Below are 228,231 nucleotides of genomic sequence, written 5' to 3'. Positions count from 1 at the left end.
CATGTACATCTGCTGCTTCGTCTCAATAAACTCCTGACAGGCGGTCAGCGATGGAGACGTCCTCAGCTCTTCCACCGTGTCACAAAACATCCAAATGCCTCAAAATGAAGAGGTTCAATTCTTCAAAAGTGATAAAAGCAGGACAGGTCATTAAAAAGATCAATAACTGTTGATATGGACCGGTTATGAAACTAGACTTTTCAGCCTTATGTCGCTGGCCTGTGCTCTAATGCGTTCCTCTGCTCAAGTGCTGAAATTAGCCTCTCCTCATGTTGCTGCACTCTCGTGTCACACAGCATCGCCAGCCAAGTGTGTGCGACGATGAGTTAATGTGGCGGCAGCCTCACCAGCGTATTTCTATGCTAATCAACAAGTAACGTGAATCGCAGTCATCAACATGTTTCCCTGCGGTTTATCCCCCCCCACAAAGCTCCCAGCACATAATTCCTCTGTCTACGCTGATTCCCATATATTACCATATAACCTTTGCTGCATAATTTTCTGCTTTATGTCGTAATCCGTGTGTTAATAAAGAGCACAGCGCCTGATTACTGGGTGCATCTGAAGCTGGTTAAATATATCAACATCACATTAGGTTTTTAAACCTTCGTGTGATCATGGATGAACCATGGAAGGAACTCTGCACTGCAGAGCTCAGTGTTAACATCACTCACTGTTCCTGTGGCTTTCCACTAATCTATGTTCAAGGAAGCTTAGCCAGCTTGGCCACCCCGAATGTCCCTGAGTGTGTCAAGGCATCAAAGACCCACCACAGCAGCTCCTGGCAGCATCCTGTTCCACATCACGTTTTCATTCTCCCTCGTTCGACTCTCCTTCACTCTGCAATTCTACTTTCTCTACTCCCTAGTCACAGTTTGATCTTCTTATCTCTTCTTTCGTTTGAATCTCCTGCCTCTCCCTTTCTTGTTCTCATTCCTCCCTTGTTGTCCTGTGTGTTGTGTGCTGTGATGAGCCGGAGGCTGCCATGCATGTGCGTCGTCCTCCAGAGGCCTGGCTCCTGGTGCGGAGGATGAACAAATGTGGCACTCCCCTATCATCCTCTCCCTCTTCTCACCAGTCTCCCTTTTCGCTGTCACATCTCCCACTCTTCGTCTTCACTCCTCTATTTCCCATTTCACTTAGCATGTATCTCTCCCTCACCCTCTCTGCTTGTCGCCTCTGAGAATGATGTGTAATGCTCGGGGAATGGGGGTAGTGAAGGAACAGAGATATAGCTCCTGGACAGATTCAGCTTTACTATTTGTTCTCCTGATATGGGTGTGTGTGTGTGTGTGTGTTTGTTTTATTGAATGGTGGATGGGTAAATGGGTGGTTGTTCGTCTTCACGCTTGGTGAGGAATATGCGGGTTGTTTATGTTTGCTGCATCTCAGTGTTCCCATTTGAGGAAACGAGAATTTATGTACGTGCGCGGGCTGAGTGGTGAGGTGTGGGTCAGCGGTGTGTGTGAGGACGGTGCTTTGCATACGTGAATTCTACAGCGAAGCAAAACACAACCGCATTGGACAAAACGTGGAAACCGAAAACACATCAGCAAGTCAGACAGCACGAGATTTTAGAAAACAAAGGATTTCGGGAAACGCAACGAGGTTTTCACAAAATGGCAACGGAGCAAAAGCACAAGATTTAAGAAAACACAAGACAGAAAAGCTTAACAGAAATCCAGAATTCAACATTTCAGAACGCAGATTATCAGTTAGACAACACAGCGAGATCTCAGAAAGCAGAACTTAAAAGACTTAACAGATTTTGGAAGACACAGCAGGACTAAAGAAAACTCAAGATTTGAGAACAACAACAAAAAAGACTTTACAAAACACAACAGAACTGAAAAGCACTTAAAAAATGATTTTGATTTCGTTGTTGTGCTTTCTTAAGTAGTTTGTTTTCATGGCTGTTGTTCTGGTTTTTAAGTCATTGCTAACTTGTCATTTTGGTTTGGAAATCTTTCTTAGTTGTTGTATTTTCAGCAGTTTTCGTTTGCTGTAGTTTCCCTAACGGTGCTTTTCTGCGCTTGTGTCTTGGTTTCTCACACGTTCATCGTGTTTTGCCTGCCGGTTACAGTTTTGCACCTGAAGGCCACTTAGCCCTGCGCTGCATGTGCATGTATATGCATGCCTGTGTGTCTGACTGGTGTGCACTCACACAACTTAGCGGGCGTGCGCTTGTGTAAAATTAAATCCACGTCAGCAGGCAGCCATTCAGATAAGATTAACAGGATCTGACATTTCCTTCGTTGGAGACAGATGCTTGCTCCACTTCCCTCAGAACATTTCCCCCTCTCCTCTGTCCTCCATCCAAATCACATTTCATCTCATTTTGAAGATATTTTTCCCCCCACTTACCCTGCCGGGGCCACAACAAGACCCGTCCTCACCATTAATATGATTTCTGATATTGTTATTACAGGGCAGAGTGATGAGGAGAGCACCAGTCACATTAGAGAGCTTGTTTAATGCCATATTGAGGCCAATTAGCTCGGAGTACGCACTTTCACCTCAGCAGACAGATGACCATAAATGCTGATGTTGCATGTGCATGCGTGCCTGCTATCTCACTGGTATAACAAATGGTCTTGGTGCAAGCCGAAGGAAAATGCAAATTTTTGTCACCCGTAAGTGCAATCTTTAAAAAATAAAAGTGTTTTTTTTTTTTTTGTTTTAAATTTCCGTGAAGGTGGAAGAAATTAAAGATTAATCGTGCTCATGTATGATGGATGTCGCAGGGAATCACAAGGATGCTTTTGTGTCCAAAAATCACAAGATCAGCCTCGTTTGGAGTCACAGCCATGACTCCATGTGAAAAATGTTTTTTCTATTATTTCACCATAACGCACATCGAATAAAAAACAAAACAAAAACAACAACAACACATGAGTCATAAATGCGTGTTGGTTTGAATGGGCAGTATAACAAACATGTGTAATGTGCAGTACAGTGACACAGAGAGATTTATGTAGCAGCGCAGAACACGGGGCCATAATGTGGGCGAGTGAGTAACACTTTAAGAAATGTGGACATCATTTATATATAAGCACAGTGGATGTCACAGGGATGTCGCCGAGGGCCAGGGTGAGGAAATGTGATTATCATTTATGCATAAGTACCATTATTGTGTGGGAACATCGCACTGAGATAAAGTAATAACATCGGTGTTTTAAAGCAGCGGATGAGGATCTCTGATCTCTCCACTAAGCCAAGGACGTGTGAGGAGGTCCAGGTGTGGCTGAGCTCAGTGGCCACGAGGGAACATCTACAAGAGCGCACACAGTTTAAGTGCACATTTGATGAACTTGTACTTATTTCTATTTTATGCTTTTTTAATCTTTTTCTCTTGTACGTATCAGACAGAAATATGTTCCTTTTTTACTGTACGGTGTACATTTATAGTCATCAGAACTTATGCAGATTAAGGATTTATATTAAGGGAACAGTTCGCCCAGGAATGAAAAATCAGTCTACTCGAGACTCAATCATTAACAAAAGTTAGGCGGAGTTTTGTTGGTCTGCTAAACATTTCTGGAGCTTCACAGCAAAACAGTGTTGCGGCATTCTGCTAAACAACTGAAGTGGACAGCGACTTGTTTTTGAAAAGCATGAAAGCTAATGAGAAAAAAAACAAACAGTTAAGATGGCTCCATACAGCTCGTTCAGCGTAATTCCAGTTTTTGAAAGCCACAAGATCCTGAATGATTTGTACTGATGTTATTTACACCAATAGGTGCACAGTCGAGCTAACGCTTTTAGCTCAGCTGCTACTGTGAAGATTTCAGTTCAAAGAGTGTACAGAACGTCTTCTTAAATCAATTTGGGATCTTGGGGCTCTCAGAGACTTGGACTACGCTGAGCCAGATGCATGGAGCTGTTTTTAGGTTTTTGTAGCGGCACGTAAATGGACTCTAATGTTGAAGCAAAACTATAAAATTTGGAGTTTCCACTGCCAAAACAGCTGTTGGCGAGTAAACTTACATAAAGCACCTTTAATGCAATGCACAGATTCACCTGAGCGATTTACAACTCATGCGAACAGTCTGTGAGTTTTCTGGGCTGCTGGTGCCATAAACGCTAGAAAAGCTGTGCTGGTAAAAATAGAAACATCATAAAGCAAACAACGCAGTTTCAACATTCGGGGGCGGCTGCTGCTCAGGGGTGGAGCCAGTGTCTTGTTATCTTAAGGTCGCTGGTTTGACTCCCCTGGTCTGTGCTGGTCGGCTCCTTGCATGGCAACCACTGCCATCATATGGCCGTGTTCGGCCAAAGGCAGCTGCTGAATAGCCTAAATGTAAAATGTCAACAAACACAGGATGAGTTTCCGTTATTTTACACGAAGGTGGTCATCAACCCCACGAGTCAGTCCAGGTTTTGAGAGCGTGAGTTCACATAAAAATGGGAGGTATGTACAGCAATCACATGTCATGCCATCACCAGAGAGTTTGAGTGTTACAGAAACAGATTTGTGTAACAGAACATCAACCGTGGAGAATGAAATTGTGTAGAGTAGTTAAACTAGCATCGGCTCGACTGGATACAAACAGGGAGATTCTACTTACATATTGTTGCATCAGTGTAACGTCATGAAGAATAACCATTCTTCTGTGGAACGAGGGCTTTTCGCTGAATGCAGGACTCTTGATCGTAATGGACTGTTTACAAATTGTTGAAGATGCAAACTTTTTCTCCTTCTTCTGACGCACAAGTTGACGTCGGCTGGTGTGGTACAGTGCGGCTGTTTGTGAGACGCCGTATTATTCTCATCTCTGTGACACGCCTGAACGATGCTCTCTCATCACGAGGCCATGCAGGCGGTGGGGGAGCCTTTCTCGCATCGCGCCCTTCCTTTCATGCGGGTTGCAGCCATTACCATGTGTGCTGCGTGAAATAGAGTGGAGGTGACTGAGAAGCAGCTGAGCGGTGTGTGTACGTGATGCTGTCACTCGGCTGTGTTATGAGCCATTAGTGGAGCTGTGAAACCGGAGCTCACGGGGAGAAGCCATTGATCTTTCTGTGTATGCGAGAGGCACATACAGTGGTTTGAACTTCTGTAGATGTCAGGTTATATGTTTGTAGATGCTGGTGTGTGTGTGTGTGTGTGTGTGTGTGCAAACTGTGCCATATATCAGCCCTCGTTGGCATTCGGTAGACACGCTCACACCTTTAGTGCTAATCCTTGAGCACAGTAATTGTGAGGGTAGGGGACAGAGGGTCATTCCATTGGTATCCATTGGTCCTAATATCAGCAGTGAATTGCCCTTCATTAGAGAGAAGTTAATCCCGTCTTATAGTGGTGGAGGCAGACACGAAGATAGTGCTGCAGAAGTCAACACATTCATTACTGCGTGGCCTCCGCTGGAGGAGGGCATCTCTGCGAGGTGATGAGGACGAGTCGGTTGTTTTCTGGCTGGAGTTTGACAACAAGGCGTAACTCGGCTGTGTGTGTGTGTGTGTGTGTGTGTGTGTGTGTGTGTTTTACTTGTTTCCTTTATCCATCCCGGCATCACCCTCGAGCGACAACCTGAGGTCATGCAAAACCACGGACACACATGGTGCAAAACTTTGGATGAAGAGTTTTGATCAGGTTTAGGTTATTTTTAACCGTAAGCAGTGTTGGGTTGATATTTTTGAGAGTGACTTGTTATGTTAGAAGAATCCTGCGATTAAAAAGTAACTTACTGACAGAGAAGAGTAACCCCTTTAAATGTACATAGATTGATAGATAACTTCTATCAATCCCTGAAGGGAAATTAGAGAGTAGTTTAGATACAATCAAAATACAAGGGCAAATATAGAAAATGTACTATATACAGTTAAAAAACCCCAAAACAATAAAACACTATGTACAATAAAATGCTCAAGTGGCTATAAATTAAATAAAATACTGAGGCAGAAGATAAAAGGTAAGTGGAACATAACATGTGAGAGGATAAGGAGTATTTACAGTAATAATAATTGAAAGTGCATAATTCGTGTGTTGGATGGATTCTGCGTTATAGACTCTGACTCCAGTTTGACTCTACCGACACTGAATAGCGTATTTTACAGCCCAGGAACAGGAACCACAGACACAATATTCACAGCTCTTTATTCATCTTTCAGCTTGAGTTCGAGTCTGTACAGGGTCGAACAAGCAGTGCCGGGCTCAGGATGTTTGAGGGGCAGGGGTGAAGTTAATTAGAAGGGGAACCGTCCGTATGAGCACCAGAACGGGGAAAGTGGTGCCACATTTATTTAGGGACCCTCACCATGTTCTGTCCACCGGAGGGAAAACCTATTGGACATCCACCAGTGACTTCTTCACACATTTCACATTTCACAAACAACACTGACGACAGACAAATGAGATAAAAGTACTTGATGCTTTACCAATCAAGAGATAACAATTAAAACCCATTAAAACAAAGAACCACTTGTATAAATAAGGTACAATTCTTGTAACTCTCTTAGTAGATGTTGCTTTCGTCAGTCATTTGCTAACGTTGTATATTTGAAGACTTTTAAAACGAGGTTGAACTTTGTCTGAACCTAAATCGAAAATTCTCATTCATCTGTCTCGGGCACACGAGTGAAGAGCGAGGATTCAACGTTTCCCCGTCTCTGTTCACGATCGCTGCGTGGTTAGGGTTCGAAAAAGTCGCAAAGTCCCACGAGCAGCAGACAAAAACCAACAGGAACAAAAGGGGATTAAATTCGTTATGCAGACATAAAAGCACAACCAGGTTCTGTTGATTTGTATTAATTACTTTTTTATTTGTAAATGTTATTTGTTCTCCTCTTTGAGATTGTCGCCTCGAGGCTCACGTACCGAGCTTGCAAAATTGAAGCTGTAATAATACATAATTAAATCTCTTTTTACTTTCTCAAACATAAGTAACAAGACTTGTTTCATGCAGTGCAACGTATGCTTTATTCATGTGCCACGGTATGAGACCCATCTCACCAAACGCTACGAGACGGAGGGAGGAGACGACGCTGTGTTTGCCGCTGACAGGCTGTGCAAGGGTGGAAAAAAGATTATCAGCGGCTGGCGGTGTATATCACGTCCGAGGAGCTGCACGACTCAGTGTTCAGTATCACTGATAAATACGCGCCTCTTTCCTCATCATGAAAGAGTTTGTTTTAGATTTCCTCTTCAAACTGACCGTAACTTTGTCAGTACGATCTGTTTAGCCGTTCAACACAGGCTGAATTTTTTTTTTGTAATTTACATACAGATTGTTCACTGCCGGCTTGATAACTGGAGTCGCTGTTGGAATATCTTACAGCCGGGCCTCGTAATATTCAGTCGACAGCGTCAAGAGAAATGCCAGTCGAAGTAAGCTGGCTGTCCTCATCCCACTTATCTGTTTTTTTAAAAAAAAGCTTGAGATATGGTGGTGTTATCTCGCTGAATTTGCTCTATTGGTGCTTTGAAATGCAGGTGTGATTGGCATAAGGGAATAATTACGGAGTGCATGTCAGCAGCTCTGAGGTCTGCCACCCTGCGAGGTAACGAGTGGAGGATTTCGGCGGTATCACAGCGCGGAGAAACGGCTCTGATGTGGCAGACCGCACCTGCAAACTCAAAGAGGTAGAGTCATAAACGCCGCGTCTCGGCTCATCTCGTCTCCCTCGTATGTCTGATCGCGAGCCAATCGTCAGAATAAATGTTTGATTAAGTACGTTTCTGGCAAAGGCACGGATGAGTTCAAACTGAACGTCTCTTTATGATGCAGCTTATGTTTGTTTTGGTCGAATTTTTCAAACGCTGTGCTTATGATCTGCTTAGATTTATGCACAAAAAAATCTTGGATCTCGATGCTTTCGGATGAAGATGGTCCGACTTTCTGCAAAAAATAGTCTGTTGTAGTTGCCACAAAAGTTGATGGGAATTTCTGTGGGTCTCCTTCATAAAACAGCTGCTTTTCATGTCACCAGAACAGCTTCAAATGCAACCACGTGTCTTGAGAAAACGCCCAGTTTTGTCGCCATGCAAACGACTGAAAATGTCCCCAGATGTCCTTACAAAAACCCACAAGTGAGACTGGGACTGCGGTCAGCTATTTGGCAGCCTCTGTCGGCTTGTGATAAAGCCACCAGCTTCCTCTCAACCTCGCCTGCTAATAAGAATATAAGATATGCCACGTTTGCTACAGATGTCAGAAAATGCAGAAACGTTAACAGCCAACGTTACATCCCGGCGAGTGGGCTGCCTGCTGACTGACTGAATGCCGGATGTGGGCAGCAGGATGTCTTTGAAACATCACATATAAAATGTATCTATCAGTTGTGGTGATATTAGGTAAAACAGCCTCGAGGGCCACTCTTCACTTTGTCAGCAGAAAGACGCTGCCACGAGGATTTTTGCTCGTCTCCGTGAAGGATGACAGGACGCATCTGAGCGACGGAGTGGAAACCCACATCCCGGCTCACAGGCCTGGCTGCTTTGAGAAGTTCTGTGTTTTCCAATGTGCGATGGCAGCAGGAGTTATGTGGCTCTCTGAAATTGAACAAACAAGTTAATAAAATCCCCTGGCTATCTGTTACCCAGGAGTGTGCTGAAGTTGACAGGCGTGAGCTGAGATGTGTGGCGCGGGTCGTTATTTGTGTGGCGGACGTCTCAGACCCTGCGGGGGCTTCCATCTTGAAGTCCCACCGAAGATACTCGCCACATGACTTTATGTTTGGATGATCATGGTCAGCTCTTGATTCCACTGAGCTGGACTTGGGGTGGGGAGTGGAGTGGAGGGTATGGGGGGGGTGTTGCCATGTCACGCTGGGGTCGGATGAGCAGACGGCGTGGGCGCCCGTGATTGAGAGCGCTGTCACAGCACCTGCGGTCACCGCCTCTGATGAACTCCTCCAGGGCCATGAATAATGTACACAGTGGGCCTGAGTGATGGGTGGTGTAATAATGCCAAGCAGAATAGCGTGACCAGAAACCCCAGCGATGGCCGACGTCTCAACCAGCCTACCAGCCGTCACACATACACACAAACACACAAACCCACCACGGAAGAGAGAGCAATGTATTTAGCATGCAGTTTCTGGAGGGTCTCTCAGGCCCTGCCGTTAAAGAGTGAAACCGTTCAGCTGGCCTTTAACGTCTAAAATTTTTTTGTAGGTTTTAAGAACATAACCCTCACTGCTCAGATGTATTGGATCTCACAGTTGTTGCATTTAATGAAGTGGGGAGGCGAAGGCAGGCTCCTGAGACACGGAGGATTTAGCGAAAACAGGCTTTTCTCACGAGTCTGCACAGGTAGACAAATCCTGAGGGTAAAGGCAGAGAAATCAGAGATGGAAGGTAGTCAAGAGTTCAGGTGTTCCTGCTGGACCTCCGAGGGAAGTAGGCTGCTGTTAACTTTGAGATGAAACTCTGTGTTAAAAGTGGTTCAGAGATCGTGTCCTCGCCGCAGCGGCTCAGGGTTCAAACCTGCGGCACCTTTAACCGCTGCATGTCGTCCGTCCTCTCTCTAAACCCAGAATAAGCTTTCCTGTCTGAATAAGTTTTATATATTTCATTACCACTTCAGAACTTCTTTGAAGTTGCGGTATTTTGACCCGAAGTGATGAACTATATGAATTTACTATACAGAGTTTCTAAAGAAAGATGATCAGCATATTGGCAGACTTCCCAGCATGCATTGTTCAAGCGATACCCTGACCCTTTCTTTCTCATAATTTGAAGAAAACATCTATAATGGAAACCCTCAGTGTGTCTTTAATACATTTTAAGATCAACAGGATTCATAAATCTACCGTTTCACATATTATCTTTGTACCAACGCTGCAACAAAGTGGCTGAACACTTGTTGATTCAACTTAGTATCTTAAGTTTATATATTTTCTCAAGATCTGTTAACTTAGAGTTGTGTTTCACGAAAAAAGAAAACCTCAAACTTAAAATGATTCAAGCTGAGGTAACACAGATATCAGCCGTCAAACTCACAGTTTGCAGTTGAAAACAGCCCAAAGTTACTTACGGTGGTATATGCACGAAAAACAAAACAAGGTCGTGCGAAGTGGAGTCTCACCACATCTAAGTGTTTAAAGCTGCTCTGAGTAGCCGGAGTGGAAGCGGTAAGGTTGAAAGCCTGCAGCCACAGAAACGCTTCCAACATGGATGAAGGGTCAGACGGTCTCTCCTCAGAGGCATTTATGGTTGAAAGAATCAGAAAGAGAGTTTGAGAGGGAAAAAGTTGAAAGCCTGAATATTTTCTCACATCAGGACGCTTCACGCATTCTGCATTCCGCTTGTCAGTCTCGGAAAGTTTGGAAAATGGCCATAGAAAGCTCTGGCGGAGAGGTGCGTTCACCTGTAATGCACTTACAAGGTGAAGAGTGCTGACACCTCAGCAGAGCCTCTCCAGCCCAGCCGGCCCCGGGATAAGACATCTTGTATGTGTCGGGCTACAAAATGTGTCATATCATGTTCACATTAAATATTATGACCTGACGTTTTGTATCAGGATGCTGGTGGAGTTACAGGCAGGAAGGCTAATAAGCCACTGGCCGCGGGTTTGTGGTTTTCAACATTTATAAGCATGCCTGCCATGTTTGCAGCCACCAAAACAGGTATTTTAAGCCATAACAAGATCTTTTTTTAACCCTAACCCCGTTTATATTTGTGCCTGAACCCAACCAGACTGTAAGCACGCCTAAATGAACTTAAAAGCGATCGGGTTGTCCTGTTTCACTCGGACCGGTTGCGACAATTTCTGGCTTAGACTCTCCTTTAGTTTGGTTGATGTGATCCATGAATTCAAAATTGCTACGTTTTTTTTCCCTTGAAAGCTCAGGCTGTCCCGACCTTGCCAACAAATTTGCAGTCGGAAGCGAGGTTGTGCTGGAAAATGGAGGCGTCATTATTGTAGCGTCACATTTTTGACTCTCATAGCAGGAATAGCAAGAGGTGTTCTTCGTCTCACTGACAAAGCCTCACCAGACTTTCATTCTTCTTATTTTGTTGCAAGTCATGATGAGCTGGTAGTTGCTGTGGAGGCTGGTAGCTCATCACAAAGTCAGTGAGAGGAAAGAGGAAAAAAGTGTAACTGGGTTTGAAAAGTTAAACATGATAAAAATGAAATAAAGCAGGAGCTGGATGCTGCGGGCGTCTCTATGACGACAATATCTATCATTAAAGTGACTGATCGCTCTCAGAGCAACGGTGTGAATCTGAACACAGCCAGTTGGTTGACTTTAAAAGCGCATCCCGGTGTGGCGTCTCCGGTTGGAGGTGGGTGTGACATACAGCTGCACTCTGGCAATCTTCCTGTCACCGGTGCAATGTTTGGATTGAGATCAGAAATAGCTGCTGTCGCTCTCCGAGCACTGAAGTTGAAACAGTGATTTCTCCACCCGAACGCGGCATCCTGGCTCAATCTTCCCTCCCTCGTTCTCACCTCTTCTCTCGCTCACCGGACCCCTGCCCCTCTAACCGCCAACCTTTTTTTCTAAGTGAGTCATTTTCCTGGAAATGTTGATTCCTTTTTTTTTTTTTTGTTCCAGAGTGTGCGCATCCTCCTGTGGGGCATACCCCCGGCTGATTACTGCTAAGCTCCTTCCCGCTCAGATCCCCATCTCTCATCGACCATCTCCTTGTTGTTTTCACTCTCTCCTTTCTCATCGACTCTCCCTGCGTCCCTCATCGCCGTACTTTTCCCCATGGCTCACTGTCTATCTCCTATTCCGTCTAATTTTTTTTGCTCCACCCGTTCCTCGTCGGTGTCAGGTACTTTGCAACAACTCGAGGCTAATGGGAATAAAAGGGATGTGAGGCACACGGGGAAAAAAAAAAAAAAAAAAAAAAAATGCCACCATCCCCTCGAACATCTCCCATCTTCTCTGAGGTTGAGTGAAAGAGCAGGAGGTAACGAGGGAGAGGAAGAAAGGAAGTGGCGCAGATTACTGGAAAGAACGAGTGTCTTTTTCTGGGCAGCTGATGGGGCACCAGACACCGGGCTGGATAGCGGCACTGTGATCTTCAAAGCCTCCCTCCCTCAGTCCCCCTCTCACTCCCTTGCTCCCATGTTTTCTCACTGGAGAGACGGTATATATCGGCTGGCTTCAGGCGTGAAACGGATGTAGCTTCAAAGTTTTGATCCTATCATCTCAGCATTACAAACTCGCCACATCCTCTTCTGGATCCTTTTGCCGACAGAGTCCCCTGTACTCGTATTCAAGTGTCGTGGCCGGAGCAACATTGAGGAAAAACGTGTTTCCTGTTCAAGGTTTCAATATGTAAGAGTTCGCCATCTGCTGAAGGTCACTGCTGCTCAATATACTACAACAAGCTGCCGTTAGCTACTTAGCTCGGTTAGCCATGAAGTTAGTGGCACTATTAGCTGAAGGGGCTCCACCTATAACTCCAGGTTTATCAAAAATGGGCAAAAAGGTGGAGCGTGGGTGGTGCTGAAGCAAACTGAGTTAGTTAGCTAGTAGTTACCAAGCTAGCTAACTCCATCAGCTATCTGTGCTCACACATAAAGATAAAGAAATTTCACCCAACATAATTTGCGCAAGTTTGACCTCTGCCTCATTTTGCTCAAACAACAGGAATACCTTGGACATTAGTTATACACCTCCCCTCCATTTGAGCTGTCAAATACGAGAGTTTTAGCACATTACAGTGGATATCGGCACGTGTGTGTTCTCGTCACGGCAGGAACGAGTGAAGTAAAATCCCGTTTTTAATCCCAAAAGTCTAAGAAACAAACTCTGTACTCTCATTGACTCCCAAAGTTTTCTAACCGAGTCGCTGGTAAATCCAAAAACACCAGCCTCTGCTCGGTCCCTCCACTCCGGTCTTTTAGTCCAATTAAGGCATCAACACCACAAATATTTAATTCTGCTGATAATTTAAGAACACTTTTGGATGTTTTGATTTTAAATTCTTAAACACACGTTACATATTGCACCGTGACAGGTACGATAGTGGCAGTTTCCTTGAAAGTCTTGATTCATTACAGTTTCTGAGCCAGCAGTCACAGTGCATCAGTCTCTCATTATGTTGTGGCTCCTACCAGTCTCTCACAGGCTGTTCCTTCCTCCCCCCCAAAAAAATCATACATGTCACTACGTACCAGCTCATTCTCTTCACTCCCTGCTCACTGATGCCTGGCCCATAAAAGCTGGATGTGCCACTGTGGATAATGCTCACATCTGAAGCGGGGCCACTGCCTCGGTTTTTTTTTTTTTTCAGGGAGAGAAGAGAGCGCGGACTTGCTCTGCTATTTTTGTGCTCCGCAAATACCTTCAGTGTCCTGTTTTCTGCTTCTGAAAATCCCCTCTTTTTTTAATCCGGTTTCTGCTTCCCTTGACGGAAATGAAATAACCAAACATTTCTCACGGAAGGTGTCGCTCAATATTTATTTAATCACGATGAAATATCGTTCTATGCCTGAATATAAATGTTAATTACATGCGTGCGGTAATATCTTAATTCGGGACAATGACAGAGTGATGGTATTGTTTACCCAGCCAGGTGCCTAAGGGAGGCCTTTCAGGATGGTTTATGAGTCTGGTTAGACACTTGATTAAGGACTGGCTTTCCACTGGGGCTCCGTCCTCCGTGGAGCACACAAAAAAGAAAAGAAACAGTCAGCTTTTAAGTCTTTATTCCATCATCTGTGGGTACAGCAGTGTGTGAGGCGCCTCAAATATTTATGAGACCCAAATTAAGCCGGAAAAGGTATGAAAAATGCAGGTATTACTGACATAATCTGACAGGGAAAAATAATATTCCTCCACTGATTTTTGGCAGCCTTCTTTAGGTGTTAGTGGAGGAACTCTTTTTGTTCAGTTTGATTTTGTAGGCTCTTGCCTGAAAAACTGCAGCATCAGGTTTTAGCATCCACTTCCTGTCTTCGTCTGTTTTCCCGTCCTTTTCTTGCTCACCTCTCGTGTTCTTGTGCTCATCCCTAAGCCTGCTTTTCCTTTTCTCTGTGTTTTTCCTCGCTTATCCGCTCCTTCCCTGCTCTCTTGGTTTGCAACTAGGTTTTTACTGCCACATTAAAATGAAACTTACCATAGATCAAGAGCTCCCAGAGCGCCCTGGAGGTCTCACTGCAGCACTGACCGGCTCCTGGAAAGGTAGACAGAGATCGAATTCACTGAGTTAGTTATTTTTGGAAACGTCCATACAACAGACACCGGCTCATTCTTGTATGCTGGGCATGTGAGCGGTGTTGTAAACAGGAAGCAAATCTGAGATTCTGATCGGGTGTTTAGTTAGTAGAAAATACGATCAGTGAGGCAGAAAGGCACCGACTGCTCTTCACAGAGACTTCCTGAAAAACTTGTCAGTAAAAGATTGTGAGCAGCTGGCACTTCGTTTGTGACTTTCTAAATATTAAGTTAAAAATATAGCATCTATTCAGTCACTGTGCAAACTCAAATACTCAAGTTTACGTTTGTCATAAATGCCTTGAAAACTGATAAACACGTGGGTCTGCGTCATTTCATTTCCACAAAATCTCAACACTTAAAACATGGATATCGTCACCCTGGCTGGAGTTTTCCAAAAGCTCCATTTTGAGTAACCGGAGACATTATTTACAGCTGTTGGGAAAATGCAAAGATAAAGGTTCATCTTAAGAAATGCCGGCATACGTGCCTGAGAGATGTTTGCAGGGAGCAGCTCCTGTGCTTTTTTGCTTTCTAACCACTAATCAAAGTCATCACCTCTTTTTCCCGCCTCAGGAAGCAGCAGCAGGAGGATCTGCTGAAAAGCATTAGCCGTTTACTAAACTTTTGCATCAGAAGTCGAAACAGAACTTCGCGTTCGCATGGAAAACGCTCGATCGAACTCCGGAGCAATTCTCTTAATAGAATCTGTTTGCAGTGTTGTACGTTACATAATAAGCTGGAGTGGATAAATAAGAAAGTACCTGGGTGGATGCCATGTCCCGGATGAGTTCTCTGTCTGGGTTTGGCTTGCAATTGGGGCATAATTATTTCATGAGATCTTGTCAGTGTCAATCCCAGAGCTGTGTGTGTGTGTTCTGACTTCACGATGAGTTGGCACTAAGAGGACAAAGTTAGCTGCTCAGAGAGGAGCAGCAAATGCATACCGACATTTTGACAAGTGATTGGTTCTTCACTGTCAGGCTGCAGATCAGATGTGTCCCTGTCACCTGTGTGCTATAGACTGTTGGGAGGTATAGATGAGAGCTGGCACCTCTGCGCTGCCTGGGCCCGGCACAGAATACAATTAGCTCACGAGTGGTGCTCTGACTATTTATCGGCACCACTGACTCTTTAAAAAGTGTCATTTCTAATCATCGTCACATTACGTAGAGAACAGAAATATTTATCAAAGCTGGTGCAGACTAATGAAGAGCAACGGCTGTTTTTAGCCGCAGCGGCTGCGAGGCTCTGTGGGTGACCACCGCGCTGGTCCACACTGAAATACCTCAACAACTCTCGGATGGATTGCCATGAAATTTTAATCTGACATTCGTGTTCCCCAGAGGATGAATCCGACTGACATTAACGACCCCACTCACTTCTCCCCCCCCAGCACCACCAGCAGGTTGGCATTTGTGGTTTTGAGTGAAATGTCTTGGCAGTAATTTGATGGATTGCTGTGAAATTTGATTCACACATCCACCTTTCCCCGAGGAAGAATTGTAATAATGTCATCGCCTCCCACCGTCTTTATTTACAAACAGCATCTGCTGCATGTCTGAGGAATGGGATCCCTCCGCTGTTTGGTCAGCTCCAGGCTTCTTCAGTTTTTTTTTTTGTTTTTGGGTGTGAGTTCTTACTTATCTGAGTTGAGGGTCTAGGGACAGAGATTGTCGTATGCTGTACAGACTGTAAATTGCCTCGACAAATAGAGCCTCAAGCGGCCGATAGCAATTATCAGCAGCAAAGGAGGAAGTCAGGAGAAATAAAATAAATAATGAAAAGTCCCTTAAAGGAAGGAGGTCGAGGATGGAAGGTGGGGTTACACAAGCACAGGACCTCAGCTGAGGAGACCACAAGTCAAAGTTCAGCTGTAGTTAGCATGCTAACTAACTAGCCCCAAGAGCTAGCTGATTAGCATGCTAGAGGTCCCGGTTCAGACCACTAGCTGCACCGGTCGGTCATTTCTTACATATTGCACCTTTGAAATTAGCTCCTTAGCTGAAGTGTATGAATACTTCTGCCACCACTGTGTATCACATCATAATCATCATCGCCGTCATCATCATCATCATCATCACGTTGTTAGGTTATATTCAACGTATTATTCATACTCCATACAGCTCAGACTGAACATTTTTCTGTTGCTACTAATTGGACAGAAAAAAGGAACGAGATATCATCTTTTCCCTCCATTAGTGAGATTGAACATCCATCGGCTTGGAGAAAAAAAAGGCATAAAAAAAGCATAAAAGCAACTTGATTCGCTCTGATTTAACGACACGTGGCTCTCGTATCACATTCAGGATGGTGGAAATGTTCCATTACAGAATGGCTTTCGGACCGCACCGGCCCGACATCTGACACCTGAAATGTAATCTCTCTGGGCTGCAGCTGAAAATATTTATCGTTTAACAGCCTTGACCACTTTATCATCCTTTGCCATTATCACAAGGGGCTGCTGGAGCGTACCATTTTTTTTTTTTTTTTTCCCTGTTCCAAGCGCGTTCCAAACTCCGGAGAAATGATTCATTCAGAGCTCACTTTTTATGTGACGGTATATTCAATAGCCTTAAATGTCAGGTCAGTTCTTTCCGTCCAGCTCTCAGCCTACTGTCCTTCACTGAAAGGACGGCTTGTTCAGGAATGTGTTTGCGAGGCCTACTCAGCCTTTTCTCTTCCAGCCGGATTCTCGGCCCGGTCCCACGTGTGATGATATATGGAAAAATGTTGTGTGCGTCGAAAGCAGGATTTGCTCTCTCCTTTGGGTAGAATCAGTGAACTAATCAAAAGGAGTCCTTATGAACAGACCTTGAATTGAGGGCGTACGCAAGGTTAAAATGAAGGGAGTATGTTAATGCAGGTCTCAGAGATTCACAGGAGGCGAGAGCTACCTGAATATTTTAAACTCTCCTCTGTCATTAGCTCTTCATTAGTGCATTGAAATCCACCCTAGATTCATCTAATGGAAACAAATTATTCCCTTCCTTTATTTTCTGCTGCCTGCAGTCTACTTAAAACTAATCAGCTCCATACAGTGAGTGCCTGGGAATTGATTTTGTACGCACGTCTGACTACCTATTGAGGTTTAAGTTCTGAGGAGACGAACACGTTCATTTCCTCGTTTTTAAGCGAAGCTCTCGGGGTCTCTCCCGCTGGTGATCGCTCGCTGGCCCAATTTCGTCCCAGTGTTCTCCACTTAGTCCATCCTGTCTCGGTGCATGTAAATGATTCTCGCAAACATATTTAAAAAAAAAAAAGAAGAAATTAAATTATTTGTGCTCTGTGAGAGCAAAAACAGGCGTGACCCCGATTACACAAACAGCTGCTTTCACGCTGGATTTTTTGTTTTGCGCGGCTGCCCCACTTACATAGTTAGTCAGCCACGAGGTTTGTGTCCCAGTGTTTTGTGACACAGGCAAAACATCAATGTTGCATTTTCTAATTCTGTTGTAATGTTTGTTAAATCTGCATGTCTCCCGTGTGCATCGCGTCTCCTCCTCTGTTTGGCAAAGTGCGCCGCTGCTCAGTGCTGCTCCTCTTGATTTATGCCCGAGCCGGAGCTCATACTGTCGCGGCTGCGGTGGAATTCATTGTCACCTCTTTTAATGGACAGAAAGCTGTCAGCCGGATTCCAGTCCACTGGAATCTTTATGGCTCCCTCTGCAAATGGGATGTGACAAGGTTGACAGGCCAGTGAGTGTGGACAGTTGAGCAGAGAGCCAAATGTCACACCATACCCTGTCAGAAGCCTTTTCTGGCTGTTATAATGAGATTCGTGCTTTTCAAATGAGCCTCGGTGGAGTGTTGAATCCATTAAAGCTCTTTCCCCGTTGATTTGTGCTTTCTGCTGCCTTTATTACAGGGGATGTTCATCATTAGCACATTCCTGCACTCCATGCACAGTTGTTGTGAATATTCAGTAATTATACCTTATTTTTTTCCCTTTAGACACCAGAAGCCTCTCTCAGGGGCATTTGGAGGCAATATTTTTCAATAATTTCACAGCTCTGACTTAAAATTAGATGTTTTGTAACGCGTCACACTGTTATAGCTGTCTCCCTGTCAATCTTCTGCCCTTAGTGCATGTGTGGGTGAACAGCCAAGCGGGGAGGCAAACACACTTCAAGCAAAGACAGAAGTTTTGAAGTTTTTTCACTGGAGGCAAACCAAAAGCCTGCGAAGCTTCACTTGACAGTATTTAATCAGTGGCTGCAGATAGATGGGCAGTATTTCTTCAATCTGATTGAAAGCTCTCTGATCAGAGACTTTTATGGAGAAAGATAAATTGACTGTTGGGTCACATTCTATCCATGTATCATCATCAATCTGCCCATCCATCATCCATCATCTGGTACCAGCTGTACTTTGCTGCGAGGTGATCCAAGCACTCTGGACAGGTTGCCAGGTCATCAAATACTAATACTGTAGGTGAACGCCACAGGTCCAGCACCAGCAAAGGGCGTCAGTATCTGACAACCAGTGAATGCAAGTCAGCAGTCAGTTCTCTTTCTCCAAAATCACTTCAGAAGTTACATGTGTTGTCGCTTTAACTGGTCGATGAGATGTGCCTTTACATTCTTCAAAGCACTGAATCAGAATAGAAGAAGAAGAAGAAGATTTCCGTCTCCGTTTGTCTTTTCAAACACTTTGCATGAACAGCTCCTTGTTTCAAGCTTTCGACCATTGTTTAAAACAATCATTAAATATTTTAAGGTCTCCCCCAAAAAAGTTGCAGCTCTGGATGCTACGCCACCTGATGATTCGCCCCACGAGGAAACACTGGCAGAAAAATTACATATTCCGAATATCGTTTAAATATCTATAGAAATTATGTTTTTAGAAGATATAGAATTATATATTTATTTATAACTTTGTTTACTGTGTGTTTTGTCTCTTGAAAATAGTCTGAGCATCTTCACTGGATGATTCAGATGATATTATCATATATTAAAAACATAACACAACGATAATTTTTTATTACAGTTTTTGTCCAGATTGCAAAGGTTTACACTTTCTCTCTCCACCTGATCATTGGGCTATCATTCTGATTATTAGAGGAATATTAGGGTCCATGTAAATGCAGCTATCAGCAACAAATCTGAAAAGATATGTAAGTTAACTAAACAAACATTCTAACAAGGAAACTGGACCCATAGAAACAAAAACTAGCTGTCAAATTATCTTGCCAGCGTTGCTCTGCAGTGAAAAGGTCAGAGAAAGATCAACGTTAGGTTCCCACAGAAAGTACAGAACAGTAATTAATGGAGTCAACAAGCAGGCAGGGTCAAGTCCAGGTTTCAGGTCTGGTTTATTAGCACACAGCTGGACTGGTGGGATCGCACAGAGTACTGATGGATGGCTGTAACAAAACTCCACATAATGCACATTCACAATCCGATACACATTTGTTTAATATTCAGCTGTATCAGGGAACGAAGCTTGTTTCTGTCTTCCTGCTTGTACCGAAAAAAGATGTTGAGCCGGGTGGAGCGGGTCATCCGTGGTGCTGATTGCTTCTGAGGTGGTGCTTTGTGTTTACATTGAGTCCGGTGTCGGGAGTTTGCAGCCTGATCTTTGATGCCGTGGCAACAATTCAGTCCGTTTTCCTTACACTTTGCTCAGTGACAGGATCCTCTGTGTTACAGCCGGGTAAAAGTTCACCTGTAGATGTTGCCTGACTCTGTTTTATCAGTTGTATCAGTTGTATTCCACGGTTGATGTTGGAGTTTTAGGGTTTATTGCGGACGTGTGTACCATTGCTGGTGAAAAGGGAGAGGAGAAACGGCGACCGAGCGACATCCTCGTGGCATCTCCGCACTGGTGGTGAGAGGGTGAGAAGTGATGTTGTTGGATCTGACAACTTGCCTCCTGTCCCTCAAACAATCCAGGATCCAGAGGCACTGTGAGGTGTTGATGCCCATTTCCTGGAATTTCTTGAACAGCTCCAGAGGGTTTATCGTATTAATAACGGCATAACTACATAAGCGTATTTGTACTCGGAAGGGTCGACTGCATCGTCTGTGGACCAGCTTGGACGATACGTGAATTGCAGCGCGGTCCGTCAAAGGGAATGTGACTGATTTAACTACACGCTCGGATGCCTTCCACTGTTGTGTTAGGGGCCACGGGCCTGCAGCCATTGAGGTCAGCATGTTCTCACTCCTAATTTGTCAAATACAGCAGTTTAGTCAGTTGCCTTCAGCTTCAAATGGAGGCTTATAGTACCTTTCCCCTGCGGTGTCAGTTTTTTTCATGTGAAGGAGGTTAGCAACCGTTCAACAGCACAACATCTCACATATGAGGACATTATATGACTTTTGGACGGATGTGAAACGGCCGTGGTTTGGTGACGATTAGGCGCCGAAATCAAAAAGCCATTTACAAATTCAAATGTCGTGCCAGAGTTGTTCTGAGACTCGACTTCATGAAGCAACAGTGGGAGGAGTAATATATGGGGATTTGGGCACTTTCAGACCGGGAGAGTGTGAATACTGAAAAAACACACAAAGCTCATCAGCTTGACATCCAGTGAGCTGTGGGACCTTTTCAAGCTCTTGTTCTGCCTGGACATAATAAGCAGTCACGTATAAATAAAAAGGTAATGCTTGTTTGTTGAATTGCATTTGTGAGCTGCAGCCAAGCTCGTCTGAGACCGAATAAACAATGCTGCTGTTGTTGAAATGAGCGGTGCAAATGCATTACTTGGAAACCAAAGTCAGTTTGACAAGGTCGGCGCTACAGCACCAACCCTGAGAAACTCCAATTAAAATATGCATTTTGTCATTACTTTCTCTTTTTACGCCTTCTCTGTTACTTTAATCATTAAAAGCTTAAATTAGAAAATGCACACTTTGGCTGCCTGCGTTCAAGAGAGCGCCAGCTGTTTTATGCACGCGCTATTAATCAGAAACACAACACAAGGCTATAACAAAAACCACAGCCCTTAATTTGCATTATTTTTATGTTTTCGCTGGCTCCTGTGCCATCATTAACCAAACGGCTTGTGACTTTATATAAGAAGAGTCGCAATAATGAATGTGTGGACTTATTGTTAGCATCTGGTCTTTAGCCACATTAACGTGTCCGAAATGTTTGTTTCAGGAGAAACTACGCTGGTCCTTTTTCAGTCTTTGGGTCGTGTTTATTCATGATTATTTAGCCTGAGTGATGAAAAACTTCACGAAAAAGAGTGTCTTTTATTTGGCGAGCAGGATGGGATCAGAAGGAGAAAAAGAAACAAAGTGAAATGTCTTTGTTTTAAACTTCATCTGACTCCACGTGAAGGCGTTCCCTCTCTCAGCAGAGCATTTCATCTCTCGGTCTTTGCAGTGGAAGAAACTCATCTTAATTAGCAGGGATTTCAGTTGGAAGGGTTTGCTAAATTGCCTCCATACTGAAACCAGGCGCTCCCTCTCCACACATCACCGGCATGTTAGGAAGCGGCGGCGGGGTTGACTTTTAATCAACGTCGCTTGCGCAATGTAATCGTAAGGCGAGATACGCATTTCTTTGTGCTAATTCTCTTTAATTAAGTCTAAACACAGCAGATGCACTTGACAGAAAATGGATATTTCAAACACAAGGGACTGTCTTGATTTATTGACTTCCTGGAGTTTTTAATTATTATTATTTTTTCTACAAACAAAGCAGCTGGAGCCGCAAACATGAACTCCTCTGAGATGATGGGTTTTATGTTTTGGCTAATCCTTTAAATGCCTTTTGATATAATTATGAAAAGACTGACTCAATAATCTGTTTAAGATGTGAACTGATATGTTTTTAAATCCTCTTTAGTGGCGCCATTTCTTTGGGAGCTGCCTTGTCACAGATTGTATATATTACACCGCTGCAGACTAAGCTGTTGACTAACAATGCATTACGGAACAACACTCTCTTTTATAGGACTTGCACCATAAAAGTGATATTTTTAGGACATTTGGGGCTTCGTGTTGAGTCGTAATGGACTGGATATCACTGGATGTATCATATTTAAACTCACAGCAGAATTGGATTTCCTTTTTACATCTGGCTGCTCAGTCTGCTCCTCTGTCTTTCCGGCCCATGCATTTTTCAGTCTGCTCACTCGAGTTTGCCGAAGGTGTGCTCGTTCATGCGGGGAAAAGTATTCCAGTCTGTTACGTTCATCACAATTTCTGCTTTTGCTTAAGTAATGAGCTTAAACACCCCTCCTTCACCAGTAATTTCAAGCCTTGTGGGCGTCTGTTTTTAATTTGATTCATTTCTACTTGTCATTTTCAGGAACCGTTTTATAGCAAAGGTACCATTTTTTTCTTTTTAAGGATGAAATATCTCAGCTGTCATCTGCTGCCTTAAAAATCAGATTCAAGACTAGAAACTGTCCCTTAAATCTCAACTCTGTTAGGCTCCATTCATCCGTCATGAACATAATTGAACGGATGGATCTCAAGGTGGATGTTTGCACACACACGCACAGAGTTTGAAATACGCTCTGGTTAAACAAGCTGTTTGTGAGATTGCATGTGGTCTTTCAGATTTCATTAAGGTTGCACAGCTGTAAATTCAATTTTCTTGAAAAAGGAGACAGCGGGAGAGCCGAAGATAACTGTATGAAATCAAAACGGAGAGTGTTCACAATAGGCTCATTAGGATGCCGTCTGTGCCGGTGGCATCAACCAAACAGCTTCGTAAAGTGGACATTTGCCCGCGATCTATTTCTTGCTGGGAGGGCTGTCGAAGCGGAGACCACTCAGGGAACGCTGCAGAAGTAACTTTTCCTTTCTTCTTATAATGTCTCAGAAATCTGTCAGTGAAGACTGTTGAGATCATTTTGGCAGAGTTGTGAGCTGGTGGATTTATTAACAGTTGTCCTGGGTTTTTGAGGTGAAAGTCAATTTTTGCATATGTCAGTCGGAGGAGTCTGCAAGGTTTGAAAGGTCGGGAGACTCCTGAAGCGAAATCAACACTATAAACAGAAATAACTGAATAAACTCAAAGCTCTGTTCAATATCAATAACATTCATAATAACCTAGATGACTTCTTGTGATGTGAAAGGTGTTTTCTACTAATGACAGACACCATGGACGGTACTCTGCATCATCTCTATACCTTTTTTAGCCTCTTTCAGGTCATTGTTTTGGTTGTGTGGCCTCTCTACCATCTTCCTTCACTCTCACCGCTCTGAGATGTTTCCAGATGCTGCAGGCAGCTGTTTTTTGTTTTTTTTTTTGTAACGAAACTCAGACAAACCAACTGTACGCTACCTGATCAACGCCAAATGGCAAAGTTAGCAACTAGCTGGTCGACCCTAATCATACGTTTCTGCAAAACACGGATATGTTAAAACTAAACATTTCTTCATGTTGCAACTTTATGCTTCTTTAGGTTAAAACCATGTTGTGAAAACATTGTGCTTGTGCTCCGGTTAGATTAAGGCACAAAACCCACATGGTCGGGGTTAGGAAAAGATCATGCTTAGGCTTGAAATATCCAGCTTTGGTTGCCACAAGCACCATTGTTATGTTAAGGAGAGGCACAAATTGGAAGGAGGTAACAGTGAGATGAAATACCTCGGAGACCAGTGACCCTTGCAGTATATTGGCGTGTAAGGCAGATGGATTTTTTGCTAAATAAGACTTTATTTCTATCATTAAATGAAAGAACTTAACGAATGATGTTAGATGGAGATTTTTACATTTGCTGTTCACTGTGACTGGAGGATTTCAGTCAGGCTCTGTCTGGCCCTGTAGCGTCATATGAAAATGGCCGAAGCAGGACAGTACACAAACCAGCATGTGTACACACACAAACAACCACAGAATACTATTTCAGACGGTCCGCTGATGCGTCACTGCTGCTCTCGAAGCACTCCACACACCATCAATGAAAAGCATCACTATTATTCACCTGATGCCAGAACCAACCCAATGAGTGTCCTATAAAACGCTCAAATAACACTTCCCCACTTCCACCTCCAGCAATAATGATGTTAATGTCAGCTAAGCTCTTATTTTCACCGCCGAGTTACCGCTTCAAAGCCGTAGCTTTGGAAGCTCCATGTAAATATCAATAAGTGTGTGGATGGCATGTTTACTCCCGGGGGGAAATGACTTTGTCATTGGGAAGATAATGGTGTAAAAAGGGTGATGAAATATCTGGTTGGAGGGCAAAGCACCGCGAGCATGACAATGTGTGGCCGTGATGGGAGTACGGGAGAAAGATGGCAGCGGGAGGGGAAGTGAAAGTCTTTGAATGCTTCTGCTGTTCTGTTTGGTGCTTCCAATCACAAATCACTGTGCCACATGTCGGCAGACAAAAGGAGTCACGCTTGGAAGAGGTGTGGCGATGTATCAGGGGGGAAGAGTATCAGGCTGACAGCTGTCTGAGCTCAGCAGGGGGTCTACGGAGGGTATAGCTCATGTAGTCGACTGTGTTTTTTTCTTTCTTACAGTAAACGTGTGTCCCTGTGCATGCCTACTATTTAACAGATGATAATCAAGAGTGCCTATGTGGATATGCGTGTGTGTGTGTGTGTGTGTGTGTGTGTGTGTGTGTGTGTGTGTGTGTGTGTGTGTGCTGTGTCATTGAAGCTCCTCCAGCAGTGTGTGACGGTTGCAGCTGTGAGGGGAAGCTCAGCTTGCTCATCCTGCATCAGCGGCAGAGAGGCACAGAGAGCTGAAAGGGTGTGTGTGTGTGTGTGTGTGTGTGTGTGTGTTTGTGCGTATGTGGGTGAAGATGTGTGTGTGCCATCTAACTGGTGGCGGTTCAGGGGCTGTGGGACAGCGGGAAAGAGCAGCAGGGAGGCAGTGGTCCAACCTCCACTAACCCCCATCAGGCACAAAGCCAAGAGCCTGTTACTGAAACTCACACACACACACACACGCACACAAAAACACATGCATCAACACACACTCACAGGAATGTACACTTGTATCGACTCTTATTTACCAGCAGGCCTCCTGGACACTGACACTCTGAGTCATTGTTGGCTTGGCATTTATTTCTTGAAGTTAAATCAGTGTTTGGCACATTCTGTGAAGCCCGGCCGTCGAGTTCTCGGCGTCCGTATCAGCGCTCGCCAGTTCTGTTGGACAGTGCATAATGGCTTTATCACTTCTGTTAAGTGTTGTAATTGTGGGTGTAAAAAGCATTACAAATCGGTTTTGGCTTTATCCGGCCGACAGAAGGATGTGTTCGCAGTTACTGTACGGATTTAGTTCCATTTCAGTACAATCACTCCATCTGCCACATGTAGATTTTAATATGAATGTCTAATCTCTGCGAAGGAAACGTCCCTGAGAAAAAAACTGTTTTGGCTGGACCAAGTGAGTCACCCCTTGTCCTCTCTCAGCGGTGGTAAAAATACATACAGTCTTTACACAAGTTCCGGTACTGATTCAACTTCTTTACTCAAGTAAAAGTAATAAAGTACAGGCTCTGAAATGTACTCACAGGTTAAAAGTGAAAGGCCATTTCTGTTAACAGAACCTCATGCCACTTTATCAACTCGAAAGACTGTTGAACCTAAAGCTAGAATCAATAGGATTTGTCCGAACTGTTCGTAAATGCACCACAAAGATAGCTGATTTTTGAGTCTTGTTCCCAGGATGTCAAGTACTGACAATTTGGTTTGGTCAAGCGTCTCGAGCGCAGCTGAAAATTGAGAAAATTATGAAATCCAGGTCGAGGGCTGCGGGTCTCTGCAGATACGAGACATTAAAACACCTTTTCTATCTATCCAAGTCTCCTTCTCTGCCTGTTCCCGCCTTATTATGTTGTTTCGTCTCGCTGCTGTACATCTGGACTGGAGGCGTGCAATAAAGCAAAATGAAAGAAATTCAAAATTCTTCTCAAATACATTCAAACCAAACTAACAAACCTGTTTGTGTATGTACTTTGTTACTTTCCACCTCTGTCTTTTCTATTTTACCACCTGAGAGTCCTGCGAGGCCATAACCTTTGATGGTCGAGCCTGCAGGCAGAATTGTCTTTGATTTAAGGTGTTAGGAAAAGAAAAATAACCACTTATCTTGACTGCCATCAGATCAGACATTAACTTGATTAGATTGCAAAAAAAATTCATGAAGAATGGAATCATTTTAGATAGTCTAGGTCCTGCTTTTATGCCTCTCGGCAGAAAAACTCAATTGAGAAGTAAGTGTTTCACAAGTGACACTGTGTCAGCTACGTTACACTGCAGGTCGTAATCTATCTGAAAAGACTCCCATGTTAAATTAAATTAACGTGACATACAGAGTACACTTGAAAGGTCTTTGTACACCAAGTCTGCCATTGTAAAAGCTCCTTCAATTCACCAGATATAAAATGATATAAAACACAGAAATCTCAGTCCTTTGCATTAATTATACTGTTTGTTTTTAGAAAATTCACAGTATGAGACTAAAGAGAGTTGTCGAGCAGTGAAGATGACTTTGTGGTCCTCGCTTCACTTTTTGAACTAAAAACAATAGTGAGTCCATCCAATCCTGAAACAATACAACAGCAAGGAGCGTCTCATCCGCTGATAAAGGAACCGTTTCCACGAGCCAGCTGGACCTGCACAGCAGCTAGCAGTATTGTTTGCTTACATGCTGTAGGTGTAATGTTTATGTTAAGCCTCTTCATTTAGTGTATTTGCATGCATTAACTACCACACACTGCACACAAAGTATAGCTGAGGCTGATTGAATTGTTGGATTAACAAGTGTGTCATGTAAACCAAAGCTTTCAGTGGATAATGTACAATTTCTTCCTGATTGTGGTGCTAAATGAAAACTCAGAGCTTAGAAAAAATTCTTTCGAGGTGATTAATTAAACCGTCTGTCTATCGCCATCTTTAACGGGCTAACTTAGCTCAACCAGCAGAGCGAGTTGGTAAATCCAACTCTTAGTGAAGAGAAGAGAGAAAACATCTTTTCCATTGAGAAAAACCCTCACTGCCGTTCTTTGCTCTCCTTCAGATGAAATATACCCTCCAGCTCTGGTATGACTGATGCTTAGCTAACCTCTTAAGGAGCTGCCACGGTTGTTTTGAGACTTTCTCTGCTCGGTCTTCACACTTAAACCACACCTGTCACAGCCGTCTCAAGTCGGCAGTAGTTTAGTTAAGGATGCTGATTGATTTGGCCACAAGTGCAGAGCTTTGAGTGAGATCGCATGATCAGATTTTGCAAATGCAGCGGCCTCACATTGTCATTCTTTTGGGGTATTGGTACTTTTGCAAGTCTGTACTTAGTTGTACTAATATAAGCGAGTACTGAGTATAAAAAGGGCAAATGAAAACCCTGATGTACAGACAGAAAACACAAAACTCTGCAGCAGAGCAAGAGTTTGGATTCATTTAGACTGAAGATCTGAAGAAACCCCTTTGAACGAAGCCTGCTATTGTTAATGCATTAAATATCAATGGTTAAAAAGCAACTAATACTCTGAGAAGGAAGAATACTTTGTGCTTTTACTTGAGTATTATTTTGATATAGCCTGAAGACTCGCAGGGTGAAATTCATCCTACAGTGGTCAAACTAGTTCGAGCACGTCACATAAGTGGTGGTGCTAGAGAAAAAGTCAGCATGTCACCCAAGTTGGAAGGATTAAGTCTCTCGGCAACATCAGTGTATATATCATGGCAACTCATCCAACAGCGTGCGAGATATTTTAGTCCGGACTAAAGTGGCCAACTGATCGTTGATGCTAGTGTGCTACTGTGGCTAAAATAACCCAAAAAATGATATATAAAAAAAAGCATCACCGAGAAAAGATGAACCTACGCTCTCAGTTCATCTGTGTAAATCTGACATAATCCTTCCTGCTATGTTGTTTACTCACATGCTACATATTTCCTTGTTGTGCTCACACTGTGTTTCGTATTATTAGTTGTGTATGCTTTGCTGTAGGAATGCAAGAGTGACAACTGTAGGAAAATAACAATTCATTCAAGAATTAATTCCCAGAACCATTAGTGCAGGTTTTTGTCTTGTGCACTGGTCGGCGTGTGTCTGTGTGGGCTGAAGGACATCAGGCAGATGGCCTTTTCTTCTCCGTTGGTCTGGGGCAGTGGGGGACCATGTAGGTGTGAGCAGGAATGTGCAAGGACAAAGACGCCTTTAGACCAAGAGAGAAATCTCTGCTTATTAGGTCATCCATTTCTCCTCATGCCCGTGTGTGTCTTCCCGTCAGTAACCCCTCCCAGTGTTTCTCTGCTTCTTTTCGTCCCTCTCTGCCAAGACAATAAGCAGACAGGCTAAATAATGTCAACACTCAGTTACCTTTAGCGACAGCGAGAGACTGGGAGTGAGGCTCGAATCGAAACAGCGCAGCAAAGTCTGTCCTATTAAAGGTAGGCTGTACACATTGTGAAAGACCTGCATGTATCTGCAGAGCTTGAGTAATGAGAGTAAATCCCAGCGATCTTATTGCTTCTCAGGGATATCTCGGCTGCAGTCTTGATTCCTTCAGATTAATATCAACGTGTAGACATGCTGTAGCGGCACTTTGATGCTCTGAAAGCTCTATCTGCGTGGCTGAACTGTCTTTTCTCTTTTGCTCTGAAACCCAGTAAAGCTCTGTGTGCTATCTTTTATCATCTTCAACCCCTTTGATACGAAATTCACATGTTGGCTAGAAAATGTCTTTCCAGGTTGCTTTAGTTCCAGTGGTCAAACTTTAAAAGGGGAGGAAGAGGCATGTGAGGCTGGATTCTGAAAAAGAGAGAAGAAGAGTAGATATTCAATCTGTACTGTTTGCATAATTGGCCATTTTCAAAAGTGCAAAGCCACGCTGTATGTAGGGAACAGCCATGAGTACATGGAGGTGAGAGCTGTAGTCATAGCAGCAAGACGAATATTGTCTGTGTCACTTTGTGGCATGTCAGTGAAATCTCGGCTGGTTTTTCAGCATCTTTGGAAAACACGCAGTACATTCGCTTGACTGAGCGCCGCCACATCCGATCAAGGCCGTAAATAATGCAGGTTTAAAGCTTGACTCATGTTTTTGAAGTTTAAAGTGGGAGACAGACCCACCTAGTCTTCCACTGCCAGCTGATACGCCTGCATGATGCAGACTTGTGCGGAGATACAGCAGAGACATTTGCATGACATGATTTTCTGCGACATTGTTCCCCCATTGTGGCGACTTTTAATGTGTCACGCAGCAAAAAATCAGATTTTCCTATTTTAAATATTTAAGTTTATAAATACTAACCTGCAGCTTATGGCGTTCTGTGAAAACCTGCTCGTACTACTTGAGAAAAGGAAGAGATTTGAGGTCGCCGACAGGCCTGTCTGTCACTCACTTCCCTCTTCGCTCCAGAAACAAACCTCTCTCAGAGCTATCTTTCACCCTCGGGGTATTCCCTTAGTGTTTGCAGTGGCGTGGTTGATGGTTGTCATTGTTCAACTCCATTTCACATCTTGAAGAGGCAGCTCTCCAAAGCAAACAAACAATCATGCTGCCATTCTGCTCTTAAACTTCACTGTGTCGTGCGGAGCCTCGTTTGCATTCACTCCCAGGATTTATTCACAAACACAGGAGTGGAGTGAATCAAATCTGTTCACAGGATAGAGAGGCGTTCACCTGATTATTTTTAGCAGTAGTTGAGCTCAAGTGAGGTCCTGGAAGCACTAACAGCATTCAGAGTCACACGTGACCTCTGATTACCAGCAAAAGGAAAAGAGACAGTGAGCGCAGGAGAGAGTGGGAGGGATGTGCAGGGTATTGCTGATTCATACAACACTCACCTACACTAACAGGATCTGTCTGAGGAAGAAGAAGGGAGGGAAACGAAGGGAAGAGATAACAGGAGACAGCACTGGGAACGGCATGATGATGATTCATGTGAAATGGAAAAGGGGGAAAAAAAAATTCCCATCTGGCCAATATGTGGTGATGTGGTCTGCAGAACAAACTAGAAAAGGGAGAGAGAGGACTGAATATGTACAGAGGTGGAGGAGGAGGGTGACGAAATGGACCAGGGATGAGTGTGCTGAGTATTTCTCTTGCACTGGGGAGTTGTTCACTCAAATGTTGACACTGCAACAAAAGTTCCTCACTCATGGTTCACTCTGCGCTCAATTTGTTTCAGACAGACCACCTGAGCTCCAGAGAGGGGTGCTCAGTACAAGGTAGTGAGTCAAACACATTGACCCTTCAATGGTTTGTTTTGATACTAAGCAGGTTTTTAATTATCAGCCTCTACAAATCGGTAGAGATGTCTATTTACAGTAAAAGTAGACCTTCAATAATGGTTTCGCAAATGTTGTGTAAGTATAAAATGTACATGTGCCAGTATGTGCGCACCTGAGTGTCTAGGTCTTAAAATGAGGTGTGGTCAGACACACTGATGGTACATTCCTATCATGAGGCAGCAGAAGGCGACTGCACCATTGACTCAGTTTTTTTTCCCCTACTATTCAGTAGTTCTAAACTTTGTAAGGTGTAGGAAACTCTACAGAGGAAACCAAATTCAACTTTCAGCTTCCTGAAGTAAATCATTTTTGAAAATTCTGATGGAGCTCAGGATTCATCAGGAGGATGGCTGCTTTACTGATCTTTGCTTGTTCAAGGGGTTTTGTCTTTGCTATTTAATGTGAACATGTTTCCACGAATGCAACAATGTCACTGCAGCAGGTATCATGGCACATTTAAGCAAAAAAAAACAACAAAACTAAATGCAGTAATTTTAAACTGGACAGGACAGAGGGAACTCTCCAGAGAAAACAGCTTATGAAAAAGACATTATTTAGACAGTTCTGATGGAGCTCAGGATTACCAGGAGAACAGCTGCGTTACTCCAAAATATGTAGCTGTATTGATGATGAAGTGAATATGGAACATTAATTAACATTATATCCTTATTGATCCTGTCACCTCTCATAATGAAGAGACACACATTGTGTTCTACATAGAGTTCCAGTTGTGATAATTTATAGTAAAATAGTCCTTATTGGCCAATTGTAGGGACTAATTTAATAAAAACAACAAAATATATACTGTAATGATCAAAGTACATACAATATAATCATTCAATATTGGTACAATATTTATGTCAAAAGACATAAACTGATAAATGTGCATTTATTGAAAAAGTAACTGACACTCACTCACAGGTGGATCAGTATTAAGTTCTGTCTTACTAAGACACGTGAGGCTTCTCCTGCTGGTGTACCAGCGAATGAATGTCAGTGTCAATGTTTGTGCATCCAAGCTGCATGACCTGGAACAGAGTTTCATCTGTCTGCCTGTTTCCCTCCTCTCACTTGATGCGTTTCATTGTTGAGGAGCTCGTCTCGCTGATGTAAGTGCTCCCAAAACATGCTGGCCATTGAAAGAGCAGGATCCCCGAGGAGTGGAAAGTGGGTCTCAGATAGTCGTTTCCAAAATGAAATTCCACTCTCATTGCGCGTTGCTTGAAAGAAGGGGTCTGACTGTAGCTGCGCCTCTGGGGATTTCTCACTGACTTCAGCAGAGAGAGGGTCAGTGAATAGCGCCATTCCTGGTTGTATGATGTAGAAATCTTGAAATCTCTCCTTGAACTGCTGCAACAGGGTTTTTTTTTATGTCTGCTTTATAAGTAAGAAATGTTTTCTCACAGTCAGGGACATCTTTACATATCTCCTCACTAGTGGGAACAGTTTGAGTGGTTGGATGAACAAGGCTGATAGACCGAAGTTCATTCATGTGACCATAGAGATCCAGCACGGTTTGGCCTCTTTCCTGAAAGTGTATATTCATGAGATTAAAAAGAGAGAAAACATCAACAAGGAAGTAGAATTGAGTTTTTGGTTGTTTTCAACAATATACTTTTTCGGCCATTTTGATAGACAGAATGAAAAAGTTGAAAAAGTTGGATGACTTTGTTAAAAAAAAACAAAAAAACTGCTCTACGAGTCAGTATATACATTTCTTCACCAACACTCCCATTGTGCCAGAGCTCCCAGTCTGGTCCGTGAGCAGCATGGCTAACTGAGCTAACTTGTTAGCTGCAACTACAGTTAGCAGCAGTTAGCGGTGTATGAATTCGACAGGTGGCCAGTTATTCCATATTCTCTGTTGAACCAGGAAATGTACATATAGTGATTTATTTGGCTCTACAAGATGTCACACCTTCAAATGCATTAAGAGGTTTTGGTTGTGTTTGTGTGTGTGTGTTGCTGAAGATGGATGACTGACTGCTGCTGTACAGGTTAAAGGGTTGAGACCTCCAGCAGGGAAAAGCCAGATTGACCAGTTTAAAAAAAACAATGTGATAAGAGACTTTCTGACCAAACACAAGGGAAGCTCATGGTCGGGGTGTGTGTGTGTGTGTGTGTGTGTGTGTGTGTGTGTAAGGTGTTAGCTGAGAGGCCCAGCTGCTGCCGAGATAAAGGTTGTGAAATGAACAGAAAAGACAGGAAGCCTCTGACAGCCCAGTGACCAAACACTAGATTTATCCTGACCTGTGAACCTGGAAAAAAGCTTCTTCTGCCCTGAATACTCCGTGTGTGCGTTTGTGTGTGTGTGTGTGTGTTTGTGTGTGTGCCTGTCTCCTTGATACCCCCCCCACCCCAACTCCATCAAGGGGATTGCACCTCTTCAAGTCTATCCTCACATGCCCCTTCACTCTGAAAGTCTGTGAGGAGAAATGGGCTTTTTGTCTGTGTTTGTTTCCCTCAGTTTAATGGAATGGAATAATGGGATAAAACTTCTGCCGTCTCATGACTCAGGTCTTCTGTCCTCCCACACACGGGATAAAGTTATTCAGTTTCACTCTAATTTGTTGACAAGATTTTTTTGTGTGTGCTGCACATTTTTGAGCATTGTTTCAAGGCAGGTAGATTGTCTAGAGGTATGTATTTTCTGACTTGTTGGTCTGCCTATTTTGACCTATAAGATATTGGAAGGAAAGTGTTTATACATTTTCTTGCCCTGCACTTGACACATTATTAATTTTAAAGATTAATGCGTTTCCCTTTTCCTGGATTAGACCTGGACTCTAACCTCCATTTTTTTTTTCTTTCTGGTCTCTTATTGGTAGCAGAAACTAGCTGAAAACACAACACTGACATACATACACTCACCTTTCAGGTTGATATTGTGAGCTATTTTTTAAATTTTTTTTATATCCAGCAGTTGTGGAGCAACATTATCTTTCAAGTCATGTCACAAATTGTCTGTGGTTCAGTCATTAGTTTGAAAACCAGTTTCCAGGCAACCACCAGGGGACTCCAAAATTAACTGGTCCCAAACAAAAATTAGTCAGTGGATTGTGGATTTATACTTTGTTTTTTGTTTGGATTTAACGAAGATTCAGAGCTACTAGTGGGTGGATTCTATCAGCTTTGGAGGGAGCTAGGCTAGCTGTTTCCTTGTGTGTCCGTCTTTGTGCTAAGCTAAGCTGACTTTCTCTGAGCGGCAGTCCAAGATGGTACCTTATCAACTTCTTCTTTACACTCTCGACAAGAAAGAAATATAGAAATTAGTGTGACTTGGTGCCCTCCACAGTTTCTGAAGGGAGCACCATTGTTGTAAATACAAATCCCAGGTCTGTAACAGTTGGCGAGACGTATGTAGGTGCTAACTACAACACTGTTATGTGTTGAAAACTTGTATCTTGAACTTGTATGCAATGTTGTCATCCTTCTCTCTCACTGAAGTTACGTAGTACAGAAACAATCTAGTAAAAAATGGGAATAGTCTTCTGTATATGTGGCTCTAAGCCCGTCATTCTAAGTGGGTGTTCAGACTGAAAACAACTCGGCATCAAAACAATGCAAGGTGCTGTGTGTGTGGGGGCGTGTTGCTACAAGCACCTGTGAGAGTTTGAGTTAAACTGCACAACACTTCAGCACTGCAGAGCAGTTGATAATATCAGGCAGGATTTTAATTGTCTGAATGAAATCGACAAAATGGGACATCGAAGACTCTTGTGCCCACATCTGTACGGAGACCTGTCTCCACCACAACATCCCGGATCCAGCTGTTGCACTCGCCAGGCTTACCGTGTCCTGAGCTGTGCTTATTGTAGCATTTGACATTCACTCATTGTACCACAGGATTGTTTCCCTAGATTTATTCATGTTTATGTATGTGTGTGTTTCGCTGTGTTGGATTTTTGGATGCAGTGCCTTGAGGGATGATTTTGTTGGTGCAAAAGTTGAGCCCGGTTCAACTTTTTTTGTCAGGCGATAACTGCTTTTTTTGTTTTGCCGGAGCTTTCTGCGTTGGCGTCTCTGCTGCTGAGCTAATGTCATCTTAACACAACAAAAATGTCCATGGATTGGGTCTGTGGGAGGGAGTGTGGTAGTGGTCTGCATTGCTGTCCTCTATAGTGTCTTGTTAGATACTCCCCCTGGGATAACCATACCCATATATGTTCAAATCAAAGTATTAACTATCACCAGTCTCAATGCAAACATCTGGAAATAAACCCAAATTATTCGACTGTCTTACTCATTTGGTTGTCTCCTCCTCTTTGCTTCCTGTGTGGCTTCAGCTGCGGGGCGGCCCTCGTGGCCGGGATGCCACTGTGTGCCGTGCCAGTCCACAGTGGACGGTGACGGGCAGGAGGAGGGGACCGAGTGCCGGAGACTGAGAGGAGGCGGCTCGCACCAAACGGGAGAAATGAACCTCTGCTGGAACGAGATCAAACGAAAGTCCCACAACATCCGGTAAGAGAACATTCGCAGCCGAGTTTGGAGGGATTTACGTTTTCAGAGCCAAGATGCCTTTTGTATCGGAGAGAGGCAAGCAGCTGCATTTAGAAACTTGAGTAGAGATTGTTATGCGGCAACAATGGCTGTAAACTGCAGATTGCTTTTATCCCTACTAGTTAGCTGTCTCAAAAGAAATAAAAATGCTAATGTTTCCCCGGGGGCAGCACTTGTGCAAAAACTTCCCTGTTAGGAATTGTCGATTTCTCGGCCTCTTGTGTTGCGGTTTGCAGCAGTTTCATCAATCTTCAGAGTTCGAGAGACCCTGAAGTTCTAAAGGTTAAAGGTTCATTTATTTATCATTTTTAAACGCCAGGGTTCAAGACAAAGCTGAAATATGATAACATAAGATAATAGAAGAGATGATAAGAGAAGATAGACTTTATTGTCACTGTAGGGAAATTTGTTTTGGATCCATCCTGCAGTCCCATGAATAAAAATCATCTTGACATCATTTGACTTCAAACACGTTAACATGTACCCATACATACACGCACACACACCCGCTGACAATGGCAACAGATTGCACTTACACATACTACACAGTGGCGACAATTCACTTCCCTAATAGCCAAATTCTATCCTACACTATGGGTGTTGAGGAGCATGATGGACATCGGCAGGAGTTAATGTTTATAACGGTTCAGCCTGCACTTGGGAACCCTGAATCTCTCACCAGAAGGTAAGAGCTGGAACTCTGAGCGAAGAGTGTGTGTCGGGTGCAACACTATTTTCTGTACCAGGCGAGCAATCTGCGCCAGGGTCGTCATATTGCCAACATGCGCACGCAAGCGGTCTCATGTAGTTTAAAATCCAAGAAACGTTTAAAAACAGGCATAAACCTGCAGCAAAGATGAGAGCCAGTGCCGCGCCACCTCCATCTATAGCGGCAAGTAAAAAAAAGGCAGTTGAGTTGAACTAAGGAGTCTTTCCTTTCTGAGTGTAACACCACTGTGGTAAACACAGATCCCAGGTCTGTTATAATCTGTCAGATGTAACGTTATGTGTTGAAAACGTGTATGTTGAGGTAAACATGTATGTAACAGTGTGATTCCAGCCTCTCGCTGAAGGTACACTGTGCAGAAACAAGTGACAGAGACTCTAGTCACCACTGTACCGTGAAAATGATTTTGAAGCTGCTATTTTAAGGCAAAAAAAGTTACGTAATGTGGCTTTAAGTGACATTGAATAGACTGGATGAAGGCCAAAGACACACTGCACTGATGAGAAGCAGAATGTGGACCTTAAAAAACAAAAAAATTGGCTTAAGCTTCTTTCGCTAATCCGGCGCTGTTGAGACGGAGGGATAACCTAACCTACTGTCTTCTTCATGACTCTGGTTACAACGAGGTCAGCGTCTCTCATTTAAACTCACACATTCGTCGTCTAAAACTGCGAGGTTTTCAGCTGCTCAGGATGTGATGTTTCTCACTTGGAGCTTTCTGTTCCAAACTACTTCACACTCGACAATGCCCGTCCTTGGGTACCGATCAGTACACCAACCAAGTATGAAGTCAATCAAATGTTGAGAAAAAAATCGAAGGACAGGCAGCCAGAGACTCCTTCAATCTTACTTAGATTGCAATGAAGCAGTACATCAGTTTCAGCTTCATGTCATGTTCTGGTTTGCTGAGATTTACTGAGTTTACCGAGCGGTTTACCGAATATTTCTTCAGCCAGTCCAAGTCCAACAAATTTCCTCGGAGAGACAAAACTGAACACAAAAGGCAGCAAACAACCTTCTGTGCAGCAGTGACCACATCCGGAAAACGAACCCGTCTTTGCCGCAAATTAGCCACTGTTTGCACACGCACACACACACACACACACACACACACACACACACACAACCACACACACACACACACACACACCAGTTGGTCAAAGAGATGTGTCGTGGAACTGCAAAAAAGTGAGTCTGATAGTTTTTGGCTTAATCAAAAGTTATAATTTTTTTTCAGACTCTTAATTGCCGGGAAATTCATACATTTTCTAATTGAATAATAAGTGCGAACTGAACTTTTAATTGCTTTGGCAGTAGTCCCTTCGTGGTTGTCTCTCCGGGGAAATGTAATGCTAATATGTATTAAATTTATGTCCAGCCAGTGACTCAGGGGAGTAGAGACTAATGATGCGTAACATCTACATATAACGCCTCTTTTCTTTGTTTGCTTTCCATTTTCCCGAGACGATTCTTCTCGTTTGCCATTCACGGCCACTTTTCGGGCAATTAAAAAGGAAAAAAAAAAAGGAATTGTCTAATAACGTGCTGTCACACAATAATGCATATTTCAGTGCCCCTTCCGATCAGTAGATTAATTATTGATATCACATGGGTTAACGCTGCCATCGCGCGAGTTACACTCCAGAGGTTTCCCAGTGCAAGACAATTAGAGGGAGCTCATGTCGTTCTTTGATGCTTAATTGGAAACCGTCCAGGCTCGCTGCATCATTTCTGTTTCTCCAATTCAACTGGCATCCTGTTTAGAAAATTGGCCCCTTAATTGCTTACTTGACCCTAATGTATCTAGGATGCGGGAGGGGGAGGTTAAGGAAGGATAGTTGTGAAATTGGTTAAGACAGTTTCCCCTGCAGTCCCGTGTAATGAGATCACTATGGATGGCCTGCAGTGGCTGTTTATACCCGAGCTGCACTCTGACTTCATCAGGCTGAGAGAGGACGGAGTGGGGAAGGGACGGATATAGGAAAGAGAGAGAGAGAGAGAAGAGAAGAGACAGCTGGTATTAAATCATCACAGAGGGGAGATCTGATGCAGGGAAATGTGAGGGGAAGAGGGAAAGAACAATACAAGAATGAATGAATGAGAGAGAGGTTGACTGAAAAGCTGTCTAACCTTGAGGGTAAGTGCTGTCCAGAGGAAACGTCTGACTGCGTTTTAATGCCAGCGGCTGGACAAGAGCAGACGACTGGCCTTATAATGGCCTGTCTGGCACTGATTGACAGGTGGTTGAAGCTCTGTTGTAATAAAAGTCATGGCTGCTACTCTCCATCCCTCAATCTCTCACATGTTACACCTCACAGTGTATTTCACCCTGACTGCAAATTCAAGTGTTTTCAAACCTGGGTGCAGAATATTTTACATATTTCAGTGTTAGTTTGGATCTCAACTATGTGTTAAATGCAACAAATATAATTTCTTCTCAATCAAGGCAAAACAAAAGCAGTGTGGGATCATGGGAGTTACTGTTTTCAGAGTCCTCACTCTCTTGATGTACGTATGTACCCTTTCCTGGAGGTTTTAGTGAGATGGGACCATATTAAAAGCATTGTTACATGAACCTGTTAAGCCAGAGTTAATCCTGACTTGGAAACATAGAAGTGAAATATTAAGGTTGGTACCTGATGTAACAACAAATCGCACAGATGGTGCCAGAATGAGCCAAACGAGGCCAAAACAGCACATTTGCAGATTCCTGAGTTTTCTGTAATAAAACCTCCATTTTTTTTTTTTTTTTTTAACTGTGATTCACTTTATTAGCATAAAAGTTGGCAGAGGTAATGCTCAGATGTTTTGCTATGGTTTGCTAGAGATTTGGAGCTGCAGCTTCATCACTCCTCGCGGATGTTCATTCTTAAACTGTAACTTGTTTTCAGGCAGAAATAAAATCTTTCACTTCTGTGCCAACTTTATTTACTCCGACCCAGTGACATATATACCTACACTTCTTCTGACACATCTGGACAAATATATCAAGTGTTCACTTTGTTATGCTACCTTGATTATTTAAACAGACCCTGTAGTTGCAGAGATGCACTCTGTTAATTATGTGCTTTGAGCTCAATGCTAACATCAGCATGTTAACAAGCTCACAGTGACAAAGCTCCTGTGCTGTTGTTAAGCACTTGTTTATTAATCTGACTTTGCTTCGATTAGCATTTCTGCATGCAATTAGATGCTAAATAGTGCTAAACACAAAATACAGATGTTGAGGCTGAAAGGCATGTCATTATTTTTTTTTTTTAGATATCTGAATGGATGAATATGAAAGGAGGATTGATTTTCCTGGAACTGTGAACGTTTGTACCAAACATTATGACACTCAGTTCAATAGACACCAAAATATTTTACTAGATGAGTGAAAACTTTGAACTGCAGGTGCTTCAGGAAGAAAAGTCTGCTCATGACCTGAGTCAGCAGGATTCATCCTCTGGGGACCGTGAATGTGTGATATTTCAGTTTTTGACCTAAACTGTGGACCAACACTGATAAACAGTTTTTCAAAAATAGAAGATGCTTTGAAAGCACCTGCATGCTTCCATTCCTAAAAAAAAAAACACCCGGAGAATTTAGAAAAATGAAGATAAGGAGTAAATAGCTTCTCTAAATGTTTACAGATGGCAGCAGCGCAGGGAAATTTATCAGTGCGACGCAGCGCAGCTCAGCTAATTGGACTGAGCTCTGATAACAGAAGGTTAGGGGTTTGATCACTTTTATGGCATGTTGTATAGAAAACGAGGCAAAATCATTCCACTGTGAGCCAGTTTACACACACTCACCAGCTGTGTAGCATGTGTTACTGACTACCAAACAGTGCTCCGGTGCCATTGGCAAAAAAACCCCCCAAAAAAACAGAAAAAAAACAAAAAAAAAACAGGAAAGAAACGTAGACATGCTGTTATTGCTGTGTGCTTTGCACTACATCAAGTTATGGTTTAATGTTTTATGCAGGATTCAGATAATAGCCCCAAACAAGTGGACCACAGCAGCGTGCGGCTCCGTGTCTATCATAATCACCGCTGAATGATTATGAATATATTTAAAAGAGACGTTTATTACCCTGTGCATATTGGTGAGGCTGTTCAGCCATCTGCAACCACTGTTTTATCAAATTTAGTGTGAGAGTGTGTGAGTTTTCCACTGGATTTACTGCGTGTTATACTCAATAGAGACAGGTTGAGTTATTTTTTTGACGGCTGAGTAACTCTCTCACTGGACAATCAGCTCATTACCTGGTATTCCTTCTTCATTTCAGCTTTTTTGTCATTTCACTTTGACTGTAATGCCTTTTTTTGTTATCTTCCTCCTGTCTTGTTTTCTTTTTTTTTTTAACCCAAGCCAGGCTAACCGGCTGCAGACTCTTACTTATTATTCACAGGACAGATGAGAGCAGTATGGATCTTCTCACCTCTTGGCAAGAAAGTGGCGAATAATATTTCTTAAAATCTTTAAAGTGCACCCTGTATTTTTCAACCTGGGGCCTGTTTCCCGACTATTGTGGACAACAATCATTGAAATTGGTGTAGTATTGAGTGAGAGCGCTGCAGCCGGCAGCAACAAAACAGGCTGCAGTGTCGTCTTGACTATCTGAACACGGTTACTGTGCGTTCACTCTTGTTTCTGCCACTTGTTTCTGGCGACTGGTGTTTGTTTAGTTACTCAGAAATGTGACACAGTATACAAAGTGCCTGTGGTTTTTCAATCAGTACTGCATTTTTTATTTTCTTTAATGAAAGTAACCTGCTACACTGCTAGTTACCTTTTGTGTCACACCACAGCAACGCTTAAAGCAAAACTCTCGCCAAAATGCAACCTAGGCTTCATCGTAATTATGCTTTTACATGAAGGTTTGACTCGGGTATATTCACAAAAAAAAAAAGCCTAGGTTGCATTTTGGCGAGAGTTTTGCTTTAACTGCCACATATATCAGTCTAGTAGTGATAAACTCAGTACTCCTGATGACGTTATTCTAACACATTCCTTCAGAGGCCTTTTTGTTAAAGAGTAAGATTTGACTTGTTTAGCCAGAAATCAGACGCTATCACTCCGAGCTAAAGCCTCCAGACTGAGGAATTCTATCATCACAAAGCGAAGTTCACTCAAAGTTGGCGGAAAGCAAAGTGAAAAAAAAACTCACCAGAAACAGACTGAACAAACAGACAAACTCTGATCTGGTCTAAACAAACTCTTAATTCACTGCGTGAGATGTGACAATATTTGGGAGATGAGCGAGAGGGAGGGTGAACTTCAAGAGAAAACACGTGTGGAGCCAGAATACTTTTCATGCCTAATGTGGTGAATTAAGGAATTAATATAATCAAACCAGAGCTGATGGTTGATGGAACAGTGACGCTGCAAGCAAATGCTCTTTTTCAGGCTTAGCCGATGAACAGAAGATGACATTTTAAATACATGATATAGGTGAAAATATAAAGTTTTCTATACCAACCAGAGATATCGCATGAAGTCACATATCAACAATACAAATATACACGTAATATATTGACAGTATAATACACAGGAATATAAATAAGCTCCTCACAGCACAAAAACAAAACTAACATCAGCCTGGTGTCCATCATGATTTCAGTCTGGCTGGATCTGAGGTGTGTCTAGATTCTAAATAGGATGTCCCTAAAACATTTTTATTTATTTATTTAAAAAAAAAAAGAACAGGGGTAAACAAAATCCACAAAAAGACAGCATCCTGTACGTACACATCTGGAGTCAGCTGAACTTATAAATCACTTTGAAGGAGTCAGAGAAGCAGCCCAAGGAATATTATGGGACATCAAAATCCTCCCTGTGTTGATTGTAAATGAATTCTGAGGCTATTTATTGATGCTGAAAGGACTCAACAACGCTGCTTTTCTGTCAATGTTTCCGTAGAAACAGCTGCTATAACTCCCGCAAAAGCCACCAGACTGGTGACTTTTGCGGGAGTTATAGCAGCTGTTTCTGGTTGAACAAAAAGGATCCTCTTCTTTAACAAAAAACGTCTCTGTGTCTCTGCACCGTTCCACTGAATCACAGTCTGTTTGTGGCAAAAACAACCACTTTAAGGCCACATACGGTGCAGAGTCACCTGCAGGGAGTACACAGCAGCCAGTGCTCCGGCTCATCGCTGGACCAAATGTTCAAATACCGTTGTTGCAAAATGCTCTCTGACACAGGTTGAAAAATACCACAGTTACCCCGGAAACTGTTGCTTTAAGGTCGGCTAATCGGGACGCTCTCAGTTTCTGCCCGGCTTATTTCAGTGTGTTATCAGTGTGATCGAGTTCTGTTTCCCCCCACAGATACCAGCTGCACCGACTCCTATTCTTGCACTTTTTTTTAGCAGTCAAACACAAAACAGCTTGAAGCTGAATCATCACAAATTTCCCCCGGCATCGCTATCAGCACAGAAAAGCTGAGTCAGTTATAGGTATGAGCTCTTCAAATAGATTCTTAACGTAGCGGAGCTGATTACTGGTCACAATGCGAGGCTTTGTTGGGATCCGGGCCGCGCTGCATAGTAAGGTGCCCACTGTTTTGCACTGCAGGGAATGCCCACCGGGGTTGGCGTGGGTGTCTCGGTGGCATGTTATGAATTTATTTGCCGCATGGCTCAGATAACTGTGGAGAGCCAGACGCCCACGCTCAGCGTCTGTCTGAGGGCAAAGGGAGACCTCTGAGTCTGTTTTCGTCTCTGTCATCACCACAATGTTCCTATTCAGCACCAGGATCTGTTGATACTGTTATCACTCAGGGTGTTTTCTTCCTCTATTCCCATTCACTTTCTCATTAACTCTCTGCTCTCCTCTTCCACTCAGCCGTCACCGTTTCTCTCTGGAAGTTATCCCTCCCTACATCTCTATTTACAGCCCGAGCTCGGTGCGATGCCCTTTGGTCGTTCTGTGCTCCACTTTCCCTGAATCACCCTCCTGGCAGGTTACAGTAGAGCACCGGCTTACAGACTTATTTAGCTCCAGTTACATGTTAATGATGACACTACAGTCAGGTCAGGGGTTAAAACATTGTGATGCTGGAGGGGTTGGCGATTGGATTGCAGGTGACGTCTGGTTATTCAGCCATGAATCAGTAGAGCAATGAAGGAATGGATTTCGCTCTTGGAATCATTTTGCGACTCAGTGGTTTATTTCAGGGTGAGAACGAGCGTTGTAAACGTCACGCCACTGGATGTTTTTAAGGGGTCCTTGGGATACATTCCAGCCGTGTTCGTGGCAGCGAGAGAACAGGCTATTTATGACAGGAAGTGACGCCGTCTGCAGCCATGTGTGTGACGAGATAACTAGGTGTTTAATGAGACCTTGAGACAGCTGTACAGCTGTGTTTACAGTGACCTAAACTAGCTATTTTGAAGCCAAAATGCTTTGTTTTCCTGCGCTTTATATAAACTATGCACAGCTTTGTGACAAGAGAAAAATATCCCCTTTTGTTTTAAGTAGCTACTTAATATGATCAGCCAGCAGACCGCTCCTCAGGTACCGAGCACACGTGGAGGTGCAGGTAGATTAATCAATCAGCACACAGAGGTGGTTTTAAATTAATATTTTATTGTAAGAAGTAACATTTTTGGGTGCCGTTTAGCTTAGTGGGTAGAGCAGCGGCCCCAGGTTCAGGTCCCGGTCTGAGGCCCTTTGCTGCATGTCACTCCCCCTCCCTCTCAACCTGTTTCCTGTCATGTCTTCAGCTATCCTGTAAATAAGGCCAAAAAAACTACACTAAAAGAAAGTTACTATCAGTTTATTCAGCCGTGCGCTCGTTAACTGATTCCCCATTCTCTTTTCTTTGAGAGGCTGCCATTGACGTCATGTGTGTCACACTGACTACAGGCTGGTAAACCAGGGAACAGAGATGTGATGATGAAGGAATCACAGCTTTTGAGACTCGTGGGACAGATGCCATATCTGGTGGCAGGGCTGATGAAAACGAACTTTGATACACTTTTAATGATAAAAACCAACCAGCGGGGAATTAAGAGCCCCATGAATAATTTGATGAATTACCACTTTGTGTGTGTGTGTGTGTGTGTGTGTGTTTTGCTTTTGAAATTAAACAAGAGTGAAGCCGTGAGGAGAGCGCTGAACGGCGCCTTCATACCCGTCGTCTGGTGCAGAACAAATCAGAGGTGGTCTTGTGCGGATTAGGGACGATGTTGGACTACGGTGTCTGTTTGACTTGCAGGAAAAGATAATCAGGTTTTGTGCACGCTCTGTACCGAGGCACACTGAATGGTTTATATGGAGCAGATCAAATCCCCAAAGGAGCAAAAAAAACAAACAAAAAAAAAACATTGTTTGCTGTCAAAGCTGCAAGAACAATGAGAGCTCCGGGATTGAAGACACGCTTTCTACATTTGCTTGTGTTTACTTGAGGATCCTGAGCAGAGGTCGCTGGAGGACGAATCAGGTCAATACGTCAGCTTCCTTTGCATGTTTTACTGCCGTCCTCACAGTTATTGACGAACAGTAAAGACCTTTAAAAGTGTCATGAAACTGTTACTTTGATTGAGGTGTTGATTAGTTAACAACCTGTCAGTCAATGTTTGGGCAGAAGCCGGTACCTCTCTTGTTTCTAGGATTACAAGTTGACGGCTGATTTATCCACGCTGGTGTTCAAAGCAACAAAGTCCAGGTAGTGTTGTAGTGAACTTAGACCCAACTTACCACAATATTTAGCTCAAAGTTGATTGATAACCCCGTCAAGTATGAATAGTCAATAAAAAGCTGGTCATTTCGTTAATACATTTCCAAGAAAATTGAATCAGCTTCCGTCTAACTTCTCCTCAGCACCATCTTGAAGTCAGCTGTTGTTTCTGCTGATCACGTCATTGTGATTTCCAGCTCACTGGAATGCAACAACTCACTTCACTTGTTTGGAAAAGAGCTGAATATTATCGTTGACGTCCATCTGAAATGGAGTGTGCTTCTTCAACCGTTTTAGATAACACCGATTTTACAAGATATGCTCAAACATTCACAGATAATAAATGTATTTTTCCTCTAATATATCAAAGTCGGTCATGATATCTTCCTGATCACTCGCCCTGTTCCCCCATGTTTGAAAGATAGCTGCCCACTCAGATGCCCCTACAGTAGATAAAGTGGTGACGTGCCCCTGCAGCCCTTTCAGTTTTTTTCACCAGAGAGATGATAAATCGTTTACGTTAATGCTGTATTAAAACGGCTCTTGTGTGTATTTTTAAGGTATTTTTCCAGTGAAGCGCTCCACTACTGCTTCACGTGATAATGAGATCTGGTTGATTTGTGTACTTCATGATCTCAGTTCTAAGGGCTGTATCATAGTAATGGGAGGAATGAACTTCTTGACATGAAATATTTTGTCATATCAGACAAAAATAAACTAACTGGCAGCAGTTTGAGAGTGTGTAGCTCTGTCAGTGTAATTCAAATCAATTAAATATACTTTATTTGTCCCCGGGTGGTCAAATCTTTACAAAGAAATATGATGAAACTGTTTTAACGGTGATCGATTTCAAAGCCCGAAGCCTAAATATAGCAGCGGGTTTGACCTGGAAATCGAAACCCACAAATATACCCTCCACATGTCTCTAAGCTGATTAACTAATTAGCTAATTAGAATGAAACATTCACACCGAGTCGAAGTCAAACAGGCAAAGCAAACAATAACCGCTGAGTAACTCAGCCACACGAGGACGAATACAATCTGGAGTTCATTAACAGGAAGAAAACACTCGAAGAGGAAAACAAGTTCCTCCTTAAGTGGCAACAGCAACAATACGAGTCATAAGGATAATCGTTTTCTGCACTTCAGTCTCCAGCCTCTGAGCTCCGTAACCTCAACACAGCTCTGCAGCTTACATAACTGCTGCTTGTGGTTTGAGAGCGGAGCCATTATCAGCCAACAATCTGATCAGTGTTGTCAGCTCCAATCCCCCCCGAAATCCTCCTGGTTCCTCTCCGGAATACCAGCCTCGAAAAATATCTTCAATGATTAAAAAAAAAAGGCATTTTGACCATACTTGGCAAAACATCTTAATAATGAAATTGCCTCAGTTTTTTTTTTCTTCTTTTGCTAAAAACAAGATGGCAGCGTTTCAAGGAAATAAGCCATCGAGAGTGAACAACCTTAAGTTATCTTGAAATTTGTGCTGGATGTCAGAGAGGCTACAACGCCGTTCAGCGGGAGAGGAGCAGCTAGAAAACTGGGCAACAGTGTAAATGAGCCTGTTTACGCAACACGAACACAAGAAGTAGATCCTGCTGCAAAAAAAATCCTAACGAATAATGGATCAGATGTTTGTAGGGAGTCCAGTTTTGATCGAAATTGTTTTGCCATTCTTTTAAACAGACTTGTCAGTTTGAACCAGCGAGTCAGAATTTGTTTTGTTGAGAGAAACGATTGTAACTTCCCAGTGTTTCCTGATTTGATTGTAAGTGGGCGACGTACTGCACGTTCACTTTGACCATCAGGACAGTCAATAAAAAAGGTTTTACAATGTCAACATGAATGTGTAAATACATTTTTAGCAGTTTTTAAGCTAAAACAACTAACAGCTTGTCCTCATGATTTCTTCTTAATAGCTGCTGAAGTCCATGTACGTACATTTATTAATAGAATTATTTCTATTTCCAAATTCATTAAGATCATCCTCATCATCAAGAAGAAGAAGCAGGAGGAAAAGATCACATTTTTTTGTGGTGACAGTCATCTATTGACGTACTTCAAGTACATAGACCAGGTTATTGTTATTTCTTTGCCCCGTACAAACTGAAACTGCTGCCTTTCAAGTTATTTTTGATCTGCTGTGGTCAAAAATAACTCCTGCAGTGTTGTGCACAAGCGGACATGCTCGTACCGGGGCGTGGTTTGTGCTGAGTGCACGGTCGCAGCCGGACTCTTCTCCGACAGACAAGAGTTGTAGCACCATTGTGGGGAAATAGTTCTGATAATTATTCCGGCAATGCGGGCACGCCCACCGAGGCCGCATCCGCTCATTAGACAGCGAAGACAGAGGGTCCCTGTTCTGTGCACGCCTCGGTCAGAGTGGTATTTTGTCTTTTTTTAATTTCAGCATCTGATAGATTAGCAGCACGACAGTAGCTCTAAACACGCTCGTACATAAATGGTGATAAAAATGCAGATCTGTAACCGCCTGAGCACAAACACGTGAACACAAATACATTAAATCATACGCGCAATAAAAAAAGGGAGTCCCGATTCAGATGGAAAAACATCTACGCTCACAAATAAAACCTGAGCAATAAGCACTACTGTCGCTGTTTTATTGCCTCCTCACACACACACACACACACACACACACACTGAACATACAGCACTCAGGAGTGTGAATCGTCTCGTGTGCTCTCTTGTTTGTCATCTTTTATTATTTTCAAATATCTCCTCTCCCCGCTGCTCCTCTCACACTTCCTCTGCTACCTGCTGGGCTAACAGCGCTTTACATTATCGGCCCTTTGAGCGTCCGTGAACGCACCGGCGCCTCTGTGCATCTATAGGTCTGCATTTGCATCTGACAGAACAATTTCAGTGGGAAGAGATCCAGTTCGCGTCTTCACGCAGCGGTGCAGAGCGCCTGATGCGGGCGCACAATGACTGGCGGCTCCTGGCAGGGCGCTCTCAATGGCCTGTCTGTGTTCATTGACTCAAAAAAGTAGGAATCGTCTTGTACTTCACAGACGCAAAAATTGAGATCCTGTGTCTGCAGAAGTGTCTGGTAAGAATGGGCATTATGTGGAACGTTAGTGAATGTGGGTTAATTATAGCAGTGAGTCACTTTGAAACAGAGGAGGACGAGCTCGCTCATTAAGAACGTTTAATTATGTCCTTAGTTAAGATTTCTTTTCATAATCAGACTGCGGTGAAGACAACGGCGTTTTCCAGCCTTAGGAGCTGGAACATTTGTTTGATTCGTCCAGATAGTTCTTGACAGTTCACAAAGAAGAAGATTCATCAGTGTGTCATAATTAACCTCCTTCTTAATCACAGCTTTAAATTCAGCTCAAGCTACGTTCCACAAACAAGCTCCCCATGCGATTCTGAGGTATTGATGTTTACATGAGATCATTGTATAATCTTGTGTTGTAATTTGCAGCTACAAGCGTGCAAAATCTTCCCTGTGCTGCTGTAAAGTATTTGTTACAGGAGCGTATCACCCCGCGGGCATCAGCTGTTGTAAATCTTCAAACGTCTACAGTATTTCCAGTTGTGGGGAAACAGCCCCAGTGGCTGGTCTGCTCTCATTGCTCATCAAATGTGTTTCCAACAAAACCTCCGTAAGATGGCTGTTGGAACAGACGCTCCAGGCGAGGCATCAGTTAAAAAAAAAAAAAAAAAAAAAACCTCCTCTGACACGAGAGAAGTCCCTGAATGCATCACACGCGACACTCTCTACCCCTACGGTGCAGGAAATCAAAAAAAGAAAGGGAGAGAGACCCAGAGAGGCTGGAAAACATGAGCGGGCTGTTTGCAGCTATCACGCCACATGATTTATTAATGTCGGAGGTAAAACCTTTCAGTTACCTGCTGCAAACAAAGATGCAGCATAATTTGGAGGAGCCGCCGTTGCCGTGGCAATACTAACGCGTATTAGTCAAGAAATAGCGGCGTGTTGTCGAGACGTCAGAGCAACAGGTGCGCGCGTCTTTCGTCTCCCTTTGTTACTCCAGTTGCAGTAATCAAAACTGATGTGCCAAGAAGAAAAACAGCCAAACCAGATTAGATTAGACGGCTTTATTTATCCACCAGCGCGGAAAACAAACTGATACAGGCAACAACAATAATATGGAAAACTGCATCTAGGCACCGTAAAATAAATAAAGAACAGAATGAAACAATGAAGAGTCATTTTTCAGACGTGAGTTAAAGCGTGATCCTGACCACGTCTGGAAATCTGACGTCATTCAGCAGAACAGTGAAGCTTCGCTCACTGAAGAAGCTTGTGAGTCTGTTAAACTTAACAAATTAACAGACGTCCTCGATTTTCTACAGTGGCCTCAAGTGAGCACTGACAAATCTCTCATCATTTGGTACCTGCTATCTTTTTAATTTTCGGCTTGAAATCCGTCCGTATTGAACAGAGCAGATGCGGATCGGCTGTTGCGGAGGGTGTCGAGACTGTTCACCGATCAGGAGAGCGGCTGGTTCCCCTCCATTGTGAAGGCTTCAGAGAGTCGGACTCGGGTCACTCTGAGTCCTGCGGACCGCGACTAAACAGACTGTCAGACGGAAACTCTGATCTGTTTTGATCCTGCTGATATTGTCACGACCCTTGTTTTTTGTTCTCTTATTTCCTGTTTTATTTTGAAATTGTTCCCTTGTGTGTCACTTTTTTAAGTTCCTCCCTCTGTTCACCTGCACCTCATCCCCTCGTTAGTGTGTGTGGATAAAGTCTTTGTCCTCCATCTTGTCTTTGTAAGTTTGTCCTGTGTTTCCTTCCTTCCTTCCTCAGCGTTATGTTTCTACTTAGCTCTCATTATAACTGGTTTGAACTTCACTTTCTGTTTGTACGTTTGTATTGAGGCACGTTTGCACTTCTTGGATCGTTGGTTTCTTCCCAGCTTTAGTTGTTAAAGCTCACCTTCTGTTCCTCAATCCTGCCTCCTGTGTGTTTTTCTGCATTTGGGTCCTCACCTTTTTTTTTTTTTTTACTTTTTATTTTTCCACCAGATCATAACAGATATTTCTTTGCTGTCTTTTGTTCTGTCTGATTGAGGAACATTTTAGTGTTCTGCAGCCTCGTCATAAAGTCCCAGTTTAACTAGGTTAGCTGCGTCGGTGCTCAGTGATATTTGTGCAGGAGTTTTGCTCGACGCCTGCAGGTTTCTTTTGTTGTTTATCTTCACTGAATCCCCAAAACCTCTTTATACAATTTTTTTTCTCCCCGCATTTCATTTGGAAGCAGGTAAGGGAAACAAATGTATCTCAGTTTCATTGCAGAGGAATTTGTGAGATTTGGGATTCCCAGTAAATATGTGGTTTGGAACTGGTTGTCAGATGTCTTCCCACCAAGAGATCTGATCGTCCTCAAGAAGAATAATGACTGAGCCTGCTGGAACAGATCCTCAGTTTTTCTTTGTCCAGTTTGATTTACTGTCCAGGTAAGCAGCAATACGTTAATAAGACTAAAGATGAATCTCCTTCAGCTGTCCGTCAGTTATTATTATAATCTCTTCTTCTTCGGCTTCTCCTTTGAAAATTCGCATCACACCAGCTGGCACATTTCTTAGCCTCTTTTTTATAGTCCAGGTTATTGCAGTGGTTAAACAGACTCACCCACAACATTTGGATTTGACAAGAAACCTGTCCTCACCTCTCGTCAGCGCTATAAACTAAGTTAAAGATCAAGAAACAGTGTTTCAGAGACGACTGATAAGGTTTAGTGCCAAAAATGTTGCACTTTGTTGTGTCCTTCATTTGCAGCCGCAGTGCAGAAAATCCACACGTCTGTCACTGTAACCTGGCTGGTATTGTTTTTGGATTGTTAATAAAAATGCAGAAATAATTGAATATCTCAGAGCTGTAACATTCAAAGTCGACCCGTTTCTCGGAGTGAAACAGGAGCCATTATTTCACCGCTACCCGCGCAGGTGGCTGTGCTCTAGTTGTGGTCGGTGGCTTCTCCAGAACAAACACTGTTGTCCATCCTTAATTCATGTGTCAGAACAGACAAACAGTCTGGTGAACCACATATTTCTCAGTGGGTTTGGAGGGTGGGCGGCCAATCAAACTCTGGCTCGGAAGCAAGCCCACAAGCCAAGAGTGAAAATGAACCGAGTCTGCGGTGGCATCACAACAAAAGCTCTCCAGTGGGTTGAAGCTTTAAATGTGAAGCAGCGACAGGAAGGGTTTGATTTGCATCAGAGTCGCTGCAGCGTGACGCAGCAAAACAGGAAATCACAAACAAGTTTGCTGGATTGAGTCGAGGAGAGCCGGTGGAAAAATGACTCCTTCACACCGATTCTGGCTCTTTGCTCGGTGCGACGGAGCGAGGAACTCTGTGACTCACTGCCACTTTGAACTCGGAGTTGTCTGTCGGTTCAAACTCCATATAAACATTCCCTCTGGCTGTCGCTCTCTCTGCTGCGGCCTTGTTTTTTTTATTTAGTTCTGTCTTTCCTTTTTTGTATAGATTTGTTGAGTGGGAATACACAACGCATCAAATATGCAAGTGGACTAGATGTTTCAGCAGAACATCCTTTTTTTTTTTTTTTTGTATCATAACTTTCAAAATAAGAGCCCCGCCCCAAGAAAAATACAATAAATAAGATCAATAGAATTAATGTTAAGTTCAGGAACAACAAATCTAAACAGGTTGACAGGTCATTCATTAGAGTTTAGCAATGGTAAGAAGTTAATACGGTATTTTCTCGGGATACAAACTCATTCATCAAGAGATTTTTCTGTGCACCAGTTTTGAAGTGCAAGTTTTTTTGCTGCAGTGCTCGCAAGTGGCGCCAAACACTAAAGGTGAGCTGACATCAGCCACAACTTTGGAACAAAGGCTATATGAGATTTTAATAAAGTGTTGCGATAACATTTTCTTTTTTTTTCAAAGAGCCTCTTGCATGTGAGGAAGACGAGTCCCCGACAGACGCTCTTAATCTCCGGCACACAGCAGAGACCTCGCAAAATTTTTCTTCTGATCCAAATTGCCAACTAAATATAAAATGTTAGAAAAAAGGTATTTTGTTAAATGCACACTGTCTTTTGTGCTGCTAGGGATGGAAGGAACGTGAGATGATGGGAGACGCTGTGTTCATTGTTCATGAGTGTCCATCTTCATCACTCAGAGGAGATAAAGGCCTGATCGTGACGCTGAATAGATTCTCAACTTAAGAATCAGTCGGTTTATTAAAAAAACAAAGACTAATAACTACAATACTGAACCTTTTCCCTGAAACCTCAGACTGACTGTGTTTCTGATTGTTCCCCCTGCTCTTTGTTTTTATCACTAGGTTATACAGTATATTTTAAAACATAAAATAAAAAAAGGTAAAGTGAAATGTCAAGTGCTGTCTCACTTCTCTCACTCAAACACTTACCAGTCCAGTCTGTGAGGGCTCAGGGCTTCAGGCCTGAGGGGCGACGCTGGGATCGGGCCAAAGTTTTAAAACTTTAATGATGTTTAGTGACATTCTTCGACTTCCCTCTTCACTCCCTGGCTCTCTGAGTGAAACACACTGTGATACAGATCGTGCATATTTCTTGGTTTGAACTTGAAAACATGTCGCACGACTGTAAAAGTAAGTTAAGTAGTTGTTAGTGTCACTTTTAGATGCATGGACTCCAGGCTGCACTTCTGTCTTAGAGTTTCTGTGCTCCTCCTCGCTGCGGTGACACAACTCAATGCAAGCGCTGTGCAATGCAACACAACACAGACGGATCGTTTGTCTTTCAATATATTGCTGAACTCTCCCCATCATGACGACTTCTCAAACTACGCAGCGAGTCCGCCCAGAGCTGATCCCCGATCTCGACAAACCAGCCGAGAGCGACAACGCGACAAAGTCTCAATTTATACTTTGATTTAAGGCTCTCTGCAACGTGACGTCCCTGGAGAGTTTTAGAGGAAAAAATGTACACACACATGCACACCTTTTTGAATATTTCAACTTAATGTAGTTGCTGCTGTGTCGACGTGGCCCCGTCATCACACACTCTTGCTCTCACAACATCTCTGCAATTGAGAGAGTGAAGAAAGGAGAACGGGGCTGTGCTCAAAGCTTCCTGGGCCCCGAGGCAACACAGCAGCTCTCTCCTGAAACAGCAGAAGCAGCGCTCCTATCTCCTACGCATTAATTAATCATTGAAGCGAGCACTAAGCCTCTCTGTAATCTCTCCGACTGATCTGGAAGTTGGATTTTATACATTTTTTTTTTTTTTCATTTGACCGCGTTATTTACTTTGGAGAAATGTGGGGATACAACAGAAATTAACATGCGGCAGAGTCTTTCCAACTCCGAGGACATTTGAGTTACACTGAATACAAAACACGAGGTCCGACCAGCAGCAACGCCATTTCACACTTAGACCCAAATCATCGTGATTAGGATTCTTATCCACGCCGGCGTCGATGCGGTTCAGTGTCGTTCCCAAGGACGCGTGGAGGCTGATTAGCTGTTGCAGCATAAACGTGTGTTTTCATGTTTGTAACGAAGGTTGTTTCTCTCAAACGTCAGCGCTTCTGCTTGAAGCTGATCCGGGAGATGAAAACAGGTTTACAGTCTTTACTGACAGTACCTCTTATTTTGACAACCAGTGTGAGCTTTGACACATGTTCCTCCAGTGAGATTGGCTGTTGTGTCTATTTTATTTTTTTCTTTCAATCTTGACATTTTTTGAATTGCAGCATCTATGAGCTCATTGGTACTGATTAGTGCTGCCGTCTTCATCGAGCCTGTCGGTTGTTACTTAGCAGCCTGAGATGCAAACACACACACACACACACACACACACACACACGCATACGACTAAAAATAGACCCATCCAATGCACATTATGGTGCCATAAGCTAAGCGACCAGATTGTGTTTAATGTGTTTTGTATAAGCAGAAATTAATGTGATATGTGCGACCTAATGTGTTTTAGTGCAGCGCAAACAAAACGCTCAGTCTTCGCTGATCACTTTGCTCCCTGGACCAGTGGGAGAGTTCGGATCTGATACTGGTACTTTTCATGCAACTAAAACAAAAAATATAGAATACACACCACAGGAGTGATATGCCTCATAGAAAAACCCTAAAGTGAAGATAAACTGTTGATAACATCCTCCCGACTTTGTGGTTCTTTGTCAGTTCTGTCGACCGTTTCTGCTACAGAGCATTCTCCGTGTTACATCAACATACTTCTCAGTGCATTTTGAACTTTTCAAAGGGTTGACGGAAACAACAAAATGTAGTACTTTGCGTCTGAGTTGGTCTTTGCTTGTTTGCTCTAAATGTGAAACAGAAACACCTCCTCAGAGTGCGAACAGTTAACTCACATGGCCAATCAGCTGATTCCAGTCAGACAGAAGACAACAAATATAACGGCAGATTAAAACTGTATCCTCATCACTCTGCACGCAGCAAGCAACCTTTCTCACAGGAATGAATGAAGCGAGCAGAAATGTTGTATTTCCAGCATTTATTTACATTGACCTTTTTTCCACTTCGAATGATGCTCTTTTAATTACATGATGAGTGAAAGTTAACTAAGTATGTAACATAAGTTCACACTGTACGTCTCCTTTTGCTGCTACTTCACATTTCTTTAGGTTCAATTTTCTTTCTCTCTCTCGTCACAGCTCTGAGCTCTGGTTAGGTTCAGACACCAAAAACCAGTTGGTTAGGGTTAGGAAAACATTGTGATCTGGATTAAAATACCTGTTTTGGACGCCACAAAAACAAACGAAGGTCCCTTTTAAAAATATCCAGCGGAGTCATGCCTATAACTGCTGCAGAGCAGACTTGAACTATGGTCGCCTTGTCACGTATAATTGCAATTTCCACAAAATTCAGATAAAATTTGTGACATATGTGGATGGAAACCTGGCTGTTGCTTTTCTATCTTGCTTTCACTATCTACACTACCAAACACCAAATCAGCAGAAAGACAAAGTGAGCAACGAGCTGGAGAAAGTAATGGAGCATTTAGCAGCCAAAAAGCCAAAAACAAGAAATGCTAGAGTTTGACATTGAGCTTAAAGAGAGAAAAAAAACACAACTACAAATGAAAGCTAATGTTACTAAATGTGTGCTGGATTTGCAAAACAGGAAACTTGCTCACAAATTTACAACTTTATAAGGTCATAAATGTTTTTTCAGCTTGTTGCTGTTCCCCAAAGAGCCCCCCAAAAATAAAATAACACTGGTGTGAGATCAGTTTAGTCATTGCAAAGATAGCAGAGGACACTCTCTGACCATTTCCTCTTTTGGTCCATTCTTCTCTGCATTTCTAGACAACACACACTCAGAATCGCAGGCGTGTCCTCCTCTCATGCAGCAGCCCGTAAATAGCACTTAAACTGATATCATGATGTTTCTACTGGAGATAGAAAAGCATCAGTCAGCCTCGTGTGGTGGCAGACCTTTAGCCGGGCCTCTCCACGGCTAAGCAGGGTTGTAGTTGTTCTTGGCAGAACACAGATATGACGATGTTTCCATTACAGCACGGGCAGTTAGTGCTATTTGTCTCACCTCCCGTGTGTGTGTGTGCGTAATGGAAGCAGCGTGATGGATGCTGTAAGCTGTGTGTCTGCATGTGTGTGTGTGTGTTTTCTGTGTCAGTGTGTGAATTGAAAGTGGTGTGAAATTGTTTTGAACTTGTCCGCCGAAGTGCCAGGGACATCTTTTGATGGATGACGTTAATTAGACGTATCCGAGGCGACACGTTCGCTTTGATTTGAGTCAGAATCTGTTTCACACGGTGTGTGCTGTGTTCATGCGTGCGTATTCGCGCCTGTTACGGACTGAGAGCGTGTTCTGCCGAGGCCGCGGGAAAAAACAGTTCCTACCCTGATTCAATTACCACGCAGAGACCGAGCTGGAGGGGCAACAGGAGGCTCGGGGACAGCACGGTCTGCTTCACACAGGTTTCCTGACACAGGGGTTGAACAAAGAGGCCCATCAATTCCGAAATGTGCACTTACAAGCTTGATTTCACCTCTCTTCCCCCCACCCTTAACGTCGCAAAGCTTTCTTTCCCCACAAGCCTTCCTGCAGCCTGCACCCCTGACGTGACACCTAATCCTTCAAGTGTCAGAACTCATCTGTCCCAAATTCACTTTGCAGGAAATTGCCTCAAAGTTGTCTTTCAGTTGCTGACGTGACATCGCTGGCGGCGCCCGGGGTCGATAGATAATGGCCGAGCGCTTCCTCCGACTCTTTTTTACATCATTTTTAACTTCATTCAGACCCACAAGTTAAGTGTTGCTCTGACTTCACTTATGCAGCGATGGTTATGAGCAGCGACACTCAGACTGTCTGCTTCCTCTGTCTCACTCCTGCTCTCGCTCCCACTCATCATGTCTGATGTGACAGCGCTGGCAAATCGCGATGTGCAGGAATAATGATATTTGAGTGCCGGCTTCTGGTGTGTAATTGAAATGCCTGGATGCTTTCACGCACCTCCCCTCCACCCCCAACCCCTTTAATGCCAGCTGTGCCGCTGATACAAGAGCAGTGGTTTCCCTTAAGATATCTCTCATGCAGCTGGCAGGTGGCAAGCAGAGACATTCTCTGTTATTTGTTCCTGATTTACTCCAACAGACCTCCAACATCACTGACCTGCGACACCGTGTCTCTCAGCTTGTCTCGCATGTACCTAAACAGACTGTTTGCTCTTTCCAGTGTGACTTCTCTTGTGAGATATGCTGGATAATGTCCTGTATTGTCTCCCAATTCTGCATATACTCGCTTATACCCGACACATCAGAGGATCTTCATGATAATCCTCATCCAAAGCTAGTTGCTGATTCTACCCATCAAACTTTTGAAACAGTGGGTCCCTGTACATTATATTGTGTTATGGCATCAGTGTCGTCTTCCCCCAGATTTCTGCCTCAGACTTGTTGATGTCATAAGATAAAAGTCCTCAACTAACTGATGTGTTGAGATCTCAGGTTTTGTGTTTGAAACATGCCCCGCATACAATTGGAAAGCGAAGCAGAGCTGCTAAGATACCTGCACTGATATAGAAGCATCCATGACCAGCTTTCACACGGTGGACGATAATGCGGTAAGCTAATGATGTGCTAACGCCTGAGAAATAAGTGTTACTGTGAGCCAGACTCTCTATTGTGCACAGCTTGGGTCAGAGCAGCTTAACGCCAAACTCTTTAGATCTCGTCTATCCATGTTACTACAGCGCCGTGCACGCTGCTTCAATATGTGGAGGATTCCAAGGCACGCAGTGTCTGGTTCTGGTTGCTAAGCGATGATTAGATAATTGCGGTCCGGGGGAGGGGTCAAGCAAACGTTCACGATAATAACAGATCATCGTGATCACCCCCGGATGTGCTCAAAAAGCATTTTTGACAATGTAATACAGCATTCAGATACAGCGCTGTCCGGATTGATGTGATCAGCGAGGCGGACCAGATTCAAAGCATATTTGTCGCCTGCACAACTCGCTCGGCAGGAAAGCGCTGACCTTTTCATTGCAGGGTCCACAAGGCCCTCCGAAATGTTTATTTTGACGGGTTGACATGAAGACAGTTTGACATGAAGACATCTGCAACTTGATATAGCTGCTGAGATCGCAGAGCTCCGCCGAGGCCAAGTACTCCGGTTTTCTATGCAGATCTGAAGGTTCAACCACTATATATGTCTGGACGTGTTTCCAGAACTACAAAAATGATGTGAAGCTTTACAAGAGCTCATCAGCTCTGAGGTGCATTTATCATGTACAAATATTTCACATATTTAACATACATCTACAAAAATCAGAAAACACTGTATTATCATTCACACACATTTGTACAAATATGACTACATGTATTATGTATCATCACCATCATCCGAGCTATTTGCCATTTTTTCCCTCAATCTCATGAGGGATTAAAAAAGAATTCCGATATTGATTTATTGAACAATACACAAGCATTTTTTTTTTTTTTTTTGCAGTGATCCCTCAAACAGTTTGAAATGTCACCTGGGGACTGAAACAATTAACTACACTTAAAATTGAATAATTATTAATCAACTCAGGCATCGATTTCTGCACTGTGTTCTTTAAACCAAGAAGTTTTCTTATTGGCCAACATTGATACATCTCTGTCAGATCAATATCGGCCAATAACACTGGCCAGCCAATATGTTCGTCGGGCTCTACTTGTGTTAACTGTCAGCATGTAATGTGTGTATTGATGATTCTATGACCACATCTTCCAAAAGTCATAATATGTAGTGGTTATGTGGGAAATGATGCACGTTGATTGTTGGTAACTTGACTGCAGAACATCACACCTGCACACAAAGTGGCACCAGAGGGATAAAAGAGCGTCATAGTTAGACGCACAAGGCCGCTGACCAAGCTGCTGTATTTGACGAGTTTGCAGTGAGAACACGTTGGTATTTCCATAATCCTACTGACAAACAGACAAACACGTTGAATGGAGAAACACAACCTTGATGCCAGAGGTAACAAAGCTCTGTACAAAATACCCTGGAATAGAAACATGTTTTTATGCTTTTACTTCCCACTCTTAGCAGCCACAGGAAGCCCCATGCATCATTATTTGATTTCAGCTGAAGGCTTGACCTAATATTGTGTGCAGCATGTGGTTGTTGTGCAGGAGAGTGTGTGCTGTTTGCTGAACTAGCTGTGTGTGTTTGTGTGTGTTTGTCGGCAGGGTGCGGCTAGAGGCCTTCTCAGACAACAGCGGGAAGCTGCAGCTCTCTCTGCAGGAGATCATAGAATGGCTGACAGCCAAGGACGAGGAGCTGTCGGAGCAGCTGCCCATAGGAGGCGACGTTGGGGCCGTCCAGCACCAGAGGGAGTTCCACCAGGTAACGTGGACGGCGATGCCTCTGGAGCGCGAATATTGATGGGCTGGAGTCTTTATTCCGTCCGAGGGGAAATCAATTCTCAGCGCGTGTCTACTTACAGAAGATACATGAAGCAAAAAGACACATTTAGTCAGATAAATGAGTCTGTAGATGCACGTAAGAGCCGACACACAGTGCGTAGATGTATTCACAGAGGTATAGTGTATAGCAGTGTGTAGCAGAGGGACTCCCGCTGCAGTACAGTGTACACTCTCCATAAATCTGCATCCATATAGGAGCAATTTTAAAAATGAATCAAGGTTGTGCACAATCATCTGTGCAGTGCATGTGATGGCTCGAACACTGAGATATAAGAGGCTGATTGTTGGTTATTTGAGGCTGTGCTGGTGAAACATAGGTGAGCACGTTGTTGCTGGAGACAGTTAACACAGTAAGGAGAGATGTTGAACTCTGGGGTATGATTATCTTTCTTTAGGACACGTTGAGGAACAGAATAAAATGTTTGCAGATGACAGATAACAGAGTCTATAGCCGGCAGCTTGTGTAGATATCACAGATATTGATCAATGCCTGAGTTTTCTGTCCAGACAGAGTCGATACTTGAAAGTTTCTCCAAGTTCAGGTATGATTTATACTATACCGTTCAAAGGAGGCGTGGCTTTGTGAACTGCTGTTTTTTGTTGTTTTTTTTTAATACATAAAGTGCATTCAAAAACAGCCACAGTTGAGCCCAATCTGTGGATGAGAACAGAACATGTCGGTGAGGGTTCTCAGTCATCTCGGTCATGCTGATTCAAAGTGTTGGATCGTAGCCTCTTGGACTTTGTTTCAGTTCCCTGAAGATGTTTCACCTCTTGTCCAAAAGTCTTCAGTTCTAACTAACTGGAGGGGAGTTGTAGACTTTTAAACTCTGCGTGGGAGTGTCCTTACTGAGTCATTAAGGACTCTGAGCTCTGAGTTTCAGAGTCGTCAGGGACACTTGGGTCGTTGATTTAGGACTCGATGAGCCCAGGTGTGTGATGTAGGCGGTAATGTTGTAGCTGCTGTTTCATCGTTACTTTAAGAAATGAGGTATAGGTTTACTCTCTTACTCTAGACTCTCCTAAAGCTACAACTAACACTTATGTTCAACAACTAGTCATTTGATTATGTTCTCAAACATGCGTTTGGTCTATAAATGAGCATTAAACAGCAAAAAATGTCCAAGAGCCAAGGTTGAAATTATCAAGTGTTTTGTTTTTTTGAACAAACAGTCCAAAGACCGAAGATATTCAGTTTGTAATTCACAAAGAAATCCTCACGCCAGCAGCATCAAATGACTTAAACAAGTCGTCCAAACTGATTGCCACAAATCGTCATAAATTGTTACATAGCACCCCTTTAATTGACTTATTGCTGCAGTGTTAGAATTGAGCAACATGGCAGACCACAGTTTTTTTTTTCCCACAACACATTCAAATGTGCTCAAATGTTTCTGTTTCCAGCATTTCGATTTATTCAACCAGGCATGTTGACTCCATTCTTATTCACAGCTGCGGCCTGAGGGATTAGTTGAAGCAGGACGAAGTGCAACACTTACAGCACACAGACACACAATCTGCACAACACAAGCAACATTTAAGAATCAGTGAATCGGTGCAAATAGACACTTTGATTAACACCAAAGCCACATGAGGATTGACCGTTTCACCTTTTTTTTTTTTTACAGTATAAATATTTAAGGCTTCAAAGAACACCAGTTAGAGTCTCTGACAGTGGAGTAAGCCTCCTCCTCCTCCTCCTCCTCCTCCACCTCCATCTCTCCACGGTTCAGTGATTTGAACTGGCCAGTAAATCCCTTCAAGGGCTTGCGTGGATAGAAGGACACACAAGTTCGCCAGCTCAGAACCTGAGCCCTGATCACTGATCATGGCACAAATCGGTGCTCGTTTTGTCTTTCCGATATATATTTTCATCCTCAGAAATCAAATTGATGTCTGCTGACTGTGCAGGACCAAAAAAATTGACAGAATAAATATTGGCAATGTACATTCCTGCAAACCACGGATGTGTTGCAACTTTGACTTGATGTTGCAACAACAGCTACATTTCTTTCGGTTCAGTTTCTGTTCTTATGGTCTGATTATGTTTAGGCAGAATGACGTATTGGTAAGGGCCACGAGAAGATCATGTTTTAGCTTTAAATACCCGTTTATGTCGCCACGAACATGGCTGGAGATGCTCCGAGGGTTCATTAAAGATGGCTGGAATTATGCTTGAAGATATCCAATTGTTTCAAACTTGCACATGTTGAAACACAGTCCTGAACTGGGGTCACTGGCTCACCAGCCTTCTCTCCTGTGTCTCCACCACCATTCCCTCCACCTCACAATATGGAAGTCAGGTCATAATCATGTAATGAGAACATGATATGACACATTTTGTAGAAACGTTAAGGTGAGTACGTAGCTGATGACATGTACACATGGTCACGAATCAGCTGTGGGCAGAAACGTTAACTACCAACGTTGTTTCCTGGTGACTGGGCTGGAAGGACTCAGTCAGGAGTGATGGGACACCAAATAACATTTTCACATGATCACACCTCCTCTATTCTTCCCTGCACATCATGTATGTATGTGTAATTCACTTCCTAGAAACCTTCTCAGGTCTGCGTCGGCCAGTTCAGACTCGATTTTAGTCGGCTTGCACCTTTTATGGCAAAAGAACATGACTGCAATATATTTTTCTCTCTCTGTGGTCGGGAGTAATGAAAAGCATGTACAGACACGCTTCACATCCTTATGAGAATAAAATAATATAAAACTTTATTGATCCCCAGGACGGAAATTAAAAATGGTACAAGAAGTCACTAAGCAAGAGTCGATGCGTTTGCAGCGACTAACGCTATTGTGTTGTTTATATATTAGCTTTATTTAGCCAGTGTTGCCTCTGTCAGTGTGTTGCAGCAGCTGGACTTGACTTTGTGCTGTGTGGAGATCAGTTTGTGCAGGTCTGACTCTTCTAGCATGAGTCTATTTATAAGTAATGAAAAGAAATAACACTTGTGTGTCTGTGCAGGACCTTCAGCCACTACAAACAGCGGAAATGAGCTGCTTTTGTCTCGTCCTCTCACTGGGCTGCTCCTTTATTCTTTCAACTCTCTGCAGAGCCACACAAGTGTGCGCCATTATTTAGTTTCTGTCTTAGATTAAGGTTGGTTGGAGTTGTGAGGGGTTTGTTGCTAAGGGGAGCCAAACTGAAAGTGTAAACTGTTCCATCCTCGCAGAGGCAGGAAAACTAAAACAAGTTTAATAAGGCCTGTAGTTCTCATGTACACGGGTGTTTTTAAAAGCAGAAGCAAACCACACAAGCACTCAAATTTGCATACCTGAAAACACAATTCACAGGATCATTTACGTACACTGGGCACAAAAGTAAACACTGGGTTGATGGAAAAAAACTTTTATCAAAGTCCCGTGTTGCAAATCAAGTGTTGGCTTACATGTTGTACAGGTTGTAACTGTTAAACATTCCAAGCTATGAAATGGAAAATAACTTCCCACGTTCTCACATGAACACACCGAAGTCCGAAGAACGACTTCCCCAACTCGAGAAGTGGGACCATCCGAGGACCACGTGAATGCATGATTCATTTTCTGGTGTGTCACATTTTTACTTTTCCACTTCCTGTCTGTTTTGCCGCCTCACCTGTGTCCCGTTAGTGACTCATTTCAGTTTGTGTCCTTTCACCTACGTGGTGAACACGCCGACCTCCCAATTTGGACTGAAGCAAACATGGGTGTCCATGTCATCATTTCCATGTTTCACCTCTACCTGCAATGAGGTGTACAAAGTTTTTAGTGACATAAAACGCAGTGTATCCCCAGAATGCATATTAAGAAATACCTGTGTGCGTGTGGACAAGGCCTCAGTCAAGCATGGATTTAAATGTGAGTCCCAATCAGCCATAAAACGACAGCGCCTGTGTGGGTGGAGCGTGTGGTTGTAGGTTTGTCTGAGGCTCTTGACCTGCATTTTAAACACACTGACCAGAAAAGCTTTTGACCGCTGCTCGCCTGAGATGCATAAAATACATAATTAAAACTCAATTTTGTAAGCTCTTAATTTAGCCTGTTGACGGTTTAATTTGAAGAGAGTTTTAATATTCTGTCAGGAGCTTCTGTTTTATTGGGCAGAATAAAAAGAAAATAAATGTCCTTCCTGCGTGTTGAGACGCCCGCTGGAGGGACAATAACAACGATCCCAGGACGTCATTAAAGGAGAAAAGTCTCTCCGCTGAAATCTTTTTAATTGACGTGTTATATAGCACTCCGTGTGCCGTGTTGGGGGAGACTCTCATAAAATCAGTACAGACAGGAACGGCCCGGGCAGACTGTGTTTTTTTTTTTTGTGTGTGTGTTACTGTTGGAGTTTGTTGGCCCTGTTCAAAAATAGCTCCACACAACAAGCAGAGTCTGATGCAGGAGCTAAGTTGTAGCAGAAGTAAAGCTTTGAACCATTATTCAGAGGATTGAATGAAACGATACTGAGCGATGTCACGATATCCGTTTCAAGACGACAGACGGTGGAACGGATCAAACTGATGCTCTTTGGATTCTGCCTCTTGTATGAGAGGAGTGTTCGCTCATTTCCCACTTTATCACCTTAGTTGTAGGTGATGTATCTCAGGAACACACACACACACACACACACACACACACACACACACACACACACACACACACAAATCTACATTCTCTCTCACACCCACACACACTCGTAATTGGCTCTGTAAGTACAGCACAGTTTCCCTCTCCACCCTCTTTCCAATTTTCTGTGCTGTCAGTTTGTGCAGCGTCTCTGAAGCAGACGAGTATCGACACTGAGAGGTTTGTGGCTCCCGTTTAACCCGACTCCAACTCCTCCACCTCGACCTCACAACAGCCCTCGACGTGATCATTAGCATTTAGCATTCCTCTTTTGTCATCAACCCCGTCTGCTTTACATGCTCTCGTTTTCTACAACCCCGTTCTTCCTCTCCTCCTCTCTTCTCTTCATCTCATCTTCTGCCCATTTTTCGCTTGTCTCTCTCTTCCACCCTTTCCTCTGCCTCTCCTCCCTTCTCCTCTGCTCTGCTCTCCTCTCCTCTTCTTATCCTCTCCTCGTTTTTTCCTCTCCCTCTACCTTGTCCCTGCTCTTTAACTCTTCACTACCTTCTACCTTCTTCTATTCTCTCATCTTCTTTGTCTCTCCTCTCCTCTCCTCTCCTCTCCTCTCCTCTCCTCTCCTCTCCTCTCCTCTCCTCTCCCTCATTTTCTCCTCTCCTCTCCCCCTCTCATCCCTGTTCCTGGCCTGTCCTCTCCATCACCTCTTTCTCTCCTCTTCCTCTCCTCTTTCTCTTCATCTCCTCTTCCTCTCTTTTCCTCTCCCCCATGCTCCACTTTCAGCTCAGCGAGCCTGTATTATCTGAGATGCCTCGGCTTCCCGAGCGTCTGGTCGCTCTAAAACTTTTCCGACAAAGCAGAGAGGGAAATTGCTTCCCAGTTTTCTATAGAGAATTAAAGCGTTTTAAGAAATGTGAATTATTGATCTTAAGTGGATTTATTCTGATGTCGTTTCTGTGTGTGGGATGCATTCCCTCTGTGCTGCATTTCGTGTGTGTGCGTGTTGGTTTTGGAGCACAGCTGCTGTGTGTGTATTTGGATGAGTGATGCAGCAGAATTTGGGTGGGAAGAGATGTTTGTGAGGGTCTCGTGTGTGTGTTTGGGTGTTAGGATAAGTGAGCATTTTGGCAGTCGACGGGATGTGTGTGTGTGTGTGTGTGTGTGTGTGTGTGTGTGTGTCTGTGTCTGTGCAGCAGCTGCAGAATCTTCTCTGCCTCTTGCAGGAGAGAAAATGAAAGTGTGTCCTCGTCTGTGTTGTCAGTAGCACGGCGAGGCGGACCGTCCAGAGGGATGAGTAAAAGGAGCGCCATCAACATGTTTAGACGAAGTCAATGAAGTCATTTCCTCCGTCTGACTTTTTCTAGCCCATGCATAATGTATCTTAATCTGATCTGAAGGCTTCGCTCTTAATGTTCCTCCGACCAAAGACGAAGCCTCAGAGTGTGAAATTTAGCTGGAATTAAAGTTTTAACATGACAGCTGGCTCAGGCAATCCGTGGCTCAGCTCATCTTTGGGCAGCAAAGCAGCTAAAGAGAGGATGGAGAGAATAGAGAGGATGAAGAAGAGGGTTAAAGGAAGGAGGAGATGAAGGATGCGAGGTTGAGGAGAGGCTTTGTGACTTTAGAAAGAGGAGAAAAGACGGACGGCAGGTTTTTTCCTCCATGACCGTTGCACTGGGAATCTTATCTTCTGCAGCAGCTCCACACCGTTACACGCTTTTGCATGTTTGCTCGGCGGCGGCCAGTGTTTGCTCGTGTTTCGTTGGGGCCTTTCTGTTTAACTCTGCTCACAGGGCGGTTATCAGACCCTGTTGGGCTCCGGTCCTCACTGAAACACTGTCACTGCTGCAATGCAATGCACTGAACTGCACAGCGCTGCTAATTCCAGCTAGTAATGTAGATTTACAGCTGAAATTGTAATCTCTTCATACCTTAAGAGGATTGAGTGCGCTGACTTCCCCTAAATAAATTACTTTGAAGAGAGAGGAGATCCCTGGCTTTAATTCACACACCTTCAGTATGTTTCATACAGAACAAAGATTAGCTCAGAAGAAGAAGGTTCACACAGTGGCTTTCTTCAGGGCCCTGGGGAGGCTATCTGCTCAGCGGTGGAGCAGAATATGTGTGTGTGTATATATGTGTGTTTCTGGCATGAAGGAGCTCTTCTTCTGTGATTTGCATGAAGCTTGTCGTCGAAGGTGGACCCATGAAGCTGGGATCTCCGGCTAATTGGCTCTTCTGTGAGAGTAGGCCAGCTGACCAGTGCTCCCAGTAGATTTGGTCTTCTGTAATGGCCTGCAGGCTCTCAGCACGAGCGGAGAGCCACGCAATATCACGATGTCCTGCCAGCAGATCACTGCTAGTGTGTGTGTGTTTGTCAACCCATGTATTCTCTCTTGTTTTTGTTGTATGTATATTTTGAATGATGAAATAACACATTCCTTCCATATAAAACACAGTCTTGCACAAGTCAGTCAGTCCATTAAACTCAGGGTTCTTTCTGCTTAAGCCTTTATTGTTCAGTGTGAGCAGTAGATTGTGATGGTGGCTAAATTTAAAGGAGACTCGTTCTGCTTTTTTATTTTATTTTTCCGTTCCTTTGGTGTGTTTTGGTTCTTGTGCATGTAAAATGCCTTGAAAGTTAAAAAAAGCCAACAGAAGCTCCTCTCTCCCACAGTCGACACTGCTCCTGAAATGTCTTGCTTGTGACTTCATGACATCACTGCGTCACCATGTCACACATTTGTGTCATTAATGCTGATGTTCACGCTAAAAGTGAAGCTAACTGGAAGCTTTCAAAACACAACAGGGCCGTCTGGATAACGGTGAGCGATGCTGGCTCAGGCGTGTGTGAGGTGACCAATCAGAGAAGACTAGCTACTCAGGGGGAGCAACAGGTTGTCATGGTGATGCTTTTGAATTGATCTCACCTGTGTGTTATGTTTTCTTTTGTAGTGTTTGTGTATTTGATGGCTTTTTTGCAGTGTTTGAAGGCACATTTTGTTTTGACATAAGATTACATGGTTTGTGTGGAGAGTTTGGTTTGAAGTTTGCGTATTTATACATTTGTGAGCATAAACAAACCGCAATACATCAAAACACCAACGTTAACAACAAGTTAACTGATTGAGACAGCTGTAGACCAGCAGCCTGGCATGACTGACTGTTTTTATCAAAGTAGTCTGATGGATTTGAAGAGACAGCAGATGGATGTAACTTCACTTCAGTTCCCCGTCTGCAAATCCCACATATGCAGCTACTCTCACACAATGTTTTAGCATTTATCTTTCTTCTGTAACTCCCTTTTGTGGCACACAGTTACAGCATATCTCTAGTGTTGCGTCTTAATACGAATCTCCAAAGTCTGCATTTCTAAGATGAATACGCTCCAGACCACCTTCTCTTGCTCACAATTGGAGAACACAAGTATCAGCATCCCACAATCTGCTCTCTGCTGCTGGTCAGTTGCTTAATGGTGCGTTCAAGTGTTCCTCATCAACTCACAAAGACCTGAAATATCACTATGGTTTATGTGCCCGGTATTTTCCTCTCCGGTCGTCCTTGGTCACTGGCGATACATCACTTAAACTAGACCAATGAAAACGCCACTGCAGAATGTGAATAATGGAAGTCGGACATAAGCCGCGCTGTTTGTTCCTGTTAGCGGCTCGGACGTGTCGTGAATCAACGGAAATTACAGATGAATAGAAGCCAACTAGCCGAGTCAAGTAGTGGTTTATTTACAAGGCCTAAAAATACACTTTTATCTGAGAGATTTACAACAATGTTTCAGATTACTGATCTATTCAAATCAACTTCAATCCAAATGCATTGATCTTTGCTCTTTTTTGTTTGTTTTAGATAGTGCCATGACTGAAAATTTCCCTTATTCTCACATTTTGGCACCTTTTTCCAAAGATTGTCCTCTTTTTTTGTTTCTTCAGTTTGCAGTTTCTCAGTTGTTCCAATGAGATGGGACAACAATTTCCCCAAACAAGTTGCCAAAATAACAGATATACTGAATTCCTACATTACTGTATAATGCAACTTTACATTTCTCTTGGTTCACTTTTTTCTATTTTATCTCTTGATAATGTTGTTCTTATGGTCTGCTTAGGTTAAGGTACAAACAAGTTTTGGCTTAAAGTTGATTTTTTCAGTCAGCATAAACACGACCAAACTCCACCATCATCACCTTCTCCACCTGATATGAAAGTTGCATGAACGGTCATGAACATGTAACTTCAATGTGATATGACATGTAATAAATGTGCAAATGTACATCATCACCATCGTAAGTGAAACATCTTGACTCTTACTGGCGATCATGACTTTGCCTCAGTTTGAGAACAACTTCCTCGTGATAAACCTGTGAATGTTTGACATCACAAGGTGCCAGCAGCTACTCAAATGTTGTTGATCATTCTTCTGTGAGTCCTTAAAGAAAATGTGAAAAATGTTCCCAGAGCCAAGAAGATATACAGATATAAAGGAAGTGGACTTATCCACCGTTACGCCATTTGAGGACTGGCATTTTGAAGCCACTTATTTGCCAAACTGGAGTTAAATCATCATCTAACACTAGCAAGCTGCGGCTACGTCTATTTTAGAGTCCCTCATTAAATTTACAAAAAGCAAGAAACTCACATTTGGAGAGGACAAAGCAGCAAATTCTTTCCCTCATGTTTGATGATTGAATTAGACATGGTTCAAAAATGAAAAAAAAAAAAAATATTGTTGACAGTACATTTTCAGTTGTTTGAACAGTGTCGGCACTGAAATGCGTTTGTTACTTGTGGTTTCTGTTGGACACAAGTTCAGCTCAGCCTGCAGGATTCATCCTTCTCTCCCCAACATGTTTGATTGAAGCAGCACCTGAGGTTGAAAACAGCTTGTGTCTTTTATTCTCTTCCACTTAAAAAACACTTCCCCTCTCTTTGTCTCCCGGCAGGCGTTCATGGAGGATGTCAAGTCCCGCGGGCCGTTCATCTACTCGGTGTTGGAGTCTGCCCAGGCCTTTCTGGCTCAGCACCCCTTCCAGGAGCCAGAGGAGACCCTGACCGATGGAAAAGGTCTGCTCCCTGCATACCCGGTGCCAGCATGCCAGCCGCTGCACCAGCCAAAACATCACACTCACAGCCTCCCCGGGTTTGTTTAGTGGCGCCCATGCAGGTGAAGTCTTCCATTAGCAGTTATTAGCGGTGGGCTGCCCTCCCATGTCACACAAAGTTTAGGGAAAGTATTCGGGACCAATTAGCTCTAGATCACCAGCTCCACAGCACCATGTGCTCAGATCGATGCCACACCAAGCTTTTCCTTCGCTGACCCGGGACGCTCACCTGGGGACGACTGTCACAGTCTGACTTACTGTGTTCTCGCTTTCTCTTTCTTTCCTTTCATGGAGTCAGTAAGCCATCAGTCTCCAATCATTGCTCTTCTCTCAGTCTGGCTCCTGACCCCTGCTCTCCTCTGCACCCTGTTACTTCTCTGTCTACTCTATTTTTAATGTCTTCCTCTGCACCTCTGTCCTCATATCCCCGCGTGATGGCGTCTAAACTCTAAACTCCCCTCCCTCCCTCCCCTCTGCAGAGGTGTCTCCACGCCGGAGGATCTTAAATGTGAGCCGCTCGGTGTGGAAGCAGGCGAACGTGGCCAGCGACCTGTGGGAGAAGCTGACGGCACGCTGTGTGGACCGCCACAGGTCAGATACTTAGTATTTCTACATTGTGTCTGTGCAGGTTAAGTTGTTCTGCAGGGAAGTAGGTTCATGTATTTCACTGACATGCTGCCTGTAATCTACTGCATTGTGCTGTATACTTATTTACTCACTCAATTTATCTGACAACTAAAGTTACAAGTAACTTTATAGACTGTGATTTAACTCTGAATACAAACATATTAGCTCATACAATACAGTGCATTGTAAAGGCGTTGTCTGTTAAGCTGCGGCCTCGTGTCACTTTTCAGATGTCTACAAGTCGTTCTATCAAAGCGACACTATAAAGTCTGTTCTGTTTGAATAATTGATCAGAGCTCAAAGAGGTCAACGTTTGCACGGAAAAGAAAAGATCAGAGAAAAGTCCAAAGGGCGAAAAAGACATTAATCATCTCATAAATCATCTCACAACCCGTCAGATTTATATATTGACCCTTTGAAAGAAACATTTTTTGTGCTTAATGAGTCCTTTGACCCGTGAAAGTACATTTGTTGTATTGAAGTCAGCCTTTGTCAGCTGTTGTAAGAGAACATGGGAAATATTAAAGGTCTTTGGTGAATAGAAACGATGTTGAAGTGATTAAATTTGCAAGTTTTTGTTTTAGTTCACAGTTCAAAGTCGATTTTCATTCAGAAACCCATTCGGAGTGCGTAATGATCTCCCAGAAAAGTCGGGATGCAGTGTAAAACCTAAATTAAAAAGCAGAATGTGCTCATCTTTTCTGACATATGCTGAACTGAAAAAGGTTTTCTATTGCCATGGTACACGACGCCAAGGTCAACCTTCTACTGTCGGTGTCTCTGTTCTTTTTACGCATTACATCAAATATCCAAAATAATCTGGTGCGACATTAATCATCGTGCATCACGTTGATTCTCAGTAGTTGTTCTGAGACAAGGAGAGTCAAGCTCGATGGTTTTGTCCGTTCCAGCTGTCAAACAGTGAAACGTGACAGCCAGGCTCACATGTCACAACGTTAGCAAGATATTGAAAAAGTGTCTGGAATAACTTTGCATTGATGACCCCCAAGTCGATGAGAAAAGTCACATATCCCTAATCTATTATGACTTTAACTACCCAACCGAAAACTGTAACGATGTAGCTGTACCTATGTTGTGACATCACCTCCTCTCCAGCCGCCTGAGCTTTAAATATTCATCGATAATTCTCACTAAACCTTCTAAATCAACAAATATATTTAACGTTTGATTTCTTCAGCTCTGAATTAGATTCCAACAAACAAGTTGGGACAGTGGCGACAAAAGACTGAGAGAGTTGTGAAACGTTCCAAAAGCACCTGTCTGGAACATTTCACAGGTGAACAGGTTCATTGGTAACAGTGTCATGATTGGACGTCCTCCAAAGGCTCAGTGGTTCAGTAGGAAGGATGGATATTATTACTATACAGGCTCAGGAACACTTTGTTAAACCGTTAGTCAGTGAACACAGTTTCCTCGTAGACGATCACATTCTGTTTTATCTATATTTTACACGGCGTCCTGGCGTTTTGGGGAACCGGAGTTGTAATAATCAAGTTTTTCTTTGTTACCTTAAGCCAAAAATTTTAGACTTACAAATCTTGTGCACCTCCTGAGTAAAGAGCCGGCTCATGTTTGAATATAAATGTTATGTTGCGCCTGACAAGGCGAAGAAAATTGTTTTTTATTTATTCATGGTTTGGGTCATATTTTTGTTTCCTTTCTGTGTAAATGTCAAACCTGTTGACAGTATCTTTCTCCTTTTTTCTCCATTTTATTTCTTGGTTATATGGAACTGGAGAGAAAAGTAAAGAGCTGTTCAAAGATACTTGGTGTCTATTGTGGGAAAATGAATAATAAGCAGACATTTTTTTTTAACGTATCCCTGTACTTTTAGAGCCAGAAAGTCGAGAGTGTTATTTCCTCCCACCCGTGGTTGTGTGTGTTGATCCTTAGCAGGGTCATGCAGCGATACGTTACACGATCACCATAACCTGATTACACAGTGTGGCGAATATAATCCATTACACAAACGATTAGAAAAACACATCCATCATCTTTTCAGATCTTTAAAAAATTCACTTCACTTTTCACAATAATAAAACGTGTCTCCACTGAAAATTTCATTCCGGTCGTTAAATTAAGTTTTAGAATAATTTGCAAACAGTGCCGACTGAAGTGACAGCCGGTACATTTGAATAAATGATGTGTCTGACTGCATGCTCCATGGATTTTGGATAGGTTTTCTTGGCTATTGCTCGCATTAGCTCCGAATTTTTAATGGCCCAGGTAGTTATCTGTAATGAATTGTATTCCCCCTCCAGACACATGGAGAGGACCTTGGAGCGACTGCTTCAGATCCAGGCAGCGATGGAGGAGCTGGCTGTGGCCCTGGAGCAGGCGGAGGGGGTGAGAGACGCCTGGGAGCCCGTGGGAGACCTCTTCATCGACTCCCTGCAGGACCACATAGACGCCACCAAGGTTAGACACACACGGCTGCATTGCAAGCAGGCTCTCCTCTGTCTCTTCCTCTTTATCTCTGTCTCACACACACACACACTCCTACATGCACAGACATTATCATGAAACCCAGATATAAATTGGTTTTTACCTGTGCGGTAATTGTCTCCTTTGAGATACTCGCTTCTGGCTAACCCTGAAAACGCACACATTGTGACACTTTGACGCATCGTAAACAGACATCAAAACGGCGGCATCCATTTTTTTTTTAATCTCTAGAACACAGCGGCGATACTATATTACATGTGAAGAAGTGAGAGATGTGTATCCGTCTCTGCCGCTTTAAAAGGTTTGTTTTTGCTCGCCTGTGTGAGGGGCTGCGATGTGACAAGGACGTGACACTTCAAACTGACACGCCGGAGATGGCCGGTGTTACAATCCTCAGCTGAATAGATGTTGTTAAACAAATGACAGGTCATTGGTTTAGTCATTATGGAGTGCCGAGTGTCGCCGCCGCCGCCGCCTGTAATTGTGTGGCGCTTTTCATTAGAAGTGAGGGCACTTCACAATAATCACGTCACTGTTTGGACTCCTGTCACAGCCGGCACATGTTGTGCTCGTTGGCCTGTCAGTGCAGTCGCTGATTTACATTTACACACAGACGAGTACAGAAGCAGACACATGGACGATTGTACACACACATTAAGCACACTTGCGGCTGCAACTAAGGCTTATTATCATTGTCTGGTTCATTACACATAATTGTACATGCAGGTCAATTGAAGGCCACAAAATAAAAACAACAGCTCTGCTGTATCTGGTTGTAACTGAGGTCTGTTTCATTTTTTGTGTGAGCGTTTTCAATTTAAATCTCTCAACATCATTGAGAGCTAGAATGGCAGTGTATACCTCAGGTCAATCAATCCTAATCCTAGGCCTTGGTCGATATCGATAATTAGTGATCATTTATAATGACGTGTCCTGTTTTTATCACTTTTAAAGACCAGTAAAAAAAAGACGAAGTGTTTTACAATCATGGTGGAAGCGACTGAGGTGGTACAATAAGTCTGTTGTGTTACTGGTCCTCCTGCACAGTTTACACACAATGGTGTTCTGATATTTGTCCGACTAAAAAATAAACAACCCAAAACTCACAATGTTGAAGAAACTGGACAAATGATTATTGGATCCGTCCCTTTATCTGTATCCGCACCAAAAGCGACTGGGGTCTGGTTCTGGGCCGAGACCGATCATACTCCATCAAATTTTCGTTCTCCTTCAAATGGGTGAGAACATGATGGCATGAGGGCTTGTTTGAGTCCATAAAATGATATAAATAAATAAAAATTGACTGCCAAAGATTGTCTGAGTAAGAATCCAAAACTAAAGAAAACATCACATAAAACCGAGACGAGCAACAAACCCTCACATGTGACAAGATGGAACCTTCCTGTTAATTTTTGCTAGAAAGTGACTTGCTTTTTAATTTTTTCTCTTTCTTTCTGTATTTTATATATATGTTATATAGGTTCTTGTGCATGTAAAATGTCTCTTAGTTAAAGGTTTCTATCAACAGAAGCTCTTCTGTCCTACAGAAAACACCTGGTCAATAGTCTGGCGTGTATTCTGTGACATCACCACGTCACACATCACGTGTTTGCATAATTGTATCGCGGCTAGTTTGGCTCTGACTCTGTTGCTGTTAGCTGTGATGGTTCAGGCGTGTGTGGTCTGACCAATCAGATGAGACCTCGGGAGGTTCTTAAAGACACAGGAGCTAAAACAGAAAAAAGAGAGAAACTGATTTGTTTTTAAGCAGTAACACATGTAAATTAACTACCTATTCTTTTATTAAACCACACTCAAATTATGGATCTTAAAATGAGCATGATATGTTTCAGCTCTACACTCAGTGAGCACACTCAGTCCTCGACTTCAATAATACGAGGATGCTTTCCTACTTACGTTCCTGCCTTCAGTTTTTTTTATTGCCTCTCTGTTTTATGCTGTTCCTGCTGATATCTAAACACAGTCAGCACATTTGCAGATATCAGGGATTAATTTTCTCCCATTAAAAGAAGCCATTTAGTGATTTCCCCATATACGGCGGCGTGAAGAACGGCTTCCACGGGGTTACAAATTGCTCCGGCTACAGTAGATCATCCATCACGGTAAACATGAAAAACCTTAATTTGATTTTCTAGCGATTATTTTAATGTGCTGGAGTTGAATGATTTTACATGAATTCGCATCCTGTCACATAAAGTCGCACTCGCAGGAAAGAAGTTGAGGGAAGTAATCCCTGTAAAACATGTGACTTCAGGCTGTCCTGGAGCTCAGTGTGCTGACGCCATGCAAGTCACAGCTTAGCGGTTTTGAATGGTGCATAGTACCTTTCACTTTTATTAATGTCTCCGCTTCTAAATGTCAAATAAAGACATTAGCACCGGAGTGGGAAAAACCTTTTGCTTCTCATCAATCTTCCCTTTGATGAAAAGAGGAAAAAAAAAAATCCTACAGCGCCTCAGTCGTCCTGACGTGAATTTATGAGTTTAATATAAACACAGAGAAGATGTTGGTCCATCATGTGCACATATGAACAGTCACAAGTTTACACAGTTATCTGTGTAGTTACAATATCTGTGTAGTTCTTGCATCAAACAAAAGCTGCTCAATGGAGGAAGAAACACTGGAACAGAGAACCTGCTCGTCTGTTTCTGGGGGGACAGGAAGTCCCCGCTGTCACCCCACCACGAGCCTACACTTCTGCCTGGACTCTGTGAGAAAAGCCTCTAAATGGCTCCACATTCTGCCGTTCCAGCCAGACCCTGTGACGTCCTTGTCGCCGTCCGCACTTTTGTGGTCAGCCACGTCTTGATATTGACAGTGTCCTTGTGGTGGAGTGTAATAAAAGCCAGAGTGCGCAGCTGGAGAGGGAGCAACACAAGAGCCCTCAGGATCATCTCCGGAGGCTGCACCCTCCGTGTCGTCAGAGCAGGAGGCAACCTGCAGCCATTCGGCTAGTCAAAGAGACGACGACGCGCACAAGAACCCACTCCATGACTTCAAGTGCAAGTTCAAGTTTTTTATCTGTCACTCCCACACACAGTGTGAATAGAGACGGAACTATGTTTGCCACAGCCCAAGGTGTTAACACAGAAATACACTGAAATCACAGCACACTGCAGTTATGAACATCATGGACGCAATAACAAGCACAATTATCAATGAGGTTAGTGAGACGGTGAGATTATCTCTGAATGAGATTCTGTCAGTAAACATGGAGCAGTGTGTGACAGCTATTATGAATATATGACCACATATAAATATAAATGAAATGAAATGAGAACGTCCAAATGTGACCAGTGAAGCAGAATACAGTGTGGTGGAACAACAAGCAGAGGAAGACTGTGTGGGTGGTCAAATACAAATAATCATGCACAACTGACTATCAGAAGATAAGTAATACTCACAAGTGAATAAATAATTACTAGTGAGTGAAACTATGGCAAAAGCATAGTTCCGCGAATTCAGCCGTTCTGATCAACACACCTAAACGCAGCAGCAGAAGACGACTTTAACTTTTTGTTGGAAATAAAAAATAAAGAAATGGGCCTTTTGGATGCACTTTTGTGCACCATTACACTTCTCCCCCTAACTTGCACAGCAGTGTTGTTACGATCCTGCAATTTCAAACTTTGACAGAATACCTCGACAAACATCGATACTTGATACCACAACACGTGGAAAACTGGTGCATGTAAAGCACAACAACATCTAAATGAATGTACTTCTGGAGGAGGTGGTGCGTTGTGGCCACTACAGCTGTGTGTGTGTGTGTGTGTGTGTGTGTGTGTGTGTGGGGCTCGTACTGGTGTATTGATACTGCAACAAATGAGTATTGAAACAGTTTGAAATATTCCAGATATTCAGAACAGACAATGGCCAATCTATCTTACAAACAAAGAAGAAAACAGCAGCAGTCAGACTGTCTGATACAGAACTGAGGAGAACAAAAGTCAGCTGAAGTCTTTGTGGTGTGTTTCTGTTTGTTTTCCTTTTAGTGTGCGTTTGATTGTTTTATTGTATTTTATAAAGGTTTTTATTTATAGTTGGATGTGAATGTATGAATATATAGTTTGTTTTCTTGTATGTACAAACGTGTAGAGACGTTCCATTAATGTTAACTCTGCCTGTGTTCACTTGTCAACCTTCAGTACGAATGCTAATAAACTCAAACTCAATATACGGTTGGTGACAAATCATTTCTAAACCGGAGCTGACAGAAACACTGGATCGCATTTCAATTGATTTCTGTTTATTTAATTTGACTGCAGCTCGTCCAGACTGAATGTTTGTCTTTGTTTTCTCTTTCATCCCACCTCCCTCCATCGCTCTGCTCCTCTCTCTCTGTCTCTCTCTCTCTGTCCCATAATCCTCTGCAGTTATTTAAGGAGGAGCTGACCCAGGTGAAGGAGGGCATGAAGCACATCAATGATCTGGCCCACCAGCTGGCCATCTCCGATGTCCACTTGTCGATGGAGAACGCCCGCGCCCTGGAGCATCTCAACAGCAGATGGAAAGTGCTTCAGGTAGAGTTCACTGCTGGGTCTGCGCAGCCTGTTTGACATTGTCAACGGCAGCTTCAAATTCAAGGGAGACATTAGCGAGTGACTCCACGTGTCATGTTTGACCTGATGCAAATTAATGTGAGGCTGCGATGGCGCCCGAACCTCAGGCCTCCAACCGCTTCCTGTTGTTTTATCTTTTTGAGCTTGTGAGGGACCACGGCGGCTGTTAGGATGAGAATAAAGGTTGTGTGATCATTCTGATCTGATCAGAAAGGATGATCAGAGAACGTGTTCAAGCTGATTTATGACTGCCAGGAACTAAAAGGGATAATTAAGGCCGCTGAATACCAACATATGTGACTGAAATATCAGCAGCTGTCAGTTAGGAGGATCAATCTGGAAACATCACAGAGCCCATCTCCGACCCCCCGTCTCTCCTCTAATTCCCTGGCATGTCAACGATCGAGCAGAGGCTTAAAATACAAAACAGCAGTAATGAATAAAGAGACACACACACACACACAAATCTTGAGGCTATTGAATGTACAGTTTTACAGTTTTAAGTACATTTTGACAGTGCAGGATTACATTAAAAGATAATCTCACCCCCAAAGAGGAATAATTCAGTCATTATCGCCTCATCGTCAGGTCGACGGAGAGTGGAGCTGCAGCTTCACAGCCAAGCAGAGCTGCGGCATTTATTCGAAACAGCTGAAGCAGCTGGGAGCTTATTTTAAAAAGCCAAAAAGAGAAAGTGAAAAAAACCAAAAAACAAATATGAAATGGTTTCCTGCAGCTCATCCAGCTTAATCTAAGAAACCGGAAGCCCTGAGCTCCCAAATTGATAAGAGAAGAGGTTATTTACAGCCTTTACAAAGCAGAAATCTTCACTGTAGCTTCTAAGCTAAAAGCTTTAGCGTGCAGCCCCTTCTGAAGTGGGTCTGCGAGCCCAAACACACGTTTAAAAATAGTCTTTTCAAAATCAATTTGGGATCTCAGGGCTTTCTGGATTATACTGAACAAGCTGCATGGAGCGGTTATGTTTTAAAACAAGACATACTTCAGCTGCTTAAGAGGATGCAGCAGCTCCGAAAATGTTTGTGACCTTCACGTTCCACACTGACTTTCCATCTGCATTAGCGTGAGTAGATACAAGTGGAGACATTTATTTAATTCACCTCACTTTGGCTCAAATCAACTAACAGAATCTTTTTTATGTTGTGTAACCCTGAAAGGAAATGGATATAAAAAGAAATCAATAGAAATCAATGGATGCCTTGAACCATCTACAAAATTCAACTTCCTATAACAAGTTATAACAAACTAGTTTGCAATCTCAATTTTAGGCCTAAAAAGTCTTAAATATGTCTCTATTTTGCATATAGATATTAAATTACATTAATTAAATTTAAATTTAGTTAGGTCTTAAATATGTACATTCATTTACTGCTTCCATCGTCGCCCTTTTTTTGTGTCATTTTACAATCAGCCCGGTTGGAATATATCACTGTACAGTTCACCAGTTCCAGAAAGACGTCGCTGGATTCACTTGGACTGGGAACTGTTCCTGGTCCAAGTTATCCAGTTCTGCTTGACCCGAACTCTGCGCTGCGTCTGTCGTCTCGTAGTCAAGAGACATTCAAACCATCTTCAGCTCAACTCCGATGTTAAAAGTGGAGGTTCTGTAAAGTTTTTCCCCTTCTCCTCCAGCTTGATGTGAGGGGAAGTATGTGAGATCGACTCCTGTCCTCTCCTTTCCTGCAGCCTGAATAAACTGAGTGGAACACACACACACACACACACACACACACACACACACACACACACACACACACACACACACACACACACACACACACCAAGCTTATTATATTTAACTAAATTAAATTCAATTCCCAGATAAAAACAAAACAAAAACTCCAAATCACCTGTTAAAATAATTAAAACTAAAAGAAAAGAAAAGAACGGAAAAATTAAATTAAAATATAAACTAATGAAATGTAAAAACTATAATAACCCCGACACACACACACACACACACACACACACACACACACACACACACACACACACACACAGTCACTCACTCCATTCTTCATTGTTTGAGTTGCTCTGTGAATTGCAATACATTTGGTTACTTTTTAAAGTCATTCTGGGACGGGGTTTTTCCTTACTTTTTTGTACTTCATGTAGGTCTTTAATTTAGTTTAAAATGGTCTTAAAAAGTCTCAGATTTGACTTGTCCAGACCTGCAGAAAGAGTAAGAGGGCCCGAACATGTGCAGTTAACATGAGGCAAGAAAAGAAAAGGTGGCTTTGTGGAGGCTGACAGATGGTTTATCAGAAAAGTTTAATAAATTGGAAAAATCTCCAGATGTTTTAAATCACCTGTCACAAAAGCTTCGCTCCAGCCCTGACCTAATGTTTCTCAGTCCAGAAAGACAAAGTTATTGCTGGGTTTCGGATCGGGGACTTCATACAGTGTTTATCCTTCAATGGTTTTTGAATCTCCCGACACAAAAGCTCGATTCAGTCCAGTGGATGGTTGAGAGGACCGCCCTTTATTCTGAAAGGTCTTATAAAAGTCCTCTTTACAAACAGATGTTATTTTAGACGAAGAAAATAAAAAGAGTAATGTTTTGTTGACAGAGAATAAAACTCTGTTCTACAGTTTAACTCGACCTACAGCTGAAAAGGGCAGAAAGACAGAAAGAAAGTTTTGGGCAACCAAGAAATCAGCAGTAAGTAGATGAAATTTAAAAGCTCGGCATCACCATCAGATCTAATGAACAGGTTCTTGTTTCAGGTTCAAGTAGCAGTAATGATCATAATGAGCAAGTAAAGTAAAAGTTGCAGTTTTTCACACTGTTGGCTCAGACTTTGTCTTTTAAGTTATCAATGTTTATTTTCTCTTCATTTATCTTCTTTCAAATATCATTTGTTTCGGTTTTTGTTTCAGTTTTTCTGTTAAAAAGACAAAATTAAAGTTGGTTAAGTTGGATGTTTCCAATGTAATAAAGACAATCAGTGGCCACAAATATTCTGAGTTTAGAGTTCAATGGTTTTTAGTTCAGAGTTTTATTAAGTTAATGTTTTGATTTAAGGATAATAGAATATTTAATCATAATTCAAAATAAGTAATGAAATAATAAATAATACATATATATATACATTTTGAGTTTATTGAACACAAAATATTTGAATTTTTTTAGATGAATTTCCTGAAAATATTTAAGTCTTTATCAGTAACGTAATTTACATTTTACTTAAAAAGTCAATGTTCTGTTCTAATGTAAACATGTTCTCCAAACTTTCAGCTCTGACATCTTTAAACTTATAAGTTCTTGAACTGTTGTGGTTCAGTAATTATCGACCCACATTGCATCGTTAGTCTGGCGCGGTGACGGGCTTCACTGCCACATAACGCTCGGCTCAGATAAAGCCATGGATTGTGGTCCAGAAGTGGTCCAGAACTGGCTCAGGCCTTAGGTTCTTGGCCCGAGCAGGGCCAGTTCGTCAGGCTGCCAGCTCCAATCCACCTACGGACCATAAGTCACTGCTGTGTGTGGACCGGCTGTCAGTGGCCGGGTAGCCAGAACAACTCTGCTCCATGTGTGCGGTCAAATTCACTATTCTGGACTGGAGGTTTGAATTATTTTATTGTTTAGAGCCCAAATTATTTTAAATGTAATGTCTGAATTATACAGTTTTTATTAAATTAGCTGTTATTGAAGAACAGCAGGAAAACTCCAAAACAACAGGTGAATCTAAACTTTTGAATTCTGGTGCGTATTTAGATTGCCGTCTAGAGTTGGTTCAAACTTGACTGCAAAGTAAACATCTGGCCGCCACATCCTGTAGCTGCACCTGAGCATCAGACCCTCCCAGTCGTGCAGTCGTTCACTGTAAAGCAGCTGCAGCTTGTTTTGAGCCGAGCGGCGCAGGAAGATTCAAACAGCTTCAACAAACCGCAGCATCGGTGTGTCTCAGCTCCGCAGCAGTTCATCCCTGTGATGAGTTGAGCTTTCGTTCTGAATGTTTAACAGTTAAACATGTAAAGTTGTTGTAAAGATCACATGTTTTCATGCATCATGAAGTGGCAGCTGAGGCGAGAAACATGGCGGGAAAGGACGCCTGAATGATGCAAACGAGTTAAAGGTTCTGACCCACGCATTTGCGTGAAGAGGGACGTCCTTCGATGAATCCGGGGCACTTACTTTTAAAGCCTTTTAAAATTTTCAAGAATAAAGTGCTGTGGATTCACTGAACTGGACTTGCCCCCTCCCCCTTGATGCTTAGCTGAATGTATGGATGCATTATCCAGCGAGCATTGCTGCGCCTCTAATCAGTGTGCTCCATCAGCATCCTCTGCACCGCCTAACAAAACCCCCACGCCGCCTTCCCTGCACCTCATGTGAGAGCACCCTGTTCCCATTAGATAACCTCGGCGGTACCCTCCTCGGCGCCTGTCATTTGCGGCGTCGTCATGATGTTGTAATTACCGCTCCAGCCGCTCCTCCTTTCTGTTCCTCTCTTCTCCGGCTTTTTCGTCTGATGATTTTTAGCGCACCGTTCAACAACTCCGAGAAATTAATTTCCACAATCCACTTTGCACACTCGCTGTCTTCCTGACAAGAGCTTTTCATGTTGCCTCGAAATAGTCCAGGATGAAAACGGGTTCAGGAGGAGAAGGGGGGAAAAAAAAAACAAAAAAAAAAACAACAGAGCAGATCAGATTAGATGAGCGCTGGGTTTGATTTGTAAGCCGGTGAAGCAAATCAAGTCAATGGCTTCAACTTAAGCCTTTGTCCTCTAAGTGAAACTTATTGGACTGCTTTCAGCAATTAATCACAGCTAGACAGAGTGACGCGCTGGTGTCTGCAGACGAATCTTCTCTACATCTGGGTTCAGGTCGGGATATTACATTTGCATTCAGGGCATTTATCACACATTTGTCCACACATTCATACACTGATGGTGGTGGCTGCCATGCAAGGTGACGACCAAGCAGATCAGGAGCAGTTTGGGGTTCAGTGTCTTGTCCAAAGACAATTCGACATGCAGACCAGGGGATTTGAACCAGCGACCTTCTAAAAATTAAGGCTCTGGCTCTACCTCCGAGCCACAGCCGCCCCATACTGCAGGTATCAGTCACAACGGCGCCGTGAGAGAGTTTGTGAAAAAAGATAAGTGAAAAAAGATACACAAGATGGATATTACGCACATGCGTGTGATGTTCCCACAATGCAGTGCACAAGGAAAATGGAGGAGCTTAAACAAAATATATGGTGAGTGGTGGTAAAACAAATCCAAACCAGTTTAAAAAAACAAAAATAAATGTGTTTTATATCTTGTAATGTCAAAATTTCCTGGTGATACATCATCTACTTTGGTACTAACGGCTAAAACTCCCAAAGAACAGTATAATGTGGCGATGAGTCTGCAGCTCGTACCGTATGGAATTAGTATGAAGTATGGATTTCAGACGCAGCTTGTGTCTTGTTAAAACGCACTCCTCCTGTGTGCGGTTCTCGTACTTCATCTCTCGCTGCGTCGATCCCTTTTTTTCTTTTTTAGGATTCCTCGTTTGACCAAGTTCAAGCGCTCGACAAAACCAGCGAGGTGCTTTGTATCCTCCGGATGCAGCCATACCGACAGATAAACTGGCTTTTTTTTTAATTTTTTTTTAGAACGTGTGGGATGAGCTTGCTTAAAAAATAAATTAAAAACACACATCTGTCAGTCTTATTTTTGTGCACATCCGTAGCTTGCGTTCCCTCTGGTTCAATTAAAAGTGTTTTCCTCTGATACGGGTCATGATGCATGATAAAGTTTAAACCATCCTTTGAGGAGCGTAGTTGACAGACTCGAAGCTGAATTATTAAGGAGACACCGTATTCTTTTTTTGTTTTTTTTACAAATTGTCACCACCACCCGGTATGTTTGCAGAAAAAGACTGTTGGAAGAGGGATTCATAGAAATTAGGACTCATCTTGTGTTCCCATTGATGTCCCTCTGGGATGGAGGTAAAAGGTGTTCAGGAAAAAAAAAAATTCTTCTAAATCTTTCATCCGCTGTGTGGTAATGTGCCCTGTGGTCTTTGATTCAGCAGGTAAAGTGAGAGCCTCTAATCCCCCCCCAGCTTGGTGATCAACATTGTTAAAAAGGCTTTTAGTATCTATACTCACCAGCTAGATATTCATCTCCCAGATCTTGGGTTTTAATCTGAGTCGCTGTGATATCAGTAGAGCTCCAGTGAAATAAAGTAAAGAGACGGGTGTGGCAAATGTTTTTGTCTCTGTTCGTCTCCGAGCTGCCCCCCCCTCCCCGGTCGATTCGCTATCTCTTCTGATCCACATTCATTAATTTCAGTGCAATAAGATGCGCTGACCTGGCACCTCGCTATCTTTTTCTTTTCTTTTTTTTTTCCCCGCTGTGAAAGCAAGCAGAATGGAGAATCCTTTTCTTCTTTGTCTCCCTCACCAAGGCCCCATTTCTCTCTTAATTAAAATGATAAATGCAGAAATCCCCGTAGCATCCGGTGGCCTGTTGATTTTGGCTGCCGCGCCGCCGCCGAAAATGTATCCTTCCAAATTTGATTTGGTAATATTTGTCGATCACGGGTAATTTAGTCATTTGTCTTCCTTATGGCAGCACAAATTACCCGCACAACAAATAGATTGTGAAACACCACACGGTTGGAGGTTACATATCCGAGGCCAGCTGACAGAGCTCTGTATTAGTCCCAGCAGTTTCAATCACGGGGTCCAGATTATATCGTTTTATTTGGCAGCGGGGGGAGCAATGACGTGTGCACACTAACTTAACACATCTTAACTTTATACGTATACGTCTCATTGCCTGCGCTTCTGTTTGAGGCTTGAAGGATCCTCACATTTTTCTCCTTTCTCTCTCTTTCTCTTCACCGCCGCGAGTGGGTTTACCTCCCATTGTTTGATGACGCCTTTTTCAAACATTCAGCTGACAATGACTCATGTGCCAAATCCAATGCATTTCAGGTAAACCAGGATTACTCAGGCCCCTAAATCCCATTTGGCGAGATACATAACTGACGTGAGACGCTTCTTCACAAAAGGCAGCGGCGAACTTAATTTTGTCAACGCAGTCTCCGTACTTCATAGAAAACACAAGCGAGGTTCTCATTTCATCTTCCCGTCCTCCCGAGCTCCTTTTTTTTTTTTTTTTCTCCACGCTGTCGTTAAAACCAGCAGCCAGTTGTCCTGGTTTCGACAAAGTATATTATTTTGTAATCTCAGTCTTCATTTCCTACCTGCTGCTCTTCAAAGGCTTTTCAAAGTCCTTCACGAGGGGCAGCGGAAGGAAAAAGACATAATTTATATTCCGCAGCTCGCTAATGGAGGAGAAGCAGGTGGTTTGTGCGCGCGTATTTCTATTTTGGGGATTTGCGGTGGGGGGTCATGAACAGCATGATTTGCTTTGATTTAACTGTGTGTGTGTGTGTGTGTGTGTGTGTGTATGTGTCCTCAGGGTTCGATAGAAGAGCGGCTGAAGCAGCTCCAGGACGCACATCGAGACTTTGGCCCCGGATCGCAGCACTTCCTCTCCAGTAAGAGCCCTCTTCTGCTTTTTGAAGTTGTTACCTCATGTCTCACCAGTCTGTACCGTGCTGTTCCAAGTGTGTGTGTGTGTGTGTGTGTGTGTGTGTGTGTGGGATACATTAGAGTTTCATATGATAAGGTTATAAAACTGCTGCTTGTGTGTGTATGTGGGTTAGAGGTGGAGCTGGCAGGCTTCTGTTCAGCCCTCTTCATCAGTTCCAGCGCACAGTTTGCGAAAAACGTCCCCAGCGATGCTCATCACAACAGTCATCGCTCTCATTTGAGCGCAGATACATATTTGTGAATTCTGTCTCTTCTTTTACCTGCCGATCTTCAAAGGCTACACAGAGGGAGCGGGGCGGGGGTGGGGTGGGTTGGATTGGTGGGGGGACGGGTTGTTGCTGAGAGATGTGGTTTACTTTGCCTACTTTTAGGCTGATGAAGACATGAAAAAAAGGCCGTGTGTTGCGAGGCTCTCTGCATGAGTGTTTCTTTTTAAGTGGCGAGCGCTCGTGTGTCCTCAACAAACCCCCATCCAGTTTTGCAGCTGTCATGCTGGCTCGGGGATGCCACACTGGGGGTTACACAGCACCACTCCTCTGCCAGCCCAGACTGCTGTACCCTGCAGGAACGTCTGGGTTTGAGTCTGTGTGGGTTTATTTTTTATTTTGTTTTAATGCACCAACATGCCCATGCCGCAGATTTGTGCTGCAATGGAATGAAAGGGAGAACATTTACTCCATTACTTGAAAAAAGAGGAGATTTTAGGATTTTCAACCTGTTTTGAATCGCTATGACGTTGATGGTGTACACAACTGAAACTCAGCTTCCTTCTGTTTTTCCTGCTCCCAGATCCCCACGCTCTTCAGCCGCCAGATGATGCAAAACGAGTCATCTGGTGGATTTTTAAGGTTGTTGTTTCACAGACACAAAGATTATAGTCGGACCAAGAGAGAGAGCCACCTCTGTTGTGCATTTGTGGCTCGTTTGACCACTCAGGAGAGATGATAAAGACTCAGAGACGCCGATGACTTACGCTGAAGTAGTTTATACAAGCTTGATCAAGGAGGAACAAAATAACAGCACATCTGTCTGCACACGGTGACGTCATGGTGATCCTCTCGGGTCTCTCCAATGTTCACATTATATTGACGGCTCAGAAAGCAGCCCTCCCGTACACAGTTATCTGTTTAACAACTAAGAAGGGAAATGTTATTGCAGAGCTTCTCACCTCTGGCCTCATGAGGAATAGAAAGACAATAGGTGGAAGACACCACAGATAGATCGAAGGCCGTCCTACGCTAAGTTTGAAAGACCACGAGAGATATAAAGAGCAGATTTCGCTGTGCCCTCATCCACACCTTATCGGGCCTGACGTTCATATGGGGTACGTACGACATCTTGTCTTATGAGGTCAGAGTGTCCTGGACCTTTTATATTTTTCTCCCACAGCCTCCACTGCCCTCTCTTGGATCAACTGAGACCGAGCTACAATCAAACTAAAAGCCAAGATTCTGTTGCTACCACATGGCCTGTTTCTCGCTTGAAACATATTTTATCACGCTGAACCAAAAGTGGTGCCATATTGTTCCTGTATCGTGAAAATGGAGGCTGAAAAAACTCTGCTCAAACCGTAAAACAAGGCAGCGTTGATCGAATGTGAACCGTGATCCTTGTTCAGCTTCTTTCTGACGATACTGTTACTCTGTTTTGCAGTTTTAATTTGCACTTTATTTCATTTCAGATGATTTTTCACTCCACTACACATTCATCGGACAGATTTATATGTAAATATCATCCTGATACTTTCAAATGCAAACTATTCAGTCTGGCTTCTATGCAGAGTCTTATATTTGTATAGCTTTAATGTTTATTCTTATTTTGATTCATTTTGTTTCTGTCATTTCCCTTTATTCTTCTCATCTATATTTGATACAGATTTGTATTTGCATTTTACTGTTGTTATTATTATCATCACTACATTATATTTTTGTCCTTTGTTTTAATCTTTTATTCTTTGTCCCCTATTATTTAAATTGTTCATTTTATTGCAACTGGTCTGCTTTAGTCTCTATTTTCTGAATAGACCTTATAAATAATGCTGTATAGATCATGATTGATTGATTGGTTGATTTAAATATTAGCTAAAGTGTTTTGGGGGCATTTTCATGGATATATTGACAGCTTGAGGGATGACATGAGCAGACTGGAGCCCAGGGCGGCTGCAGCGAGGGGCGGGGCCTCTGTACGCTCTACCAGCTGAGCTCCCGGGGCACCAAAGTATAGGATAAACCACCAAACTACATATGGAGTTATCAGAATGACCTCGCTCTTGACCAGCTTCGACTTCAACCACTACGTATGCATTTATGCATCAGTACTTGCAGTATAAGAGTATAACATATTCATTCGTTGGTCAAAGGAGACATTTTCCATACATAATAAATACATCTACTAATGAAAAAAGAGACGAGTTCATTGCTGCTGATAAAACTTCTGTAGATTTATTGAAAGCAGATATTAAATGCAGGAAGTTAATGTGTAAAGGAGAGGTTTTTTTACATTGGGGTATTGGCATGTTTATTAAAGATCCCCTCCACTCTTGTGCGTCTGACATAAAAAACGTATAACAACTAAATTGAGATCCTTGAAATTGCACTCATTCCTTCATCCGTATTCAAAGGAACAGGAAAGGTATTCTCTCCCCCCTGAAGGATTTGTGCGCCAAGTGTTCATGTTTTTATCTTTCTTTACATGCAAAGCAACAACATACATGTCTGCATTGTGCCATGTCGTGGTACAATAACAGCCAATGACATGGTGTGTGTTTGTGTGTGAGCCTCGTGCTTTCTTCAACAGTGCAGTCTGTCCTGTTTGATCCTCCGCTGAACCCCCTATGGTTCAGTTTTGGAGGCCGATTAAAACGCTACAGTCACCCCGTCTCACCGACACCTCCACCTCTCGTATTGTATCAGGCTGTGCCAAATAAACCAACACTCTGTGGAAGCCCCACACAATAGACTTGTCTCCTCGGCTTTAGTTCGCCGGTTGTACACCAGAGCAGCTCTGCTAAGACGCTCTGAATGGACGCGCTGTCACGGACATTGTATACAATGGGCTTTTTCATGCCATTCCTATATTTGAAATTGATTTCTGTGTGTTTACACAGGTTCAGTGCAGATACCGTGGGAGCGTGCCATCTCCCCGAACAAAGTGCCCTACTACATCAAGTAAGTGCAACTTCATGGTCGGTGTGCGCACTGTGGGAGTGTGTGAACTTTTTCCATCACAGGTTAGAGGGCTGGGTTACAGTGGGGGTGTTATCGTTGTGACAAATGGATATGACTACTGTATATCCGTGTGGAGAACATTGGTTTTCCACCAGAGTTTGAACTTTTTTTTTTTTTTTTTAACCAAACTCTACTGAAACAGGCTGTTTATAGCACTTTTCAACCGTCTGTGATTGGCTGCTTTTATTCTTGACCATTTCCCCTTGTTTACATCACGGTGGAAGGTGGGGGCAATTCACAATGGTGGGCTCAAATGTTGTTATCAAAAAGTTGGTGAAAGAACAAAGAGGACCCAGCTGAAGTTGGGGGACGTCTACCAAATGAGCACGTATGAGCACGCACGTAAGTTGAGTCAGTCTGTCAGTAAGAGACGATATACTCATCGGCACACTGTTGCAGGCGCCGCTGTTTCCTACTGTCGATCAAACTGTCTCCCATATTTAAGGACATGCATCCACGTGCCAGGTTTAAAAGGGTCTTTGTCTCAGCACCACATGTTTCTAACTGATTTTAGCCAACTAGCTATACTAAGAAAATGCAAATACCAACAGCCCCATTGCGAGAAATGCACTGTGAACAGAGAATAGTGACCCGTCGCTTTTCATTTTCCCTCCCACATGTCCCGAGCACCAACATCTGATGCGTTCTGGCACCTCTGAGGGGACACACTACTGTTTTTTGTGCCCTCTGGTGGAGAGCTTTTTGAAATCACCGTGTTCCAATGGCACAGGGCTCCGTGTAGTCGATGACCGTCCGGGCCCATCCCAAGTACCAGCTTTATAGCTGGATAATTAGACTGAATTGCCATTTGTCTTTGATTTCATTATTCAGCTTAACCTCTCCTTAATGCTATCTGTTCTGCTCTGTCACTGCTGACCCGCCATATCTGTTCCATTGACATCATTTTCAATCCTACCAGAAAACTGTGGCAGTGGTCGCTTGGAGCAGTTAAAGTTTCCACCTGGCATTAATGAAACCCCTGAAAACTCATCTCTGCTCCTCACATTTACATATTTGGATGTGTGGCTTTAAAATGGTTTGGAGGTTACTCCACAGATTTGCCTCATTTATGGCCCGTCTCTGCAGAAAAGCACCGGCGGTGCGCTCAGGAGCTCCGGGAACAATTTTGATTGACAGCTGCTAATGCTAATGTAAAAGAGGGGTGACCACACAAAATTAACAACATGATAACAGAACCTCCGAATGCAAAATACAGATAATGAGCCACATCTGCACACCTGAGTTCTTCTGAATATGGCTCGTTTCCCAGCACGGTTGTGTTAATGAGATGGAATGCCCCAACGACAGGCTGACAGGATTGGTTCTTTAGGTTTGTGACATATGAAACTGTCTGAATCTGATTTTATTTTTTTAGTCTTCCCTTGTTACACTGCAGTTCTAAACTATAAATGCTCAGCTGTGGTGTAGGCTGGTTATTTTGTCTTGTATAATATAAAAAACACAACTTGGACTGGTTAGAAACTTGATTTTCAGTGGAGGGCTACAACACTGTTCAAAAGTTTAGAATCACATTTCTAAACTCAGATAAAAACTATAATTCAGACATAAAAATGTACTATTTACATTTGAAATAGTTTTTTGCCTCTCAGAACAAATAATTAAATGATTTAAACCTCCGTTCAGTGGTGTGAGATAGATGGAGAATGCTGTTTCATTTGATTTTAAATGTATCTTCCAGTTCAGAAAAGCTCGTTATTGAACCACAGTGACACAACTATGTAACATGGGAACCCATTTTCCTTTGGGCCCACTGATGTCTGTACAATGGTGAGACTGAACAGGTTCGAACTGTCTATAGTATGTTCAGTTGATTCAATTTAATTGGTGCTAACCCGACACTGACCTTATATTTCAATTTTGAAGTCTGAAGAATCAGAGAGAGCAACGCGCCTCTTAGTTCCACCTTGTTATTTGCCTCATTTTGCACCTGACCCTGAATCAGGCACCTGCTCTCATGTAAATCCTCATCGATTTTGATAACAGCCTCTGGTTTCTTTCACCAACGACTGCCGATTTCTTATATTCTTATTTAACTGCTGCTCAGAGGTTTCTACAACTCTGAACCTAAAAGCATGAAAGAGTCCCTCTCAACTCCCCGACTCGAATGAATCAAGCTTCTTACGCAGGTCATTCAAAACTTTTGAAGGTGTCCATTATATTCACGGTTGAAAGAAGTCCCCCAATCATAACCATACAAGTATCTGCTCTTCATGATTCAAAGACACTTTAAAGACACATTAGGCCAAGGTTGGAGAGCAGCGTCACCTGTCAGAGGACTCAGAAGATTTATGGTGCCGCAGAATGATCTCAGTGCCGGGCTTCCACAGGTATGCTCGTCTAGCTTTTGCCCCCATGTATCTGTAGTTTTTGACTTTGGAAAAAAGGACGCAACAAATTCTTTTTAGATGTAAGCAGCAATTCGGAGGTCTGGAAGAAAACTACCAGCTTCCTTTAATCTGTCACTGCCAAATCCAGTCCAAACTTTCGACGCTCTTTGTTTTCCATAAAACAAAGAGCGTAAAAACACCATCTGCTCCCGCACAAAGACGTTGTTTAGAGGGGAAGCTTGGATTGTTTTCCGCCTGACAACAACGGATGGGCGTGGAATCATTCATTCGTCTGTGTCACTGTGAGTTAATATGTCTGTATTTTGTATTTTGACAAGTGAATTCATCTCCCATCATTCTCGCTTTGAGCGCAACATGCCTCACATTTGCAAAGATCATTCTGTTGTCTAAACATGTACACAGTTACTATTAGAGAACAGATAAACACTTAAGGATTCAGAGAGGAATTCTATTATTATAGTATTTGCCTGAGCGCTCATTTGTTTATCTGTTCTCCTCATCGGTTTCACCTTTAGAACGCTGCTGGTTTTATCAATGAACTGCGAATGTGTGTATATTTATGCCCAGGCGACTTTGTGCATGCAGTTTTGCTTCTCTGCCGACTACGAGTATTTCTTTTCTTAATCATTTTCCAACAGAACCTCGTGGGTCTTGTTTTTAGTCTGCTAGTCAATTCTTTATAGGGCTATATTACTGTACCAACGAGGAGGGGGGGGGTGGATCTGAGTAGCACTTCATTGGCTACCAATCAATGAACGCTCGCACCGGTAAAACGATGAGTGCTGCCCTAAAAGGCCCCTGGGTCCTGGCAGACTTTCTGCTTTGGGATTTCTCGTTTATTTTGCTGCGCTTGTCCTTTTTTATGGGATCTTTTTTTTTTTCTCTCTCTCTCTCTCCCTGAATGTCCTCTAGAGCGAGTATACAGCATAAGAAGGTGGTGTGAGTTTCTGTGGTGTCTCTGAGTGAAGTCTTCTAAGTTTTATCTCCAGCAAAGCAGCAGTGGTGCACAACTTTGAAGCTAGAATCCCGATTTGACGTATGTCTGCACTTTAAAGGCCTGAGACTGTTGTAAACAACAGGTCGCCCTGTCCTGCCCTCTCATTTTCTCATTCCCCCCCCCACTTCCTACCCTCTGATCTCCCTCCTTTCACCTGCCTGTCTCTGCTCATTTGTTCTCCATTTCTCCCTTGATCTTCGCTCACCTCCGCTCTTTGCCAGCTTTGCGAATTCCTCTGCCCTCGTTCATCTTTAATTTTTTTTTTTTTTTTTTCTGTCCTCTTCACAGCCATCAGGCCCAGACGACGTGCTGGGACCATCCAAAGATGACAGAACTGTACCAAGCACTGGGTGAGTAAGGAGACAATTAAAGCGCCCTCAGAGTCATGCTCATTCGCCCGGGACCCCCACTGGGCTGCAGCAGCATGGCACCTCTTCTTTGAAGGCCCTGTCACACAGCTCATTAAGGGGCCCTGTATTTCAAACACCTTCGGGACTACATTGCTGCTGTCGTTAACCTACGAGGCCCAATTTGCCTGCGCTGTGATTGCCTTTAGCTTAGCCTTTAATTAATTGCGATAACGACGTCATGTGTTTCACTGTTAATCTGATCTGACGTGGGGAGCTTGCAGGGGAGATAGGGACACCATCGCCGACACACACGGCCGGCCAGATGCGTACAAGCACATGCACACGCACACATATACACACACAGATAACATTAGCAATATGGTATCCTCCTAATGACTTCTGCAGTGGTGTGATAAACATGAGCAGAGATAGCGATGTCTAATTCCTCGACGGCAGGGTGGAGTGGTGCGGGATGGGTTTGTTTTCCCCCCTCATCTTTTTATTTACTCTAATCTCTTTCTATCTCTCCCTCCATTAGCGGATCTGAACAACATCAAGTTCTCAGCATACAGAACAGCCATGAAGCTGCGGCGAGTTCAGAAGGCTCTGCGATGTACGTACAGTATCTCATCCATGGTGTTTTCTGTCCGGACTGGCTGGTTAAGTGATATACTGTCGTGCTGCACCATCAGTAATCCTCCATGACAAGCTACTCTTCTGGAAGAAGACAGAACGATTAGCTGTGGTGCAATTTCTTTATTCAGTTGTCGAAGGAGTCATCGCCCCCTCTACACCCTGGTTGAAAATATTCCTTACAGTTATAATTGGTGTTAAAATGCAGAAATCAAAAGTATTGATAAGCTCGGAAGCCACCGGAGCCGCTCAACCACCAGATTTCTTCCTCATTCTCATCTGGGCCTGGATTGTTGGTGTGTTAGGTAATTACAGCTATTAATTGGTCAATTTGGCTGACAGAAAAAGAAGGCAATTAGTTTTTGCTGCTTGGTTGAGGCTTGAGCGTGTGCCTCTTCAGGGTCACAGCACTTGTTGTGTTCTTCTGGGACCAGACACTCTCACTTTCTGCCCATTTGTCTAACTAACCAGTGCTTCTCTCTAGAATTATGTTGTTTCCTTTTGCCTCATTTTCACCACCGCAAACATGGTCTCTCCTTTTCCGTCTTCATAATCTTAAAGGAGATATATTGTGCTAATTTTCAGGTTCATGATTTTATTATGGGTTACTACTATTAAGAATTGACTTACGTGGATTAATGCTCCAAAAACACATCTGTTTTTATTTTTTACTGTCCGGTGCTGCGACACTGTTTTCCAGCACTCTCTGAAACGCTCTGTTTTAGCTCCAGTCTCTTTAAGCCCCGCCTCTTCTGAATACCCCGTCTGCTCTGATTGGTCAGCTTACACATGCCTGAGCCAGCACAGTTAAAAACAGCAGCAGAGTCAGAGCTAAATGAGGTGCTTAGGAAAAATTATGCAAGTGTGGTACATGGTGATGTCGTGTGATATCAGAACTACTGACGAGGTGTTTCAGGAGCAGTGTTTTCTGCGGGAGAGAGGAGCTTCATCACCTGCACTGCTCTAACTCCCACTGACTCTAGATGAGCCCATATTTTTCCCTGCATGTGGCCAATTCCGCACTTTTCCTTGGTCATGTAACACTTCTCTTCCTTCTCCTTCAAACTTCCTGCCACCTTCTCTCTCTTCCACATTCCACGTCGCTGTAAAACTCTGCATGCTCAGACCAGCGTGAAAAACCTCCTTCAGTGACTCAACCTCTTTCTTACTCCCTTCCGCTCTCTTATCTCACCCTCCTCTGCTCTGCTAGTTGATATTGTTACAGAATTTAATTGCCGGGCTGCCTTGATAACTGCAGAACTCTCATTCTTTCTCCCTGCACACTTTGTGAATGATTGAGCAGTGCGGCATGAGAGCCCATCAAGAAAATGCAATTTTTAGGCGCTTCCCTCCCCAGCCCCGAGACTACTTCTGCTATCTCCTCTCTCTGTTCTACCTCATTATCGTGCTATCCAATTATACCTGGCATCAACGGACACCCTTTTAGCTCCACTCCTAGGGATGGGCCATCAAATTAGTTTAGAGGGTGAAATCAAATTTGTGTCACTGCTCTTGAAACATCTGGTCGGGCTTAAGTGGGCACAAAGGGTGAATAAGCACGTCTGTCGCTTGTGCTCTCGATCGTGGAGGTGAGCATGATGATACGGCTGTGTCTGCGTGTGCTTAAAGGTAAATGTGCAGTCACGTATGTATGAAAGTAGGTGTTGAGGCTCCAGTAGATTTGTGTTGTGAAAAAATACACATGATTAATAAGACTTGCTGAATGAAGACGACTTCAGCGTTGAATATGTGTGGGGGGTTTTGTTTTTCAGTGGATTTAGTGGCGCTGAGCGGCCTGACGGAGGTGTTCCGGGAGCAGGAGCTGCAGCAGGGGGAGCACGTGATGGATGTGGTGGAGATGATCCACGGCCTGACAGCTCTGTACGAGAGGCTGGAGGAGGAGAGGTCCGTCCTGGTTAACATTCCACTCTGTGTTGACATGTGTCTCAACTGGCTGCTCAACGTCTATGACAGGTAAGGCGGGCTGATGTTTTTATTTGAAACCTGTGTGTGTGCTGAACGCTGCAGAAAAGAGTTTCTTTTCAGCTGATTTATTTAAATTCTATTATCCCTTATTTGGTTGATTTATAGAGTGGATGACATTGACCAATAAAGCCTGTATGCAGGTAGAAAGTTCAAGAGGGTTACAGCGCTTCTCACTGATCTAATGGCTACTTAAAAGATGTAATATGTAACTGTAATATGTATGTTCTGCACTAAAACAGCTAAATAAATCTTCATGAGTTATGGTGGTTGTTTACCAAAGAAGAGTCCAACTCCCATGATTCCATGCTTCTTCACCAGGTCTTCAAACTTTTGTTTTCATGGTTTTGATTGAGGGAAACACAACTGCAGAATTTAAATACTGTGCGTTTAAAGTGGAACTGTGCCAGTTTTACACATCAGCATCTGTTTAAATGTCTCGGGGGAAAACTACAGTAAACTAGTGATAAAAAATGTATTTGAAAACTTTTGTGGTGGGAGAAAAAGAAGTTCAAACATGAAAAGATTCTGGAAGCATGGCGTTTGAAACAAGTGAGCTACGTTAGCAGCTACTAGCATAATACACCAAGCATTGTCGGCTGAACTCTGGCCAGTCAAGTTGAATTGTGGGTAATGTAGACACCAGGCATTGACAAAACTGCCAGACTTGAAAGCCAGTTTACATGGTGGCCAAACAAGCCGCTTACATTGTCAAAGAAATGGCTGTAAAATGGTAGAAAAATTTGAATCTTAAGCATCACAACCTCCAAAAAATGTTTAACTTCATGACTTCGCTGTCATAATTGGATCTATTCAGTCCAAAAACATTTGGAAAGGCTAGAAGAGCTGCACAATTAAATTATTGTGTCCCTATTCATGTTTTCCAGGTGTCAAAATTAGAAATTTCCCAGACTTCCTTATAAATTTGCTCAATTTTGTGGGTTTTTTAGTTCAAAGAAACGTTACAGACATTGCAAAAGGCTGTCTGAAATATTTTTAACTATTTGGACCTTCTTGAAATTTCACAAATGTTACACCTCAAGTTTTCTCTCTTCTGTAACAAACTTTGTGTGCACAGTCTTTGAGCCCCCCCCAATGAGGACGATCTGAGCTGCAGTTGTTTGGTTTCATGAGTTTCTGAGCAGCTTTAATATGAATGAACGGGCCTCTACCGCCGATGCTGCATCCAGTCGTCGCTATACGTCCATGGTTTTGAAAAGGAAAAAGTCTTTTTTATGAAACACTCATCACTGCAATGTAATGCTCAAGGTTTTCTAGAATAACAACAGTTGAGAAGACTGTCTATCAGTGCTAGTCTCATAAACATCAGTATATACTTCCATTTTGCTTGTGTAACATGTTTTTGTTACTTTCGACTTACATTGTAAACCCGTTTCTATCCATTCTTGTATTCATCGATTTGAACATGCAACTCTCCAGGGTGGCTTTAAATACTAGAAATGGGTGTCACTTAGGTTCCCATCCATGACCATAACACTGGCCGTTTATCAGGTTTAAAAGGCTTCGGGGCTGGGTGTAATTCTCAGCGGGTTTAGTGTCGCTAAAGGACATTTTCACATTACACTAGGTCATTTGAGTCAGTGGTAGCATCAGAAATAATGGAGTTGTGGGTAAATACACATCGCATGCCCACAAAGCCTCCCTATGTGTAATATAAAAAACAATTTCTTACTCTATCTCACAGCCTTAGGCCTGTCTGCTGCAGATTGATGTAATTGGTTCAATGGCTACTTGTCCAGACATCTATAAAGAGGCTAAAACTCCAATAACAATATCCAGGCAGAGGGCCAATCATCCCTTCTGAGACGCAGCAGAAACAAATCCTCTTTCACACCAGCGTTCACCCGGTCTTTGCTCCTGTTTGACTTTTTTGTCTCCAAAGGGAGAACAGCGAGCACAGACACAGGAACACAGGAATAACCCCCGCGAGTGCTGTAAATTCGGCTGGTAGCTCTTAACTACTTGCGGCTAATGAGAGACAATCAGGACTTTACCCTCTGCATAAATTTCAGTAATTGCTTTTTGTTTTCCAATAAATGGCAGCAGTAATTCTGAATGAAGTGCATGTTTATTCGTGTGTGTGCCAGTGAAAGTGCATTAAAGTTTATCAAGGCGTGCATGTGTGTGTGTGTATGTGTGTTTTCTCCAGAGGCGTGTCACACAAGCAGGCTGTGTGGGAGTGACACGTCCCCCGAGGGGCGACGCTGGGGTGCATATTGAAGATGGCATGGGAGTGTATGTGTGAGAGGTGCTGACAGCCAGCCGTCCCCAAGTGCTCTCCAGCTCCTCTGAACCGACTCCATCTCTGAATCTAATTGTGGAGGAGACAGTAATGCTCCCCTTATCGCTTCTCATGTTTCTCCACGTGATTCTAAATTTTCCTCGGCCCCCGTCTCATAACGGTCTGGCCTAATCTGGTTTGACCTATGAACAAATTAAAGGAAAAACACGTTCGAGGGAACATCCAGAACGCACTCTTTGATTCGTGTCATTGATCCCACGCTCTCTGATGAATGTGATGCTCTTGATTTCTTACTTAACAATTCAAATGTTAATTTGATAAGCCTGCGGTTTTTGCCAATGCCACTCAGCTCAGCACTGAATTCTTGATGGCTGTTTTGGCACCAAAGCAGTGAAATCTCAAATAGCGATGGTTTGGTTGCATCTCAGATTCCGTCTGGCCACAGTACAGGAACGCTGGCGGTCAGTCACAGTTGAGAGATTGGTCAATGTAATGATGCCACTGTAAAAGCTGTGTGACATTTGTATTCATTTGAAAAACTAGGAAAGTTGAAATTTAAAATGTTTTGCACAACAGCAGACGGCAGCCAACAATAGCATGGCGAAGAAGAGGGAGTGTCATTCCCCAGACTCCCTTCTAAAATCGCTCGATTTTGAGAGTTTTCGAGTTTGGAGAAACTTTCCAAACATTGAAAGACTGTGAAAAAATCGTAATTATTTTGACTTTCTTGTAAATTCGGCAAATGTTACACGTTGAGTTTTCTCTTTCTTTGTGTAAAAAAAACATTGAGTCCATCTGTTGCAGCGATGTAGGTTACGTGATTTTTATGCTGTCTATACTGAAGCTCAAATCAGCCACAGCAACTTCAATCAAAAACAAGGCGATGAAGAGGGAGAGAACTTCCCCTGACTCTCTTATAAGTTGAGTTAGTAGAAAGTTTATAAATATTGCAAAAGGCTGTCTATGGAAAATTCATAATTATTTGGACCTTTTTTTAAATTATGCAACTGATAACAAAGTATTTTCTTCTTTTTTGTATAAAAAGTTTGCATTGGTTTACCCCAGTGACTTTGGACATTTGACTGTTTCATCTTCTAATATTCTATTCATCAGTTTTTATCTAGCCTGCTCAGAGGGATTGCTGCTAAACTAGATTTCATTGTGGCGGCAAAAGTTTTGCACACTTGTTGATGGACAGGTGTGTAGGAGAAGACCGAGGGCAGACAAGATCAGAACAAAAACCTCCCACACACTGTTCGCCTGACTTGAGTTATTGAATGCATTTTTAATAACGGGTAAGTAACTTGCAATGACAATAAAGGATTTATCTATGAACTTAATACTGTGCGTGAAGTGATGGGCATTGTGATCAGATCACCAAAGACAGGGATAATACCAGGGATAAACAGCCTCATAGTTTATAATAATGCAGTGAGGTGACAGTAAAGACAGTTTAAAGAGAAAGCAGATGGATGTGTGTGTGTGTGTGTGTGTATATATATATATATATATATATATATATATATACATATATATATATATATATATATATATATATATATATATACATACACACACATCCATCTGCTTTCTCTGATGTTTATATATAGTTCTGTGGAGTAACATTCAGCTTCATGATCATTTTTTTTCTGCACCACACTTTTTTTTTTTTTTTTTCTTAAATCAGTTAATGGTTTTTACAGGGCCTCATTTCGGGGGTGCTACAGCCCCATCAGCACCCTGAACTTTGCGTGTCCATGTCACTGTAGCTTCCCCACAACCTTCTACGTTAGTTCAAGCAGAAGAAAAAAGCTAATGTGACCCTTTTAGGTTCAGGTCAGGGCACAGCAGCATCCATCGCTCTGGCCTTGCTACTGGCCAGTGATCAGACTGCATACTCAGCTGGGGGGGGGGCTGCACTTCTGAGCCTCACAAACACTGGATATATAATTTGTGTGTGTGTGTGTTTATGCAGTGTGTATGCATGTGTTTGAAGGTGACATTGTTATGTATGTGAGCTTATTATCATTCTTCTGGGCATAACCTCGTGGACACGTCATCAAGTCCCTGTACTGCCTTTTGTTACCGTGGATGTGCTCTAACACAATTTCACACTGTAGCACTGACCTGTACTGTACTGCTTTGACCCACGTAATTCCTCCACACTTTGTCCCTCCCAGCAGGGTTCAGCCCAATGTATGAAATGATTATCACGACACAGTACACCTTGATTTGATGTTCAAAACTCTAACCCTACAGTTTCCTTTTTTTCTCCCTCTCGTTTCTTTCCACTAGTGCTCGAAACGGCAAAATGCGAGTTCTCAGCTTCAAGATGGGATTGGTGAGCTTGTGCAGCGCTGACGTCCAAGAGAAGTACAAATGTGAGTGTGATGCTCGCTCATGTGCCTAATGCATCTCCTCCGCTGCAAACAATGAGCCAAAACAAAACGGCCCTGATTGCCAGTATTACATAAAGACATCCACTTAGTCTAATGGAGGAAGTGGCTCTGCTGCCATAATGTAGAGCTTTTTTTTTTTTCTTTTTCTTTTTTGTACTTCTGCAAAGTACACCGGGGGCCTTTAAAAGGATTGCTTGCCAAAGACACATTCATACACACAGTGTTTCTGCGGCTCTCACTCCCATTTTTCTTCTCAAGTCGACTAGCAAAGAGCTAAGATGCTGCCATCCCCCCTTTTTTTTCAGATTATAAATTATGCTTTTGTATTTTATTAGTGTGCCACTCCACTTTGAGACGTGTTTTTACTGTTCTTTTGTAACCCCGGTTTATGAGTCATCCTGTAAATATGGCTAAGATGGAGAGTGAGCATTTGAGCTGATGATAGTTGGACCTGGAACAGCCCCGTAATTAATACAGGATCTGAGACAACACACAGCCAAACCCCATGCCTGGGGTAATTCATGCATGGCACACCATCTGTATCAGCTCTTCAGGATTGAGAGTTCACAGATTTGCATTCAATTGCGTGGTCCCAGAGGACAGTCAGCACTCTTTTTCAGGTTTGCAGGTAGACATTTGGTGGCCTTATCACTTTGTCGTCTCTCTGACTGATCCTTTTTCTTTTTGCCAAATTCCAGACGTCATTGGAATAATATTTGCTAATGAATCTGAGGCATTTGCATCAATGTGCTTTGAGATGCAGATGGTGGGTGTTTATTCCATCATCGCCAGTTATTGGCTAGAGATTCAAAAGATGGAATATGCTTGTCATTATTTCAAAAATGAGTTTTATCATAAGACTTTATGGTATTCATATTTGATTTCCCACTACATCTTAAGAACTGCTTTTATTTAACATTGGCCTGTACACATGCACCCTTTTGTAGATGTATAACATAACGTGCTGCTTTCAAACGTAATTTGACAAAAGGGCCACTTACTGGTCTGTCATTGTCTTCTGCTTCTCATTTTCACATCAGCAAAACATTGTGACTATTTGAGAAGTTTGTGAGTCTTCCAAAACTATTCCCCAAAAATCAGTTTCTGATTTAGTGAAACCTGTTCTTTCAAAGTGTATGCTGGATTTGTGTGGCTAGTTTCCATACTGAGCCCGGGATTTAGATGTTGGTCAGCAGGTCCAACAATTTGGTCCATTGACTGTTTATGAAGGTTGACATCAACTCTCAACTTCCTCCCACAATACAGAAATTAGGTTAAAAAATATCCTGGCCAGAGTCTGTGCAGTTAAGCCACCAGATTAAGTTCTTGCCCGACTACATTTCGAGCCGGGCTCAGCTGTCATCTGTTTTTCTACGACGGCAACAATCTTTGGGAAAAATCTATTTGCCATGTGCTTTGAATTTGGCTCATGTCATACATGCTAACACCGGGGAGGGGGTTGGTTATGCGTTTACGCTTTCGGCTAAACCTCTGGGAATCGGTCGTGTGGCCCATGTGCAGCATGAATTTGCACTCTAGGGCTTTGTGGGTGCTCTCTCAATTTAGCTGTAAATTCATACCAACAGGTAATTTGAAAAAAAAAAAAACAGACTTAAAACATCTTTAGTAATGTGTGTTCATATAGTTTATGGCTTGTACAGCCAGGAATACCATCATCCCACTCTGAGGTTTGCACTACTGCAGGCTGCATGTTTCCGATCTAATAGGCCTATATACAGTGCTGCTGTCTCCATAAAACATGTCCAAAAAAACTTATCTCTATCAAACAGCTCAATGTAAACATTTAAAGCGTCAAACACACCTCTGCTCTGGTTATGAGAACTATGTAGAGGAAGCTGTTTAACATGCAGGTGTTAAAGCCAAGCGTTGTCCCTGTAGGGTTGAATAAGTGCACAGACAGCGGGGATGCTTATGCTGGCATTGTGCAGCGCCCTCACACGCCTGTCAGCATTCATCTCCTCAGTGACAGCCAGAGTCCCAGCTAGCTTGGAAAAGGCCTCATTTAAAACCTGACATGACTCCACTTATTCATCTCTTTCATCTCAATGCAGACTAGCCAGGCCCCTAATACTGATTCTCTCTCTGTCAGTTTGTCACTGAAATGAAGTTTTTTTTTCCTCATGGATTTTTAAAAAAGACCGAATGTGTGGTCGTTCTATAACAAACTTTATGTTAAGTTATATCCATATTAAAGTGATGTTATTGTGATAAAAGTAATGAATCACTTTCTAACTTGTGAATGCTTGCATTTGAAATGTAAATTTTAATTATATTTATTTAATTTGCATACCTTGTGTCTACATTGAAAAAGAAAGTCGAGAACATAGACATAAATACAAATGCTCAATCTGCAGATGCATGTGATGAAAACACAAATGCAAGTGACTGCTTCTCATGCTATTCAGTGCACAGTTCATGCTGGTTCGTGGTGTATGATCAGATTAAGCAATGCATAATTGATGCATTACCTTATGTGTTATTCTGGCGGTTTGCAGACTTGTTCCGGCAGGTGTCTGGTCCTGGAGGTTTGACGGACCAGCGTCACCTCAGTCTGCTGCTCCATGAAGCCATCCAGATCCCCCGCCAGTTAGGCGAAGTCGCTGCTTTCGGGGGGAGCAACGTGGAGCCCAGTGTCCGCAGCTGCTTTCGCGTGGTGAGGACGCCGCCATGCATGTCATGCTTAAACACGTCCGCAGACAGGCAGCGGTGCGCACAGTTTACTGCACATATGCACACACATGGACAATAAGACCAGATAAATTTGTCTGTCTGGAATATTTTGTGAGCTCAGTGTGCCCCAGTTAGCCAGATAAACACTGTTCTTGCTTTGCAATTTTAGTCACAGCATTCAATTGCTGCACCTGTTGACTTCTTATGGATTTAAATGCACAGTTCCCCTTTTGATCCAGCAGATTAACACCTGATGCAAGTGAGAGGCTGAGCGCCACTCGTAAGCCTTTACAGTACTCGTTTCAATGCTTAAAGGTGCAAATGTGTAAGAATTGGCTACCTGGCTGAAGTCTATCCAAACAAATAGCAGGTAGCATATCACCAGAGTAACTACTAACTGCTGTAGTTGCTAGTTTGCTCAGTTAGCTATGCAGTTAGCGATTCAGACTGGGAGCTCAGAGTGGTTTTACTAGTCAGGACAGCCCAGGGCTAGCTGGTTTGCATGCAACACAACAGGGATAGCGATAGCGGCAACTCTAACAGAAGTTTCTCTTGGATAGTAAGAAGCTGCAGTGTTAATTCATAGTCAGAATATAACTTGTACTGTACATTTACTGCCACGAGGCAACTTCTCCACAAAATTTCCCCTCTCCTCCGATCTACACCTTTCGTGCAGCCAGCATCGCTCTCGCTCTTTCTCATGCTCGACCACTCACACATTTACCCACTGCTGTCTTCTTAAAGGAGTCACACAACTCCTATCAACCATATAATCCAAGCCTGAAAGACATTTGACTCCTTATTTATACTCAGATGTCATTGTTCAATTTCAGAACCAGCGTGACATTTTTATGTTTGAGCACAGAATTAAGTCCATTGTGTGGCTCATCAAAATTGTCAGGAAATTACTCAGAAATATGAAATATCATAAAAATGCATCAGAGTGGGAATTTAAATCAGTGATTAATGAGGAATTTGAAAAGGTATTGATGCAATTAGAGAGTATTAATATACAATATCTCAAACCTGCTCATATATTTATTACTGGGACATAATGGTTGACCTCCAGATAATCTGAGTAGTCTCTGATGTTTTTTTACTAATACAGAGACAGAATTTTAGAAGGCAGACGCTTGAAATAATAATGACAAAATCAAACAGTTGCCTTCGGATGGCTTCCATCAAAAGCGCAACACTGACACAGACTTTCAAAGGCAGAAACTGGTAAAATCAAGCAGTTGCCTTTGAATGCTTTCCATCAAAAGTATGAAAAAATCATCATGTCACACCAGGACGCTGTCAGACATATGAAGCCCAGTGTGTTTCACTGACATCAGCACAGTGAGACTTTCCTTCAGAAGAAGAAGCACTTAAATGCATCATCTCAGTTATTCTAACTAAAGTAGCCCCAGCTGCACCACACAAACATTACATCTCATTAATATTGCACCGCATTGCTTTTAATGCTCATAAACTAGAGTCAGTGGTAGATAATGCATGATGTTACGAACCATACATAGGCTGTGATATGCTGAAGGGAGGTCCAGCAGCCCACAGATCAAAAGCTAATGTGGACAAATGTTCAAAGCATGAGTTAATTCATCTTTCCTTTCCTTTCGTGCTTTGAATGGTTCTGAGCTTGTGTGTTTGGCACAAGTTGAAGAATCTTCACCTTGTGACATTCAATCCACGACACACGGTAATTACGGGTCCTTGGTAGCAGGACCCAGCTTTTTTAGAAGGTAGCCTACGCAAAGCCTTTAAATTCCCTAATTTGGAGCCAGGTCCTAGTAATGCACACGCTCTTCTGGTCCATGTTCGCTGTATCAGCTACAAATGCTTAAAATCAATTCCTTTTTTCCCATTTCCTGCATGTCAGGGCGTTAAGATAAAATGTCAATGAAATTCAAAATTTGAGGGTGACCCTTTTGGCTGTTTATCATTTGGCTCGGGAATGAGTGACATCACTTAGTGGAGATGTGCATTTGCAACCTCCTCACATAGACATTGACTTTTAGACTGCTGGCGAAGGAGCAGATGGATTGTCTTGAGGCAGAGAAAATGCAGAGCAAGGTGGTTATACAGAGCACCGTGATTTTGCTGAAGGGGCTGGTCCGAGCAGAGGGTATTAGGTTGAATTCAACTGTGGGGAATAATTCAGCATTTAGTAAATATTTTCAGATCTTGTGAGACGGGTTTTATGATGATTTACAAACACATTCGTTTAGTGGATATATGCTGCAGAAAGCATAGAGTTTTGATGGATGACTGGATGTTTATCACTCCACTTTCCCAATGATGTTGAAAGCCTCCCATCTGCTCAGCGTGCTGCTTTTAGATGCAGCGCCGTGCTCAGCATAGTCAGTGCCACTTCCAGGTGTTCGGTATGCAAGGGGCTGATGTTTGACCTCCCACGTGGAGCAAAGCTGGCTACTCTACTACCAGAGAGAAGCTCCTTCATACCCCAGAGACTCTGTACTTCTGCACACCTAACAGTCTGTGTGATCAGTCTGCACACACACACACACACACACACACACACACACACACACACAGACACACACACACACACACACACATTTATTATGCTACTTTGCTTGAGCGGTGGAGAAGCCCCAGGGAAATCAACCTCTTAATGCATCTCTGATGCAGACTTAATGAGAATTTAGCACATCACGGATTTTCAGCGCTTCGCGAGTCATTCTTTTATTAGGTTGACTTCCTTTTTATCCTACTTTCTGGAATCCTCAATAAGGTGAGTCTGCAAACACACAAACACATGTTCAGTATCCACACAGACACATGGTTTATCTCTGTTGTGTTTTACTTTTATAATTGTTTGAGGCGCTACATGAAAGCAAAAGATGTCCCAAAGTGTATTACATCTTCTTTCACCATCGCCTTTCTCCTCTCTGTTTTGTATTCTCTTTGATTCCTGTTTTTTTTTTTAAACTCGCTCACTGCTGGACCACCTTTGGAAAAGGAAGCATACCCTCTCCTCATTACTTATTGTACCTGCCATGTTGTCTTTTCTATATTTGGATTGTTTACAATCTCCTGCACTTCTTTCATCCCTCCCACCTTCCTTTCCCAGGCCCCAGGGAAACCTGCCATTGAGGTGTCTCACTTCCTGGAGTGGATGAGCCTGGAGCCCCAGTCGATGGTTTGGCTGCCTGTCCTCCACCGTGTGACTGCTGCAGAGTCAACAAAGCACCAGGCCAAATGTTACATCTGCAAACAGTGTCCCATCAAGGGTTTCAGGTAAGCAAGCCAGTGCAGGTAAACTGACACACAGATACGTGCAGATACTATTTATTTTGAATGTGATATAAAATGACCAAATAGAAACTTTTCCAGCAAGGCTGAAAAAGTATGTATGAGTGGAAGTGCCAAAAACTGCAGTCCCTCAAATAGCCACTTGAGACTGTCCCCAAAGTGACTCAACCCCCACAAGACCCAATGTAAAAAATGCCTTAACAGCAGAAATGTACATGTTTACTGCCTGGTACAAAAACAGCTAATTTCACTGCTCATAACAACTGTATGTGACTGACTTTTTAAATATAACTCACTAGTTTTAATTATATCAAGACTTAAAGTCTTGAAGCCACCGTGCTGAGCCTCACAATAGCTCATTGGAAACCTACAGTAAGGGAGATCATGGAGACATACACGTGTTAGATAAAATTGGAGAATTGTACGAATTTACTTGTGGGATCATTTTGAAAGTCTAAAGGAGAAACAAAGAAATCAATTTCAATAGTGGCAGCTGGTGTGTTCTGTTTTCATTGTAAATGGGAATTACGCCTCACTGGATAACAGCTTGTTGGAGGCTCTGGAACTAAAATACAGTTTATAATGATAAGAGGAGCAGCCACACACACACCAGTCTGTCCAATAGTATTAATTTATTGCGGCTTTAAGCATCCTGTTTGAAGGTCCCTTATTGAAAACTTGCCTCCCATGCAGATTTCAGTGTGCAGATGCTGCTTCCATTATTATGCAGTATAGTCTATCTATCCTGAAAATATCTGGTAGAGTAAAAAGTTTGTGTATGTATTGAAACCTCAAATTTGTTTAATAATTGTGGTATTAAAATAATGAATGCACCATTTATCTGTAACATGCATACAATCATACGTTGATGTGAAAGTACATAGCAGGAAGTTATTACAGATATTACTATGATACAGTTGATTATTAAATAGGGTGCATATATTATACATCTGATGCACTGACATGCACCAGCCCTTCATTCTGCTTGCACATACATACTTAGCGACTTACTTGCTTAACACAATTAAGCAAGTCATTTTATTTATAGAGTGCTTTTTAAAACCTAGGTCACAAAGAGGATAAAAAATTAAAAAGTCAGCAGACAATGGGGCAAAACCATCACAGCCGAAAACAATTAACCCTATAAAGGCAATTATATGTGTCACAGAGCAGCATGGTTTACAAGAATCAAGTACAACACACAAAAGAAATAGGTCTTTGACTCAGACTTATAAGACCCAAGAGACTAATTCCCAGGGGGAGACCATCCTACAGCCCAGGACAGGAATGAACAGTCCCTTTGTGTTTTCATTCTTAATCAAGATACAGCAGGCAGCGTTTAGAGGTCCTGAGGGGCCTAGCAGAGGAACACGGTGTAAGTAGATTACTGATCTGCTCTGAAGCAAGATTATTCAAAGCCTTGAAAATGAGGAGGAGGATCTTGACTTGAATGCTGAATTTAACCAGAAGGCAGTTAAGTGACATCAAAACTGGGGTGATATGAGAGCATTATGAAGTCCTAGTGAGGAGTCTTGCTGCAGAGTTTTGGACTAACTGTAATCTGGTAATGGCATCTATCTATCATAAATTGAATTACAGTAAATTGAATTACAGTTGTCTTGGTGGAGGACACAGAGGCATGGAAAACCACATCCCAATGCTGAAAACACTGGCATTGGTTAGGATACACCTTCCCCTAACCTAAACCTTATATCTGAACAAATTGTTTCGAAGAAGCCAAAATGTACCCATTTACCAAAAATGTCCTCATTTTGTGGCTTATAACATTTGGTCCTCACTATGTTTCAAGTACAAGTATACACACACGCACACACACACACACACACGTTTGTACAGTTACCTTATGGGGACCTTCATTGACATGATGCATTCACTAGCCCCTCCCCCTGACCTAAACCATCAAAAATAAATACCTAATCCCAACCCTTACCCTAATCCTAACCTGAGCGTAATTATAACCCTAATCAATAAACCAAGTCCTAACCATCAAAGAGCCATTTGAAGGTATGCCTGAAAGTGAGGACAGGCCAAAATGTCCTCACTCCTAGCGTCTGTAACTCAAATCAGTTCTCATAAAAATAGCATTACAAATACACGCACACATACACACACACACACACACACACACACACACACACACACACACACACATGCTGCTTCACTCTGTCAAGTTCTCTCGCAGACATCAATTCAGCCTCTGTGTTGTATTGATCTTGACAGGTATCGCAGTCTGAAGCAGTTCAATGTGGACATCTGCCAGACATGTTTTCTAACCGGCCGCACTTCCAAGGGAAAGAAGCTGCACTACCCCATCATGGAGTACTACACCCCAGTAAGACAAACATTATCAAGCGCTCTGACCGAATACAAAATTGAAGGCCCCAGGGTTGAATATAACTCTGCTTGTCTCTGAAAGAAATACTCCTATCTCTGTAGTCCTGCTGCCACACATAGATTAGCCTCCTCTCCACTGTAAGATCGCTATCATCTGAGCGTACACTGCTACGTACGCTTACACCGCCTTGTCCAGATCTATAGCAATGCAGAGATTGAGTACCACTCAGCAGTTACATCCTCTCTGGCTCACATAGTGCACACATAAAGTGCTATTTGGAGCACACATTGTGGGCTAAACCCCAATAAAACCAGACTCTTAAGCGATTGCCCGCACAGTCTCCGAAGTCGAGTTAATTCCGACGGAGTAGCTGCAGCACTGTAGTCGGGTGGTGCCAGATTTAATCTCTAATCAATTTTGAGCTGTAAAATATGGCAAAGGGCCATCTCTACAATGATTTTTTTTTTTCCACTGGACAATATTTTATATTAGCTGACAGTTTTTCACAGCAGTGAGGCAGGCAGGCGCCCATAGATTTCTACCATGATAAAGAGAGCAAGAAGTACAGAGCCAGAGAGAGAGAGAGAGAAGGGAGGACTCAGTGAGAGCAGGAGAAAGTGAGTTAGAGAGCAGATAGAGGAATAAGTTCCTTTAAAGTAAAAATAAGACAAAACCAGTGCAGCGACATAGTGGGAAAGTTTCAGATGAGGTCATTTTGGAAGAAATCAACACTTACAATAATTTTTGAGCGCCGTAATATGTCTCCTCACCTCTTATCTCTCATCCAACCAACCTCTCCTCTTAAATAAAACCCCAGACAACCTCGGGAGAGAAGATGAGAGACTTTGCCAAGACTCTGAAGAATAAGTTCAGGTCAAAGCAGTACTTCACCAAACACCCTCAGAGAGGTTACCTGCCGGTGCAGTCCGTGCTGGAAGCCGAGAGCTCGGAGACGTGAGTCCCACACAAAAACACATGAATGATTCACAAATCTCTCTCTCTCTCTCTCTCTCTCTCTCTCTACTTTCTGTCGTGTGACTCTCACTTTGTCTCAATTTCAGCCCTCACTGTTGCAGGCTAATTATCATGCTCCGACAATTTTTTGGGCCCCTCTGACTCGCTGAGATGGGTTAAAGGGACAGCTCTGTGTTTGGAATTAATATACTGCTATTCCTGTGATCTTGGTCTGGATCAGATGCTCTGTCCACATGAGTGAGTGTCACCCAAAGGGGAAAAACAAGAGCAACAATGAGACCAAAATCCATGAGATCATCAAGAAGCATAGCTCAGGGCTACGGCAGTACCCATTAAGCATGATTATGGCTCCATGTTTTGGCTCATTTTGTCTCTGTGTGGGTCACATTTCATAACCTCGAACGTTACATGAGTTAATACTTCCATCCAGTCACACAGAGCAGATATGACACTATATTATCATATTAATATTTCTGGTATATGTATCATGAGCATTTTATTGTCGTAGCTGGTTAAAAAGGAGCTGATTCTGACGTTTTTTATACTTCTTGTGGGGCAGTTTTCTACAGGGGTTTACAGCCTTGGGGGTGTGGACCCCTCGAGCAAGTTTTCAGATAAATCTAAGGTGTTGCAAGGTTATTACCAAGATGATTAATTTTCAAATCTTTGCTTTCTCCCTGTGAAATGTTGGGTAGGTTTATCGCTAGATGACTAAAAACTCTATTCATAGGGGACCAGTATTTCCAGGGGACCTTGTGTGTTTTAGAAATTACCACCTCGAGTTGGTGTTTTGTGTGATTGATTCATATGGGATGTGTGAAGTCTGCAATATACTTATTTTTTACTGAGATTAGAGTTAATCTGCCCAATCTCTGCATGGGTTACAAACATAAATACACATTCAAGCTCATTTATATAAATGTGTGTGTGTGTGTGTGTGTGTGTGTGTGTGTGTGTGTGTGTGTGAAAAGGGTTTAAAAATTATTTCTTTTGGTTGAACTGCTCATATAATAAGGTCTGAAGGTGCTAAGACGAGACAAGACAATTGAGGCAGGATCTGGGGTGAGCAGATCTGGAGCACACAGTAATAATAAGAGCTTTTTAATGAGGTGCACCACCTAACGTTGCAACACAAAGCATGTGTTCATCAGAGCAAGAAAAGGCAGCATAGATATTTGAATCCCCTGTGCTCAACTACTTCCTCTATTATATAATCTATTATACAATATACTGAATATCTACACATACTGATAAAAGCATCATGGAATCCATCAAAGCACCTGGAAATGCATCACAGAAAACAAGATAAACTGATTTCAGTTGTATATAGTTCTGGTGTGTTTGTATAAATCCAGTAGCTTTCCCTGCACGTCAGTGGTGAACGGGAAGTCTTTTCAACAGCCCAGACTTTCAGGGTCAGTCGATGTATTCATTAACATTATGACGTGAAACTGCATACGTCGCGAATCAAAGAATCTTGGTGTGAATACCTGACTCATGGTCTGCCTTATTAAAAAGCTGTTACTGTAAATGTATGCTGCTCGACATCCTGATCCACTCATCGCTCATAGACATGTATGCAACCAGTGATGAAGGGTCAGGAGTTGGTATTGTTTGACTTTAAAGCGTCAGAAGCCAGCAAGTACATACACTGTGTTTTAAATCATCTTACTCAGAGCACTTGCATAAACGTACTTCTTCCCTCCTCTGTGACGCTAATCTGATTTCTGTTGAAAATTTTCCTCACACATGTTCACTAATAAAATTACTGGATTACAGTAAATATCTCTGAGTTACTTTTAGCTTCAGCGGTCCTCCTACCACACAGTGGCACTTGCAGATAATATTGCCTCGGTGTTGTGTTGACATCGACTTGTGTCATTCCCAGGCCGTGCTCCTCGCCCAAGCTGCCCCACGCAGACACACACAGCAGGATTGAACATTACGCCAGCAGGTACGTGGCTCACCGAGCTGTGCTATACATCAAATCATTACAACAAAGTCTGTCCCTTTCACTCCACCCTTGCCTCCACCTCTTCCCCTCCCCTGCCTCCCTCACCCTTTTAGTCTTTGTCTCAAACTGATTGAAGTATTGATTTGGCTGCGTTGTGCTCTGTACTCCAGCCAGGGCTGAGACTGTACTGCCCAGCAGTTTCCTTCACGCTCCCCCTCCGCACAAACACATGCTGGTGCACACAAGCAGAGCAGTTTGTGGTTGTTGTGCGTGAGTGTGTGTGTGTGTGTGGAGGTCAGCGGGGTCCAGCGTGCCTAGCGGCTTGTCACTTGCGAGGGCAGTGAGCCCATTGGTCACCTGGGAGCTGTTGGTGTGGATTAGTGTCTGTCTGACAGGTTATAAACAGGGCACAGCACTGGACTCCCAAACCCCTGCCAGCTCTGCCCACAGTACCGCAGAGCTGGACACACACAATTTTCCTCTGAGCCTGTACTGTGTGTGTGTGTGTGTGTGTGTGTGTGTGCTTCTAAGTGTGCCATTGTGTATTACCTCCCCGAGGCCCCAACACACAACTGCCCCCCTGCCAATACAGAGGGAACACACACCAACAGGAGAGCAGGCACAATTGTCCTCTTTACCCCTCTTATCTCTCCCCCTTTTTCCCGTTTTACTGTTTCCTGCATGCCTTTTTTCTTTTTATTCTTATCTTCGTTCCCTCTGTTCTATTGTTTCACACCTACACATTTATTTCTCCCCACTTTCCCTTCTCTTGCTCTCTCTCTCTCTCTCTCTCTCTCTGCGAGCCCTTTCTTCTCCTCCATTCTTTAATACCTCTCTGTTGCATCCTCCTACGTTAACTCATTTGTTGCTAATTACAGCACAATTTGCTTCGTATTGGATCTTAACTAGCTCAATACTGTAGCCGCCAACTGAGGCTGAGCAATTCATCTAAATATTATCATGATTACAGTGCGGCCAAGTGTAATATCCACATCTCGGTAGCTGCAGTTTTTTCTGTGTAAAGATAAAATTTCTTGTTGTTTTCAGGTGGTTGGCTCACCTGGTAAATAACTCTGTAGCTCAACAGGCTAACGTAGACGTCTTTGACACAATATTAAAACTTTTGCCTTTGGTGTGACCGCTTGCTTCACTGTTAATCAAGCTTACAAGCTAACAGTAGCAGTAGTTAGCAGCTCCTCTGGTGATACTCTGCCATTTATGTGCTTGAATCTACAGCTTTTTTTCAGAAATGCCACCAAGGTTAAAATCTCTCAGCCACCAATGTTCTCAAGGCATGCTTGTTTCATAAAAAGATCTCAGCAACAATCGCATCATCATTTTTCTCCAGTAGGAAATGAAATGCAAAAATGTGTCACTTAGACTGAGTCATATCGCATTCACAATACCTGTAAAAAAAATGTTTTTCCTGGTATACTTTTCAGCCCTGCCTTCACCCAAATGAACAAAAAGAACAGAAATGGAAATGTGGTCTAAATGAGACACATTCACAGATAAAGTCGGTGTTTATTTCTTTCCAGCCTGCTGAGAAAATACCACAGACTCGAGTTGTCTTAGATCTGTCCGTTGATCTATATAGCATCTGAGCCACTTCGCTCATAGCCAACTTTATCTTAATGCAAGTCAGGAAACCGTCTCATCACGCAAGGCATTTTTTATCCGCACAAGAATAAATAAGATGGGGTTTTTATTTGAGAGAATAATTGTGATCACTGGGTTATGCTTTCAAACAGTGTGCACAAATGGTATCACTCACAATTTATCTTATATAAGCACTATTTAATCAATTAACTAGTAGTTTGTAACAAATTATAACACACATAAAGGCATTTGTAAGCAGATATGAAGACTGTTAAAGTGTAATCTCACTTACAGCCCACATGACATATCTCACTCTTGTAGGAACAAAGTAAATGGCAGGTGAATCCAGGATATCATCTCTATTTTTGTTCGTGACTTCTTGTGACAACTGAAGACATACATCTTAAAAGAAAACATCAATATATACGTTAACTTTCACCTAAAACAGCTGGGCACTGTCGCTTCAAATGTTACTCAAACCGAAGTAAATAGAGATTTTGTTTTGGACTGTATTCAGCCTCGGATCTGTCGAGCTGGGGAATATTTTCGGCAGCAGGATTGTGCGTGATGGATTAACTCTAAATAAACTACAGCGCCCATTTTCATCATAATGAAACATGTCAGCCAGCAGCTCATTGATGTGTTTTTAATAGTTATGGACAACAAAGGAGCTTGATTGCTCAGAGACACGTGAACGCTGTATGAGGAAGATAACACTTTCTTTAAGGATCAATTCAGTGTTGGTTTTCGGTCTTTCATGGGATTTAGTGGCTGAAAAAACAGAGGACATCAACAGGCTTATCCTCTGAACACTGAAATGTCCTTATATTTTCTTACAACTACATTATAGTGTGTTCCTGTATTTAATAAACAATTTAATTAGTGGTTATTTAATGGAGGTGGTGAGGGACAGATACACATTTTTTTTTGTAGGATTTTATATAATAAGACAAAAATCTGAACAATTCAGTGTAATAGCCCTTTAACAAAAAGATTGCTGTGATGATTGCTAAATTAAATTTTGAGTGAAACTAAATGAGGGTTATTTTTTTTATTCAGTCGTGGGTTTTGAGGCCTTTGTCAGCTGTGTTTAATTGGACCGCATGTAACGAGGGGTGCTCATTAATCACTCGGTTGGCGGTTCTGTCTCTGGTTCCTCACACCGACATGTCAGACGGCTTAGTCTGGAAAAGAGGGAGACACAAGAATAAGAGGCTGAGCGTAGAGGAGGGATGATTTTGTTTTAGGAAAAACACTATAATTTACTACTGTTTCTGTAACTCTGTCCTCCTTCCAGGCAGAGGTTATTGACCGCTGTTACAGCCTCAATTCGAAAAAAAAAGCAGGGACATTAACTAAAACATAAATATTACTGAATGAGATCGTAGCATCACTGGTAGTAACTCTACATGAATGAGGGATTTAACTGTGGGTGTCTCGTATTGGAGGTGAGTGGAAAAGATATTAGATTATTGGAAAATGACAAAGAAACGGGTAAAAATAAAACTAAAAGAAATAAGAACTAAATAAATAACTGAATAAATGAACAAAGTTAAAGCTGATACTGGCAACAACTCTCCCACTGTCCAAAGTCACATTCACACAGTCACTGTGTGTCTGGATTCATCCAGATTTACTCGGCGGACCTGTATGTGTGAACAAACGTCTGCATTATTTGCCCTGGACTTCACCCTGGTCCTGATCCCGGGTGAGTCTCATGTGTAAACAGACCAGACAATTGTCTGGAGTGAACTGACAAGGAGTGAGTGGGAGCGTCGAGCATGTGCAATCTTCTGTGTGAGTGCTGGTTTAATCAACTGTAACTTAAAAATGTACACCGGGACGAGTGAAAATGGCATTTTAATTGCTCTTCAGCAAAGTTTTTCAAAACATCTGCCCAGAATATCTCGTGCTCGGTCTCTCAAGCTTTCATACTTTGTTGTTGCTGCTGCTAGACACAGAACCAAGATGCTGCTTCATGTAGCTGCATCACACCCTTCTGTGATTTCTTGTGTTACTTTCCACTTATTTACTTATATTGCAGATATGTCCAAATGCAGGTGCTATTAATGTCAATGCAAAAAACAGTCCTTACAAAACAATCTGTAACCTCCTGCCAATTAGCCGCCCCTCACCTCACATGAGTGATGACGCGTGACATGAACAATCAGCACTGATTGAATGAGGAATAATTAAGCAATTTGCCTTTTTTGTAATGTACTGAACTAAAAACAGCACAAAGACGATACAATAAATGTTTCACCTCATGCTTCCTACATGCGATTGGTTCATTTGTGAATGACCGCGTTCAGTTTTTATTCACAGCGAACCAACTATTTGAGGAGTGTCATTTGGGAACACCTTAAACTAAACGAGTATCTCTGTTTTCAGATTTAGACACATCATAAGAAGAGAGTGTGAGCGTACTGATCTGAGCACTGCTGTAACAGGAGGAGACAGTTCTTATTATGGGAATGTTAAGTACTTTGTCTGAACTCAGGCAGCATGAAGGATTGACTTTATTCAGACTCCTTTCTGTCTGTCCTTCTATAAGTCTGTCTGTCTTTCCTTCTGTCTGTCTTGTAACTTTTTCTGTCTTCCTTCCTTCCTTCCTACCTTCCTTACTTTCTTCTTTCCTTCCTTCCTCCCCTCCCTCCTCTAACCCTCAGTTAATAGAGGGTATAAAGAATAAAATCACGGTCCTTATTTGAATTCATTCCCTGCCTTAATTGTAAGTCACCGCTCACTTCAAACACTAATGGAAAGTCAAGCTGATATCAAAATCCTGGATGTCGTCCCCCTCGGCGGGTTGGCGTCTTTCCTCTGGGATGACATATTAAACAGGTGTGTGTGGGAGTCTGTGTGCGTTCGTGTCAAAGTGCCCTTCAGCCAGCGAGGAGTAGACGTTTTAATCCAATGCAATAATGTAGTCTTGAGTCATCTCTAGAGAGATAAAGCATGTGATGTTCAGGGTTAGGAAGCCAAATTCGTGGGCATGTCAAACACACACTCAGCCTCTCCCCCCCCCCTCTCTATCTCTCTGTATCTCCCAGCCCTTCTCATATATCGATGAAGAAGTAGAGTTCATTCCTTTCATCATCAGCACCGCTTCAACATCTTATAGAAAAGGGGATGAGAGGAAAAAATAATAAAAAACCCTCTTGGAGCTCTGTTAGTATTTCTCCTCGCTTCCTCTACCGCTTCTCATTTCCTCTCACATTGATATCTACATTCATATAACACACATGTATGCGCACGATGCCCACACACACTACAACTGTTTCCTATTGCTTTTCTTCCCTTTTCTTTTCTCGCTCACTGTCGGCCCTGACTCCGCATTTTGCGGAGGCCCCCGTTTGATGAATAGTGTCGCAGGATGACTTACGAGCGGTCGGGTTCACAGGCCGAGCCTCCTGTAACGGTACGCGGATAAATCCTGCATTTCCTGCAGTGTTATGGTCTCATCGGACACTGGAGAGAAATGGGATGTAATGTGGATGTCCCTGACAAGCCTCTACATCACTCACCCCTCCTCCTCACTCACTTCAGCTGACGACATCCTGCGAAAGATGATGCAGCACGGGGTGTGTCGTGCATGTTTGCTGCAGTGTGGATTCAACACAGGCTTTCATGTGTGTCTGTACGCATGTATGTATGTATGTGGGCCGCCACAGGACTCCCCGCACATCAGCAGGTGGGTTCTCCGCTCCGGCTAATTACCTTACTCGAAGGATAAAACCCGCCCTGTGATCTTCCAGCGCCGTTATATATCATTAACGAGTGATCGTCAGTTGGCTGCATCCACCATAGATCACTTCATCGGTTTGTTTCCTTGACGTAGATGTCAGAGAGTGGGAGGCCTTGTGCGTTCAGGTGTGAGATATATACATGTAGGCGATGGAGTCAAAGGTGAGGGAGGGAAGGCTAAGTCAAGGGGAAAAAAAAAGAGAGAGTCGTGTTAAAACATGCTCACAGAATGACTAAGTAGTCAAAGATCATCTGGTCACGCAAACACGTACACAAAGAAAACACCCGTGATGATCACTGTAAACAGTGTTTTACTGGGCTTATTAATTTTGGCCATGAAATGCCAACAACTGCAGCCGTGCACCCTAATGAGCGTGACCCAAACTCTAATAAAGAAAGTAGTTGCACACTGTATGAGACTATAAGAGGCCATGCTTAATAATTTAATAACATGGGAGTAGTTTATTTGAGCGAGTAAATTATCCGTAGCCTGCACCGCCCTGTTTAAAGCGTGCTGTTCAACTCTTTCAGGGTTTTAGTCCAGTCCCCTGAACTGCTCATAGACTCGTCGGGGCCACCACAACATGTTTGATGTCAGCGAGTTAAGATATGGATGATGACATGAAATGCAAGCCGGATTTAATGTAATTTTTTTTTTTTAACAAGGGTTTAAAAAAATTAAAGTTTGAGTCTTGTGAGTCCTGCTGCATCTTTTTCAGACAGTGGAGTCTCACAGCCTGAGGAATGAAGCTGCTTCATAGTCTGGTGGTACGGCAGCAGATACTTCTGTATCTTTTGCCAGATGGTAGCCGGATGAACAAGCTGTACATCAGCACACTGGTGGACAATCACCCTAAGATCAGAGAGAAGAATATCTGTGGAGCACTGAAGCCCGCCGCCCCACCACTGCTGCACAGAGTGGTGTTCACTGCTTATTATCGATATACATCTATTCATTAATATTGAGCCTGACATGTGTCCAAATTGAAGCTAATTCGACGCTGCATTTCTTCAGGACGTCGGCAACAACACTGCCGGGTGTGAAGTGGAACAGATAAGATATACGAATGACAGTGACAGATAAGAAGAAAGTCAGAAGAAAGACAGAGAGCTTTTTGGTTAGATTAACCAACAATATGCTGCAAAATGTTTAAATGTTACCTCCATACAATTCCAAGTTTTTCTACTTAGTATACCCCATGCAGTGTATGTGTGTGTGTGTGTGCGTGTGTGTGTGAGAATGCAAGGCAAATTTTTAAATTCATTCCATTAACTGTCGTGCGCAGCGCTGACCTAAATACTGGGAGCAATTGGAGTTCAGTGTCTTCTCTCAAGGACACTGAGTCCATTCACATTTTATTTAATTTTTTTTTTATTTCAAACACAAACTCTCATTTTTACGCAGTGGTGGGATTTTTTTTTTTTTCCAGAAGCTTTTTTTTAAGCCTTCAAACATAAACCAATAAAAGCAGCTGCAGTGGGGAAACATTAAACATTCTTTTAGGTGACTGACGTTCTCTACATCGCCACAGTCGCTCAGCTCAGGACAGCTCAGCTAAACGGACACAGAATAAGGCATTTGAACAAGTTTGTTTTCTTCTTTGTACGTTGCCACAGAAGGTGCCAGGTGCTAAGAGCGGCTATTTATGAGCTACAGGTGTCTGTGTCAGTTTAGTTTGTGACCACGACAGCACCTGCGGTCTGTTTTTAACACAACTGAACTGTTTTCCCGTCCTGCAGATGGTGGAACAGCCCACAGAGAGGCCCAATGCAGAAATAGAAGCGCTGTCCTTGGTCCTGAGATACACACACACACACACACACACACACACACACACACACACACACACACACACACTGTTGCTGTCCATGGTGCTGGATAACAGCACATCTCTGAAAGACTTTTTTATCGCCTGCACGCTGGCGGACAGTGAGCAGTATTTCATCAGAACTTTAGCCCTCCCTCCTCTCGGACACGTTTACAGCTGCCACTCTGCAGTCTATACGTGTTTGTGGACTGCTTGCTGTTCAGTTACAGTCCTTGACACTTAAAGGCCACAGGTCCTATCCACACTCCTCAGGAGCTAAAGCGTACTGTGTGTTTGTTTGATCTTGTGTTTCAGGAAACATATTTCCCCAGTGTGTGACGGTATAAAGCGTGCTGCTTTTGCTGTTTCCCACATTTGCTCTGGCTCATCCACTGTGTCCTGTTTTTCTCTTTTCTGTGTTTGTTTGTATGCATACGTGTGTGTGCATGCCGTCGTTGATGTCTGTGCGTGTGTGTTTGTGTGTGTGTGTATATATATCTACAGATTGGCAGAAATGGAGAGCCAGAATTGTTCATTCTTCACGGATAGCCTGTCTCCTGATGAAAGTCTGTGAGTATTCTGCCACCCCCACACCAACAACTCCCTCACCACAACCACAGCCATGCACTGGGATTATGTGTGTGTGTTTTGTGTGTGTGTGTTTTGTGTGCACACTGTGTCCTCTTGATACCGTGATTGCTTCTGTGTTTACGTGTGTTTTCAACTGTTCGGGACAGAGTGGGTAATCGCATAAATAATCAGCCACATAATGAAAATGACCCACAGCGAGCAGCGTGCACACAGTCCCCCTTCATCACGCCTGCTGTGATTGAAGTCTTTGGCTGTGGGTAGATACACAAAGCCCCGCTGAGGGGAGGGTGTGTGTGTGTGTGTGTGTGTGTGTGTGTAGCGGGGCAGTGGTGAGGTTACAGCTGTGAAAGGAATGAGGGATGTTTGATGTGAATGAGGCAGCCAATACAGTGAGTGTGAAAAGCTGAGTGAGGGGCCACATGGACGGAGGGGTGAAGGTCGTCTGAGATCGCGTGTATGTGTGTGTCCAAGTCTTATTTTTGCTGTCGACATCCATGTTGGGCTGTTGATGTCGTCTCTACCTTCTCCGAGAGGGTGCTCTTTTTGTGTGTGTGTGTGTGTGTGTGTGTGTGTGTGTTTTACCCAGCTTTAAAGTCAAGGTTGTACGCCCAGCAGCTCTGTGCAAAGTGTTATCTGGTCTGTTAGAGCTCCAGGTGTGTTGTGTTTGTGTGTGTGTGTGTGTCTGGGTCTGCTCATTATTTCCTTTCAGACTTGTTATGTTTGTGTGTGTGTGTGTGTGTGTGTGTGTGTGCTCTGAGATGAGGCTGTGATTGACACCACATTAAAAGCTAGTTTTAGGCTACGACAAAGACTTCACTACTCTTCAAGCAGTGCAACACTTTGTTCCTACTGACACCTGTGCTTCTTAAGCCTGCTGCAAATGTCTTTGCATGTATTGGGATTCTAGTCGGTTGGAGCTTTGTCACAAAAATATGTAGTGCATGCACGCATAGTGTTTGCATCCATGCATGAGCGTGTGTTTGTATGCATGACACTTCACTCCTGCCCCTTGTGTGCAGCGCTGCTGTACTCTGCTCCTGTGCCCTTGCATCTCGTTGTTTTTGTTCTGCGAGCCCGTCCTTGTGTCTGCCGGTGATGCTCCGTACTTCCTGCTGCATGGCTCTGTACATGCCGCTGTGCTATCTGTGCCTCCAGCTGGTGTTTGGCTGGCATCACACAGCTTCCATGCTGCCTTCCTGTGTGTGTGTGTGTGTAGCCTTTGCCCTGCAGCTGTGTGCAGTGATCCGGGTTCACTGGTGCTGCTCATCGCCACAAAATGGTCAGTAAAATTGCAGATGTCAATAGACCTGAATTCCACATAGGCATTATTTCAAGGTTGTAATAATTATGTGCATAATAACACCATTAAACTCACAAATATTAAAAAAGAAAATCTACAAGGCTAGTTTAACTATTTCACGACACAACATTTAATTCCCAGCTGCAGTAACTTTGACACGCTAATGTGAGCTAGCTATGAATTATTATTAAAGTATAAATTTTATGTGGAATCAGTGGCGGAAATGGCCACAACTTTCTGAGAGTATGTGATGCACTCTTAGTTTGATGGTGTTTTTCAGCCTTACATGCAGACGACTTGTTTGTTTATTCAGCAGAAAAGATGTCAAGACAAGCACAAGAGATTAATAGCATTAAATGCAAACAACCTGCCAAAACAAAAGAAAAAAAACAAAAATAGGCATGAGATGGTGTCAAAAGTCCAGAGGCAGAGAGAGGTGGACAGCGTCTCCTGTCTTATGTCTGGAGCGAGGAACAGATCAGCCCTGATCGGAGGAACTCAGACTCCTGCTTGTATTATAAGGCAGCGGTGGCTCTTTAATGTGATCAGCTGTCTGGACGTGCAAGGCTTTAAACATGGTTACAAGGATCTTGCATTGGATTCTGAATTTGATGTCCAGCCAGCGTAAAGACATAAGGATCGGTGTAATGTGAGACCTTTCTGAGGACTTTGTCAGAAGCTTGGCAGCAGCGTTTTGAGCCAAGTGTAAGTGGCTTATGTGAGTCCTGCTAAGAAAAGGTGAAAAATACAGATGAATAATAATCATCTTTTGGCTCAGTGGGCCTACAGAAACAGAAACAAACCATCGCTTAACTCGCCGGTCAAGACTGAAGGCCTGACCTGTGAAAACATCCGGATTACGGAGGATAAAGAGCCCGAGACAATTTTAACCAGACTTTTGAGCGCATTGTCTCATGAGAAAAAGAGATCTCTTGATTCCTCCAGTACCGACAGAAGCACCCTGTAAAGACATTTAATAGATACTCAATATCTAAAAATCAAACGCCGTTCCTTCCCCTTTAAATTTTCATGGAAATGCCTGTGGATAATTTTTGACCCACTTATGATTAAAAACTTGATTTACTTAAAGCAACACTATGTAACTAACGATTATTAAAGGTTATTACTGAGTCTCCATCCATCCATCTGTAACCACTTATCCTCTGCTGGGCCTGGAGCTGACAGAGTGTTCGGCGGTGTGGGGTTGCCAGTTCAATCTCAATCCCAGGTTGTCAGATATCAATATTATGGGTTAATCAGGTTCAGGTCCAAGAGAGTCAGCATCTGATGGCTTGGGAATAAGACTCAATCAACTATCTCTCTCTAGAATCACTTTAAAAAGTTGCTGTAATAAAGTAAAAGAGGTAAATAAATCACCAGTTGCACCAGCTCTATACCCTCCGCAGGGTGCTCGAGGGTTCATGAGAGTTTGCCCAACCGGTCCACATTTGTTTTGTGGACTTGGAGAAAGCATTCGACCGAGTCCCTTGTGGAATTCTGTGGGAGGTGCTCTGGGAGTACGGGGTCGGAGGCCCTCTGCTAAGGGCTTTACGGTCCCTGTACGACCGGAGCAGGAGCTTGGTTTGCATTGCCGGCAGGAGGTCAGACCTGTTCCCGGTGCATCTTTGTCACCGGTTCTGTTCATTATTTTCATGGACAGAATTTCTAGGCGCAGCCAGGGGCCGGAGGGGGTCCGGTTCGGGAGCCACTGGATTTCATCTCTGCTTTTCACAGACGATGTTGTCTTGTTGGCTCCTTCGAGCCAGGACCTCCAGCATGTCCTGAGGCTGTTTGCAGCCGAGTGTGAAGCAGCTGGGATGAGATACAGCACCTCCAAGTCTGAGGCCGTGGTTCTCGACTGGAAAAAGGTGGCTTGCTCCCTCCGGGTTGGGGGAGAGCCGCTGCCTCAAGTGGAGGAGTTCAAGTATCTTGGGGTCTTGTTCACGAGTGAGGGAAGGACGGAGCGCGAGACTGACAGGCAGATTGGTGCAGCAGCCGCAGTAATGTGGTCGTTATATCGGTCTGTCATGGTGAAGAAAGATTACGATTTACTGGTCAATCTACGTTCCTACCCTCACCTACGGTCATGAAGATCCCGGATACAAGCAGCCGAAATGAGTTTCCTCTGCAGGGTGGCTCCCTTAGAGATAGGGTGAGGAGCTCTGTCACCCGGGAGGAGCTCGGAGTAGAGCCACTGCTCCTCCACGTCGAGAGGAGCCAGTTGAGGTGGCTTGGCCATCTGTATTGGATGCCCCCTGGACGCCTTCCTGGGGGGGTGTTCCTGGCATGCCTCACCAGGAGGAGACCCCGAGGACGACCCAGGACACGCTGCAGTGACTATGTCACTTGGCTGGCCTGGGAACGCCTTGGGATCCCCCCGGAGGAGCTAGGGGAAGTGTCCGGGGAGAGGGAAGTCTGGGTGTCCCTGCTCCTGCGACCTGGCCCCGGAAAAGTGGAAGAAAATGGATGGATGGATGGATCAAATAAAAAAAACGTCTTTTTTAGGAATACCTGTAATATCCGGTTTATTGGCAACCCACTGATGCATCTAAGCATTCTGATTAACAGATCTGACAGTAATAAGATGTGATTCTGTCCATTTTTAAACAAAACCAGTCTGCTTGACTAAGTCTGGCTCACTAATACCTCTGTGATGTATAATCTGGCATTACAATGCAAAGCTATAACTCGCTTTTAACTTGGCTCAGTAAAGGAGTTTGGTTCACAGCCCAAAGCATTACGGCAACATATAAATAGACAAACAGCTGTCTTTCCGTTAAAATAATTGCCAAACATTCACAGACGCATTAAATGTGTTTGCAGCCGCAGGTCTGCTCTCACAGATCTGCACATAAAATTTTCTCTTTCATTGTCAGTAAAGTGTTTATTATTGTTTATCTATGAGGATCCACCTTCCATTTTTAATACATCTAAGTGTGTTTTTTTAATGGTGTGTTAAGCCCAGTTTATTACAGAACACTTAATATTTGGCCCGTGAACCTGGCGCAGTGCCTTCGTCACAGTGTCCCGTCCCGTTCTGTCCAGTCTTGCTTGATTGCGTCCCGTCCCCTTGGCCTGTCTGCTGTCCCATGCCGTCCTTGGCTCTGCTTTGTGCTGCTGGTGGCTGTGTGCTGGTGGCTCAGTGTGCTGTCTCCTGTGTGGGGGACTCAGGGATGAAGATCAGTACCTCCTGCGTCACTCCAGCCCAGCCCTGGACCATGACTCACCCTGCGGACAGCACATGCTGCTGGCCCACCTGGAGCACCAGGACAAGGAGCAGCTCCAATGCACCCTGGCCCGCCTGGAGAACGAGAACAGGTCTGTAAACATGAGTGTGCAGTGAGTTTGGATTTCCATCAGTAAAGCTCCCCAGAAGCATTATAACACAAATGTGTGCGTATGTGTGTGTGTTTATCTGGAGGCATTACAATCTTTATGGTTTATCTGTTTCCATTTGCAAACCTTCTGCAGAGAGTAAACAGAGAGGGAGAAAATATTCTGTGTGTGCATACCTGACAGCACAGATGGTACAAAGTACAAATGCTCTGTTGCCGTAAAACTTTTTTTTTTACTTTTACACCCTATACTTTAACACAAATATCTAGCACAACAGGCTCGTCACTTTAGTTTTAATGCATTTGAGGGGAAGTATTAGCGATTTATTTTGCACGCCGCCTTCCCAACATCACAAGACTGACTCTGACCTGTCGATGCATATCACACACACAGATGTAACGAGACGAGACGACGTAAAAGACGTAACAACAAACTAACAGACAGATAAGGCAGGTCAGTGTCTCGTATCTGCCTCAGTGTTCTTATTTTGTCGTTTTTGCCTCTCTGGACAATTAACCAACCCAAAATGTCGTTATGTCACGTTCTGGGAATGACACTCAACAACCAACAATCTATCTGGTGAGTTTACAAACAGTTTAATAGTGTCTGAATTATATTAATATGACGTGAGGTTCAGTTCGGTAGAAATGTCTTTCAGAGGGAAACTTTTTACTTTAATACTTTGAGTACATTTCAGAGCCTTTTCTTCCTTATTTTTACTTGCATAAAGAACTGGAATGAGTAGTTAAACCTTTAAAGTATCTGTAGTGAGTAAAGAACGTGTGAACATTTAACAGAAACCATGAGAACCGAAGAATAAATCGATCAGGTTTGCCAGCATGGTAAGAAAAAGAGACAGGAAGAAATAGATGGCTCCCTCCATTTTGAAGCAGTCATAAAGTTTTGATTTGTGTCCAGTCCTCGAGAACCTATATTTCTTCAGACCGTAAGAGTCTGCTGATCAAAAGAATCTGCATATTGTCCTGTAAAGTCCATCGCTCACCGTCTGCCAACTTCTTTTGTCAAACAAAAACACAACTTCTTTTGACACAAGACGCATTTTTCTTTTCTTCCCGACCGCTTTTGTCGACTGTGTTTGTTTTGGTTATGTTGCTGCCTACAGCCTGACAGCGTGCCCGACGTTTTCTGTTTTTTGTTTTCACGCTAGATTTGAAGCCTCTGACGGTCGGACAAAGCTCGGCTTTTACAGTGAGAGGCGTCTTTTTTTTTACGTTGTTTTCCAAACACAGCTGAACGCAAAAACACAAGAAAAAAATGATGATTAATGTTTTGAATGATAGCAAAAGGTTTTATAAACAAAAGTGAGCAGGTTTATCTGAAGATATAAGAGAGAAACACTGTTACCTACTTCCATTTTATAATCCCCAGACAGTAATACTGAAAGGAAACTTATTTATTTCAATTAACAATAACTAGTAATATGTAAGTCTGTCGGTGCCCTTCAGCAGAGACAGGAAGACTTCATTATGGATGGCTGGAAGTGTAAAAAAGCATCTCTGACGTACATTAGTTCAGATGTTTATGTTATTTGTATGCATCGTGTCCTCGTGGCTGAGCGGGTCGGGCGCTCTGCATAAATGAATCAAATTCATTCCCCCTATCCTCTTAATTGGTTACCAGAGGGGACCTTTGTGCGAATGATTCATATGAATAATTTTCTTCTCGTCTTCAGTTGGGATGTGACCTTTCTACACACTACACACACACACACACACACACACACACACACACACACACACACACACACACACGTGGCCTTTGGGTGTCTGAAACCTTGACCCAGTTCAGTTTTTATCAAAACAATGTATCCTGGTCATGTTGTGACACTGCAGTGTTCTCTCTTGTCTTTATCACTACAGTCTGCTGCTGCAGCGTTTATCCTCCGCCGAGGCTCAGATCTGGATAATAGATTAACACCAGAATCAAATAACTTTAACTCTGATCTTCTTCTAAAGATACGATTAAAACACATGCTTGTCATTGTTTTATGAGCTCATGCCTTTTCTTGTTTCATAACAAGAAAACGTTCAGATGTCTGCTGCAGAAAATGATGGATTAGTTCAGTTTGGAGTCTCAGATACAAGAGCTGTAAAATATGGTTTAACACAATTGATTTTCATCTGCTTTCTGTCTGTGATTGATGCTGACAGAACCTTAAAGGGGCTCTGTGGAACCTCTGTGTTTAGTTTATGTCTGCGGGCTCCGTTTCTGAACAAATGTCAGCTGCTGTTGCTCTCTAACAAATCAGGAACATGTGGCGATGAGATTGAGAAAGATGAAATTATGAGTTAAAAATTCTTCATTATGACTTAAAATGTCTTAAATATGTGATAAAAAGGTATAATTATGAGAGAAAAGGTAGAAATTATGAATTGTAAAGTCTTACTTGTGAGATTAGGTCATAAATATGAGATACGAAATTCAAAATTTTGAGAAAACATCAGATTTCTGCACTAAAAATCAAAATTATGAGAAAAGTCACAATTCAGAGATAAAAAAATGAAATTATGAGTTGAAAAGTCATAATTGTGAGTTAGAAAGGTTGAAATAAAGAGACAAAAAGTCACAATGCCATCAAAATCATGAGAAAAAAACCTACTTCTGGGACAACAAGTTAAAATTATGATATTATTATTATATTACAAAATGATAACTTCCCTCCCAAATGTGTTTTTAGGTTCCTGTTGTAAATTCTCTGAGGTCTAAAGTACTGAAAACATCTGTAACATCACTATTTAGGGCAGCATGTTTTACACCTCGTCTAAAAAGGCTTTTTAACAGACAAAAGAAATAAACAATTGTTTGTGCATGGCTCATATTCTCTTCATTAGTGTAAAAACAGTGTTTTGGGAAATGGCAGTATTATTATAAGTCCATCTTGTGATAAAGGGAAGGGTTCCCAGCGCAGTGGTCTTCTACATAATAGGCCTTAACATGTTCAGGAAAAGTAGAGAAGAAAAGAGAATTAAAGTAGAAAATGACTAATTACACATACAACAGTGGAGTGAAGCCAACGTCAGCGGAAACACACGGGTTGATCCTCTGGACTGCACATGAGAAACATGATGACACTGTGACAGTGCAGCTTTTGTTTGTCCCAAGTGAAGGTTATTACTAATTCAGCATCAATAGAACAGCATGGTTCTGCAGCACTCAGAGAAATTAAAACACCTTTGGTAATGCCTCACAGCGCCGTCCGTTAATGGCCTCCGCGTCACACACGTATGAGGCAGACGACACTGATTTACTGCAGCTTATGTGCACAATGAAGATGATTGCTCTCCGCACGGTGAGATGTCAACAATACATTAGCCCCTCGCCGCACTGCTTTTTACGGGTTAGTATTTATGCGTGTGGTGAAATGATCCCAATTATGTAACTCACAAACATTTGAGCTCATTATGTGTAGGTGCTTTCCTGTTTGCATCAGGTGGAAGCTGGATAAATATATGCGTTTGTGTTTACGTGTTCTGTTTGCTGCACCTGACTGTTTTTCTCCTCCATCTGGCCTCTGCGGGTCCTCAGGGTGCTGCAGGGCGAGTACAGGAGGCTCAAGTGGAAGCACGAGGAGGCGGCGTCGGTCCCCATGCTGACTGAAGCCGGAGAGGGCGGCCCAGGTTCCCCCACGGCGGAGGGGCAGCAGGACGAGGAGCTTCTGGCCGAGGCCCGGGTCCTCCGGCAGCACAAGACGCGCCTGGAGACCCGTATGCAGATCCTGGAGGACCACAACAAACAGCTGGAGTCGCAGCTGCGCAGGCTCAGGGAGCTACTGCTACAGGTACGCCTCTGTGAGAGAGCTGAGTCGTAGCGTGGAAACATTTACTAAAATATTCCACCTACGTGCAGTCATCATCCTCTAAGTCAGGGGGTGGGCAGATATTTTTCCTCGGGGGGGGGGGGATACATGAGAAACCCAGATTGTTGCCGGGGGCCAAACAAATTTTGTTTTGCTGTGCCTCTAATTTTATGACGAGATTAAATTCTTATTTTTCAGCATTGATTATACTGAAAATCACTCCTAACAGCAGGTTATCAGGATGCCTGCGGGCCGTGAAGTGCGCTGCTCTGCTCGAGGTTATGATAATTTCAGTATCACTTTCTTTCCTTAAATTTCCCTACATTTACAAAAACAACAGCTGTGTAATCAGGTTCCAATTAGAGGGAAAATTGAGATAAAGAACCTGTTACATCAGTAAGTTCTGTCTTCATAGACGTTGAATTCTAAGTTGGTTTGTAGATATATTTTAGTTTATTTATTTATTTTTTTTCACGTTTAGCTGACCTACAATGAACCAACCAGCACTGATATCTTAGCATCTGGAATTAACTACAAATATATTACTTATCTTGCTCTGTTTTTTTTTTCCTATAATTGTTTTTTTTTTCTCACAATATTTTTTGAAGACAACTTGGGATTTATGAACCCTTAGATTAAAATTAGCATATTTACCCTCATAAAACCCCCCAAACTAATAAAAAACACAAAGGAGCTGAATGTGAAATAGAATCTGTGAATATTATTGATGAATATTTCAAACTCATAAATATATATGTAGTAGCTACAAATAGCTCCAATATGTTGCTGCCTCATCTTCTTGCTCAAGAACACGAAATGCCTTTTTATCCCCGATCCTTAACTAACCCTCAAGGAGGATAGTAACAAGTTATTTTTAATCACTCACAGTATTCTGTATTCCTGTGAAGCAGCTTCATGCGAGCAGCTGACAGTTTGTAAACTGTCTGGAAACAGCTTCGGCCAGTGTTGTAACATCAAAGTTTGTGGAAATAATCCAACATTGAGTGATGAACTTCATGGCTGTCGAGAAGATACCAGGCACCAGCTACACAGGTCAATTATTGGACATTATATGACACAAGGCTTCACTCCTACTTCTCAGCTCTGACTTGGGTGCCTAATAGTAACTCTGAGGAGTCGTTAAGGAAGTGAAGGACCGGAGCCATTTGTCAAGGTGGAGGTGTGCAGTTTCCTGCCAAAACGAGTGTGGGGAATCCCTTACCATGTGTATAAAGATGCCCGGTGCTCCAGGTGAAGAAGATGAGCGATAAGGGTGGGGAGATAAACCCACTAGATGATTGACTCGGGTGTCGTATACGTCCTGTGACAAAACTTAAAATGAACCTTATCTTTCTGTTCATTTGAAATGTATCCGTCTCCCAGTTTGTTTCCTACAGTTTGAACCGCAGAGTGTGATGTGCTAAGACTGTTCATAAAAGACAGGTTTTAATATTTCTAATTAGCGTATCTTAGTATCTCTTCTACAACTGGAGTATTCTCCTTTTCTTGTGTGGAGTCCCCCAGGGGTCTATTCTTGGTCCAGTTTCATGGTCATAAGCTTCATGCTTTCAGATTGCCCGTCCATTTCTTGTCAATTCAATATCTCAGGAACGTCTTGAGGGAATTGAAATTGTCAAACGTCAAAGTTCAAAGGTCACTGGCCATCTCTCAACAACTCATAGGATTCAAACAAAGATTTCAGACAAATGTCGAATAGGATAAAATGTTTATTGATGACATTTTATGTCCTAATGTCAGAGGTGGACTTCACTGTGACATCATAATGTGCCTGCTAATGTCAACTGAGACATTTAACCAAGATCAGGCGATTTCTTACATTTGCCAATCCAGAGAAAATCATCCATTCTATCAGCGGGCGAAACATCCGATGCCTGTATCTCACCTAAAACACTTCTGTCAGAGTTTTAACACGTTTTAAGAGAAGCTAACGCGTGAAAGAAATTCTCGCTGCCATTCCCTGTTTATCTGTGTTCGTCTGCTAACTACCAGTTGAGGTGTGATTTCTGCTTGAGATCATCTTGCCTGGGCCTCATGGATCCTAAATCTTGATTTGTAACTAAAAGTGACTGATCTGCTCTGTTCAGCTGCATCAGGCAGAGGCTCCTTAGAGCTCAACGCACTGAGACTGAAGAAAAGAAACGCTGCACAGTGAAAAAGTAGAATTCTATTAATCATAGTAATGAATTCTGAAATAATACACATAATAATCATATAAGTATTATTAGATCAGAAATATCTAAGGTATAGGCTTCAGTTGGAACTGTGCTTCAGTGTGTAGTCTGAACAAAGGGCAGCGACATTCAAGCTCAGTGGTTTTCAACATCAGTAGCACAAATACAAGAAGGGAAAGGTACATGTAAAAGAAATGTGCAAAATAACGGTTAAAAAAAAAATGAAACTTTGAAAATATGATATAGCAAGATGGAAGGAAATACCAAAAGTGGGAGTATAAAAGACAGAGGATAAGCCTTAAGACACCCTGGAGCGTAATGTAAAAGGATTTACTGCAGCATAAAGGAAAGGTGTGAGGAAGAGACGGCCAGGAGAGTGGTAGCTGACATACGCAGTCGCTGGGTTACTATAATAAGAAAGTATAAATTGTTAGCAGCGGGGAGTACCGATGCAAATCGTGCATGCAGTTGATTGAATAAAGGGAAAGGCGCAAAGGGAGTGAGAATGAGAGAAAGACGGATGGGAATCTTCTTCAGGTCAAAGACTGGGAAATTGAGAGTGAAAAAGCGAATGCGGCAGAGTTGGAGGAGGTTCCGCCGGTGCCAATATCACAGATTCATTTCCTGAAAAAATGAAATCAGCAAAATCTGCCTGTGCAGTCCGCGGAAATGTGCGTATGTATGAATCTCCCTCAGTCTCTGCAGAAAACCTACTCGCCTTTTGAGTTTTCCTGCAATGTTTCCAAAAAACGAGACAGATGACAGAAAACACAACAACATCTTGTAAAAACACAACATTTGAGAAAAACACAACTTTTCACAAAACACTTGGTGAAACATTTCTGTGTGTTGTTCCTTTTTTCTGTGATGTTGTGTTTTCTGTAAGGTTGTGTTTTGACCTTCAGGGCCACTGTAGTTGTGTACGGAGCGTGGGAATATAACTGTTTCATGACTTCCATCTCTGTCGGTGTGTTTTCTGCCGCGCTGCTGTGTGCGGTGTGATTCGCCGTCTGTCTATCAAACACAAATCACAGTAAACTGGTGGTTTTTGTGTGGCAGCTGTCTGGAAAAGTTTCTATTCTGTAATGATTCTGCACAGAGACGCCCGTTGAGGACTGCTGGCAGAGCGCCATCAGCTATCACATTCATTACTATATGAAAGGCTCAATGACTTTCCAGCCCTGAAACATGATGGATACGAGCTATTATTTGAAGTGAATGATAATCAGTCTTTTCCACGAAACAGCCCAAAGATGATTCGGAGGCCAACGGATCAGAACCGTCGACCCTGTCTTCTCCTGTGTCCGGAGGAGGTCGCCACGGGGAGCCGGCCAGCAGAGAGACCACCGACACCGAAGCAGCAGGTCCGCGACACGCAGATGTGGCACAAATACACGCTCATTGAACGTGAAACCATGCGTCCTCCCCTTCCCATCACACACTTAACCACTCATAAAGGTGTAATAATGTGTTTTTGTGCGTGTGTGTGCGGCAGGAGACGACATGGAGCATGAACAGGATACAGTGCTGCAGCTCCAGGAGGTCATCGAGCAGCTGAGAAACGTCTTCCCCTCAGAACCGGGTGAGTCCGCCTGGGCTGCACGGATCGCAGCAGATGGACTCTTTGCTCCTCCGTCACCCGCGGGAGAGTGAGAGATGGAGAGGAGAGCAAATATGTACTGCTGTGGGTCGATAGTTGACGGGGGGGGGGTGGAGGGAGATTAGACGGCAGAGAGGAGGAGTGAGATAAAGAGAGACGGTTGAAGAGCGTCACACACTTTGCGAACTGTCCCGTCGCATTTAAAAACGCAATTTGCTGGGCAGTCCAGAGCCTGTGACTTGAACAAAGAGAGGGATTATCATAATTATAGCCTTCTTCGTTATAACCGAGAACATTTTTGTCAGGCTTGTGCACGTGTTCCTAAAATTGTAAAATAAATAAATAAAGAATAAAAAAAGCTTTCCCTTCTTTTCTCCTCTTCTATTTTCTAATTTCAGGCACCACCTCACACATCTAACCCCCGAGTGGCCCTGGAGGGGTAAAGTGAAAAGCCTGAAAGGAAGCCTGATGGCAGGGGGAGGAGCTCCAGACGGCTGAGGTCAGGGCACAAATCACCGGGGCCCCCGTGACCACTGCAGCAGCGATGATACCCAAAGCTAACCCCCCCCACCCCACCCTTACTGGAACTCTGTGCACTAAAAGCCTTTTTTCATGCAAACCGCTAAAAGGCTCACGCTGATGTCCGTTTGGCCAGAGCTGCGTTCGATAACTCCAGCGGCGCAGCCTGACACCATGTTAACGAGCCAAAGGTAGCTAACGTTAGCAAGCAGGTCAGGGAGAGACTAAAAGTAATCGGGGGACATTTTGCCCAGCCAAGACACTGTGCTTACCAGTATCTGTGTAGTCGTTTGGAGGTGTGAAGCTTTATATCAGTCCACAGCACAAATTGGACCTTCCATGGAAAGAACTTTTTAAAACAAAACAAAAAAAAATGCAAAAAGGAAGATGAAGAATAATATCCCTTTGTGTGTCAGAATGCCTGTATCTTTAGCGTGTGTGTTTTTCTTTCCCCCTGAATGTTTTATCATTGTTATGTTATGTTTTTGGGTTGTTTTTTTTTTTTTTCGAAAAAAGGGAAAGTGGTGTGTTGAAGCTTTGCTAGCCTGAACGAGATCAGGGGCCGGGCCGACCGCGCTTCACGTTGGCTGCGTGGTGCGGATTGTTCAGGGAGTTGATGGCGCCCACAACAAGCTTATTTACTTTGTGAGAATGACACATCATCAGTTAAATCCATGATTTATTTAAGACAGCCAAAGTGCCCGCTAGCAGAGCGCCTCTGTATGCACACACTGTGTTCCTCTAATCCTCTCCAACTGCTTGTCGCTCTCATTGCTCGCCTCTCCTAAGTGAGCCCTTTACGCTCATACAGAACCACTTGCACTCACAGCTCGTGCACACACACACACACACACACACATGTGCTGCTACATCCATGCCCCCTTATTGACACAGCACCCTCCTCCTCATTTTAGCACAAACACACAAACGTCTCCCTGCGTGATCAATAACATGTGCTGCGCTGCATCACAAACAAAACACACTTTGATTTTTTTATTATTTTTTTTTTCTCCTGTTTCATCTCTTTAGCTCGCCAGATTCTGAACGAGTTCTCGGTTTTGAGCCAATTTGTATTGTGACTGAAATTGGGTTTTGTTGAGGAAGCGTCTGCCGATAAACATCAGCGAGTAGCCGTCTGCTCGGGAATCTTTCCCGCTCTCCTGCTGTGTTCAGAGAAAGAAGAGGAAGCGGCTCCGGGCTGCAGCGCTGCCAGGCTTGAGCCCACTTTCACTTCGCGAGGCCAATTCCACACACTCTAGGGGGCACAAGGCACATCATGACGCAGTATTATGCAGACTACATCGTTAATAATCCCCCGTCTCCGTGTAGATTTGAAAAGAACAGTAGCTATTGACTCCACACACTGTCATTTCCCCTCGCTAATGCGCACTTAATTGCTTTAAGTTACAGAAAGACGAGCGGCTGAAATGGCTTCGCCCTCATCGCGTCAGGGTCATTCTCTTCTAAGCACAGCACGGTCAATTTATGCCTTAAAAAAACCCGTATATAAAACAAAATAGTCTTTCTGCACTGTTTTTTTTTTTTCCATCACATTCAGGGAAGGAGTTGCATCAGGCGTGGGTTTGTGTGTCTGTCAGTCCCTGGACAGGCTCGGTGGTAAATTTAGAGCAACAGGGAAGAAGAACAGCAAAGCGTGGATCAGAGCACGTGAGCATCCGTTCATTGAAAACCAGCTAAATAGGGCTTTTATGGGCGAGCCCCCCTGATGCTCGGGGTGCTTGAAGGGCTAAAGATCTGAGACGAGAGAGGAAAGGTGGAAAAGAAGAAGAAATCACTCCACTTTTAGCTGGAGGGCAGGTGGGAGAGATCTACTTTGATGTGCCTGCTGGGGCCAAAAAAAAAAAAAACCTCCTCCAGAAGCAAGACAAGCGATCGCCTGAAACAAGTAATCTGGGGCTCTGCGTGTTTCTCAGCAATTACGTTGCCTCATTCTCACAGAAACGACAAAGAGACATACACAGACAGTGAGGAACTCATCTTAATCCTTAAAGCGACGCTCTGACCTCACATAGATGAGTTTGAAACCCATGTGCTGCACTCATTACGGGCTCTACCCCTCCAGGCACACAGCGCTCACACTTTGACAGCGTCCTCCTCCGCACTCGCTGCCTGTTAGTCTGGATACTGTTGCTAGGGAGCTCTCCCCAAGGACGCACTTCTACAGGTTTTTTTTTTTTTGCAAAATCGGGGAAAAGGTGATGTGCCACTCATCATACAAATGCTAATGGCCTTAAGGGGGGGAAAGCAACTTCCACTTCCACCTCCACCGAAGCCTGCCGGTTTGTGTAGCAGCTCAAGATAATTATCATTTGTCGACTCCGTCTTAAGAATTCGTTTTGGTTGGCGCTCTCTCGAGTCAGAACAAAGAGCGGCAGCTCGGCTCGTGGGTGAAGAATAAGAAAACAAAACAAAAAAAGCCATGACAAGCAGTGTTTATACATAGACATTTATTTATTGGTATTCACACATCTCATTACACATTGATGATCACCCGCCGGCCTCACACTCTCATCCACATAGTCTTGTACGTGCGTGAATGATGTAACAGTGACAGAATGTGAAGAAGAAGACGAAGAAGAAGAAGAAGAGGAAGAGACGAGCAGGCTTCCCTCCCCACAGGGCTGCATGTCAACATTTGTCACATGTGTTTTAAGACAGCGCAGGTGAGGCCGATTGAAATGAATACACCAGGTGGTTAAATGACAGAGATACGTTGCCAGGCACGGTTTGTCCCCCGCGCGTCGCTCCTCACTCGGCGTCTAAAATCGACTTTGATGGCAATCCGGCGCCTGTGTGATCGTCTCCTCGAGGTCTTGATACATGTACACACTTCTATACTAGCAGTGGCTCCCCTTTATCCTAAAACACACCCTGATCTCTGTGTGTGACTGCACGAAGGCTCTCCACAGAGGCAGGAGACACCCCCCGCCCTGCCCTGCCCTCCTCAGAGGACGCTGCTATCTGTTACTGCATGTAGCCAGCCAACACGCCGACGGCTCCGTTCATCACTCTCCCGCCTCCACGTCCTCCATCGTTGCATCCTAAGCTCTGCGTGTCGCCTCTCACGTGACGGAGGCCTAACCTCAAACGAAGGTGTGGACAACACTAACACACATAAACACGAACACTCATACCTTACTGGTGAACTGGGGTGTTTTATTTTTGTTTTGTTTTTGGTTTTTTTTGTTTAAATCACCATTAATATACCTCATTAATCATCTCAAATGTTTCTGGTTTTAATGAGTTTGAGTTCATGTCTCACAAACACTTCTTGCTGTCTTTTTCTCTGGAGTTTTTAACCTGTATGAGAAGTTTTCTGAAGAAAGGCTTTTTACTGTAATAACAAGTGGGTTACTGGCTGCTTTCTACTCTTTGTGTACAGAAATAAAAACTTTGTATTTGGCAAACTCCCCGTCTGCCCGTGCTTTTATTTTTATTTATTTTCATCTTGCTTTTAGTATCCCTTTGAGAGCTGAATAATGAAACTTAGCTCGGGATGGTGCCAAGTGCGGCTGTTTGTATTAATTCTTCTCCTTGTGTTTATATTTGGATTTGAATGTGGCAGAATCAATATTTTCTGTTTGGACTTGAGGCTCGACTTCACTTCTCCTCCCTCCATTTTGTTGCTCTTACCCAGTTTACTGATCTATTCATCTCCCCGGCCTCGGCTCGCCCTGCGTCTTTTGTGTTTTAGCACAAGACAACTCAAACGTGACGGCCTATTTTTTTTACTGAGTGTCCCCATTTCCTGTTTTGTCATCGGTGGCTTTGGTCCCTTTGCTTGTCCCGCAGCAGCCCGGTGCAGCGCTTGATTGGCATTTGACCTTTCTTCCCTTATCTCTCGCTGATCTCTTGCTCACTACATTATCTTCGCCTGTGCCGGTGGGCGCCGGATCGCTATCTTTATCTGCAGCTCGATTATCTGGCGCACCCTGCCCGTCCTCCTGAACCACGACGCTCTCGATATTTTCATTATCTAGCCCTTCTCCACTCGCCCTCCCACTCTCCGGCTCTTTATTACTCTGCTCCGCTTTCACATCTGGATTCTTCTCTGCTTCTGCGTCATCCACACCCTCCGTCTGAGCAGGGGCGGGTTTCTCTGAGCTCGCTTTGTCTTCTGTCTTACCAACTTCTGTCCTCTTCTTTTCCTCAGTGGCCTTCTGTGAGAATTTCTTCTTTGTTGCTACACCCTTTGCCTTGCTCCCACTGGGCCCCCACCTCTCCTGCGTCGTGTCCCAGTAGGTTTTATTCTGGCTGGCGTGCATGGTTCGCATGCTCTCACCCAGCTTTTTCAGCTCCTGCCGGACGAAGGGTTTGAACTTCGGGTCCAGTTTCTCCACCAAATCAAAGTCCCGCCGAGCTTCATCTTCGTTGCACAAAGCGGCGTGTGCTCGAGCCCGCTGGTACACGGCCTTAAAGTTTCCTGTGGAGAAAAGACAGCAGAGGGTCAGAAATAACTGAGGTATTGACAGACGGGGTGAGCGGGACCAAAACTTGGAAGCGGTTGAACTAAAATTCGAAGGCAAAATAAACTACCAGAGGGAAGATTAAAAAAAAAAAACTGCACTTGAACAGGAGGCCAGAGTTGGAGAGAAGTAAATGAAGGGGAGAGGAAAACATAAGAACTACTATTTCACATCAGCCTCCACTATAAATAATTCAGTCATGGCAGAAACAAAAAGAAAAACAATGAATTCATTTCTTGACTGTGATGTCCATGGGTGGGTGCCAGGGGAACGAAAGAGAGACTCAGCAATGCGGTTGCGAATGTTTGGTTCCCTCTTTCGCGGGTAAACAGAGAGATCAAGGACTGCTGCAGTGTGAAGGCAGGCGTTTGCTGGGGGCCAGGCATTTGTACAGGCAACGGATCTTGATATTTTTAAACTTAAAAAAGTGAAGGTGTGTAAGGAAAAACAACAAAACACAGAAGCTTGTTTAAATATAGTCTTGTACCTATTTCTATATCAAACGGCGTCTTTTAGTTTTCCTCCGCCGCTCCGTCGTCACACTCAAATGTATTACCTTTGTGCCTCTTGAGCAGCTTGCTGTTGAGCTGCACCACTTGCTGGTACTGTCGGAGCTCCAGCAGGCACTGGCTCAGGTTGAGAGTCAGCGGAAGGCGCACCTTCTCCAGCGACTCCCAGTCGTCGGCCTCTTGATCCACCTGCGGAGCACACAGAGAGAACAGGGTGGTGATGGATGGCGAAGGAAATGTTGAACAGATGAAACGAGAATGAGAGAACGTGACAGCAAAAGGAGAGGCGTGGATCTAACAGTTTGGAGGATTGATGAGGATGATGGAGAGGTGAGGTAAAGGGTACGAGAAGAGGCAGTTTGTTTGTGTGGGAAAGGCGTGAGGGAGTTGAGACAGCGAGGTGTGGTGAAGGAGGGAAAGAAATAGAAAAAGAAGCACAGGCGAGCTGTCACGGTGATATCTCTGTGGATAGGTGGTTATTTTTGGTGCTCTGTTCTCTGCTCTTAACTGAGCATACCTACACAGCTGGCAAGTAACGACTGATGACTATAGTTTATGAGATACAATCGTTTTTTGTTTTTTTTTTACTCTCTGGCACGTTCAGTCGATTCATCACGCTGAATGGCTCAGACTGGAGACTGTTAATGTGGTGGTCGTCAGTCCTGACGTCCATCTGGACAATCATTGTCATCACAAAAGGTTTAAAGGTGCAGTATGTAAAAATCAGCCACCTGTCGAATTCATACTCCAAACAAGTAAAAACATATATCAGCATATCAGCAGAGTAAATTCTGCCTGTAGCTGCCATTAGCTACTTAGCTCAGTTAGCCATGCAGCTAGCAGACTATGAATTGCCAGCTGACTTTGCCTGGAGCTCATAGCACCAGAGGAGTAGCACAAGAGCAATGGGTTGGTGGGTGTGGGGAGGTTTTCAGCACTGAGTAGTGAATCCTGACAGAGGGCGGTGCTTGAATTGGATAAAGACATGACGGGTGCTCGTGGGGAGGACGGGTGTCAGTCTGAGGCTATTCTGTGGGACTGCTTTGATCATTTCCCTTACATACTGCACCTTCAACGCTACATTATTACAGTCACACATGTCAGTGCACAGTATCAGTTACACTGACCATATCCTGAAGGACGTCCACGTATCCTACGGCCTCCTTGAACTTGGCAGCAGCATCTTCAAAGCTCTTTTCCTTAATGAGGAAGTTTCCTTCCTTCTGCAGCATTATGACCAGTCGTAACATCTGCTGCCAGTCCTTTTCCTCCGTTTTATTTGAAGCATACGGACTGATCTCAAGAGAGCTGGCTTCCTCTTCGTTACTTGTTCCCTCAGGTGAGAGTTCCTCTTTGTGACCTCCATCACATTTGGACGGAGACTCTCCTGTTCCTTTTTCTTCCCGGGCTTGATCTTTACGCTCTGTGGTCACACTTTCACCGTCTTGATCTCCTTCTTCTTCTTCTTCTTGTTTGCCCTCCAGCTCTTCCCCCTCCCCTTCATTTTTACTCTCCTTTGTCTCCAACATGTTCCAGTATTTCTCCTTCTCCTCCCAATACTTCTCCTTCATGCGCTCTGACAAGGCCTTCAGCTCTCGGCTGACGAGAGAGGCCAGAGTGAAGTCCAGCTGGGCGACCATGTTGAAGTCTCTCTTGGCCTCCTTCTCGTTCCACACGGCAGCGTGGGCCTTGGCTCTCTTGTAGTAGCCCTTCACACAGTCTGAGGAGCAAAAACACACCGTCATAACTTTAAAAAAAAAAAAAAAAAAAAGCATGAATAAAACCAGAATTATTAATGTCTAACCGAGACAAATTCAATAACAGACCTGCTCCGTCTGCTGAAGCTGAGGTGGCGATATGTCTGCGTTTAGCAGTGAGTGTGTGGATGTGGACTGTCAGTGTGTGTGTCCCTCATCGGGGTTTGTTTTGCAAACTCAGCACAGCGCTGCATCTTTATTCCTCGTGTCGTAAAGTGAGAGTCTGACAATTTGTAATGTGCTCTTATTTCTCTCTCTGTTAAATATGAAGCCACCAGCAGCAGCCCAGTTAGCTTAGCTTCACACCGAGACTGGGAACAAAGGAAACAAAAAATGTAGGACTGTGCTGGGCAAATACATAATCCGGTGGTATTTGTCTCGCGTGTTTTCAAAGTGTTGAACTTAATCTTAAAATACCTGTTGACATGCAACACACACATCCTCACACAAACACACTCTGAGGTCCTGTTTCAGCAGAATGGGCTCATAGCCCAAATTAAGCCTGATGTCCACAGCGTGATACGACTCGACCAGATACTGTTTTCTATTTTGCTTCCCCCTGCAGCCTGCGTAGGTGGAATTCTTGCTTGATTGTCAAATTGAATCCACGATCTGTCACTTGTCCAGCAGCTGGGAAACGACACACAGGAGCTTCATTTTGCTGTCGAGAAGCTGCAGCCTTTATTCCCTGACAGACTGTAACCTGCACTATACATTTACTGCTAAAGTGACAACTTCACCACCAGCCCTGTTCTCTGCTCCGCTTGGAGTCTCTGTCACACACGTCTGCACTTTGCCAAGGTACCACAGCGCGGTGGCAGGATGACCATTTTTTAAAATCGGGGTCAACTCAATAAAAAAAATTAGTTTCTAGTGACAGTAGCTTTACTATTTCAAATAAAAAAGCAGGGTTTGTGTATAATGTCTGCCGGGGAAAAGTGTCACCAGGGTAGCAAAGTCATGACCCGTCTGTCCGCCACCATCCCAGGACCACAGCATCCTTTATTCTAGTGACATTTCTCTCACCTCTGATTTTATATCACCTTATAGTTTCGGCTTGCTTATAACCTAAACAGAAGTTGTACCAGGTACTAGCTATAATAAAAAGAGTAAGTAGAGTCGAGCCAAGCTGAGTACTGTGCAAGTACCATGCAGTGGAAACGCAATTACGGATACCCACTGATAGCTGGTGATGATGTGTTTCTCTGATCCTCTGCGTTTAATTTCCATCTATGCTAAATCCTCATTCAGCCAACATAAGAGGTGTCTTTGTTGCCTCTGGCGAAAGCAGAGACACTGCAGTGAGCCAGCGCTGGGTGCTTTTCTGAAGAGCAACTGGGTTGCAGGGATGAAACAGGAGAGCGGAGTGGCTGACTTGAACTGCAACAGACAACATGATATTGATGACGGGAGGAACAACACCAGGGAGAAGATTGCAAGTAAAGTGTGGAAGAAAGGGAGAGAAGAGTGTGGAAAAAAATAGTGGGTATTGAAACTGAGGCTACAGCTAGAGAAGGACTGGAAACTTAAAGGGGGGAGAAAAAAGAAAGTATGTCGGAGTGATGGTGGTGTGTGCGGGGTGGATCAATCTTGTAAGCCCTGTGAAGAGGGCTCCAGCTTCATGGCTCCAGCTTGAAATGGGCGAGTGGAGGCGCACAGAAACCCCTGCCCATCATTTTCAGGGTACCATCTCGGTCTCATGCTCACTCACAAAGACGCGTACAACCTTCCTCCTCCTGCCAGACAAGACTTGAGGATGCGCACATCTTCACAGGCACACACAATCACAACTGCACACACCCTCCCCCCTCCTGCCAAAACAAATATGAAACTGAAATCCAGGCTAGAGGGACCGAGAGTAAAATAAAGACAGCCTCGGTGGCATAATTCATAAGGCTCTGAAGTGCAGGGTGTGCCAGTGTTTGAGCTCCTCTAGGATTATATGAGTAGCCACGGATATGACAGTACAATTCCCAGGGCTGCTCCAACTGTAAAACTCCCGGTAATGTCAGCCTCAGCCCTCCTACACACTCCCAGTTAATACACAGCTGCAACATGCAACGACCACTGCCATAAAGCCGGCAGAGGCATCCAACCCTGACCTGTCAGTGCTTTACAACATTTTGAAATTACGGTTTGTCACAGGCTTCATATCCTGAGGTGGGAGAAACTCTGCAGGGCTGCAAACCCTCATTTTACACTTCACTGAGCATCTTTTTGTGTACGAAAAATAGTTTGACATTTTTGGCCGCACTCTTAATTGCATTATTTGTTTAGAGTTAGAGAGGAATATTGTCATGTCTGTCAAATATGATGCTAAAGCCTGGGGATGGTTAGCTTAGTTTAGCATTAGGAGTGGAAGCAGAAGACAAGCCAGGCTAGCTTGTAGCCTGGTAAGATGAAAACAAACAAATAAACTATTAACATGCTATATTTATTAAAAACAGTCATTATGCTAAGCTAAGCTAATCATATCCTGGATGTAGCTTCATATGTAACAGAGAGAAATGAGAGTAGCATTGCCCGGAGAGAATTAGATTAGCTTAACATTAGCATAGAGACAGCTAGCCTGGTGCTCTCCAAAGGTAATAAAATCTGCCCACCAGCACCTCTAAAGCTCATTAATTTACATGTTATATCATATTTGTTTAACTGGTAAAAAAAAAACAAAGTGAAAAACAAGTTGAGGGGTTTAAACAGAGACAGCTAGGCTAACCATCCCCCCCTTCTTCCAGTCTTCATGCTAAGCTGAGCTAACTGTGCCAGGCTTCATGTAGCTGTCAAAGAAAAGCTTAGCTTGGCTTAGTTAAAAGATCAGAAGCACCAGGAGCCAGTTGTTTCTCCTCACTTCAAGTCTTTACGCTGAGCTAATCTAACCGTCTCCTGGATGTAGTTTCACATGAGAAAGTACGCTTAGCTTAGCTTAGCTTAGCTTAATGACTGGAAGCACAAACCTGGAAGTCTTCATGCTAAGTTAAGCTTACCAACTCCTGGCTTTTGCTCCATCATTGATTATGTCTTGTAAAGAAAGCTTGTTAACACATTTATTAAAATGACGCGTTTGTGTGCCATGAAGCTGGGTGACGCTGCTCCGTCAGCTATATTAAAGACATATTTCAGGGCCGATAATAAGGATTAAATAGTCCAACCGGGCAAATGTACCTTTATGTTTCTCCAGCAGTTCGTCAGTGTGCTCTATAACTTCGTAATACTCCTCCAGCTCCAGCATACACTGGCAGTAGTTCAACTCCAGGGGGACGATCATCCGGCCTAAATTAATGTAGTCTATATCGCCCGGCATCTCCTGCGCACACACACACACGGACAGATGGTAGAACAAGAACACGATGAATGCCGCTATGTTGCTTGGCATCGCCTACACATATTTTAACAATTTATGTGCATTCTGTTGGTTTAAATGTTTTCATTCTCATTCAAACATTACATGGCATGGGGACAATGGAGCATCAGCTCAACAGAGCGTTCCTGGCAGTTTGCACTCTCTGGCCAACTATCGAAAGAGTCCCCAGTATCATGATTGTAAATGTGTGTAGAGCAGCAGTAAATCACCTTTATGAACATCTCATACAAAACTTGTTCTCCCTTCAGTGTTCCTCCATAGTTAGACACTCATCCACCCACCCTGCTGCTTGTCACAGTGAACAGAGCAACAAAGAAAAAAACAGGAATACCCCACTGCGAAAGAGCTGCAGATACATGTCCCAAAAACCTCAAATCCTGAGAAGACCTCAAAATTCACAAGCCTGCACATCATTCATCCCGCCCCCCACCTCCTTCTTCTCTCTTCTCTCTCCTCCCTCCTCCCTAATCATTCACCCACTTTGGACTGGACTGTTTTCAGCAGCAGGACGGCCTCTTTGTACTTGCTGGCAGCCTCTCTGAATTGTCTCTGCTTGACCAGCGCGTTGCCCTGCATGTGGAGACTTGGCACCGTGTGCAGCTTCTCATCCTTTTCCATCATCCACGACTCTCTGTGGTACGACATGGGGTCTCCCACCTGGAAGCAGCGCGGTGCATGAGGAGAGCACAACAGAAACAAAAAGCATCAAACGGAGAAGAAAAAAAAACCAACGACGGAGGCACACGTTAAAGGGTGAGATGGTGAAAATGGCTGAAGTGGTTGAGAGAAATGTGCATACACTCAAGTGCTGTACATGTCAGAGGGGAATTCACACTTTATCTTCCACTGCATTTATTTTAAAGCATTTATTTTAACATGAATAACACTTCAAGGCCTGCGTAGCCCCAAGGTCGCTCTCAGTTATGTGCCTGGTTACAGCTGCTCAGGCTGAAGTTATGCAAACCTCTGGTGAGTTTTACACAATGGTCGTGAATATCTTAATTTGTCCTGCAAGGTAATTCTCCACTTGCAAAAAATTGTGACGCACAACCTCTTTATGAACTGGAGGTCGTCTTGCTCCTCGTGCCAACTCTACGGTTATGTTGTTTTTTTTATCTGTCACTTCGTTAAGTACTTCATTTTTCACAGTTAGCTTTGTATATATTAACAGTTTACCAGGTTGTTGTTTTGAAAATATATTTTCGGCGCTTTTGAATGTTGTGTTTTATTTGATCCTAGAGATAGGCTAGATAACTGTTAGCGACATTCGCCAGCCACGCGCTAACGTTAGGTCGCTACTGCTCTTTTTTACACGCTGTGCTTTGCAGAGCTGCCAAAAATGAAAGCGACCGATTACAGCAGCAGTAAAGCTCCAACCTCAGTGCTGGAGAAGAGATTTAAATCACAAATCAGAGGGTGGCTGGTTATACTATTATGTGTATATGCAGAGCTTCTTCCATATGCAGGCTAACCTGACAAGTTAAAAACACCTAGTGATTATCTAAATGATCAAAAATACACGAATAGAAATGTTTAAAGACACAGAAAAAACAAAGGTAAACTATTTACCCAGTACACAAAAAAAACTGTGATAAGTATTTTAAATTAGTTAGAAAAAGCACTGAAATAACTGTAGACATAAAAGGACATGCAGTCCATAAAGTGGATATATGTCTTGCTAAATTGTGCAGAAGGGGAAAAGCTTATGTGCACAAAATATGAACTTGTGAATAATAGGACAAAAGGGGGAGGGCACTTACACAATAAGAACATGTGGATACTTAATAATAAATTTCAGGTGATAGTTTTGTGCATTTGTGTAGTTTATTTGCAGGACTTTTGCTTACAACAGAGTATTTTTACATTACAGTATTGCTGCACCTAAGAAGCTGATACACTGACTGGAGTACTTCTGACACGTCGGCCTGTGCAGAGAGAACATTTTTGAGCCTATCTGCAGGAAAGATGTTAATTCACTGCTGCAGCTGCTGGACCCCCTGGTGAGTCTCAAGTTTGTTCTGGATACTATATTATTTCAAAGCTGAATGTCTCAGACAGAGTGGGACTTCACTTTTGTCACTCCTGTCAGTGGATTTTGAAAAAATAATGTGTAGGAGTGTCTCCCTCCTAGAAGAGGGTTGTCTGAAAAGGTAAATGTGTCTTTTTTCACTGTCAGTCTACAGACGCTAAGATCCGAGGAAAAGCTGGTTATTGAGAAAAGACAGCTGATTGTTCTACGGCGCTTTCTTCTTCTCTTATTCGGAATGACATGCAGTGCTTTGCCGCCGGTGCTTACCTGCAACAGCTCCATGACAAATATAAGCGGTTGAGGTGTTCTCATTATCTCATCCAGCTCTGGGTAACCGGTGGAGTGATAGTGGAACATGTTTCCCATGCCACACATGTGCCTCTGGCCCTCCAGGGGGTCTTTCCCTTGAGCGATCAGCCTCATTCCCTTGGACACGATGGGGTACAAGCCTGTGTGCTGCAAAATAAACTCATCAACAGAAACATAAACAACAAGACAAAGGAGCACTTAATCATGCTAACCCCCTGGTACTGGCTGCCTGTGACAATCAGGCCTACCAGGAACACGTAAGTAATGGCTGCAATTTTACTTGCAAATTACATTTTTTTTTTCTTTTTCTCCAGAAGAAAAACACAACAATTTGCACAGAAAACACTGCTCTGCTTGTGTTTGTAATACAGAGCATGTAGGAGGCTTCAGAGGGTTGATTCATGTGCATACTAATCAGGAGCAAAAGGCTCCTCGTCTTTGCTCATGAACACCCATTAGGATGAGTTTCTAGGACCTACTATTTTGGTGAACGTGCGCGTTAAGTCTGTAAATCAACTTACAGTGGCGTCACACCAGAACTCAGCCACCTCCCCGATCCTCATGGACATCAACAGGGTCTCCCAGACCTCCATCTTGAACATCTTTCCGACGAAGATCTCCGCTGGTCTGCCGGCCAGTCGGCTGTCATCGATGACCGTCCGCTCAAAGTCGTCCAGCAGTGTCTGGAAATGGAAAACCAGCTGGGAGAAAGAAGAGTGAGAGGGTGGAGATGAATCAATGGAGCCATTAGTCTCCAATGTGTCATAATAACCACCACCGTAACCACCAGTCATGTTAGAGCTTGACAGGGTTAACAAGCCATGAAATGCTCTATAAACCATTTATTAAGCATTTGTAAAGGCTTAGAAACATCAGTTGCAGCTTTGTACCAGCTGTCCCGATTTTTATTAACTTCATTTATAAACAACAACTTAATAAATGTTTTTTAAGCTTTAATTGTTGTTTGCTAACTATGAAGTAACTGTTCAGGTTTAATTAGTTATATATTAACCATTTAATAATGATGGCTATTATGAAATGTGGCCTGAAGATGTATTTACGGTCTACAGGTCATCCATCCTTTATACTTTATACTTTATTTCCTTTATACTAAAACAAATAGAGATCTAGTTTTGTAGAATAATTTGTAGGATTGTTTTTTAAGTACATGAGCGATCCTCACAAATTTTCAAAGACCTCATGAATTTCCCCTCTGAGAGAGAACTTAAAAGCACATTTATTTACTGGCTAAGAAAACAATTTTTCTTTCCAAAATCACGGCACTTATTTATTTAGTGTGCAGATAACTAGAATATAAAATCCTCTCGTTTTAGGAATTCCTGCCTTCGATCTTTTTATGGATGTATGACACACGTACAGGGTCAGATTACTTTGAAATCTAGTCAGTTACAGTTAATTTTTTATAATATGTCATGTTATTAATTGGATTACAACAATAATCTGTTTACTTTTGAATTACCTTTATAAACACAGTACTGGCAGAAGTTACAGGTGTACTGTGTAGGCCTGGGGGATACTTAGTTTTATTGAATATTGCAATACTTCCCATCATAGGCGATATTTCTTCATTATTAATTGTTTTTAAATACCTGAATCAGGCAGCATGACATCTTTGCCTTATGCAGGTGCGAACAGGGCAATACTAAAAAATGGTGGTTTCAAATAAGAGTCCATCACCCTGCACAGTTCGTTCAGCTGGATTCGCCAAGTTGGTAATATCATCTGTCGCGATATTTGGGTGAGACGATATCGTGATATAAATTGTTGGATATAGCCCTCAAGCCTAGCCTACACATTCTTTCAAATGAAATCTGGTTAAAGGTGATTATTTTGGTGATAATAATCACATTTGTTTGTATGTTTTCTACTCCCCTCTTTGACCATGTTTAAATGCCTGGCATAGATCAAGTAACAAAGACGATAAATGAAATAGAGAAGAAGATTTGATAGATCATTTGTCAGCTTTGACAATGTGTAACTCTCGACTGTTTATGCATGCTGTCAAACATTTGAGTCACTTCTGACGACTAACGCGAACACGCTGCTATTCAATATGTGTTCAAATCTGTTCGTGTGCACACGAAAGACTGTACCATCACTCCGACTGAGCCCTTGTAACCTTCTATTTATAGCTCGACAGATTGTGTACAACGGTCTGATAACTGTGCGAGCAGCAGGAGATCACCTCACCTGGGAGGGAACACACACCAACCCAATGTACACACTGCACACGCACAGGTAAATGGAAATTCATGCTGGCATTGTCATGGAAAATGTTTGTGATGGTGTCCAGGCTCGGTGCCATATGGCTGGATGTGACTTGGAAGGGGAAAAAAAAAAGTCTGCGGCCGGCGGAATCAGCAAATGAACAGACACACAGATTTGGTGCCAAAAGACATGTTGCAATTTGGTTGACCAAATGTTTGCTCTGTGTGTTAAGTGCCAGAGATGGAATACATTTCCTCTCTTCATGAATAATTCAGCAGAATCTAATTGAAGTGGGCAATGCACCAGAGCTAAAAATAGACATTTTTTTCCAGTGGAACATTAATTAGATCACAGTGGTAATCATTTCCTATCATGGTGAGTTGGTCGGGTTAACCGTGACCTGTTACCTTTGCCCCAGGTGGAAAATGTGGCAGCGGTCCTGAGCCTCCGGCCAGAATCTTCTTCTTGACTCCCGGGTGGTTCAGAAGGTATGTCTCCTCCATTGTCTCCTTCCCTTGACACAAAAACTGTATATGTTTCAGAGATCTGTTTTTCCTCTCTGGGTCTGTGCTGTTCTGGTTTTTCTAATTAGCCAAGTGGAGAGAGTCCTGCCTGGTTAGCTGCTCTCTGACAGATGGCAGGATTAGGCAGGTTCTGGAGGTGGACACTTTAATCTGAGGAGCTAATCTCTTTGCCTACCTCTTGCGATTGGTGGGGCAATCCCTGGAGAAAGTAGCGGGAGAGACAGAGATGACCACCAGGGGCCCGGGATCATGTGTTCGAGAAAAGCCTAGATCGCTCTCGAAACAAGTTAAGATCATTCTGGAAGGACAGTAATCTGATGACGTGATGACTGGATAGTGACGCGGCTGTCCGACCATGATGGGAGGTCTTTACATCACACAGGAGGGTGAACGACAACAAACAGTAACTTCTTAGATTTGACCTAAGACCGCAAGTCATGATTTTTTTCTTGATTAATATTCAGTGTTGTAAAAAGTACCCAAAAGATGAAGATAGAAAGTAGAGACCATGATAAAATATTACTTTGGTAAACATCACCCATGTGCATAGTAGCTGAGTAATATTCTTAAAGGACATCTGTTAGACTTTCCATTTTCCTTCCCTTCAGTGTGCCATGTAGGTTATTGCACACCAGCGGAAGCTCCTCTCTCCCACAGAAAACGCTGCTCCTGAAACGCCTCGTCAGTAGTCTCGCCTTTAATCCTGTGACTTCCTGACATCACACTGTGTCACCATGTCACACATTTGCATAATTTACGCTGATATTCATGGTAGAAGTGAAGCTAACCAGAAGCTAAAAACGTGACAGAGCTGGCCGGAGACACAGCGAGCTGTACTGGCTCAGGTGTGTGTGAGCTGACCAATCAGAGCAGGCTGGGTATTTAGGAGGGGGAGGTCTTAAAGAGACAGGAGGTCAAACAGAGCGTGAATACAAACCCGCAGCACTGGACAGTCTGAGAGAACTGATGTGATTTCTGAGCATTAAAGCACTTAAATTTTATCTGGTAGTGACCCACACTAAAAATTAGCATATGTCTCCTTTTAATCTGATATTAAATGAGCTGAAGTATCAAAAGTAATTTCCTGGCCATTATGTACTTGTATCAAAAGTACAGGTGACATTAAATTATATGTACAGTATATTTACATGTACACTGTATACTTTGGGTTAACTGATTATCAGTCTGGCGGATTATCTGATCATTATGCAGCATTTTTCAGATTTTCAGAATCAGTGTTTTAGGGGTTTTTGTGTATTTTGTCTAACTGCAGATTAATGTAGTGGAGAGGAAGAAGCAGAAAATGGAAATACTAAAAGTATTTAGTGACATTCCATCACTAAATCTTGGTCAAACCAAATCTCAGAACAACTGCCGTCACATCCTGAAGCCCAACGTATGTCATGAAATTGCTTGGTTCGACATGAAAAGCAGCAAATTCTCATATTTGAAACACTAGAAACAGCAAATTTTTCACATTTATCCCTGAAAAATGATTTTAATCAAACTGGTTCAGATTTGTGTTCTGTTAATCCAGACTTCAATTACTTGACTACTTATCTCAGCTCTTATTTGAATAGGAAGGACTTGAGTAGGCGACAAACTTAAGTAAGAGGAAAATCCATTTGATGAGATTCTGATGAGTTGTTAACGCTGCAAATTAACCTGGCAGTTTAAATCAAGTGAGCTCAGTGGAGGCTCCGCTAAACACACCAGTGAGCAGCAACAAAGATGCAAGTCTGTTTTAAATATTCATCATCTCTTGTTACTAAAAATATTTTTTAAAATCAAAATTCCTCTCTATTCTCTTTCTGTCAAACTGATGACTCATGTTGAACTCAGGAGCAGTTTCATAATTTAATCAATTAAATGTGATTTTGGGCTTAACTTGCTCACTGTTAGCCGATATGAGTAGCTTGTTTTGGATTTTAGCTTAGCTTAGCTTAGCGTGTGTGTGTGTAGGGCAAAGGTTATCTGCAGCCTCCAGTCTCTTATTTCAGAAGGTAAAGACTCTCTAACTTCTGTTTCATTGTTTCTTTTACAACTTGAGGAAGGTTCATCCACCCAAACAAAAAAGGATGTTAATGACTGACAGCCCACCTATATAAATATTTCCAAAAACACAATAAAACTGACATTTTCCATTTTTGTTTCACTGTATTTTATTCTTCACTCAGGTAATTAAATACAAAGATGGTGACCTTGGCTGTGTACATTTAGCAAACTTAGCTTTTTTCACTGCTGAAGCCAACCAAATACTTTAATCACACAGTGAAGGAAAAAAAAAATTGTCAACCGAGTAAAAAACATTGCCATTTAATACCGACATCAGTATGCTGCATGTGTAATATATGAATATGATAAACCGAAAGGAATGACACAGCAAGTCAGCTAATAAAGACTCCCCCCTCCCTGGATGAAGGCTCTTCTCCTCCTCCTCCTCCTCTTCCTCCTCCTCGGCTCCTGTGTTTATGTGGCTGAAGATGACATGAGGCTGCCCCCTGGTGGTCACTTCTCTATCAGAGAGTCCAGCTGCTCCTGCAGGGAGGCCAGCTGTTGAAGCAGAAAATAGAAGGCGTGATTGATGCCCCGAACGCCCCGGGGTGTAATTGGAGGGTAAGTGGATGATGATTAACATGTCTTATCACATTAATTTGCCGCCTTTATTTGTCAATACAAACAACTACCCAAGACAGTAGGTGGCCTCAATGCCATAGTTGCAAAGAGGGGTCCGCTGTTAGCTGCCGACAAGTTGCATTTCACATGACTGAGTTTGAACTTTACTAAAAGGCTTAAAAAAAATATTCGATCTCAAAAGTACAACGCCACCAGCTAACATGGTACTTGACATTTTTACAAGATAAATTCGTGCAAAGTGCTGAAAGCTGTAGGAATCTCCCGGCAAGCACCGATCCACGGCTTTTTACGCAAAAGGTTCTTACCTGCTCCATCTCTCGCTCCTCCTGCTGAATAATCTCGTCCAACAAAGCTTGGAAGCGGTTCTGTGAGAGGAGAGGAGACAAACAAGATTTGTTTGAGTCGACACGCTGAGCCTCATTAAACTGCGATGGCTTTAAATGTGTGTCTGCCTGCGCGCTGCTCATGTCACTATCTCCTCCCTGACAGAAAGGCCACTTGGAATGCCAGTCAGAGACAGCTGACCTTTTCCCTGCGACTGTGATAATAACGACTGGAGATGGGGTTCTGACGCTCCCAAAACACCGGGCAATGAGAGCTCTAAATGGCAACATAAAAAGGGCCGAGTCTGCTCGTGTTTTGCTCGTTGTAGTCTCCACTAAAGAGTGCTCAGAAGTACAATGAGTTTTCAGGCCATTTTTTTCCTGCATAGCAATGTGTTTATAGCAAAAGGGCTGATGGGAGAAATGTAATACTGCGTGTAATCTGCTGTCTTCATCATCACTGCTGGGAGAACTTATGCTGCTTGAAGACTTCTGCCTCAGAGCTCATCTGCATATTCTTGTTTACGTTTCTGTACATGCAGACCTACTTTCTGTGTGAAAGAGTGTGTGTGTGTGTGTGTGAGAGTGGGTGCGTGTTAAGTGTTTACTTTGAGGGCCTGGTTTTCCACTTTCATGATGAGCTCCTCCTGCTGTTTCTTTCTGGCGCGAGTTTCCTGGAGCTTGGCCTTGACGTTGTTGATCTGCACCTGATATTCCATAACTGCGGGGAACAGCAGAAGGTTCAGATGTTACGACCGCCATAAAAGGAACACAAACATCATTTACGCCTCTGCTTTGTTGCGCAGTTAAGAGCGAACAAAAAAAAAAAAAAGAAAAGAAAAAAAAACCTGTGGAGAGATGATGATGTGACTCGACAAAGCCACGAGGGCAGGACGTGCACCTTGGCTTGCTGAAACACAAGGATGCCTCCATTTCGGTTTGACAAATTGCAGTTAATGGGAACAACAAATCCATTTAGAAGGACGTGAGCCAGCAGGCCGAAGCACTAAAAGATGCAACTAAATCAGACTGCTCTGGGCTCCACAGAGGGTTCTCATTAAACCCAGCCAAAGTGATAGTGTCTTGCAACAACCTGTGGCTCCATCACCATCAACTATCTTCCAAACTAATTGTATCCACCTCCTACTCCCCTCCAAGTGACTCTCAATAGTCTGATACAGCCCATCTAATATGCACTATCAAGCAAGGAGGAGTCCCTGCAGACCAATTTATTACAACTCTACAGCACTGCCAGACTCCAACACATCTGCAGGAGCTCTGCCGCTGCTACAATGGAGCTGACCAGAAGTGCTGCTGACTGACAGCTCGGTGTATGTAGATAAGGAGGCATTGAGCTGTCAGACCGGACAGCTGTCTGAGCCAAACGCTGAGCCACAACACCTGTCAGGCTGGTTAGCCGAGAGCTGTCAGCGTGGTGCATCTCCATGGGCGAGGACACAGCACGCGTGTTTAAGTGTAAGTAGGGCTACTCATTTGAGGTAGTGTGTGCGTGTGTGTGTGACGTCTGACCTAAAAAACTCAGCTCTGATTAGAAGTCCAGACACCTAGCTGAGGTTATTTTTGACCTCTGCTTTGTAAGTGTCTGAGGGGGTTTGATTTAAATTTATGTCCGACTGTGTCAGGTCGACAAGTTGGTTTTGAAATCAGCATGCCATGGTCTCGGCAGTGAACCGGATACGACCGAAAAATGAAAAGACGGGGGGTATGCCGGGTGAGTCGGCTGAAAGAATCAGCATTCACACCGAGGCGGTGACGCAAGTTGCAAGCACAGCACGGAGGATTGCATAATTCTAACACTAGACTTACTTTATCCATGTAGATGTACACACTTTCCCGAATAGCTCATACAAACACACATGCTCAGTTTAAGAACAGATGTACAAACCATATGGACATACATCTATACATCATATATCAAAGAGCTTCTGTGTGTATTTCATTCCGACACTTTCTTTTTCCTCCTCCTGAACTGGAAACAATTTGTTAAGTGATGTATTCAAATCACACTGTGTCATCAGAATACAAATATCAATTATATTTTTTAACAACTAGTTTCCCATTCAGTCATTACTGGGTCTATAAAATGTTAGAAACTAGTGGGAAAAGGTGACATTCTGAAATGTCTTGTTTTAGCAGCAAATCTTCACATTTGGGGAGTTTTTGACCTAATGATGTTTTTACAGAAGGCTCCCCGTTTCGTTTGTGCCATCAAACAATCATGATATAAAAGCAGATGTTGATGTTTTCCTGATGAAAGAAGTGCAACTCCTCAACATCATCTACAGCAGGAGTCTATAAAGTAGTTAAAAATGTCCTTATATGCATTTTCAGGACATTTTCACATGCAGTCCTCTCAGTCCCTGATGGCTGATGGATATGCTTCTGTAAAACTCATCCAATTACCACAACGCTAATGAATGTTGCGGAATGTTGCCAGATTTCATTTACTTTTGACAATGTCATTAGCTAGCAAACCATGCTAGCCCTAAAGTGGAAGAATGACTCCAATTGCTTTCTAACAGGAAGAGAAAAAAAAATGTGGGGGGCAGCATAAGACGATATAAAATAAAAAATACATTTCATACTTCAATAAGCTTTTCATACAATCACCAATATTTATCATTCTGTAAATTTTCATGTAAATGTCTTACAGTTTTACAGCTCTGTGTAGAAACCTTGACATCTTCTTACCTATCTGGTTGTTTCTATCACTTTCATGCTGAGCAGAGTCGGACTCGTTGAGTTTGTCTTGGAGCTGTCGGACCAGATCATCCTCTGTGTCCATGATATTCAGGTCCTCGTCCTCGTGCCGGTCGCCTTCGTCTTCCTCGTCCTCACTGGAGCTGCTAATGTCATTGAAGATCTCCCTCAGCTCGTCGCGCTGGGCTGGCCATGCGGAAACGCACATTAGTGTTATTAACATGGACACAAAGATGGAAAGGAGCGAGATGCAAACACATGCTTTGGCTCCATCTAGGTCAGAGAGAGTACAGGCTGGTGGAAAACACTTGAGTATGTTAAGGTTATGGTCCTGTGTGTGAAATAAACCAGGTATGATAAATGTGGACTCCTGATATTGTGATAGCAAACACAAACTGTGTGATCCAACACGCAGCAGATAAGTGGTTCTTTCTTCCCCTTTTGTTCTTGAAATCACTTTGTTACCACACTGCACCATCTCAGTGTATTATTAGTCATGCCACTCACGCACACACACACCACCCACCTCAGCACCTTTAAGTGTCGGCACACTTGCACTTTGTGCACCTAAGTGCTTGGAGGGTCTTCTGGTGAGTCTAGAGGCAAATATTATCTAAGGGCCAAAGAGTAGCTAATGCTTGGGTGCGCTCTATTTCCATTTCAAACCACTGGGGCAGAGGCTATCGACAGTGACAAGAGTGGTGTGCAGGTTTGAAAATTAGGAGAGAAACCTCTGCTGGTGAGAGAGGAGAGTATAAAATACAGCCCAGTACAGCAGTCGGGTCAATCTCAAGAGCCATCAGTGCCTTTTCAAAGCAGCTGCACATTAACAGTTTGACCTGCTGACTGCAGGTATGTCAGTATCAACATGAGTCGGCCTATATGTAACAAGAAATACTATTCATCTTGACATCAGTATCCGCTGATATTTACTGTGTTGACTGTCTGCAAATATGACTCCATTCATGATGGCAGTGGCTGATGTTTATCTCAGGTGTCACATCAGTTTTGCACTGGCATATTCATGAGCTACTGGCTCGTGAGAAGATGATATTAAAAAGGTTATTTGTACATAAATCATATGAATTTGTAGAATCTAATTTGAGCTCTTTCAAAGATGGTGTAATGAAGGGCTGAATGACTTTAAAACTGTCTTTAATCCATCAGTATCTGCCCAGAATTTCACATTTAATGATGCAATCAATTACAGAAATGCAAAAAGTACGTCTTGGACATTCTTGGTTCACTTTAGAGGACTAACAAGTATATTTTTCTAAGGTAAAATGTCCTACTTAGAGAATGTCTTGTCATTATGTAAAATCCTGAGTATCTATATATTAATCTATCATTAGAATAGCTGCTGTAACTGTTATTTTCTTACTAAAATGAGCGTTAAATAGCTCTATAGTCCAACAGTTATAACTGTTACATAGTGTTTGGTCAGCATCCCATATCTCTCCTTTACTAAAGCAGTTAAAGAGCAAAATAAATGTTCTAGTATCCCTGTCCACGTTATCCAATCAGGACAGAGAACTCTCTAAAAGAGGCAGTCCTGTCCACTCGGGGGAACACACGGCAAGAGCGCTGGGTAAGCTACCAACTCCAGTGCTGGTCCTGGTGATGGCTTATACTAGCAAACAGGCCAAGTGATGAGAAACGCTTGAAGAATTGAAAGAGGCAAGGAGAGCTGCCTCGGGGGAAAAAGGAGCCATGCAAGTGTAGTTATGTAGAGAGAAGGGAGGGGATTGCTCAACTGCAAAACGGAGATGAAGTAAAACGACAAAAAAACTATACGGCAGCTTTACGTTTTCAAGCTTTCAAATAGCAATATCTGTATCTACAAAGTCAATCGAGTTTTATTGTTCTGTGTTTATCATGTGGTCGAGGTAACAATACAGTTCACACTCCTTTTGCTGTAACAGAGTAGGGCTGCAAGCATTCAAATGAAGCATGCTGGCAGCCCTGATTTACTGATGAAAGATATGTTTCTCTTACCAGAGGACCCATGACCCATCTTGTGCCCCGAGGTGCCAGGCGAGGAGTCCAGGTTAGCCAGAGAGCCGTGCTGATCCGCTTCCTTGGACTCATCCTCGTTTATGATTTCCCACCCTGAACATCATGGGTTAAGGGCATCATACCCTCTGAAGTCCGACACTAAGAGACTTTCACAACTCAAGTTTCCACAAACTTGTCTTTGAAGTAGACTTGAAAGATCATACCCCTCAACTTTAACATTCATTAGTGTGTCGTGTGTATGTCGGCTGCTGCATGCAAACGCTGCAACTATAATTAGAATCCAGCTTCACTGTGACCGACTAAGCAATGATAATGAACAGTCCATCTCAATTAACACACAGCAAGCAGCCACTCAAAGTGGCTCCTCTGTGCTCTTATTCTGTCAGGCGAGTTTAGAGTTTCATTAGAGCGCTAATAGCTTCCTTGCAAAGTGCACCTCGCTCACAAAGACATTCGACAGAGTCAAGTCAGGTGAGCCGGGCAGGAGTCACAACACCCGCTCGGGTGTTAGATCAGCTGGATTAGGATTTCAGGGGTGTGAAGTTATGTTTGTCATAAAAGGAAAACCGAGCCCTAACTATTTGATTCTTCTTGAGAGCTAAAGTCGCTGCTCAGTGTTAGCTTCCCATCTGATTCTAATTAACATGCAGTTGCTTGTTGTTTTGCTTGGTTACACATCTGGTTAATTGCTTTTTAGGCTTTGAAAAACGACCATAAGTAGCAGTTGTAGGAGTCTAAAAAGGATACGGACGCTGACAGCCTCGGCGTCGGTGCTCAGCAATCTCTTCACCTCCTTTTCCACGTCAGGAGATTCAATGTACTGTGGAGGAAGAAAGAGGTTAGGTTACATGTAGCGTTAGCCTCATCTCTCTCACTTTCTGTCTTTGTCTCTCTCCCTCTCTCTCACACACTCGCACTCAAACACAAAAGGCAGCAGCTGGACACATGCCAGGAAGCACATTAGCGATTAAAAACAGAAGGGGCCAAATCAATATGGCTCGGCTCTGCGTCTTCAAGAAGATTTATTCCGAAGACAAAGTAGAAGTGTAGTGCTCTAGCACACTCACTTTCACTTTGATCAAAGCCATAGTGAAATTGCCTTCTTTGCCTGCCTTTGGGCCAAACTAAGATGGAAAGGCTTTATTTATATGTAAATCTTGGTTTTCACTTTCACCACAGTTCCTATTTTATGAAATGTAAATGTCTTGTTGGAGCAGAGCCGAGGAAAGCGATGGATCATCAGACAGGATGCTAAAGAGACGGATGGGAAAGTGGAGGTGGGAAGACGAGGGGGAAATGAGAAAATGTCAAAACCTTCTTTTTTGCAGTCTTTCGAAATCTTCTCTTGCGAGTGTTCTTCAGAGGGCAGGTGACTAGAGACCAAAACAACAGGATTAGTGAAGTCAAAATGGCTTAATGAGCCGTGGAGGGCACGCTGTATTTCCTGAATTGCTTAAGTTTTGAGCACTAGCAGCTCAAAGTGCTGTTACGCATAGATATTTGTCTCCTTACTGCCGTGGTTCCAGATGAATTTCTTGTCCTTGTCTTTGTCCTTCTTCTTGCTCTTAGGGTCGGTGCCAGTTGGCTCCTCTAAAGGAGGATAAAGGTCTCCATCTAGTGTACATACCAGCATCTAATTCATGGAGGCAAGCAATGAATGAATCACTCTGCAGTCTGCTGACTAGTGTTGTACTAGAGACAAGACATTAGACAATTGTCATCCTAAATGTGCACAACAAGAAATGTATGCAATGAAGATGACATCCTAAATGTGATGCCACTGTGGCGTTTTACCTGGCAGACATCAGCGGTTTTATAAAATGTCTTCTTGTCCACCGTTTTCAGAGACTCGATCATACACGGCAGATCCACCAGTTTGCAGGCCAAAGGGACGCGGTCTACCCTCACTATGCCGTGGCGACCATCAGCTACAAATAAGAGGAACAACATGATTGCTTATAATGAAATGATGTGTGTAAGAAAAGATAAATACTGTTAATTTAAGCAGAGTACAAGTGCAGGTACAAAACATGTTTTTTCGGAAATGTATATTTGGAAGTGAAGACAGATAATATTTCTTGACAAATTGACAGTTGTAGTCAAACAAAACTGCAAATAAACTCCTAAAAATACCAATTCTGATCAAATATTAGTAGTCATAGTCAACAAAAATGGGAAGAATCTGGGGTTGCTTTGTTGCAGCATTTGGACTCTATATGTGAAAAACTGCTTTTTTAAACCTATATTACTTATTCTTTTTTTACGCAGAACTTTTTATTTAGTTATATTCCCCTTTTCTACTTAAATAATTGCTTTTTTACACTTATAATACTTTTTAATTCATGATAGAGCTTTTTTACTTAAATTGCTTTTTAAAAAAAATTATATTATTGCTTCCCGCCCCTTATTTATTATTACTGTTTTAACTAAAGTTATCCCCCTTCGCTGCTATAAAAATGCAAATTTCCCTATCGTGGGACTAATTAATCTCATCTTTAAAATGATTCGCAAATATTTGCATTCTGTTTAATTTAACTTTTACAAAATGTCATATTTTTTTTGGCATGGAGGTTTTGAATCAGCGTTTGAACGGTGATGTCACAGCGGTCAGTCGGACACAAATAAAAGCACTAAGACTACTGAGAAACAAGCTCACGGTGCAGCTCGATGGTGAGTCTGTCCTTCATGTTCATACTGCTAGACTGGGCAATCCTTCGTACTGTTGAGGCGTACTCCTGGAAGGGAGAAAAGATGAATCATTTTCAACAGTCACATTACATTTTTAGAGAAATGATGAGTTTCAGCATGTGTAACAGTCTCACCGAAGGCAGCCTCAGGATAAACTGGCTCTCCAACTCATAAGGAGCATCCTCCTTGTTCTTGGAGCCGGCCTTCCCAACTAGGATCAGAACAGATGACCATAAACAAAACAGTATCACAACTTCAGATCAGATATTCTGTCAGTGAAATTTGGAAATTGTGGGGTTTGTTTTGTCCTGTTCTATACATGCGACATCTCTTGCATGTCTGTCCATCCTGGGAGAGGGATCCCTCCGCTGTGGCTCCTCCTGAGGTTTCGTCCAACTTTATTTTTTAAATATGGCAAGTTTTATCTAACCCGAATGGAGGGTCTAAGGACAGAGGATGTTGTTCACTGAGCAGATTGTAAAGCCAACCGAGGCAATGGGATTGTGATTTAGTACAATATAATTAAAAATGATTTTATCTGGTAGAATAACTGTTTTGTAGGTTGCTTTTCATTCAAAAAACTACAATGTGAACAAGAGACTAGAAACACGCAGTGATGTTTGACAGGTGCAGCTGCTGTACAGATCAATAAACACCAACTGGTTTCAGTATTAATGCTAGTTTTTATGTCACAAACATGTGGCAGTGCGTGAATGCTCAAATGATCTCGTATTTTCAACTCATACTTCTTAACTTTTAAGACACTTCCCTCAGACTGGGTCTCTGCACTTAAGTTAAAGCGCACCATGAACCTGCTGCTAAGAAAAAGTAACTTCCCTGAAGAGCAATTTGGAGTACATTCACTCACAATCCTCTATAATGTCTTTGAATGCTAGTCATATTTTTAACAGGTGTCTCTTAAGTATTCCCATAGATAAGCTTCTTTCACATTTGCACTTGTTTTAGATGCTTTCTACCTGCACCTTGTTATTTCTCTCCTACTGAAATAACACCCTACTTGATATACAGAAAGTACATATTATATCGACTTGGTTTACAGCAACTCATTTCTAAGCTAATATTATTGTATTGTAACATTTGAAAGTTGACTTTGGATTCCTGGTGTCAAATAGTAAAGTCACCAATCTCAAACCTCTTCTCAGCCAGTATCAGTAAATCATCCAACACGATCACTACCTCTCAAAAGTAATAAGTTTATGACTTGTAAATCAACGTTTGCTTTGATACACATTGATAACGGTAATGTTGAGCTACCGTTAATGTGTCAGGGTTCCAGCCAACTCCGTGGGATGCTAAAGACAATCCTGATTAAAACAGCTACAAACTTTAAAATCTGAACAGATCATCGCACCTGGAAACAACCAAATACTGCTAATTTTGTTCGGTCATGTTGTTTTTAATCACGATTCATTCATTCCAACACAAACTGCCTGAGAAGAGGCGGCGACATGTTTACAAAACAGCTAGCTATCGTTAGCTTAGCGGCTAGGCTACATTAGTGGCAAGGGGCTTTTAAACGTACCTTTGATTTTAGACGTCATCTTCGTTTTCGTTCTTCGGACGGCGCAACTGCATAAATGTGCTTAAATCATAAAAAACAACACATAAGAAGGAAAGGATAAGTATGCTGACACAACGCTGTTGTCAGCTACAAGAAGCAAACAGCGACGACCGAGACGAAAACACGAATGCTGGCGATTGAGTAGATGCTTGCTGCATTCAGGTACTCCTCGGAAATTGTGCCTGCAGCATTTCAGCACCCTCGACAAGGTAAAGGTAGGGGTCCCACACTCCTATGATTCGTTTTCAGAAATCCAACTGATCTTTCAGTGTAGACTCTGATATGATAGGTGCGTGTTTTGCATTTTGATTGTTGGTGAATGGTTGTAAAATAGAACAAGTTGTCATCTGTTTATCTGTTATTGTTTTGCCACAGACACAAAACTACATAAATATTTTCCTTTTGTTCATAAGCTGTTATCTGCCCCGCGTTTAGGATGCAAACTTAATTGATTAAGGACTAACAATTAATTCATATGAAATTTACCGACCCTAAATGGTCAATTTCCGATAACCATGAAGGTACCATTGATTCCCGCCTCTGCATCGCGAGACTTCAGGACAATCGCGCTTCGGTGAAAAAGGGTTATTCTATAGAAAAATAAATAAATAATACGAAAATAAAATAAATTACGTTAAGTAATATAATAAAATTGTAGTTCGCCGTTTTATAATAGTTTAATTGCATTATAGGGGGGAGGACAAGTTGTGCCATCGGTTTATGTATTGAAGGAAAAACGTAAATACAAAAACGCCCTGGGCAATATTTTCTTTATTCTTTACAAAATTATTTTCAGTAGTCATTAAACTTTTAACCTGGCATAATACCCACGTCGATCAACAGAACAGAAACAGATAAGAAATTAAATTTGTCTATCTTTTCATCTCACTTCCTGTTCGGAGTGGTGAATATTTGAGATTTCACAATAAGAGTCCCCAGTTAAACTAGCTTTATAATGTAGCGTGTAAAACAGCTTAATCCGTTTATTTCTTTATTCACAAGTAGTACAAATCATACACAATAAGTAAAGCCGTGATGTGTCCGTTATAGTGGATTTAAACAAGCAACCTGGCGCCACGGTGCTTTTACACTGAAATAAACAATGTACACTTTCTGGAAAAAATAGTTTTCACTTCCGGGCCGGAATTGATTCGTCTGTTGCTGTCGTCTCTCTGCTCCGTACTCTCCCCCCCCAGTTCGTGAATAATATTGGCCCCAAAGTTTGCTGTTCCCCTCGACGACACCGGAGCATTTTGACTGCCGAGCAGCCGAAATGGTGTTTAAAGTGACTGTCAACAGCGCCTGGAGGGCGACGAGGACGCTGTGGCTGCTGGTGCTGGTGAGCCTGTCTGTGTGCATCTGTGTGTGCCGAGCATCCTCACCTCAGGAGGACAGTGCCATGGAGAACATCGTTACCGAGAAAAAAGCTGAGGAGAGCCACCGGCAGGACAGCGCGGACCTGCTCATCTTCATCCTGCTGCTCACCCTCACCATCCTCACCATCTGGCTCTTCAAACACCGGCGCTTCAGGTTCCTGCACGAAACTGGACTGGCGATGATTTATGGTGAGGTGCTCCGGCGTGACTTGAGAGACGTCATCAGTGTCGTTGCTCTCCTGTTGGGGCTCAATGATTAGTTGTTAGATGAATGGATGTCAGTGCCAGGGCCTCACAGTAAAAAAAAAAAAATAAAAAAAGCTAATTTAGGACAGAATGAACTCCTTATCTGCACCCTGCACGACATCCAGGCTTTAGGCACTTGTGGCCCCTAGATGTGGAAAGCTGTAGCGTGAAAACTCCTGCACCAAATGTTCACTTATCTATATTTTCACTTCCCTAAGGCCAGTAATTTGATGTGCTTGATATAAAGCAGGCTGCACAATGTGTGGTCGACTGTTTCCTCCTTCACCAAAAAAAACCCTTCCCTTACATCTGATAGAACAAAAACACCACTAACTTGTCCGTGACTGCTCTTTGCTTTCAGTTCTTACTTGCTGTGACATGGTGGCACTTCTGGTGAGCTGCCAAATGTCTCTGCTTTTTAAGCAGTGAGTATGAGTAAGCTGGTCACGCTGTAGTGGAGTCATGTTACTTTTAGTATCTACAGTATGACTTAGTCAAATATTTACTAGCACACCCATCTGAGTTTTGACTTTCATAGCCTTCACAGGAGACATTTTGACTGCTATAGTTGCAGATCGTAACAATAAAAATCATGCCTTCCTTTTCAAATGTGTCAGCTTGAAGGTCCAGGTGTGGTATCGTGCGTGTCGGCTCACCTGCTTGGCTGCAGTAATAGATTCTCCTGCTTTCACGTGAAAAATGTCTGATGTAAAAAAGTGAAACTGTGCCTGATTCTGTTGCTCCTGTGACAGCGTGAACTCACATGTTATTATCTTGTTAAGTGTGTAGTGTTTGTTGGGTGAGGTCATGTAATTCCAGGCATAGCTCCGCTCTGCATCATTCAGATTACAGGTGCAGTGCCTTAACTCGTATTTAATTTGGAGTTGTAGTCTTGAAGGTGATCAGACTTTAATTTCATACCAGAAACTGATCTCATGCCCTTTCGTTCGACTTAAAAGAATGAAACATTTGATGGTCCTTTTTGAATATAAAGCACCACCTCACATCCTCTCTTGACATCTCTTCACTGATTTTAGCCTCCTTGTTGCACCAGTAATCAATTCTGCCCTCTGTATCCTGTCTGCCTGGCCTCTTCTTAACTTCTCTCCACAGGCCTACTTGTCGGCGTGGTCTTGCGCTACGGCATCCACGTTCCCCGGGACATCAGCAATGCCACACTGGGCTGCCCCGTCAACGCCAGCCCCGCCACCCTGCTGATCAACGTCAGCGGGAAATTCTACGAGTACACTCTGAAAGGAGAGATCAGCGCCAACGAGGTGGACAACGTGCAGGATAATGAAATGCTGCGAAAGGTACAGGCCGTCACCTCAAGTTTTCAAGATGTTAAGAAAGGATTAGAAGTTTATGGGGTGATCAGTAGCAGAAGGATGCTCTCAGTGAAAGAGCTGCTTGAGCTTTTTTGGAGTCATGACTGTTATTCTGCGGTCGTATGCTGCTAAGATTCACACCCACAAAACAAGGAAGATGTAAAGAAAGTGCCACAAAGGCAGCGTTCTCTCAAGTTGTTCCATTATTGTTTGAGGTTCACTCACCACACACATCATCTATTACAGACTAAACCTACAACATCACATAATGACAACTTTTAATACAGCGCTGATCTCCATTTACAGCTAATACACTGTTAATATCCCCGTGCATCTCCTCATTCTACTATTGTAAAAGTGTTTTGCTGATTGTTCTGGAAGCTACTTCATGACGTCCCAGATGTGTCTTTTTTTGTGACTGTATTATTATCCTTTGTGTGTGTGTGTGTGTGTGTGTGTGTGTGTGTGTGTGTGTGTGACTCAGGTGACCTTTGACCCCGAAGTGTTCTTCAATATTCTCCTCCCACCGATCATTTTCCACGCTGGCTACAGCTTGAAAAGGGTACAGTTTTTCTGTCTCTTGTGCCGCTTAAAAACTAAATGCTTGTTAATCTCAAAGCAATAAAATTAGTTACACTTCATCCTTTCTGTGTAATTGTTTTGTCATTCAGAGACACTTTTTCCGTAACATGGGATCCATCCTGGCTTATGCCTTTCTGGGGACAGTTATTTCCTGTTTTGTCATCGGGTAAGATTATTAATTCACTACAAAGAAAGAATAAAACCCTTCATTCTGATTTCTCATGTGCGACTCTTTGTTGTCGCCACAATGTGCATAAATTCAATGAATGCCACAGCAGTGTTCATCTGTGTCAGTGACTTTGGTGTTAAAGTGCCCATGACGGCGATAAAATCAGTGTTGTTCTTGACGACATGCTAATCCACCTGCTGTTCCTCCGTCAGGTTGCTGATGTACGGCTGCGTGATGCTGATGAAGCAGGTGGGACAGCTGGGCGGAGACTTCTTCTTCACCGACTGTCTGTTCTTTGGAGCCATCGTTTCCGCCACAGACCCCGGTGCGTAGGTTACACTGATTATAAACCGGATTCAGTTTTATATCTTGAATTGCTCAAAGCTCGAAGGAAGTTCATTGAGTGTAAGAATAACTGAGGTCGTACTGTTTCACAATGGAAAAACAACAAAACAAGCATCTTTAGAAACATAATTTCTGTTGTAGATGAGGAGTTATTTTAGGTGGGATGACAGCAAGTCCAAAAATATGTGGATGTTTTGGTTCTTCTGACTTTGCATGTTGCAGGAATCAAATTAAAATTAGCGTTTATTTACAAAAAACAATTAAGTTTAACAGTTTGAACATAAAATAATCTAATAAATACTGGCTATTTCAATTTAGCTTCCTATTTGTTTGTTCAACATTTATCAGTTTAAGTCTTTTATTGTTTCCTATTCCTACAAAATGGTAAAATACAAGTATAGTAAAAAGCAAAGTACAAGTATATGCTTCACCACAACATTTACTCTATTAAATGTAATGTAAGTATATTAAGAGGATCGAGCAATATGTTGATTTTTTTGTCTCTGCTGATACATGTTATTAGTAATTAAGGAGACAACATTTGGAACTGATGTACATATTGTACATTTGCAGTAAACATTAAAATCTTAATTTCAGAATTTAAAATAGCCAAAAAATAAATTCTGCTGTTTCATAATTCTACTTCACTACATCTTGGAGACAAATATTATAATTTGTGCTTCACTACATTTATTTAATTACACTAGTCACTTTGTAGATTGAGAGTGCCATGTATGTAAAATATGTGATCGGATACTCTTGTGTGCGGGACACTGAGTTAGACGACAGATTGCTGCATCAGAGCCAAAGTAACACAATATTTAATTAATGTAATTTTTTTAGCAAGGAGACAAAAAGACATAGATTCTGATATCGTGCAGGCTGATTACTGACCCATCTGTTGTACTGAGTTTAGAATTGAAACACAGCACTTTGCACCTGCCTGTGTCTTGCTCAGTGACATGTGTCATGTTTTTGGTCTGTGGTAAAATGGAGGCTTATCAGAAGTATTTCACATGTTTGTCTCGCTCCACAGTGACGGTCCTGGCTATCTTCAATGAGCTGCAGGTGGACGTGGATCTGTATGCTCTGCTGTTTGGAGAGAGTGTCCTCAACGACGCCGTGGCCCTGGTTCTGTCCTCGTAAGTCATCCGTCTTCATGACAACACACCCAAACTATGAGTCTGCATCCATCCCAAACCATCCTGACTGTGTACAAATCTGCTATGTAACCGATCGAGAGAAATGGCGAATGTGCGAGACATGACTTGCACATTCACCGTTTCTCTCAATCGGTGACGTAGCAGCTTGTGACCTTTTAACTAATCTGATATCAGCTTCTCATTAGCGCTGTGCTGAACACGAGGTGGTCGCTAAGCTAACACTCAGCTTTTCCTCCTCCTTTACTCGAAATGTTATAATTTCCACAGAATTGTGAATTATAATGGCAGGCAGCGTGGAGGGGCCGGTCCCTGCGGAGAGACTCTGACCGTCCCAGTGAACGGCTGTTCTAAGTAGAGCATGGCATTGTGTGCCTTTGCGGTGCCTTGGGACAAACATGACAAATCACCAGCTATCTGTTTTTCCCACTCTTAAAATGCTGGCGATGCAGAAGATTTCATTACTTATTCATTTATACCACTTTTCTTTCTTTTTTTTCTTTTTTTTTTTTAGTTTTTTTTGCTGCTAAGAACACATTCCTATTATCTTTTGAAGAAACTGTACACACAGAAGCCAAAGCGAGGGCCAGACGCCAGGAATGCTTACAGACAAACTACCTGGTGATTTGTTTTGTGAGTGTGTGTGTGTGTGTGTGTGTGTGTGTGTGTGTGTGTGTGTGTGTGTGTGTGTGTGTGTGTGTGTGTGTGCGTGTGCGTGTGCGTGTGTGTGTGTGGACTGTGGATCGACAAGGGTGAATATATCACTTTCAATCCATTTTATCGCAAAAGTACTTTGGCAAAAAAGAAAAATGGGTTTCTATAATTGCTTTCTCTGACTGACAACTACGCTGCTAAATTTTTAGATAACTCTGCTGCGATAAAATTCCTCTCAACTCAGACTGCACTTGAAGGAACTCCATTATTTTCCGGAGTTTACTGAGAAGTGTCGTCTTGTTCTTTTGAGTATGACTTCATTGGGACAGTTCAGTGTTGATACTTAACTGTCAGGGGTCACAAAGTTTCTGTATCAACTGAAAGCAGACTGACATGTAGGTGAAGTATCCCCCTATTTGGACTAAATTCTCTTATAGCAAGGATAAAGCTCTGTAGTCTGTAGTTTTCTTCTGTTGCTCTACCTGGAGCATTTAATGAGGTTTATTTGGGGAAAGCAGTCAGTAAATGGCAGTAAAGTAAACCAAAAGTACAGCATAACATTTAGTATACTTTATTATCTATTCTTCCACCTTTTCCACAGCCATTTCAGTATCTTTCCTCTCTGACAGTGAGATCACACATGTGGCTACAGTGCTCACATAGACCTTTAGACCTTCTGAAATTGATTAAATTGGCTACTTTTGTGCTTAAATCTTAGTACGTCAGCCATGGAACATGTTTCTTTTAGTAAAAAAAATCTAAAATTGTATTCAGTAGACGTTGCATCAGATTTTCCTCATGGTTTTTAATGTTGGTATTTTTCAAGGAGACGTATCCGTAACGAGTCAGTAACCGTATGAATATAAAAAGCTAGCAGTTGTTACCTTTTCTTTTGCAGGGGATTAGCCATTTTAATCCCAGGGCCTGCCTCCCTGCTTGCAAATTTTCCACCCCCCCAAAAAAGTCATTGTTTTGCAGGATCACTGTCGTTGCATTCGTGCTGCCCAAGATGACCGTGGTTGGTTAGGAAAACAACAAACAAGCCAGATCATTTCCCCCCATGTGGCAGAATGATAATGAGTGCAGCCAGACTGTTCTCTAGCGCTGACACGGTGCTGTGGATCAGCTGTATGACACTGTGAGAACATGAGTCCATTCACAAGAAATCCTGACCTCAGCGGAAACTTACCTGCATCGATTCCGTCTCAAGGCTTCATCACAAATCTGTGCTTAATTCAAGCAGTAGACTTTTAAAAGCTTGTCCTAAGTTGAGTATTAACACTGAACTGTCCAAATAGAGAATCTTTTGTTCCAGCCCTCTTACCTCTACATCACTCTGCTCTTCTTTATCTGAACTCCTCCAGTTTACTTAAGTTCCCTGTACAAAGAGACCTGCTGGAGATGTGGTTATGCAACAACTGGCAGAAGTGTTTTTCAGTGAGAAGACTGATGTGAAAATGTGTGACATTTAACAAATGCTGCCACATTTTCTGAGTGCAGGCTTCAATTTAAGCTTTGTGAGTTGTTGAGTTTGTGTATAACTCTTCTAGTGCTCATCAATGATTGTATTTTGTGTTATTTCAGGTCTATTGTAGCGTACCAGCCACAAGGAGACAACAGCCACACCTTCGAGGGCACGGCGATGCTGAAGTCTTTCGGGATTTTCCTCGGAGTTTTCAGCGGCTCCTTTGCTCTCGGCGTGGCCACAGGAATCGTCACTGCTCTTATATCCTTTGCGTCGCTCCTTATTTATTTAATTTCTTTATACTAAAAAGTATATTTGTTGAACATTCCTTTTAAGACTAAAAGAAAGCAAAGCATAAGCACAGTGAAAAGTTTAATTAAATCTTTATTATGTACAATATTGCTGGTAAACATTTCTGTTGGAGCTTTTTAATTGATAGTTTTTGCAGGAAATCTGTAGATAATGTTTTTTTTTTACTGTTTGAAGATACGGGTGGCAATAATTTTTAATAAGGACATTTTCTCCATTAAAATCCGAGTCCAGCCAGGACTCCCCTTGTAACACATCACCTTACTTTGGTTAAAAAACAAAATTATTCCACCTGTCCTTTCTCTGACATTATGAATAATAGATAAAAGTTTGATAGGAGTTCATCGCGCAGTGTCTCAGTGTCTTGTTAAACTCCTTGACTGTCGACTGTACGTGACAAAGTTCACTAAGCTGAGAGATTTCCAGCTGTTGGAGACGGCTCTGTTCTTCCTCATGTCCTGGAGCACATTCCTGCTGGCCGAGGCCTGCGGCTTCACAGGTAACACACACACACACACACACACACACACACACAATCCAACTAGCATTTGCTGACAGTAAATCTCTTGGAGAAAGCACAAAATTAGTTTCCTGTGAGGATCAAAAATGTGGTTACGTTGTTGATGATAATCCGTGTCTGCTGATCGTTTCACTCTCCCGGCGTGCTGCAGGTGTGGTCGCGGTGCTGTTTTGTGGAATCACTCAGGCTCACTACACCTTCAACAACCTGTCTCCTGACTCCCAGGACAGGACCAAACAGGTCAGACCTGGATGACAGCACCATCACTGCTCTTTCTGGTCTTTTTCAACACACATTAAATTCTGAGTTGTGTTTAAACCTGCATTTTGACAGTAGAAAAAAAGAGTGCTAAAGGTGGAGTTTATCAGTGACAAGGTCAAAAGATTTAAAAGTAAAAATGTCACAAGATTAATAAAAGCGTGTGTCAGTTTACAAGCTATAAAATGCCACAGTGGGTTTGTTGGTCAAGCGTAGTAAATTCAGATTTATGGTTTGATATTGTGGCTCGGCTCATGAATCTGTGTGTCATCTGTTAAAAGTAGAACTCTGTGTTGAGTGACCCAAACAAGGAAGAATGACGGGGTAAATACCTGACCGATATGCAGATACAGATATTAGGGAGTAAAATATGTTACACATTTGTGCAATGTTCCTTCAAATGTTTGTCATCGAACAGTTTAAAATAAGCCACTAAACTGAACTAAATTAATTGAAAAGCATAATTTTTTATTATATCGACCAACGGATATACCAATTAGGCTCTAATTTATTTAATCACCCAAGGGCCAAAAAAACAACGATATTAATTGATCCCTTTGTTAAACCAGATTTGAGGCAATCATTAAGGAAAGAAGAATAATGAAACTAAATTGCCGCATTTATAATTTATTGGTAAAAAGTTAAAATGCTGTCAAAGTCACTTGTGTTTCCACGTGTAACAAGGTTACATTGATGTCGTTTCTCTTGTGTTGCAGCTGTTCGAGCTCCTAAATTTCCTGGCGGAGAACTTCATTTTCTCCTACATGGGTCTGACTCTGTTCACCTTCCAGAACCACGTCTTTAATCCCATGTTCATCGTTGGAGCTTTTGTATCTTTTGCTCATATGAACTACCTGCTGCACACAAATCCTCTGCCTCATCACATGTGTCAGTATCAGCGTAGGAATGTGGAACTCCCACTTGTATCAGCACTTTTCAGATGCCAGAAAATAAAATGTTCCCACAGCGTTATACCTGACAACCACAAGGCAAGCTGTAATTGATTTAAAGGGGCAGTAAATAGTTTGGCACAGAGTGAGGACGCTTCTCTGTCGCTCTGTTTCGTTGTCCTCTCCTTGACCTCCGTCCCTCCCAGGTGGCAGTGTTCCTGGGACGAGCTGCGAACATCTACCCTCTCTCATTCCTTCTAAATCTGGGACGACGCAACAAGATCAGATCAAACTTCCAGCACATGATGATGTTTGCAGGTTAGTGTGTATCCTAAATGCTGTGAGCCTCGCATTGATAAAAAGAGGAACAGCAAAGGCTTGTTACCAGAGATCACCTGATCTGTCTCAAAGATTAACATGCATACTTGTCTGACATTCTCTGTGCTCCTCAGGACTGCGAGGAGCGATGACCTTCGCCCTGTCCATCAGGGACACGGCGACATACGCCCGTCAGATGATGTTTTCCACCACTCTGCTCGTGGTCTTCTTCACGGTTTGGATCTGTGGAGGTGGCACGACGCAGATGCTGTCGTGCCAGCGCATTCGGTACACCTCTCCCTCCATCACTTATCAGATCAGTTGGATTCACATTTGTTTATAACACTAAAGGGTTCTGACACATTAGGGTATTACGAGTTTAATTCATCTAGTTCACCTATCAGGTTAAAACATTCATTATAACCTTTTTCTCTGCCCCTCGAGGCTGTTTGTATTTAAATGCCCACCTTGACGTGGAGCCTTGCTGCTCAGGAACTTGATAAACATGGGAAACACGTTTCACAACACTTACACAGCTGATTTCCATGTTGTTGTTTTTTTTCCCTTTTCTTTCACAGAGTGGGAGTGGACTCTGATCAAGATAACTCGGTAAGTGTGCCCCTTGAGAAACACTCTAATACTCTAATGTCTGTAAGAAAACCTCTAAATCCACGTTTTCCGTGTTCACACAGATGAGTATCACTGAGGGCCCAGAGAGAAGAAGCACCAAACAAGAAAGTGCCTGGCTTTTCAGAATTTGGTACAACTTTGACCACAAGTATCCTTGGACGTGATCCATACAAATGATAAGTTCATATTGACTGACTGATTTTTTTTCATTTGCCTGTTTTCAAGTTGTTGATTTTGTTTTGATTAAAAAAGATAGACAGGAAAAAGGGAAAGAAAGGGTTATAACATGGTTGTGCTTCAGCGGCATATTTGCAACCATTTCAATACCTGTTTTTAATAACTTGTAACTTCTAGTCACAACTGTTATAGTGATTTCACCACAACTGTTACAAGAGCCAGATGAATAGATGATCTACCTCTGAAAGAATGCTGCACCTCTGACAGAGAAACTAAGTGTAAGATACAAACAACAGACACAACAGAAATCTTTGCGCTTGCTCTGTATGTTGAAGGGACAGTGAAGTTGTAGTGACGGCTGTACTTCACAGTGTCAGACAGCAGAGGGAGCAACATGTACAGAAGACAAATGATCCCTTTTATTAGCTGTGAAGTATGAAGGTCATAAAGTTTAATGTATTTTCATTAAATTACTTTAATTTTGATCATTTTAACCTTTTGACCTGAATATATAAAAAGCCAATTGTTCGAACATTTAATTGCTCTTCATTAATCACACTTGAGTTCGTCTGTGTGTGCGTGTGACCCCTCTCTCTCTTTCTCAGTGCTTGTTTTCTATGTTATCATGTCCTTGACTCGAGCCCCCCCCCCCCAGCTACCTGAAGCCCATCCTGACTCACAGCGGCCCCCCTCTCACAGCCACGCTGCCTCCCTGCTGCGGCCCCCTCGCCCGCTTCCTCACCAGCCCTCAGGCCTATGAGGTCAGACCCACACAGGAGCTATTTCTGGCTCAACTGTGTTTGTTAAGTTTTATATTGTATTAACGGATGGAGAAAAAAAAGGTTCTCCAGATGAGTCACGAAGCACAGAGGTTCAGTTCGAAGCGAAAGATGTTGTCTCACTGGGCAGATTAGAGAATATTAAAGGTGCACTATGTAGTTTTAGAAAAGACATTTTAATCAGAAGAAAAAGTAAACAGTATATAAACAAAAATCTGAATTTAGAGATTACTGTGTTTATATGTGGCGGACCCTGCCACCTTTTCCAGCTCCAGACGGAGTTCTGGGGACCTTATTTCCCTCTGAGAACAGCTTTTTTATTCAGTTATGGAAAAAATACATATTTGTGAGTTTTTATTATTTTTCTTATTAATATTGTAAATATTACAGTTCTGAGCCTGAATTTCTATAGTCCAGTCACTTCTTGTTCTGCATGTTCTTTGTTCCTCTCACCAGAACGAGTGCCAGCTGAAGGATGACGACTCCGACCTCATCCTGACAGACGGTGACATCAACCTGACCTACGGCGACATCACGGTCAGCACAGACGCCTCAGGTGCCCACACGAGCGGCGGCACGGCCTTCGCAGGCGCCGCCACCTCCGATGACTTGGACAGGGAGTTGACGTACGGAGATCACGAGCTGGTGATGAGGGGCACGCGCCTGGTGCTGCCCATGGATGACTCTGAGCCGCCCTTCACAGACCTCCACCACGGCATGCGGATGTGAAAACCCAGACAAACCGTCCGACTCAAACTGACCCGAGCCATCGAGCAACCGACCAGTACCTGACACTCCGTCCTTCACTGTTTCTCATCCCGCCTCGCTTTTCTTCCTTTATTGCCACGTTTCGCTCCCTCTAGTGGCAAATCACTGTCTCTACCTCATTCTTGTTCTGCTCCTTTTCCACACCTTTCTGGCATCTGCCGTAATTGTAAAATAGTCTTTATTTATTTGCAGGTTTTTTTTCTTCTTCTTAGTTCAGCTTAAAGTCAGTCACCTTACTGTAGCATTGCACAGAGGTATAGCAGCATGTGTTAGTGTGTAAATGCAACCACGAGCTACTTTGTCGATGTACAGTATATCACAAGAGTACTATAACTTTGATATGCATGCTGAGGATGCTTGTTGTTTTCTTTGTGTGGGAGGTTACGGGGCTTTTGTGTTTCGGGTCTGACCTTGAATGTTGCTGCCTTCTCTCTGTGCATCAGAGGCATGCTGACCCAGTGGACAACTTTACTGTACAATTTGTTACAATCAAGTGCCTGGGAAATGTAGTTTTAAAAGCATGGCAGCCCGTACACGGATCAGCTCTGGGAAGCAGAGCCAGATCAGGGTGGGCGGTCACGCAGTTTTTCTTTCGTATAAAAGAGGAAAAAAAAAACCCACATAAAAAACAAACAAACAAACAAACAAACAGACACCTCTGTCCATAAGGTAGCAATATACTCAGTGGGTGTTTGGGCTGTCAGTTTGTGCTCTCCGCCTGTAAATAGTGTGTAACAATGCGAGCCACTGTACTGATGCAGTGTAACCTGGCAGTGAAAGTTGTGGATCTCTCCCAATGACCTTTGACTGTGACATAGAGAGGGGCTTTACACCTTATTTTAGAAGCTGATGTTGCTCGCAGCAGAACGAAGGGCTGTTGTTCTGACGACAAGGTCCCAACGAGTTTTAGCGGAGAAAGCTTAGTGCCATTTCTGTCCTGCATTCGGACGCTTTGTGAAAAACTGAACGCAGACGACCTTAAAAGTGTTTTGTATCCTTTTTAGTTTTATTGCCACAGAGCTTAAAGGACTTTAAGCTGAATCACATTTGTCCTACATATTTAGCTTTTTCAATACATTTTCTATTACGATTGCGCGTCAATGTCGAGACTTTGGATCAAATTTTAGCATTAAAAGAATCTCAGAAACACACATAGATACATGGACTACACACACAAGTGAAGCGAGTCACTCTTTGAGTTTAATCAAGGCACATCAGAGAATTGATTTTCTCTCAATCTGATTTTGTTTAGGGCTGCAACCAGTTTAATCGCTATTGATGAAACAATTTTCTTTGTGCAACTGATCAATCGTTTGGCCTATAATGTGTCTCATGACAGATTAAATTTCCCAGAACTTCAGTTGATATATTTCAAGGGTTATTCTGGTATTTTTAAATGTAATATTCTGGTGGTACAAGAATAGAGAAATGTTTGGAAATCAGTCCAGTTGCTTACCTCAGCTGACAGCTGGGAAACAGGCTACAACAGTATGAGATCACTAGAAGGATCCCTAAATAATTGAACCTTTTTTATTTTAAGAGCATCCTTTTGCTTAACTACAAACAGCTGTTATATGCCTCCCTTTCATAGTCACAGACTACATCGCAGAACATGGAGTTGCTGGCCTGCCGCTGCTGCGATCGCTTGGAAGTTTATGTTTCTTTGTGTGTCTTTGACACGTTAGTTTGTATTTGATAAGTAACAGGTTAAGCTGACTGGACCAATTCAGAAACTTTTTGCACCTGTTGTACAAAATACTGGAATTACCCTTTAAATGTCTCGTTGTGTCTGATCAACAGTTTGAAACCCAAAGAGATTCACACACAAAATAGGAAACATTTACATTTTAGAAGCTGTACGCAGTGAATTTGAAGCATTTTTGCTTCAAAAGTACTTTTACTCAATCATCAGAATTGTTCCCAATTGATTCTTTTGTTGTTGCTGAGCAACTAAATCATTGATTAATTGCAGCCCCTGCATTTTATACGGTGATGTCCATGAGATCAGTGAATAAGACAGGGGATGGCCGTTATTATTGTAATGAATTGATTTCAGATACGAGCAGATATTGGCGTTGGTACTGTGGCAGTTTGTCGTTATGAAAACTGCTGGAATAGAACAACAATCGCTGTTTACATGCTGGATGTTTCTCTCTCTGCTGTACGAGCCTCGAGGGTCCGTGAGGGTCTTAAAAATACACACAATCATTAAAGGTTCAGATGGATGGATGGTGTTAACATTTTACTTGCAGTCTTATTTCTGGATGGGATGAAGGTTCGGTGATCTAATTCGTGTGCGGAGTACAGCAGCTGTTAATGCGGGGTCTAACAGGAAGCGTTGACAGGGCGTCGCCGTGGCAACGCTGTGTTGACGTGGACGGGAGCCAGAAAACACTGACGAACAAGGCGACTGAGTTGAACACACCGTTTTTTGCGGTTCGTCCTCTCGGTGAGCCAGAGAGGAAAAAATACATTGCAAAACGGATGCAAGAGAATGAAAAGAAAAGAGTGAGAGAAATAAAAGAGAGATGCGTAGTTAGTGTTTTGTGTGTGTTCGTGTTGGAGATGATACAAAGGTGGAAGGAAGATGTTGTGCTTCCTCCCACAGTTATCTTCTGCTGTGCAGGAACTTCTAATCAAAAGTGTTTTCCTCTTTTTTTTTTTTTTTATTTTATCAGGCATGCCTCTTGACTCCACATCGGAACCCAGGAAACGATTCATTCCTGACAAAGTTTTTTTTTTTTACACGTCTCCTTTGTTGTTATTATTGAATTTATTTTGTAGAAGGGAAACGATGACGTGAAAGAAAAAAAAAGAATTTGCACTTCTTCATCCAGAATGTTTTATTGTTTTGCTACATTGTTTGTTTTATCCAACAGCTGCTTTTTATATTATATACCCTTTTTTTTTATTTGTTTTTGGAAGGTCGTGGAAAAATGTCAGATGAATGTCAAACAACTCGTGTCAGTTTAACGAATCTTGCGTCGACGTTCGGTAGAATTTAAGTTTAGAATGAATTCTCCGTTGCGGTCGAGATGGTTGAAAGTCCCTTTTCATGCTTTCGTTCCATCTTATCACTTTACCATTCAGGTACTCTGATGTATGTCTGCAAAAAAAAAACCGTCTGAATGCTGTCGACTTCTACAGAGCATGAATCATTCATCATTCAAAAAAGAAAACTAAAATATATATAAATATATATACAAGCAGATGTGTGTGCCACTGTTCTTCAACTGACACATTAAATAATGTGAAATCTGCAAAAAGCTGATATAGGTTTTGGTGTTTGCCTACTGCTCTGCCAGTATGTGTTCTCTCTCTCTCTCTCTGTTCTCTGAATGGTGACTTGTGATAGGCTTTGATCATTGGAAATTTTGTCTGAAGTAGCTGACCAAAGAGGCCTGCTGTGCTTTGTGTTTTCAGACAGTCCACTCTATCTTTATACTGCAAATTCTCTGTGTGTGAATGTGTGGACGTGTGCTCATGCCTGCAAGTGTGTATGAGATGTGTGTGTGTGTGTGTGTGTGTGTGTGTGTGTGTGTGTGTGTGTGCGAGCGAGAGAGGAAGACGTCGCCTCGTCTCTCTTCCTCCGTTGTGTCGCAGGTACTGACTGTTTACATCTGTGTAAATATACTCTCACCTGTCCATGTGCGTGCAACGGTCAATAAACAGAAGCCTGTGCTTTTGATTAAAGCCCTCGCTGCTGTGGCCTCGTCATTTACCCCGTTTCCTCTTCTCATGGATAACCGGGGTTGTGTAAGAATGTATCTGTGGAGCTCATGAGATCATCCAGAAGAAGATTAGTGCCAGCAGTGATTTTATTTGAGTTGCGTAAGTCCAGAAGGGGATTTTCTCATTAGGGTTTATCATCCTCATACCTGAAGTATGGCAGTTAGCCCAAGATTACACGCTATTAAAGACTGTTAAATATTCCAGTGGGATAAAGTTAGACTGGGGCCTGATAGTCCAGCTCTGAAGCAGGGTTGTGATGTGGTTCCCACCAAACGGTCAAAAAATAAACCAGCGAGATGATGAGCAGAAAAAGAGAAAATACACAATGAAGTGTTTGCGCTCTAGAAGTTGGTTTGTTTTTCAGACCTCTGAAAGTTCAATAAAAACAATTTGAGAAGAGAAAAAAACAGTGACCTGGTCACGACCTGTGCACATATGTAACCTGTCAGGATGATTCACAGGAGACACTGTGCAGGTTTATATGATCAGAAAGCTGGGATTCAGGAAAAATGGTGGAAAGATTCCTACAAGTTTGGGATCCTTGTCTTCCTGTAGTTTAATATCAAAGAATTTAGCTTTGAAATGGATAAAATCAACCAGACCTTTTGTCACATATTTTGTCGAGCTGTGTACGAACATTATCCCAAATATTTCCAGAACAAAAGTTTACTCAAGGGAACAGTGCGTTTCATTGGTTGCCTGCTTATAACTTCCAGTCAAAGAGTGATAAAAAGAATATTCAACCCAAACAGCCAGAACACATTACTGTATATTAGCTGCTATATTAGGTGTGTGTGTGTATGTGTGTGTTCTAACTTCAGGTCAACTCTCGCTCAGCTCAGCACTCACCAGAGACTCCAGCTGCCTCCCTTCTTCCTCCTTCCTCCTTATATTTCCCCTGCAGGTTCACTCGACAGTCAGCATTACAGCACAAAAACACCCGGCGATGGAGGCCACGTCCACCGATCGCTGCCGCAGTCAGGCCGATAAACAGGACTGAAGGTAAATCCACATCTCAGAAGAAATCTCCACGCCCTCACTGCTTCTGTAAGCGGCTCCAGATCAGTGCAGAATCCAAAGTGACTCCAGGTGTTTATTCCTCCAGGAGGTCCAGCTCTGCACCTGACTCAGTCCTCCTGAGCTCTCCCCACTCACAACACTCAGTAAACATCTTTTATTTTGGTCTGTTTCAACCACTTGCCTTCATTCATAACTTAAGTACTTGGAGTCCAGCTACAGGATTTTACAGGGTCCCATGAGTGTCATAGAAGTTTCAACATGAATATTTCAGTAAAATCAGTGACATGACCTGGAAGAAGTTCTGGATTTTTGGGTGAGTTGGCAGGGTCTATTTGCACCATTAAACTATGTTGCATTGAAGATACAGTAGTTCTCTTTTGGGACAAGCTTTTCATCCTCCCTGCTGTCGGCTGTAACTCATGTTGCAATACATCAGCCAAGGAAGAACAAGGTGAAGATATTCATCCAATCAACACGGCCCTCTAGTTTGTTCACGTTGCACATACTGTATCTGCCACTCGATGAGGTTACGTACAAGTTTGGAGGCTGAAGTAAGAGGACATTGAATACTGCAGCAGCTCTCTGATTTGCATCGAAAGCAGATCGCGGACGTCTTCCAGATCAATCACTCTGACTCCCAATCTGATAACACACCAGACGTGTGAATAAAAAATAAAAAAGTGTGCATGAATTATTCTTTGATGCGAGTCGACTCTGAGACCCTGATGTGTCAAACTGTCTCCAGCGTGCGACATGAGGGCTGAGTGACTCCCTCATGTTGCATTTATTGAATGAGTTAACTTTAAAAGAGTGTTATCAGAGGGCACCTTGTGAAATGATCCTCCGTTTCTCTGCCGTCAGTGAGGAAGTGAACCAAACATTTATCTCTTTATCCCTTCCAAAATGCAGATTTGACAGATTTCCCTCGTCTGTCCGAGATAAAAGGGCCGAGTTGTGTAAATGAGGGAGACACGCCCTGAGCAGCCCAGGCTGATGGCAGTTTACTCTCCCAGCTGAGATATCAGGTAACGTGCTCCTAATATGGGCACAACTCCCTCCAGTCTGCTCAAGAATGTCTCAGTAGTGGAGTTTGAGTCCAGAGCGGAAATAGTCGTTTTAAAGGGCCACTTAGCTTCAGCCAGAACAGAACCGTCTGATTTCCACTCACTCACTTGGAGCTCTTTCACTCCACTGGATTATTTTACTTACTGCAAGAGGAAATCTCGTCTATGACGATAACAGATCGAGGAAGACATTTACTGCTGCGTATCTTTTGTTGCATTTGAATTCATCCAGTAAAAACAGGATTCTTGATTGCTTTTGCTTTTCATGTCATGACAACCAGCCCGTAAAAACTTCTCCACACAGATTAACCTGCACAGAACAAACCACGTGGCCCCCCATCGACACTGATCCAAGTCTCAAGCAAGTCCCAAGTCGGATCACAGGTTGTGTCAAGAAAGATCGGGTCCTTGGTTAAACTTGCAGAAGTCAACCTTCTCTCCTAAACTTATTTATTCATCTGAAGTCAGTCCTGTCCACACAGTGTAACGGCTGTATAAAATGACATCATCCGTGTATGGATTGGTTCCTGATAAACCTCGCCTTTACTTTTCTGTTAGGCCACCAGGCAAATGTGCAACCAAACAACAGGTGTTGTTCTCCACGGCTACTATCCCCAGGTAACAGCAGAACAACTGAGGAAATTCTTCTCCACGCAGATGCAGGAGGCAAAGAGGGTGAAGAGGGAGGGTGACAGAAAGTCAGGAGTGAACAGGTGGGCATTCACTCGATGGAGAATCTCCAGTGTCGTGTCGTAAGTCTGCTCCCCTGCTGATACGTGTTTCCTCTCACCACCAGGACGGGAGGAGGTTCAGATCCGACATTCTTTCTACTGGAGTAAGTAACAAAAATGCCTCTTCACTGATACAAACGGGTGATGAACTCTGCCTTCTCACAGCAGAGATCAGGGGTTGATTTCTGGTCAAACTGTGATTCTTACAGATTTTTTTATTTTTTTTTGCTTTGGACAGTAGCCAGGCTGCTAAAACTGGAATTTAAAAAGGTTTTCTGAAGTCAGTTTCCACTTTAATTCGAGTCATTTTTTACCCCCCAACATACATCAATCTTAGCAGCAGTGTCGGGCCTTTATAAAGAAAAACAAGGCATGACTATGCATCTAAAGGTACACTGAACGCTGATTTAGGAAATTTTAACAAGAAGAGAAAGTTCTTCACTAACTGACTCCTTTTATGGCTAAACAACAAACTTTCTTTTCACACAATTTCATACTGCTTTACTTTGTCTATATGTGGCGGACCCTGCCACCTTTCCAGCTTTAATGTTAAGTGTCTTGGTTGGGAATTTCTTCTCCACAAAACAAAGAGCCCCTTTAATTTCTTCTCAATCAAAGAAATGATCCGTCCTGGTCACTTTAGAATACCAGTATCCTGAGGGAATGAATAAAGATGATGCTGAAATCGTAAAATAAGCAAAGACGAGTCACGTCAGGTTGCAAGGTGTCTGGAGTCAAATCCAGTCCACGTCTCTGGTGTAGCAAACTCAGTGAGAGTTTCTTTATAAGCAGATATATACAAGATAAATACAAGGTCAAAGGGAAGAAGAAGAAGACAAATTTATGGCGTGTAATAAGAAGTCCTGCTCCAGATGTTCAAACACAACACATGTGACCTCGTGACCTTAAAAGTCCTCCCTTCACATCTCCACCCTGACTGCACCATCAGCACGCAGCCTCCCTCTCACACCTCCATCCTGTTGTTGGATGTTTATCTCTGTGGATGGAGTCCTGGCTGTTAAGTCTCAGTGACACCCTCCATTTAAAAGCTGCCATCTGCCTTACACAACACCTTCAGAGCATTTCATCATCCCTTTGTAATCGTGGTGGATTAACAGGCTGCATGCATTTACTTTGGGTTAAGAAGTGAGTCATCTTGATGTAATTCCCCTCTTCATTACCAAAGAAGGAGAGAGTGAGGAGGACAAAAGTGTGTCAACTTTGAAGGAGTCGGTCCATCTTTTGCAAACGGCAGAAAACGTTCAAATACAGAGAGGATAATAAATATAAAGGGGGTCGTATAATCGGGGATCTCCGCTCAGCGCCGCGCGCAGAAAGGTGATTGTTGGTCTCGGCGCTCGTTGATGCGGAAAAGTTACGGCTCTATTTTCTTAAGGAGTTCAGTGCCAATGAGAACTTTTGAGATCTTGTAAATTCCTGGTTGAGGTCATTGTTTATGAGAGCTTACAGAGGTTTGGCTCGTCTCCTGCAGCTTTTCTTTTTTCCTTTCTCTCTCTCTCTCTCTCTCTCTCTCTCGCTCTCTCTCTCTCTCTGCTGCCTCCGTCTTTTAAAGCTGCGCTCCCTCCGCAGATTTCACCTCTCGGCCAAACCCACCGGACACACTCACTGCTGGTGTCCTCTGAAAGACGCTCATCTGTTCTCTCTGCAGAGGTGAGTCCAAAAAAAACAGACAAAAACAAAACACAGCTGTGCTTTTTAAATAAAAAAAACAATCAGAGGATCAGGTCATGCATCAGGTAGTCAGGAGAAGTTTATCACAAGGCGGCTATTCGATCTTTTTACGCACAGACATGACGCGTAATTGCAGCTTTTAGGGTTTCCGACATCATATCCGCCAGTTACAGCACCAGTCTCACAGAAGGGGCTCACTGAAAATACTTAAATGTGCGACAAGTCTCCTTTAGTCTTTTGGTCCTCCTGATGGTTTTGGGCACGGTGCTGCTGCGCTGCGCAACAGGTGATGCGCTTTGTTTTGGCACAGCAGCGGCGCGTACTCTGTACTCTCCTCATGTGATTCTATCAGCAGCCTACACGTTCATGCGTCACGTTATTGTTTTTAGAGAAAGTTACTTAAGAACTTTTTTTTTTAATTTTAGGAATAAACTTAAAGTGTGTGTCAGTGGGTGTCGCTTATGTCCAGGGAAGTACTTATAAACAACTCTGAGGTTCTCAGTTTTATTTTAACCTGATTTTTTTTTTAAACTTTATTCACAGCCATAGTGTTAGTTACTTTTCATATTTCGACTTTACAAACAAAACTATAATTACTTTATAAAATACGATGTGCTGTTACAACCAAAGCCTCCTAAAAGTAGATAAAGCAGTTGGAATAAACAGGTAAAGAGCTGCAGCTGCACTCAAGTACGAGTACAGTTACATTACAGTTACAATTACTCAATTAGTTGAAACTCCTGGTATTGTAAAAATACTTCCCAAACACTGCTTAGTATTAGTTTTTTTAAACTGCTGATATTTTATTGCCTTATCAGCTGCAAAAATGCAGGTAAAGGTTTAATATTGATTTGAATTGTACTCAGTGGTGATATTAAAAGTATATGAGAAGATTACATGGTGTAATGCAAGTACAAGTAAAACTACAGACTTTAATAGTATACCCTTATAATGACTTAATTGCAATCATTTGCTTTACATATTAAGATTTTACAAGCTAAACTACTTGATAAAAAATATGATGCACTTTTACAACCTGACCCACCCAAAAGCGTCCAGTAAGGCAGATAAATATCAGCAGTTAACAGAGTAACTAATATTCTTAGTAATGTTTGAAATACCAGTAGTTTTAATGAATTAGAAAGTGTAATTGAGTAATGTTTCAGTAATGTAACTATACTTGTACTTCAGTTCACTGTCCACCACTGGTCACTGTGATGTTGAAGCTGCTTGATGAACTTTTTGGAGACTTTAGCTGCAACAGTGCCGTTAAAATCTGCATCAGCTACAACATGACAGTGATGTTAATGCACGAGTGAATACAATCCCATGATGTAGATCTGAATGAAGGAATTTTACTCTTAATAATAAAGTCTTTAGTGAGGTTGTGCTACTTTTCCTTAAAGCAACATTATGTAGAAATTGTTATTCTGCCCAATTTGTGGCCATGAAGCGCAACACAGCTGTTGTAAATACAGATCCCAGGTCTGTAACAGTCTGTCAGGCTTAATGTAGGTGCTGACTACAAACACAACGCATCATGTCATAACATTGTTAAGTGTCGACAACTTGTGTGTTGAAGTGATCCGACCCTCTCGCTGAAGTCACGCAGTGCAGAGACAAGTGACGGAGACGCTGTTCCATCAACGTGATTTTGAAAAGTGTCATGATGTTGCTTCTTCCACCTTCTGATCAGTCGTCGTTCAGTGTGTGTTATACAGCCCGTATCGATAAAAACACCTCTAACATCAGTTTATGATATTTACTTTTTGTGTCGATGCTGCCTCAGGTAGATGTTGAGTGAAATCTCGAGGACATCGTTTGTGTTGAACTATTACTCTAATGTTTACTGGACCTCATATTCTGACCCCTCCCTTCTCCCATCTGTCCTGTCTGAATGCACAATGCAGGGTAAAATAGCTGCGGGGCTGTTGTGCTTCTCATCTCGTAGCTCAGACGATGTGCTGGCGTTCTCACGACGCACAGCAGAGCCTCAAAGGTAACATGTGTGTCTCGAAACTGTGAAAGCGTGACATCAGCTCACCGTCTCCTCCCTTCTGGTCTTGGGCAGCTGCCAGACCAAACGCATGATGTCATTAAAGAGACTTGGAGATTACGGTCCTTCCTCTGGCACACTGGACCTCCCTGTGGCTCCAGAATGACTTCACCAACCCCTTTCAAAGCTCGTAAAAACTTCGGCCTTAACCGAGCAATAAATGAACCCACTGTGATATTGAGGAGACTGCTCCTTTCTCTGCGGCTTGGAACTTATAAATCACTTTTTTTTTTTTACGTCAGTCCCGTGTATCTCAGTAAGTCCTGTGATTTTTAGATATTTGATGTAAAATCCGCACAGAGGCAGTCACACATCAGTCATTCACAAAGCCTGGCGTGTGGCGTACACTTCAGATCAATCTTTAATGCAGCTGTTTGTCTGTCAGCGCCTGTGAGGTCTCCTCTCCATCAGGCCGGCAGCAGGACATTTGGTGGCTGAGACGACTTCATGCCAGCAGTTTTCTTTCAGACGGGGACGGTTTCATCACTTCTTTCACTCTTGCAAATGGAGCGGAGTGACAGAGAGTGAGAGACGGACGCCGAGGGTGTGTCTGAGAGCAGATGACTGAGTTGATGAAACACATGAAACGGCTCTCAGCAGCCCGACTGCGCTCGACTCCTAAATAGGCAATGCTGCTTGTTTGTCCGTGTTGGCCGAGCGAGCCGAGTGGATGTCGAACAACTTCCCTGTCCTCCCCCCTTTTTTTTTCTTCTACCTCTTCAGCCAGAGAGAGTCTCAGCTGAACTGCACGATTGTTTGGTGAATAAAGGAGAAAGAGATGAGGAGAGAGCCACAGTGAGAGAGTGAAGTAGACTGAGAAGAAGCCAGTGAGGTTGTAGACTAAACAACTAAATACCGCTCGCCTCAGGCACAGTCTGATAAGTCGGCGTTGTTCCTGGAACATCATAATAACCATCACTGAAACTGACCAATCACATTTTTGTGTCATAGCTTTGTAACGCGGCTGCAGGGGGGAAAGACTCACACGTTAGATGTTGTGAAAGGGTTAGTTGGGTCAGTAGGTTTGACCCAAAACTGAAACTGAAAAGAAATTAAAAATTATAAGTGAACAAGATATTCTCATACATTCTTTTATGGGATACAAACCGCAGCCTCCCGACGAGAGTCCTGCATCCATTAAACCACATCAACTGGCTCCAGATGCAAACATTTACACTATTTTTTAAGTTTAAATGACCAGGAATGTCCAGGAACATCATAATGAATGAACAACATCAATTATGTGAGCATAATTTCTTTAAAAATGTTCTGAAAAGCCGCTTGTTCTCCGTCACCACCTTCCTCTAAAAAAAAAAGCTGCTGGTGATTCTGGTGTGAAATTATGACAAACTCTTAACCCAGATACCTGATATGTACTTAGAGTGCACTGTAAATTAGGGCAACAATTGACAGTATGTGCAGGAAAGCTGTTTTAATTCATTAGAGCATAAACCATAAAATCTCAAAAATGTTGAAGACCATTATTTTAAAAAAGAGACTAATCTGAGGGTTTATGTCTCCACCACTTGTCAACACAAACTCACACCCATGACGATATCAGATACAGCTCGCCTCCATCTCCAGAAGAGAAAAGGAGGCCACTGTTTGGTTTGTCCATTCTGGGCTACTGTAGAAAAACATGGCAGTGCAACACGGCTGATCCTTTGGAAGCTGAGCTGCTCCCTGTTGATACAAAAGGATGATTTAAGGTAACAAAACATTGTTGTAGCTGATTTTTGCCAATAGATGGTCTTAAATCCGACACACTGGACCTTTAAGTCCACAAAATGAGTAACAATTTAGGAGATGATAGTTTGTTTTATATATACAAATATCCCACAAAGTATCCAGGTATCATAGTCGTCACATAACAGTATTTAATCATTTATAAAGTAGCGTATAAGTAATTATTTTATGGGTGCTTAAAAAAATGGCTTCCTCATTTTAATGGATAAACTGCTGAGGTGCTAAAGACAGTGAGATTAAATGAAAACCGTCTTTCTGTGTCGATAAAAAAAAACTTCTTCTGGGTGTCGAGGCTCGAGTCATGTGAGACCGGCGAGAGGTGAAGTGCTCGCTGGCATACAGTGGAGGTTTTATCTGAAAGTGTGTGTGTGTGTGTGTGTGTGTGTGTGTGTGTGTGTGTGTGTGTGCTAGCAACACTTGGAGGCATATCCGTTGGACAGGAGTGTGAGTGTGTTGATGGCGCTCCCCTCGTGGCCTTTTGTCCACACATGTTTGACCTCGGTGTGTCTGGGTCTTGCAGCCACACCCGGACTTATTCACTCACTCACTGACCTTAAGTCTGTGTTGTAATACAGCTGTGTGTGTGTGTGTGTGTGTGTGTGTGTGTGTGTGTGTGTGTGTGTGTGTGTGTGTGTCCTGTTGTCTTGACACTGTGTTTGTGTCAACATAGTGAGTCACAGAGTCTCCTGACAGTGATTGTGTGGCTCAGTATCTCTGGTCTATCTGGCCGCTAACCACATTTGGACGGGTTAGTGAGACACATGGACGTCCAGGGCACGAGGTCAAGTTGAATATGAGCTCTCAGACACACACACATCACAACACACACACACACACACTCATAAGGCTTTTGTTGCTGTTGGTAACAGTGGAGAGAGTGAAGGGTGTTCGCTCCAGTCACACATTTGTTCAGGAAGCACAGGTCAGACTTCCTGTTTCTCTCCGCCTGCAAACACCAAACTGAGAGAGTGAGAGATGATGGGATTGTAGCCAAGAGGCAACACCTTCCTAAAGATTCACAATGTGCATTTTGCATCTCATGATAGGATGAGTTTGAAAAGCACGCACTGTACATGAGAGAGAGTTTCTCATCATCTGTAGCAGCTGCGTATTTAAACCCTGCATTCCTTCATTTGGGGAAAAATAAATATTTATAGTTTTGTTTATTGTTGCAGATGATCAGGAGTTATTTCTGCTCTGTTAGAGGCGAGCCTTTGGAGATGACATGTGGGACGGTGGGCACTGCGTTCCAGCAGTGACTGGGTAGAGTTAAGACCATCACTAAACAACACTGTACAAATACTGATGGTGTGAAACCAGACGTGCTTCATACTCGTGTTGTCAGGAAATCATAACAGGAAGAGACAACGGATAAACAAAACATGCCCTGCAGGTTAGAAAAGCTCATTCAACAACTTGTATTTAAACAAATGTTACAAACAGCAGTTCATCATTTTCTGACTCCCATCACTGGACTTTTGGTCGTGTTTCTATCAGATGTAATCATCTGTGTCTTTGGGATACATATAACAGCAAGTGAACGCACCATGAGGGATGATGGATATTGCTGTTGTAGATACGTTCAAAACAAATCAATACAATTTAACATTTAATATTCATGATATTTACAGTGAGGTGCCAGTTTAGCACAGCATCATGTATCAGTTTACATTTCCCCAGAGTAGAAACCCCTGATATTTGGCTGATGCAGGGAAAGTGATGGCAACATTTTATTTTTGTTGTTTTATTGTGATATCACTGTCCTTACTGGCTGCTGTGACACAGAAATGTGCCCGTTTGCAAGACAAATACAGGAATTCTGATTCTGATTCTGATTCTGAAAATATACAAAACTTCCATGTACGTCCGCATCACATGATGGCCAATCAAGCATACATAAAAAATCAAGTTTATGGCATCAGCCAAGGAGATAACAGCTCCTGCAAACAGAAAGAGACCACAAAACTGTGCCGTTAGCCAAGATGTGTTTAGTTTGTGATTTGCTGAAAGTTATTTGTTGGTCAGTTGTCAGTTTCACCTGAAGGTAACAAGATGCCGAATTGTTACAGACCTAGAATTTGTATTTTACGACTGTGGTGTTGCACTCAGCAGCTGTGGGAGGGCGCCAAATCCCAAAAAACGCCAATTTCTTTCCCCCTGCACATACAGCATCATTTACCTTTCAGCTACCTCCCTTTACCCACACGATGCTAATGCTAACTGCCCTTCCAATGCTTCCAGTAGCACTTTGCTAACTCGATGGAGTATTGAATTATGAGTATATATAAATAGCTTTAAACACTTTGTTCTACATTATGCACTCTTTATTCCTTTGTTGCTGCTTCCCAATAACGCTGGACCGCTGATGAATTTCACAGCTATCGCCATCATCATCATTAAACCATATGTCAGTTCACAGAGTGCTTTTTCTGTCATTTGCACGTCTGACTGTCAAATTTCCACATGAAATCAGCGCTGCGAGCGATGGAACCACAGCCAAATGCATCACGGCGAGATATTAAACCAAGAACAATCGAGCAAATGGAGAGATGGAAGCAGGATGAACAGATTTCCTGCTGTAGCACAGAGGGAGGTTTCTGTGGGCCGGGAGTCACGGCGCCTTCCTGCTCATTAATTAGTCTTTGTGGGTTTTAAAATAATTAGGTGACAGATTATAAAAAGGACCAAACGTAATGCTGTGCTCTGTGGTAATGGACCAAATCAGATCTGTAATTGCAACCAGCTGCACTTTATACACAAACACACACACACACACACACACAACCACACACACACACACACACAGGAGGTAGCTAACTGCATTGATTTGTTTTGTGTGTGATGTATGAAGAAGTTTATTGAATACATTTAAGAGATGAGTTTTCCCTTCATAAACTGAGAGTATAACTAAATTATTTCCCGTCTCAGCCGTTCTCCTCAGGCTCCTCGCATCCACATAATGAGCCTGTATTTCTGTATTTAAGCTCGTCTGAGTGCGACGGCCCAAAACCAATCGGAGTAAAGTGCCATGTGGAGCTACGTTTGCTCCCCTGCAGACAAGATAATGATGGTCCGTGATTGTGAGCTGGCAGTAAAAGAAATGGCAAAATTAAACTGATTTTAAAACAGCCATAAGAGAGTCATCATCTGACTCAGCAGTTCCCGGCAGCTCCGGGGAACTTTTTAGCTTCTTTCAGTTGATTTTTTTGGTTTTCAAGCTCACAACTTCACTGTTTTGGTTCATTCTCATGGCTGTCATAGCGTAGCTTTTTTAGCATAGCTACTTTTTTTTTGTGGTAAAATCTAAAAAAAAAATCCATTGTCTTTGACGAGCGCAGCACCAAAAACCAGACTGACACAACATTAGCAACTCGCTGATGAACAAAGTAGAGCAGTTAGCATCTTAAGAGACGGATATAAGGAGATGGTGGAGACCAAAAACAGAGCAAAAAGGAGAGTGAATATTGGACTTACACTCATCAGGTGTTGAGATGAATGAATGATAATGTTGTTTCATGACAAATTTGTCATGATGAGAGCACACAAGAGGCATTTTTCGACCAAACAGTCCACACCATACACATTCTATGCTGTTTGTTTTTGTGTGTTGTCCGATGTTAACACAGCTGACTGGGTTTTTAAGATGGCGGTTGCTGGTGTTGGCTCCTGAGATCGACCAGTCAAAGTTCCTGTGGTGCTGGGAGAGTAGCTACTCGAAAGATGGAACTTTAAAAGTTATTTCGTTAAAGATTGTTCATGGTTCTTGTGGTGTGAATACAATAAAAATAAGTTTTCAGAGCTAGGAGAGGTTACTCAGGCCCAAAAACGCCTAAGGTGGACTCAAATGTAGGAGACAGCAGGCAGGAAGTGCAAAGGAGCTAGTTTTTCTTCAGGATCACAGCACACGAGGATCAGGCAAACACAAAGGAACTCCAGGGAGACGAGACAGAGACTGAACAGAAGACTAGACTCAAATAGAAACTAAACTAAAGTAACGGAGCAGGTGGTGTGAGGCGGAGAAACACAGGAGGAGCTGATGTGTGGAGAGAAATCAGAGCAGGAAGCACAAAAAACACAGGAGGAAACAGCAGAAGACAGAAAACTCATGAAACACAAGAAAGTTATCAAGTTCACAATATCAACACAAAAGTCCTGTGCTCATGAGTTGGCAAGAAGTTAGTTCTTATTATTATTATACCTTATTGTAGATTTAACATGTTTTGTGTTTAAATTACAGATTTTTCATGTTTTTGTGAAATTCAGGAAAATATCAAATCATGTTAAAACATGTTGAATGTATAAACAAGACAAAGAACATGGGAGTAAGCACAAATTTTGTAGAAAATGTAGGTTTTTAAAAAAAAAAAAAAAATTTAATGGATGATATTTTTAAAATTCAACACAATTAGTGACAGTTAACAATAAAAAAAAGTATAAGTTCTGAAGTTTTACATAGATTTTATTGTTAACTGACAGATATCTTATAAAATTATGGAACGCTTCATGTCAGAAACATTGAGTAAATGTGGGTTTGGCATCTTAAAACATTTGTTAAGTGTCAAAATGCTGCAATATATATATATATATATATATATATATATATATATATATATATATATATATATATATATATATATATATATATATATATATAATATATATATATGTTGCTTACCCTTTAATTGTTTGTTAGTCTGAGTGCAGATGGACGAGGACATTTTATCTCAAGAGGATTCATGTTGACTTTTAGCTTTTCTATCAGGAATGCACTCTGTGTCTCTGGAGGCTTTAAAGAAAAATGTTCTCTTGGAAAACGAATCAGTGAGATAACAGAGACAAACGTTCATCACTGCCGATCATCTTTTTTCTCCCATTCTTGAGACATTTTACTCACTTAATCTGAGCGTATAAACAACATCATCTTCTGTAAAATATGTCTTACGCTCTCTCACACACCCGGTGATGAAAACTTGAGGAGACATACTTATATAACACTTTGTCTCTCCTCGGCTCGGCCGGCTCCGTCGACCCAGCTGCTCCTGCGGGTCGTCTGTTTGAGTTATGATGTGATCAGCGTGTCATCTGTACAAGTTCTGAACACTCCAACAAAGCGGCTGAATGTCGGGGCAGTGGGAGTATCTGTTATCCCCGGCGGCCATCGCTCGCAGCCTCCAGACTGTGGGTTTGTTTTTTTCTTTTTCTTTTTTTTCTTCTACCATCTGATGTTACAGCAGTGGAATCCAATCTCCATCACCTAATCTATCCCCTCGGCATCACACTCTCCCTCATCCGCTCTATTCTCTAATGCATACCCTAAAAAGGACAGGAGGGCCCAGGGTTGGATGTGTTCGTGGGGTCGGGGGGTGTGTGCGGGTCACAGAGGGGTATATACAGCCCCCTTATCTTGAAGAGGTGTGTGGTCTCTGGGTTTGACCCTCTGTGGATGCTACCGTCTCCTCCCTGTCCTCGCATTTCCATCTCTCCTTCCTCTTTTCTTCCTGACGGGAACCAATCATGTCGTACAAACTCACAGGTAAAATTCAACGCTGGATGCTGTAAATGATTTGACATTTGTGTTACCAGTAATCAGGGAAAAGCTCAGGAAGAATTTCATAAGGTTTCACCTGAATTTTACTCAAGTTGATGATTTTAAACATGTTTCTGTCCCGTGTTTTCAGCTTTGTTATGACAGATTTTTCAGATAATCCAGTTAATTTGAAATGGTTTATTTAGTTTGAGGAGTAATGAACTGTCTTATAGATGTAACATGTTTTTGTCCTTTTTCTGGATTTCTGTTTAATCTGTTTAATTATGTGACCAGCAAAACAATGTGACTTTACATGTTCTTAACCTCTTATAAACTTTATCTTTATCATCCTGTTGCTTTAATTCTTATGCTGCTGTAGTTTTATCTCGTCCAATTTTAAGACAGAAAATGCACCAAATTTTTTGAAGCTTCTCTTGTTAGTTTGATGATGATTAACAAACAGCATCTCTGGCTCGGGGGGATTTATGTAATTCTGTAATATTTGTTATATTTTGATGCCCTCGTACAGATTTAAACTTGTTTAATTGAGATATCAGCTAAATCCCAGACATCTGCTGGTTAAACAGACTTCTCTCATCAGTTTGGTATGCTGCTGCTAAGAGCTGCATTTTACCGTTTCTGTCTTATGTCAAAACTTGTGCTGGGTGCAGTTTCTCTGTGGATTTGTTTATTTTCATTTTGAGGTGCAAAGGTCAGATTTACAGCTACAGTCTTGGGCATGTTGTCCTTGCTGGTGAGGTAAAAGCTTTTCAGAGCTTTTGTTGATGGTCCATCGATGTTCAAACAGCCTCTTCCTGTAAAAAATGAACAACTGAACCACTCGAATGTCAAAGACTGAAATCTCAAATCGTCCCCACCTCTGGTCGGGGAGATTAAATGATTGTCCATCACGCTGAGCTCTTATTGATACAGAATTTTCTTTTAGATCAAAACTAAACTACATATACATACTTGTATACCGAAGATGGAACTCTTTTTAACTCAAGATTCAAAATTCAATACTTGTCAGAAGTGATTAGGAGCTGAGAGCAGATGTTAAAGTAAAACCCTCACACATGTCGCACCTGTTGGTGGATCAGCAGCGACACGATCGACCCACTTAGATAAAGTTCCTCAGGTTGCATGAGTTCACAAGAGAAACATCTACTTTCCTGCCCAATTAGCCTACAGTGCTGAGTAAAGAGCGTTCGGGAGGATTGTGTGCTGGTTGTTCTTCTCCTAACGCATTTTGAGTCCGTCATGAGTTTGTGCTCAGCATTAATGATGATTTTGATGTGGGTGGATGATTGGACCGTTCTCTGCAGTCAAACGAATGAGAAACGAGCTGAGCGTGTGCAGCTATGCGATAGCATCATCTTGCAGTCAAATACTCGGAGCGCTCTTGAAATATTCATTTCTTGATTTATGTTGTATAAAGTCTACAGAACAGTCTGTTCCAGGGTTTGAATTGTTCTTTATTTTGCTGCAGCTCTCTGTGATTATGTTCAGATGACCTGATTTCTTAAGGAGGCCTACTGTTAGGTGAGCACGCTGTCGTTACCCCAGAGAGAGTTTGGATGATGGTCCGCTGTTGATTTGGCGGATGTACAGTCCGGATCTTTGAACACGCACCGCTCTGACTCACCTCTCAAACTGGTCTCGCGTTGACCTTTCCTGCTCCCCCCGAAGGGACGGCGGTGATATAATCCACTCCCCCGCACAGCTGAGTGTCGGCGCATACCACGCCTGCTTGACAGGGGGCAGCTGTCAAGCTGTTTGTGACAAAAGATTAAAGCACTGGACACTGGAGCCACAATAGCTGCATAGTCCCAGTGGTCATCACTCTGCATCCATCTCCACGTGTCCCCCTGTGGAAGGTCAACCTACTTTAAATAGAGAGGGCACGTCTAAAATTAGATCTCTGATCTGGCTGGGCTCAGCGATGAGACCCGAGCATTGTGTGCCTGAGATTTGGTGACTTTTTTAGTTGCATTAAATCCTACGGGAGGCGAGTTTAGGCGGCGTGGGGCGTGTCAGGCCTCGGTCCATCCACACACACACACACACACATCAGGGACACATGTCACACTGCGGGAGGCTCATCTCTGTTTACCCCCGTCCCACTTGAAATAGCTGCAGCCTCCAGTCATCAATATTTTCCTTGTTCCTATGGTTACCCTGACAAAATGTCATTCCTCCCATTGTTTCCTCCATCGCTCCTGTTCTACTGAGATGATATTCATCAACACTGACTGTTCAGCTGCTCTCACTGACATCCTGTGTGTGTGTGTGTGTGTGTGTGTGTGTGTGTGTGTGTGTGTGTGTGTGTGTGTGTGTGTGAGGCACTTCAGAGTGATGTAGATAAAGCATAAAAATGTCCACTCACTCCGCCCCAACACAACAGTTGTTCCAGGAATCTTACTCAGTCTGCTCCCAGCGGACGCCGCCGGCGATGCAGGAATGTTGATGGACGAAGGAGCGAGGCAACTTTGGCTTCTAGTGTTTACATTACCAGCCAATAAAATAAAATGACCCAGACGAAAGAAAGAGAGAGAAATCAGGGCGTGAGTCGGGGTGAGGTCCTCTCGAGGTGGAGTCGGGGGTGACGGCGGGGGAGGAATGAGCCAGACGATCTAAAAATATGAGCTTTCCAGGGAGAGCTTGATAAAAAAGTCTGCAGGCCAGAAAGCATGCAGACAACAAGCAGACATCTGTGGGCTGCTTTTTTTTTTTTTTTTTTTTTCGTCAGCGACACTTCTCTCATCAGTTTGGTATGCTGCTGCTAAGAGCTGCCTCTCACTGTGTTACTCTTACTAATATTAAAGGGGAAAAAAATTCCTTTTTCTGCACATTTCTGTTTTAGATCCGCCTCACGTTGCTTCACATTTTAGGGTGCAAAGGTCAGATGTACTGTTACAGCGTTCAGCGTCACCAAACTCCCGGTGCTGATGGGAAGTCGGGTGAAGTTTCAGAGTCAACAAAACGTTTCTGGAGCTTCACGGGAAAAAAACTGTGCTGCAACATTCTCCCAGCCTTGTTTTGAAAATGAACAAAACATCTGAAAGAAACACTTCAGGTGAAGAGCCTGCTAGTCCTTCTAGCTCAGCAGCTACAGTGAAGATCTCATCTTAAAAAAGGGTGAAAATAAAGTCTTCAGAAGGGATCCCCATCTGCCTCAGTTGTTTAGGAGAACGCTGTAACGTTGTTTTGTTGTGAAGCTCCAGAAATGTTTTGTTGACTTCAAAACTCCACCTGACTTTCCATCAGTGAGCAGATTCTGACTTTTGGGGGAACTCGTCCTTTAAAGTCGTATTCTGTTCTTATTAAATTCTCATATTTGATTTCCATCTCCCTTATTTCTTTTATTCACGTTTCTCTGGACTGTAAAGCACTTTTAATCATCTCAATCCATCATCTGCTGAATTCTACTTGCATTGCTCAGAGAACCATGTGGCTGTAGAAAAAGAGAGCAACACTGTCCCCACCTGGTGTCTGAGGGAAGCTGGAAGGTGTGTGAAGCCTCAGTAAGTCCTGCTGCGCTGTGTTTCCCCCTCAGGTCCCAAGAGTTATCTCACCTCCACCATGAGTGAGCGCTTCGACTGCTACTACTGCCGCGACAACCTGCACGGGAAGAAGTACGTGAAGAAGGATGACAAGCACGTCTGCCCCAAGTGCTTCGACAAGCTCTGCGCCAACACCTGCGCCGAGTGCAAGAAGCCCATCGGTGCCGACTCCAAGGTGAAAACACAGTGTGAGTGACAGACAGTGGAGGGAACCACAGGAGGCAGAAGTAACTGAGTACATTTCCTCAAGAACTGTACTTCAGTTTAGATCTGAGATTCTTGTACTTTATGCTCCTCTACAATTCAGAGAATTATTGTTTTTTGTTTTTTTTTACTCCTCTTCATGTAGTTGATGAATTTAGTTATGAATCACTTTGCAGTTTTTTAATGAATGAAATAAGATGTTTTCCTTTAGATTAAAGTACTCAAAACAAGTATTCAACATTAAAGTAATGCAAGGAAAGTGTGATAAATCAATAACATAATCTATGAATTATGTGTAATACTTTCATATGATATAGATGATTCTAAACTGGACCTAAAAAAGCAGAAAATGAATTCAGTTTTTGTACTTTAAGTTTTCCTAACTAAGATTTTTAATGCAGGACTTACATGATCTTAATAAAGTCCTTAAAACTTTTTTCACCTGGTTTCAGACAACTAGAAGAAAGAAAAAAAAACAAAACTCATAAGATTTATTTTCCACTCTCTTATTTTACCCATTTCAATCAAATCATCCCCTGAAAAAATATTTTTAACACACAAAACTAGTTTTTTTACTCACCTGGTTTCAGACACCTAGAAGAAAAAAAAGGAATTTCAGGAGAATTTTTTACTCTCTTCTTTTACCTGTTTGATTCGAATCATCTCAAGGAAAAAAAAACAAAAAAAAAAAACTGTTGGTTTTTTGTAATACTCATTTTCACTGCAGGAGGCTGCATTGTGAATACTGGGAAAACGGTGACACAGATGATCAAATAAAGCCAAACTGCAGAAATTAAACATGCATCTCACATTTAACTTAACTTCATATCAAACGTTAAAAATAGAGCCACGTTTTCATAAACATTCAAACCAGCAGTGTTACTCGCGCACTTGCAATTAGGTATTTGCGCTTCTATACACAACTTTCAGTTGTAAAAATATACACAAGTCTGCCTCTTTAGGTCAAAATGAGAATTACAGAAAGAACCAGAACTCATCTCGACACATGAAAAAAAACAAAAAACTTTCACTCTATTTCACACGATTTATTTATTTATTTATTTATTTATTTATTAATTAAGAACTTAGAAAAAAGATCACCACAAAAAGATAATAAAAATAATTCTCCCTTGCACCTCAGGGCTTCCGTATGTTCTAGTAGTTACCTGGAATAAAATCATGAACCTTAAATGAGCATCATATGTCTCTCCATCGGCTGGAGACAAATAATCATCAGGTTTTTGTCTCAGCGGATGTTTTGTCTTTTGGTAAAGACCTGTCTGCCCTGAGTCTTAACTTCTCTCCACTGTGGTTCTTGTGCAGAAGTAAAAAGAAAAGGAAGTGAGGCTGTTTCTGTGTGTGTGTGTGTGTGTGTGTGTGTGTGTGTGTGTGTGTGTGTGTTCTCTTCTTCTCTTGTTTGTTCAGATAGCTCTCAGTCTGTTACATTACTCATGTGTCGTCCCGCGGTGGCCTCCGCTCTCACCACGCGGTCACAGCCTGTTAAAACAGTAAAAAGATGTATTATTACTTCTAATGGTGCTTAAATACTTTATATCTCCTTCTCACCATCCGATCCCTCAAACTCCTTCACGGCTCGCCACGTCCCGGTTCACTTCATCTCCACTTTAATGTCTGCCACATGGGCTCGTTCTGTATTCTGGCCCCGAGCCTCGGTCCACATGATGAGTAAACAAACTCCACTTTAATGAGAGCTCAGTGAGGCACCTCTGCTCACCACACACCTCCTCCTCCTCCTCCTCCTCCTCCTCCTCCTCCTCCTCCTCCTCCTCCTCCCCCTCCTCCTCCTCCTCCTCTGTGTTCAGGAGCTGCACCATAAGAACCGCCACTGGCATGAGGACTGTTTCCGCTGTGCCAAATGCTACAAGCCGCTGGCCTCTGAGCCCTTCAACGCCCGGGATGATGGCAAGATAATGTGTGGCAAGTGTGGCGCCAGGGAGGACGGCAACCGCTGCCAGGGCTGCTACAAGGTGGTCATGCCAGGTGGGCTCACTGTTGTCTTTTCTTTTTTCTTTTGAAAGGCGCAGTACGGAGTTTCTGCCACTAGAGGTCTCTGAATCAAAACAAAACAAAAGACTTCAAGCAAAACTCGCGCCAAAATGCAACCTCGGCTTTTTTTTTTTTTTTACGTTGTGAACGTACCCGAGTCAAACCTTCCAATAAAAGCATAATTACGATGAAAGAGGCACTTTAAGATTTTCCGTATTGTCGTTTTCAGGTAAAAATAATTTTCAGTGGGAGTGCTACGGGCACTTTTACGATAGCATCAAAATCGCTATTTTTAAAACACTAAGAAGGCTCGACACAACATGAAACTTTGCTCGTAGTATCACCAGGGTCTCTACACACGAACACAAGCACTGAGAACATTGTTTAGTTTAATAAGTTTACTAAAAAGAAAGTTTTTGAACGACTCACGTTAGCAGATGCTTGTTCCGCTAGCCGCCATCCTGCCAGTGGAGAAGTATCGATTTTGGAATGCGACATAACTTGGAGGTGACTTTTGTCATAATTTTGCTTTTATACAAAAGTTTGACTCAGGTACATTCACGAAAAAAGCCTCGGTTGCATTTTGGCGTAGTTTGAGAACGTGGGAGTTGTTGCGCGCCCCATGTTCAGAGGCTGTGTCGTCCCTACAGAAGCCCAGGGTTCGAATCTGACCTGTGGCCCTTTAATAAGGGCTAATAAAGCCAAACCAAACCAAATAAAACAACAACATTTTTTTGCTTTTATAGAGAGAAAAGATTTCCATTATTTCTACTGTTTGTGCTTCACAGGATCCCAGAACGTGGAGTACAAGAACAAGGTGTGGCACGAGGACTGCTTCAAGTGCTTCGAATGCAAGCAGCCGATCCGCACGAAGAGCTTCCTGACCAAGGGCGAGGACATCTACTGCGCTCCCTGCCACGACAAGAAGTTTGCCAAGAAGTGCTTCCACTGCAAGCAGGTAGGAGCACTGATCCTGTCACTGTGCATGTTCTGTGCTTGTAAACATATTCTTTACTGTTAAATGATATTTAGGCCCCGCAGTGTTTGACATCAGAATCCCTCTGCTCCTCTCAGGCCATCACCTCCGGAGGGATCAGCTACCAGGACCAGCCCTGGCACTCTGAGTGTTTCGTGTGCCACACCTGCCGCAAATCTCTGGCGTCCACTCGCTTCACCTCCCACGAGAACAACGTTTACTGCGTGGACTGCTTCAAGACCGATGTGGCCAAGAAGTGCCACGGCTGCAAGAACCCCATCACAGGTCAGAGAAGCACGAACACTCGGCGGCATTAGTGTGACTTCTGCTGCAAAACATGCCAGGGAGGGTCGTGAATGTACACAGAGCGCTGAAGTTTATTCTTCTGGACGTTTCCTGCACGACTGTAATCGCCTCCGACAGATTGTAATCCAGATAGATGATGAAATAGACCATGAGGCAAAGCGGCCATGAGACATACAGTAAGAGGATGTGCTGCAGCGGCAGAACCTCAGATGATTCATCATGACACAGTTTCAGTGTGGCACAGCAGGAAAACTCGATGTTTCGGTGACGCTTTATCATTCTTAATCATTGCAACACATTTCCCAGAGTATGTTATTTACAACAGTATGTAATCTGATACAATTTACAAGGAAATTTTCAGTTATTTCCAGTGTAATTTAGTGTTTTTAGGGCAGTGCACCAGTGTGAAATTTATATTCAGGCAAGCATACATTCCACAAAGTTTTCAACAATAAATTACAATTAAATTGATTTTCATTAGTGCCAAATTACATAGTCATCAAATTTATTTCAGACTCTGCTGGGCAAAATCTAAAATGAGGTTGAACTATAAAGAAAAGATAAAGAAGAATACAAGAGCTGCAGTAATATACTTCTGATGAAAGTACTTTTTAAAAGATGTTTTACCTTTATTTTACCTGGAAGGCCCCGAGATCAAGATTTCTTTTACAAGGGAGACTCGAACTTCTTGGTTGAGTTTGAAAGAACTGATAATAATTTATTAAAATCCTTCATTGAGTCATGAATAAACCAACACATTTTAAAGTCTTCTTCAGAGCTCATATCAATACTGTGGGTTTCCATTAAAAGAAAGTGAGCAGTCACTTTGAAAAGATTAAAAAAAAACATATAAAAAGCTGTTAAAAGCATATTTGAACCTTACTTTGTTCTGACAGCCACCATAAATATTTCACATCACATATTTGATATAAGATCTCAGTTTTTCATCATTTGAGACCAACCTGTGCTGAATATTGGGACAAATGTCAAATTATTAAGACAAAACACATCTCGATGTCCTTCTGTCTCTCTGTCTCGTCTCCGCAGGATTCGGCCACGGCACCAACGTGGTGAACTACGAAGGCTACTCCTGGCACGAGTACTGCTTCAACTGCAAGAAGTGCTCCCTCTCGCTGGCCAACAAGCGCTTCGTCATCAGCGGCGAGCACATCTACTGCCCCGACTGCGCCAAGAAGCTGTGAAGAGGGTCGCTCTTTAAAGGGGAATTACACCAAAACTGACTGTTCATTTGCCAAAAAAAAAAAGCACATGTTCTTCTCCTCTGGATGTATTTTTGGGATTGTGAGTTAATAACAGAATAAATGTTATGATGTTTCCGAATTGGCACGAGATGTAAGAACAGTCAGTTTTGGTGAAACCTCTCGTTACAAACTCAAAAGTTATTTCAACTCAGTATGCACTAGCTTGAATCATTTATCCACATATACATTATTGCAACTGGCTTCGGTGCTGGAGACTAACATGGCAACAGAGTTTCTTTTGTGGGATTGTGTTATGCACTAATCTGATCTGTGCAGCCGTATGAGACAAAAGCCTTTTCAGTGCCTTACTGGAATCTTTCAGAGGGAATAAGATGCTCTTTACATGCATACTGCTGCTCGTTCATTACCGGCTTTGATTAATATTCTGTTACGCCTCTGAAAAGTTTGAGTATGACAACTTTCAAAAGACGTTTAGCGAGTGAATAGAAATTAGGTCTTTGAGATTGATGCTGACGTATAAACTGCTTGTGTATTCAAGACTTTCTGAGTGAAGTTAAAAGAATAAAAAAAGGAAGGAGGTGACGTGAAGTGTCTTTATTTGAGATGGAATTGAAAAAAAAAAAACACGGCAGAGGGGAGTATTTTTTGAAGACTTTATTGTTTTAACAGTTTGTATCATCTCAGTACACTTTAGATATATTTACAGTACAAATCTCATTTGTGGACAGGGCGTTGTTAGTTTTTTTTTTTGTTGTAAATCCTCCAGAGAAATATGCATATTCACAAAGTTGCCCTGGTTGGGTAGACTGATTGTCGAGGCCGAGGTAAGGACAAGCTTTTCTCAGTTAACTGTGATACAATAAAAATACTAAATCTCGGATCTAAGGCACCGTTCTAACCTATTGTTACAGACAACGTTGAGGACCGAGCGCAGCCGGCTCCGAGCGAGTCCTCAAAGATGCAGCAGGACCTGGAATAGATACAGTATCTGTTCGAAGCAGCAGCAGCAGCAGCTACAACAGCCACCCAACAGGTGCTACTCATGAGCAGGAAAGGTTTCAGGTGTCGGTGAAGGACTTTTCTCTTCCACACAACTTCACACAACTCTCCTAACGAGCCCACACCGTAAAGCTACATCATCCTTAAACCACAGCGCCTAATTTATGCCAGTGCAAAGAGTCTCATGTTTTCTAGATGAATAATGTATGAGAGCTAAAAAAAAAATAATAATAAAAGAGCGGGCAGCTCTGAGAGACACGGTAAATAATGAAGGACGGTTTCTGGGAGTCTGTTACATTCTGTGAGCTTATTAATCAAAGCTAACATCTAAAGCTCCTAGTCCGTATGTACAGAGAGATTTTAGTGAGCAAGCCAGCAGAGAACAAAGCAACAAAAAAAAAAACAAGGTCCCCAAAATGTCGTGCTTGGACTAGTCAAGCAAGATTTTAATATAGCTAATGAAAGAGACAGAAAACAGCCGTATTGTGTTTGGTGCCTCGTACTACAAAGGAGAAATCGTTATGACCTGAGCTGATATGCCTACCAACAACATCCGCACATCCACTGACAGAATATAAAACATATTTTGATGACATTAAAGCGTCTTAGAGAGGCTCTAAACATGGGTTACATGTGCTGCCGAGGGCTACAAATGTCACCAAAATATCAAAGTTCTTCAGTCTCTGAGAGGCAAAATTCAGGATCAGGGACGAGAGGGATACAGGGCTGAAGAAAGCTCTCAGACATACACACAGACACACAAATAATATTTTGAGCAACATATAGTGGGTCCCCACTTGGCCCCTTGTTTTGTCAGAGGCCTTCATGTAAATTTTGGGTTTTTCCAGGTGGCCCAAACGTCACAGAGTCGAACAGAAACCTAACTTATAGCACAGTCACATACACAGAGACTTCAATTATCCACATCCTGACGCCGCTCCATCCTACACATGGCTTCATTTGCCTAATACTGATTATATACACAGTACAATAACACTTAAATATATGTAGAAATGTGTTTTTCATATATAAACAAACAGCCAGATTTATTTAATATTATAAAAAAATAGTTGAAATGCATTAGCAGCTAGTGTGTCGGGAACCCTTGAAGAAGGTTAGTGGGGAAGTAAATGTGATGAATTCAAGGATGGATGGATGGATGGAGAGGATGTGTGGGTGAAAGTTGAGCTCAAACCGGATGATTGGAAACCAGATTTTTAAAAAAGTTTCACTTAAGGTGAACAGCTGAGCATTCGAGTTCAGAAATGATGCAGCTCTGAATGAAACTAAAGGACTTCATCTGCGTATCGAGTTACAGCTCTGGTTATTCAAACAGATGTGTTGAAGAGATGCAACCTAAAATGTTAGTAAACATAAATTCTATTTACATATGTAAAACATAACAAAAAAAAACCCTACATCAAACTTCACTGAACGTATGAATTCACTGCAGTGTTGACTCGAATCTCAACACTCGTCCAAATGTAACAGCTGTGCTCCTGAAGCCCTCTAGTGGCCAAAAGAAGGGAAACACACAGTGAGAGAACCTGGGAGAGACGACCGGTGTGTGCGTGAGCATGAAAAATGGTGGCTGAAGTGACAGAAAAATCGCTAAACTGTGCGCGTGTGAGCTTTGAGCACAAGTGCTTTCGCATCAAAAATTCATAGTCGGGAAGAGAATAGTAAGGCCATATTTGCTGGATGCTACAAAAACAAAAACAAAAGACAGCCGGTCAAGTAAAATTTGGATGAATCACACGTGCGAAAACCTGGTGTTGAATTCCCACCCAGCAGAATGTATTAACCTTCCTTTAAGTCACGGTATTAACCTCACGTTCACGTCACACTGCGTCGCGTGCATGCGTCCTGGAATATTCTCATACAAGAGAAAAAAAAAAAAACTAAAGAAAAAGACTAAACATATGATAACAATAATTACAATAACAAAGAAGCCAAAATTAATAAATTACAACAATGCACCCCTGACGAAGACACAACTCTTAAAAAACATCATCGAAATCGGACACAACATAGAAAAAAAAGGGAACTAAACACAAGACGAAGAGGAAAGAGACCTGGATCAAGCACGTTTAAGGAATAAATGGAATTTCCCTGAAGCATAATGGTTAGTTTTTCATATATATATATATATATATATATATATATATATATATATATATATATATATATATATATATATATATATATATATATATATATATATATATATATATATATATATATATATATATATATATATATCTGTTTCCTCATCATTTAGGGTGCAAAAGTAGCACTTAGGGTGGTCTTTCCACTTCACCTTGTGCTCCTTCCTCTGGAAGAGGAGGAGGAGAAGGAGGAGGAAGCTGTTCGGAACTGGAGTAAGGAGGAGGAGTAAAGGAGCTCGGCGGGACAGGAACAGGAACGAGTGCAACAGTAAGAGGCTTCTCAGCGATGGCTGCAGCATCAAATCTCTGCAGAGACACAGGAAGAGTTTTATCTTTGAGAACAAAAAGTCATAACGTGCTCACTGATGAACGAGTGGAGCTGACTCCTCACCTGACAGGGCTTCTATGGGTTGATTGGAGGAATGCAGGGGGTTGACGGGGGTTCCCTTGTCCTCGAAGGCTACCCTGGTCCCATCTGAGCTCCCGTCACAGTTAATCAACACCTGGTTACAGTCCTCGGCCTCGATGAGGGGCCGGGTCTTGGAGTGGACGTTGAGGTCGATCAGTTCCTCAAAGCTCCACTGGTTGGATTTACCGTTGAGACCGGACACCAACCCCACCTTGGCGGAGTCCTGCTCGTTCAGGAGATCCGAGCCCTCGACGAGGCGGCCCTTAGGGACCGGACTGCAAAAGCAAAAGAGGTTTAAGAAGTTGAGAGGTCAAAAGACAAATATCTTACAGCACAACATCACTTTGTCACAGAGTGAGAGGGAAAAATCCACAACAATAAAGGATACAGTTGGTGTTATTCTATATATTTCGACAAGGCTAAAACCAGCAAAAGCAAGCAAATTCTAAAAAAAAAAAAAAATTAACCAGGTTTGGTTATTGGCTACATTATGTCTGGCTAAAATTCATAGAGTAGAGGAAGAAGATGTGGCAAACTGCAGAAGTGCTAATAAAAAAGAAGATGAAGAAGAAGAAACAAAACCAGCCGTCTTGACCATCTATGAGGGAATTATTCTGTGAAAGGGAATCTTTTACAGTAAACAGGAAGAAGCCGGCAAAGGTTCTTCTTCTCTCGGAGCGTTCTGTCACGCGATTCAAACGTTTGTTACATCAGAGCCTATTTGGAACAGCAGTTGTCATCACTCACTAAGTGCAGGGAAGGAAAAGACCACTTCAAGCACGTTAATGGAATCAGAGCTGATGAGTCATCCCCAAACCAAATCTTATGTACTGAGGTAAATCCTTTACAATCGAGTTTTAAATTTTGTTTTCACAAATGGTAGAACAAACTTTGTCAAAGTGATTAGCAGGCTGCCTGACCCCTTCTCTTCCTGTACTTCAGAAAACACAACGGTCAGCAGATAAGAGAGTTTTGTCAGCAGAGCTCTGAGCCCTTTCGGTGTGGGTTTCATTATCTTTCTGAAGTTATACCTCACAGCCTGAGTCTCATCGGTGCTTATGCCGTTGTTGTTCTCCTTGTCGTCCGTCTCCGGTTTTCCGTTCACACTTCCCAGGGGCTTCTCTCGTCGATCCATCGGCTCGCCAGAGGACAGGCCGCACTTGTCTGCTTCAGCCTCCGCGGTCACATCATCCACCCGGCCTGCAAACAGAGTCACATTGAGAGTCATGTAAATCCACACACACAAGTCATTATGTAAAGTTTATGTAAACAAACACAAAAATCATGCATTCAGATATCCTCAACTCAAGCCATTAGTGAAAGCTAGAGAATGAGAGTACTTACTCATGGTGTCAGTGTTCATCTCGTCCTCTCCGTCCTCTCCCTCATCCTCTTCATTCTCCTGTGAGCATTTATCGTCATCGCCTCCATCCCTCTGTGCAGGAGACACAAACAACATGTTAACATACAACAGACACTATGACACTTGTAGGCTGAATGGCTTTCAGCTCACCTTGTCACCCCGGTCCCCTTTTCTTGTTCTCTTCATTATCTCTTCAATTCTCTGAGGAGGAAGAACAGAGTATGTTGACGACAGAGCAGGAGCCAAATAAAAGATCAAATTTGCTCCTTCATCAATCTATCCCTACCTTCTTCCTCTCCATTCGTTCTTGCTGGTTCTGCTGCATGATGCGGTCCCTCTCCTGACGGACCCTCTCCGCCTCCTCCAGGGCCTTGGCCTCAGCCTCCTCACGTTCCTTCTGGAGCTCCGCCTGCCTCACCGCTTCCTCCTCTGCCAGTCTCACTCGTTCTTCCTCCGCTAGACGAGCCTCTTCCTCTTCTTTAATTTTCCTCTCCTCTGCAAGTTTCTTCTCTTCTTCCACGCGCTTCAGTCGAGCCTCCTCTGCTAAACGCTGCTCTTCTTCCTTTCTCAGCCTGAGACGGTTAAAAAGCAAAACATTAACAGTTATTTCTGAAAGACGATATATAGGTGGTAATTTTCCAATGGTGTGGATTCTTAAAGTCTTATCATCTTGTTCGCTAGGAACACTAATTTTCATTTAATTCCCATCAAATGGTTAAAGAAAGTACTGTATACTTCATTTATACATTCACATCGATAACTTCCAACAAATCTTACTTCTCCTCTTCCTCCCTCTGTATCCTGAGCTGCTCCTCTTTCTCCTTCTGCTCTCGCATCAGTCTGCGGTTCTCTGCCAGGATCTTGGCCGCCTCGGCAGCCGAGTTGGTGCCCGCCGAGCCTTTAGAGTCTGACGGGAGGAAAAGACGAACAGATACATTTCATGTTACATTTACATTCATAGGCTGCCGGCTAGTCGTGACAGGGAAAGACCGCAGCAGGACAGAGAATAAAGCAGCCTGACACGGAGTTGTGTAACTTTCACATGATCATCTCGTTGCCCTTTGGAAGAACTCTCATTCCAATTATTCTCTGTAAGAAAAAAAAAAAATCTCTCCAGTTACTAAGAACTGAAGGGGCCACCTGGATGTGGGGTGAAAAGGTCTCCAAGAAACCAGTTGCCAACAATATATCACACAGTTAAATTCTAAGTGCTGTAAAACCATCACTAAGCCATTTTATCCTGGACAGCCCGATTTTGTCCAGCAGATGGCAGCAGGAACAACCTCAGAACTGTAACAGGATGTGACTCCAGCTGGAACTTAATAGGTCTCCTGCTCCACTGAGATTTACTGCAAACTGAGCTGCTGCCACGTCAGTTTGCAGCGCACAAACACACACATCTCTGCATGGTCTGTCAATCAAAACAAATGATAGTGCTCGGTTATCTTTAAAGCAAACTGACTGACTCTTTGAAGCAGAACTGAACCATGATCACAGTTTGATTAGGGTATAACACTCATGGTCATGAGTTTTTCGTTATGCTGGAAGCAGCGCTGATAACAGAGAGAGGGAGTTCAGAAGGGAACACAGAGCGTGAGCATTTGTTCTGGTTAAATTACAGGAAAAAAAGATGATAATGTCAAAAATAAAATTAGAACAATATCTCTAGTTCTTCTGCACAAACAAATTCGTTCCTGTTTTCTGCAATTTTAACAGTTCATTGATGAAACAACATTCTTTTTCAGAGCTGTTAAATTTCCTCCCTTTACAACCCGGAGCTCCGTATGTATGTATGAAATGTAAACAGACCAGATGTCTGGACAACGTATACGTGAATGATGAGAAAGAAGGCCAACATGTATTAACTATCTTTACTAGGCAGAGAGGAAGGGACGTCCGATTATTTGGAAAGAGACACGACTTTAATCTTTTCTGGGCATGTAAGTATTTTTTGATCTTGCTTCAGTAATATTTATCTTGTTAAGATGAGAAAGATTTCATTTCGTCTGCCTGGGTTTATTTACCTCTCTGAAACTGACAGCATATCTCGATGCTCCACTGCAAACATCCTGGTCGCCAGAATAATGATCAGACTTTGTAAATATTGGACCTGACGAATTAAAACAGTCAGCTGTCTATGTTTGTTAAGTTTTCCTTTAATATGGAGCTTTATTACAGGATTTGTACTAATATGAAACTCCTTCTCCAGTGAGTTTGAGATATATTTGAATGAGGTACAATGAATAATTTCAGCTGTGAACTGATCACTGAGAATAGCTCACCATCTTTGTCTTTGGTCTTGCTGGAGTCAGACGACTGTGTAGACACAGGCTGGACAGGACACAGATCCTTGGACTTGGAGTCCCTCTTCCTCAAGGTGGGAGGTCCTGTTGGAGTGAGAGCTGGTTTCTGGATGGGTGGGGGCTTGGCTGATGCAGGCTGGGGGGACGGGGGACGTTGTTTCATTGCACCAGGTGACGGCGGGCGTGTCTTGGAATTTTGCCTGTGAGGAGATATCGTGTTTTACAGTTACATGAAAAAGAAAAGGCTGTATCCAAACCCTCAAACAACTTAGGAAAGGTTCAGGGCTTACTTGGATGCTGCTGGGGAGGGGGTCCTCTTTGGGGCTGGGTTGGGAGCTGGAGATGGTGAACGGTTTCGTCCCAGGGGAGAAGACGGGGAGGCGGGACGCTGCCCTCCAGGCGATAAATGCTTGTCCTTCTGCAGAGGTAAAGAAGTCATTCATGACTATCACGTAACTCACAATAAAACCCTTACAAACACTTATTTAACTGTTAAAATATGTCGATGTCGATTTAAATATCTTTGCTGACCATAAACAAAACAGTTGTAAATCATGTAACTAATTTCTAGTTATATCAAAAAAGGATCAGTCCACAAAGAGCAGTATCCAAATGGCAGAAGCTGGTTTTTGATTAAGGGAAATATGCCTGAAAAAAACAACAACATAATGAGGTACTGTACTGTTGCAGAATAAAATAATCACAATATTAATCATATTATGCAGCCCAAGTCTACGCCAGTGTTTTCCCAACGGCTGAAGCAAACAAATTATTTTTCCTTCTCAGATCAAATCTTTTCAAGCAGCCATTCACAAACTTGATTTGAACTAAAATCATTCTTCTGCGGTCTGACCAAATTTCTGGACATAACTCTGATATATACGAGACATGAGACAATAAATGTTCCCCTAAATCTGATGAAAAATAACACCTAACTGAACTTTGTCAGGTCTGATTACTATGATCATTAACATTTTCTGGTCATTTTTTTGGTAAATCTTTACATTTGCACAGAATCAGGAGCTTGTATTCAAAAGGAAATGAAACCTCAAAATCCTGACAGAAAGAAATGAAAGGTACCTATTATATAAAAGAAGAACTGTGACTAAAATGACACCATGTAACTCCTTTTTAAGCCGCCGTCCTCTGTGTCTTTCAGTTTTACACGGCTTTTCAAACAGTGACGCAATGCTGGTGTGATGGAGGCCATGGGTCAGGTTTTAATTCATCTATTTTTAATGTCCACGTGCTGCGTTTGGCTCTATGAACACGAGTGCACAAGGTCAACCATGTGACACTCAGACACAAATATACATTACTGTGCCACCTCATGCCAAGTAAGCTGATTAAATACTGTACACTTTAAAATGAAGAAATTGCTTTGCCATTATGAATAACTCGTTTAACTTTGATCACAGCAATCATTCTCTTGGATGGGAAGGTAAAAACAAGGACAGTAAACAGGCGACTGGTATACAGTTTCACAACTGGGAGGAGACATTCATTTCCTATATATGTCTATATAAAATTAGAGCAGTATATGTGTCTTTGTATGAAAGAGAGGTGGTCTCTAACCCTAACCCAACACCAACCATCTCAGAATATCCTCTAATGTCACTCATAATCATTTGTAAAAAGAAATATCCCAGCTCAGGCAGCTCGACTCAGCTGACTTGAAAGATACAATTTATCTGAGGTGTGATGCAATGTGATAAGCTGTGAATTTCAATTATCTCCCCACCAAATCTGTGCATGTGGAGGGGAGAAGACAATGGAATGATGAGGACAGTCAAAAGGCTTTTGACATTCGGCCCCAGGACGAAGGGTGGGGTCTGCTTTGCATGGCCTGATCTGCCCGTAATCAGGCTACTGTTGATCTCTTTGTCTCAGGCTCTGACAATGAGTCCCTTCACAGCCACAGAGGAGGCTGAAGACGGGCAGGTTATAAGACACAGCCGGGCCACCGATGAGCCATCAAATAACACTATCGGAGACATCAGTTAAAGAAAGCAGTAAGTAGGATAAAATGATGGCGATATAAGAGAGTGAGCAGCAAATGTCAAAGAACAGCTGGAGGAACAACATTTTCCTATGGTTAGCATCCTGCAGAAGTACTTTGACAGGCAAATGTAGCCGGATACGTGCATATAAATCAGAGCCTTCGGTACCATCTACTGATTCCTCTTAGTGAAAGCATTTCAATGCACGAAAGCATGCCTTTGTTCTCACTACACAAGTGCTACTATTCAAACCAATTCTGGAAAAGGTATCCCTCTCGTCCACTGCAGCCAGGGCAGCAATGATTCATCGATTATTTGCCAATTATCAAATTAATATTGTGATGACCAAATAATCAGTGAGTATGTTTTTAAGACCAAAAAAGGACAACATTCTCTCTGACTACTTTCTCATTTCTTTACTGCTTTATGACAGTAAACTAAATGTCTTCAGCTTAAAAAATGTGACATTTGATGATATTGTCTTGAGCTTTTGGAAACTCTGATCTACATTTTTCACCATTTTTGAATATTTTTGGACCAAACAACTGGCCGAATGATCGAGAAAATATCTGATGGATAACAGATTAGACAAAAAAAAACGTTACTTGTTGCCTGAAGTGCTTCACATGGTGTGACTAACACCCCACTATTTTTTTTCAAGCAATTTTATTCAACTGTATAATATTCTATAGATAGAATTTAAAACCCTGCATCCAAGGTACTCCATTAGTTAATGCAAGCTACCTTACTGACACAGGGCTGCATGATTACCTCACACTGATTTATTGGCCCAACATTGGTACCAGCCAACATTTGCCTTGTTGACTGCTACCATCAAGTAAGATTACATTAATTGATCATAACGGATGATCTTTATTTATTTTGTCCCATCAACTTTGTGGTGGCACATGAACTACTGGCTGACCCCTGCCATCAGTTTTTAAGCAGTGTAATATATCATCATTGAGTGGGTTGTTGTATAGCAGGCGAAAAAGGTTTCTGAAGCTGTTCTTAAGCTCAGTAAAAAAAGGGTTATATTCAAGGTTGTTTCATACATTTTCTACTTTTTCTATGCCGAGTGTCTTTAAAACAGTTCAGTTAGTTTTTCTAAACGAATGTCTAAGTTTCTCTGACGAAAAAGGGTGAATAAATCAACAGCGTTGGCCCAGAATTCTAAAATTGGTGCATCCAGATTATTGACGGATATATTAACACAGGTATATCTATGCACCTAGTCCCGGTTAACTATGCAAACACATGACTGAGTGAGCCCAATGAATGAAACATGATCAGACTGGTGTCACTCGCTTCCTCTTCCAGTACTGTCACAAGCAAATGGACCACTCTGGGAAACACATTCACACTGTCGACTACCTTGTGTAATGCCATTTTTCACACATGTATGTTAGGTTTCTATACTTGCAGCGCCATATAAGAAACACTTATTCAACGAAGATAAAAAAAGGCAACTCAAGGGTAAGGGAACAGGGAGACCATTCATCTATCTGCAATGAAAGCTTTCACTTCAGTTGATCATAACAACATCATACTTTTTTTCAGATTCTCTGTAGGCCAGTGGGGTTAGTCACATGAACGTCAAGCGGTGTTCTCACCATTGAAGGGTCGAGAGCTCCGTCGGCCGACACAGAGGTGGTCATGCCGCTCTTCTGCCGGTCGATGCTGCGGCTGCGCACGGGTCCACGCGGTGGGTGCAGGGGACTGGCAGAGGCTGAGCGAGGACACAGGTGACACTCTGGTAAAGGACACAGTCATCGCAGGGCCAGGGGAGCACAACCAATGGGAGGGGTGATAAGCGGCCGAGTTGGGCAGCAAAGCAGCAAAAGAGCGAATGAACCGAAGAGAGTAAAGAGAGTGGAGGGAAAGAGAGAGGGAGAGGAAGAGAGAGAGGAAGGGAGGGCAGATGATGGTTGAAAGAAATGCAGGAGAGGATTTTTTGTGAGGGGATAAGAGCACAAAAAAAGCGATTTGTTAGATTAGGCAGGCAATGGCTTGATTTGTGAAGCTTGTTTGGGCTGGAGATTACCGGAGCAGCAGAGGGCAACAATCTCACAGAAACCCCGACACTCCACAGGTGCAAAAGCCTCAACATGAACAAACCCTGAAGCACCACAGCACAGCACACACTACACAAAACCTACCACCAACACATCACAACACACACTGACAGTGCACACACGTATCACACCGATTTATTAGTAAACTAAACACATATTGATATTGAAAGTGTCGTATCTTGTGCTCAGGGTAAGTTGATCTTGAACTTCCTTTATTGAAATAATTGTGAATTGATGAACAGTGACTTCATTATTGATTTTCTAATATATTTTCTAATTGAGTCAAGGGGAGTTTGCTTCCATTTTCAGTAATTCCAGTATCCTAATTCCGTCACCATGGCTGAAATGTCTGTTCTGCTGAGCAATACCACAAACTTGCACTCCCACCGGGATTTTCACTAACAAAATATGTTCTGTGATGCAAAGAGAAGATTTGTTTCTTAACAAAAACTAAGGTGAATTCAATACATCTTGGTCCCATTTTCACAGTTTTAGGCATATTTTTGGATGATCATGAAGTGATTCTCAATTATTTCAGAGAGCATCATCGATTTGAGATTTTCATGCTGTTCAGTGCCTATTTTCAACAAAATCTAAGATTTTTGGTTGAAAATTCTTTTTCATAATCAAGCATTGTAGATAAGTATAAAAGTAATATATGTGATACTATGCAGAGTTAGGTTTTATTATTAGAGTGAGTTCGGTTAATCCACATTTTGCCAACAGGTAAGTGCAAGTATAAAGTTAAAAAGACAGCATTAGGTTCAGCGGTACGTTTAAATATTTTTACATCAGAAACATGGACACCATTAAAAAAAATAACATTAAAAGTTGGATAAATTAAATGAGATAAAGTGTTTGTACCTGTCAAGACTGTTAAAATTCAAATTTAAGACTATGTAATGACTTTAAGCCTTTTAAAAAGAACCTGCAGACACCCTGCACATATCTCAATTTTATGTAAATAGGATGATTGATAAGGACATCCTCAATAGTTGTAAACCTGGAATGACAATGGGTGAAGAGCACTGTCCTTAGCCACTGAGATTAAGAGCAACCTTTAGTTGGTAAGGAGAGTAAATACTGTTGTCCACTGGCTATGAGCTTGCTGTGTCAGATTGAGGGATTAGCCATGATAATCCTGAGACCTGGAGAACTCTCCCTGCCACAGCCTGAACACAAATGTGCTCTGTAATTCATTCTGACTGAGCAGCTACAGTATGGTGGCTAACTACAAAAATGTACCCTGTGACTGCTGTTGCTGCTGCAAAAGGCAGATGTGTCGTGTTTCTACTGTGGCTATACTTAGCAGAAGATCCATAGTCACTAATGGGTTTGTAATGGCCGGTCAATAAACTCCACAACCTAAAACCAACATGGGAAATCCAGTCACAGCTTTTGAGCGAGTCAGTGCTTTACAGTATGGTTCTTTTACAAAAAAAAAAAAAAACAGTCAAAAAAGAAAAATGAGGCATTCATCGGTGTGCGTCAGGAGATTCATTATGGGCGTCTATGCTGCTTTATAAGCTGTAATCCCTCCCATTGGAGCATGGAACATAAAAAGATAAACAGTTAACTGAATATGTAAAGCATGCAAGTCATTCAGTGAGACATAAAACCTCACCTAGTTGGCTTCAGAGTATATTTTAATGAAACGAGTCTGTCGAAAGTCTCGTGCCAGAATGACGGCATACTGAATCTGATTAGTGTGACTTCAATATTCACTGAAAATGCCTGTAATTACCATGTCAGCACTGTGTATTGGTGCTCGGCATTCTGGCCGAACGACCAGAACACATGTGATAGCACAACAGTCTGATTCTGACGTAACAAGAACCAACAGGTAAGCAGCTTAGAGAAAATCTCCCAGCATGGACTCTGAGGCTCCTCAGATACAGAGAAATGCTCGCAGCCAAGTCAGCACACAACAGCCAATTGTGTCAGATCTGAAAGTGCATGTGAGCTGGAGCCGTTTGTGTCTGTCAATATTTACCATGTAACTGTGATCTCTCACATGAGTGTACTTTGCTGCAAATAACTACTGTACATAACATAACACAAACAGCTGATCATTACAATTGCGGCTTTTTAAACACGGGGAGCTGTGCAGGGACTTCTGTAATTCCACCACCACCAAGAGGCCACCATTCACTATGGCTGTTCCAAAGGGGTAGGGCACTAGGATGGGCTCAGATCTAGTGAAGGAAAGGGACTGGGCTTGGACTTTCTACTGATAAAAAAATAGAGGTAAGTAGGGAGGACCACACTCTCTGCGCAGCCCTCCTTCCTCTCTGTCAGGGTCTCCGAATCGGAGGTTACCTGGAGCATCTCTTCCTTCGGCTGACAGGGCGGCGGCGCTCTTGCTCCTAGCTAGAGATGCCTGGGTGGGGGTGAGCAGGCGACTAAGGACCCCTCCGTCCACAGTGCCGGCCGGTGGCCTGTGAGCTACACGGCCGAAAAAAATCACCCGAAGAACAGAGGAGAACAGAAAGGCCGAGAAGGAGAAAGTGGATGAGAATGGGGGATGAAGGCAAAACAAAGAGGAGGGAGGGGAGGATCAGTTAAATTTAGAAAGGTCACCATGTGATTTAACCAGCAGAAGAGAATCAACATCAACAACCAAAGGTTAAGTCCCAATAATCTTACATGGGCTCCTTATTAACTGTCTTTATCCTGTTATCTTTCAGTGACATTCGATAAAATAAGGGGAGTCAGTAAAAGACAGCAAGGAAAGGACACCATGGAAGAGTGCTGAGACCGACTGTCTGGTTACTGAAAATCATTGGTCAAAAGTAGAAAATGAGGTCAAATCAATGGTTCCATGGGGTACAGGGAAGTGTGCTGATGGGAAAAAAACGAAACATTAGTGAACTTTGAAGACAGCAGAGAAATACTACTGGGTAGAAAGATGAGAGGTGAAAGAACCCAAAGGCTAAGGCCTCATTCAGACCAAATCAAGCGTTGTGGTGAAAAACAAGTCATCCCATTCTTTTTGACTAGTGTGTTTAAGGTTGAGGCAGCGTGGATGGCTGAGATTTAAAAAAACAACAACAATAAAAAAAACTGCAGCAGCCCTGAGATGAAAGGTTAGCAACGATAGCGGATCATAAGTGGGCAATCAAGAGTCAACAGTGTCATTGGTCAACCGGTTTAGGCTAAATTTATAAAATGATCTTACTGGTGCTGGTTGACATAATACATTTGGTGTCAGGGTAAAAAAGATATTGTTATTTCCTCCAAAAAGAAACACATTCCCAAGCATTCAAATCTCAACCAAATTGCTCAGTTTCCTCAAACAACAACGTGCTCCCGGGAGGCTGCACCAGCAGGTGAGATGAAATACTCAGCAAACGTGTTCCAAATAGTAAAAGCTAAGATTTGCTGAATGCTGGAAACTGGTCGCTATCCAGACCGAGTTTACAGACTAAACGATGGTGGTGTCTTCCCACACCGCAGCACAACCCTGCACTTATTGTCAAAATGCCTGATTTGGGCTGAATGAGGCCTAGAAGTGACAGAGCAAGTGACTGTGACCAGGCAGGAGTTCTTTAGATTCTGCAGTGCAAACCTTTCTATGGTTAAGATAAAGAAAGTGCAAATTTGATAATACAGAGGTGGATTATAATAGTCTGTACTGAACAAGTCAGCATATTACGAAAGCACTACGGTGAACTCTTGATTTCACTGCAGAAACAAAGAGCTCCTGCCTCCATGAAATGGAAGAATCAATAATTCCCAATTTACGCTGTTGTTGCTACCTAATCCACAAAGAAGAATCGATACCAGAAGACGGGAAAAACTGTTGAAGGTTTGATTTTGCCACATGTCCCTACAGTAAATGCTCGTTCTTCGAAATGAGAGCACACAGTCACAGATCCCTTCAGAGCCCCTCACTGAGAAGACATCTGTTGCAGACAGACTTGTTTGTTGTTAGCTGATGAGTGCTAACTCCTGGAGCATGGCAGCACAGCTCGCTGCTCTGCACCCAGGTATTAAGATGGGTGATTAGTCTGAGATAAGTTTATAACTATTAAAACAATGACGTGGGTTAAAAAAAAAAAAAAACATTAAGAAAATCTTCTTTTGGAGATGAGCTGTGCTAAGTCAGTAAGTAGTTGTATTATTGCCTAGGTTACCACACAGAACAAACATGAATACAGAACAGTGACATTTTTAACAAGTCCTCATCTGCACGAAGAGGCCAGCTACAGGACAAACAAAAGCATTGGTGGTTAATGGCAATACACAGACTGCAGTCAGCTGCCGTGGTCATTTCTGTGCTCTGGGGGTGCTACGGTGGGATGGCACTGACACACACCACACTGAAGCACGAGCACAACGACTTAAATCCAGCTATGACGTCATCTGGGAGGGAGAAAACAATCAACACTTTGTGACAACAAAACAATACACCGTTAGTGCAAACAGGGAACACAGCAAAACCATTCCTGGGTTGACACTTTGTTGACACAAAACAATAAGAAAGGTTAAAACAAGATCAGCTTTCAGTGAGAGCCAAGGCACGGTGCAGGTTAAAAGAGCAGAGAGGTTAAGGCATAAATGGAACAAGCATCAGTGTTTCCAGTTAATCACAGACGAACAGTGCAGAGAAGCTTATCAGCTGCCTAGAGGTAATTCAGTGAGTAAGATTTAATGGAAAGTGAACAAGGATTTAAAGAAGGAATACGCAAAAAGAAGAGCTGAAGGTTTATACACCTGTTTAGCTGATGACACTGAATGTTATCCCCGAAACCTCTTAGTAGCCGAGAGTGATGATAAGCTTTTTAAACCGAGAAAAATTCAGAATGAGCAAGCCGTTAGCATCACAGCAACATGCTTGTTATTCCAAAATGGCGGCCTGAGTGATGTTTGAGAACAAATGAGAGCTGATTGTTCATGCTAGCCACCTTGATCGTCCGTTGTCCCCTTATCAGGCTTGGAAGGGGTCTGCGCTCTGCCCACACTTACTCGTGTTAGGGACGAACTTCTCGTCTTCATGGAACGGCCTACGGACACGAAAGTGGAGTTACAGCCAAGCAGGCACTGGGAAGGAGTCAACAGGGAATCCCCAGAGACAGTTTAGAGTCATGTGCGCTTCATTTGGCCTTGTGTGAGTCACCGGGCTACTGCAGACAGCAGCTGATGTCCAAGTTTAATAGAGGATGCTTAAAACACACAGAGGAGAGTCGGAACTGTCGACTCGATGTTCGCTAACTAAGGCTACCACAAAGTTAATACTGCAACAAAGGGACCTGTTGTAGTTTTAATAGCTGTGTGTTTAAACCATTAGCATGTGCAAAGTTAGCTTGATATGTGGTTGGCATAGCTACATAGTGTTTTATCCTGGGTTTTCCTATATTTAGGTGTATTCTAGTCTATTTTTGTTTTATGTTCAATATCTATAGATATCTATAGATAATCAGATATACATGTTATTTAAAGATTATACTAAGGTTTTTCTTTAAATTCTGAGTTGAGCCATTTCAACTTATTTGTTGGGTTTTATTTTTCTGATGGTGAGTGTTATATTTACATTTCAACATATAGAGCTGGGCAACATGGCCTTGGAACAATAACGCAACATTTTTAGGCTTTATCAAGACACACCATGCATATCTTGTTTAGGTGTATCAATATTGTGATATTCACGATAAGTGTGATGACAAAAAATTAAATATTGATGTTGTGTTATTATTACAAATATGACAGTATCATCTGAATAATCCAGAGAAGATGTTCTGCCTTGTGCATCTTTTGGTTATGAGGTAATCTGGTTGCCTTTTCAATGAGCAGTCCGTAGTAATTCCTCTGTTACGGTTGTGATTCCAGACTCTTTCCACTTTCCTTTCATTTCAACAAAATATTAACACAATGAAACTTTTGATAAATAATCACCAGTAATGTCACTATAATGACTAAATTGGTCAAGGAAAGTATTATAACAAGATAAGGCAGCTTCAACAGATTACTTCACTTGTAATGTGTCCTTTAAAAACCAAGAAAAGACAACACTTGGGCCATTTCACAATATAGCAAAGTCTCAAATCAAACCCGGTATATAGTCACAAATAATTATATAATATTGAGATATTGCCCAGCTCTAATATCTACTGTGTATTCCTGTTCTTGTGCATTGCCTGGATAACCTGCTGCTGTACAATATCCAAATGTGGGATCAATAAAGTAAATCCATCAACCTATCCATCTAGCTTTGACAGGTCTCAATTTATAATAGAACTTGGGCAAATATTTCCTCTTTACTCTGTGTTGGTTTGTTAAGAAAGCGTGGTGTGGAATGGAGAGCGTATCTTTTGCACCTGTCTGTTCCACCTGAAGCTTTTTGCCGTCTTCCTTACTGGCCTGAGCAGCATTGCCATTGCTAGGCAACCGGTTACAAGACGAGCTCCTCTGCTTAGCCCCTGAGAGACAATGATGAAACACCCAGTGGTGAATTTACACAGCGCTCGCTTGTGAATGGTTCAAGGTCTCTCAGACTTTTTTTTAGGAAAAAAATAAAGAAGCCTGGAAAAGGAAAGGCATGAATATGAAATAAATTGGGAGGTATACAAAAATCAGCAATATCAAAAAGTAGGAATGACACTGACAGCCCTTAGAAGCTGTGGAGAGATGTGAATCAGCTGATTGTGATGATTATTTTCTTTCTGTAGAAATCAAATACACTTGTAAAATCAAAATATGTGAGGCTTCTACACCACTACAAGTACATTTATTTACAAATCACAAGTTGATAGGGACCTCTTCTGATTCTGAAGATTTTGATTCAGTACTTCATAGAGTTGCATAGTGAACCAATAAAGCAATATTGGGAGACCATGCTAATTTCTCATTAGCTTGAACCAGAGACAGAGAGCTAAAGTAATTATTACCAGTCTGTGCTCCAGTGAGCCTGTGTGTAAAGCCCTGGATATGGAGAGCACAGGGGTCAGAGTTCACTGCAGCCGTAAGAGTTGGAAGAAAAAGTGGGTCTGTTCCAGATAATCTACAGTCTGTCCCCTGGTAGATCTCAACACATTATCGTCACTGAAAAACATTCACCTGGGTGATAACAGATAGTCTGAACACCTACTTTGTTGCCTAACACACAGCACAGGAATGCACGGAGGTTGGAAGGAAGGGAGGGGGAGAAGGAGTAAACGAGGAAGGAGGGGGAGGGAAGACAGGAGACTTACTTTTGTCGGGAGTTTTGACGAGGGTGGCAGAGGAGGAGGATAGGCGTTTGCTGATGCCAGCCTCAGATGGCTGTTTCAGGTTCATGGTGGATGTGGAGCGCTTGTCCACTAGGAGGGAGGAGGATAGACAGACAAGGGAGGCGGGGTTTAAACTGGAGGTTGGCTATTGGGAAAGGCATTTGGGTGCACACAAGGGAGTACAAGGTTCTGCAAGATCTTAATACCCTTAATATGCAATGGGTGATATGTTGCTTTGACATATCAAAGATAAAGACTATTTCTACTTACATAAAATACCCATTAAACCATGAAAAATACATGATATAAAGTATGAATTCAGACGTGAATATCATGTAGACTTTTGGCAAACCACAACAAAGTTGCTGTGGTTTAAGAGCCGGGCATGGCAGTTAGTCAACAACAGATGCTTTTGTTTGACCACTCCAAAAGATGAGAGCATCATTGTCATATGATCCGTGCCAGAGAGATATTAGTCCTGTGTTTCGTGTCAGGCTTCCATGTGAAGTCGCCCGTGTGACCTGGAAGTGTTTCGACGGTGTGAGTAAGTGAAAAAACTTAAAGCTGCACTTCCAGCTATTCACCCAGCACAAGGCACATTCAGAACACAGGCCTCATACAAGAAATGGTTAGTGAAAAACTGCCAGTTAGAGTGCAGGTGAGGGGAAGATAGTGGCAGTGCCAGCACTAGCTCATGCTGTGTTGCTACATCGGTGAGCAAATTATCAACAAACAAAACCTTGTCGACTCCTTGGTGGCTTTTCTGGCGAGGCAGGGGAGATAACTATTGTTACTGGAGATGAGGCGCCGGCATCAGACTCTCCTGTGGGAAAACACAGCTCTCAGAGAGGAGCCATAACACACACGATGCTGAGGCACATCCGTCATAGAATGGAAAAGAGAGGAGGTGAAACCTGGCTTGACACCGAGCATTGAGTTGTTACAATCTTGGCACCAAATTAACATCAACAGTCCTCAGCTGGTACTTTAAAGACCCATTTACTTCTACGACACAAACGGTCTGTAGTTTTCTGCAGAACATTGTGGGTTATTGTCCATGTGTCAAACAGTGGGAGTGATTGTGCAGATGAGTCAAGTGATATCTCATGTGTTGTGAAAGAGCGAGAGCATGACAGACTACATGTACAGTTGTCATTTACATTTAATTCTTCAGATTTCAGTAAAAAAAAGAACAGATTTTTGAGCAATTAGATTATGTTTTTCAGCTCTAATAAAAACAGATTATTGAAAGTTCTCCACCTTTACACACTATGATACCCAGCTAGTGGCTAACAAGGCCTAAAAATGACTTAAAGGGATGCAATTCAACACAAATGTAAATATGACAGGAGAAGTTATCCTTTTCTCTTAGCTACCAAACTTCTAGCAGCTACATTTTGTAGTATAAAGACACAGTCGCCTTTGTTTTTTTGTGAATAACATGATGATAGAAAGTGGACTAGAAAAGGACTGCATCATTTTCTAAATAACCATGTTTATCCGAGTGTCATGCAAGTCAATAACAGCCAACTCATCTGGCAACAACAGCATTTAACTGCTTTTATGTACATTCTGGCTGGATTTCACCAGAACTTGAGCACTTTCACATCTTGTTTTTTTGTTTATGTTGCATGTGTGGCACCTTTTGTGAACCCTAACTTGCTGTTTGTCAACCATGGCAAGTGAATGATGAAAGTCAAACTGAACAGAAGAGCAGAAAGGGAAAGGTTGGGCTTTTTGGCCAAAGAAAGGGCCTCTCTACCTGTTCGTCCATCTGTGTCTGTGGACAGTCCTCCCCAGGACCATCTTTTCTGCCTCTGCTCCACACGCTGACTACGCTCCAATGTCCGCCGCATCACTGCTTCATAGTGCTCCTGCAGCACAACAGGGTCAGAGGGAGGAGAAAAATGTGAGTAATGTACAGCAAAGCAACCTTTATTTCTTAAGCTAAAGCACAGACGGAGGAACCCGAGGATATCATAACCGTCCTTGTTCAGTATTCTCTGTCTGTCCTCTTTTTTCCTATATAAAGGAAACACTGCAATCAAAATTTGTATTTCTATGTAAATATTCCTCTTATAGTCACCAAAGTCAAATCAACAAGGAGCACTGCTCTGAGGCTCCGCCCATGCTGCATCTACCTTTTCCTCTTCCTGTTTCTGCTTCCTCTTCTCTTCCACCGCCATTCGTTTCTGCTCCTCCTTTCTCCGCTGTTCATCAACCTTTTTCTGGCGCTCCTCCAATTGACGCTCCACTTGCAGTTTGGCCTTGCGCTCCCGCTCCATGATCTGAGACTCTCGTAAAGCTGAGCGCACAAAAAAAAAAGAGGCAAAAATGTCATCATTCATTTGTTGTCTTCTTATGCTCATAAGAAAAATCCTGGTACTAAAATGAAATGATTTCTTTTTTCTTTCAAAATAAGTACATATTCTGTTATCACTTTACATTGAACAGGGTAAATTTCACATACACAGAGGGAAGTTGGAGCTAAAATCGCCACCTTACCCTGTTGTTTTTCTGCTTCTTCTCGTCTCTCTTTAGCCACTCGCAGTCGGTCGTCTATTCTAAGCGCAGCACCGTCAAGGACTGCAAACACATCCATGTGTGTATGTGATTAAAAGGTACAACATGTGCAGCAATTCTTGTTCATTGAACAAAGGGACGGATTATAAGGCAGCATAGTGTCACAAAGGCTTTGAATCAGGCAGGCAGATGTGTGCATGTGACTGTCATTAATGAGCTTTGCCAACTGTTACGGTAATAAGATGATGACTAAGATTCACCTGCATTAAGCTACACTGAGAGGGTGGTGGAAGTATATTGTGTTGCATCTAATGGTTCAGATTATGGAAGACAATAGCGCGGTGACAGTGCAGTAACTGTGAGAACCGATCTGTTTCTGTGTCAAGGTGTGGTGTCATTTACCTGGCTTACACCCCTGAGGTTTAGCTGGTGGGTTGGTTGTAGGTCCTGGACTGTTCCCTGACAGGCTGCGCCGCTCCTCGGCTTGTGCCTGTGCAGCTGCAGCTGTATTAAGGAAACCACAGACCATACACACAGAGAATTAGAGTCACTTCATACCATGTCTTACAAAGCAGTTATACCAAATAACATCATGGAGACAGGGTTGCTTTTGGTTCTCCAAACCAATCAAGTTTAAATCTGCCGAATTTCTCTGTGCTTTGTTTGCTCTCCATAGGAATGCTAGTTCTAGAGAGATCCAACGGATTTGACGCACCAGAACAATCCAGCTATTCAGCCATCTGAAATAACCCCCCCCCCCCCCCCCCCGCTCATAGTCAACCCTGTAGCCAACCATACACTGCTTTCTGTGACCAGCTCGAAGGCATGGGCTGCTGTGGGAAACATGTCTGGAAACAAACCCCTTGTGAGCTTCCTGATATACAGCTTATATGCCACTCCCTAAAACATAAAGCAAAATCAATATAGGACAAATTTCCACATGCACAATCAGCTCCTGCTCTGGTACATCCACCTTGACAAACCAGAATATCAACAAAAATCAGCCTCAGGTCTTCTTATGCTTGCAGCTAACTGTTCTATCATAAAATTTCTGCTGTTCGTTTGAGATGTGACTTCTAACACTACAAAGAGAAAATATTAGTGTCCCTGGTGACAATTTTGTTTGAATACTCATACACAAAATTGAACAATTCAAAATAAAAGAACGGGGTTAGAAAAATGTGTTCAAGGTAGCAAAGACCTCAACTCTACCACCAGGACCACCATTAGGTCAATAGCACATCATGGTTAGGAGCTACCGGGGCAGGAAGGAAGGAAACAGTGAGGACGTGATCAAGCTTTATGAGCCCTGGTATCAGCCTTTTCTCCTGTGTCGCTGTGTATTCAGCATTAGAAGAACTGCTGACAAAGAGGCTAAACCGTGGTCAGACATGTGATGTTCACATTATTAATGAACACTTCTGACTGTGGTCTGAAAGTTTCTCAGCATCTCCATCGCTATCATAAAATTCTACTGTGGCTGTAACCATCAAAACTAATGGGCTACTTGTGATCTGCATATAATACTACTGATTTAACTTTCATATCTGTAAATCCACTTATGTATACCATATGTACGACAACAAATCTACGGTATTAGGTCATCACTGACATAACTTATTGTCAAAAAAATAATATACATTTGCTGCTTGACAATAGGAGTGTACGATATCTGGCCAATAATGTTTCAGAGGAAGAGAACATGATTGCAAGTTGCTATACATGTTCCACAAGATTTGTAAGAGGAGAGAAAAGATCGAGTTTTGACACAGTACATTTTATTAGAGCCATAGGATATAAATAATCTATCTTCGCTTATTACTTCTTGACCTCAGGTGTGCGTTAACAGTTATGAACTTGTTTTTAAAATTCAAAGATGTGAACTTATCAGTTATCTTATTGGCATAAATTTTCTGAGGAGAGAAAAGATAAGAAATACGCCATCGGCTCACTAATGCATGATCGTGACATGGTGTGCTGAGTCATGATCATATGCGCCCTCCAAGCAGGGGATACCCGCTGACAATAATGTGACCAAGCGAGCAAGGAGTTAAAACTGTGACCATCTCTGTCTACACTTAATAAGAGTGGTGTGTGGTGTTGTTGCAGGTGAGTAGAGCTTCATTTTCAGTCTCTCTGATGTTCACATTTTAGGTTTTTTTCCAGACGGTAACTACTTTTAGAACTGTAATTTCTCACATCCCTCATAAGAAAAGTGATTAACACAAACTTGCTGCTACTTCACATGTAATACTTTTTTTTGATTGAGCAGCTATAAAAAAGTAGCAGTGCAGCCTTATTTGCCACCGAGATAAGGTACAGACATTTGTCTTCACAAGAAGCGCCACAGTGTATTGAAATATTTGCATGGAAATGCTTACTGAACGTCAAAGTAAGCAACACCTTTTACTTTATTGGCTCATGTAAAACAATCATGCAGTGCCCACCACACTGATCATGGTTTCTCAGCACAGCATCTCGTGCATGTCCTATCTGTATGGAAATTAAATGTACACTTTACAACCTCACTCTCTGGAGAACAATATGATTGGCCCTCCTTACATGCAGTGACAAATCAAATCATAATATTGCCTTAGCTGACAATAAACTTGCCATGTTTGCACACCTGACCCAAAGGAAGATTTTTAAATGCACTCAAGACAAATAAACTACCTAACAGGGTATCTGGATAGACATAATAAGAATGGCTATACAACTCTCAAAAGATTTTGACAAAATAATTCTAGTAAACTAGCTGTAAAAAAAGAGATTTCAGATTCACCAGGAGAGAGACAGAGCAAAACAGCTGACAGTGCAAGTAATTATTCACTGATTATCTGTATCATGCAGCAGCAGCATTGATGCTCTCCAGTCAAAGAAGCTTATGAGGGTCAAAGTCTGCAGCTAATGCCCAGTGGAAGGACACCAGCCACTTCACTTTTGACTCCGTTCTTCGACCCTACCAGTGAGTGGAGCTAAACCGGGGTAAATTACATTTTTAATTTTTGTTCAATGCACAAGCGTAATGTAATAAATCTGATCAGGATTTGGATGTGACCAACATCTCATATCCTGATAAGGGTAATTTCATATCCAGATAAAAGCAGATACCAGAATGCAGCACTATCAATGAGTAGGTTATATAACATAACATGGAAAGGCACATCTCTTTAACATCTGAAATCATATACTCAAATTACTATTTGCAAAGTGCGGTTTTCTGGTCTGTGTAAGACTTTTTAACCAGGTACCAGCTCCTTGTTTAGTCTACGCTATTAGTGTTTCCTTGTCCCGTGTCACGTTCACTCTCCTCTATGTTTGTGCTGCTTTCATGCAAATTTCCTGTCTGCATCCATGCCATGCTGAAAAACGCAAAGCCTCATCCAAATGATGAAAAATATGCTGTAAAGAGCATGATTCGCTACACAACAAACGTGAACGAATTTGAAATGAAAGGGCAGACGTTTTCAATTTTCACACAAGATTTATCGTCATTTCGCACAGCCCAGTTCCTAGCATTGAGATTGTATGAGCGGTGGAAAACATACAATATCACAAAGAACATACTGACCTCAAAGCAAACAAAGAAATATGCACAAGCCTACATTTTTACACGGCATGTTCAGCAATATTTAGTATACAATAGTGCATGAAAACAGTATCACACCGTATGTCTAGCAAACATTATCAACATGTGTGTTTTGGGACTGCGAAGAAACTGCTATTAACCTTATGTCAACACAGACATTCCCCTTTACACAAGAGAATAGACAGGAAAAACAGATGGGGTGCTCCTGGCTGAAGGAGCTGATCTATATTCAGAAGAAAAAAAACAATCTAATTCCAGCATTAATAAATCACAACCAAAGTAAAAACACAACTATCTTTCCAGAAAAAAAAAGATGTTAAGCGATGCGGGGATATCAATCTTGATGACTGAACCTAAATATTCTGGCCCAGAATCTGTCTCACATCATCTCACTCGTTTACTAAATCTACCCTGGTCATGTAAAAGGCAAATAAAAAAAAAATAAAAAAAATAGACAGACTGTAACTGTTGCTTAGTGATACAACAGCTCGGGATGGGTGAAGAGCTTCTCATCCGTGCTCAGGCCCATATCAGCAAAGACATTGTCTCTAAAATGAGATGACTCACTACTAAATAAAGAGAACAAAGCGGTAAAGCTTTGAAGGATTACTCATCAGTGTAAGTGTCAATTTACAAGGAACTATTACTTCACATTTGTGTTTTTATCAACTGCAACACCTTCTGAACGAATGATGCTGATATTGCAACCCATACAAAGTAGATCCGGGATAAAATCTACTATCAAGAGGCGGCTCAAACAGTATTAACTTGCATAAAAGTCAGTTTAAGACCCAAAATATTATGTTTCAGCCGTATGACCGTCGTCCATGTCATGACAGGATTTAGAGTTCAAGCAAACTGCACTCTCTGTTCCTTAGAGGGAAGTAAAAGCAGACAGGAAAGTAAAGGGGCTGAGTAGGTAACAGCTGCTAAGCTAAAACATGCGGACTGTTTCTTTTGACGCAAGATTACTTATGCATAAAATCATCTGTTGTAACAACACTCATGCCGTAACCACACTGACTGCGGTTATTGTTCTGTAAGAAGCTAAATAAGTGCACGATTAGGTCGAATCTGAAACAGCACCGTTCAATAAAACCAACACATTCTCAAATGACACACACGCTCAGGAAGAGATTCTGTTTGTCCAACAAACCCCACGAGAGCCAGGTGTGCTCATAGAGAAGAAAAGAGCCAATCAGAGGAGCTGTCTCTCATCACTCCATCACTATGGAGATGTGCACAAATTAGCATACATCAATGCTGCTGCATCAACAGACTCAGCTAAATGCATCGAAGGGAAGGAAGAAAAATGTTAAAATTAACCAGGTTACTAGTTATATACCTGACCTGATCCAGGGGATTATCTGAGTAAAAGTAGGCAACAATGTCAATCTTTATGTGGTGATTAATCCAGTATTAGTGTGGTATATAAATATATACTCAAGAGTCAAGAAACTTTTAACGCTAATGCTATTAAGGAGAAACAAAATAAAGAGAAACAATATAAAAAGTTATAACAAACACGATTCTGATTCAGTTTACTGCATCGTCCAGCAGTTTTCAGTAATGGGAGACGTTCAAAAACCACTGGACAACCATTCTGAGTGCACCACATATACATATTGATTGGTTGTGGGCCACCCTTCAGACTGCAGAGTTATTATGGCTGCAGCAAAGACCACCAGGGGGGCTGGTGATGACAGCGCTGCCCTGCAGGCTAGACAAAAACAGCAAACAGGAAACAGGCCAGCCTGCATTACATTACAACACTTCTAGCTGATTGCCACCACTGATCAAATCCTAGTTCTCTAAATAACACGAAAGGTCTTTTGACATTTTCTTTCGTACCACGTTGGGGAAGCAGGTGTGAGTTAGGACTCTTATCCGTCCTTCTTTTGAGCTGCAGCCTCTACAGCGTCCTGCTGCACGGTACAATTAAGTAGTTTGTTGCACAGGAAGTGTCTGTGCTGCTTAATGAAAGGGTGGACAGCCATTTGCTGGCGAGTAAAAAAAAAAAAAAAAAAAGTATGTAAGGTTTCATCAACAAAAAGAACCAGTAATTAGTTCCTTCTTCTGTTAAGTTTGTCCGAAATCAGGTCTGCAGTAAAAACATTCTCGGCCATCTGTGGCACAAAGCTTCCCATCGCTGGCTCAAGATTTCAGGCCCTCAGATAACACTGCTGATGCACGCTCACACACGTACACGTGCGCATGCACACACACACACACACACACACACACACACACACACACACACACACACACACACACACACACACACACACACACACACACACACACACCCTAGATCTTCTATTGGGATTACACGAGACCTGTTCATGCAAAGGTAAGCCATGGCTATTTGCAGTACTGGGCCTGGCAGGATAATAATGACACATCCCAGTTTGCTGGGGAGTCTCCTCTACCAGGTGGACTGCACCTTTTCTTGTGGAGATGGACACTGAACGGATGTAATTATAACCACATCCATTATCAATGATAATCGCTAATCCAGTGTTTGCTTGACTCTTTGTGTGGGAAGCTCGAACAGTACTGGTTTTACAGTGTTCAGACTGTTTTATTGTTGAATCTCTCTGGAGAAACATGACAATGGCAGACAGCGCAGATGCAGTACAGATATTCAATGCTAAAATACAAAGTTGTCAAAGTTGACGATAAATTATTGTTTAATATTTATATGCCAAGACGCAGACTGCAGTTACACTTCATTAAAAACTTTTACACCTGTAATCATTTGGTTTGTAAACCTTCCTGAACCAAAACATCCTGTCCTAACAATCTGTGACAAATACAAGTCACACCCCTAATTCACATATCTTATCTTTACACTGTTTGTAACTCAACACAAGAAGCACATTAAATCAAAATGTGTCACTGTGCCCCGCATACATGTGGTGTTGTGGACAATGCAGTGTTTTCCTAGGTTTATGGAGGACTCTGGTGCACGTATTTTGTGGGGGGTTTGGGGGTTCTTCCCCTAAGAAACTTTCAGGTTCTTCAATAAAAGAAATACTGGCAATTTCACACGATATTAGATTATGATAATTACCATTTGTGTGTACAAAAAGTCTTAAGATCTTGAGCATATAATATGTAATCCAAACCCAAGAAAAGCATAATGTTTCAATTTGCCTAGACAGCCTGCTGAGGACTAAGTGTGACCATTAGATCCTTTAGTTAGTTAGTTTTAATGCTCTGCACATTGGTTTTACATTCATCTGGCTTTGGTGTTGTGCCTATGCCATATAATGACAGGGGAAACCCAGCAATTTGTGAGCATCACTAATCGAAATTGATTCTGGAACCATTTGGAAATTATCCTGGAAACCATCCCAAGTCTCAAGGCAAAGCTGGCAGGGAACTTACAAGCGTGCTAATGTGTTAAATATTAGAGAGTGAAATAAAAGAAAAACAAGAACAAAATGAGGCTAAAATCTTTTTTTCATATAAGCACACCAACACAGAGTTATGAGCAAAACTATTCTAATGACAGACTGACCTTTGAGTTTATGCTTATACAAACTACCACGTTTTGCTATTCAAATCTTTGGCGTGTGAATGCGAGTGCATGCACTGCAATACACAGTATGATGGTAGAATAAAACAGGGATGGGGCATTTGGTCTAGAACAGCAAAACTAAGCAGACAGATCCAACAAAATCCTAAAATTGAGGCTGGTCCATTTCCTCTTCTGGTTAAATCCAACCAGCTTTGAAATATTTCTCATGCTTTTAATTCTGCAGCAGCGATTGCTGAGCCAGGATCAGGATAACCTTGCAGTGTGACTCACAGTATCGCGATCTCCCTTCATAATAGCAGGGTACATTTTCTCCTTGCTCACATTCTTGTGGAAATGCACTTCAGCTAGATTCCTGGCGTTATTTTATTATTGTCAGTCCTCTGCTCTGACTGCAGGCAGGGCGACTCCACATCCCCCCCCTTTTTTTTTATTCCTTACAAAGCCCGGACTCAAACACTTCACATCACTCTGGACTTTGTGGATATTTTCATACAGCCACAAAAATGGGCGGATTTAAATTCCAGATTGAAAATTCTGAATGGAAACAGGAAGAAGATCAGTACTAAATACGGTCCAGTTGTTGCCAGGAGTAAAACATGCCTACACCCACACTGGGTATGCAGAAAAACTCCCTCTTACCCTAAAAAACAGTAAAACAAAAAACAAAAAAAACTGTCAGGCCACCGGCGGCTGGAGTCATAACAAACTGTGCATTCATGCCCACAGATGCAGACACAGTAAACATCCACGTCCAAGACTGGATGGGGCCAGCTGAGGCATGGATGAGAGGCACTGATGGGAGATTTCAGCCCATTTACAAAAAATGCATAAGACCTACTTTTAACACAGACAAGGGCTGCTGGTCCAACCAAAACTCCTCTATCACTTCATCAAGAGAAAAACAACCACAGCCTTATTCTCTTATCAGAGCCCAGTGTCTGACAGTGTCTGACACCCCAGCTTTATCTGAAATTCAGGTCAGACATTGTTATAGTTGCCCTCCCTGGAGAGTGGAGGGGGTTGTGCCATATGTCAACATATAAGCATAACTGTAGAGCAATGGATAAACGAGAGAAAGGCACACTTTATAGGCGATGCTGGAGCAGGAAGCTAAAAACAATACTGCTGATGTGCGGTGAACCGGCTAGACAAACAAGCCGGTAACTTCTGCAGGAATCAACTCAGATCGCTTTTTTTTTTTTTTTTTTTAGCACTTCAAGGAATAAGCAGAGAAGCAAAACGCTTCCTGAACTCTTCCAGAAAGCGACAGCAGATGATCACTTTTGACAATAATCCCCATGTGATGAGCAGCGTTATCTAAAGCTACTGACGGGTGTCAGTTACAGCGCAGGTAGTTAGCTTCGCTTATCGAGCATTCAGAGTTTGTCCACCGAGTTTAATACATCCACACAAACAGCAGTTCGTCAGGAAACGTGATTAAAAATGTAATAAAGCTCAAATAAAGCCAAGCTATGTGAGCTGGGCGCCAGACAAGTAGCTAAAAGTCGTGATATGTCAACCGGCTCCGAGCTACACAACTTAAGCTAACGTCAGTTACAAGTACTTTCTATACGTTAAGCTAGCTTGTTTAGCTTTTCCCTGAATTTATATGCAAGATGCCGGCTAGCATGGCTGAATTCAATACGACTTGTAGCGGTTAATGCGGGAAGAAGTTGCAGATTTTTTCCGCATCCATTGTCAGCAGATAACCGGACAGCGAGCTAATGTTACTAGCCAGAAAAAGCTGGCCGCGTTGCAACACGTTCAAAAAAAAAAAAAAACCCGGCGAGTGGCGGCAGCTGCCAGCAAACATCACGAAGTGGTTGCTACCATGTAAGACACGAGCCGGGAGGAAAACCAGCACGGCTGCCAAGAGTTTTCTTACCCATTTGGGCTCGCAAGCCTTTGAGAGTCGTAGCACCCTCCGCCATTTCTGTGAAGTTTTCCTTCTCTGTTTTTTCTAAAGCTGGGGCGCGTAACACATCGCAGCCGGTAGGACTGGACACCGCGGGGACGTGGACACCAAAGATAGGGTTGGTGGGATGGAAGAGGTCTCACTCCGACTCGTTTCAGAAAAACAGCATCGCAGAGTTTTCAAAACGTTGCTGGGTGTTGTGGGAAGTTTGGAGATACGATCAGCTTTATTTCAAATTATCAACTATGTTTTGACGTTAAATCAGTTGGCCTTAATTATTGATAAAAATGAAGGGTTTTGACATAGGTGCATTTTTTTTGTCTACTGGTTAAATGCATGGAAAGCACTTTATTTATATATACATAGGCTGGTGGTCTTGCTGCTGTGATAACTGCAGACTGAAGGTTGGCCGACAACCAATCAATAAGTATATCTGCTGCACTCAGATTGTTTGTCTGGTGGTTTTTGAACATCTCCCATTACTGAAAACTGCTGGACGAGGCAGTACACTGACTCAGAATAATGTTTGTTGAATAAAGATGAAAACTAAGCTTGATTAAAATAAATGCATCCATGTTAAGTCACAGCGATGAGGTAAAACGTCACATATACGAGATAAGCAAACAAACACATCTTGAAAACGGTCTTCCGTACGGTTTTGTGCATTAGTAGAGTTGTTTTTTTGTTTTTTGTTTTTGTTTTTTAAAAAAAAGGCCCACATTTTATGAGCTCATTGCTTGTACAAAAAAAAACAACAAAAAAAACAAAAACTCCAAACATGGCGGTCGACAGCTCTTTCACATCCACTCCCGGGAAAACTACTTTGCGCAGAAGAGGCTGCATCATTCTGCAGATTTCTTCTGTCTGCGTTAAAATTTGAATTACAAACTAAAACGTTTTTGCTGCACCTTTGTTGTGAGTGGTAGTGACTCATCTGTAAAATAGACGATCTCGGGGATACTAGCCAAATTGGCTCTTACATGCAGGAGCGCCCCCTGGCGTCTGTGGCAGGTGTTGGGTGATGTTACATGGAAAAGTTTATCCACAAGAGACTCCGGCAACAATTAATAAATGAGTCTTGACACGTCCACGAAACAAGAAGGTTCAGCTAAACAAACAGAGTACTTTCATGATGTAAAATATTCTACACCAGCCTCCTCAGATTCAGAGTTTTCCAAAATAAAAGCAAGGATAATAACACATGTTTAAATAGTGTTTAAATAACACAGTAAACCTGCTTTTCAGATGGCTTCGAAAAATAGCGATGGAGTGAAAAAGAAAGTACAATCTTACCGTTTTGAATTTGCTGAAGAATCTGCAGAGCTAGAGATTGAGGAAAATTTGTCAGTCGCCAAACTTCTCCCAATGAGAGAATAAAGTATTTTCTCAGGGCTCAGTGTTGTCTATTTTGCTCCTGAACACTGCATCCTCTGTGCTGGGTTGTCTCACATGCTTTAGCCAGAGGGCCTCTTCATCTATTTTACATGGTAAACAGGAAGTAACACTGCATGTAGGGTTCAGTTTCAATGGCCTGGATATTGTGTTATTTAACACTCAAACCACAAAGTAAAGCGTCTCCTCAGTATTAATCATTCATGTGACATCCATTGTGTTATGGAATGTATTGAGATGGAAGTTGATAAAGCAAATATCCAAACAAATAAAGCACGACAATGGACAGTTGGGTAAAAAAAAAAAAAAGATTAAAAAGTTCTTTACTCACAAGAAGTTCTGTCATTCGCTCAAAATCAGTTTATCTCAGTGAGAAGATTGTCTTCTGCTTCCCAAGAATAAGAGTCTGGTGCTCCATCCATAACTGTGTCATCACCCAAAGTGGGTCAGAATTACTGTATAACAGTTGGAGTCATGGAAACACATCCGTAGGGTCTAAGAGTTCACTTGTTCACCGCAGCCCTGTGAATCCCAGCAAGGATTTCAGGGTAATGTAAGAGTTCAGCAGTCTGGGCCAGCAGCGTGTTGTAGGTGAGGTCCAGGAAGTCTTGGAGATGAGTGATGACCTGAGGCAGGACTCCCAAGTGTTGATCCAGTCTTCTGGAAAATGTTCCTGTAGTCAGCTGAGTCCAGGAGCAGGGACAAGTCCTGGACTGATAGTCGAGTATCTTGATACTCTGACCTGGACAGAGACAGAACAGCACAAATACAAAATCAATGGTGAGTCCAGAGTCTGTTGGGGACGTGTGCAAAAGTCTCCAGTGGCCACATTCACCATTATGTTATAAATAATCTCACAGCAAAAAAAAAAATCCAAACATATTTTCTAATTTCAAATGTTCAGATTTGAGAAGTTACAAAATAAAGATAATTAAAAACTAGAACAATACATTTTTAAAAAACGAGGACAGAGAATCCTTCACAAACAAACACATCCACAGTCAAGCAGCTTTAAACAACTCCAACACATCGCCTACATTCTCCTGAGAGGCCGGGAAGGTCTCGTTTCTTATGTCACTATACAATCCGCTCACATATGGTCAGTAAGAAGTTATTAATGTGTGTATATTTACTGCAAATTGTTACATAGAGCCCCTTTAAATAGAATATGCTGGGGTTTGAGCACACTTAAAGAAATGCTGTAACTGTGGGCTGTAAATCTAAAAATACACAACTGGAAATCAGCTGTTGACTGATAGTTACAGCCCTGATCGGTCCACAGAGCTTTCATCAATATCTTGGAGCCAGCTTGTCATTAAGTTGTGTCAGTTTATAACATCTTACTCTTGAGTGTATAAAACCGAACCTCTCACACACTTCTGGCTTTTAAAGTTCAGGATTTCTGGTCTACATAGATATAAAAAAAAAAAAAAAAACTGAATCTATAAGCGTGAACTGAGGGAAACTACGGACAGTGAGCTCTGTGGATCATATGAGATGTTTAACTTGCCCAGGAATTTTTTTAAATGTCACTTTCCAGGCTTTTGTTCACCACGAATGGATTTCCACTCCTGCGGCTCGGGTGATGGCAGAAGTCTGCTGAGAATCTCAAAACCTTAGCGGAGGAAACCCAAACTGCCTCCATGGCAGGACGGGATTATTGGTAATTACATTTGCCTTGAGTGTGTGATTTGGGTTTGCTGGTTTGTGTGCTGACAGGCCGGCCACATGAGTCCAGTCCAGTGGTGTTACTGGAATCACTGGAGAGCAGCATCTCCATTTTTCCCTGACCTTGGCCCTACGACACGTGAATCCACTTCTGTTGAACAGCAGCTACTTTGCAGTTCCTCTTGTTGGATGCTCTCTTCTTTCTGATTGGAGGGGCTTCGTGCTGGTGGTGACATTAATCACAGCAGAAGGAGGAGGCACCTCATTGTCGTGACCTCTGGATGGAGAAGAAATGAATGTAAACAACTGTGCAGTGATGGCAGAGGAGAAACTGGGCGCATAATCAAGCCAGCGCTGCACCTCAGGGGGATCTTGACGTGGACAGAAGTGTCCGTGAAGGGGCCGCTGATTGTTCGGCTGTTCTCACCGCGGGGCCGGACGAAGGTGTGTACTGAAGGTCATCTGCAGGAAACTAGGGGAACCTGCTCCGAGCATCTTGGAAAATTAAAGGCTGAGAAAAATCCCAAAGCAGCAGAGCAATGAGGAGAAAGGAGGAAGCTGCTGTTGAGCCAATCAGGACTTCTTTTACTCTTTAATTGAACAGGAAGTCAGTAATTCAACAAAAGAAGCTTAAAAAAAGAAAAGCTTGTCACTCTTCTCTTGGGGTTCTTAGAAATTTCCCCCGGGCTCTGTGACAGTTGTAACATTTCCTTTAAACATTGCTGGAAAATAACCAGTCGCTCGCTCTCCGGTTTATCTCTGGGTCTTACTCACTTTAGAGCCTTGAGCTGTCAGAGGCAAACAGTCTTTATTGACTCTGTCCCGGCTGTAACAAGGCACACAGGGCCGCTCCAGCTCGCCAGTCGTGCTCCTGAGTTTATAATACCTGTGCACACAACCACACTCAACACAAACACAAGAAGTTCTAGCACGTATCCGGTGATTCGTCTGACTCATCCTTGGAGGTGGTGACCACGCTGCGGAACAAACCTACTTACTTACAATATACTTTAGTTCTGTGTCTCTTATAGAATCACCTCCAGCTTGTAGCTTCTCCTGACAA

The 228,231-nt window shown here is 42.6% G+C and overlaps 6 protein-coding genes and 2 long non-coding RNA genes across 20 annotated transcripts; 4 read left to right on the top strand and 4 right to left on the bottom strand.

Moving 5' to 3' along the window:
* The first annotated feature begins 28,346 nt into the window (after positions 1–28,346).
* On the top strand, positions 28,347–130,887 carry drp2 (dystrophin related protein 2). Its single transcript, XM_037077091.1, has 24 exons — positions 28,347–28,439; positions 34,572–34,746; positions 57,867–58,023; positions 67,621–67,741; positions 68,259–68,370; positions 70,689–70,845; positions 75,270–75,416; positions 82,904–82,982; positions 86,144–86,204; positions 89,919–89,980; positions 90,519–90,593; positions 92,386–92,587; positions 97,155–97,240; positions 99,775–99,932; positions 103,044–103,210; positions 105,467–105,578; positions 106,399–106,535; positions 108,445–108,510; positions 116,169–116,234; positions 120,727–120,873; positions 124,438–124,690; positions 128,147–128,264; positions 128,396–128,482; positions 128,899–130,887. Exons 2-24 carry the CDS (start codon positions 34,700–34,702, stop codon positions 128,916–128,918), a joined length of 2,637 nt encoding a protein of 878 aa, XP_036932986.1. The 5' UTR covers positions 28,347–28,439; positions 34,572–34,699; the 3' UTR covers positions 128,919–130,887.
* LOC119007422 lies at positions 120,053–124,534 on the bottom strand. Its single transcript, XR_005071126.1, has 2 exons — positions 124,396–124,534; positions 120,053–120,856 (listed from the first exon to the last, which is right to left on the bottom strand). It is a non-coding gene; the product is annotated as an uncharacterized LOC119007422 (long non-coding RNA).
* Positions 129,503–144,203, bottom strand: LOC119007421 (aryl-hydrocarbon-interacting protein-like 1). The gene is made up of 8 exons (XM_037077092.1): positions 144,108–144,203; positions 141,993–142,172; positions 141,430–141,618; positions 139,614–139,790; positions 138,935–139,076; positions 135,143–135,735; positions 134,063–134,204; positions 129,503–133,463 (listed from the first exon to the last, which is right to left on the bottom strand). Exons 1-8 carry the CDS (start codon positions 144,201–144,203, stop codon positions 132,769–132,771), a joined length of 2,214 nt encoding a protein of 737 aa, XP_036932987.1. The 3' UTR covers positions 129,503–132,768.
* On the top strand, positions 139,758–144,257 carry LOC119007424. The gene is made up of 4 exons (XR_005071128.1): positions 139,758–139,886; positions 141,004–141,133; positions 143,625–143,730; positions 144,119–144,257. It is a non-coding gene; the product is annotated as an uncharacterized LOC119007424 (long non-coding RNA).
* Positions 144,258–146,368: 2,111 nt separating this feature from the next.
* Positions 146,369–156,353, bottom strand: taf7 (TAF7 RNA polymerase II, TATA box binding protein (TBP)-associated factor). The gene is made up of 12 exons (XM_037077990.1): positions 156,153–156,353; positions 154,744–154,820; positions 154,578–154,656; positions 153,716–153,849; positions 153,434–153,554; positions 153,236–153,294; positions 152,669–152,741; positions 151,901–152,014; positions 149,897–150,091; positions 147,793–147,905; positions 147,167–147,226; positions 146,369–146,777 (listed from the first exon to the last, which is right to left on the bottom strand). Exons 1-12 carry the CDS (start codon positions 156,169–156,171, stop codon positions 146,733–146,735), a joined length of 1,089 nt encoding a protein of 362 aa, XP_036933885.1. The 5' UTR covers positions 156,172–156,353; the 3' UTR covers positions 146,369–146,732.
* Positions 156,354–157,019: 666 nt separating this feature from the next.
* Positions 157,020–171,858, top strand: slc9a6a (solute carrier family 9 member A6a). Its single transcript, XM_037077736.1, has 16 exons — positions 157,020–157,756; positions 158,927–159,126; positions 159,626–159,703; positions 159,813–159,889; positions 160,105–160,217; positions 161,274–161,379; positions 163,636–163,777; positions 164,219–164,324; positions 164,497–164,585; positions 165,320–165,433; positions 165,700–165,811; positions 165,946–166,099; positions 166,390–166,420; positions 166,504–166,589; positions 167,274–167,379; positions 167,854–171,858. The coding sequence occupies exons 1-16, from the start codon at positions 157,465–157,467 to the stop codon at positions 168,124–168,126; spliced, it is 2,079 nt and encodes a 692-aa protein (XP_036933631.1). The 5' UTR covers positions 157,020–157,464; the 3' UTR covers positions 168,127–171,858.
* Positions 171,859–176,283: 4,425 nt separating this feature from the next.
* On the top strand, positions 176,284–194,594 carry fhl1a (four and a half LIM domains 1a). Of its 2 annotated transcripts, none has more exons than XM_037076350.1 (6): positions 176,284–176,383; positions 189,290–189,471; positions 191,324–191,501; positions 192,296–192,465; positions 192,582–192,768; positions 193,837–194,594. In XM_037076350.1, exons 2-6 carry the CDS (start codon positions 189,316–189,318, stop codon positions 193,989–193,991), a joined length of 846 nt encoding a protein of 281 aa, XP_036932245.1. In that variant the 5' UTR covers positions 176,284–176,383; positions 189,290–189,315; the 3' UTR covers positions 193,992–194,594. The 2 variants fall into 2 exon arrangements, with proteins under 2 accessions (XP_036932245.1, XP_036932244.1); XM_037076349.1 differs by lacking the exon at positions 176,284–176,383 and adding an exon at positions 185,629–185,739.
* A 2,663-nt stretch (positions 194,595–197,257) lies between these two features.
* map7d3 (MAP7 domain containing 3) lies at positions 197,258–224,236 on the bottom strand. 12 transcript variants are annotated; one of them, XM_037076336.1, is made up of 20 exons: positions 224,079–224,236; positions 215,463–215,564; positions 215,043–215,123; positions 214,679–214,842; positions 214,300–214,411; positions 213,277–213,360; positions 212,520–212,627; positions 211,647–211,748; positions 210,237–210,335; positions 207,649–207,774; positions 204,868–205,007; positions 201,545–201,672; positions 201,234–201,454; positions 199,729–199,858; positions 199,238–199,523; positions 199,102–199,152; positions 198,933–199,023; positions 198,620–198,788; positions 197,571–197,863; positions 197,258–197,485 (listed from the first exon to the last, which is right to left on the bottom strand). In XM_037076336.1, exons 1-20 carry the CDS (start codon positions 224,122–224,124, stop codon positions 197,478–197,480), a joined length of 2,541 nt encoding a protein of 846 aa, XP_036932231.1. In that variant the 5' UTR covers positions 224,125–224,236; the 3' UTR covers positions 197,258–197,477. The 12 variants fall into 12 exon arrangements, with proteins under 12 accessions (XP_036932231.1, XP_036932232.1, XP_036932235.1 ...); XM_037076337.1 differs by having other exon boundaries at positions 204,868–204,983; XM_037076340.1 differs by lacking the exon at positions 207,649–207,774.
* Positions 224,237–228,231: the final 3,995 nt, after the last annotated feature.

The sequence above is a fragment of the Acanthopagrus latus genome, chromosome 18 (assembly GCF_904848185.1).
Source record: "Acanthopagrus latus isolate v.2019 chromosome 18, fAcaLat1.1, whole genome shotgun sequence".
In the NCBI taxonomy this organism is placed as follows: Eukaryota; Metazoa; Chordata; class Actinopteri; order Spariformes; family Sparidae; genus Acanthopagrus; species Acanthopagrus latus.
This window is presented reverse-complemented; position numbering and strand designations above follow the sequence as displayed.

What these genes read in the sequence shown, in the direction of transcription:
- drp2 (XM_037077091.1), top strand. Translation starts at nt 34,700, where the DNA reads ATGAACCTCTGCTGGAACGAGATCAAACGAAAGTCCCACAACATCCG. An exon ending in CTGCTCAACGTCTATGACAG is followed by an intron (nt 92,588 to 97,154) that starts GTAAGGCGGGCT and finishes TCTTTCCACTAG; the next exon opens with TGCTCGAAACGGCAAAATGC. An exon ending in TCAGGGAGCTACTGCTACAG is followed by an intron (nt 124,691 to 128,146) that starts GTACGCCTCTGT and finishes TCCACGAAACAG; the next exon opens with CCCAAAGATGATTCGGAGGC.
- LOC119007421 (XM_037077092.1), bottom strand. Translation starts at nt 144,203, where the DNA reads ATGGAGGAGACATACCTTCTGAACCACCCGGGAGTCAAGAAGAAGATT. An exon ending in TGAAAACAGTCCAGTCCAAA is followed by an intron (nt 139,077 to 139,613) that starts GTGGGTGAATGA and finishes GTGTGTGCGCAG; the next exon opens with GAGATGCCGGGCGATATAGA. An exon ending in TGGACGTCCTTCAGGATATG is followed by an intron (nt 134,205 to 135,142) that starts GTCAGTGTAACT and finishes TGTGCTCCGCAG; the next exon opens with GTGGATCAAGAGGCCGACGA.
- taf7 (XM_037077990.1), bottom strand. An exon ending in ACTCACCATCGAGCTGCACC is followed by an intron (nt 153,850 to 154,577) that starts GTGAGCTTGTTT and finishes TCTTATTTGTAG; the next exon opens with CTGATGGTCGCCACGGCATA. An exon ending in AGGAGCGAGAGATGGAGCAG is followed by an intron (nt 146,778 to 147,166) that starts GTAAGAACCTTT and finishes CTGCTTCAACAG; the next exon opens with CTGGCCTCCCTGCAGGAGCA.
- slc9a6a (XM_037077736.1), top strand. Translation starts at nt 157,465, where the DNA reads ATGGTGTTTAAAGTGACTGTCAACAGCGCCTGGAGGGCGACGAGGACG. An exon ending in CGTTTCCGCCACAGACCCCG is followed by an intron (nt 160,218 to 161,273) that starts GTGCGTAGGTTA and finishes CTCGCTCCACAG; the next exon opens with TGACGGTCCTGGCTATCTTC. An exon ending in CGAGGCCTGCGGCTTCACAG is followed by an intron (nt 164,325 to 164,496) that starts GTAACACACACA and finishes GGCGTGCTGCAG; the next exon opens with GTGTGGTCGCGGTGCTGTTT.
- fhl1a (XM_037076349.1), top strand. An exon ending in CCATCGGTGCCGACTCCAAG is followed by an intron (nt 189,472 to 191,323) that starts GTGAAAACACAG and finishes CTCTGTGTTCAG; the next exon opens with GAGCTGCACCATAAGAACCG. An exon ending in CTGCAAGAACCCCATCACAG is followed by an intron (nt 192,769 to 193,836) that starts GTCAGAGAAGCA and finishes TCGTCTCCGCAG; the next exon opens with GATTCGGCCACGGCACCAAC.
- map7d3 (XM_037076336.1), bottom strand. Translation starts at nt 224,124, where the DNA reads ATGGCGGAGGGTGCTACGACTCTCAAAGGCTTGCGAGCCCAAATGG. An exon ending in GCTTCAGGTGGAACAGACAG is followed by an intron (nt 210,336 to 211,646) that starts GTGCAAAAGATA and finishes TCGTGTCCGTAG; the next exon opens with GCCGTTCCATGAAGACGAGA. An exon ending in GGGGACAACGGACGATCAAG is followed by an intron (nt 207,775 to 210,236) that starts GTGGCTAGCATG and finishes TCGGCCGTGTAG; the next exon opens with CTCACAGGCCACCGGCCGGC.